Genomic DNA, 288,358 nt, shown 5'->3' on the forward strand with positions numbered 1-288,358 from the left:
TTCGAGGAAAAATAAGGTGTCTTGAATGCGCCCGTACTGCGCATATATCAGTTCCCGGGCATGCGTAGACGCTGTTTAACGCGATAAATCAACGATCAGGCAAAGAATAATTTTCTCCCAAAATGGAAAAAACACTAAGCCTATAGCCCATGAAAATATTATTTTTTCGAGGATAAATAAGGTGTCTTGAATGCGCCCGTACTGCGCATATATCAGTTCCCGGGCATGCTTAGACGCTGTTTAACGCGATAAATCAACGATCAGGCAAAGAATAATTTTCTCCCAAAATGGAAAAAAACACGAAGCCTATAGCCCATGAAAATATTATTTTTTCGAGGAAAAATAAGGTGTCTTGAATGCGCCCGTACTGCGCATATATCAGTTCCCGGGCATGCTTAGACGCTGTTTAACGCGATAAATCAACGATCAGGCAAAGAATAATTTTCTCCCAAAATGGAAAAAACACTAACACTATAGCCCATGAAAATATTATTTTTTCGAGGAAAAATAAGGTGTCTTGAATGCGCCCGTACTGCGCATATATCAGTTCCCGGGCATGCGTAGAGGCCGTTTAACGCGATAAATAAACGATCAGGCAAAGAATAATTTTCCCCCCAACATGGAAAAAACACTAAGCCTATAGCCCATGAAAATATTATTTTTTCGAGGAAAAATAAGGTGTCTTGAATGCGCCCGTACTGCGCATATATCAGTTCCCGGGCATGCGTAGACGCTGTTTAACACGATAAATAAACGATCAGGCAAAGAATAATTTTCCCCCCAACATGGAAAAAACACTAAGCCTATAGCCCATGAAAATATTATTTTTTCGAGGAAAAATAAGGTGTCTTGAATGCGCCCGTACTGCGCATATATCAGTTCCCGGGCATGCGTAGAGGCCGTTTAACGCGATAAATAAACGATCAGGCAAAGAATAATTTTCCCCCCAAAATGGAAAAAAGACTAAGCCCATGAAAATATTATTTTTTCGAGGAAAAATAAGGTGTCTTGAATGCGCCCGTACTGCGCATATATCAGTTCCCGGGCATGCTTAGACGCTGTTTAACGCGATAAATCAACGATCAGGCAAAGAATAATTTTCTCCCAAAATGGAAAAAACACTAAGCCTATAGCCCATGAAAATATTATTTTTTCGAGGAAAAATAAGGTGTCTTGAATGCGCCCGTTCTGCGCATATATCAGTTCCCGGGCATGCGTAGAGGCCGTTTAACGCGATAAATAAACGATCAGGCAAAGAATAATTTTCCCCCCAACATGGAAAAAACACTAAGCCTATAGCCCATGAAAATATTATTTTTTCGAGGAAAAATAAGGTGTCTTGAATGCGCCCGTACTGCGCATATATCAGTTCCCGGGCATGCTTAGACGCTGTTTAACGCGATAAATCAACGATCAGGCAAAGAATAATTTTCTCCCAAAATGGAAAAACACTAAGCCTATAGCCCATGAAAATATTATTTTTTCGAGGAAAAATAAGGTGTCTTGAATGCGCCCGTACTGCGCATATATCAGTTCCCGGGCATGCGTAGAGGCCGTTTAACGCGATAAATAAACGATCAGGCAAAGAATAATTTTCCCCCCAAAATGGAAAAAACACTAAGCCTATAGCCCATGAAAATATTATTTTTTCGAGGAAAAATAAGGTGTCTTGAATGCGCCCGTTCTGCGCATATATCAGTTCCCGGGCATGCGTAGAGGCCGTTTAACGCGATAAATAAACGATCAGGCAAAGAATAATTTTCCCCCCAACATGGAAAAAACACTAAGCCTATAGCCCATGAAAATATTATTTTTTCGAGGATAAATAAGGTGTCTTGAATGCGCCCGTACTGCGCATATATCAGTTCCCGGGCATGCGTAGACGCCGTTTAACGCGATAAATAAACGATCAGGCAAAGAATAATTTTCCCCCCAAAATGGAAAAAGGACTAACCCTATAGCCCATGAAAATATTATTTTTTCGAGGATAAATAAGGTGTCTTGAATGCGCCCGTACTGCGCATATATCAGTTCCCGGGCATGCGTAGACGCCGTTTAACGCGATAAATAAACGATCAGGCAAAGAATAATTTTCCCCCCAAAATGGAAAAAAGACTAAGCCTATAGCCCATGAAAATATTATTTTTTCGAGGAAAAATAAGGTGTCTTGAATGCGCCCGTACTGCGCATATATCAGTTCCCGGGCATGCGTAGGCGCTGTTTAACACGATAAATAAACGATCAGGCAAAGAATAATTTTCCCACAGAAATGAAAAAAAGAAACAGTAAGCTTGTACCCTATAGGCTATAAGTGCCTCGAAAGATTTTTTCTCGTAAAAAAGCGGTAAGCCTATATATAGCTCATGAAAATATTCGTTCCAGCCAGGTAAAACGAGTTCTGTCGAAGGAGCTGCTTCGACATATTTTTCGCTCCCTGCGCATGCGCTGACGTCGATTTGAGCAATAAGCGATTAACAAGAAAATTGTTTTTATAACAAAAGGAAAAATTGCAAGAATAGCTCATGAAGATATTCGTTTCCGACAGGTAAAATAAGTTCTCTCGAAAGTGCTGGTTCGTCTTTTATTTCACTCCTCAGGCATGTCCGGACGTCGGTTCACGCGAAAAACAGAGGATTAGCAACATAATTTTTTTTGAAAAAGAAAATGCCGGTAAACTTGTAGATTATGAAAACAAGTTGTCTTGAAAGGGCTGGTGTCGTGTAGAGCACTCCCCGTTCATGGATTGACATCAATTTGTGGGACAAATTGAAATTACGAGGTTTCATGTGCCAAACTACGATCTGATTATGAGGCATGCCAGGCTCTAGAAATTTGTACCACTAAAGGTTTTCACGTGCACTTAATGCAAGGACACAAATTGCGGCAGCCGTAGGTGGGATTCGATCCCGCTACCTTGTGCTTAGAAGCCCAACAGCATAGCCACTAAGCCACGGCGCCAGGTATTCGTGACAAATAAATAGGCATAGAATAACATTTTTCGAAAAAAAATGAAAAAAAATCAGGCAAGCGTTTAAAACCCATGACGATGTTCTTTTCAGCGAGGTAAAATAAGTTACCTCTAACGCGGCGGCTCGTCGTATATATGTCACTTCCCACGCATGCGTTTACGCCGGTTAACGCGGTAAATAAACGTAGAGGCCGAGATTATTTTCGTGAAAAGATACATGTCTGCCCTTCAGTGACATTTAGAGCCATGGTGCCAGCACTGCAGAATTTCCCTCAGTAATGCAGTCACCCTGATTCGAACCAGCGGCTTCAAAAAAAGTGTGGTGTTTCCGTGCCAAAACCACTTTCTGAGGCACGCCGTAGTGGAGGACTCCGGAAATTTCGGCCACCTGTGCTTCTTTAACGTGCACTTAAATCTAAATACACGGGTGGTTCCGCGCCCATCGAAATGCGGCCGCCGTGGCCGGGATTCGATCCCGCGACCTCTTGCTCAGCAGCCCGGCACCACAGCCACTGAGGTTGCGAGCTGAGCACCTTACCTACTCGGCTAACACAACTGGAGACGAGCCGGCTGGTAATCTTCGACCAGAAGCTTTGTCAGATAGACCATTATCACGCCCTAGATTCTCGAGGGTCAGTCTGATGACGAGGCATGCGTTGCCCCTTGTAGAATCGTAATTCGCGCTTGGGATTACGTGTAAGTGTGGACATCCATGAGACGGCTTGGTAGCGCTGTGGCGTGACGGTATTTGCGGTGATAGGACGACGCTGTTCAGCTGTTCAGCTAGTCTTGCAGCGAGGCCTGGGTCTGCTCGTAAAGAAAATGCCGTTAGTTGGCCTCGTCCGCTGTTTAGTTCGATTCTTTTGCTAACCGTTGCTCGCGGAATACTCACACGGCAATGGAATGCGAATGTGCTATTTTCTAGGTTAGTGAACGGATCCTTGGCATGTAATAATGACGCTAATTAAGAGGAAAATGAAGTGAGACTAGACACGCATGGCGTTAATTCAAGGCTGGTTTATTTCGAAGCTCGTGAATGATCTTATTTAAGGCAGTGCAGGTATCTGGTCATGTGAAAGAACACGCATGGAAATAAAAAAAAAAATATGGGGTTTCACGTGCGAAAACCACGTTCTGAGGCACGCTGTAGTGGAGGACATCGGAATGTTCGACCACCTGGGTTTCTTTAACGTGCATTTAAATCTAAGTGCACGGGTGTTTGCGCATTTCCCCCATTGAAATGCGGCCGCCATGGCCGGGATTCGATCCCGCGACCTCGTGCTCAGCAGCCCAACACCATAGCCACTGAGCAATCATGGCAGGTAAGCACGGAAATAAAAGAGATAGTTTTGTCGAAAGGCTATTTAATTCCTTGTCAGCATTTAAAGCGAAAGCTTTACTGGCCGCGAACTTGCGATTTCGCCTTGGCCGCACTCCGAGGGGGCACATGACGTCACGTCGCGTTCCTCGTCGTTGCGTTCGCCTCCGCTCGCTTCTCCAGCTGCGTCACATGCCTGATAACATGTCGGATGATTGAAAAGGAGAGCTCGCGTGCGCCGCAACCACAGTTATGATAAGCGGGAGGAGGCCTGGAATCGACATCGGAACGAGATGAAGAAGACACGAATCGCCCAGGAAACAGACGAACAGTGCGCCGAACGACTGGCTAAACGCTGCAACATAGCTCGACAACCAGACTAACCTGGACTTGCAATCAAGATTAACCAAAGCTAACCATGCTGTGCCTTAGCTTTCGCTACGTATATCCTGGCATAGGCGAGCTAAGTCACTGCCAATTTTTGTTTATGTTTACCTGCGCAATATCGCAATGACGACGGAAATAGAATGGGGAAGTAATTTTGCGTTATCAGGAAAAATCTCGTCCCATCGTTTATTGATAGAATAATAGCTGCCGGGCATCGGAAGTATGTCGCAAATGCGTGCGCGTAAAAAATAACACTGGCAGGGAAATGCACAGAAGTGACTGCTTTAGGACTTCTTACGGGTGAATCGTAACTTCTCACGGGTGGAGTCAAATGGCTGTACCTGCAGGAGAGAGAAGGAAATCTGAATTCTATAGATGCAGCATATTTGCAAGTCTTGAAGGAATCCCTAATGCGAAGCGCACAGCTGTTTGTTCTTAGAGAAAAAGAGGGTGGAGCTTGTAAATCGCAGCACCCGAGAAAACAGCACGAACGTGTATGCGATATATCGTGTACGAGTGGCTATTTATTTCCTATAAAGAGATTACTTAGCATAGGCAGAATGCCAACGGATGTCATATACTTTTCCGGCTACATAATCAATAGGCAGGCTTTTTCTTTTTGGCATGCATTGACATCCAACTGACCCGCCAGTTGAGAGGCGCATCAGACGTCATCCAGAGATAATTAGTGGACTCTACCTTTGGTATGTCTTCAAGATGCATGGTGAAAATTGCAGTAGACGTCACGTGACACTTTAGGCTTCGTTGTCTGTCGATGAGACCGCTGGTTGTTGAAGTTTTACAATACTTACTTTGCCGAGTTTGCTGTTCAAAGCATCCAACTAGACTGGAAAGAACAGTAGGACCATTTTTGCGCATTTAACCCTGTAATGCATCAAGCAATATTCTCACAACTTGTTCACGTTTATTTCTCGACATGGACGGTAAACTTGCACTAAAGCAATAAATTGTATGAGTAAAAATAATTAGCACTGTAAGTAATTTTATTCCTAAGCTATTCACAATTGACTCCTGGCTCGAGCGATGTAAATAAAGACGTTAAGCGTACTTCCCTCTCATGACAGGAAAGGAGCGGTGTTGACTAGAGAAAAAACGGGGATAGGCAATATTCTAGGTAACATTAAGAGAAAAGAAAATGGAGCTGTTGTGTACTGCGCGGGCAGTGACGCGCGCAGGCGCGCAGGGTGACGAGCAAGTAGACCAACGGGCTCCGGAATAGAGAGAACAGCCTTTATTCGGACCAGCGCGTGCTTCTTATACGCGCTGGCAGTTGCTTATCCGCTTCTGATAACAAACACTGGACGACGCCTGTCGGCGCTATCACATTCCTTCCCGCACAAGTTAAGTTCCTTTGCGAAAGTCCTCCGACTCGTAACGAACAGCTTGGTGCCGCTGTCGTGAACTTCTACGTGCTACGGCAGGGGGCTCGGGTGACGTGGGCTGGACGGGTGCCTGGCATAGGAGCCGTGCTGGTGTGGGGGTTGTGGGCTGAACGGTTGCCTCATCCTCGGGATGTATTTGAAGATGCTCTCCTTGATTCATTGGCTGACGGTCTCCCTTCATGGGCTGGTCCTACTCGGGCACAACCATCGTGCTCCCGGGCATACCCGCCGGGAGTGTCTGGGGGCCCGCGTACGGCAGGTGCTCTGGAATGGCTGGCTGGGATGACTGGCATGGGGTAGACGTATCTGCATGCTGGGAATAACTGTAATGTAATGTAACCATGTAATGCGTCGCGCAGATAACCGGTGGATGATTAAAGTTACAGAATGGTTGCCAAGGAAACGGGAAGCGCAGTCGAGGACGGTAGAAAACTTATTGGGGTAATGAAATTCGCAGGCGCAAGGCTAACGCCAGACAAGGGTTATTGGAGACCGCCGGAAGAGACCTTTGTCCTGCTGTGGACACAAAAAAAGTCGCCATTCCGCACGAGAGGCGAAGTATCAATTGCGATAGCAAATTAGCGGATAGCTACACGAATCAAGGATAGTAGTTTTAGCGGCCGTACAAACTTGTAAACATAGGCATACTAAATAAACCATTCTTTAGCAAACAGCGCGAATAACGGGACACAGAAAGAATGCTCAATGTTGCTAAATGTTTGCTAAAGAATGTGTTCGTACCAACAAGCCTGGCTAGCCACTATTCTAAATAAATTACCAACCATGTTGTAACGCGTGCACAAGCAAACGTGAACACGTATGACTCGATGACCGCGGAAACTCGCTGGCAAAACGCTGAGTGAGGAAGCGCGGCAGCAGCAGCGAGCGAATTGACCTTCGTGCTGTGGCTAGCATCAACGCGAACTAAACCGCGAAAACACGGAGCGCGCGGCTATGTCGCGTGAGGATACGTCACTGCTTGCTCCTTGAGGATCATGCGCAGCGCGGCCACGGCATCACAGGAGGGGAGCGTGAAGTTCTCGCCTTCAGTGAGATGTCAGCAGGACGAGCGAAGACCGCAGGCTGGAGGTAGGACAGAGGCCGGACCGTCGCTGAAGTCTTGAAGCTCTGACCCGCTGCCAGACAGCCTCGCTTTATCCGCCTGCTTGCTTCGTGTGCCCGCATTCTTACACATTTTTTTTAGAAATATCAAGGAATAAATGTGACGCAAGTAAGTAGAACAGATACCACAAAATTGATAGATAAGGATATAGAAAGGTACAGGAAAAAAATAAAGGAAGAAAAAGAATAAACGGTTGAGCTGGCAAAATGTTTTCGAGGCAGAGCACGAGACAAAGCTAAAGATTGCCTAGGTTATAACTTGCGGAAATATTTCGCAAAACGAGAAGAGTGTCGCGATCCGCCCGGGTTTGTGGACGAAGGGGGGGAGGGGTGTCTTCGAGGTGCCCTCCGTCAGGGAGACGCTCGGCAACGTGGTGGTGGTGAACGATGACTGACCGTGAGCAGCTGTGCTCGTCGGTGTTTATTTGGCGTGGTGATCAATGTTGCCCGCCAAGTCGGGCGGGCCACCGAGCCTGGCGGGCCGACGAAGATTATGGCCGAGGGGGGGTCGCATGCTCGTCACAAGAGAGAAAAAAAATAATGCTTGGCTCCGCTATCGCAAACACCAGACACCAGGGGAGCTGGGGAAGGCCAGTAAAGTAGTGCCAAACCGTACACTTAGTCTAACTTTGGTTGGGCTTCCCCTAGCTCCGCTAGTCTCTGGTGTTTGCGATAGCAGAGCCACGCATAATTGCTTTTCCACTGCGAGGAAGAGAACCGCGGAAGTGAGCGAGCGGTTTTTGTCGGAGAGAAATGATGTCACACGACATGTGTCCCTGCCTTGCCGCTCCTTCTGCCCGGCTACCCTCCACCCACCCTCGCCGCATCGCTATGCTGCGTGATGCTATCTTTATACTCTGCTTTCACTCTCTCCCAGCTATCTCTGCCCCTGCTTAGTAAAGCTGTGGACGTCAAGAAAAACCTCGCGAGGTTTTAACAGCTCCCCCGTAAAACTTTATTTGTCAAACTTCTAAGAAGTCAGGGGGCGCCCTCTAGTCCGGGGTTGCCGTTGACTTTCCCGACGCTCTGATGGCCCGGTGCGCTAGCCACTTCTGGCAGTCCGGATCAGGGTTGAGTAGGGTGGCCTGCCATTGAGCTATGTTTATGTTAGTGTCTGTAATTCTCTTTGTGAGGCATTATCCGTGCAGAACCAAACGGCGTGCAGTAGGTCGCCTTTGTGCTTACGATGTGGGTATCTAGAAATGGGATAGAGAGTGGGGTAGAATTTGCATAGGAGAGTTGGAAACATCAGCCGGTTTGTGGGCACTCTGTGTAGCATGACGCCCTGTAAGCGCGTGAGAGAGGGATGCCGGAGAGGCAGTATGCGGCGCTCAAGCCGAGCGTCCTGGAGAACGTCGTGGTATGTTGTTGGTGCGCGTTGTCTGGTAGTTGAGTCGCTGGCCTCCGTGCCTAAGGTGTGGGCAGCTGCGGGGGCACCCATTAAAGTGATTCGCGGGCCAGCGCATGTGCTGCGGCATTCCCCCCCCCCCCCTGACCAGTCCCTGACGGCCCCGGAACCAGCTGATCGACACCCTCCTGAGGGGTGGGACTTAGTCATGACATATGGAAAGCCTGTTTGCATATTCGGCCACGCTTACATTTCCGACAGGCCTTCTACGAGTCCATTAGGATGGGGGCTTGGCAGTTGGTGGAGGTGGCAAGCACGATGTCTACCTCTTCTGCCATGGTGACTTCTGCGATATTGAGGCTGTTACTATATCCTGGTGGTTAGGAGTGGAGACTGCAGCTGTGAAGACATCACGATGTGTTCCTGCTGCATCAACACAGATAGTATCTGGCTGGTGATCCCACGTTTTTGATAAGTACTCAGCTCGAAGAGCGCGTCGGTCTTAATCGTGAGTCAGGTGCATGCATCTTGGGAGAGGGTTGGCCACGATGTGGAAGCGTAGGTCATGTGGGATTTCATGGCGGTCTTACACTGTTATCGGAGGCGAAATATTGAGGCGGGTAAGGAAGACCGCGCGAGAATTCAACGTCCGCATATTGACTCTCTTTTGGCGTTTCGCGGGAAGAGATATCCTCACCCGCAAAATAAAAGAGTCAACATGCGGAGGTTGAAATCTCGCGCCGTCTGCCTTCTATGGCTGCTTCCATGGGCGCCATATGATGATGATGATGGTTATGATGTTAATTTATTGGCAACCCCATTAAAAATAGGCGGTGACAAATAGTAACCTAGCCTGCTTGATTTAATCAGGTATGCTATACATGTTTTTCATACTAGCATTTTTGCATACATTTTAATCTCTTTTTTTCCCTAAAAACTTCTCTAGCTACCTTGCACCGCTACGTATGCCCATACATCATCCAGTCGTATGAACCTTTTCCCTGCTTTTTTTCCGTGAATATTCTAAACGTCCCTTGTTTATTTCTACTGCTGAGTGGTTGATGCTTCCGTCTACTCTATATCCAAGCGCTCATGGAAGTTGTACGTTACGTACTGGTCTCGCTGGGTGAATCCCCTTCCATGCCATTTGGATGTGCTCAATGGCCTCCGGAGTTTTTCTACCGCATAAACATGCCTCATCTAATCGCAAATATTTGCTGCGGTATGTTTTTGTCCTTGTCGATACGTTTTTGTTAGCCGATGGACAGATGGATGGACGGATGGATGTTATGAGCGTCCCCTCTGGAACGGGGTGGTGGGTTGCGCCCCCAAGCTCTTGCTATTAGACTGCCTAATGTCCTACCTAAGTTAAAAAAAAAACCATGACGAATTCCCATAATCAAGTTTTCTGACCCCCTTTTGTGAACTTTGTTTTTGTACACCTCCGTTTATGTCTTTCCCTGCTTTTCTTCCACCAATATTCCAATCGCCTCTTACTAATCTCTATTGCGGACATGTTTATTTCCCTCTGGTCTCAGTGAAACCAAAAGCTTCAAAGGGGTCAGTGGTGCCTAAATCGACCGCTGGGCAGATATCTGCACATTCTAATGAAACATGTTCCAACGTTTCCCTATCTTTACTGCAGCAAGCACATGTTTCTTCTTCCTTCTTATATCTCGCTTTACATGTGCGTTTTCTAAGGCATCCCGATCTCGCTTCGAAAAAGTAGTGAGCTTCCCATTGAGTTATCATCAATTGTTTCTTTCTTGATTTCGGCTGCTAGCCAGAGCCCTCGGCTAGCAGTGTCCCCTTGGGGCCTCCAAGCAGGCACGCCGGATTGCACTTTTTTCACTGGGGAACGCGCCGAATGGGAGGGCCCGACTACAGCGTACTAGAAACCGTCTAGTACACTGTAGCCCGAGCAAAGCCTGCCAGCACGCTCGATCTCGGAGGCCACGGTAACTGAGGGCGCAATGATACATATGCCGAGGGGAGGCGCTGCCATCAACTATATTGAGTAGAAGTGAAGTGTTGAGTGGAAGGACTTTCTGGATTGCGAGGGATAATCAAATGCGAAATTTCGGGACGTTAAACCTTACAAAATAAATTCAATTAGGATGCTTGGATATATTAGGATATAGATTCTCTACCTTGGATTGATTGATCGTGCACGCTTGTTATTGAAAAAGGCAGCAGCTATATCAAGACGACGGCTGACGCAAAAACATGACTGTTGCTTCCATTCTTCAAGTAGTTGCTAAGCGCTTTCCTCGTGAGCGTCGCTTGGATGAGTGATCACCGCAAGCGTTCAGGTTCCACCCTGAGCGATCTTTGACTCATGCACTGTGGTTCTGTGAATTGATCTTTCTTAAGTTATGCATCAGGATAATGCTGCAGATAAACAAGCCCATAAAAAGGACAACGCCTCCATGGCAGCTGTTCTCCTGTGGTGTCCTCTTCTCGTGGTGTCGCACTACCCTTTACTGTTTTTTTATAATGCACTATTATTGACCTAAAAGAATGATCGTTTTGGAAGTGACTTGACTTGGCTAAATAGAGACCTGCATCTCAAGAAAAGAAGAAAGGCGTGAAGCGTTAAAGAGAATGCGTGGTTCATCGTCAGAAGTGTTTGTCAGCGGTTGAACGATCACTCTATTGCGTGCTTCAAAACGACGCGATTTGCATGATTTATATATACGTGGGCCACTTCTTTCTACTTACGAGCTCGCCTAAGGGAAACAAAGCAGATGTCATGCACGTGACAGCTGCGCCAACCAAGCTAGCCAAGTGTTCCCATTGGCCGGATGCATCGAGTCACGTGGTGGAGCAATTGATGGGTGAGCGTTGTCGAAGGCACGCTGACGCGAGCACGTATTCGTCGATACTGAGAGCGCAGCGTTCGACAGCCTCTACGGCACAAAAAGTATTTTCCGAATTGGCGATCATCGCAGCTAACTGGAGACATGGCCGTAGCTCCCAAAGGCAATAAGCGTGTCAACTGTGTGCCTGGCCTGATGGGGGCATTCTTCAAGTGTAAGTATGCGAATCAATTGTGTCAGCTGCCCTAGCAAACTCCCGTAATGTGCCGCAAAACGACTTGTCTCTCCTTCGAAGGCGAGATGTAAATCGTCGACACTAAAATTCAACGTAGAAGGTGTCGTCTAGAGTTACAAACCTGAAAAACATATCGAGGAGTTTGGATCCAAAAAAAAATTAAAAGTACCGCCGAGTAGGAGAAAACGGGGCTAGAGCATTAATTCTGAATTTAGGTCCAGAACAATTGACACACAATATTACATCACAAAGAACTGGCCTGGCATATTATTGTGGGGCTGGGGGAGGGGGGACCCGTTCTCGAGGCAAGGTAGTCTTCTAGCGCGCCGCCTCCTCTGCTCATCGCGAAATTCGCTTTATTGGGTATTGCGGAATTTCAATCTGATGACACTTTTAGATGTTTCCCTTTGGTGCTCCGGTAATGCCTCGCCGGCTTCTATGTGAGCGGTCAATTTCTGGATTTCTGAGGAGCTATGATCTATGTACATGGGAAAGAAGAAATCGTTTTTCTCAGTATTCACTGCATATATGATCTTGGATTGGAGCGCCAAGTGACACGGACCGAGACTAGAAGCAGACAGGATGAGTCTGCTTCTAGTCTCGGTCCGCGTTACTTGCGCTACAATCCAAGATCATGTTACTGTACCAATTTCACAACTTTCTATCCTTTTGCTTCACTGTATATATTTTGATGAGGTTTGTTGCATTTAAAAGAAAAAAAAATAGAATGTAGTTCATTCAGTAATTCTTTATTCAAGACGGTTCATACAAACTACCTTGCGATACATAGCGAAAGGGCCTGAAAGTGCGTGACTAGGCTGCGTCAACCAGACAACATTCGCAGCAGTACGATCATTTTCGCATTTTTGTACATCATACATTCGCAATGAGGTGCATACATAAACGCAAATACAACAATTATTCTTTTTTGCTCCTTAGAAACATATCAAGAAAGAAACAATGTGAAACACGCATCATATCCTTTATTGTAGGCATGCATATCATACACCAAGATAAAATATATATTACAGCACACAGTCTCCCTAGGAAGCACTTCCTTTATTTAGTGTTTTTCGAAGAAAAATATTAAACATTGCAGAACTAAATAAACGACAACCCTGAAGTATGACATTTAGGATTCCGTAAAAACGACAGCTCAATTTTCTAAATCGCACTTGATAATAAGTCCTAAGTGGAAAAAATTGTTGTTCACACCGTTCTGAAATATAGCACTAATTTATGAGTAGCACTTTCGAAAAAAACACTGGTAAGCATTGTAAAAGTGTCACGTAAGCCGGAAAATCATACGTCAAGTTTGTCCACTTCAGATGGTCTATCGGATGCAGCCTACAGAACTGCAATATCTGTTTTTGGTGCAGAGTTGCGGATTTCTGAACTTCCTGCTTCAATTTTTTACGCTTACCAAGTTTCACGAATTTTTGTAAAAATTAGCAAGCACTAGATCAATGTTTTGTTTCTAAAATCACAAGAATTTAACATTATCTCTCACCAACCTCACGTCATCTACGCAGTTACTTCATCAGTTGTCAACGAGATTGTGTTAGAGTGCTTTTTTTCATGACATTTATGCATATGTAATTCTTCAATCATGCTATTCATACTAAAACCTGTAATTTCTCTATGTTAACAATTTGTTGAAACTGCTGTACTTTTGTTTTATTCGTTTACTTTTTAAAGGAGGTCCCATTGCAGCCTTTGACTTCGGGACCTCCTTCTGAATATTAACAACTTGTAAACTTTCTAATGATCTCAATAAAAACCGATTCTGATTCTGAAGTGCAACAAATTTCATTCAAATCACTCTCATAAGAACATTGTGGCATTTTATATGTATCTAAATAGGGAAATCTTAGCTTGCGTCGAGTTAAGTTGCTTTTTAAGGGAACCCATCTTCGTGTTTATTTGTCAGCAGCTCATATTTTCCAACTGTTTAGCACACTCTACAGCTGATCAAGAAAACAATATTCTTCAGTGCAGTCATAGAGCAATACAGGGCATCAGACAAGAGGAGCTATTAGGAAGCTTTAGCTAGGGAGCTCCTATTTAAATTCATGGGAAAGGAGAAACCGTATTTCTCGCCAGCTGCTGCATCGAATTTGCTGAGATTCGTTACATAAAACATATATATATATATATATATATATATATATATATATATATATATATATATATATATATATATATATATATATATATATATATGTATCTATGGATTGTAGCAAGCGGATTTTTTTTATCTAGGCCATCATTTCTTGTAATATTAATGGTTGAAAAGCAAATGTTCTTAGAAAATTAACTTACCAAGTTTACAACTCCGTAACTCAGCAATTGCTTGCTTAGTAACTCAGGGGACCGATTGCAATGCATGCTCAATGACCTGGAGAGGCAAAGTAGAAGAGTGGGTCTAAAAATAATATGCAGAAAACTAAAGTAATGTTTAACAGTCTCGGAAGAGAACAGCAATTTACAATAGGTAGCGAGGCACTGGAAGTTGTAAGGGAATACATCTACTTAGGGCAGGTAGTGACGGCAGATTCGGATCATGAGAGGGAAATAATCAGAAAAATAAGAATGGGCTGGGGTGCGTTTGGCAGGCATTCTTAGAACATGAACAGCAGGTTGCTATTATCCCTCAAGAGAAAAGTGCATATTAGCTGTGTCTTACCAGTACTCACCTACGGGGCAGAAACCTGGAGGCTTACGGAAAGGGTTCTACTCAAATTGAGGACGACGCAACGAGCTATGGAAAGAAGAATGATGGGAGTAACGTTAAGGCGATAAGAAAAGAGCAGATTGGGTGAGGGAACAAACGCGAGTCAATGACATCTTAGTTGAAATCAAGAAAAAGAAATGGGCATGGGCAGGACATGTAATGAGGAGGGAAGATAACCGATGGTCATTAAGGGTTGTAGACTGGATTCCAAGGGAAGGGAAGCGCAGCAGGGGGCGGCAGAAAGTTAGGTGGGAGGATGAGATAAAGAAGTTTGCAGGGACGACATGGCCACAATTAGTACATGACCGGGGTTATTGGAGAAGTATAGGAGAGGCCTTTGCCCTGCAGTGGGCTTAACCAGGCTGATGATGATGATGAACTCAGCAATAAAATATTATATCGCGATCGTGTAAATTGCATTTAATAGTACGTCTAATAGGGACAAGATTGATGTATATTACTTGGCTCCCAAGTGCACCACTAAATTGTAAGACTTCTCAAACACTGTCGCTAACAACGCAAGAAGTTCACGTAAGATATAAATTAACAAATTCTATTTGTCCTCTTTTGGATGTTCCAAGGGATGCAGCTTACAGAACTACGATATTTCTTTTTGGTGCAGAATTAGGGATTTGTAAATTTCATTCTTCTATTTTTATCATATTTACGAATTGGCGCAATTTTTTGTTAAATATTTAGGCCCTATGTCGAGATTCCCCTTCAATTGTCACTAGAATTTAAGTTTCTCTCTCCAATGCAAGAAATCGCATTGAAATCATATAATATGGTTTTAATTAAATGCACAAAACTATTTCAGAACTTTACATGTATTTGATAGGCGGCATCGGAGTTGGGCTCCAGCTAAAGCTTACTCGTAAGTTTACGTGTTTATTCCCTCTTATCAATTACCGTGCTTCAAACGAGCAGCTGCAGGCATAGGCAAGGTGGTAAGTGAAGTCGGTGGAGGAAAAGCATGAAGTGAGCCCGCCCTAAGAGAGTTCAAGTTTGTCCCTTTGGATCTGCCTATTAGGCAAAACACTTTAGTGATTAGGAAATATGGATAACTTGGAAGGGTGGCATAATTTATTTCTTAAATGCCTTAGAGTATTCAAATCTAGCCCATTCATTTGCCTATATACGCTTAAACAACAACAACAACAACCACCACCACCACCACAACAACAATACTCTTCTAAAGGGCTTCTAAAGGGTGACTCTTCAGCTAGCCGCTATTGTGCGTAAGATAGCTACAGAGAAGGAGCACATGTTTGGCGTAGGGGCATGTCTGCCAGTAAGCCCTGCTTTTGCTATGACGCCTCGTGGAAGAGAACGGAGAACGGGTGAATGTATCGTGGGCATGTGATCTTTACTAATTCCGACACCGTGCAGTTGGGAAAGCTTGAGCCGTCATCGATGCTGTGTCACATACGTTTCTCCATATGGTACCCCAAAATTCCAGATTTCGACATTGGTGGTGCTAAGAACGGCACCGCTCCCTGCCAGCCTCCGCCAGCACTGAAGTTGCAGCCACACTGGAAGCACCTCCAGCGGACTGGTTGTTTCATGATCCGGGACTTCTCTCTGTTCCGCCTCCTCGGCCGGTTCTTCGGTTGCTTCCTGATCCAGAACCTCACTCCGGTGTCCTTACACAAGGCCAGGGTGACGATGAAGACGCCTTACACCCTGTACGCCATGGCTTGGGTCTCGGCGGTCGCGTTCCTCGAAGGCAGCGTCGTGGTCAAGAGGGTCGCGCGGTCAGTCCGCCTTGGCATGGACAAAAACTTTGGCGAGACCCTAGCCTCCGTCGTGCACCTCGTCATGATGGCCGAAGCGGCGGCGAACGTGTCCTGCGCGCTGCTCGGCTCCCGGCGGATGCTGGAGTTCTTCCGGAAGTGCGCCCTCCACGAGAAGTCCTCGGGGTTCCGCCCTCCGACGAGACGCGACGCGTTGGAGCGAGACCACTGGCTCCTGTACCTGTGCCTGAGACTGTGCGTGCTGGCGGGAGGACTCGGCACCTACGGCGTCGTGGCCAGCTTCCACGCCAGGCCACGCACCGACGGCACCGACGGGGACGCGGGCGTGGCCTACAGGCTGGCCGCTTCGGTCGCGGCGGCAGGCTTCATGTTCTACGACTGCGTCGCCTACCTGGTCCTCCGGTCTGCCTGCGGAGTCCTGGTCTGGTACCTGCGCGCCCAGAGGGACGCGTACGATGAATTCTGCAGAGTGGTCGCCGGCGGCATTCCGAAGGTAGTACCCCAAAAACGACGTCGCAATGTTCTTTCAACTGTGAAGCATTACTTGGTGCCACTTGGACAGTATTTGCCCACCTATCCCGCCGCCTAGGTCTTGGTGCTCTCATGGTCCTTTCGTTAACTCGATATGCACCAAAATTGGCATAGAATGACAGGAGTGTATGAGGAACATAAATGATAGGTCATGACACGAATGTCGCGATATGTGCGTCCCCTAGGTCGTGAAACAGCCGCCTACGTCTTGGTGCTCTCAGGGTCGTTTAGGTGACTTGGTATATACCACAATTGGCATAGTATGACGAAAGTGTATCATGAACACATAAGGTAGGTCATGACATGAACGTTATGACATGTGTGTCATGTAGGTCATGAAACAGCCGCCTACGTCTTGGTGCTCTCATGGTCGCTTCGTTAGCTTGGCAGGCTCCGCGCACACCGCTTCGCATGGCATCGATTCCCGCAGGGCGTGGGAATTGTCGGTATTTTTTTTTATTCACAGCTATACAAAATTTAGCCCTGCGAGGCGTACATTTGCACATCAAGGAAAATTAGAGCAACTTGTCAACCTTGACTTGTGGCCATGGAGATTATACACACGCACGAAAAAGCATCAAATGTTATACGAGGTACAACTTCATTAATATAGTAAATAATTAGTAATTCCTTTGACAGGCTATCAACGAGTGAAAGCTCTTCCTATCGAATCACAAACGCCTCTGCAAGGTATGCTTTAGGTTTTCCTGGCTGAAATAACGGTATTGAGCACATACGATACGTTGGCCATTACAGGTTAGCAGCTTAATTGCGGACATGCAACTGTTTTCACATATAGCTTGCAGTTCAGCCGTGAAAGTCGATCGCCTTAGCTGAGAAACAAAAGCGGCTGTAACGGAATGTCTTCATTTTGCTGCTTCGTTTTCATGCCCACGTGGCTGTTAGTGCTGCGATCAGGGCCAGCAGAATTCAAAGCGCGCGCAACGGAATATTTACAAAAAGAAAATGCTTTGCAATATTGAGCCTGCGGCGAAAATGATGCTTAGGCCAAAAATGTGAGGCAAAGACATAATTTTCCAGGTTCTCGCAAGAAGACAGAGGGAGTGTGACCACTGCTTGTCGGTTTGACGTACAGGGGCGCAACAATAAACGCACGAAAGAAACAGCGCCAAATAAAACCAGGACAAGAAAGTCTACACAGGACGAGCGCTTCCCTGACCTGGTTTTCCTTTGTTCTGGTTTTATTTCGCGCCGTATTTTAGCTATGAATCAGTATCACTACCAACATAGCTCGAATGGTATTAAATATGCACGTACCATTTCCTTCGGTCCGCTCGCCCGGAGATATTATGGAATGTTTTCCGTTAAATAGATCAAATAAAGCAAAAGAAAAAGACAGAATTATTTCGTATACCTCTCTTTGGCGATGCTGCCTGCCGCGATAGGTCTGAGGCTATGGCGTTGTACTGCTCTGGACGAGATCGCAGGTTCGATTTGCAGCTCCGGCGACAACGTTACGATAAACCTGGAATGCGAGAAGAGGCTCGTGTACAGCGCATGAGCATCAGGCGGTCAAAGTTAATCTGGTGGCCTCTCCATTACAGCGTCTCTCGAGAAATAAATAAAAAAATGCATTTCCTCCGCCTATAGCACAAAGCTACAAACTAAAGTTGTACTTCTGCGGACTTCCCGTGGGTTTTCTTTCAATGGGTTCCCATATACCCTTTGTTTTTTTTGTAGCTTCGCGCTAAAGTTGGAAGATTCACAATTTTTTTTTCCTTTCATGAAATTCTCTTTGCCTTCCGGGTTCACACAGAACTGAGTTTCCATATTCAGTTACCCCGTACCTTGAAGCTGTCGATTAATTCGGCTTGGTTCTTCTATCTGCTTGCGTCCTGGTTCGCTCAGATGGCAAATCGACAACTTCGGAAGGGCGTTGGCACCGGTATCTATCACCGGAACAGGATGAGTTTTTCTTAAAATGCGAAGGTAGCTTTCTGAGAAACCCGTGTGGATTTCCTTTGTAGTTTTGTGCTACAGTCGACAATTTTAGTTTTCATTAACCTTCATCCACCTTAATTGCGGGCTTCCGCACAACTGTATGGCCAAATACGGCATGCCTCATATCCTACGCGCTGGTTTTTGACGTTGGCCACCGTAAGTCCAACCAATCTGTCAGTCAATTTACCAACCAGCATATAAGTAACCTAGTAAATCAGTCACCAGTCTATCAACAGAGCCCCGAAAAAGTTAGATAAGGACCGCGTTAGCCACCATCATTCAGTCAATTGCTAAATTAGCCATTTAACCGGCCGTTAACCACCATCCATCAGTCAATATGTAAGTAAATTAATGAGTCTTACAATTACACTCAGTCAGTGTATTATTCCGTAAGCTAGCCTATTAGCCAGGCGTGGATCAATCAATCAATCAATCAATCAATCAATCAATCAATCAATCAATCAATCAATCAATCAATCAATCAATCAATCAATCAATCAATCAATCAATCAATCAATCAATCAATCAATCAACCTCGGAAGGGCGTTGGCACCGGGATCTATCACCGGAACAGGATGAGTTTTTCTTAAAATGCGAAGGTAGCTTTCTGAGAAACCCGGGTGGATTTCCTTTGTAGTTTTGTGCTACAGTCGACAATTTTAGTTTGCGTTAACCTTCCTCCCCTCAATAAATCAATCAATCTACCAGTCGCCATAGAAGTCGACCAGTCTGTAATAATAATAATTGTAGCGTTCCTACTTAAAGGACACAGTAAACGTAAAGCATTGCTGTGGAACTGGCGTCCATCTTGTCTACATTTTATTCTCACTTCCTTCTTCTCTTCTCCTGAACCCAGACTCCTGCGTTTCTTCATCTTCTATTCCAAGGCTCATACCGCTTCACCCTTCCAGGTTTCTTTTGCTAACCCCTCCTGGGGTAATACTTGAAAACGTTTCCAATCGAAGCACATTCAACTGAGCCACGTTCGCCAATGTACCACACAGTCTTCAATATTCCTTTCTGAGTGGCCGTCTTTGTCACAGAGTAAGGACCATAAAATTTGGCATTGGATTCTCTTACTCCTTTCCTAACTAGAATGAGGTCGGTGACTTGAATGTCTGGAATATCTGAGCAATGTCTCTTGTCAAAATTTTTTTTCATTCGTTTACGGTACCTCTCCTCCTGCGATTTCTGTTTCCTTTCCTCGACGATCTGGAGATTTTCTAACAGCCCAAGTTCACGGTCCGCCTGAAGAATAGGGGTTTCTCCTGAAGAAGCGAATTGCGGGCTGCATCCCAAGCCGCTGGTGTAGGAGCGATTGTGATGTCTTACAGCTGCTTCTAAAGAGCATTTCCAACCACCAGGGAAACTATCGTACATCCTGATGTATTGTTTAACATCTCGTATAGCACGCTCTGCAAGCCCATTCGCTGCGGGATGGTATGGCGCACAGAACTGGATTGATATATTATGGTCTCGAGCCCATCTTGCTAGCTTTTCGCTCTTGAACGCTGGACCGTTGTCACATACAATTGTCTTGGTTGTCCTAAACATATCCCGTTCGAGAAGGGCGATGACACTATTCGCATCTTCTTTTCCTGCCCGTGCCGCGACCATCCTGGTGCATTCATCTATGGCCAGAAGAAAAGCTTGCGTTTTTCGGACTCCTTCTCGTTTCTTATTTAGCTCGGCGAAATCCAGGTGTATAACTTCAAAAGGCACGTTTGAGTGGCAAGGTATTATCATGGCGTTCGTAGGCTGCTTATATTTCACTTTGTTGATTTGACAAATGTGGCATGAACGAACGTATCGATTGACGTCGTCTTTCATGTGAGGCCACGTAAATCTCTTGACTAGCTTGTTGTAGGTGCGCCAAAATCCGTCGTGTCCTCCAGATTCTGGGCTATCGTGGTACAAATAAAGCACCCTGGAAACCAGCGTTGGCGGGACTTGATAGCGACCTTCCCTAAAAATCAATTGTTCAGTTCCTTCCCACAATTTAATTTCATTGATTTCTGCCGATTGTTCGTTGTTGGCCTGTATCATCAGTCTAGACAATGCATCTGCATCAGTCAAAAGGGGTCCAGGTCTGTGGGAGATGGTGAAATCGAACTGCTGCAAATAGTTCACCCATCTGGCGATACGTCCCTTAGGTTGGGTCATATTCAAGAGATGAGTGAGGGCTTGGTGATCGGTGAACAAAGTAAACTTCGCACCTTCTAGGTACGTACGGAAGTACTGAATTGCTTTGAGGACTGCAAGAGCTTCCTTTTCAGTAGTGGTGTAGTTGACTTCAGGTGGCTTGAGGGTGTAGCTGTAGTAACCTACTACGTGTCGCTTTTCTCGGCCGGATGCTTCTGGACATTTCTGGTACAAGACTGCACCTGTCCCATAGTGTGAGGCGTCGGTATTCAGTTCAAAGGGTAAAGTGAAATCTGGTATGCGTAGAATAGGGTCAGCAGATATTCTGTGCACCAGATCACGGTAGACTCTCTCACATTCCTCATTCCACTCAAACGGAACTTCTTTCTGTGTTAGGCGCGTGAGGCATCTTGTTTTGATGGCAAAGTCTTTTATGAAGGGCCTGAAATGTCCTGCTAATCCCAAAAATACACGCAATGAGTGTACGTCATATGGTTTTACCAGTTGGGAAATCCTCTCGACGGACTCTTGTTTCGTGCTTTTGGTAGTCCCATCAAAGACTCTTCCAAGAAACACCACTTTTCTTTGAAAGAACGCACTTTTCTTAAAATTAACCTTGAGGTGTGCCAAGCTCAAGGCATTTAATACCTGGGACAGGTGTGCCTGATGCTCCGTCTCTGTTTTGGAGAAGACGATAATATCGTCTATGTACACGTTACAAAAGACACCTAGGAAAGGCTTCAGGACTTCGTTCATAATCTTCTGGAACCATGCTGGTGAGTTTTTCCAGCCGAAAGGAAGCCGGTTATACTCGTACAGGTCGAAGGGCGTGATAAAAGCAGTGTACATTTTTGTTTCTTCGGTTAGCGGGATCTGCCAGAAACCTTTGCACAAGTCAATACGTGAAAAACATCGGCAACCACCTGTCTCATCTATAATCGTGTCTATCTTCGGCATGGGAAATGGTATAAGTTCTGTCTGTCGGTTGAGAACCCTGTAATCTGTGCACAGTCTGAAAGTTCCATCTTCTTTCGGCGCAATAGTTAAGGGAGAGGCGAAGGGTGACACCGAAGGCCGGATTATATTGCCGTCTAGCATCTCCTGCAATTCCTTCTTCAACCATATCTTGCGCTCTCTTGACATGTTGTAAGGTGATTTTCGGATGACGGTCTTGTCGGTGAGTTCGAAAGGCACCTTGTGTGACGTCATCGCCGGTGGATAGCTTCCTATGCATACTAGTTCAGGATAGGTCGTTGCAATATCCTCCGCGCAATTGACAACTCGCAGGTTATCCTTTCTATCCGGCTGTGTCTCTTGCCTTGATAGTCCTTCCACTAAAACCGCATCGTCCCAGTATACGTTGATTTTTAGTTTCTTTATATCTGGTCTGGATAGCAGAAAGTCATACGTCACCCCCTCAATCACCAGTACTTCACTCGCTATTTCATGACCTTGGAACTCGATGTTTACTGAGGCCCACTGATTATGCATTGTCACTTTTCCATCGTAGCCTTGCACCCGTAGTACTCTTCCACTATGCAGGTGACTTGCATCTACCAGTTTGGCATTTATTATAGACACAGAAGCACCGCTGTCAACCAAAGCCATCATGTGTCTGTTTCCCACTTTCACAGGGATGTGAAGTAGGCTAGAGCAAGTTAAATAAACAGTCTCAGTTGTGGTCATCGGGTCGGACTGATCACCCTTGTTTATCAGTTTTTTGTCGTCGGAGCCTCTTCAGCGTCCGAAAGTAGGGGAACAAGGTCGCTGTCGATGTTATGCACCCGACCTCTGGGAGCGCGCCAACCCAAGCTCTCTGTGCCGCCTGCAAGGCGGCGCGGTTCTCGCTGATTACGGCTTGACCAATCCGTGCCGGACCGTGTGAAGTGACCGCTTGAGCTAGCGTTTATATTTTCTTCTGAAGTAAATGATATGTCGTGAAGGCACTCCAGGAGCCCGTCCATAGTTTTAGGTGACCGTAGTTGCACTTGCTTCAGGACTTGCGCGTGCAGTCCGTGCATTATTAGTGCTACTACGGCAGACGGAGGAAGCATAGGCTCGGCCAGCTTTAAAAGGCGGCATTTGTCAAAGAAATACTCTACGAGGGAGCCTTGCTTGAATTTGAAATTAAGCGCGGCGTCCCACCTTTGCACTGGGTTGCTTCGGAATGTCGTCAAGAATTTTTCTTTCCACTGATTCCAAGAGTTGCCAGCCTCTTCAATAATGTGCAAATCATACCACTTCCGTGCAACACCGCTTAATTAACTACGCATGTTAGTAATCTTGTCCTCATTAGAGTGCCAGTTGTTCTTTCCAGCGGCATATTCATAGAATTCAAGCCAACCTTCTGGACTTGATGACATGCCGTCGAATGCATCAGGTTCTACAAATTTAGTCACTGGCTTCTCAGCGTTTAAAGAGCTTATAAGCGATGTCACCAGCTGGTTTTGTTGCGAAATCTGTTCTTGTTGTAGCCGAAGTGCTTTCAAAACGAGGCTCACCTCTTCCGTCGACGACTGTGATCCAGAGTCCTTCCGACGCATCGGTTGAAGAACTAATTCGTCGAAGATCACCAGAGGCAAGTTCACGTTCACAGCACCCTTCCGACGTAGTTCATCAGGGTCCATGGAAGCCTTCTCTAAAACCAGGTTCATGAGTTCTGCCGAGTTGAGTTCGCGAGGTAGTTCCATCGCTGGTTCATCTTCAGCTTGGTATCTCGAAAAGATGATCTTGTCCGCGGAGGTCTCCTCAAGGAAAAATCTCACCCACATGTTGGAGTTCGCTGTCGGCTGCGCCAAAATAATGTAGCGTTCCTACTTAAAGGACACAGTAAACGTAAAGCATTGCTGTGGAACTGGCGTCCATCTTGTCTACATTTTATTCTCACTTCCTTCTTCTCTTCTCCTGAACCCAGACTCCTGCGCTTCTTCATCTTCTATTCCAAGGCTCATACCGCTTCAATAATATATGGCGTTTTACGTGCCAAAACCACTTTCTGATTATGAGGCACGCCGTAGTGGGGGACTCCGGAAATTTCGACCACCTGGGGTTCTTTAACGTGCACCTAAATCTAAGTACACGGGTGTTTTCGCATTTCGCCCCCATCGATATGCGGCCGCCGTGGCCGGGATTCGATCCCGCGACCTCGTGCTCAGCAGCCTAACACCATAGCCATCAGTCAGTCTATTATTCCGCAAGCTAGCCAATTAGCCAGGCGTGGATCAATCAATCAATCAATCAATCAATCAATCAATCAATCAATCAATCAATCAATCAATCAATCAATCAATCAATCAATCAATCAATCAATCTGCCAGTCGCCATAGAAGTCGACCAGTCTGTCAGTCGAAGTCAGTCAGTCATTCTTTGCGACGACGCAGGTGGCAAAGGCGACGTCGTCCCGCTCCTCTGGCTCAGTAGAGTGGGCGTGCCTGCGAGTGGAGTCTGTCCGGCTCCACGTGTCCGAGATCAAGGAGCTCAAGGGCGCCCTCAACGGCGTCTGGAGCGCCGCGCTCTTCGTGTCCGCACCCTGCCTGCTGTGGGTGAAGTGCAGCGCGGTTCATGCCATGCTCACCTCGAGCAACCACGTCATGCTTGCGGTGCTGGTCGTCTGCCACACCGTCCACAGCTCGGCCAAGTTCGTCGAACTGGCCTTCGTCAGCCAGTGCCTGCGAGACGAGGTATAACTGCCGCGGCTGACGGCTTGCACCTGCAGTGACTCGTGCATTTGCCCGACTCCAGAGCAGTGGCGTAGCAACAGGGGGGGGGGCCGGGGGGCCGTGGGCCCCGGGTGCAAGGAGCCAGTGGGGGGGGGGGGGGGGGGGAGGGGTGTCATATACTTCTGAAGACACCCGGAAATTGTCGATATACTCGCTTTCCTCCTACTATACCCGAGGGGGGGGGGGTTGACAGCAGACTTGTGGGCCCCGGGTGCCAGACGACCTATAGCTACGCCACTGTCCAGAGTACCGGGCCTTCCCAATTGCTCTCATTCTGAGGGGAGTGGGAGTGAGGTGTGTGGAGTCATTCAAACGCACCCTGTCGAAATGTCCAATCGCCCACCAAAAAAAAAAAAACCCGTATACCATGTACCAACACACTATGCACGATAGACCCATTAAGGACAAATGCTGATATGACTTGTAGGCGCTAACGTACTCGTCACAAAGTAAGACAGGAGTGCCGACTCCCTTGATGAGAGAAAGAGTGCGATCACGTGCTTACTGATAGCTGTAGACATATTCATGGCTGATATCTTAGCATGATACTTCAGGTGTTGGGTGAAATATGCGTATAACTTACACAGTGAAACACACAGACCGCACATCCACGCATAGGCACACACAGAGTCAAGCTGTTTGTTGCCTTACCAATGCCCCACTTCGTGGAGCAACAGATGAGTGGCGTTCAAAGCTATTACCGAGTACTAGCACTACAGTAACAGCAACGCTACGTGGCTCCCGTGTCCTTTAGGAACGCCTCCAGCACTACCAGCATCTGTGACCAGGCACGCTAGGCCCTATCGCACCTTCGTCTCTTTGTCCAGCTGAGTAAAGGGTTGCGAAGCGAGCTTTGGGTGCGCGTCGAACACCCGCAGGTGGTCGAAATTATTGCAGAGATTTGTCGTAGCCCCTATGTTGCTCTGAAGCATTAAAATAAATAAATAAATGAATAAATAAATAACTAAATAACTAAATAAATCTTACTGCCGAATACAGTTCTAACGAGCTCTTGCACCTATGCATACGCAGGCTCAGAAGTTGAGAGAATCCATCCGTGCCACGACCACGTGCCGCGCCACGGATTCGTACTTCAAGCAGGTGAGATCGGGATATGCCTTTCTGACTAGCGCCGTGTAGCACTAAGGCCTGAACCCGAGCTTAGTAAGGTAACAACCTTGAAGGTATCAGCGCAGAAGACGGGGTAAATGAACGGCAAACACACTGCTCTATGTCCGAGTGTTCGCCACTCGCTGTGTCCAGTGTTTCTTTCGCGCTGTTGTTCCTTAAGATGTTGCCGTGCAGTATTCACGAAGCACGAAAAGGGTTCTACTCAAATTGAGGGCGACGCAACGAGCTATGGAAAGAAGAATGATAGGTGTAACGTTGAGGGATAAGAAAAGAGCAGATTGGGTGAGGGAACAAACGCGAGTTAATGACACCTTAGTTGAAATCAAGAAAAAGAAATGGCCATGGGCAGGACATGTAATGAGGAGGGAAGATAACCGATGGTCATTAAGGGTTACGGACTGGATTCCAAGGGAAGGGAAGCGTAGCAGGGGGCGGCAGAAAGTTGGGTGGGCGGATGAGATTAAGAAGTTTGCAGGGACGGCATGGCCACAAATGGTACATGACCGGGGTTGTTGGAGAAATATGGGAGAGACCTTTGCCCTGCAGTGGGCGTAACCAGGCTGCTGCTGCTGATGATGATGATCCACGAAGCGCAAAAATGCTCACGGCCAGCACACGTTTTCAGGTGAAGTTTCTCCACGACTCGATTTCCCCCGCAGAGTGGTGCATGAGCGGCGGAGGCTTCTTTCGCCTGGACCGGCCACTCATCGTTTCGGTAAGCGTTCGATGTGCAATCAACATTTTCGGCGGCACGGAGCAGTATATGTGAAACGAGTTGCAAGATTTTTTTGTAATGTGTTGTCACATCCACAGCGTTTAGGGATACTCTGTCACTCTGCAGATGGTGCACTCCCCACAAGAGAGGGTCGGGGAACGGTGCAGGTGCAATACGTGTCTTCCCAATTTCAAATTGTGTTTGCCTCTTGCGAACACGGTTGTTACGGTTACTGCAACGTCGCGTTCTCGCGGACTTTCTTTCAGGCTTGGAAATTTATGTAGCACGTATCCAGCAACAGGAAGCTAGATTGTGAATTTTTCGGAAAGGTCTAACAATTTCCTCACTGACACTCTTACTATGAATGTAATAATAACTAAGTTCAGGCACAATTTGCTCACTGACACTCTTACTATGAATGTAATAATAACTTTATTAATTAGTAACAAGTAATTGTGCAATAAACCGAAATACAAAAGATGGGCTGACCTGCTCCATGCGAAAGTAAACGGTGCCCCGGTTCTGTTCAGCTACGTGGCACATGCATATATTAAAATTTTGGCACAAGTTGCGTAGGACTCATGATTTATAGAAGTAAGAAGTCTGTAGCTCTCACTTGTATATCTTCAGCCGAGGCACGGTAAGCACACGTAGATATAGCTCCATTAGGCTTCGCAGGTATATTTCGGCAGTGTAGCGACGAATAATTCACACTACCACGTGCAATAAAGAGCTTTGACTTATTGACCAATTATTATTCAGAAGCGATGCAATGAGATATAAAAAAAACAATTCGGAGTGGCACCTAAGTGTCTGTTTATAACGCCTCCCATCTATTTTTCAGATGATGTCCGCTCTGATTACGTACGCGGTCATCCTGGTGCAAACCCACCACGAACTCGCGCACCACGAGCCCGCCTTGAACGCTACGTCCTTAACATAACTGGATGGCTTGGTGGTCATCATCCGATTCTGCTGCAATGATGCGGATTATGTATCAGCTTCACGTCGTTTAGACGCCATCACCGAAAAATACATTGAATTAGGTGCGGGACCACTCGTGTAACCGTTTCGACGGGTATGTATGCATAAGGGAAACATTGCTGTTCTGCCTAAGAGCGACCTTACGTATAAAATAAAAAGGAAACAGTGCACACAAGGGAAAGCACACCAGTTGTAAAAAAAAAAAGAAGACCGTGGAGTGGTTGCCTACGCCATTGGCTCTAGAGTCTCTGTCACTCCTTGCTTTATTGTTTTCTCGCTTTCAAATGGATGTTTTCAAACCAAACAATAACGCTTACTATTTAGAACGATAGAGGATTACGATGTTTGCAACGACGGTGCTGACGTACGCTGACGCCGTTATCAAGCGCTCTTTTCTTTTTTTTTGCGACATGCATGTGATTATGTTCTTTGGAAACATGGTTGACTTATGTGCGGCAATGTAAATTTCAATAAAGTACAGTTTAAAGTCCAGCGTCCGTCCGTGTCTAACACCTTTTCCTTGTGTGCGCGTCCTTTGTGTTTCGCTGGTACCCCCCTTTTTCAAGTTCATCATGGTTGAGAGTGCTTCCATACAGGCGCTGAAGCGCGCAGCGGCGTCATTTTTATCATCTTACTCTGTGGGTTCTATTCAGAGTCCGGGAAAACAAAATACACGAAAGGTAACGTCGTCGAAACGAATTCACGGCTTGTTTCTGAGCCCACTCTACAACTCCTCAAGTAATAGCGCACGCTGACTTCTCCCGACGATTTACTACACTTCAAGGAAGCTTTCAAGACGCCGCGAATTTAAGAAAACATACGCACTCTTCGCATTGGGTGCAAGTACGTGGTTGGAACGGGTACAACGATCTGTAGTGAGCAGAAACGCACGCTACGTTACCGCACCGGAAATCCCCATCCGTTATCATACCTTCAGGCTCCCACCTGCACATACTCTTAGCTCCAAGATCACTTATCGATCGAGACACATGCGCCTTAAGTGTGTCTGCTTTCTTCTCCACACTCTTTCTCGGGTGGAGTAAGGCTATCTCCCGAAAATGCGGGGCAGGGTGGCCCTTACATGCAACTTCCGTTACATGCAGCCTGGGGTCCAAAACCTGATGACCAAGTGAACAGCCCAAAGCGTTCTGTTCCAGTTTATAGAACGCACGTTCAACCCCGCTTGTGGCTCAAGCGCAGAATCAACTGCTACTCGAGAAAGGATGTGCCATTGAGCTGCCAAGCTCCAAACCGAACAACAAAGTCGTTAGTTGCAGGCGTTGACTGAGGGACGACTACTGCAACTTCAGAAACTCAAGGACCGCTACTGCAATTTCTGCACGATGAGGGCTTCCACGGCGTCACCTAAGTAAACAACTATGCCTAGGGCAAGGTTCAAGAAAAAAAGTATAAATTTGTGCTTAATTCAACGCAGCTAATCACCCAACTAATTGCACTACAAAAACAGCCCTATTAACTCGACACGACTACGAATAATATGACGTTGTCCTGTTTGTCCAAGATGTACAACTGTATTTTTTAAATTTCCTATCAAGTTACGTGAAATTCTCACCGTGGTCGCTCCTCCTCAAAAGCGCTAAAAGTTTGTCGGGCGGATAGCTGAAAACGAAAAAGACGGAAAGAAGAGCCTCGTAAAAGGGACGTCTGTATATAATAAGTGTTTCTCTATTAACCTTATCATAAGTCCATTTCCATCATGTTAAGGCAATCAGCAATATTTCGGGGAGAAAATTCGAAACTTCTATGACGTTCCAAGTGGCGAGAGCGATCGCTTGCACGTTGTCTCACATACAGAAAGCCTTACCAATTTCTTGTGGTTAAGTAAGGCTCAGCAAGACGTAATGACGAGAAAGAAGCATACAGAGCAGGCTGCTGACTAACAAGTGATAATTTTACGTGCGCGCGCATTCCATCTAACCTAAGCATGTACAAGGAAACAGGACTGACAAGCGATTATCCCTGATACGGAAGATCTCGACATTCTTACGTGTCTCCCGATTTGTCTGGTCACGTGTGTTGGTCTATATTTCCTTTTTCAAGGGGTGATAGCGTAGCTGGAATATTTCTTGGGCTGAGTGTATGCATGGGTAGCTTGCAGCTTTCCATTTGCTTATTTCCTTTCTTGAAATTCATTGGCAGCGGTCTGCACTATCAGGAAGAAAATTGAACCCTTTGAAGCTTGTCTGCAGAAAATAATCACCGCGCGCATATTTCATTCTTAATACCTGTGCTACCTATATACCAGTACTATCAGCAGCGGCATGTGCGAATGACATTATAGGCAGGTGGCATGCGCAAAGTAACTATGTGGGCGAAGGATTGACGACGACATTGTTAAAGAACTCTACAAACCCTAAATAATGTAAGCATTTTTCAGTGTGCTCTGTGTGCTTCTGTCTCTCGTATGTAGGTATACCTGTACGACTTCAAACTAGATAAAAAAGATCGATCAGCTTTCCACATGGTTACGCAAGGTTAACGAATTGAGCAAGTGCGCAACACAACCGACATATATATACGTATAGGACACACTGAGCTCGCTCATGAATAGTTTACCGTCACGGAGTACCTTTCTCAATAGCGTTCTTTAGCTGTGCGTTGGGTAGCGTCGGCATAAATTCGCTGCCGACACGATCGAAGCGCTGGCACGGGAAGAGTATACGAATTTCCATCGGGGAGAACGGAGCGTGTTGGTTAACAATTGGTCACTTAACGTACACAGCAGATAAACACGCACGTATACACACACACATACACAGCAAAGATAAAATACAAAAAAAAGGCCTAAGACGACACACAAAGCGCACAAGCGTAAAATAATGCGTATTACAGGGCATGCAACGTGGGATCACAGTCCAGGCTTAAGTTCAGCGCGGAGACGAACGTCCAATAAATGCATTAATACGAACTCGCAGGAAGATTCTTCCGTGTACGTCATTTTCGTGGTAAAGAAAAGAAGAAAAGGAACACGAGTTCCAGAAAACACTAACTAGCCTTATCAGATTCTGTTTCCGAAGTGCAATGGGCTCTTGGAGTTGCCGCTCGCACTCGATTTGGTCTCAGTGCTTTACCGAAACACTCAGTGGTTTCACAACACTTTACGAGCAACCACAGGCGAACGTGGAACGACGCCGGTCGCCTCCCAAATTCTTGCCTTCAGGGATTAGTTAGCATAAATGACTCGCACCACGATATGCACAGAAAAGACGCAAAAGCAAGTTCACAAAACAGCGGTACCAAAATAGTTCTTTTGCAAGTTCCTCTTTCTACGTTAAGTTCACTCGCAGACGTGGTGCGTCGTCGAGTGGTTGTCCACCGCGTTCAAGCTTGTCGGTGATGGCGGGCCTACGCCGTCAACCGGTTCGGCCCGGGTGTCCACGGCCAGCATTGGGATCGCTTCCGGCACTGGGGAACCGTACGCGAGCGCTCCTCCGTGGGGATCGACAGCGGCGGGTCCCACGTATACGTGTCGCTGCACTTTCTTCTTTATCGCCGGCTTCGGGGCCACGGTGACCGTGGACAGCTTGCGCGGGCTGGGCCTGGTACCGTATGTCTTGCGCTTGGCCGCCTGCACGACAGCGACCGGCGAGGTCACCAGGTGGCGCGCGCGCATGTTGAACACATAGAAATGCCGCAAAAGAAACCATTTATGATAACTCAAAGGGAAGCTCATTACTTTTCGAAGCGAGATCGGGATGCCTTAGAACAGACACATATAAAGCGAGATATAAGAAGGAAGAAGCACGTGCTTGCTGCGGTAAAGCTAGGGAAACTTTGGAGCGTGTTTTATTAGAATGTGAAGACGTCTGCCCAGCGGTCGATTTAGGCACCACTGGCCTCCTTGAAGCCCTTGGGTTCAGCGAGAGCAGTGGGAAAGTAAACATGTCCGCAGTAGAGATTAGTAAAAGGCGATTGGAAGGTTGGTGGAAGTAGGGAAACGTAAAAAAAAACCGAGACGCACAAAAGCACAGTTCGCAATAGGGGATAAGAAAATTTGGTTGTGGGAGTTCATAGTGTTTTTTTTATTGTTTAACCTAGGTAGGACATTAGGAAGTACAATAGCAAGAGCTTGGTGGTGCAACCCACCGCCCCGTTCGTAAGGGGACGCTCATAACCCACCCACCCATCCGTCCGTCTGTCCGTCCGTCCGTCCGTCCGTCCGTCCGTCTGTCCATCCATCCATCCATCCGTCCGTCCGTCCGTCCGTCCGTCCGTCCGTCCGTCCGTCCGTCCGTCCGTCCGTCCATCCATCCATCCATCCATCCATCCATCCATCCATCCATCCATCCATCCATCCGTCCGTCCGTCCGTCCGTCCATCCATCCATCCATCCGTCCGTCCGTCCGTCCGTCCGTCCGTCCGTCCGTCCGTCCGTCCATCCATCCATCCATCCATCCATCCATCCGTCCACCCACCCACCCACACGTACAGTGTTCTTGTATGTGCTCTACACACACGGTGCGCTGACTCCCTCAGACCTCAGAGTAACGGAACCCAAAGGGACGCAGTGCAACACCTTCCACCCTTCGGCTCCAAGAAAACTCGCAATGATACACCCATTCAGATGCACAAATCCGAGTTGCAAAAAAAAAGACAACTATCAGGTATTATGCACAAAACACACGCCTCATTATGAGGAATGCAGTAGAGGGGGACTCCAAAAAATTATGGCCACCTGAAGTTCTTCAACGTGCACCTCAACCAAAGTGCACAAGCGTTTTTTTTTTTCATCTCGCCACCATCGATATGCGGTCGCCGTGCCCAGGATTCGATCCCTCGACATTGTTCTTAGCAGTGCCGCACCATAGCCGCTAAGCCACTAAGGTGATTGGAGTCACTTTTCCAATACCAAACGGTCTAGAGGCTGCCACAAGATGCGAGCCAGTTTGCTTTCAAAAAAAGAGAAATATGTACAGTGACAAGACGTGCGGATATAAGGAAATTATTTCGTACTAGGCTCTCGTTTCAAGCCCGGTATCATTGTACACGACAATAAAATAGCGAGCTCAAACGTAGGTGAGCTGGTGCACGTTGGCTTACATATGCAGGTAGACCCGCCATAGTGGCTCAACGGATATGACGTAATACTGTTGAGCCTGAGGTCACGAGTTCGACTTCCGGCCGGGGTGGCCGCATGCTGATGGGACGGGAATGCAAAAGACTCGTGTAGTTAGATTTAGGTGCACGTTAGGAACCCTATACTGTCAAAATTATCCCACAGCTTTTCAGATTGCGCCTTCTCTGAAAGCCACAGTGCTGTTTTAGGATGTTAAATTACTACAATCGCCGCGCGCCAGCGGCCATGTGACCTGTTTTTTCTTTCATATAGCACGGGCTTTTTATAGGAGAAAAAAAAACATTTACCAAGGAGTAAGGCGTTAGACGCTGTTGAATATGATGTTTGGAAAACTCTACGACATTGTAATTGGAAGTTCTGCTCTAAATTTAATAAGTCCGTTAGTTATTCGTGACTAATCTCCAATTAAGCAGAATAATATTTGGGAACTCGCTCTACACAATAGACAACAATGCGCAGTTGTGACACCCTGCATAAACACATCTCGCGGTAAGACAGTGAACGCAGACTCTGCACAAGTCTAGAACCTTCGTTGTGTGTTTGACATTGGCCAATGGCCTATTCTGATAATATAAAACATTTTGTAGCGCAAGAATGCGACGTTATAAAATCTCGTGGGTACTGTAGGTCGTTTGTTTTACCTAACGTGTTATAGCTAGGCAATGTCCAGAAAGCGTGGATAGAGCGAATGGTCGCATCTATGTATACCGCCAAGCTTCCAAAAACACGTTTTAGCATAGGTAAAACAGCGCTTGCACACGTACTAGTACTTAACCCTTTAACTGGCCAGATAAGAAAGAATTGGCTTAGAATATGTTCATTGCTTTATTTTTTCTTTATATAGCTCAAATACACACCCGTCGAGATATTAAAGAGTTTCTCTAAAAAAACTAAGCGAGATACAGCAGGTCAAAAATATTGTTGACCAGCTGGTTGGAGGCCAATGTATGGTCATAAACTGAATTTTGGTACTGACTATGGCAAGGACAATTCATGTTCTTGAGATGCACCTCTATGGGGATAAAAAATAAGAGCTTGTTCAAACAAAGGAAAAAGAATCGTATCAGCGAGAATATGACCACCATCTGCTGTGAAGGACGAAGTTTCAGTTTTGTCATCAAAACATCTGCTGCTGCTCACGATTGACATTTTTGTGAATGCCACTGTTGAGCAGATACATAAGCAGATGTAAATTGAGAGGCATGGACTAATCTTCAGATTTGTCTCGTTTTTGCAGATATTTTGGTTAGGTCAACAATATTGTTGAGCAGCCAGTTAAAGGGTTAACTGCACAAATACCAGGAAATATATATCACGGAAATATTTGCGTGGAATACAACACAATCACCAAAGCAACGATCGCTTGTCGAGATACGGTTTCCATGACGTCACATTTGCTTGAAAACTTACCGCATATTTTATCGGTCCAAAATCACGAAAGCATTTCATCATGGCTTGACCGAGAAACATAAGGAAGGACATCAGGGCTATAATGCAAGTCGCCACCGTCACATTGCTGTTTCCTGTAAAAAAATACAAAGAAAATAGATCCAAGTTGTTGACAGCTGAGGAACTACTATTCGCTTCCTGAATTGCTTGACGAATCTTTTGACATTCATTGTCATTGCTCTTCCTTTTTGCAATGTGTGCTGCTCTCAAATGATTTGAAAGAATCCCCCTCGACAAATAGCGTTGTTTCATCTGTTTGTCAATTCGCCGATGGTGTCTATCTCTGACACCATCGGTGAACGCTATGCTTTGGCACATCCAACTTCGTCTTTAAGAGATGGAAATGCAATGCTTAAAGGAAAAAAAGAAAATGCCGTGACTATGCTTGGCGTCCTCGTTTTTTTAAGCGTTACCTAATAGTCGCGTTCCGAAGCCTAGTGGTGATAAATATATTCGCGACATTTAAGGGGATTTTTTTTTCGAAGTAAACATGCAACTTTGCATGTTTACTTGTCATATTACTTTACTTCACATACATTGCATTATTTCACAATGCACATATATACTACGCATACCTAAAGAACTGTTAAATGGATACTACAGAACAATTAATTTTTTTTAAAGTGAGGATGATGAATGGGCCGTGGTGAGTACATGTTATACATAATAATTAACAGGACATACAGTTTTTTTTCGTGTTATTCGGATGCGCGTTGTAAATGGTACATTGCTGTGCTCCCCGAAATGCCTGTTGAATGCATGTTTGAACATGTTGTTCAAACATGTATTTACTTTTGATTAATCATCCGGCACATATCTACCACTTATTAGGGCACCGGCCCGATCAAGCCCTTTGAGGCCTTTTGTGTGCCCCATGAAGATTACTATCCTAAAAGAAAATTCGATTTGATCCCTGTACATATAGTGGAACAGTTCTGAAGTGAAATAAAATTCCATTGATTGATGCATATGTACATTGTCATATATACATCGTTGTAGAAATAGATGACCATATTTACTGCCGACGCCCTTGGATAGATCATTCCTAGATTCATGTATGTCCAAAGCAAACATATTGGCCAGACTTTGCTCCTTTCTTTGCGTTTTGCCCTTGTGTTCTCCTTGCGGGTTTCGGAACACAAGCACGTGTCACGAAGTAGATTTTAAACTACTGTCTGAACGTGGTAAACATCTCCGCGATTAAATGACGGATTACATAGCTTTCGCAATCTGTAGATATGGCAATCGCAATCGCAATCTGTATATATATATATATATATATATATATATATATATATATATATATATATATATATATATATATATATATATATATATATATATATATATATATATATATATATATATATAAAAGAAAACCAGCGAACCTCATGCTTGACCTGAGCGGTTTCAACACGATATCACAATGTGCTCATCCATGCCTTTGATCACAACCGCTACACGATGGACCCGTATTATTTTGCCATCAGCACTGACGACAAAGCCCGGATTCTCCATAATACCATTGTACTTACGAAAAAGAAAGCCTCTTGAACACCTCGGCAGATTATTGCTCACCTAAAGCAGCAGCTACACGTAAAACATTTTATTTATTGAGTACTTTTAAAGGTGCTGCCCCAAACATGACAGTGGTGGCGTTCTTCCAGCGCCTTCCGGACGCAATAGCATGGCCTTCGAGAATAATTTGTGTTATTCTACGACAGCTAGTGTAGCTGGCTTCACACGGCAGTTGATGCAGCGCTGTAAGGGCGCTCTTGCAGCGGCAACGCGCATGAAAGGGATGCGATGCATGACCTCCGTCATCATCGGCAAGCCCATCACCCAATCAGGGCGATCATGTACTATGTTTATTCGATTGCCAGAAAGAACAGCTTCAGGCCATGATCAAAGCGCGGTCATCGCACAGCTTAAAATGTGCATGGCTGCGCCGGAAGACGACATACCGGAAATACATTTAATGCAGTTTCCCTAACTATCCAATTGAGAATTTTACCCGCATCTCAAGAAGGAAAGAAAAAGAAAACAAGAACCCACCGGTCCTGAGGTAGAAGAATATGGCGAGCGTAAATTGGAGTAGAATCAGGGAGCCTATGACGAAATCGATGGCTGTGGCATGGATGTACTTGTTCGTCTTCGACGGTGTGTACACGAAATAGATGTTGTAGCGGTCCACGCTGTGCTTGAAGCAGAGGTAGACCAGGCCTGCACGAGCCAATAACATGGGGACAACGCAGTGCTTGACCCCTTAGTTACACAGTAACACTTCATTTGGGCCTAGTTGGTACATAATTCTGAACTAAACGTAACAGCGCAAACACCTAAGACGAGCCACAAAAAGAAAGACACGACACACACTGGCGCTGACACACGACACACAGCAGCGCCAGTGTGTGTCGTGTCTTTCTTTTTGTAGCTCGTCTTAGGTGTTTGCGCTGTTACGTTTACCTTAGTTACACATTCGTTAGCATTTCAGAGGATGTCTTACAAGAATCCATCGCACAACTATAAGAACCTCTCAAATTAGGAGGGGTTCCGCGGAAGACAGCGTACACAGTATAAGAACGCGACAACTGCAGAATACTTTAGCATGGTTTGAAATCACCAAACTTATTTTAAGCTTCAAAAAGGCCAAGTCTATATAGAATTTCCTTCCTACCGAAAAACTTTACTAAAGAGTGCAATTTGTACCTAGGAAAGTCAGAAATGCAACAAAGAAGCAGTAATAATTATGTAGGAGTAAGTCCTGCCTCGTCACTACGCTGGGCGCCACATATTGAAAGGTAACTAAAAATAGTTTTTCGTTGTTATACCTTATTAAAGGCGTGCAACCATTTCCACCCTTGAACATCACGTCTCATTCATTTCAGCATGCTTCAAGTGCACCTCGTACATTGACACTTTAATCAAAACTCAGAAACGTGCGTGAAAATAATTGCATCGACCGCTAAGGACGGGCCTTCTGCATTCCTGTTTTCACATTTAAATATAATGGCACTTATCTAAGCTCGGGAACAGCTATAACAACCCACAGAATATTAACAATGAACAAACCAGATCTCTCATCATTATTTCTCACGTCTACAAGGGATAGCAGGCAGGCAGCCCATAGCGAAATTCAAGTTGCCGAAAACCCATAATGTATGCGGCCAACTTCCCCTGTTATTTGTCGGTGCGAAAATAGGGAATGAAATACTCAGCTTCATTAGAAAGTTTCCTAATACTTTTCTATCACAAAAACATGCCTTTAAATGAGATTCCCTTTTTCTTGCTCTCTGCTTTGGAATGTAATTTATGCTGACTCTCATGGTGTGGACCCAAACTAGACATACGGCTTAAGGATTCAGGTTATACTGTCAACTATATTGTATTACACTACGTCGAAAAAAAAAGAAAGACACGATCGGTGCTGTAACTCTGTAATTTGTAATAACCTTTGTCCTGCACATTTGAGCTTTACTTTTACAGCGAAGCTGTATATGGCTGGACGATTCGTCCGTCCGTCCGTCCGTCCGTCCGTCTGTCGGTCGCCTGTACGCCGAAAACTACTGCGCAACCCCATGTGCGCGCGCTAAAGCACAAGGCCTATTTACTCCGATCCATGACGTCATGCTACCTGGCCGGAAATTTCCATTGACAAGGCTGGACTTCAAAGAAATCCCCTCACAATACTTTATTTAGTTCTATTATGGAATTACACTCTCTTGGACAGCACTTTGAAACTCTGTGTAAGCGAAATTTATGATACAGCACAGCTTATGATGGGCCATCTAGGTGCTCTACGCATGTTTGCCCCCTCCCCCCCCCCTCCCCCCTCCCTCCAAATGGAATGGAGTTTACTTTCCGTGCGCTTACCGAAAGGCACGATGAGTGGGCAGGAGAGGCTGTAGATCATGGTAATCGCGAATATTAGCAGGTACCAAGCGTAGTGGACGCCAAAGTGGAACTCGAACAGCGATGCCTGCGTGCAGAACGCGGACAGATTACATATACTATCTGCAAATGACCTGCTGAAATTTCATGGACTGAAATATCAGCTACCTGCGTTTACGCTTCGACCATAACGCCGTCTTCCTGTCTCCTACCGTCAAGCTTATCAATTTTTGTTTTATAGGCGGTTTCGCGGTCCTTGGCTGCTCAAACACATGTAAGCGACTCTCGTAACGAATTGCTGACGTGAAACAGTGGTGTGTACAGACCACGAAAAGGCCATTGACATTGTCTGGTCACCTTCTTCACTGGTGACGATTTTACCTGGCCCCTTGTTGTTCTGTCTAACCTTGAAATAAAGCTTACCTGAACGTTTTCAATCGCCGTCTTTTTAGCGTTGCCGATTTGTCTTTCGTAAGTATTAACAGCGTAGATTACGAAGAGCGTTTTTTGAATTGAATTTTCGATTTCTACGGTGAAAAGCACGATTTGATTTTAAGGCACGCTGTAGTGGGGGACTCCGAATTAATTTTGACAACCAGGGGATCTTTAACCTGCCCTCGATGCACGGGACACGGATGCTTTTGCATTTCGCCCCCATCGAAATGCGGCCGCCGCGGCAGGGATTTGATCGCGCGACCTCGTGCCTATAGCAGCGTAACACAATAGGCGCTAAGCCACCGCGGCGGGTTAGGAAGAGCAGTTGAAAAAATTACGATTTCCTCATGTTACATCTGAGCGATTCAAATTAAAGATTGATTACAGTACGACCTTCAAGACGCATTGAACACATACCGGTCACTGAGTGGTAACAGGAACCGTAACCACGCCGATAATATTACACTGCCTCCAAGATCGGGTTCATAGAAACGAAATATTCGAAGATGCAAATTGTAAATCGATATAAAATTAACTCCCCCCTCCCGCCACCCTTACGCTTTTCATTCACCTGCCTCAAGGGTTGGCCCACACTGCATTGCGTCGACCCCAACGATGATGGCCGGTCAGTGTCATGCTTAATGCTATCGCATTACCCCAACAATGATGGCCTGTCGGTGTCTTGCTTAATGCTATCGCATTACCCTAACAATGATGGCCGGTCAGCGTCCTGCTTAATGCTATCGCATTAAAGAGAGCGTGGCTCTCACCCGCTGCACGGCGAATGTTTCGGCCTTGGAGCGGGACATGAAGGTGTACAGAATAAAGAGGCACAGCTGGGGAAATCGGATGAGCTCCATGGTGGTGCCCACGAAGGACGACGTCACCACGTAGTTGATGAAGAAAGCGCCGCTGTCTGGTAGGTACAGGCACCTGTCGGGCGCATTAACAATGGACATTCAGCTTCATTAGAAAGTCGAGTCAAATGGGAATTAGACGAGGCATTTCCAATGCTTATAGAGAAAAAAAGAAACACCAAAGCGCAAATAATTAAATAAATATATTAACTAAAATGAAACTGCGAAGTTTCGCGTTCCGAGTCTGCACAGCGGGTTAAGAGAAACGCTGTGGAGGAGCTTCCGGGCTCTGCTTCGACCACTGGGGAGAAATCGTAATTATTGCACGAAGCGTTGCATTACAAAAGAGTCTTATAGCTGGATTGCGACTCCCTCTGCCAGAATTACCGAGAAAGTGTCTGTCTATGCATCTATGCCAACGGTTGTGTCACACGTGTCTTGACATGGTGTGCCCCGCATGCAACATGATGCGAGACATTGTCGGGTCCCCTGAGAATTCCCGGCTGTACAATGAGGAGCAGTAATGCCAGCCAAGGATTGGTGTCCTTTCTATCCTGTTGTCGTTCCTTCTTCAAAAATGTACATTCAACACTACAACCCCCCCCCCCCATGCGGTCGTCTAAAAATGTCAGAGCCCTTAGCTTCACTGTGCTTTCGTATAAGCCGTGCAGATGATGAACAGCTTTGGGATAGCTGCAATGGACTGATTAGAAGGTTGCCAGGATAGCGTAAAGTAGATGTATGCGAAGAGTTAGTGGCGTCTCCTTGAGACAGTGTTGGGGAAAAGGCGCGCAGTACTTTTCTTGCAACAACCGAATTTATTCAAATTATCTGGAGAGGTCAATTCTGTCGGCGGCGTAATAGCTATCACAACAGCCTTTTCAAATCTTTAAACTTTGAACGTAAGAGTTATGCAACCCAAATGTGCTTCCATGGGTGAAAAAATATAACAAACTGAGGGATATGTATAAATATCTCTAGAATATATGTGCGTTGCCTTCAGATAACTCTAACCTTCATCCAATGCAGAAAACATGTGTTTTACAGAACTACAATAGGAACTGCAAAAATGGGTCGACGCAGATTACTCTTAGTTCGTTACAATGACAGCGCGAAAGCTCTCCTGCCCAGTCCTAATTTACTTAAATTTTAGCTATTTATCACACAATAGACCTGTTGTAGCCATTCTTACAGGCCATACGCTCTACACTGTATGAAACCCATTTTCAGAATACAGTTCTTATGCTATAGAACCGTTGTTCGTAATGCAGATGCAAGTCAACCGTGATGTGTGACATTAAGCGGCGAGCTATTGGCCAATGGCCAAGAGAGAGCTTTCAGGAATAAGAAGTTTTGGGAATCGGGCCCTCGGGTTTTGCGGTGGTAGATGACAAGTGATGGATAACGCAGGCCACGGCAGATCTGTGTCTGCGGGAAAAAACCGCCACAGTCGTAGTATCAAATAGGCTGTGGTCCTAGCCGTCGTAATTAATGTGATGGCATACAGTTACAAGTGCGTTGCTTATTTGAATTAATACTTTATTACGAGTAGAATTCTCCACGTAGCCAGCAGTGTAATAGTGTAGTTAGCCTCGAAACTACTGCGTTAAGTATGAAAAGTAGCAGACGAAGGCCAGGAGCACAAGTGAGTGCTTCGCATGTAGCATCCCACTTAGCCTAAGTAATGAAGTACTGTACCAACTAACATTAGTCTTTTGTTTCTTTATTGCAAGGTTATGACAGCGCACTTACTTCCACAGGTGCGTTTCATTGGTCGGCTTCAGAACCCAGGAAACTAGTACTTCAGCACTGCGAAATGGAAAAGATTATATAAATATAGTAGCACACAACAACTATCGGCTTGCCCTCAGTTTCACAGTTCACCTGGGGAGGCCGAGAGAAGGCAGAATCAGCACCATAAACAAGAGGAATATGAAAATTTTCCTCATGACCCAGTGGTTCCTTGATGATCTGCGAAACAGAATGAGTATCATTGTTTGTAAGTCCCTCTGTACGAAAACAGTGTGCAAATACGTTCAAATGCACATGCTGACACACGCTTTGCGTTTTTAAGGACGCTCAAGCACACGCCCAAAGAGTTATCTGGTACTTGCCTGGTCCAGTGGGCAATGAAAACGTCAGACATTGTGACCATGGCTGGCATGGCTGCTGCAACGAGCCACAACATCATGGTCGGCAGGAACTTTGACAAGAAAGGGTTCTGAAAAAAAAATGAAGCCGTTTGGTACGTATTATTGTTCGGATTGCTTTCATGACACTTTGGATAGACAAATTTGGGAGAGGGCTCAAAAACTGGTGGATTCATAGGCGCGGGACAAACACAGAACGGGCACTGCTAGTGTGGAGAAAGGTCGCATGGTGCACATTTAGCGGAGATACCAGTAGTTATATAGCGGTTGTTGAATGACTATATTGGCACTTTTAGTAGTGCTAGTTACAGTACTAGTAGTAGCACTGGCACTAGTAGCAGTAGTAACAGTGGCATTCCCAAGATCCTCCGACCTGCCTGAAATTGCCCCATCTAAGCTTTACAACTTTGTAATCTCGGTGCTCCACTGCCTCCTTTGAAATTATCTTGCCTTACCTTGAAACTAACCCTGTTACTTCTGAAGGTAACTGGTTATCTGCTCAATCGTTATGTGACCTGTCCAGATCTAGTTCCCTAGTTATCAACACTAGAACACAATCTATGCGCGTCTGAAATAAAATTCATATTTGCATTTTTTGATATCCTAAATTCATGCCTATCTTTTTGCACCGCCATATGCCGTTGTCGCCTGTTTATTTTTTTTATATTTTAACCACCAAGTTTCTGCACACCCGTAAAAAAATCGCACACTACAATTGTTCGTAAAAACAAATCTAAGCCAATCCTCATGCTGCACATATTAGCGAAGACTCCGTGCCAGTGGCAGATATAACTTTTGTGAAGTTGGCTCTTGTTTAGTAGCCTTCCACAGTGTTGACAGGGACAGGGATATGCTCTGAGGGATGGAGGTATACATGCCAGATGTTCAGCCGAGGGAAATATGTGCTCCAGGTTGGACACAATGATGAACGGCGTCGTCAGGAAGAAGAGGATGAGGAACAGTACGAAGTTGATGAAGAAGGAGCGGATGTACCAGGCCCACTTGCCGATGGACAGGTTCTCCCTGAAAGTACCAGGCGCAGATACCGACATAAGAAGCGCGTTGATGCTTGGATGTGGAGCTCGAAACCTGCCTTGCCATGGCGTAAGGTAGCATCCGCTTAGGAATGCAGATAGTATGATACACCATACTGTTAAGATAGTAAAAAAAGTAGGTAGAAGATCATGTAGGATACCGACACAATCACTATAATAACTAGCACAAATAGATAAGATCGTCATGATAAGTTACTATACCGATAAAGAAAAAAAATGCGATAAGGATAAAGACAGCTGGTTGTGAGTCGCTTGCTGGACCAGTTAGTGCCAGTGTTGCCAACTTTAAGGACACGTCCCTAAGTCTAGGGGATTTGGGGTGTTAAAGCATCTACCGTTCTTTTTTGCTAGGTGTAGGAGCTTCTCAAACTGGTGGAGGCATCGGAACACATCGTGATTGACGTATTTCATTTAATGAATCGAAATGTTGGCGTTGAATTTGCAGGTGCTTTTTTGTGCTGCAGAGACTGCTCTAGTTACTGCTTCTGTAAAGTATCGTATACGGTGTCGTACGCATTACGCAAAAACATACATCGCTGAACCCTACAATGCGTCAAACGCGGCCAAAAAATATCAGTGTAAAAGCTCATCTTTCCAACATGTGCTTTCGTTGTTACGAAAACTATTTCGTAAATAAAGGCTTACAGGTGCGTTTCTTTTATTAAATATCGAATAAGACGAAAAAATGTTGACCCTGGTGCTAATGGCGTCGTGGCTTTCATGCAGCGTTTCCGACTTTCTCGACTAAGTATTGTCGTAATGACGGCTCACGCAGGAACACACCAGAACTTCTCGAGAGGCTCGAAAGAATATGCATGACAAATGGTTGTTAACATCTGATGGTGCATTGCATAACTGAGGTGGAGCCAAATAATGTGGTTGTGCGAAGAATAGAGCAGCTGCCTTTTCTGTAAGGTATCACTTCACCAACTTAGTTGTACCTCGTTCCACATCAGTTACGCTAGGTACTAACTAGTGTTTCCAACCTTATATTATGATGCACTGCATCACCCTTGACATCAACTAGGTCATTTTTTATGCGAAGCATATTACGAGAGCTCAACCCAGCTCCTCAGGCGCGGCGGTGTCGCCTTGAAACCACGTGACACCATGACGTCACGACAGAGGAGAAGTGGCTTTGGCTCAACTCTTGCAAGACGGGCTGGGTGGGAATCGAACCAGGGTCTCCGGAGTGTGGGACGGAGACGCTACCACTGAGCCACGAGTTTTTTTTTCTTTATTGCCGACTTCGACGTTCTAAATCATGGTTTACAAAGGATAAAACATGTGAGCCACACTTCGGTCAACACGGTACTAAAATCTTTTCAACATCGCTAATTCATCAAATACAGAGATCCATTGCGGTGGATCAGGCAGCGCTTTGAAACCGTCTCTCACACACACAACACTCTCAATGAAATTTTCCCGAGTCGGTCGAGCAATAATGTCTCCGTTTTGGAATTGCAGTCTAGTTTTCCACATTGCGTGGAGGCTCAGGACCATAATAAGGTCATACGGGACATCCTCGGTGTTATCAATCGGTAAGAAGCGTATTCCATATGGGTCTAAGGGTAAGTGTTTTTTCAATGTTCTCTGCAGAACATCCCAGTGAAAGATGGCGTCCCAGCAGTCTAGGAATGCATGTTCTATTGTTTCCGGTTTTTTGCATAATAAGCAGTCGGTGGTCCAGGGGATGAATATACCCTTTTCATGAAGCCAGGTCTTAACGGGAAGTGTGTTTGTGTGTAATTTGAAGAAGAAAGATTTAGCTGACGGCCGTATTGGCATTTTTTTCACTCTCTTTAAGACATCTTGTCCTGGGCCTCCACGGTGTGGAAGACGGTACAAAGGTGCAGGGAACATCGTGTCCACGAGATCTCTGTATAGTTTTTTCCTTGTAACGGTTGACAGGTATAGCTGTGAAAAACGTACATTCAACATCCTATATGACCATACCACTTCACGCAGGTAACCAGTCACAGCTCCTGGCATGTTGTGAACAGTCGAAACAATGAATCCTGGAATTTGTCTACACAGCCGTACCTGTATCACTGTTCGGAGAAACGGATCTTTTTGATCCCGTAAAAACACAAAACGTGACACGACTTGTCGCAGAAACAAATGAGCTAGACCAAGCCCACCTTTCTTGACAGGGAGGAACAAGTTCGTTCGACTCATCCTCTCCCAGGTAGACGCCCAAATAAATGTAGCGAAAACTCGGTGAATTTTTTGTACGCTTACCCTCGCAGCACACAAAACATTCATAACGTACCATATCTTAGATACTAAAAAGAGGTTGCAGACTGTGGCTCTAGAAAACATTGACAATTGCTTTCCTCTCCACCCGTCAGCTTTTTCCTTTGCTTTCGAAGCTTGATCGAGCCAGTACGATTCAGGTTCACGGTAACTTCCGAGAGGCACACCCAAGTACTGCGTTGGTAACGACGACCACTTCAATCGATAAAGGGCCTCCGGCGTGTCTTTCCAACTACCATGCCAGAAGCCGTAACTCTTATCCCAGTTTATCTGGGCTCCAGTTGAATCGCAGAACTTTTCAACCACAGTCGTGGCCTCCTTAATGCTGGCTGTGTTTGTGCAGAAAATCGCGATATCGTCGGCATATGCCAAGATTTTTACGTGTGCTGCCTGCAGCCGATAGCCTGCTATGCGCTCGTTATTTCTGATCGCCAAACAGAGTGGTTCGAGATAAGCAGCAAATAGAAGGGGCGACAGCGGGCATCCTTGCCGCACAGACGAACGCACGCGAAAGCTATCGGTGAGCTCCCCATTAACAATAATGCGCGTTGAGCATTCTCTGTACGCCATCGTGACGCCTTCCGTTATGACGTTGCCAACATTCGCATGTTCCAGTATGCAGAACAAAGCCTTGTGCGAGACGAGGTCGAATGCCTTTGCCAAATCGATCTGCATCATCGCGACGTGGTCGCCAATCGCATCGCAACACTCAAGCACACTTCGAGCCACGTGTACATTTGTTGTGATACTGCGGCCTTTAATGCCACAAGTCTGGTGCGGCCCTACCAATGTTTTAAATACACTTTGAAGTCGTTTGGCCAAGGCTTTCGCGAATATTTTATAGTCGACGTTGGCTAGAGTTATCGGGCGATATGACCCTGGCAACAAAAGTTTTTGCTCATCATCACTCTTCGGAATTAGCACGATATATGAGGTTGTGAAAGACAAGGGCAATCTTTTTCGCTCAAACGCTTCACTTATAACTTCGTGAAGAACGCGGGCCAATGCAGACTTGAAGGTTTTATAGAAAGTGGCTCCCAAGCCATCGGGCCCAGGTGCTTTACCGATGGGCAACTCATCTATTGCGCACTCTATCTCACTCAGGCTTATTGGTAGTTCCAGACGTGTCCTAACTTCTTCATCGAGCTTTGGTATCAATGAGAGAAATTCTTTTTCGTAGCTATCTTTAAGGTCCCGCGGGTGACCTAATATTGCTTTAAAGTGATCGGCGATCCCTTGTTTGATGTCATTTTTGTCGCGCGTAACGTGATTGCCTTTAGCTAGCTGGCGGATTTCTTTCCGACATGCGTACCTTTTCTCCTCTGATAAGGCTCGTTTCGTTGGACTTTCTCCCGCCCACAACTTCTCAGACCTTGATCTCACAAGCGCTGCTTTATATTTTTCTGTATCTATCCTTTCTAGTTCAGTTTTCACTTTCTTTAATTCGTCAACATACGCACCAGGCTCGAGACTTTCCATGCTGATAAAAAATTGCAGTTGCTGGCGAAGATTTGTTTCTGCTTGTTTCTGCTTGTGTCTAATGACACTGCTTCTTTGAATGGCCAACATTTTGACTCTCTGTTTCAATTCTTCCCATTGAATGGCAAAGCTTACTGGCTTGGCTGAAGTCAGGTTTTCTAGTTCCTTCACTACAGCATCGACAAAAACATCGTCATGTAACAACTGCGCATTCATTTTCCAAAGATCCCAATTAAAGGTGTGTTTGCTTTGTCTTTTCCCGAACGTGGCAGTTACCAAACAGTGATCGCTGTATGCTACAGCTTGCACATCATATTCACAACATAAGGGCACTAATTCGGCTGACACGTATAATCTATCTAATCGAGCGTGGCTATCACGCTGAAAGTGGGTAAATCGCGGGCGAGTACCGCTGGCAAAAACACTACCCACATCTTCCAGGTCATAATGATGCACCACTGCATTTAGAAATTCGGCACTCTTATCACGAACGCGTGAACATTTTGCTCGGTCTTCGGTATAGCAAACACAGTTAAAATCTCCCAGCAGTATTACGACCTTGGAACAGTTTACGTACGCTTCAAGACGCTCAAAGAAAGATCGACGATCCGTTTCAACCACTGAGCCACGAGTACGATGCTTCAAAGCGGTACAAAAGCGCCTCTAGTGAATGCGGTGTTGCCTTAGAAACGAGCTGTTTCTAAGGCGTGCGTCTCTTGCTCAGGCGCACATTTCGTTGCCGCGCCGAACGCTGCTTTGCTGGACGCTCACCGCGTCCAATGCGGGGCGCGTAGTCGCTGCCCTGTAGCCCATTGTCTTACACCCCTTGGCGGGTCGACGGGAACGCTGTCGCGTTCCACTCTCGAAGGCGAAGCAGTAATGCATGAGTTGTTTCTTCGTCTAGCCGAACCAAATATAGCCAAGCAACAGCAGTTCACCAGGCTAAACAGTGGTTCAACAACTAAAATAAAGGCTAGTATGCTTCGCATCCTGGGCTTAACCTTACCTAAGCCACAGCCATTTTTTAAAGTGAGAATATGAATGATGTTTAGAGTGTACATGCTCTAAAAACACGTTTAAATGGACTAACTAGTGTCCAAATGATGTACTTACAATTTCTACTATACCGAACCAACATGTACTTGTTAGAAAAGATACTAAAGTAAAATTAAAATAATTATGTGGTTTTACGTTTCAAAAGAACTATTTGATTCTGATATCACGAAAAGCGAACAAACAAAGGCACCAAGCACGACATAGGGGAAATTACTTGTACTAACTTATTGAATTAAAGAATTGATAAATTAAATGCCCTCTTCAACCCTCTTCAACAGCGAAATGTCCTATCTAGAATGGTTTGGCAGATGATGCATTATGGTCGTTGTACTCATGTCTGTGATTTTTCTTATATTTGCTGATTTATCAGTGAATAAATATAGATGAAGTTGGCGCTTGTCCTGTGTCGTTCTCAATCTCGTGATCGTCTTAGTTGGCGCTGTTCCTTCCTAATTCAAGGGAGGCGTGAAGGCAGAGTTTCGACAAGGACACTTGAATTCCCTACACGAAGACATTTTCTTTTCTAAACATTGGCTCCTGATCAAATCTTGTTGCTTCTGTGTCCATTACTGATCACTTCTTCCTTCATCTTCGGGTTACCCCTCTGTTTAGTTTGGAAGTACCCAGAAGGAACGCGGTTTCAAGAACTTCGAAATATAGCGCTATGTTCAGCATCGCGTCTTTGGAGTCTTCCTCGCCATGCATATTGAACAATTTTGCAACATTCCCTTTAGGTGCAGGTCCATCGTCACCAAATACGAGCCCTTACCAGAAGATGTCGCTGGGAGGCGGAGCAAAGACGACCTTCCAGGAGTTGGACTTCAGTTCTTTGCTCACGCTCGAGGAAGGCGTGGTGGCGTAGCACTGGCACTGTGACCGGTAGTCCTTGCAAACCCTGGGCGGTGTTATACGAACCACTGTAACTAGTCCCAAAACAATTTCCCATGAAGGAGAACCTCCTTCCCTAAACCGTTCCCGTGAAAGGACGTTGCGAGAACAGCACAGTTCAAATGAACCCATCACTCAAATAGCGAATAATTAGGTACAGTCCATCGAGCCATCTTTAATAATAAATATCTATATTGAAAGAATTAGGGTGCAGTTTGGCATGTACTGCTTAACTAGAAATTAGCCGTAACATGCCAAAACCCTCAGATGGTGTTAGCGTGGCAACGAGACAATATGGGAAGCCAAGCATCAAAGCAGTGGTTGACTAGAGGGAGTACACCTGCTTTTCACCTGCATTCGAACGGGGAACTGGGGGTTCTTGTCCCGAAGTGTAATGTACATTCTAATAAATTCCTTGCTAGTCCGAAGTTCAAAAGTCAGCCACTGTTGCTCAAGTCCTTGTGTTCCGTTGATCTTCGCCTGTTAGCCACGCGGTATTTACAACATGGATCCATATCAATTGCAATGGGGATAACTGTGCTTCGGAATGAAGATGAAGCCACAGCGCGGGAACTTCTGCTCATGTGTTGGTGCGCCAAGTAGCCCAGTGGAGTCTTATAGAGCCAACAGCGGTTTCTGTGTCGGTTTGTAAGGTTTACGCAGTCAAATGACCAGCCTAAATCGGGGCATCAGGGAAAAATATAGGAGGGAGAACGACACAAAGCAGCTACAGCTAGGCCTCGGCAAGGCAACGTCCCCTGACGTCACCCTTGCTTTTCTTCAGGGCCCATCTGTGTGTTGACTCTTGGAAAATAGGCCCTAAAATGTTGCGGAACCTTTCAAGGCACCCTTTGTTCCGCAAGGCGCCAGCGTCACTGTCGACCCAAGCGGTTGTGACGCATGCGCTTAGCCTTCCGAAGCTTTCCGAACGTTCATTCATAAGCAGCGTGCAAAGTTATGAAGACGGCTTGAAAAGAACGCAGGGTGGGTACCGTCTACCAACTGAAGGTTTGCTCAGAAAAATGTGATAAAATATGGCAGCCTGCATGAAAAAAACTTTTCTGAGAATTGCACGAACAACAAGGTCATTGTCGATAATCATGAGGCATCTCTATCGGCGCACGCATGAAATTGCTGAACCTTTTTACATTGTAAAAGGTCCGGGTGCGTTCATCAGCCAGCCTTGGGTGCTGATATAAGGACAATAAACAAAACAAATTTTTTTGATGGCTCATCATTACGTTGCTCATCATGTGACCAGGAAAACTTTTTGATTTGCATCCAGGCTGTCGTATTTGAGCCAGTTCTTCCGAATGACCTTTCAGCTGATGGACAGCGCCAGTCCTGTGTTCTCTGCGTAGCCGCCCACGACCGTTCGCCCAGCTGGTTACAATGATACTGAAGTACTAAAGCGCCAAACAGAAGACACAAGAAGAGACACGGGCGTCTTCTGTCGTCTGTTTGGGGCTTTAGTACTTCAGTAACATGCACCAACTAGCCCAACAAAAAGTTCTGCTGAGTTACAATGAGCCACTTCCGATTTGCCCGCTTCATCATCACATTTCCCTTCGCTGCCACAGAAAGTTTTTTCGCGCGCACAAGATCAGTGTACACACTAACATGTGCGGCTCGCGCGCGCATTACACGCGCTTACATCATCGCCATCTCCTCGGTCTCGAAGGTGACGAACACGAAACCGACGGGTCGCTCGAGCGCGTTGGCTCGCTCCTTCTCCACCTCGCGCAGGTATTCGCTCTCCTCGCGGGAGTAGTAGTCCAGGGCGTCCACCTGGCGGCGAGAGAGAGAGAGAGAACGGAGGAGGGGAATCACGAATGATCATTGCTATCACTGAAACCTTTAGCCCGCACACAATAATACCGTTAAATTTTGCACACATATACATATAATAGTTTACGGAATTGGAGTTCACGCTATTCCAGTTTACGGAATACCGGTACACAGTAGACGTGGACGCCCGCGCAGACGCTTTGGTAGCGACATCATGTGATGTTTTTTTTTCAACTACAACTGTCAAAAATACATTTGCGTTTCAGGCTGTTAGTGCCACCACCGTGCTCCTAGTTTCATCTCTACAGGTATGCACAAAGAGGTCTTTCTTAATCTACGCCCTAAACTATAGCGCACCAACAACGAACTCGAACGTTGAAACGCGAAACGCGCTTCTTCCCACCGCCTGTATATTCGCACTATAACGTGCCTAAACGTTCCCATCGTCCTGGAGCAGCAATATGTTATATATAGACATGTGCAGAATAAGCCCATGCCTGACACAGGCCGCAACTACAGAGCTATAGGCACTTTGTACGCGCCGTGGCGACGCTTCTATACGCTTGAGATAATCTCGTGAGCCCACCATCTTGCAACCGCACGCGTCTCCGAAGACCCAAAGCCGGCTGAACTGGTAGGGACGCATCTTGGGCCTCTTTCCGGTGGCGTTGATTTGGTTCTCGCACCACATGCGGGCTTGCGTCGACACTTCCCTGCGATAATTAAGCCAAGTCAAAGTCAAGTTCTTTGCTAATCACATGAAGATAAGTACATTGCGTATGGTATAATTAGGTGGGGCAAGCGGTGTGACCACGTACAGTAGTGGGTCACTCAGTCGAAATCAAGAAGGTTTATTATCGTCCACTAAAGTCGATAGTTGAGCAACTTGGTATGGCGTTCATATTGAATACTGATCGAGGAGCCGGCGGCGCACAGGAACCTAACACAAAAAAGTAGAAGGAGACGACAACGCTTCGTCGCACATCGTCAACAGAGCATTACGTACAAGCATGTAAATGGAGATACCCATAACACATTTAAGGGCTGTGATAGGGCATCTTATAGTAAATATTAGTAAAGTGTGTAATGAGCAGATTAACGGCAGCAAGAAGTTAGGAATATTCACTGGTAATTTGAACGAGCATAAGCATGACTTTCGAATAATCATGAACATGAAATGTGCATTGTTCATGATTGAAAAACAAATAAATAAACTGACAAGTTCTCGCAGAGCCATACATGCGCATCATCAGCGAGAGCCTCTCTTTTGGTACCACGAGTGAAGTACATACTATACGATTGAAATCGTTCTCACTAGGCCAAGATACACTGTTTCAACTGTTCCATGAATAATGGGATTAAGTGAGTTAGCTGGTGTATACTACTTCAAGAACGAACAACACTGCGAAGGGACACAGAACAAGAAGACACAAAGCACCGCACTTACTGTCCACTGAATATATTAATGGAACGACTAAAAAAGTAAGACGTCACAAACGCAAACTGTGAACAGAGGTGGAAAACTGTGAAACATACCTGTTGCTGTCCAGTACCACCAGTTCCCGGATGTCGTAGGCGAACTTTATGTCCTGGATGACGCACTCCGGGTAGGCCTCCCTGCTCGTCCATATGGAAAGTCGTTGTAAAAACAAAAGTGATTAAGTCACTAATGCCTGGGTCTTCGGCTTGTTACACGCGAGAGAAAGGCGTAAATGCGGACGTTTAACGTGTAACAGAATGCAAAACGATAATAGAGCCCCCGATTTTGCACGCTATTCTGCTACAGCGCAGAAAGTTAAGAGAAGACTTAAGATAGACAACTCAATGTGAACAGCATTTTATTTTTTCGCTTCCTTCTTATGCGTTCTGACGAATGCGTAACAGTCGCAAGTAGCAAGCTGCGCTGATTCGATATCTGCTCCGAGACACTGAAACAGCAAGCGCTCTCAGCTCTGTTGGACTACTTGCTCAGAAAAAAAACAACATATGCAGAAGATTTTATTTCATTGCTATAGAAACTTGCGCGTGAGTGTAACTGTTTGAGCATCGACATTCCGAAAGAAAGCTGCAGCTTCGCCTGAAAGGCGAAACGTCGATTGCTGTAGCAAATTAATAGACAGCTATGCAAATTAAGGATAGTATTTTTATCGGCCGTGTAAACTCTTAAACATTTACTCACTAATTAAATTAACAAGCGTGATGTCAAGCGCGCAGAAGAAAACAAAGACATCTCCCCCGACTACCGCGGATAGTCGCCGTCAAAAAGCTGGAGTGAAGAAGCACGGCAGCAGGAGCGAGCGAATCGACCTTCGTGCTGCCTCTCCCTTCAACGCAACTAAGCGGCGGAAACACAGGGCACACGGAGCTATCAGCACTCAGTGTACTCTGTCCCCACCGCAGATCACTTTCAAGATAGGGCCCACGCGGCCGCGCCATACGCACCCACCACCGGAGTAGATCCCCCTCTCGCCGCAGGGTGCTTTGCGCGCGACGGAATACGGCGGGCTTCCCTCCCACTTTGCTCCCACGCGCGCGCGAGATTGAGTCACCGTTGTCGGCTCACCCTCGCAATCTTTCACTCGCACACACGTCACACGGCGCGCGGTGACGTTGTTATCACCCTTGAACTTTATACTGAACATTACGGCAATGGTGACGACGACGGCAGAAGTGCGCCGGGAGTGTCCATATAATTACCATCACAATAAAACATAGGCGGAAAACACGGTGCGTGGCTATGAACACGTAGTAACATGCGCAGATCGGTTGACTCATGCGACAATATTATATACGTGGCGAGGGTACGACGCGGCACCTATTGGTTGGCGCGACTGATGGCGAGATCAGTCACGGAGCAGACGCCAAATCTTTGCTTACACCGAGTACCAGAGCGTGCGGGGGGATCACCACGAGTTTTGTTTTGTCTTCTGTTGACATGAGTGCTATGGTAATGTTACATTGTCTATCACTCATATTTCGCCGCCTTTCCCGTGTCCACCAGTGCTGCCAACTCTAAATAAAAAACCGCTAGTCGAGACCTCAAAAGCTCTAAAGTCTGCGATACGAGCACCCGAAATCCCCTAAGAACCCGCTAAATGCACACAATTAACAATCACAATAAAGCCCAAAATATGTTTAATTGCGTCTATTTAACACCAAGTTAAAAAAACTACACTGGACAGAAGTCCGTTTCTTTTCGTCCATAATGGCATAAAATATATGATATATCAATAAAACAAACATTTTTTTTGTGCAAATGGGAAGTGCGGGAACGTATCGCGAAACGAAACTAAATAAATTTGCCTACATTTACTGGCTGGGAAACAGGTTGAACTATCAGGTACTGATTAAGAAAAAAAAACAGAAAAATGTCTCCTATTTCATCTTGGTTCGTCATCTGTGTGCATTTGTTCGCTGGCGTGGCGGGGCCTAGAGTTGGTGCCATCGCTAAAGCCGTAGATTTCTAACGTGCCGATCTTGCGAACAACGCAGTCCGGCAACATGTTACTGAAGCGCAATTTATCATTGAGCATTCAGATAGCCCGAAGTCACAACTCCAGATTGGGCGCAGACGAACGCGGCGAGGCTTCCTTCAGCGGCGCGTCACATGTGAGACATCTTTTGTGGCAATTGCAGTGTTACCAGCCTACGGGAGAAAAACGCTGCACACAGCCGTTATATGTATCTCCGTGGCAGTAACAGTGATATCACGTACCACGCCAGAGTGATGGACTAACGGACGATGTGTGTGTGCTGTGTTACGTGCTATCTCTCTCTCTCTCCCTTCCCCATCTTTCATCCCCCCATCCCGCTCCCATGTGTAGGGTAGCAAACCGCGGTTGAGCTAAGCTGGTTAACCTCCCTCCCTTTCCTTCTCCACTTCTTCCTTCCTTCCTCCTTCCTTCGTGGCAGGGCGCACGACTCAATCGGCGTGCTTTGCCGAAAGTTCTGCTTTGCGACAGCGCCACATTACTCGTCTCGCGTCAGCTGGAATTTCCGTCAACGAGTATCTAAGCACTGACCGCTGTAACTATCTCTTTTCGAATACTTAGACTCATTTCACAAGCAGCCATTTCACGAGGCAAAATCAGCTGAACCAGCACCTGCGAAAATGGCGAAGGATGAAACCGCAAACAAGTGCCGAAATTGCTATAGAGCTATATTTCAGAGTAGGCATGGAGACAGAGGAGGTAATGTGAAGCACACCGTTTGAGAATGAAGATAATTCATTCTTACTTCCAAGGGGACATGGATAAGCTGATTGTTTACGACACGTTAAGTATACGAATGATTGCAGAAAAACTAAACGTTGGTACCGCCGAGACGCTGTCAAAATTACATAAAAGTAGCTATAGAAGCCACCCCCTGCAAGATAACAAATTTTCCCGCAAGATCCTAACAAACCGCTAAGTTGGCAACACTGGTGCACACACGCCGAGTTGCCTCCTAGTGCTGCTGAGAACGACGTCGCGGGATCGATACCCGGCAGCGAAGCGCACATTCCCACAGAGCAGGCATGCAAAAACGCTCGTCTATACATCGATTCAACTGTACATTATTGAACCCAAGAGGGTAGGAAATAATCCGGAGCCCTTCACTACGACGTGCCCCAAACTCACTGTGCCGTTTCGGAACTTTAAACGCTATGATTCTTTTTCCGTGCAAATGTTTGCTCCTTGTGAATAAACCATTCGTTGATAGTCAGCGCTTGTGTTTTCCGCTTTTTAGAGCCCAGCTCTTTGGCGTCCGTTCCTGGGTTTCGCGTCGTCGTCGGCGTTGTCGTCGGCCTCGTAACCAGCTCCGCCCCCCTTTCATCCCCCCCAGCGCTAGCAGCGACCGACTGATACCGCTGGATGCCGCTGACGCCGCTAGAGAGTCAAGATAACGTGACTGCATAGAACACCGTCGCCGCCATGCAGAAAGAGGAGGAAAGGGTCCTCCCCCCCTGTTCTTGTGTGGCGGATAGGGTGCTCTTCAGTTGCCGACGCGCCGGTTATTTCACGTAGGCCCCGGCACGTCGACGAATACGTGACCACCTTCCCACGGCTAGACCTGGTTCTTAGCGCTGCGGAAGCGAGGGTATCATATTGTTTGTGTCGGCATCGGCGGCGTTGTCCCTGAAACCAACTCCGCAGCTGGGGTTGACTCACTATCGGCGTCAGCGGCATCAGTCAGTCGCTGCTATCTCTTCCCTCCTCCCTTTATCGTGTTGTCCGCTTGCTGCGCGCGCTTCTGCCCCCATCGTTTGCCGCTGGGTGTACACGCCTCCCCCCTCCCCCCTCTTCCTGCGAGTCTCCGGTTGTCAAAGCGCCGGCTCGAACTTAATTCCTTTCTTCGCTCCTCCTCCAATGCAACCCCTGTGCGGTGGCAATCAGAGAGCCAGATCGGTGGCGGCGGATCTGTATATGTGCACCGCCCGAGCCGAAATTGCCGCTGCCCAGCCGAATTGCCCGCTGCCCAATCAAGCATTGGTGTACCAAGTCGAACATATATCAGTCTATTTCTCCGACCACAAAGCTTCCTTCATGACTGTCAAGAACTGTTAGTGGAGTCTTTGTTAAAGGAATACGTGTGAAAAAAAAATTACCGACGATTACGTTACTTCCTAATGCGAAATTTGAGCGCAGCAAATAAGCTGTTTCACCTTTTCGATAGATTGAGGCAAAGAAATCGAGCAACACATGTATGCGCTATCACAGAATATTTTTTTTTATTTTTCACACGTATTCCTTTAACAAAGACTCCACTAACAGTTCTTGACAGTCATGAAGGAATCTTTGTGGTCGGAGAAATAGACTGATATATGTTCGACTTGGTACACCAATGCTTGATTCTCAAAGACGAGATCTATACAAGTGCCTCGCGAGGTTTTCACAGCCGTGGGACGCGTTACGAGCTAGAGGAAGGGGATGTTCTCCCGCATAAGTGTTAGGAAATTGCTGTTTGTCTTTATGTCAACATTAAAGTCCCCCACTACTAACATCGGTGTGGATCGATGGATGGTTAATGCGAGTTGCAGGAAGTGCACGACGTCTTTCGTGAGTGCGGTAGCGGACTCACGAAAGCGGTATCAGTCGGTCGCTGCTAGCGCTGGGGGGATGAAAGGGGGGCGGAGCTGGTTACGAGGCCGACGACAACGCCGACGCGAAACCCAGGAACGGACGCCAAAGAGCCATTTGTGTAGCCAGCCCTCCTCCACAGTCTCTCCTCCTCCCTTCCATCATCCTCCCTCGCCCGGAGAGCCGACAGCGCGCATGCGCGGCGGCGGAGCAGATTCGTCGGCGAGCTGGTTACGAGGCCGACGACGACGCGAAACCCAGGAACGGACGCCAAAGAGCCATTTGTGTAGCCAGCCCTCCTCCACAGTCTCTCCTCCTCCCTTCCATCATCCTCCCTCGCCCGGAGAGCCGACAGCGCGCATGCGCGGCGGCGGCGGAGCAGATTCGTCGGCGAGCTGGTTACGAGGCCGACGACAACGACGACGCCGACGACGACGCGAAACCCAGGAACGGACGCCAAAGAGCTGCGCTCTAAAAAATTCTGTGATATCGCATACATGTGTCGCTCGATTTCTTTGCCTCAATCTATCGAAAAGGTGAAACAGCTTATTTGCTGCGCTCAAATTTCGCATTAGGAAGTAACGTAATCGTCGGTAATTTTTTTTTATGTGGTTCCGTTGCCAGCCCTGTTTTATTTTTCAGACTATACCTTAAAGCGAGCCCCGAACGTCTGCACGCAGATATGCCGTTTCGCGTTATCGCATAAGGTATCTGCGAAACAGTCGAGGCAACTGCTTACCTGAAATGCTGCCGAAAAACTTCGGCGTGGCAGCTCTTTCGCGGAACGCCGACGATCATGAGGGTCCGGCTGACCTGCATGCGCGGCAAAGGAACGAGCGTTCTCTGTGCGTTATGTCGGATTATCAGAAAACGACAAATGCGAGATTCTGCAGAAAATATCAAAGACGATGCTTAATGAAATGATGATGGAAGCCTACGCTGCTTAGTTCCAGAGAACGCTTGTCCCCGTGCCTTCATTTCTTGCCGATAGTTACAGCATTCTAGTAGAAAACACAAAATGCACGTAGAAAACACAAGATATACAAATCGAAATTAGTACATGCGTGAATATCTAGGTTAACGGAAATTTTCTATATTTTTTGCACGATGGAAGAAAGTGGCAGTTTCTCCCGAAAGGCGTACCATTGATTGTCACAGCAAATAATTGGACAGGTATAGGCAGTAAGCCTGGTAGTTTTATCAGCTGTGAAACTGCTTCAGACTTTCGCTTACGAAATAAATTAACAAGCACGATGTCTCGCGCGCAAAAGCAAACATGAATACATGTCACTCGATGACGGCGGTCATTCGCTGTCGGAAAGCTGGCGTGATGAAGAGTGGCAGCAGCGGCGAGCGACTTTCCCTTCGTGGTTCCCTCTCGCTTCAACGCGAACCAGGCGCGCGAGAACGCAGCACGCATGAAGCCGCTGGCTATCTGCGGTCGGCTAGCCTTTGAACCCATCGCAGATTACCTCAAAGAAAGGACGTGTGCCGCCGTGCTAAGCCACGTCCTGCGCAGCCGCGGTTGGAGTAAAAACGGAGTCGCACTCTATGCCCTCATGTCCTGCCCTCTCCTGGCTCACGCGCTAAAGTCTTCTTTAGGCTTGTAGCGCAGCTCAGGAAGGGCAAAAAGGAAGGAGGTAGGGGTAATGAAAGGGCACGGAAAAGAGAGTGAGCTCCCTCCTTCCTTTTTGCTCTTCCTGAACTGCGCTACAAGCCTAAAACAGTCATGACATACCAACTCGCCCAAACTTCCACGCTTTTGGCGCTAAAGTCACTTAAACTTCGTAAAGTAGCGCCACGCTTTGAAGAATGCCGCCTCTTCCTCGCGCGCTCTGGCCGAGGCCAACGCCGCGTCGCTATTGGCCTAATAGCATCACGTGGGCCCTGGCGCCGTGCTTCAGCGCCATTTTCGCTCGAGGAGCGTCTATGGAGTGGCGAGGAGCGCATGTTGGCGCCGTTGCTACGCTCGAGCAATGTAGGTGGCACCACGGTCGAGGAGGAAGCGTGAAAGAGGAGAAACGAGGTGGAGCGAAGGCGGAGAAGGAGAGTGTCACTACTTTACGAAGTTTAAGGGGTTTTATCGCGCGCATGTCCCTGCTTCCTGCCTTGCGCGCGCGAAAAGTCGTCGCGCGCCCTCCCTGTCTTCCTCCCTTGCGTGTGCGAGAAGACGACGCCGCCGCACCGAGCTGTCATTCTTCTCGGCTCACTCTCGCGTGTTTTTCCTCGCACCAACAGGATACGGTGCGCGGCTGCGACCTCATCGCGCTTGGACTTTACACGATACATCACGGCGACGCCAACGCCGACAATAGCGGAAATTCGCCTGGAGTGTCCATGTAACTGCTATCGTAACAAAAGAAGACTACTATAAAAGAATGCGCTGCACAAATGATTCGTGCATCTAAATGGCCTCGGCGAGTGAAAACGCACGCAGCGCTTACCCGGCTCTCTTCCGGCCGGATGTGCAACTTGGCCGAGAAGTGGCGCATGAAGAGCACGCCCAGCGGCAAGAACAGGAAGCTGAGGATCACGTGGACCCACAGGCTTGACGCGCTGTTGAGTGGCATAGCGACGAGACGTCAGCGTGCGGCACTCACTACAAGCGTGGCTTGGCTTATGGCACTTGGCGTACACTGCGCATTTTACGGGGTGTTTCGTACATCTCGTTCTAAATACTTTCCACGCAAGGAAGATTCGATAATTTAGTGAGTTCCTCGTAATGGCCTTCACTAGAAAGGCTTACCTATTAATACGAATCGAATAAGTAGACACGCGACTAATTATTAAAATTAGACTAAATGACTTTTTTAGACGAAAGAAGTCAGACGATTCATCTCAATGCAAGAGCTGAAGCTCGTCATCTGACGAGATAACGATCAGCGGCAGGCGTGGAACAAGCTGACGCTGGCTATTTCTTGAGCATAGCTATCGAACGCCAGCCACTTTCGCTTAAAACCTACACTGAAAACACTGAAATGCCAAAGAACGCAGCCGTCCCGGCCTTAGAAGACACCCGTGAGTCATGCGTCTGTCTGCGTTACCATCAGGCGAGCATGAAGCTAGCGGCCTTGTCAAGCTGTGATCCGTCTTACAAATCCCCTGCACCGCAGCGCAAGGTGGGGATCTTGTCAGCCAATCAGCAACGAAATCCGGTTACGTAATCTGTGAAGGAGTAGTGCTCGTGCATCGTGCGCTGCCACTCCGGCGGTGACGTTTCCATTCAGTTGGCGTTACGAGCAGGACAACCAAACGTGGCACAACAGGGCCCCCTTCTTGCGGATGTCTTTTCTGATTGGTTGAGACGACCTGCAGCTCTCGCTGCCATTTACGGAGTATAGGTGTGAGATAAGAGTTTCAGCGGCTGATGTCCTCAGGGAAAGGAAAAAGAAAGAACATGAGGTCGCGAGCCGCCAAGTGCCGAATTAAGTAACGCAACTTTAACAAGAAACTAGTGCTGCAATGCGGGCTTGTTGATGTGCATAGCATCTTGGAATACTCATGCGCTTGGATCATTTGTTGCCATATGAAATGCAGTCTTCTTTGACGCTATGCCTACTGTACATTTCGTTGTATTGGAACTTCCTCAAAAAATACAACTACACGTACATAAGCATTATTTGCCGAGTATTTTCCAAAGCATATTGAGCGGATTTTTGTTTTTGCGCTTGTCAAGGCCATTTCAATTTTTACGGAACGGTGGAAAACCGGGCGCTTTGTTCATTCATTCAAACATTCCGTGTTTGCGTTGTCTGAAAATTGTTTTATTCAAAAACATTTTCCCAAAATGTTTTTATATCTTTCAATCCTTAGTACCGAGGTAAATATGCACAAATTATAGCGTTTTCGAGAAATTTCCCACAAAGGAACGGTCACGGAAAGAAACATGGATTTAGTTTTGTATGAGTGCCCCTAACGCTTACTATATCGTAAAATTTTATTTTCGCCGAAATGTTGCACGCAGGTGTAAAACAAAAGCCTGACTTTGGCAAAAATTCTATTTTAGCCAATGTTTAGACGTTGGCAACACACTAACGTGGCCCATGGAAAAGTACGCGGAAAAGTGCATACAAGTGAGAAGAAAAACTTCTTTTGCCCCGGAAAGTTTAATCGAGGTAATTTGCATTAATTCTCACCGAAAAAAAAGTTTTTTTTATATTTGAGTCCCCCGATTGCATTATTTTGGTTCGCACTTCAACTTTTTACCTCATAGCACATTGGCGGGAAATACAAACCAGGGTGGTGCAGATGGGATTGTGTGCGGAGTGGAATAAAAGCCGCGATAACCAGAATTGTGTACGAATTTACATCCCGAAGGCATGCCTATACTTAAGGTAGACCGACATTGCACCCTTCCGTGCAGCTGGAAGTATACATTTGCGACCCCGCTCGTGACCACACTCATGACTTGGTGGAGCGGGCCACAAATCGGTTTCATGAGCTTGAACTGGGAGCACCACTTACCCTACAGACGTTCAGCAACCATGAGGCCAGCAAAAGAGGAGGAATAAATTCGGTGAATAAAGTTAATAGGCAGCTTTGTGAACATATTTCACAAGTTCTTGGATATGTTTACTATTATTCCCGCTAGTTGGAGCCAGGCAGACAGTAGTCGACAAAGTTCTTGTTGAGACACACAGCAGAGGGCCTTTGTGACGTCAAGACCGAAGAAACTAATAAGTACAGCTGTTTATTATTTTGGGCACTGTGGTGCTAAAGTCCATAGTATTCCTATATTATTGACTGTGTTTGTTATCGCGTTTATATATGTATAATATACAAAGAATATAGTACGAAAAAAAAAAGAACAAAACCATATGCTGCGGGTACCTCACCCATTTTTTTAAGCAGCAAATTCAGTTTGTGCGTTCCGTCAAAGTGCTACGAGGTGAAGTCGAAGCGCGAACTAAAGTGCAATGGTGGGACTCAAATTCAAAATTTTGTTTTTCTTGGTGAAGACGTAAAATTTATTCTATTAATACTTATGCGGGCAAAGTTTTTACGCTTCTCAATCATATCCCATTTGCTGCACATTTTGCCTTGGGTCACCTTTGTGTGATATCAAGCTCTAAATATAAGCTAAAATAGCATACCTGCCAAAGTCAGGTTTTATTTTAGAACCTGGGCGCAGCACATCGGCGAATATAAAATTTTAGAGGATAGTAGGCTTTAGGGACAGCTCTAAGAACATAATTTCACGTTTCCTTCTATGAATGTTCTTTTTGTATAAAAAAAATTGCCCAACACGCCAAATATTGCGCATATTTACCTCGACGCTGCGCACTGAAAACACACAAGAATTCTTTGAAACGGTTTTGTAATAAAAAACGGTGTTCAGACAACGCAAAAACACAAAGTTTGAGAGAATACGTGACACGGTCGATTTTTAGCTAATTTTCGTTTCGCAACTGGTTTTCCGCCGTTTCGTGAAACTCAAATGGCCCTGAAGGGCGCAAAAAATGTTTGCTCTCAAAATACTTTGGGAAAATACTGTTAAAGGAATGCTTATATACGTGCAATTTTATTTTGTAATTTTATGAGAGAAGCGGATATTGCCCTAGCGCCACGGGTTGGGCCAGTTGGCGTGGAAAGACCCAGTAAGCAGTTTCGAGCAAACCGCATGACGCGAAACATTCATTCGGTATCGCAAACAAGCAGTGTTGGGCGGTTCTAAGAAAATGCCGGCTGGTCGCCTTCCTATCTTTGCAGTGCTATAAGACCCTTGTATTTGCACGTCTATTACACAACAAAGACATTATGAGCGGTGAAAAATTGCAGGCTTACTTTGGATCCATGTTGTTGAGGGTTGTATGGACAAACTTCCTGGCGTCCCCTTCTACAAAGAAAACGAAAGCAACATGCTCAAGCCATGTTCGAAGCTAGTGGTTGGTAATGCGCATTCCAAAGCAGAAGCTTGTCTATCAGGCTGACTGCGTGCACTCCATATAGCGCGGTATACAGCTATAACGTGGTACAGCTGGTCGAGGGAAATGAAGCCACAGCGTGTATTGGTGGAGTTGAATCTTGCACATCTCTGCTCGCGAACGACTTTTGCTGGCTATGAAGGCGAGCGACTCCTCCACAGCGTGTTAGTGCTCTAAACAGACCGCCAAGTGGCGACAAACCAGTAATCTATAAAATATCACGAGAAGAGGCAGACACCATCTTACTTGGAAGCGTCCAAAATGCACGGGTTGATATTGCGTGCCAGGAACAAACAAACAAACAAACAAACAAACAAACAAACAAACAAACAAACAAACAAACAAACAAACAAACAAACAAACAAACTAACTAACTAACTAAATAACCAACTAACTAACTAACTAACTAAATAAATGAATTGATAAGAAACCAAAAACTGCAACCTAGATATTTTATAAAATATACACTGATTCACAGATACTGCATTTGTTTTCACAAACACGTCATGCGGTAAGTAAAACAATGCTTTGTTTCACCCGTTAGAAGAAATGCACGGGCCCCTCATGTTATCTAGCAGCGATGCAATGCGATAGCATTTGCGATTTTTATTATTCGATGATCCCCAGAAGACAACAGGATCACACCGAGTGAATGTCTTCGCACCGCTCCGTTCTCTCCCGTCGACGTTTTCTCGAGTCCCTGCCTTGGCATGACGAACGGCTTCTTCGCCTTCTAATGTCGTCTTTTCCAAACGACGTATCTTCGATGCCCGAGGGCCTTCCCCTAGCATGCTGAGCCATTTTCCTTTCCTTTCATCTGTGCGCATCTCCTCCTTATTCCCAGCTGTTTCTGACAAACCACAACGACAAGCTCCCTTGCATGATCCGCAAAATTCTATCGAATGAAACGTGTACTTAATGACGGCGCTATTTCAAGTAGCGTGTCTCGCACGTGCGGCATACGGTTACGTAGCCCTAAGCATCTGCGTAGCTGAAAGCTGCCTGCCACTTTTTTTCCCCATTTGCCTCATATTTTAACACAGATTCTTCGGAGAAATGACAAAAATTTCTAAGCATCAAAAGCTGATAGCGATGCGTACATGAATGTGACAGTATAGCGTGCGACATGCTTCGGTGCATTACGGTAATTACTACGCGACAGCGCTTACGGTGTGGCTCGTTAGCCTTTGTGCGATTCCAGCTGGAATCTTTTCCCCGCGATTTGTGCTCGGCCAGCGAGTGGAACGCGGCGGCCGCCGTCTCTACACCACAATGCGATGCGCCAGCGTTTGCATTCGCCGCGCGAGACGACTTAACCCTCCTCGAACATACCCTCTCCTGTCGCATCTGGCGCGACTCGCTTTTCTAGCGCGTTACCAACGTTCACGTGGATGCGACGCGCTAGAAATGCGATGCGACATGCACGTAAACGTCGCTATATACACTGTAAAATAATTTACTCGTTCAAAAGTTAATAAGGGTGTAAATATGTCTATTTCACACCCTTACATTCAAAAGGGTGTAAGTGTGGTAGTCATAAATATATTTACACCCTTTCTCAAATCCTTCTCTTTTTCGCACCCTTGCGTCCAAGAAGGGTGTAAGGGTTCGAGTAATAAGTAGATTTACGCCCTTATTCAATTTTAAATGTGTGAATTACATTATATTGCACCGCTCTCAAGCGGCCGGCCCCACGTTATGTTGCTCCAGCGTGCCTCACCTATGTCGCCAAACACGTGTATGGGCAGGATGAGGCCGACGCAGAAGAGGCACACGATGAGCACAAGGACAATGATGTGCCGCTGGAAGGTGAGGTACTGCACGGCGTCCGGTCCGTTCTTCTTCAGGATGTGCCGGTCCCTGCATGTACATCGCGAACGGGAATCCCCAAGCCTGTCTTTTTACGCATGTGCTTGGTCAAGGAAGCTCGGAGCACGCGACGTGACGGATGAGCGGTGCTCAGATATGCACATTTTGATACGCGATAATCTACAGTACGCCTGACAATTTTGCACTACTCTTTCTTTCGTGCTCACCAGCAGTGCGTTTTGAAAGTTCAGTTAATGCGTGTAAGCGATCTCGTTCTGGTATTATACAGGGTGTAGCACGCATTGAACGTGCTACATAAAAACGTGGAGCATAAAAAATTGTAGAGCAACATGAGGAATTCCAGACAGCTTTCTAGCTGTGTCGGCAGTTTCTGACGTTGCTCTACAATTTTCTCATTGACACTTTTCATCTAATAATAATAATTGAGAAGATTAATAACTAATTAGGACTATAATTATATAATTAGGCGGAATGCAACAAGTGAGTATCTCCAAGCGATGGCAAACAACATGACCTTGGTTCGGTCGAATTTGGACCACCTGGGTTCTTTAACGTGCGCCTAAATCTAAGTATGCGGATGTTTCCGTATTCCACCCCTACCGACATGCGGCCGCCGTGGAGTCTTGAGTATGTCCAAGCGACGGCAAGCAACATTATCTTGGTTCTGTCTAGCTACGTGACATTTGCATATCTTTGAAGTCTGGATAAAGTTACGTGGTTATTAAGTGCACATGCGACGCGACGGTGGGCTGAGGGATCGCCTGTCGTAAGACCACAGCGTCGTGCCTCGGCCTAAATGATAACAAAAGTTCATTTTACTGCTTGCAACATTGATTGGGAAGCGCTGTTATACTTGTTATCGAGCTTAATGCACCGCGAGTGCAGTTTGCCGTAACTACCGTAACTTGCCGTAAATAAGGTGGCAAGTCCGGCACGATAAACGCTACGAACGTGCAACACCCTAATAAAGACACGCCGCGAAGGGATGGCGCTCAATAGCGCTCGAGCGGCACTGCAACTGCACTCGGCAAGGTACCGACTGGCGTTGCACAGTTCCGGAGCGCTTTCTCTTGTTGCGTACACCGTCCCAAACGCCACATTACGCGTCTTAAGAATCTGACTAGTGTCGCAGAAGCAAATCGAAGGCCGCCAGGGAAGTGAGAATATCGGCAATATCTCACGAATGTGTAAACGACGGGTCCTACTTAGTGCACTTCCAGGAGACCAAAATGACAGCGGGGACACCAAAGCTGGGACTACGGTGGTCAGTGGGTAGGGTCCACGTTAGTTACAGCTTTGATCCTCCCGCAGCTCCTTGGGTGCCCTGGATATCCTGTGCTATCCGCTATAATGTCAGGTGTTCTATTGGGGCCTCCGTTGGCCCATATCATAGAGCCTGGAGGCTGGTAACACAGACTACTGCAACACCAGTCAGAACGTTTCTCTGCGCAATAAAGGGACGTGCATACGATCAGGCACCGACGGACTCACTTGATCAAGAAAATAGACCACACCCAGCTGAGCAAGCCCTGAAATGCAAAAATGTTATGTTTACAAAAGGGCTCACAATGTACAACAGGCAGAACAGAGAAGCACATTGCTAAAGGCAACTTTGCCTCAAAAATTCTTATGATATAATGTGGCAACTGAACAGCCTTTCTCGATACGCACTATACTGATATCGATGGGTCTTGCGCTATTCTGAAGAGTCAAATTATACCGCGTGTCGGCAGCAATCTTTTGGTTTCTGCTTTCAACGAAAACTGCCAGAAATAAAACAATTGTAGATAAGCGCGAAGTTCATCATTCTAACTCGAAACCACAATAAAATATCGCAGTACTGCGTACTGCATCAGCTAGCACGCCCAAAGCGCCCAAAGCTCACGAACAAAGCTTTCGGAGGAAATTCACGTGACCAGTGTAACAAATAGTAACGTACATGTAACAGCTTTCATTAGTCGAGACGAAGTTTATTGAATTAACTTACAGCGCATAATGAAAGTGCCCATATCACGCGGGTCTTTTTGCACGAAATGACGTTTGCGTTAAGCGCACGCGGCATTCCCCGTCATGACGAAACTGCCTAACGGTGACTAATTTCATCGTAGCGTGGCGGGCACTTACTGTTTCGTGTCGGATGACCGTCTCTAGGGACTCGAGGCTCTCATCGTCCTGCAGGTCGCTTCTGTTTCCGTATATGAGCTGAGACCACCTTGACCGGAAACGAAAAATCAGTACTTATCAGATAATAGATACTTATAAGCTTGTCACGCGCCGCGGTTGCTCAGTGGCTATGGTGTTAGGCTGCTGAGCACGAGGTCGCGGGATCGAATCCCGGCCACGGCGGCCGCATTTCGATGGGGGCGAAATGCGAAAACACCCGTGTACTTAGCTTTAGGTGCACGTTAAAGAACCCCAGGTGGTCGAAATTTCCGGAGTCCTCCACTACGGCGTGCCTCATAATCAGAAAGTGGTTTTGGCACGTAAAACCCCATAATTTAATTTTTATAAGCTTGTCCGTAACGTCGTACCGTTCATGGAATACCGGCTTACCAGAGCCATGGAGGCCATTAGTCAACGTTCGTGGCGACATCTTGCGACGCCTTGAACAACTATACAGCGCGCTTGAAATGTTGCCGCGTTCGTAATTGTTCTCTTCGAATGAAAATTACAAAAAGCACTGCATGTGAACGATTATGTCGCTACCTATGCCTTACACACCAGCAACTAAGTACAGCATGACAACTAATGGTATCATTTACTTTGTGTGCTCTCTGGCTAAAATCTTCGTCACGAGGTGCCCCTGTCAGCGTTGCGCGATATTTCGAAAATGATAATACGTTTATGAATGACCCAAATATCTCAAATGCTAGCCTGTCCGTAGGTTTATCACCGGTAACGGCACATCGGAACATCGTAGACATCGATAAAAAGCAGCAGCCGCTGGTAGCGCTATATTGTGACGGTTGATTCAACTACACTGTTTTAGAGACGTTTTCGTGCTGCGCAGTTGTTTTCGCAAAAATAAAAGAAAAATTCCACTGCACGCTAATGAGTGTTGCTGGCAACGTCTTTGTACCAGCGGATAAACAGAACGTGGTCACTGCACTTGTAGTTTTGTGTGCTCTTGCGTTGACAAGAGGCTGAGGAAGTTAGTAGGTAATAACGCTAAGAAGAGGACTGCGTCTAAAACAAAAACCGCCAACACATACACCGGAGTTTGCCCCCACCCTGTTCATTTTTACCTGCGTCTCTATTTTGTACGCTTGCTTTTTCTTGCCATGCGCGCTTCTGCGGACGTCGGCGTCACAAAACTGCCTCAACCAGCATTGCTGTGAACTATGTCTATAAGTTTGCAGAAACGGAAAATCTCTCGAATGCTTCCTTTCTCTTGTTAGGGTGGAGGTTGATCCGGTTTATTGTGTGGCGGGAGAATTTCTTATATATAGACGCAAGATTTTGTTTATTCACAAATAACTTGCAGGGCCGCTTTACGAGGTTCTGAGTATGGGGGACTTCAAGCAAGGGATATAAATGAAAATAAAATAAAAGGTTAACAAAAAAGCACACACATACAAGCGGAAATTGGACCGATGAAAACCCATTACAAGTAACAGCAGAAACGAAAAGGACATACGAAGGATCACGGGTGTGTGAACATTCTAAGCTCTTGTATAATGAATCGAACGGTGCCGCATATCGATTTGGCATTAAAATCGAATAGCCGATATTTTGGAATACATATATATTCCGCATATTTTTCGAATATTTAAAATCACCGGCTGCGCGCGATGAAGCATAATATTGTAGCAGATGTGCGAGCAATTTATTCTCGGCGGCCAAAAATGAGCATCTATTGGTATATGCATGAGAACGGTATGGCAGTTCTTACTTCTGGTCATCCTTGTGTAGTAAGGCCAGCCTGCTGTAGTTCTTCGCAGTTCGGTTCAGTACGCTGTACAGGGTGATCAGGCCCTGGAAAATGAAGTAAAAGCGCTTTGCGTATACGTGAGCATTGCCATTATTGGACAATTATCATGGATTGCGGTGCCCACTCTACAGAGAGCCCCCTAGAAAGCTGCATTAATGAAACAGAGTAAAATGGAGGGCGAGGGGAAATATCCAACTTTGTCCAATACGAACAGAATAGTATGCAATACCATATGGAACGCAATAGTACGAAATAGTAAGTATCGAATATCGAATCAACTATCGGATAGTAAAACCAAGAGGCATATATTCCCAGGAAGATTGTTTATTTTGGTTTAGTTAGGTGCCGCGCCTGTGCCGACAAGCGCAAAAAAAAAAAAAAAGACAGCTTACCGGCCATCAGGAACAAAGGATCAGATTTAAACACAAGTTCACTAATTGGCATTAAAAAACTGCATGGCTAGCCTCTCAACACCTTTAGAACCTAGTTGCAAACAAGCTTTCGAAGAGAAAATGGCTGTTGCATAACTAGCTTCCAAAAACGCTCAATAAATTATTGTCGCGAAAAGACCAGAAACTGTAGGGGAAAAAAGCTGCTGAAGGACTTGCGTGTCGTAGACACATGCAAAAGGATCCGTTGCGAAGAAAACAACACAGGACGTGGCGTAAAAGATAAAAAATGCTACATGACTGCAAAAAAAAAACACTAAGTGATACACTCTGGCAGTGTCGTCTGCCCGTGTCGTCTGGACAAACTCGCACGATGGGCCCTACGTCTACAGGAACACAACATCCGGGTTGTCTGCCACTCCGGTCGCAAAAATTCTGACGCCAACGATTTATCACGTTCGCCGATGCCACCCGACGTCGACAGCGTTTCACCCCTGACGTTCGCTCTGTTACCTTTGCCCATCGCCGACTTGGCTTCAGAGCAGTAGAAGGACCCACGGATAGCCACTTTTCTGAACCTTCTGAAGAATCCTGTAGCACCACCGGTTTCTCGTGCGCTCCGCCGTCAAGCACCACATTTCGCAATTCGAGGTGGACTTCTCTACCGCCGAAATATTACCACTGCGACGGACGCCAGTGGCGGCTCCTAGTGGTCGCCGCGCGAACTTCGTATAGCGATATGTGGCGCTTCATTTCACGTTGACCCACACCGTACAACGCGGCAGCAATTAGACGCTTCGTCATGACTTGTAGTACATCTGCGTCTTGATAGCACAAGTTAGTCGACGGCCACACAAAGTGATAAGCAAGAGCTCGTTGAACAACACCGTCTGAAAAAAAAAAAAGACCTGAACTTGTTATCGCTCGGTTTCTTTGATTTGCAATGTTACGTGAAGAGCCCTTAGTTTTTTTCTCCGAGACAGATTGGGGGGTGGGGGGGGGGGTGACACCAATCATTGTAAGTTTTGCAGGATCAATGCATAGGCGACAGCGAAGCCAGGGGTCGTCGACGATGTGCATCAGGATGTCAGGCGATGCCCTTACGCCTAACCCGTTATAACAAATATTACTGCGATCAGTTTACGTGTAACTGCGATACCAGGCGTCATGTTACAAATGGCGTGGTACAACATGGCGGCTTGCGTCCTGTTTGTAATTGTCCTTTAAATTATATAATCATGATCAACGTTATTTTGACAGCTGTCGACAAAAATTGAAGCAAGGTAACCAGCCCAGCTATGATCGATACTAGTGCTTAAAAGCTGAACGATTTGATTCAACGCCGGGGCGGCTTCATTCAAATGGGGGCGGAATGTATTAAATATATGTTGGTGGTCCAAGCTTACACATAATTGAGCGGTAAATATTTCCCGCTGACGAAATTGGAGCGAAGTTTACTATTACTAGTTTATTATAACGGTCATTATTATATTGCGCGTAGTGTTACACTGACGAACGTAAAGGACAGGACGCGGACGTACGTAGCGCAAACTACTAACTGTTTAATACTGTTAAAGAACGCGCTTATATACAAGGAGATATGGCGCGGGGGTGGGGGGGGGGAGGAGGGTAGATATAAAAAGATAGGACAAGGAGACGACATGTGATCATACTTTGGGCCAGAGATACTTCGTTTACTTGCACCCTTTCGCCCTGGCAAACTCGACCTCAGCTTCGATAAGCGCGATGGACGGAGTGCTTACGCACATTTCAACGGAACAAGAACTATGGCAGGCACTTGCGATAGCTAAAGAAAAAGAGATGTGCGTAAGCACTCCGTCCATAGCGCTTATCGAAGCTGAGGTCGAGTTTGCCAGGGCTAACGAGTGCCAATGAACGATGTATGGCTGGGCCAAAGTATGATCACATGTCGTCCCTTTGTCATATCTTTCTATATCTCCCCACCCCCTCCCCGCGCCATATCTCCTTGTATATAAGAGCGTTCTTTAACAGTATTAAACAGTTGGTAGTTTGGGCTACGTACGTCCGCTTCCTGTCCTTTCCGTTCGTCAGTGTAACACTAAGCGCAATATAATCATGAACGTCCATCAACTAGCCTCGTTCATTGCTTTAATAAATTAGTATACCGAATTTAGCAATATTTGTGGTTCAATATATCAGGGTTTCTTTGCATGGGAATCACGCGATTCTATCGTCACCAGTGGGGTTATTGTAACGAGGAGGTTACTACATCCGGGAATGTCACAACAAGGTTACTGCATCCGAGTCTTTCACAACTAGGTCCCGAGTACTCTACTTCAAGATTAAATAAAAAGGCTACCGAATTGGCCAAGTTGGTATGTCATGTTTACAGCCGAGAATGATAGCGCCAAGCAAAGAAACACCGGGTGACGGGACAAGAACAGCCGCTTGAAAATCAGTATTTTTTTTCGGGCTGGGCAGGACGAGTGCTCCCGAGGAAGAACGCTTCACTCACCACCCACATGACGAGGTTGATGACGAGGTTCTCGGGAATGCCCTGGTAGCCGGGAGCAAGCGTGACGGTGAAGTTGCCCTTCTTGAAGAACTTGCACTTGATCGCCTGCCTCTCCTCGAAGAGGACGAACTCGTCGCTTTGCCAAGGCTTGTGAGTCATCTTCGAGTCGCGAAAAATGCTTAGTCGATGGCTGTGAAAGAAAAAGAAAGGCTGATCAAACTCAAACAATCGCAAGCTGTTAGGCATGCTCGTCTCAATGTGCTGCTATGAAATCTCTCTACAAGCGTGCCTCACAATGACGGCTGCGCTGTTCAGTCTCTAAGAAGTACAGTATAGTCGAGTGAGCTTGTCTATAGCCTTGGAAAGTGGGCTAAGTAAGCGATACCATCAAAATAATAGGAAGTCTATAGTGTTTTGGAGGTTCCGGGGACTGCCAAGCGACAACAGATAAGCAGTCACTGCAAATAAAATAGAAACAGCGCCCTTTTAATGTCAAAATAATTAGGCAGAAGACCTCGAGGAATGAAAGGGCATTATGCTTTAAGCTAACAATTCACGGGTCGACCAGGACAACATACAGAGAGAAACACGGTACGTGGCTGCGCTGACGCACTGCCTTACGTATGTCGTCTTGTTTCTGAGATCGCCGATGTGTAGCATTAAGCTGCGCCCCGGCTAGTTCACGCAAAAAAAAATATTTGACAGCATAGGGTGCTAGAATGTAGCAGCTCTCTAGTGCTGCACGACATCATCCCGACTTCAGAATACATGTACTCGAACCCTGCGCTAACGGACAGGGTCAAAAGCTTCTCGATTGCTAAACAATTTATGAATGTGTTACACATCCTGAAAAGCAAGTCACATAAATCAGTTCACGCCAGCTTGTCGACCTGGCCACTTAGCCACCCGCCGTGGTTGCTTAGTGGTGTTGTGCTGTTAAGCGCGAGGTCGCGGGATCGAATCCTGGCCACGGTGGCCGCATTTCGATGGGGGCGAAATGCGAAAACACATTAATTTAGGTGCACGTTAAACAACCCCAGGTGGTCCAAATTTCCGAAGTCCCACATTACGGCGTGCCTCATAATCAAAAAGTGGTTTAGGCACGTGAAACCCAATAATTTAATTTAATTTTGGTCACTTAGCCGACACTGACAAACCCTCGCAGGGATGTTCGCCCAAAGTACAAGGTACCTGCTCGACTCAACCCGATATGAAATTTCCATGAAACCAACCGGCGAGCACGCTGATGCTTTAAGCCTACTCTAGCCTTTTGCTGTCGGGACAGTGCAAACACCGCTAAACTTCATTCACCCCGAAATGACGCATGCATTAACCACAAAAGCAGCAGTTCAGGACCATCAAGCCTACTTCACCTGTCCTGCGCTCCTAAACGTAGCTAAACTTGACCCAACCTGATAATGAGCTTGCGGAAACCAGACAGGCAAGCATGACGGACTATCAGATCTGTTTTTTTTTCTATCTGTTCTGTGCAAATGATGTTAAACTCGATCCAACCCGCATGAACTTTTCACGTCCAAGAACATATTCGACCTTTTACTCTCAGGCCTGTACAAAGGCTGTTCCGCTAAACCGATGTGACATCTACACGAACACGACTTGGCATGGCGTTTTCCTTTCTTGTCCCATAGCGAGCGATGTTTTCGCTCTTAACGCCATGACGTCCTGCTCGACCTCCCACTGTCAGGCATGCGAAAATGCCGTTAAACTCGACACATCATGACATGGCACTCACATGAAGCCTACAGGCAAAAATATCGGTCAACGAAGCCTGCTCGACCGTCTGCTGTCGGACTTGTACAAACGCCGCTAAGCAAGATTACCAAGAGGAGAGAGTCTCAGAAATGATGTCCGCTCACCTGAAGACTAATTGCTGGCTCGAAAGCAGGAGGAGCTCGGGGCAGGTGCCTACCTTGGCGGGCGGAATTCCTTCTTCTTTCTCATTAGAACGTGGCGCGTGCTTGAGCTGACGATTGACGATAGCACTGACCGATAATTTCTGATAAAGGAAGAAAGCACACTGCAGGCATGATTTTGCAAACAATTGACAATCTTTTGACCGAATTGTCGGGGCTATTTTTTTTCTGAGGAGGAGGGCTTTGGAAATCCATTGCACCAGTTCGGCCTGTCCTTGAACGTTGTTGAAGAATTCGGAAGATCCACACGTGGGTGCACGCACGGGAAGGTATGTAGTGCCGCTGAAAGCAAGCTGAATAAAAGGTTAAAGTTATTTGCGCTTTATTAAAGCGTATAACTTTGGCTTTACCACCCGTTTTCGTTGTCAGCGGCCGGACTTTCTAGGCCGATGCAATGGTAAGCACACAATGTCGCAAACGAGTTGCGGGACCTGTTCATTGCAGAATGTCAACTTGCTCTTTGATGATGATAGTGATGTGTAGGAAGAAAATTACGCTTATTCTACAACCCTTGAGGAAGCACGCCGAAGCGTCGTCACAGGAGAGGGAAGTGAAAGAGAGAGGATGACGGGTAGTAGACTCCACCATGTGCAGAAGCGGACACATGGTGGTGCTCATCAAAGGGGATCTCTTTGAGACGCGCATGCTATCACAGCGGAGGAGCTTTGTGGAACCTGAAGCTGTGTATGGCTGGTGGTGGCGTCGCGTTGTGTTTCTCTGTAAGACACCTTCATAGTGCAGGCTCTCGACTATCAAGTCGCTCTATTACTGCGATAACAATTATATGGACACAACACGCAAATTTGCGCCGTCGGCGTCGCCATGAGTCTCTGCATATATATATATATATATATATATATATATATATATCTATATATATATATATATATGCATGCTTTATGATTATCCATGCAGTCTGTCCTGGTTATATTGCTACACTATTCAACCCCTAGAGTTGCTTATAACAGATGTTATGTTATTGACTATATTATTCCAAAGAACTTGTCGCGTGAAGCACAAGTCGTAGGCGAGAGTAGATGTCGCCATTCACAGACAGGGATGCGCAAAGATAACTTGAGATGATATTATTATACACAAACACAATACTCATATGATAAGTATGCGGGATACAGATACAAGGTGTCATCATGTCATGTGTACGCGATACGATACTCGCCACCTGTGTCTTAAGACGCTTAGACAGCGTTCACGCATTTGTCATATCTCCACTGCAGGTACCGTTACAAGTAAACAGTAAAAGCGGCTGTTAAATTTTATAACTCCTGCCCGAGGATGTCGCTACTTTCATATTTACTCTTTTAAGCCATACAAAATTTTCGGGACTGAAATATACAGCATACTAAATAGCCATTACGCGACACTCCACGGGAAAGGCAGTCACGCATGAAGATGTTCTTCCAAATAAACAACTTTTACTTCCCACCCTTGTGACCAGTACAAAGAACTGCTTTTCGGACTAATATTAAAGAGAATCAACGACGTATATTTCTACATGTTTGTATATGCAGTTCCTTATAGGAAGGCATGCTCGCCTACTACGGAAACCCTTATTCATCGATTAAGGCTAGGCACTGCCTACACAAAGCATTTCTTACACAGAATTGGCCGTGCGAAAACCCCTGAATGTGATTGTGGATTTGTAGACGAAGATATGTATCACGTCCTTCTAGATTGCCCACATCACGACACACCAAGAAGCCGACTTAAATCAGCGCTAATTAAATTAGACCGCAGACCTTTCAGTTTAAGGAAACGTTTGGGCCCTTGGCCAACAACGGCCTTGCAGAAGAGTGCTTTAAAAACACTAAAGACTTTTCTTGAAGACAGCGGCATTGCTGGACGTTATTAGCGCTTTCATTGTTCCCTTCATTTCATTGCCACTGTATATATCCATCTGTTTGTGAATTATGTTATGTTGACTGTTCTGTTGTGACTGTATGTGATAATGTATTTACACGATGTATGTACCACCCGCTGACTAGACAATGTGTTATTTGGCGACAATATCTTTTGTACTTTTGAGACTTTCATCTACATAAGTGTGGAGACATTTACATTGTATATTGTATGTACCATGTATTCCTTACGTCATAGTCTTCCTGTGGAAACGTTGCGTGATAAGTCCTGATGGTTGCGTGAAAAGACTATTTGATATGTAACCTAGAACCCTGTACGATGTATGACGGAACCACTCAAGAGATGAGGTACTTCATTAAAACTTCTTTCTGGGCGAGTTGGTGCATACTTGACATAAAAACGTTTACAGCGCAAACACATGCAACCACAAAGTAAGGGACAGACACAAGCGCTTGTGTCCTGTCCCTTACTTTGTGGTTGCATGTGTTTGCGCTGTAAACGTTTTTACGTCAAGAGATGAGGAGTAGCCGGCGCCTTAAACTGTGCGCCAACATCTCCTTCTATCATATCAATAAAAAAAAGACATAAAACAGCGCGCATAAGACAGGACACAGATGTAATGACACCCACGAGTAGTGCTGAAACCAAAAGTTAAAGCTTGTATTGACTCATTGACGTATATAAAAAAAGCACGAATATGCGCATGGCTTGAGTTACCGAAGCCTTCTGACTCAATTAACGTTAAAGAAAAGATTGTCCAAAAAAAAACAGCATTACTGTTTCATGCAAACCAATTGAAGTTCGGCTAAAGTCGTTTTGCTTTTCTTCGATCGTTTCTCACGAAACAGCTGCCACAAAACGCAACGTTGCCACCATCCTTAGGCATCCTTTATTCCACCTCGTTTCATCAAATGAAGCCTCCATATTCCTGTCAAGTTCTGCGTGGTTTCAATTCGAGAAGTGATAGGGGTCAAATATGATATGAAAATGACACGATCAACGGTGTACAGCAGCGACAAATAACTGGCATCTTGGTGATACAAACAGCCGGAAAGATATGGATACGGGAACACCACTGTCATAGGTAACATTAAAGGATAAGTTCGAGATAGTTAGAATGCTAGATAGTTATATATATAGCAAAATGTATCTAGGTTATGTATGCTTGGGAATTTAAAAGGACCCTGATCTAAAGGGAGTGCAATTATAAATTATCGATCGTCATCATCATTAAGTCCAGGTGGAATGTCAATGTATTAGAGGGTTCTAGAATACAGAAATGACTGCTAAATTACTCTCAGTTTTTTTTTCAGTTTAAATTAGTAAGCTTTGAAAGTACATTACAATTATGCATTTTGCCTACGACACGTGCTTCTTGACCAGTATTCATTGTGATAGGCACGGGTGCCGCTCTTTCGACGATGCTGCAGCTGCTCTCTTTCGAACACACTCAAGGTCATTCACTCGGCAGTGATTATAGAAAGCTAGCAACGCAAGATATTTTGCGTTGGGCGTTTTGTTCAGCCGACATGCTCCAGCTCCGATTCCCAAATGGCAAAATCTGGCAATAGAGATATTGCCGATGCAAGCAACGACCTTAAGCTGGGCGTTCTGCCGATGGCCAAGGCCACTTGACAATTTCTTAAAACGTGCAGCAGTCTCGTCTTCAGAAGTGCCAAAGATCGACGGACTCTGAGGCGGAGAACACGATGTATTTCTCTGGCGTGTTCCTTCTTTGCATCTTCTCCGCGAACGGTAAGACGACATCAGTAGTGACATAGTGCTCTATTTTCGCGATTGCGCTATCTTTTAATTTGCACAACACAATGCCACGTGATTTTTCAATTCTATCATGTTAGTGATTTTACTTTGAGAAGAACATTGTGCCTGTAATAAGGTTATTCCTTTAAGCACGTGAGTGCGTCATTGATTCAGGAGATGTGTTTTGAGTGACTCACCGAATTTCCTTGTGGACTGCAACGAAATTATTTAAATTTATTGGTTGGCGAATTCTTGTGTTTGCTCTTGCAGCTACTTGAAAAATTAGTCATTCAGATACGTGCGAGCGCGTGTTTTTATTGCGATGAGTCTGTGCCCTTCCATTGCTTGATGCGGGTACGCATGGTACGCCTTTATTATTAGGTTTCTTAACATCTATTGATTTTGTTCAAAAAGTATGCTTACGGTGCTTCTGTCTTGTGTCTTTTTCTTCGAATAGCTCGCTCTAAGGGAGCCTACATCCCCATTTGTGTACATTCGATGTACAACAGTATATACTTGAATAGCTGCGCCGCAATTTTGTATATTGATGCCGTTCGATCTATTCTGTGCCACTCACCTTTCACCGATCACCCACCGTTCAAGGCTGGCCGATCTCATTCATAGCTCGGCCGGCGCGTCGCCTTGATAAGGTAGAAGCTTGGCCGAGTTGGTTATTCAATAACGACATGTTTGCGCAGCGCAAAAGGCGAGGACTGATTGAAGAACACAACACAGGCGCTGACTTTAACTGTTCTTTATTTGCGAAATCACCAGAACTATATACAGGAGCAAACGTAACAAAAAACAACTTTTGCATTATGCCACACATGAAACCCTGGTGCATCACAGTCAGGTACTTGATTTCGTTTTTGGTGAGGGCAATAGACAGCATGCTGATTCAAACGTCACTCAGCCGCTGTATCTTGTCAGCCTCTATGATTTCACCTACATGATTCAAACATGATTTCAAGTGTAAGCTTTTCTCGGTGTTTGGAGATCACGACACACTTTTAAAATTCAGGGTCACAATGGCAGTCTGTGCAGTGAATGCCGATATGACCTTGCACGGCGGCGTAAAAAACTGTAAACATGCTCTTTCACTCGCTCATTTAAACATCTGCCTGGTTGGCCAACGTATTTCTTTCCGCAAGTCAGGGGAATCATGTAAACCATGTTCTTATGTCCTTCCTTCGGCCCTCGTCTTTTGCGCTTTGCACAAATGCGTCGCTTTGATCACCGACGAAGCACGAAAATAGATCGAAAAGTAATGGTATCGCCAGCGGCATCGCTACAAAAACGTGGTGCTGTTAGTCCTCTCCCTGTCACATTATTTCGGTGGTGCAAATATTTTTTTTAGCTAAGACAAACTTTAAACATTGCGAATGGGGCGCCGTGATTTCTCGGCGCGTACCATGTTCTGTTGCTACGCACGAGCTAGGTGCCGAGTTTCATTCACGACTTTATCTTATTGGACGCACCACTCTCGTTCATGGAGAGAGAGAGAAAACAAGGGTAGGAAAGGCAGGGAGGTCAACCAGAACAGCATCCGGTTTGCTACCCTACACTGGGGGTGGGAGAAAGGGGAATAGAAAGGGGAAGAAAGGGAGAGAGTAAGCACTGAGTACGTGTGGGAGGGACACCATACATAAGGACACTCTAAGCGGTCTGTTAAGCCCGTGCACTTCAAGTACCGCACTAGCGCACGAATCGCTGTTCGAGCCAGTGACGGGTGTGGCCACGGTCCGAGTATCTTTGACTCGGTGAACGGTCTCGAGTCCAGTCTGCGTAAAGTTGCCCGCAGAGAGAGGTGATGGAAATTAACACTCAGCCATTCACCCGGCGTTCTTTATACACGCCAGAACTTGGGTTGGGACATTTATTTATTTATTTATTTATTTATTTATTTATTTATTTATTTGTGCTGCCAATCTGGATGCCTGAGTTAAGGCATGAACTAGGGTGGTTGCTTGGGCTAGTTGGTAATTCATGATCAAAAATAACGTACAGCGCGAAGGACAAGGAGTGCGAGAGACGACATACACAGCGCTGACTTCCAACATTATTTTATTTCGTTGCCACATCGTGTGTGTATATATATATATATATATATATATATATATATATATATATATATATATATATATATATATATGTACAAGAGGGGGCAACGAAATAAAATAATGTTGGAAGTCAGCGCTGTGTATGTCGTCTCTCGCACTCCTTGTCCTTCGCGCTGTACGTTATTTTTGATCATGAATTACCAACTAGCCCAAGCAACCACCCTAGTTCATGCCTTAACTCAGGCATCCAGATTGGAATCCCGGCAATGGATGCCCAAGTGGCCTTGTACAGTGCTGTGGACGTTCTTACAGTGCTCCCTTAGACGATCTTTTAAGCACCTGCCTGTCTGTCCAACATATTTACTGCCGCAAGACAGGGGAACATGGTGGACTACATTCGTTGTGCACGTCACAAAACTTTTTCTGTGCCCGACAAAGGGACAACTACGATCTGATGTAGGCGCGTTTACACGCTTACAGAGCCTTGCCAACTTTTCCGGGGCTGAGAAAACGACTGTGATTCCTGCACACTGCCAAATTTTCTTTAGCCTATAGGAGACATCATGCACATACAGTAGCACTGCAAACCTGCGTCTTTCAGCCAGCTGGTTCCTTGACTAAGCGGGCTCATCACATTTTGTGCGCCTCAGAAGCTGTTCCGCTGAAGTTTTAGCGAGACACAGCTTACAGCTCACCCGGGAAATTGTGGAAGCTGATTTCATCAGAAAACTTGGTAGTTTGTGCATTAGGGCCCCCTCTATCACGCTGACCCCTAGTGAAGTCACGTATCTAAACAGATAGAAATCGTAATGTTAGTTTTTTTTTTCAAGAGACAATGCTCTTAATACAGTGACTTGCTGTTAGAACACCCCTTGAGACTGCCTTTCATTTTCTGAGCATGCCCTCTCTTGTATATATTATTACGATATGATTGAGCGATGCTCAAGAGACGAGCCACCGCGAGAACGATGAAGAAGTTGGTCGGTTTCCTTGGCACGAGCGAGTGTCAGCCTGGCTGCCTGGGTCCAGTGGAAATAGCGTGTAAATAGCAACTCTCGTCTGTGTCTTTCCACACGTAACATTTCTGGTGGAGGTCAGCGATCCCCGTCCTCACCACGGAACTCCGAAGTGATCGGCACACCGAGCTTGTCACCATGCCTCCCGGTGATGAGCCCGCCTCCGCAACGGCTTCGGCTTGTCCGACTGCTCCACTCGTCACGGTTGCCCCACATCGTGACCCAGGTGTGTTCTCTGGCCTGGAGGGACAGGATGTCGACGACTGGATCAAGCTCTATGAACATGCCAGCGCTAATAACAGGTGAGACCCAACGATTATGCTCGCCAATGCCATCTTTTATCTCGGTGGCACCCCACGCGTGCGGCACCAAACACACGATGACGAAATAACCAGTTGGGACAGTTTCAAAGAAGAACTACGGGAACTGTTCGGCGACCCCATTGGGCGCAAGGCTACCGCGAGAAAGGCTCTTGCGTCTCGTGTTCAGTCACCTACAGAGCCATACGTTTCCTACATCCTCGATGTCCTGGCTCTATGCCGTAAAGCTGACGATCATTTGTCCGAAGCAGATAAAGTCGCACATGTGCTAAAAGACATCGCCAACGACGCTTTCAATTTGCTTGTTTTCGGCAACGTGTCGACTATCGACGCCATTATAAAAGAATGCCGTTGACTTGAACAGGCTAAGAGCCGTCGTATCTCACACCACATTGCGCGCCTACCCAACACTGCTGCTACGTCGACATGTGAGGGTCGACGACGTCAGACCACCACCTTTGACGACGTCACCCGTATTGTTCGCCGCGAACTCGAGGCCGCCTGTTTGCCAGCCTCTTCTCCACGCCGCCTCCCGATCCGCCAGCAACCACCATTGCGACGATTCAGGCTGTCGTCAGACAAGAATGTGAAAACATGGGTCTGAACACCATGTGTTCCACATCTCGACCCAGGGTTCCCCATTTATCTAGCGGCCCTCCTCGTCCCCGGCAGTCCTTTTCTGCCACATCTCGCCGCAGCCCGTCCGAATGGCGTACACCTGATGACAGGCCGATCTGCTTCCACTGCTGTCGCATCGGCCACGTCGCCCGTCACTGCCGCAACCGATGGCCACCACCTCCTCGGACTTACGCCCCCACTTATTTCCGCACCTTTGGACCTTCTGTACCCTATGCCACCCGCCGTGAACCTACTACCACTGATGTCCCTGCTCCGAACCTTCGCTACAGCCACTCGCCCTCACCTCGGCGCCACCAGTCTCGTTCGCCCCAACCCCGCCGCTTTTCTTCGCCGCCTATCGCCTCCCGCACGCAGCCGGAAAACTAGGCACTGTAGCTTCTGAGGGTGAAGCTGCGTTGTCGACCCTGCCCTCAAATCCTCTGCTCACGTTACCTACTAACCGAAACCTTCTTGACGTTGACGTTGACGGCTATCCTGTCACGGCACTCATCGATACAGGAGCACATCTTTCTATTATGAGTGCTGCCTTCTGACGACGACTGAACAAGCTCCACACCCCAGCGTCGGCACGCGTCGTCCGCGTTGCGGATGGTGGTACTGTGCCTGTCATCGGCATGTGTACGGCACGTGTCAGCATCGCCGGCCGCCACACTCCTGTCCTCTTCCCCGTCATTGCTCATTGCCCCCACGACCTTATTCTCGGCCTAGATTTTCTCTCCGCCCATTCTGCCCTTATTGACTGCTTTTCCAGTACCCTTCGCCTCGAGTTGCCGATGCTCGCAGAACCTTCTGACGCACCCCACTGCCGATTACGCTCCACCGGCTTTCTTCGCCTGGCGCCAAAGTCCATAGCCTACATTGAACTGTTGTCTTTCCAACCAGTTCCTGATGGCGAGTACCTCGTCACTCCTCTGCCCGACATCCCAATACAGTATGACGTCACCGTGCCTCACAGTATAGTTACTATTACTGCGAACCACACTCGCATGCCTGTCAGTAACTTTGGATTGGCAAAGCAAATTCTACCGCAAGGTATTTGCCTTGCCACCATTGATTGTCTCGGCGACCAATACGTGGCAGCGTTACCGACCGGTGGTTCTCGCGACCTTAGCATGCCCATCGCGCCAGCCTCGGGCGTCGATCCCAACATAAAGAAAATGGTTGCGACGGACCTGTCCTCTACGCAGGCTAAAGACCTTTGCGAAGTATTATCGTCCTACCGCGATATTTTCGACTTCGACGATCGCCCTTTAGGCCAGACGCTCGCGGTCAAGCATTGCATTCTTGCTGGCGATGCTGTGCCTATTCACCGACGACCGTACCGAGTTTCTGTGTCGGAACGCCGAGTAATTCAAGATGAAGTGAACAAAATGCTTGATAAAAACATCATTGAGCCTTCATCGAGTCCCTGGGCGTCACCTGTGGTGTTGGTTAAGAAGTAGGACGGCACGTGGCGTTTCTGTGTAGACTACCGTCACCTGAACAGCATTACAAAAAAGGACGTCTACCCGCTCCCACGTATAGACGACGCCCTTGACTGCCTGCACGGTTCCAGATATTTCTCGTCTATTGATCTTCGTTCGGAATATTGGCAGATGGCTGTTGACGATATGGACAAAGAAAAAACCGCGTTCATCACACCTGATGGCCTATACCAATTTAATGTAATGCCGTTTGGATTATGCAACGCCCCTGCCACCTATGAGCGTATGATGGACTCCTTGCTCCAAGGTTTCAAATGGTCCACATGCCTCTGCTACCTCGACGACGTCATCGTCTTCTCGCCAACGTTCGACATTCACCTTGAGCGTCTCACAACTATATTTGATGTATTTCGCCAGGCGAAGCTGCAACTTAACTCATCCAAATGTCGTTTTGGCCACCGACAAATTACTTTTCTGGGCCATCTAGTTGACGCTTCCGGAGTACAGCCTGATCCCGACAAAACTCGCGATGTCCGAGAGTTTCCGGTTCCGAAGACAGCCGCAGACGTTCGACGTTTTGTAGGGCTGTGCTCGTACTTTCATCGTTTTGTTCCAGATTTTGCGACAATTGCAAGGCCCCTAACTAATCTTTTGAAGAAAGGCGTACAATTCTCGTGGGGTACTGCAGAAGCCGCCGCCTTCTCTCGTCTTGTCACTCTTCTAACCTCACCACCCATTCTCGCCCACTTCGACCCTGATGCCCCTACAGAATTACGTACAGATGCCAGCGGTCATGGCGTAGGTGCCGTCTTAGCCCAGCGTCAGCGTGGCAAGGATCGTGTTATTGCTTATGCGAGCCGCCTCCTAGCACCATCGGAGCGCAACTGTTCCATTACGGAACGCGAATGCCTTGCTGTTGTCTGGGCGGTTGCAAAGTTCCGTCCTTACCTTTACGGTCACCCTTTTTCCGTAGTCACTGACCATCATGCTCTTTGCTGGCTCTCATCGCTAAAAGATCCTACAGGCCGGCTTGGTCGATGGGCTTTGAGGCTACAGGAATTTTCATATTCCATGGTGTACAAGTCTGGCCGCCTGCACCAAGACGCTGACAGTTTGTCGCGTTGCCCTGTTGACGACTCTGACTCCTCCAATATTGCCAGTGCTTCTTGCGTATTATCTGTATCCCAGCTGCTTCATTTCGCTGACGAGCAACGCCATGACGCCTACATCAGAGCACTCATCAAGCGTTTTGAACACTCTCCGGCCGATGCTACTCTACGCTTCTTCGTCCTCCGCGACGGTACTCTGTACCGTCGTAACCTTCATCCAGACGGCTCTGAGTTTCTGCTTGTAGTACCTAAACGCCTCCGCTCCACCGTTATAGAAGAGCTTCACGACGCACCAACGGCAGGACACCTCGGCGTATCTCGAACCTATGACCGTGTACGTCGCCGTTTTTTCTGGCCGGGCCTTGCCCGTTCCGTACGACGTTACGTCGCCGCTTGCGAACTTTGCCAATGACGCAAGAAGCCTTCCCAGCTCCCCGCAGGTTACCTGCAGCCGCTCGACATCCCTGCCGAGCCCTTCCATCGTGTCGGCTTGGACCTTCTAGGCCCATTTCCGGAATCTACATCAGGAAACAAGTGGGTTGCAGTCGCGGTGGACTACGCGACCCGCTACGCCGTAACCCATGCTCTTCCGACCAGTTGTGCAACTGATGTTGCGGACTTCCTGCTACATGATATCATATTGATGCATGGTGCTCCGCGTAAATTGCTTACAGACAGCGGCCGCACCTTTTTGGCGAAAGTCATTGCCGACATCATGCGTGTCTGCTCAATACAGCATAAATTTACCACCTCCTACCACCCCCAAACGAACGGCCTCACTGAGCGTTTGAACCGGACCCTTACAGACATGCTATCCAAATACGTTTCAGACGACCACCGTGACTGGGACCTGGCTCTACCTTACATTACCTTTGCATATAACTCTTCCCGTCTCGAAACTGCTGGCTTTTCCCCGTTTTACCTCTTGTATGGCCGCGAACCGACGCTACCACTGGACACTGTGCTTCCGTCCGCCACAGCTTCAACTAGCGATTATGCCCGTGATGCAATCGCCCATGCTGACCATGCTCGCCAACTTGCGCGCGCTCGTCTACAAGTGACTCAAGACAAGCAGAAACAACGCTACGACCTCCGTCACCGTGACGCCCATTTTATGCCCGGCGCCCTCGTGTTGCTTTGGTCACCATCGCGTAAAGTCGGCCTTTGTGAAAAACTGCTTTCCTGTTACACGGGCCCATATCGCGTGGTACGCAAAGTGACCGATGTCACCTATGAAATCGTTCTAGACACGCCCACGACGTCCTCCGCTGTGACAACCAGTGACATTGTCCACGTTGCCCGACTCAAGCCCTACAACTCTCCATGCACCTTGGATATTTACCAGCACCGTGACAGTGCTTTTGCCGCCGGGGGGGGGGGGGGTAATATTACGATATGATTGAGTGATGCTCAAGAGACGAGCCGCCGCGAGAACGACGAAGAAGTTGGTTGGTGCCCTTGGCACGAGCGAGTGTCAGCCTGGCTGCCTGGCTCCAGTGTAAATAGCGTGTAAACAGCATCTCTCGTCTGTGTCTTTCCACACGTAACATTTCATACACACGATGTGGCAACGCAATAAAATATTTTTGGAAGGCAGCGCTGTGTACGTCGTCTCTCGCAGTCCTTGTCCTTCGTGCTGCACGTTATTTTTGATCATAAAGGCACGAGTGAGTGATACCTTAAAAGAGACATAGTGCACAAGATTAAAGTCACCTAAAGAATATACACAGTGTAGAACTAAAAGTAGCAAAATAATTGACAGCAGAATGGTTCCGTATGAAACTACGAGGTGTCCAGAAGAAAACGACTAAACGAATACTACATCAGAGAGGGTGTCGCTTATATAGTATAGTGAGTGGTGAAGAAACAGATACAAGTACTGCATAGAAACATAATGTCGAATACGAGATATAAGAAGTGCATAAGGTTACTCCCAAGTGCAAAAGCGCCGACGTATGCCACCGAGAATGATACCAATGTCAAAAACAATCTAGTACAAGTACACAAGGTCATGCTCATATAATATGGTGATGGCAGATCACAGTCGCACCTAAAATGTCGTCCTTCAGTGCAGGATCAAAACAAAGCATACTGCAATAGAAAATAAATCGGAACACTACCCTAAGATTGTGCAAGCAACGCCCCGAGCGAATGAATTAACATCTGCACTCTCTATATCTACGGGCGGCAGATTGTTCCAGTTGTTACCTGACCGAAGGAAGAAAGAATATCTGTTTACTTTAGTATAGAATATGTGTTCGGTGACTTGTGTAGGGTGCGACGATCCCGTTTAGAGGTGGTTGATAGGGTTATTACGCTTACTTTCGTGTATAGCCATTTTATTATGATATATCAGACAGCAAAGTATTAGACAACTACACGAACCAACGTTCTCAGTTTTATCGGCCGTATATACTGCAGTGAGCATTCGCAGACTAATTAAATTAACAAGCACGGTGTCACGTTCGCGCAACTATGAATAGGTATTCACTCGTCGACCACGAGCTCTCGCTGTCACAACGCTGGCTTGACGAAGATAGGCAGTAGCAACAGAGCAATTTCCCCGTCGAGTTGCCTCTCGTTTCAACGTGAACTAAGCGCTCGAGAACACAGTGCACGCGAAGCCATCAGCCATCTAGCGTCGCCTTATCTTTGCACCCGCCAGGTGTTACCTCCAAGACAGAGCAAGTCATGCGCAGCCACGACCGGCGTGAACAGGAGACGTGCGCTAACCCCCCCCCCCTCCCCTGCTCCTCTCCTTGAGCTCGCTCATCTCCCCCGCTCCTCTCCCTCCCCTTCCCCCTGCATTCCGCGCGCGAGGAGATGGCGCGCTTCAAGTCACCATCCTTCTCAGTTCGCCCTTGCGCGTTTTTCCTCCCACCTACGGCATTGTGGGACGGTCGCGGTCTTATCCACTTTATACGGTAGCTCAAGGCGAGTTTGACATTGACCCCAACTACGACGGCAGATATTCGCTTGGAGCATCTATACGAGGTTATTATTTTTAAGTTTTCCCAATTTTTTTTTAAGTCGCCCGTGGCAGATAACATAGTCCTAGTCTTTGAGCCGGATTATTCAGAGGCGGACATTACTTGCACGGGAAATCGAAACACATATTCAACTGGGTAACAAAAAATACCTAATTAACTTGTGAATTAATTATTTGCGGCGCACAGGACAAATTACGAATTGTAGTCAGTGAGGTTGCAAGGCGCATACACTCGGAATAAATTTCCGGAATGACACCAGTTTGGAGGTATGCGTGATCAAATTCGCCATAAAAATCCACCTTTCTTCCACTTTCTTAACAAAACGCTCTTTTATGCATTGAAGCACAAAAGTAAATGGAACGCCCGTGCCCTTTATCCCACATTTTGGGAAATAATATTATAGAAACTAGTGTCATTCTGGAAGTTCCCTTGAAGTGGATACGTCTTCCACGCTCACCGGCTACCATTTGTAAATTGCAATATGTGCGTAAACAATTAAGAAGTTAATTAGTGCATTTTCGTTATTTAGTCGAATACGTGTTTCGATTTCTAGCGATAGTAATGTGCGCTTCTTAGACTATTCCAGCTCAACGACAAGAATTATGCTGCCTGCCACAGGTGATCGTTGCGTACAATTGCAATCGCTGCAAGGAACACACAGTAAGACCGTGGCATTCACAACTGAATTTTATATATTCGGAATAAGGGCAATAAAGTATATTTCAGGCAGTCGCAAACCAGATACCTAAGACTTCAGAAGGCTGTAAGAACCCTCTCAACATATTCGCTTTGTGGCGCACGAGTTGCCTGGATTTGCGCATATCTGCGATGGCCTTCCCGTTAAGGCGAGTGATGATGGTATACCGTTGCACGTGCCATTCTGTTTCCATACCTGAAAGGTTTCATTAATTTCACAGGCCTTTCGCCTCTTCCATCTGCTTCTGAGCAATCTCTGTCCGGACGCTGCCATTTCGCCGATATTAGTTTAAAGACTTCATTATATTTTTTTCATTGGGGGGGGGGAGGAGAACGGACAGCAGTGGGCCGTGCGACGGCCGTACACAGAAACCTGAGGCGTAAGCGAGACATATGTGCTCGCCACGACGAACGGCGACGTTATTTGTGAGCTCGGACACACTGGCATTCGACACGATACGTCTCCACGAGAAGTACTAGCCGCCATCTTACGACATTAAAACAAAGTCCAGCAGTTGTTGTCAAGAGGCCATGTGCTTCGACCTAACGGCCTAACTATAGAGGAAGAATGGCAATCGCAAAGACGGCGTCATGTTGGTACGACTCATTTTTGAAAAACGCCAAAAATATATTCAAAATGTTATGCAAAGACAAGCATTCACGCATAGAACGTACGTGTGGACGACGTGTAAGGTCCATTCCATATATCTTTTAAAAAGGTAAGGTCGGCATTTGGAACATTTGGATGTAAAATTTTCGGTGTGCTAAAAGGCGTGCCGCCACTACACTGAGGAAGGCTCGGGATCACGTTGATTGTGCATTCTCGTCTGGAGGATCACATCTCGTCGTCTGCGTCTGCACACCTGTACAGAGTAGAAACATGGCGGCGCCCTTGTGGCTACCGATTTCATCTCCTCTAGCCTCCTGAGACCCGGGATGCATTTGGGTGCACAGATTTTTTCCGAACTTTCAGAATAAGTCAGTAGGTGCATGAAGATGAAAAGTGTTAAATATTTTTTTAACAGCCCTGATAGTTTCAGCTCAGCGCGATGTCCAATATATTGGACACTGGGATGCTACCCGGTCTTTTTCACCCAGCGCGCACGTAATGTCATACCGCAGATATTTCGCTCAAACTCGTGTGCAAAAATATTTTAATAACTCGAAAGGCAAAGTAGTGAATAAAGTACAAAAAAGAGCATTCCTCTGCTCAACAAAAATTTTGCTCTTGTGTTCACTTCCTGTGGGCAATTTCAAAACACTTTTTTTTCCTGGGTGATGCCGAAGAAGAGCCAACATTTGGTGAAAAAGATTTGTTTCCATGTCGCAGCCATGTAGTCTGCAACGGGCAGCGTTTGCAGTGTCAGCCAGCATTGAGCAGTGGGTAGTGCTCTTTTTTGGGGGTTCTCGAGGAGACAGTCGAGCCTGCCTTGATGGCGGATGCCACTCGGCTTTGTTCTCACTCTTCGTTTCATCCTGCTTCTTCCCTTGAGCCACGAGAGTCTCAGCAACAGATTGGCGGAACTGCATAAATTTTAGTATTTCTTTCTGCTGTTTCTTTAGGGAGCGTATGTCCCGCGTGTACTGCACCCAGAAGTTGCTGAGGGCAATGTAGAAGAGGTGAAAGATGGCCCTGACTGTCCACTTGTTGACGCGTGCTTTTATCCTGTAGTAACTTATCATTTGGTCTGCCTTGTCAACACCCCCCATGTTGACGTTGTACATGCGCACAATATCTGGTCGAGAAACATCGATATGTTCTGTTCCTTACGAGACCACCTGCGACAGGTGTCTTGCGGGTCCTAGCCATGGATTGAAAAAAAGAAAAGTTATCCGCTTAATTCATCAGACACGCGAGGCCGGTCCCCTAAAGAAAAAAAAGAGACGAGATTTCGTCCACAAGCCGCTAAATGCCAACAGTATTCGCCTGCTGTTCATAACAAGGCCATCTCAAAAGCGCGGTCTAAATAACCGGGTTGAGTCCTAGCGTCCAACATAATGGACACGCGAAATCAAAGGAAGCGTGAAAAAAAGTAAGCGCGCCAAAAATTTAAATTTCGTATTCTGCGGTTATGCTGTTGTATTAACTTTATTATAAAATCAAAGATATGCCCTGAAAGCAGGTAGAAATACGAGAAACAGTGCTTACTTCTCCGGCAGCTGCCGTAAAACGCCGCGCCGCTGAATGCCGCCATTGTGAAGCTTTTTCGGCAGGAATTTCAACGATGTATTTTCATCAATGCTGCATAGATGGCGCAAGCAGGTGTCCAATAGGTTGGACAGTGCGGTTTCATGAGCATGAAAGCCTTGTGACAGAAGTGCTGTCTTATTTCTTAATGTCCATTATATTGGACAAATCCCCATAGCGGGGACTCAGGAGGCTAGAGTTGCTTATATTGTCGCGCCCCTACCTTCATCGAACCACGATGGTGACGACAAAGATGATCTGCATGAGAGTGCGCGCAGGCTCAGTAGATGAATACTGCGTTCCCTACTCTCGAGTGTGCCGACAGAATGCGACAGGATGACTTCCTTGCGCTACAACCACTCAGGAGAACAACAATGACAACGACTTCACGCAATAAAGCTCCCGTTCTCAGTGATCAGCGATAGTATTAACAGTATGACAATGTGCTTGCGTGAAGCCCAAAGCCTGATGGAGAGTTCATGGTAAAGTTGAGGATGGATGGATGAACAGAGCTTATGTGCACGCCCGTTCAAACGGACGTTATGGCCGGTGCCAACCAGTTCGTCATCTTTACCTTTCTTCTGTGTCTAATAGGTGATGTCCAAGACATGGCGCGTATGACGTGATTCATGCTCCGCAGTCACTTTCGGAGCATGCACTCTGCAAAAAACCATAACCTTCGGGATGTGCTTCGGCTACTCAAAGTGGCCACCGTCACTGGGGCGCCGATTTAGACAGCTCCTATTGATGCGTGAGCAAACAACAAGATGGATGAATGAACGGCGTGTACCAGCATCCTTTTTAAAATTGGCTGGTCGCTGGTTCACCAAAGCCAGTGATTTATTTAATTTCTGTTGTGTTATGCGAAACATCCACACTTACAGTACTTATAGCGCTAAAAAGATAATTTTTCTTTGGTTCTGTATTCCTTCAAAATTTCTGCCATCAATTTACCAAAATCCGCTTTTTACTATTCTTGACCACAGATTAATTCCCATTTCCACTGCTATCTTTAAAAGCAAAGGCTTTGGGAAAGACAACTACGTTCTCTTTTATTTGTGGATGGATGCTGCGACATGCTAGCAATCGTGCTCAGTTTAAAAGAGACAGCAACCACCAGGGGGCATCATAGCACGCATGGACTGCCCTGTAGCGTGCTCTTTTCATGCCACTCTTGAGGCCATCCGTCAAGATACGCCTGTTTTGAACCTACTCTACAGTTTTATTCTCTACTCTACAGCCTACTTTGCAGCAATCTACAGTTTTCTTCTATACTCTACAGCCTAATTTGCCGCCTGCTTTACAGCAGTCTAGCTCTACAGTTTTCTTCTCTACTCTAGGGCATACTTTACAGCAGTCTACACTTTGCTTCTCTACTCTACAGCCTATTCTACAGCCTGCTTTACAGCAGACTACTCTGCAGTTTTCTCCTGTATCCTACAGCATACTTTACAGCAGTCTACAGTTTCCTTCTCTACTTTACAGCCTATTCTGCAGCCTGCTTTACAGCTGTCTGCTCTACAGCATACTTTTAGAGCAGTCTACAGTTTTTCTTCTCTACTCTACAGCCTGTTTTACAGCAGACTGCCTCTACAGTTTTTCTTCTCTACTCTATAGCCCGCTTTACAGCAGTCTACTCTAAAGTTTTCTTCTATACTCTACAGCATACTTTATAGCAGTATGCAGTTTTCTTATCTACTCTACAGCCTCTTCTACAGCCTTCTTTACAGCAGTCTACTCTACAGTTTTCTTCAACCTTTGCCCCACCAGGGCGCGACCGCTGATAGGCAGTGGAGTTGCCCGATCCACCTTTTTATGCAGGTTTGGAGGAACCAAGGCTCGTCTACCCTCGGCTCCTCGAGGAACGGTCTTCAGACGGAGCGATGGTCATGCGGGTGCACGACCAACTGACGCTGAGCCTTCGGAAAGCATCGGTCGCGGCGCCCGAATTGCGAGTCCTCACGGAAAAAGATGGAAAGACCGTCACGCACGTTGTACGTACACGCACACAAGAAATCTCCCAGATTCCCGGATGTAGTAGCGGTCCAAGATACGTATGTAGCTGGCCCGGAAGCCACCGGCAGCGTCAAGAGAGAGTTTACTAAAACATCAGAAACACTAAGAAGGCACCCAAAGGGACAGAAAAGAGGAACACTACATTCATCTTGGAAAGTATGGCACAATAGAAGACGACCCATAACATAAGACAATGGGTCGTTTTCGATTCTGTCATTTCTTTCCAAAATAAACCCGTGCCAACAAGGTCAACAAGAAGTCCTATCTCAAGTACTGAGTAAGTTTAGAATAGTATAATATCCCTTCAAGATTCTATTTTCGGCAATGCGGGCGGCAAGAAAAGCTAATGAAGAAAATGAAGGGGAATGTTCTCCATCCTAGTTTTCGTGCCTGAACTTAAGTGCCGGAACGTATTATCTGACGCCAGAACTTACAATCTACTTTCCGTGGTTGGGTCATTATATCGCAGAAAAATCACTCAATGCACGGCGCACGGGCGCTTTTTTTTTCATTTGGTCTCCACTTGAAATGCGACCGCGTACCTAGCAGCGCAACACAATAGGCGCTACACCACCACGGTGGCCGGTCATAGAGCGAATGAAGTGTCGCTATTCCTACAATGTTGATAGTATTGCTGGAACTATTACACGAGGCGCCGTTCGCACCTTCTTTCTTCTGACTTAAAATAATTGTGCGATCAAGGTAAGGACAGTACGATCTGTGCGAAGCGATACATCATCGAGTTGCCTACATGCTACAGGACCATTTAGCGACGAGTATAGGAATTCAAATAGAACGATAACCACTGTATGCAAGACAAGTACGGTGCAACTGTAAATACATGTAAATCCCTGACATATTCTAATGCCGCACCTGCAAAAAAAAAAATATGCTGTAGCTTCAGCCGAAAGGTGAAGCATCGATTGGCAAAGCAAATTATTAGACAGCTATACGAAGTAAGAATATCGGCCGTATAAGCTCATCAACTCATTAACACAGTTGGGTTAAGTAACTATATAGGTTTAGTGGGCTCATTAACTAAATTAACAAGCATGGTGTCACGCGCGCACAGGCAAACATCTCAAAAGATGTGCGGTGCTGACCGTGGACACTCGCTGACAAAATGCTGGCGTTAGGAAGAGTGGCAGCTGCACCGAGAGAACTGACCTTCTTGCTGCCTCTCGCTTCAACGCAAACTATGCGGCGAGAGCACGGCTCAAACAAAGCGATCAGCTCTCGGTGCGCCTAGACTCTGTCCCCATAGCAGAACGCTTTGAAGATAGGACCCGGGTGGCTGCGCTCAGCCGCGCCCTACGCAGTCGCCGCTGGAGTATAACACCCCATCGGGCTCATTCAAGCAAACATTTTCGCCTTTGTCTTTTCTACAACTTTTCTCTCTTCCTCTTTTGGCCCTTCATTCCCTTCCCCAATGCTCAGCAGCTGGACACAACTTCGACTGAGGCGGAACTCTCATATATTCAATCACAACAGATTCCTCTCTCTGTGCACACGCTAGGAAAAAAATTCAATTCATTAATTTCAGCTAAACTAACACCAATGGTCGTGCGTTCGACCATCAATGGTGCCAACATCAATTTTAGTGCCATCGAATTTTGGTCCCACCAAAGTCCAGGGTTCGACTGCCACCAATGGTCGTCGGTGGCAACATCGATCTTGATGCCATTGAATTTTGGTGCCACAACGCCAGATGGTCTATTTTTTTTCGATAATGTCGGACAACACCTTTTTCGACCCCAGGAGGAAGTCTTTCGCCCTACTAAAGTGCGCCACAATATTGCGGGAAAGACGACCATCAGGGACCGCGAGATTCACTCAGCCATAGTTAATTCGCACGAGATTATCTCACGAGTGCCCGTGGTGCACAGACACACCCACACTAAAACACATCACATGGGAGTGTCCCAGGAGGCCTCCGCACATAGACAGTCCCATATTACACGAACATCCACTAGTGAGGAATAGGCAGTGGGAGGCATGGCTTGCGGACGAGGGTCGGGAGAGCCAGTTGGCTCTTCTGGACCAAGCCCAGCGAGCCGCTCGTGCCAGTGGGGCCCTGGAATACGGGCTCCAATCATCGTGCCTTGTTTTATTTACATTAATAAAGTTTTACTCTCTCTCTCTCTCTCTGACTCTGGATATACCGTGCAGTACAACGGCGAAGACATCGAAAAGGACCTGTTCGAAGACGAAGACAACATTGCCACAGTGGCTGTGACCAGAGATGAGTACGGCGTCCATATGGTGCGTACAACATTGACAATTTCTATGCGCCATTGTTGGGCTTTCGTTCTTGCTTTAGCTATTGCACACGTGCCGATACTTTTTACGTGCGTGTTTTAATGTCTTGGCATTACGAGAGTGAAAATGGAAACGGGTATTATGTTTGTGAAGTGTGGGAAGCCGGTCAGGTCGTAAAAGTGAAGCTAGAATACGATCGCGTATGTATAAATAAATAAATAAATAAATAAATAAATATATATATATATATATATATATATATATATATATATTCAGCTGGTGAACACCTTGAAATGTGGGGAATGCGGGTCAAATAATGGATCCGAGAGAGGTTCGACGTACTGCTAACGCATTTCTCTTGCATTTACTGCTAATTCACTACTCTTCTTGTTTTCGGTACTAGGCATCTTTAAATCTCGTTTGCACTTGATAGAAATTCAATATTATGTAATTGTTGGAATGCGTGTTTAAAAACATCTACACACGCTACTGCGGATGCCGACCTCCCGCATACTGTCATGGCTTGTCTTTCCCGATTTATCTTCCTCAAGCGATGCTCTTGCTTTGCGTACGAAATCAGGCTTAAATAAATTGGTGTCTCATCAGCGACACATACTAGTCAGGCACAACACGAACAAATGGCTTATAAACGTGCGTGCTAAGCAAAAAAGCTTAAGATTTCTCCTCCAGGTGTTGTATTACATTCCTATTTGCAGGGCTACTACAAACACTTAATGATCTTTACCCTTGACTGTAGTAAGATTAGAGTGTGGTGTCTTGACATTTGTTTTGATGTTACAGTTTCTGTGCATTTCGTTACAAATTCTTCCCAGCCTTGATTCATGACATTTAGAAGTGCTGAAGTGATTTTGTAGCATTTGAGCAATTTACCAGCCACATGAGAACAGCAATGCAGAAGTATACACCTGTTTTGCTGGTCTTACGTCTCTCGTAGAATGTGTTCTTCTGATTCCTGCCGTTTCAGGTTGATCATCCTCGTTCATGTATTTCCTGAAACCACATAGTTTGCATCATAATGCTGCTGTGAACACGTACGTTAGCTCCGAGGCAAATATCATTTACAAAATGCACGTTAAGTGGCATATTAGAAGAAGACATCAGTGAGTTCCTTATACTTAGAAATTGTAAGGAACTGAGCGGTTGCCAGAAGTGTCTTAGCGCAGCACAGCCACGTCAATGCCCCTGCGGCACAGCTACTTTGTTTGAAGTAAGAATAAAATATCTCTAAGCAATCTACCAGGATCTGTGCTTGCATTAGTGTAAACAGTTTTGTAACTGCGCAAACGAACGACCACAGGGAGACAGAAAGAGAGAGACAGCACCCAAGGACAGGCGCAAATCTCTACGATGCCATTAGGTTCTCTAATAGCATCGCAGAGGCCCCACTACGATATACCCGTTTAAGAGCAGCGCCAGGACAATTACGTCACTTTCACATTGTGAAACTACTAATAATGTTCTGCACTTCTTAACAACTTGGGAAAACTTAATATAAAAGGCGTGTGCGCTGTGAATGAAACGTTTCAATACTTTTTGCTTGCACGCTGGACTATCAAAGAAGTTGAGGAATATTCACTCACAATTATGAGATCTGATTTGAGCAAATTTGACGATTGATGGCATGCGATCTATTTGTATAAACATAAATAAAATAATGCCGATACATATACATGGAAATATCGGCGACGCCGATGCCCATATTCCGCCTACAGCGTCCATAAGAAGCATTTCACTAACTCAAGTGGAACAATATTAAGAGTGCAATCGTGACTCCTCGCACATTTTTTTTCCGCCCTCCAGAACGGACTGGTGGGTCCGAAGCACAGGATCGAGCCAATGCCGCTCGCAGGAAGATCGGTGGACGGCTTGGTTCCTCACAAGATCTACGAAATCGAGCAGCATGAAATGCTGGACAGAACTCTACGGCACACAGAGAAAGGTGGACGAACTGTTCGGAAAGTTGGTGAATAAAGAGAAGATGCAAGCAGCTAGGTTAAGCAGAACTAAAACTGAGCTGTAAAGAGAAATCGAAGAGAACAAACAAATCTTGTAAATATGCAGTGAGTCGTATTACGTACAGCGGCAATGTAGAAAGGATTACCACACGCTACCGGCAATGGGAGCGGCGAAAACGCGATACGGGGTACTGCAGCTGACAACAAACTTACATGGCAAGAAAACCGTCTCGTTCACATGCACGCCTCCCACGCGAGCTTATTTAGAAAGACAGTTGTGGTTTAACATGCATTACTTTATTGCGATCGAAAATACAACCGCACTCCAGCTGTACTCATGGGCAGATGCCCATGTATGCTGTCCCGGCCACCTGCAACCCGGTTCGGGTGTCACATACCCAAGCTGGCGCCAAAGAGATTCATTGAAGAGCGGCCCACATAACCAGTGACACATAGCCGTGCAAATGGTTCACATTTTTAGATTGCATGCAGTGTCTTCGGGATCGTACTACATGTTTTGAGTTGGACAGAGAGATAGCTAGATAGCCGGAAAGAAAACTATTCTGAAAATGACAAGAATGCTATTCGCCTTACCAAATGAATATGTACCGACTCGCCCAACTTCCGATTCTACTGCTGTACTTACCGTCAAGTAACATCGGGTAAAAAAATGTAGTTTAACGAATGACATTGATGCGTACATGTTCCGGTTTGTGATATGCGGTGAATTCCAAGTTCTGAACGGGATGGCACGTGCAAAGAAGGGCTGAAGTGGTGATCCATGTGATTAGCTGTGACTAAAATATGTGTCTAGCTCGTCGGCTGCGATTGATAATCTTGACCACTCCCAACGTGAAGAGTGTTCTGTTTATTCTTTTAAATAAGTTGAGTGCCTTCTTTTCTTTTACTACGGTGAAATCACGAAAGGCGAAAAAAGGTAAGGCGAGACAGACGGGGACAAGAGCTACTGACGACTGGGAACGTTTATTGGAAAAGTTTTGCTGCAACAGGAGAACGCGTGCGTGCGTCGAAAACATCCCGAAATGAACACGAAGAGCAGCTGCAAAAAAAAAGGACATACGGCAAAAATTGCAAACAATTAGTGCACGATTTCTTCATGAAACGTTACAATGGGGAAGCATGTGTACACTGTAAACTGCGCACTACTCGCACATGACCGGTTTGGACTTAAAGAGTTTGAGATGAGAAGGGTGAAACCTTGCTATACACTTCAAAAAGCTGCGGTTGATATCTGCGGTTGAAGAATGCGGAAGGCGCAGGCCGTGGAAGAAACGAAATTAGAACGTGAGCTTTTGGAAGCGATGTTAACAGTAATTTCTGAATCTGATATGTGCGTTAGCGTGGCTTCGGTGTCACGTTTAAACAAAGAAGCGCGAGTCATGGGTAGCTACACCTAAGCTGGTTCATTCACTTCTGTTTTGTTTTTTATTCCACCTGTGACAGTTCTGCGCAGTTGATATCGTACCGATGCTTCCCAGTTAACCCGTTTCACGAAGAGATTGTGCAGGCATTGTATGCCAATTTTTGCCGTATCACATTGCTTTATTTTTCGGGGGCCTGCTCTTCTTCTTGCTCGTTTCGGGGTGTTTTGGGCGCATTGTCCTGCTGCAGCGAAGCTTTTCCCGATAAACGTTCACAGTTTTCAGTAGCGCTTGTCCTGACTGTCTCGCCTCACTCTATACCGTCTTTCGAAGCTCTCTGTACTCAAATATGCATCACCAACTGGCCCAAAAATTCTACGCTCCTGAAATTGAATGGCCCCGAAGGTTTTCGCGCTTACTGTCTGCTTCACGTTGATTCCTACTAAAGAAATAATCTGATGCACCACGTAGTTTCAGAAGCACTGTGTTCGATCGCGCACTTCGCTGACCGGCTGATGATGCAAGCGTGTGACGTCACGACACGATGCAAAGCTTCTTCGTTTCTTTCGAGAATTACGTTATCGCCGAACTCTTGAGCACTAACATAACAACTTCCGTCGTCGAATATGCGCACGCTTCGTATTGCAGAAGAAAAGCCTGTTATCAGCGAGCGGTGGTATCAGCAACCGACGAAAGTGCCGGACACAGTTCAGATCGAATTATTCTTCGTTGCGGACGGACCACATCACAGACACTTCTCTTCAAACCAGGCAATGTTGCTGTACCTGTGCGTCATGACTAACTCTGTGAGTACCTCGTCGCGTGTACGAAACTTCCAGTGTACCAGCTCTTTATAGCTGTATCATATATATATATATATATATATATATATATATATATATATATATATATATATATATATAGACAGACAGACAGAGAGACAGACAGACAAAGAGACAGACAGATGAAATGGGCTATCCAAAAATGTAAGAAAAGCTTGTCACTAGGACACCCATTTGCTTTAGTCAGAAATTTAAGGTGTTTTACAGGATTTCATCAATTCATGCGCACTTGCCATGCTTCAGCAAACTACATTCGAGTCAGCCGTTCACCTGATGTATTTGCTAGTCTTCGCTTTCTGCACCTGCTGCTGTAGTGCGAATAGAATGACAGGAAATCGCAAACGGTAAGAAAGAGGTCAACTTTTGTTATACGAACAGCTCTTTGTACGCTACCACCTCTGCTCAGCCCACATTGGGTGTCCATTTTGTGCCCTCACAAGGGGAAGAGGTGTGGGAGGGGCGTTTCATCAAGGTATGCTTTTGAAACCCGAAATGACTATCCTTCGTGGCTCAATAAGGCAGGCGATATAAATGCAGCAGAATGCGGTGAAAAGGCGAAAGCACCGACTCGTGGTGAAGCAAGGTGTTATATGTATATACATAAACCCAGTAAGAGTGTGACAGTACGTACGTACGTTCTTAAGCATTTAAGCCGGAACTAATAGGTTTCCGCGTACGACTCGGGGCAGCTGGCGCCAAGCGAACGAAGAACACCACAATATACTTATTTCTTGGGTTTGCGACAGAAAAAGCAACACACATCGTAGCTGCGGATTAATTCCGACCATCATGGTATTCTGTAACGCGTACCTAAGATCTGCGTAAACGAGTGCCCTTGAATTTTAAGGCCATTGAGTTGCAGCCACAAGGGGCAGGGACTCGCACCCCCGACCTCATGCTCGGCAGCAGAAAGAACAACGAGAGCAAAATGAAGACCACGCAATGTGCATTTCTAAGTAAATGTCTCTACCGGAAGGAAACTGTACAGTGAAGACTAACAGAAAAAAAGGTGTTTCAAAGATTTAACACCTCCAAGTTAATCCCGAATGAACGAATATGCAAGCCCGCATTTGCGCATGTAAAGATTTAGGCTTGGTATGACATAGTGTATAAGTGTCAAAGACGTAGCATCGCAACAAACATTCCAGGGCAACGCTAAATGCTTGCAACTTATCGCATCGAGCACAGGTTTCAAAATCTTTTTGCTGGCAACCTGTGGAGGCCGACAGAATTGGGCCGCAGCAAGAAGAATGAGTTTAGGAGCGATTAAAGGGCCACGAATCTGCTAAGAGCCGATCTCTCTTTCTTTCTTTTTTTTGCAAGATAGACGGCGGATTTGCAAAGCAAATTTACAGCGCTCGAGAACCCACACGAAGGTCATTTTCATAGTGAAACTTTTTTTGCTCACCTTCTGGGTATGACGTGGTCACTGCTGATGACTACTGCTGGGCAGGTTGGTGTTTCGGTGGATATATTTGCGTGTATAGGTATACAAAGCTTATTAGCCAACGGGCCTTCATAACTCCTGTATTCTGACCGAAAAAGGTAGGTCATTAAGCACACCTCTGTTTAGCCTCTTAAAAAAACATAAGTTCTTCCCTAGGACCAGAACATGTGTTTTTGGCCCACGGGTATCTCTGAAACACGCCGCCCTCAATGTAATATATCACTGTATTCGACGCTTTCTTTGGTTTACTTGACTTTCTTTTTATTTAGTTATTCGGTAAGTACCGCAAGGATACAAGAGGTGCGCAATCCTTAAGCGTAGCTAGGTATGCGTCGTACCCATCATTCTGTCTCCGACGAGCGCCTCACTTCACGTTCGTCCTTATACCATCTCTGCGTAGATTTCTGAAATTGTGGGTCCACCCTACTTGGAGTTCGCATTGCGTCACTGCTTGTGACCGGTGTAGTACATAAAATAAGAAAAAAAAATGCATTAGGTTAATAAGGTCCCAACCTTTAGTGGCAGATAAACGTAAACGTTGCATGAAATCCCTCGTGTCATAATATGAAAGCAAACAACTGTCAGCAACACCATTAATGTGTACGGCATTTATTTAACGGCTTCGCTAACCATTTGCATCACGTGGATTACCACACGTGCGTTGGATCATTATACTTTTGTTATTATCGTAACGAAAGGGGGAATAAACAAAGCGAAGCGACAAACTTAGAATTAATTTCTTTCAGATGACAGGTTGGCTACGCGGTACTCTATCAAGCGCAGACATCGCGGTGCGCATGTGCGACTATACGTGACGGGATGTTTTAACGTGGCGTACGGACAAGCTATATATAACCGCCAGAAATTCGGCCGCGAAGGCAGGCGTTAGATCTTCTTCCTTCTACGACCGGTGGCATTTTCGCGCTTCTCGGTTCTACAACCCGTCCGCCCTTGCGTCTTGTCTTCTTGAATTCCAGCCATATGTTTGTTCCGCCCTGAACGCGCATTGCTTACGCTTTTCAATATTCGCGACTCCGCTGATTGGTGCGCGCATATCGCTGTGCATCACTGGTCGAACGCGTACCTTCCAACTCTCGGCATTGCTTCTCAACAGGTGGGCCTCAGGTTCCGGGCGGCCAAGGATCCTCGCATATCAGTGATAGTCACCGGCGTCGAGATGTCCGTGGTAAGGGGATCACACTCTGAATCAGAAAAAGAAAGAACGCGGTAATCTAGCATTCGAGGTCGACAGCGAACGCTCACAAAGGTCCCGCACTGCGATTAGGCAAAGAAACACGAACCACAAAGGGGGCACCCGTTTCTTACCCGCAACGGTGGTTTATTGTTGTGACGTTTGCGTCACTATAACCATGCTGCTATGCACGAGGTGGCGGATTGGGAACCCAGCCGCGGCGACCGCATTTCGATAGGGTTGAAATGCAAAAAAATAAAGAAAAATGCTCGTGCATATACGTAGATGTAGGTGAACGTTAAACAATCTCAAATGATCAAAATTAATTTGGTTTTTCCCACTACACAGCACACCTCATATTTATATCGTAGTTTCTGGCCCCTAAGACCCCCCGCAATTAAAGATTCTAGATAATTTTGTTGTTTCTTTGTCTCTGCCCTTTTTTTGGTAGCGTGCTTTTACAAGTTTACGACGAGTTACCAACTCGTCCCAAATCACATCCCAGGATATGCTAGATTGATTCAACGTTAGCCCTGTAAATGTGCCTTGCGAATGAAGTTCGTTCGTACATTCATCTTTTTTTATCTCATTTTTTTCAGACCGAACCATACGCCGATCTGTACCCTCAAAATACGAATTATATATACGATCACGGAACTCTGAACAAATTTAGGCAATACGCTTATAACAACACGCAGAAATACGATTATCCGGATGTCGTGTACCTTATCTCCGGGTATTCACACTTTCTGTATAAATGCACTTTTTTTTTAGACTTTTACGTAGACGTTCTTGGCTTAAGCTCCTCAATATGTCATTTTTTTTTCTGGGCTACAACGAAGGCGTGACGTGTACGCAATCCTCAATGGCCAAGCTACCGTAAACGGCTTGGGTGAGTAGTCTGTTCAAGACAATTAAATCTATCTATCTATCTATCTATCTATCTATCTATCTATCTATCTATCTATCTATCTATCTATCTATCTATCTATCTATCTATCTATCTATCTATCTATCTATCTATCTATCTATCTATCTATCTATCTATCTATCTATCTATCTATCTATCTATCTATCTATCTATCTATCTATCTATCTATCTATCTATCTATCTATCTATCTATCTATCTATCTATCTATCTATCTATCTATCTATCTATCTATCTATCTATCTATCTATCTATCTATCTATCTATCTATCTATTTATCTATCTATCTATCTATCTATCTATCTATCTATCTATCTATCTATCTATCTATCTATCTATCTATCGTTTAAATTCCTCGCTAGGCTACGTCCTCATGTCGACAGCTAGGCCATGCACTTAGTCATGGTACAAATGACTACGCACTTCTTGCCATAGCTTCAATAGGTGGTGTTCAAATTTTGTTCAGTTTCAAGATTCAAATTCAAGTCTCGCGATGACTCTCTCTCTCTAGGTAATAAAAGCCGATCTCGAATACTATGCTTTTGCTGACTGCAACCGCAGGGACGAATTCAGGAGCGGGAAACGCGTCATACTCGCAATCTTTTAGAAATCGCCTATTCAGCCCGCTAAAGAATTACTGCCATACCAACCGGCATGCTTTGTGGTAGCGGCGGTGGGGCGAAACCCGTCGTGAAATCGGTCTGTGTGACAGCGCGGCATATGTTTATGCAATTTCTATATCGCGGATTGTGTGCCTCGCTGAACCACCCGTCATATGTATTCCAGGGATCGGGTTCGTGTCCAGCGTCTGCACCAGCTCCTTTGTGGCACTCGGTGAAGACAAGCCGGGACTGTACACGGGCATGCACACCCTTACTCACGAACTCGCTCACGTGTAAGAAATTCCTCCAAGCTTTGATGTGTCGCTTGTGGCTGGGAGTGGCGTTCACGAACGCATACTCCTACCGTATGGGAATGGCCGAGAGCCCGATATGCGACTCCTGCGGGTGCGAGGAGACCATCGAGCACCTATCGTGTACCTGCCCTCGCTACGATGTCCAACGCCTCTCTCTGCGGGCAACTTTACGCCGACTGGACTCGAGACCGTTCACCGAGTCGAAGATACTCGTACCGTGGCCACACCCGTCACTGGCTCGAAAAGCGATTCGTGCACTAGTGCAGTACTTGAAGTGCACGGGCTTAAGAGACCGTTTATAGTGTCCTTGTGTATGGTGTCTCTCCCACACGTACTGAGTGCTTACTCTCTCCCTTTCTTCCTCTTTCTATTCCCCTTTCCCCACCCCCAGTGTAGGGTAGCAAACCGGATGCTGTTCTGGTTTACCTCCCTGCCTTTCCTATCCTTGTTTTCTCTCTCTCTCTCTTGAAAGCTCTAACGCATCGTGTGCGCAAGTGACGTGCACTTCTTTGATCCCTCACAATCTAACCTATGGAATGTAGCATGTCGATACTGTCGCTAGCCTAACCTCCCTGCGGATATCATTAAACTCTCTCTTTCTCGCCAGGGTCAGTGCGCCTGCGCTTACCTAATTTGTCGGCGCCATAATATCGGTAGTGTTCGCCTGTACTGATGTTGTACTAAGTCTGATCACAAACTTACGACGAAGCCAACCGCGTTGTCTATACTGACAGCGATATTTTTAGTACAGAGAGAGAAGAAGAAGGAAAGACAGGGGGAGGTAACCAAGGTCTCGCCCGGTTGGCTAGCCTAACGTGGGGAACGAGGAAAGGGAAAAAAGAAAGGCAGGAAGACAAAACGATTTAGAAATTTCAGTGGGTAGAGAGGATAGTATTCCGCGTATCTTGTCCCCTCAATCCTTAGTTTAACTTAGACATTATTCTAATTTCTTTATCATCACCTACCAGCCCCTACAACTCAGGGACTAGGCCGATTTGTCACGGCAAAGGGATGTCAAAAATGAACAAAACAGTGTGCGTGAAACCGCAGTCACCACGCGGACCGCTAACAACTGCAACTGCCGGCATAGTTCGTGCCAGAGCCTGCGTAGCGAGTGTTGGCGCAAGAAAGCGCACGTACGGCATCTTTCGTGGGTATAGCCACCGATCAGGGGGAGCTAGCTAAGCGAGTCGCGTAACCACCGCTTATGATATTCGAATGCAATTTCTTTTGTATTTAATTAGAATATTTGCATTTTTCCCCGCCGGACAATAATGGAATGTCACGTTGCGCAAATGTTACGGTTAAAGTTAATAATTGAACGCACAGTGGACCGCGGGTGTGACCCACGAGTACGCACTTGAGCATGCTCGCACAAGAGTTACTAGCGCTTCCTAGTTTGACCATAGGTACAGTTTACTGCCGAGGGAAGTGCTATTTGTTTCATTTATTGGAGCATAAGGTTGTTACGACCAGATGTTGTCCTAATATGTGACATTACGGAGACTTAGTTCGCAAACATCATGGTGGTGACACCATTACGTCTTTCACTATTACATGTTCTGCCATCGCATCAAGATTCTGTCCCCTCTGACTTTTAAAAATTTTTATTACTAGAGAAGGGCAATCCACCAATGCATACTATAAAAAATTTTTCTTCAATGTTGCTTCCAATTCGAAGATTTATGCGCATATGAGACTCGATATAGCCTTCAACGCATGACCACACATAAGGCATTAATTGGCGATCGCCAGTTAAACACCTCCAGCAAGTCGAGAAAGGGCGCTTTGGAATTTTTTTTTCACAGCTTTAACAGTCACAATCAAGAAATGAAGGTCCAGGACCTTCATTAAAAAAATGATCAGTCGAAAATATTATATAGGTACGCCTTTAAACAAAACATCTGACATTCGTATAACATACAACTACCTAATAAGAACCGACTTAAAGTATTTTGGTCCTTGAGTTGTCTTCGGGTCTAGGGCGGATACAATATTCATATATTTACGCAAACTAACAGAATGTAATTGAACATAGCAAACGCTGATAAGAGGGTACGCTTAAGAGAAGAATAAGAGAGCTTCAGTCCTGAGGCCTTTTTCTGTGCGTTAATTCCATGAAAAGCCTGGGTTCAGAGCACGACGGTGAAGCGCCAAAGAGTGTCGGACATCCGGGTGCCCTGGGCTGCCCGTGGGACAATGGGAACATCATGAGCTACATCGACAAAGGTCCCAGCCACCACCAGTTCTCGGTGTGCAGTTTGCTGCAGATGCAGTACGTCCTCAGGTGAGTGTACACTAAATACTTTAACACCTTTATGGGTGTATAAAATGTGCTCGGTTTTCACAGGGCTAACACCCTCACGTTAATGTGCAAGATTTAATCATTCACTTTTTGAGAAAGCTTGCACCATTTGTGGTGTATCTTGTCCCACAATAGTCGTCATCTGTCCTGCCCGCATTTCCTTTCTTCAACTCTGCGAGCTCGGTACTTTCAAGTCAGGAACGGCATCTGCGTTATCAGCGGGTGATACCATTTTCGACAGGAAAGTAGCGACCGCAATGTTTTCAAGAAAGGAAGCGCAAGCAGTGCAGATGACGATTGTTTCTGCAGGACAAATATACACCTGAAAGGGTGCAACTGTTTTAAGAGTGTTGTTGGGGACAAAGAAAGTTTGTTTGATTGCTGACTTTGTGTCAAGTGAAAATGATAATAGCTACGGCAAACGACACGAAACGTGCCTGAAACATTTTTTTTCATAACAATTGCTGCCAAATTCTTTCGTCAGATATTTCTATGCGATCCATGTGGTCAAAATTCATATAGAGTTTTCAACTAAGCCTGTTCTCATCGCACATGCCGTTGTAACTTACTGTCGTGCGCGATTTATTTTTTTCATAGCCGCAAAGGTGGGACAAACCAACACCCTTAATGGTGTAAAATATATTTAGGGTGTATATACATGGGCCTGGCAGATGATCCGAACCTACAACGAAGATACATTGCCTTGCACACGTGGTTTGCACGCGGAAAACGCGAACACGAGCAAACCCAGCCGAATGGGCTTGTCACTCGCGATCAAGACTGCACGTCCTGAAGATGGCAAGAAACAGGCTGATGCGATGAAAGAAAAGCCGTCCTATTGGCGGCCTGTGGCCACAGTTTGAAGTACGCTTAATGAAATTAGCACCACTAACAGTAACTTATAGTTGGCAATTTCACCGGTGAACTCGATGTTTACTTCATGTCGCCTCCTTCGTCTTGTCGGGCTTCAATACATCAAGAAACGGTGCCCACGCACTGAACCATACTGGTCGCACTTGAGTTTCTTGGTGGGCGAGTTGATGCATGCTGCGACTGTCGCGGAAGCAGCGCAAAGACGCAACAAAAGAAGACCTAAACACCCCCATCTCTTTCAATCGATCAATCAGTTCATCAAACAATTTAAGCAATCTTTATTGTTCCTTGCAGGCGTATAACGTCTTATTTCTATACAGGCACGACCCTAGAACCAGCTCCAGGGTTGTAGTAGGGGTCCATTTGTTAACACATGGCACTATCAAGAAAGTGCAAAAATAATAATGGTAATAAATATAGATATTTAACAATAGTTTTTCTTGGGCACGGATTAGATTACCAGATACGTGCAAACGTTTCCTTTGTTTTTTTTTGGCCTCGCTGTCTTTGCTCTCTCAGTCCCTGTCGATGTGTTGTGCCCCATGATCAAATAGGTTTTGAATACGACTGAGCTCGGCCGCCGCCTTTGATAGCGCAGAGCAGAGCGCTGTGGGTGCTTAAAGTGCATCACTTCCTTTCCTTCTGCCTTTCATTTTCCTTTACTGCTCGCTTATCCTTCCTCCAGTGTAGAGTGCAGGTGCAGCATGGTTAACCGGTTACCTCCCCGGCGTTTCCTTTTCTTTCTTTTTATTTCTTTCATAGAAAAAAAATGTTATAAGCATAGAAGCCCAGAAAACAGAATTTTCTTTCTTTGTTGTTTCCAAGCTTGAGCGCGTCTTATGAATAAAGGGCATAAGAAGTGCACATAAATTAGTGTTCACGGAGAATCAATTAAGTGCCGTAGAGCTCAGAGAGCTATTCCCTGTTTCTTGAATATGTCCAGGTGTACAAACTCTTTTTTTTTTCACAAAGAAGGTAGGCGCATACAAAGCGTTCAGACGACTGTGAAAAATCTTTCGTTGCTGCTCATGTTGTGGGCACTCAGGGAGCCGGGGAAAGTGCGTACCATTGCGTCGGCGTCTTTGATTGACCAGTGTCCGTTTCATTTCAGGAGAGCGGGACCGTATTGCTGGGCCGTCAGAAGCACGGGATACGTGGTGCAGGGTACATACCCCGGCATGGTAGTCTCTCAGTTGGCATACTGCAGAGAGGTGGTACGGGACGCCACCGCTACCATCGAATCGTACAGTGTAAGACAAATATTTCGTTGTCGCCGCCTCCGCTGCATCGCTTTCATATCCGCCGCGAGTCCAAACCCAACGTGTACGGCGAACTGCACGTAGCGTATGAGCGACAGTTAACAACAACTAGTTACGATCGTCGTCATTCATTCTTCGTCATTGCCTCATCGTCATAATGACGTAATCATGCCGTCACGGTCGTTCAATTGTCCTCACTTTGTCGTAGTCAGTCTTCACGCCATCGTCGTCACTTAGTTGTCATTACGCCGTTGTTGTCGTTCCATATTCATCATTCTAGCCATCGTCACGCGTGGAATCCGCATGTACGAGCTCCGCAGCTTTGATCTATAGGCGTTTGCCACTTAAAATGTGCTCTATACTTACATATAGTCGCTAAACATGAGAAAAAACTGCGTTCTCCGCAAGCACAAATGAAAGCTCCGCCTAAACCAATTTCAGCAGTGCGTCTGATCTACATTTTTTTATGTGACTAATTAACGCCTTGTGGTCAAGTACCAACCGGCACGTGTTTGACGTGGAGTCATACCAAACCTAACCTTTGTCTGCCTCACCCAACCACCACCGTTCCCCTGCCTTTTGTTTTTAAGGTCATCGAAACAACTTGCAAAGTTCGCTGCGTGTTCTACAAGCTTGAAAGTGTGTTGCGGAACAACTACCACATCAACCAAAAGCGACGTTTCTATACGGATGCCAACGCTTTGGACTACACGATCTGTGGCAGCAATAAGGTAACTAAAAACATTGTTCATGTTTCATCTACCTGTCGCCTCTGTGTGCGTGCTTTGTCTTCGCTACTTGGAATTTGCAGCGCTCTTCACTGCTGCTTACAGCAAGCCGGCTATCGTTTTAGCTTAGTGCCTGCTGGCAGTTGCGATGAAGAGAAACTTATTCTAAATAAGCACAAAATATAGGGCTCAGAAAGTCTCTGGGAATTAACCTTGGCATTTCTATTAATGCAGGGAAGTACACCCATCAGCAAAAGTATACGGACAAGCAAATGCGCAGCAAGGCCGATTTTTTCCTCAGGTTGTGAATGCAACTTCAAATTGAGGACTGCAGTCCAAACTTGGGATTGTGAACTTTCCAGTCTACTCGCCAATTCCAATCTATGCATGCGTTCGCACCGGCTCAAAAATATTCTTCTTCTCCTCCTCCTTCTTCTTCTTCTTCTTATTATTATTATTGTTATTATTTTTTTTTCGTTGTTTATTGGCATCCCTCTGAGACGGGGTGGGGTCAAACAGTCACCTAGTCTGCTTGCTTTAATTAGGTTTTACGACATCTATCGCTTTCTAGCCATTTGACTATCTGATTTCGACTTTTCTCATTTAAAACCTATGTCACTATATCATACCCTTACCATGGTTCCGGTTCTATCAATCTCTTCCTTGTTTTCTTTTTTTCCCACCAATACTCTAGCCATCTCACTTATCTCGATTGACGACCAATTAATCTATCTTCTATCCTAACGCTTCTGGAAGGTGGGCACTTCCTACAGGTCTCGCTGGGAGAATATCTTGGAATTCCATTACGATGTGCCGAGTCGATTCCGTGTTTATTTTTTTATTATTTTTTTGTGCTGCACTGACATGCCTCATCCTGTGTGGTATATTTGCTCCTTTATGTTTTTTTTTCTCACGCAGTCAGCGTGGGCCTCAAGAAAGCAATACACTCGACCTTAGTGTTACCATAGAGACTTTTCCCCCGAATTTTTCTTTCCTTTCCATTTTCATGGCAAAACGGCAAAGTAGCGTCATCTCGCGGGAATGCCCGGAAATGATGAAACATGATGAAGATTGCGTGACGTACGGACGAGGAACACATTTCTGGGAGAGTCCGGCATAAAACATATTCGTGTAAAAAAAAAACAATTTAGAAAGAGAGAACCTGGGGTTCAAGATAGACAACATATGCTCACAGAGTGTTATTAGAGGTGAACTGGAACAAAATTTCGGGCCACATGAAAAGCCTAGTTTTCAGATATTGTAGATATAGCGCAGGCTCAGTGCAAATTTCGTATTGTAATACAGGTGGACACCACAGAAAAGGCTTACAACAGTAGACGTTCTCGATACCGAAATCGAAATAAGAAAAAAAAAACGCCCCCCTTACCATTCATCGAGTGTGACGCCTGACTCGAACTCCACGATGTGACCTACCGGGAATCGGCGCTAGAGTGAGAAACTTCCCACTGTTGTGCGGTGTTTTATGCGTTTGCGCTCATGATCTGGCACGCTCGAGGGACCAGCTCTGTCTCGTCAGGGGAGTGCACCGGGTGGCCTCGGCTCACGGTGTCCTGAACTGAGTACTGCCCCCAACGTCCGGGTACCGTCGAAGGACCCTGTGGTTTTTCTCTAATTCAATAATGTTTTTCTCTCTATCTTGGCATGACCTGCGCGGTTAGTCACCGCCAGTGGCCCGCCGAAAAATCTCGGGGGCTACGGCTGTGACTTACGTCAAGTCCGTACACCACCGGATGCACGTGCCGTTTACTTGGCTGCTATTAAAGTCTGCTAATAAGAGACTGGCAGTTGCCAGACCTGCAGCTTTGCCAAGATTTCTTCAGTATGATGTACTATACAGCCAATTCATTACCAGTTTACCCAAAGTGAAATTTGGTTGCCGTTAGAATTTTAATATAGAGGTAAGAAGGTGGGGCACGTACCGCACAGGAGTTGTGCGAACCCACAACTCACCCCTCCCCAGTAGAACCGTACTACAGTGTACACGTGTTCTCCTGTGTCACTCCAAGACAGTCCGCGCTTAACGACAATACATGCAGGCCTAGCTGTGTACGCTTTGTGCTGGGAAGTTGCGGACAAATTAAATAGCATTATATGCCTCACGTCTTAGCGCTGAAAACCGTTCGTGGAGTGCCTGTAATTGAAACTGAAGGCCTTAAGTGATTCACGTATTTCCTACACGAATGAAGGCCTACTATCATTTCCAGTGTGTGCGGTGAGTAAAACATTTAGATGACTAAAGACAAATGTGCAACAAAATTGCAGTGACTGCTTTAAAAGTACTTTTGTAAGTATTCCTTATAAGACATCAGATTTTTTTTTTTTTACATAACGGCTTCATCCGAGAAGCGCGTTCCTGCTTTACTCTTGGTTATTCACTTATAACGTAAACTTACAACGCACTTGGTAGCGCAGAAAGAAAAAGTGAAGAGCTTAGCTTGAAGAACAGTAGGGTCTACCGCTAAAGGCACCGAAAAATTATTACTTCAGGAGCGATTACTGCTCGGTTTCGACCCGAAGTCGCTGGTGATGATTTCTTCTCAATATACGTCTACCTAAAGTGCGACATCAAGTTTTTCTTTCTTGTTATGTTGGGATGCAAAGTAATTAGGTGCCCCCTTTAATTGTGGACCATTCTGTATGTCTCGCTTTCGAACCTACTTAGCTACAAGAAGAGTAAAACTATTGAAAGCCTGACGGCGATGACGTGAGCAGGACACGATCGTGAATACACTTGGCGGATTACATCCGTCCCGAATGTCCCGGCCCTGTAATCTGGCGTTTCTGAGAGTGAAATGAAAGTTTGCCGAACGACTGCGTCAATGATGTCTCTCTTCACTCCTCTCTATATTTCTTTTTTTATCAGGTTTGCATACAAGGCAGGTGCGTAGCGAAGCCGAACGAGCCAGCGGTACCACCGACTAAGAAGTACCAGCCCACCACGGTCAACTCTTCGACCGAAGCCCGAACTAAAGCCCCAGTTACGACCACTCCCCAATGTCCCTGCGACTGCAGCATCGCAGCAGCACCCAGGAAGACGGTGCCCTCTCCAAGAAGCAGGAACCCATGAAAAGGGACTTGGATGCAGAAGAGCGGATCACGACCGCGGAGCTGAGCAGAAAAGGGCAACTCCCACAACACGCTGATTAATAAAGACGGTAACTGAGAACAATAGATGGCCAGTAATAAGAAGAATTCTGATTTGTAGGAATAGCCATGGCCTTTGACGAGTACAGAGCGAGTGCCTTACTAACAAAAAAGACGCCGTGTTATTCTAACACTGCGTCCCGAAGCAACTTCCCGGAATATGAGACCTGTCACATGCAATGTAAAAGGCCGTGGAAACATCTTGAAGGTGTTCACAATGCACCCGTACTGAGGAAAAGGGACAGGCAGAGTGAAAGAAATCTAAGAGTGAAAATGTCCCTGTTCTTAGGTATACGTGCGCTCTGAAAACCTTCAAGTTGCATCGTCACCAAATCTGCCAAAGCTTCAACCATCGCACGTAATGAAAACAGCTGGTGACTGGTAATTGAGGATATTTCGTGCTCGAGAAAGCTGGGCGGCTTACCCCGTTCTTTGGAACAAACAAAGCGCTCCAACACGCTTCCTAGCACGTTACGTAGTGTTCTCATGTCCTCTTATTGTAGTTTCTTTTACAAATAACGAGAGCAAGGATAGCTCCATAAGCGACGACCGCGGCTCCACGGCGAGCTCCACGACGACCGCGGCGGTCCACCGCGAGACACGCGAGGGTAAGTGAAAGACAGGGAGGGGATATTGCGTAAGTGCGTGTCGCAGCAAGTGCTCAACGGCACGTGGAAAAAAATCACCGAGTGGCCCGCCACCCGTAATGGTCTCCACCCACCGCAACCCTTCCAGTTCGCCGTGGCCCCAAACGATGACGCGGACGGCCGCTCGTCGCTCGTACGCATCGTTCCGTCCTAGCAGCCACAGCAACGCTGGACCCCTCGGAGTACGAGCTCGCTGCAGGGTTCCGCTACCGGCGGCGGCGGCGGCGCCATGACCGCTCGCGGTCCGGCGGGATACCCCGCGGCCCGGGCCAGGCACGGGTTCACCCAGGACGGTTTCGACACAGAGTTCGCCCAGCAGAGGCCCACCGCGAAGGGTCGGATTGTGCCGCGACTTCGATCCGCGTTGGGACGCAAGTGGAAGCGGCGTGGCTTCAAATCGAGGCTGCTGGGATGCTTCCCCATCGCGACCTGGTTGCGCCACTACGACCTGAGGCACGACCTGCTTCCGGACCTGCTCACGGGCGTCACACTGGCTGTGTTCCACGTGCCTCAGAGTGGGTCTTCATTTTTGTCAATATCGACGCTTCGTCTCACCAACTCTTGAGCACATGCATGCAAAGTTATGGGCTTCCTCAACCAACGAGAAATGAGGACCTACGGACGTATTCTGTAAGACTCCACGTAGTGGACATGTCCATTTCATCTGCTGCTAAAGTTCTGATTGGATGGGCTGGGCTGCGCGTCCACAGCAGCCAGGTGCAACAGCCAATCAGAACTTCAACACCAGACGAAATAGACATGTCCACTAAGTGGACTCTTACAGAATACCTCAGTAGAAGTTTGTTTGGGATCGCCATGGGGGCAACGACGCTTACTAAATGGACAAGCTTCATGGAAGGAAGTTAGCAGCCAACGCTGGGCAAGCCCTCTTCCCTTCCGTGGAACACGTAGTTTGCTCTCGTTGCTGACTGGCGCGAATCCTAGCCGGCAGTGCACTGCATTGAGTTGGTAAGGTGGAGTACGTATTTTGGGGCCTGCACGCACGCGCGTGGTGAGCTTGCCGAAAGGTTTGCGGGCGCTGGTTTCCAGAGAGGCATGTGGTCATATTTTAGCACGCGTTGACGTGTGTAACCTGAAACTGTGTGTAAGGCACGGCCCGAATGGTGCTGGCTGAAGATAAGGCGGAAAGGCCTGAGTAATCAGTGGCTCTGGGCTAGTTGCCACACCGCCACGTGACGTGACGTACTCCAAGAGGACCTCAAGCCCCACTTCCTCCTCCGCGGATGTCTATCTGTTCGTGCGTTGTTCCAAAAGTTCCAAAGCGAGCTGTGGCCCGCCTGCACTCCCGGCGCCATAAGTTTCTGAACTAGGTGCACCAGTCCATTGGTACACTCACAACGTGATATTGTAGTCCAGAACGCGACCAGCATCTAGTATCTAAATTCTGCAGTCCTACGTCTGTCAGGGAGTGTTATAAAGTTAAGTAAATGACGAATACTTACATGCCAACTAGCCCAAACGGCTGCCATTTTAACCGACGTCTGTGTTCCATACTTGCCTGAGAGTCTGCGACAGCGGTATACGTGGCATAGACTTCTGTAAGACCGGTGATTTTATGAGCTCTCATGTTGATGTATCGACTCGTGAACGCCGTGCACGATACATGTTTCACCAGGGGAAGCTGAGGTCAAACTTGACTGCATCGGGAAGTGCGGTCTTCAGCCTTAGCTACCTCACGGCGCCTGTTTACGTGCCTCCAGAGGTCAGTTTACTTCGCTTTGTTACTCTAAGGGTAATTAAAGCGTTACTGAGAGGAGTGGGATAACATCTAAACTAAAAAGTTTGTTTACATAAGCAAAAGTTGCCTTAGACTGATCAATTACAGCTGGCTTGAAGGGTCAAGTAGTCGTCGAGATTATTTCCCCGTTGCTTCTCTCGTTAGCAAATGTTGCTCGGCCACTCTTGTCAATTAAGTGCAGAGCTTGTACACAGAATTATAACGAATAGTGAAATCAGCGTTACAATATGGTCGTTTGAACACGTGTGACAACAGTTGCGGGCGTCTCACAACCCTTCGGAAATGCCAGCGCGGTTGCCCTTATTCATGTGTCTTGACGACCTGCTTCGCTATCACCCCGACTACAACGTGCAAAAATATTATCGACAGTTCAGACGAGAGGTCGCTTCATCAGTGCGCGGGAAACCTCATCACCACAGGTCATACCAGTGGCAAGTCACAAAATCTATATCTTATGGCACATAGCGGTCGCCACATAGTTAGCAGAAGTGGTGCTGCTCGCTACGAATCGTTACCAACTGGCTCTATTCGTCATCCTATTAACGCCGAGTCTGTGTTTGTGAGCGCTGTCTGAATATGTTTAAAACAAAAGCAGGCTTGAGCGATTCCTTCGGTTATCAACTCTTTCAGTTCTGCAGCAGCAGACTCGCACAGCGGCCACCGCAATCGCAAGAAAAAAACTTGTTCATTTCATTTCATTTCATTTCATTTCATTACCTTAAAGGCTCCAATAAATGGAGCGTTACATAAGGGGTGGCAAGAATAAAAATACATAGTCACAATAACAGGAAGTTTTTTACATTTTCGGTGAACTTGGATGGGCACATAATGACAGCAACGTCGTTAGGAAGGCCGTTCCAGTCTGCAGCTGTGCGAAGAAAAAAAGAATTTGAAAACGTGACAGTGCGTGCGCGTGGACGGGCAACCTGTAGCTGATGGCTGGTGCGGTGAGATATGCGTGTAGGAGGAAGGATATAAGGTGGGATGCGCATATGGCTATGAAAGAATTTGTGAAATAAAGCTAGGCTGGCAATGCGACGTGTAAATACGCGCCACGATACGCGCCACGTCGTTATCGCCCGTTGCGCTACGCTGTCTGTTGTATGTCCTCCGAAACGCCCACAGACACCGCCACTGTCGAAGTCCATGCAGTGTGCCAAATCATGCATAAATTAATGAGATCAAACGCTGCGCAACGGCGTAGTTGTTAGCGCGGCCCGCTCCCAAGACAAGGGTGCGGGACGAGGGTGAGGTGGTATACGTGGCCAGTGCAGGAATGAGATAAGAACTTAGGTGGCAGCTTCGTAACGCGGTAAAATTGACGCCAGAGAGAATCGGTCCAACAAATGACCACGTGACAGTATATTTTAGTGTCTTCCAGCGCCGCAGTGCTCGCTACACTCCTCGATAAAGACAACAGTTGCCGCAACAACACGTGGCTGCCGCACTCGGATACTTCGACGAAGAAATGCGTGCGTCGCAATAAACGACCGAAGTTTCTCGAACATAACGAGAGATAACGCGCACGGAACGGTTGGCAAGGCACCCGAACAAGTGCGCCTCGATTAAAACCTACCGGAAGACAAGCACACTTGGCCTAGTCCGTCGAGCAGGGTAACGTGTTGGGCCAACGTTTCGAGAGAGAAAGGGCCAAGGGGACGGCTTCGCGGAGAGTTCGCTTGCCAATGCTGGCTGTGTGATGCAACGCTAGCTCGTAGTCTGTTTCCTAAATTATGGGGTTTTACGTGCCAAAACCACTTTCTGATTATGAGGCACGCCGTAGTGGAGGACTCCGGAAATTTCGACCACCTGGGGTTCTTTAACGTGCACCTAAATCTAAGTACACGGGTGTTTTCGTATTTCGCCCCCATCCAAATGCGGCCGCCGTGGCCGGGATTCAATCCCGCGACCTCGTGCTCAGCAGCCTAACACCATAGCCACTGAGCAACCGCGGCGGGTGTAGTATGTTTCCTGCCTCCGTGATTATGACCATGAATTTAAGTGTGCATACATACATATATGACCACGTCCCTACCCTAATGAAAGTACAGAAGACGGACGTAGGAAACGCAGCGTCGAGCTTCTACCTGCCGTCGCAGTGAAAGTTTCCATGTGGCTCTACATGATATAATTGTGCGAGAACCTGCTCGAATGCATTCACTTTATTTTTTAAAATCAAATTCTGAGGTTTTACACGCCCAAACCACGATCTGAGTTATTTGGCACGCCATAGTGAGACACTCTGGATTGATTTTGATCATCATGGGGTTCCTTATCGTGCACCCAATGCATGGTACTGGGGCGTTTTTATTTATTTATTTATTTATTTATTTATTTATTTATTTATTTATTTATTTATTTATTTATTTATTTATTTATTTATTTATTTATTCATTCAGTACCCACAGGCGCCAAAAGGCATTACAGTGGGGGGAAGGTTTTACAAAACATTTAGAAACGTTCACAAAAGATTTTCTTTTTACCCGACGTGAGAAAGAACAACAACAAAAGAACAGAAGTAACAGAATTTTCAAAACACGGTAAGTTATACATGGGCAATTCAGTCTAAAGGTAAAAGAAACGGGCTAGTTGAGTCACTTCAACAGGGCAAAAAATACATCATTTGACACGACGTTGACGACACTGGCAGGTAACCCATTTCATTCTTGTAGTTTTTGGAAAATATGCATTCTTATACAGTTGTGTCTTGCATGGATCTTCGCGTACCTTTAGCGCATGCTCCACGCATTGTGATCGGTAATGAGGCGGCATTATATATTTGTCCCTTTCTATACCAGTTGTACCGTGGAATATGGAATGGAAAAGCTTCAGTCCCAACCTTCTGCGTCGTGCCTCCAAGGTATCCCATTTAAACTCTTCCTTAGCACTCGTAACGCTGAAATTAACTTTGTATCGACCTGACACGTACAGCACACCTAGATTCTGTACCCTCTCAAGTTTATCAATGTCACGTGCCCTCGGAGGGTCCCCACTACGCAGGCGTACTCAAGGACGGACCTTACGTACGTTTTGTATAGCAGCTCTCGTGTAGACGTGCTGAATGCTCTGGAGTTCCTACGAAGAAAACCTAACATTTTCCCTGCCTTAGCGGTTACATAGTTAACCTGTTTCTGCGATGATAATTCTGGGGTGTACCAAACACCCAGGTATCTAAACTGTGTTACTTTAGCCATTAAATTCAAGGTGTAAGAGAAATTTACAGAGTTATTTCGAGTGAATGTCATGTTGACTGTTTTGGTTAGGTGAACTTCGCCTCCATCGAAATGCTTCCGCCGCACACTTTATTTTTCAAAATCGCCTTGTCACTGCAGGTTGTAGCCGTTTTAGTCCATCCACGAATGCGACAATTCGCGACTGCGTTGCAGCGCTTCGTGCACGAAGCCAGCAGCTTCCCGCCCGCGTGCCCAAGTCTCCGCCGCGCTCATCTCTGTCGGCCAGCATTTGCGGCGCTGTGGTCGGCCTTGAACGTTCGAACTGCCCAATACCGACCGATTCGACTGACTGCCTCTCTCCGATAACCTCCCACTACTCGTGCCGCACGGACGACTGTTTACGTTGCGTCAGACCACGCTCGACTGACGTCGAATAGGGGGGGGGGGGATGTGGTGGCGTGTCTACCTTTGCAGACTAGAAAATCTGCAGAGCGCAGTACACAAATGCGAGCGCGTACGCTTGATGGCGATTGGTGTTTTAATGGGTGACAATAGGGCCAGTTAGTTACACCAAAGGATTTCGTGGGAACAAGGCTGTCGAAAGTTCCAGTGTCATCCGGAAAGAGAGCAAAGGCGTTTAATGAAACGCAGAGCTTTCTGGCGGCTTGCGCGTAGTCACCTGTATGCCATTCCACGTGGGGAGTGTGACCCTAGGAGAGAAAGGGCGAAAGAGAGACAGACGAAAACACACACACACACACACACACACACACACACACACACACACACACACACACGCACGCGAATGCGCACACACACACACACGCACACACGCACATGCACGCACGCATGCACGCACGCGCACGCGCGCACACACACACACATATTTTTTTACACGTGAAACGAAATTAGATGCATTACGTACAAAATGAAGTCGACGTAACAATGAAGCTCAACCATTCTAACGTGCACAAGGCATTTCGCACAGCTTGTCTTCCACACAAGTGGAAGGCAGACCTATGATTTACGCATTGTTTAGCCGTGAGTACAGTTCTATCTCAGCAACAATTTTCTTTCTTAAGCAGATCACTCCGAATTTTCAAGCCCTTGTTAGAAGCGAAAAGCGCAAACAACATGTGGCTAGTTTTCGCCATGGGCTCGGCTCGGCGCCTGCCAACAAGGCTCCTCGGGATTTGTAGAGCAACCAAAAGTGCACGGTTCGCAGCCAGGCACTCGTGGCGCGTTTTTCGCACACGAATAGGAGTTAATCAGAGGCAGGATTTGCTATTAAATATTAGTAGAGGGAACTCTGCGAGTATGCCAGCTTGAATTACACCCTTCTGGCTTCAGAAACAGCTTCCTGACTTCGCGAAATAGTTTATCTTGAACAAACTACTACGCGATAAATGGAAAAATTCGCCATGATTATATGCCTGTGAGCAGAAAGTTATTGCTTTCATATGTTTAGAATGATATGATTGCTTGGAAATTTAGAGAGATAAAGCATAAGAAATAACGCCTCTTCAACGCTTGAAGACACAAGCACGAGAATAAGACAAATCCGTAAACCACCCATACTTCGCATGAAAGCTGAGCGACCACAGCTCCGGAAGTTGTTTTTTTTTTTCTTTTTACAGAAAACTCAATGGTCGGAACGTGGCCTCCGTGGTTACACCGTCACATCAAGGAGGTTACGGTCAGAGAAAGCTTTTGGTTGACGCGAGCTCTCTTCAGCGAGTTCTCGAGAGATGCCGCGCGAGTTAACGTCGTGCGAGGTGTACCGTGACATCTGCGCGCCACGCGGCATTTAAGTCGAGAACAAAACCGCAGTGCATGACGGACGAACGCTGCCGTCTGTTGCCGGCGGTTAAGCCTGTTCGACCAATGCGCATATCAGGAATACTGAGAGTATTTCCTTTCGTTATTATCTAATCAATCATTATTGTGTTTGTATTTCGCGGTGAGAACGAAGGGGAGGGGGACACGTGGATGCTTTTTCGCCAGGAATAGCATCCCACCAGAAGGTCGTTTAAGCAATTAAGCGTTTCGCAGGCACTTATTAGCGTCTCCTGACAATCGCCCAAGCGTCTATCGAACTTCTAACTCGTTTAGCTAGGCCAAAGTGGGAGACATTGCCGGCCATGGACCACTTGCCAACTAGCGCTCAGTCATGCCTGCCGACATCGAATTGAACAGTTGCCCTTGCAATGGAGCGAGTGCAGGATAAATGTTTGCTCATGCCGAACATGGCTTCTGCAAGGAGACGAACCGAGCAGCGTGGTACAGGGGGAGCGTGCTGTACTGTCGAGTCGAAGACGAATGTTCTGCGCTCCAGTAACTGTATGGTGCAGAGAGTGCAGTCAAGTTGAAGGTACCTGCTAATCAAGCTGTATCGTTACTTTTGAACGCCGTCGAATTCTCCTTCTTTTGGTCCTTTGGGTCAGTGTGAGAAAACGTTGTCCCCGCCGCACTGAAAGAAATGAAACCAATAAGAAGGAAATGACTGCGCATTCAGATTTCAGGGATCAACTGGCAACGCTAATGGGATCAGCTATCGATCTTATTATGCGTGTGTAATTGGTGATGATATGTTTTGTGTGTTATGATGATTTTTAGGAAGAGCGGCACATACCCAGTGCTAGCAAGCGAGTGAGCGAGTGCGTGAGTGAAAAACTTTATTGAGCTCTAGATTCGCTGGTCTTCTGCGTTCATCAGATGGCTTCGTCCATCTTCTTGCACGGCGGTCGGTTGCCGTTAGTCCAAGGCTCCGCTGGATGCTGCTGCCAGTTGTGCTCGCCGAATCAGACCTTCTTGGTAGACCCGGCGTTCGCTGGAGAGCACTCCCTCCCATTGCTCCGCAATCGGGTTTGGTACAACGAGTAGCACGTCTATCTTCTGGCATGCCTACGTTATGTGATACAGCGTGGGTTTTTCGTGGCACCAGGGGTATTTGTCGTTGTATTGTGTGGGATACATTTTGCTGAGTACGTTTAGGTTCGGGTACGAGCCCGTTTGTCGCTGCCTCCACGCGACAGAGTCCTCTTTGCTAAGGGAGTTGTGCGGTGGTGGATACCGCTTTCTGCAAGCGAACTCTTTACGGACAATGGGAACGCGCACACCCCCCCGTTGGCGTCAAAGAGGGTCACTGAAGAGCGGCACATACGAGTGACGCATGTACAGTGGCGCATACCCATTGACACATGTTACCGTGTGAAAAAGAAGAGCGAGATTCGGAGACAGATACATACTTATAATTGTGTTAGATCTTAAGATCGCATTAAAAAGTACAACTCTCACGCGATACGCGAAGAATTTACAACGAACACAAACTATAAAGAGTGCCACACGATACATTACAGGAAGCTCGTAAATTTGCAAGCCGTTTAAATTGCGGTAAACATTTCCCTTGCCGACAACTAAACAAATGTGGTGTCAAAGCGCCCAAAGACATACACTAACAGAGGTCACTCGGTGACTGTGAGCTACTGGTCACCGGTGACTGCGGTGACCGGTAGCGTGAAGCGCGCGCTATGCGTAAAGTGAGCGTTCCGAGGTGCCGCTCCGTATGACCATTTCAACTGTGCCGCGCCTCCAAAACTCAGCAGATGGCGTGACCTCAAACAGTAGGCGCGAGAGAATGCGGTGCTCCTGAAGCCACCAGCCCTCTCACTCGCCCTCGAATGCGCCTCCCCCCCCTGACACCCGAAGTGAACCTCCTGACCTCCAACCAGGAGCTCGCGGGCAGCGCATGCGCAGTAGAGCATGGGGCAGCATGACGGCGCGCTGAAGATGTGAACGCGGCTCGCCTGTCCCTGTTATTGTTATCGCAGTGAGAGTCGTCTGGTCGAACTCTGGCCATGTGTATCGTCGCTAATCATGGATTAGTTTATCCAGGCTTGGATAAACGTAGGTTGCTTAAACGCACGTAGCTTGGGCCGAGTTGTGGGTCTTACTGAAAGTCGGCCCATCATCAGGGTGTCCACCTTGTGCCAACTACTGCTACCGACTAACTTGACCAACGTTAAGACCCAATACAAATGTTATGTGACCCGATACAAATTCTTGGATGGCTCGAATCTGCTCGATATGTTCGTCTTGATCACCGGGTTATGAGTGACACCGTAGGAGGGCCAAGGGATGATTTTGACCACATAGGGTTCTCTAACGTTCGCGTAAATGTTGACGTTCACGTAAAACCAAGTATACGAGTATTTTTGCATACGACGCCTTCAAAATGCGGCCGTATGCTAACGGAATCAAACCAGCAACCTCATGCACACAGCAGCAGAACGCCATCGACGATGAAGATTGTCCGAAATCAGAAAGCTTTTGCGTATAGAAAAACATTTCGCTTTGTTGGCACTTGGTTCTTGCACTTGCATATAAAAGGGCAAGCACACTAAGCATGCTCCCATGCACATTATTTTTCTTTTTCGCCTGATACATGTATAGAGGATAACGTTTGTCGCAGCATTCATCATTAACAATTATCATTCGTCATGGAATCTTAAGTGGACTTCCCGCTCTGTGAACTGCGTGCTCTGCAAAAGCGGCTATACATGTTGACTGACTGATCGATGAATCGTTCAGGGAAGCTTAATAGACCGTTTACAGAATGCACGAAGATGAGTAAGGCAAGGAACTGTAGCATTAGTTCACTGATAGATTTCAATGACGCCTATGCGATTATCATGAGGGTAGCAAGGTATTTTTATAGGCCTACTTTTGGGGCTTAAGGCATTACAGTAAACTGATGCCAGCAACATAAATACTTCTGTGCACCAAAGGAAAAAAAAAGGGATTAGGATGCAGATAAAGTGGGGGAAAAATTTCGTGGTTGAAACATTAAGAGTACATGCCATGAACCCTTTATGTGGTGATGATGAGGGATAGATAATTTCCTTTTATGATGCCGCCGCTTTTAAACGTGGTGCTCGCTCCGCTGGGAACAGCCCGCAGAAAACGAATGGGCTTATTAGAAAGTAACCTATGCTACCACTACTCATGTGCTGGCTAATGACTCTGTTGTCGGCGCAATTGCGCAATGAAACAACGAGCTCTACCTAAATATCCTCCCTTAACAAATATGCGTCGTTAAACGCATCATTCCTTTAATTAGGCGAATAGCATCCTGGAAGCTTTCGGCTATTTGCTCCATTGGTCGATGTATAATGCGCAATTTTTTTACATCCTTTCATTTCTCTGTCACTATGACTAATACATGCTATATGAACAGAAGCGGACGCAGCACAGATTCACGCGGAACGCCTCAAGACACTCAAACAGGGGTTGGATATACGCCTTAACGAATGCATCAAACTGCTTGTGAATACAGAAAGATGCGAATGGTTCAAAGGCGTTTATCACTTCCTTTATTTCTTTCACCGCCTCCGTTTTTTTATCATTAGGGGGGAAGAATAAAAGTTTTATGCATCGATTTCGCACAGTTACGCAAGAAACCGTGTACGCCTTGGCTGCATGGCTGTCAGCGCACGATCATTATTTAAACATTTCAGAAAACACAGTTCTCCTCTTCAGCAACAAAAATTTCTACTTATTATTGTTTACTGCGGTGACTGCAATACATTGGCCGCATAGTGCCACACGGCTACGGTAACCCGCCATTATTTCAACTTCTCATTGCAGCCAGCCTGTTAAGCCCGTAGAAAGAACAAAAGAAAGGAGGAGGAGGAAAAACCTTTATTGAGCTCTAGAAAGTTTTATGAATTTTCCGGAGTCAGATGGTGTCTTCCATCTTCTTGGCAATGGCCGTCTGACCCTGGTCCAGGGCTCCGCTGGATGCCGCTGCCAGCTGGGCCCGTCGGATCAGCCCTAGTTGGACGTCCTGACGGTCGCTGGAGAGCATTCCTTGCCATTGCTCCGCACTCGGGTTTGGTATTATTGGCGCCGCATTTGTTTTCTGGCAGGCCCACGTTATATGGTAGAGCGTGGGTGTTTCCTGGCACCATGGGCATTTGTCAGTGTATGGCTCGGTTTCCTCGAGAATTACATCAAAAGGTAAAGTTCTGCATGAACCAACGACGATTATTGTCACTGCAAGCGGATAGCCCCAACGAACGGACGAATGAACGAGGGACCGACAGCGCTGAGTCACGTGTGAATCACATGAACGAGCGCCACGGAAGAAACGGAAGGACGCACAGCCGCAGAGTCACGTGTTGCGCGGGCGGCGATGCGTGGAATAGGCGCGCCGTTTTGCCACGACCATTCGAATTCGCGAGCGCGACGTCACGTGAGAGAGTCACGTGAGAATATTGATGCCCCTTCATAAAAAAATATATAAAGAGCTAGGGGAAATTACGGGGAAAAAACGTGATGACAATGAGGTCGTTTTCAGTCGCCCCTATAGCGGCTGCGTTGGGTTTCGTCGTCTGTTTGTGCGCAGTAATTCGCCGCTGGATGGATAGATGGATGGATGGATGGGATGAATGACGCTCAACCCTTTGAATCGGGCGGCGGCGGTGCGCGCCACCTAGCCTTGAATGGCGCTATATGCATGCATACCTATGTATTTACTCCTTTACTTTTGCGTTGATATTAGCGATCAATCAGATAGTCTCTGTTTAGTTATTCCTACCCGTTCAAAGGCTATCTTACTTTCACTGTCTTTAAAACCCAAAGCTTTGAATAGTTCCCCGTTACATTCAACTGCAGGGTGAAGTTGTTTACAACCAAGTATCAGGTGTTCAGCCGTTTCCTCCTCCTCTCCACACGCCCCGCACAACAAGTCTATCTCCTGGTATCTGGTTCGGTACGTTTTAGTTCGCAGTACAGCTGTCCTGGCCTCAAACAACAATGAACTTCCCTTAGTGTTATCGTAAATATTTTCTTTGGCTATTTCTTGCTTAAACGTCCTGTATGCCTCTGCACTCTAAGAACAGTTTACACCCTTTGGCTTGCCCCTTCTGCCACACAAAAATAATCGTCATCTGCCTTGATGCGTTTCCTTTCTTTATCGCTGCAAGCCCGGAACTTTCCAGTGACGAACGGCACGCGCGTTATCAGAAGAGGCACTCCAAAGGGTGTAAACTGTTCTATGCTGATAACGCGCGTGCCGTTCGTTACTGGAAAGTTCCGGGCTCGCAGCGATAAAGAAAGGAAACGCATCAAGGCAGATGACGATTATTTTTGTGTGGCAGAAGGGGCAAGCCAAAGGGTGTAAACTGTTTTTAGAGTGTGTATGTCTATAGGACGTTGCGACGCGCCACTGATTGTGCGGACGCTCCGGAGCTAGCACTGCCGTGGCAACGACAACCATGTTTCCGGGTGTCGAGGTCAGCGACGGAATGCATCAGTTGCGTCAAGCAGGGCCGGTACAACGTAAACGATTGTATTCCAATGTCATTCATTTCCGCGCTTCGTCAGCGGTTTGAACACTGCTTTGCCCATGTAGTCACCAGGACTAGCCGACCGCGAACGGTGGATGATAATGAAGGAATGTAATTGTGTAAAGGGTATGGTTACGTAACGCCTGTCTAGAAAGCGAGCGTCATGGGCACGAGAGAGCGGCGGCAACGTACGAAAGAAAAGGCTCGTTTTGTATACATACAAAACCTTTAAGGACGGTTCCCCCCCCCCCCAAAAAAAAAATGCCGCGCACCACAGACGAAATGTTGTGCAATACACAGGTCTCACTGCCGTTGCTACGTAGGCAACGACACGCGACTGTTTTGATTTGCAACAAGGCGTGTTGACCAATGCCAAAAAAACTTTTCCCAGAACCACAAGTTCGTTGTTCAAACAGCAAATCACACGCGCGGGTACATGCAACAAGGGAGAGTGCATGGCCCTTGGCAGCCGTCCAAAAGGTTCACGTAGCGCGTGAACATACGATGCAAGCGGGCCTCGTATGTTACTTGAATATATTAGCAACCGGGCACTATATACACGACATGAGTTCACATAAGTGCTGGAGTTGAGGCGCTCTTTACTATACATCATTACCTAAACCAAAGGCAACATAACCGCAGTTACATGCAAACAAATTCTAACGTAAGGATGTGTGATGCTGAAAGTATGTAAATGTATCAAAGTCATGTACAATTGACGATGTACGAGCGCAATTCACATAACAATGCAGTGATGTCGTGAGATGCTTTATGTAATCATGTGCATTACATAACGTTGACACACACAAGATACGAGCGCATGCTTACTAGACTGTGTACACACCTTAAGTAAATTATTTTTTGGTAGCCAAGCCATACAACAAATTTTTCTGTTCGAGTGTTCGGTCTCGTTAACGGCTATGCTAAATGTCGATAAGCAATGTGACCATTTCTAGCCTGCTAACCTACTCAAGGTAAGTTTTAAAAAAAAACAGAAAAACAATAAGCAAATAGACTAAGTGTTTTACATGCGTTAGTGGTGTGCACAGGTATTCATCACACTCGTCTTTCTTTTTTTCAATTGCTGTTTTTGGTGAGAATCTGCATATAGAAATACAATATAAATTCATTTTGTTTCCATTGCATCGGGCGTCCAGGGACAAAATGGAAGGAGGTCGGTAAAAGTGCGCTGTCGTTTACGAACGAAGGAAATTTCAGCACAAGCCACTAGAAGGTGACTATCAAACTGAAGAGATAGCTTCCGTGCATGCCTGCTGATTTGTGCGGACACTTATTGGGTAGCTTTATCGTTCAATGCCATGAGGCGTGTGAGTGCCGCGACGTACGAACACGTTGGAGTGAGCTCGACAGGCATCTTCAGCCCTACCATGCGAAGAGAAGGGGAGCCGAGGGGCCCAACTGGAAAGTGAATAGCTATCCTTGCCTCTTTCGTCCGTTTCCCTGCTTGACGGCGGTCGGTGATTGATGGTCAATGGTCGGACTATGAATACAAAGGCGCCGAGGGAAAGGGTAAGTGATCTCGCTCGACCGAGTTGTGGGGAGGGGAAGAGGAGAGGCAGGACTGTCGTACGGGAGCTTTGTGGAGTGCTTGACAAGGAAACCGTTCGTTCCTTCTTTCTTTCGTTTGTGCGTTTGGTCTATTCGCCTACATTGATAACTTTCACCGATGATTTCTGCATATTCATCGTTGGTCACAACAATACGAAGCTAACGAATAATAAAGCCAGGAAAGCATAGGGGGAATTATTTGTTGTTTTCATTGAAATGTAGAAATTATCAGATAAAGGGAAATGAGTGTACGAAAAAAAAGAAAAGAACAATTACTTGCACCGGTGGGAGCTACCTCCGCACCCTCCTCATTACGCATGCGATGCCCTCACTAATTGAGCTACGGCGACGGCTCTTCCCGCATCCACGTTTACGAGGTTTTTTACGTATGAGCACACGACTTGACCCTGGGAGTGCTATATATGCCAGCCCCACACGGGACCATGGTGCGGATGTGGAACATTCTTTTGACCCATTGCGTCCCGTAGGAGGTCAACTTTGGGAACAAGCAACAGGGCAATGAACCCTCGTATGCTACCTGAAAATTGGTAGATACTACGAGAGCAGACTGGGCATGTTGGCGCATTACGAAAGAGTAATAGGGCAAACCAAGACAAAGACATAGAAGGGCGACATTTGCGAGCCTTTTGTGTCTCGCTTCCTTTATCCTTGACTTGGTTTGCGCTGGCATTATTTCGTTAAGCAGTTGTGGCTGTCCTTAAATACTGTGGAGAGCCTAATTTCTTGGCTGGAAAGATGCGAGTGAGAATCTGACTGCAAACGCGATACCTAGGACAGAGCAAACGAATGCATTGACATGTCTGTACAGAATATATGACAGCCGCAACGCGTAATCAAGGTTGCTTTGTTTTGCTTTTTTATCTTGCCTGTGCTTCTGTAATGAACACGGCTTCTGTTCTCCACTGTCAGTGGCCTGCGCCACACTCTTTCCACATAGGTTGCACTAAGTAAGTGAAGCATCCTAATCTCGTTACACATAGGCTCCACCGACTAAGAGTAATATATTTGCAATAATGTTCCATTTCCTAACAAGGAACCCATGCGGGTCAAATGTTCTTCAGCGCCGGCTCTTCCTCCGGTCGAGGTTCTTGTCGCTGTTATACTGTATACCACTCTTACAGTCGTTCTACATAAGTTTTACTGAGTAAGTGGAACATATTAGTCTCGTTCTGCGAAGCCTTTGCCAACTAAGGGGAACATATTTGCAAAAAAAATGTTCCATTTAGTGGAACACTTTGGAAACGAGATTAAGAGTCTACATTTCCAACGCGTTCACTTCTTCCCAGGTTTCGGCTACTCCCTGCTGGCCGGGGTGTCACCGATCTACGGCCTGTACACGTCACTCTTTCCCATGCTCATGTACGCAGTTTTCGGCACCTCCAGGCACGCCTCTATAGGTGAGTGGCACACTTCTCCAGGTAAGATCAGGATTAAGGCTTGCCTAAGGAACACGCATCTTAATACATGACAAAGGGTAAATCATTTTTCTAGGCAACCGCTGCAGAGGTTTTCATGACGTTTGTTGCATTCAAACGAAAAAAAAAAGCGAATATATTGACTGTCGAAGTCCTTTTTATTATTCAGGCCCTTAGTCGTTTCTTTATCTTTTTACGAAATTTCACGAAAATTGTAAAATTAAGAAGTATGGAAGTTGAAGAATCAAGGTTGGAACTCTGATTTAGCAATAAAATAAAGTGATATCACAATTCTGTGACCTGCACCTTTTGAGACATCAAAAGCATACAAAATTGATGCGCCGTATACCGCTGTATAAAATAGCACCGATTTGTAAGTACGACCTTTCCAAAATGGTTGCGAGCATTGTAACAAAAAATTCTACAAATTCTATTTCAAATGGGTCCAGCGGTTGTCTATGAGGGTATTTCTGCATTCTACATGTACATGAATCAGGGCTATCGGAGCTGGCCTCAAAGTGTAACTTCCTCTTAAAGTTAGGAAAGTGTTGCCGCGAATACAGCTATCCGTACACAAACGCGCAAGCCAGCTGACAAGAGAGTTAGCTGAGACATAGCAATAGTTCCCTCGTTATCCCTATCTAGAGATAGCTACCTTACGAGACGAATTACAGATTTATGAGGGCTTACATAGAAAAATTAGTCACCGACGTAAGTATGTCAATCGTCAGCGATTCTTCACGTGGAAGAATTCCATTAGTTGTACAAATCACGATTGCCTTCTTTTTTATTTTCGATACATAATTAATATTAATACATTCGATACCTGTGCACGTCCAGTGCTGCTTTCTCTGTGTGGCCTTCAATTCTTCCTTTGTACGCATGTTTGTTTCTGGGTAAATTCGGTTGAGAGTCAGCGCGTTCAACAGATTTTTTTTTCTGTCTATCGTCGTTTGAGTTGTTTCCCTGCCCCGCCAAGATATCAATACATCATTTTTTGTTCAGCTCTTGTTCCTTGATTTTGGGAAGTTAGCGCAAGAAAACACGGGTCTTGAAGAAAGGGACAACGAAGTGGTTGCTGTCCCCTTCTTCAAGACCCGTGTTTTCTTGCGGTTAGCTCCCAGAATCATCAATAACCAACTGGCCTACGCCCACACTCTGCCATCTTGTTCCTTGTTTCTCACTTCCAGGTGCCTTTGCTGTGGTCTCAATCATGACTGGCAACCTCGTCGAAGAAAACAAGAACGAGTACACCGCCGCTGAAGTTGCCACGTCATTGTCTTTTCTCGTGGGCCTTTATCAGGTACAGCCGGGTCACGAGTGCACTTGACAGTTTTGGTCATGTCGTTCTCAGTGCACAACACAGTTAGCACCACTGCAAGATTGCGTGCTAGGATCAGACGGCTCCTCTGCCGCGTATTACTCTTCTTAGCAGACGTTACTATCAGCACAAAACATCTTCGGCCAGGGTCGCCAAAGTAACTCCGTGAAGAAAGCTATACCTGCGCTGCTACAGTTCTCAAAGTCTATGGGCCGACAAGTTAGACTTAAAGATTGTCCTCTGCTGCCGTTTGGTCTATGTGCACGCGCTGTACCTGTGTTTTGCTCCTGCCTTACTGTGTCCTCTTACGCTCTATCACTCTAAATATTTGCATCTGTTCCCCCAGTGCAAGGTAACCAACCGTAACTACCTCTGTTTAACCTATTTGACTTTCCTTTGTATTTTCTTCTGAGCAGGCAAGAGCCAATTTCTCGCCCTCTGTGTCTTCTGTGCTTCGACGGGTGGACGAGATCACAACCAGAAAAAAAAAAAAGATTTCATCTGTTCTTTAGGCTCTGAACCAATTTATAGCGGTAGCAGCAGGATCCTAACTGCGAACACGACAATCTTTCCTGATGTGGCCTCCGTGCGGCATTTGCGCGGGATCTTATGGTTGCTTCCAGCGGAACAAGCAAATTTGTGCGGGATTCTGTGCGGAGGCATAATCATCATCGTCATCAGGCGTATGAGGATGATGATGATGATGCCTCCGCAAAGAATCCCGCACAATGTTGCTTGTTCTGTAAGAAGCGGCCAGCCAGGTAAAAATGTGCAGGGAGTCCTAAATGCGAATGCTATTCTTTTTTGACGAAATGAAATGCCTTGCGTCACTCTATTGCGGAGTACAGCACTAAGAACTCTTGCTTCCAGAGATATTACCGTGCTTGACGTAAACACCAACGTAGTGCTCCATTTCAGTGCTGATAATTAGTGTTCATTGTTGTATTATAAGACCATTAAATCATTACTAATTTCAAATCTATTCGTAACTAATATTTCAGTTCCTTTCATAAAAAAATCGCATTGTCTATGACAGAAATATCTAGGAGGAAGTGCAATTTGCAATCATGACGGGCGGCCAGATGTGGCTGAAAATTTCATGCTAAAGGTATTTTTTTCTGTTACGTCTCACTCATGTTTCGGGAAAACTATATGTATAAGGAAATTAAACGAGGGTTATTCATAATTCATAAATGAACTCGGCCTGCGTGTAGGTAGCCATCTACAGGTTACTCTTCAGAGAAAAAGTGATCAGGGACATGAAGACCATCTGGCAAGGAGGACAGGAGAATGGGAAAAGTGGCAATAAAATGTATCATCATGCAATGTACAAGTGATGCAAAGGTGATAGTTCGGATGTAATGATGCTAGAGCTTGCCAATTAGGTCACTTTCTTAAACGAATAAGAAAGATTTAAAGCTTGAAGCATGTTCTGAAGGAAAAGGCATAGAACACACTAAGTTTGCTAGATCTGGTGGATCTTAGGACTCGGAACTCATTATCGGAGACCTTTCGCCTCTGCAGGGTGAACATTCTGACGAAATGTAATACTCTTTCTAATGCACCAGGTTTCTCTGGATAAGTATTGACGGCTATTTCGAATACGGCTATTTTATGTGGCTTCTGCCTGTGCTTTTGATTACGCAGTTGCTGTTCGGCATGCTTCGGCTGGGCAGCCTGAGCGTCTTCCTCTCCGAGCAGCTTGTTAGTGGTTTCACAGCCGGTGTCTCGGTGCACATCGGCTCCAGCCAGCTGCCAGGACTGTTCGGCATCAACGTCACCGTCTACTCTGGCCCCTTCCATCTCATCAAGGTGTGACATGAAAAATAAAACATTTCGGCAGAAACATCTCAGTACAACTGTCGACGTTGTTGCGATTAGAATTTAAGCGAGGTAGCGACACAGCGTATTGCGTTAACGCCGAAACAGGTCATGTATGACGCGTGTATAGAAGCGGGGCTCCTCTCTCGCGCTTCTCTTTGAACATGCTGCGCCATCTGGCGACGCCGCTGCGAAGTTCGCGCATAGCGCGTGTTTGAATACAGATGGCACCGGTTGCATTCCGCCCAGCAGTGGATAAAATTTAAAGTAGTCTTTTTTTCGCCATTGAAGAGCGGCGCATAACCAGTGTCCCTTACCCACTGAGCCAACTTCGCGTTGAAAGCGATTCAATGACGAGTGGCACTCACCCAGTGTCACATACCCAGTGATCCGAGTTGACGCGAAAGAGGTTCATTGAACAGTGGCACAGACAGACAGACAGACAGACAGACAGACAGACAGACAGACAGACAGACAGACAGACAGACAGACAGACAGACAGACAGACAGACAGACAGACAGACAGACAGACAGACAGACAGACAGACAGACAGACAGACAGACAGACAGACAGACAAGACAGACAAGACAGACAGACAGACAGACAGACAGACAGACAGACAGACAGACAGACAGACAGACAGACAGACAGACAGACAGACAGACAGACAGACAGACAGACAGACAGACAGACAGACAGACAGACAGACAGACAGACAGACAGACAGACCGCAAACTGGATGAATTTCTCGAACACTGCTAATCGCATTAAAAAAGTACGGCAGACCCAGTCCAACTGTAAAACAGGCTTGCAAGCTCGCACACAAGGAGGAACGAGAACAGCACAGACACCGACTACCAACTCAAACGTCGTGCAGTGGCATAAACAGAACAAAGACGCGAAAGAGGCAAAAAAAAAACATAGCCAAAATGTCGTGTGCCATATATATTTCTCGTTAACTTTAAAGACGTCTGTTTAATTTGATTTCACCACTCCTCCGTGTAGTTGCCTTCTGGTCTTGAGCATACTCGAAATAAATAGGCATGTAGAATATTGTAAAGCATACTCGTCACACATTTTAGTGTAAATACATGCTGAACTGCTTTAACATGTTGGTACGCGACATCCACTATAGAAAGAAGGTTTCTTGCAATTTGTTTTTCAGCTGATGAATTTTTACAGGCTTTTACTGCTCGCTTTCTAGGGCTACATCGACTTCTTTCATCGCATAGCAGAGACTCATCTACCCACACTCGCGCTGTCCGCAACTAGCTTCGTCATCATGCTTCTCATCAAGATACTGGTGGATCCACATCTGCTCAAGAAGATCGGTATACCCTTCCCCATCGAAATGGCTGTTGTGAGTTTTCTCTCTTAACAACATCTAGCCCGGCAGCTTCGATTTTGTGGTATAGTATACCATTCCAAAGCTCCTAACTAGGGTCCGCAGCTTGACTTCAAAAATCGTCAAATTATGCCATGTCAGGCAATGTCATATAACGCCATGTTGCCGAATTCCGCCACGTCGGCGTAATTTGAGCCAGTCGGAGAGGGCGTGACTGTCCCGTGAATCAACCACAACAGAAAATACAGCAAATTTGACAAGGCGGTGATATATGATGTCCAGACCCACGCTCTAGCGACGGTTGCCTCTGATTAGAAAACAAAACAGATCTTTAAGGCTATGCATTTGTAAGCTGCATCCGCCGGAAGTGATTGCGGGGCCGGAAACACGCCATGGAGTGATGCGACTGGTTTGCAAAAACAAATTCGGCGCTTGCAATATTTAATTTTTAGGTATTACACGGTTTTATACTTCATGTAACGGGAAAATGGCATGTTTGACATGGATAGTTTTCGATTGTGCTTAAAAGTATTACTGTTTGCGGAACCCCGTGCTACCCGAGAGGTTTACCGCAACACCAACGCTAGAAGCAACATCTCGCGACGCAGATTTAACCACAGGTCGTGCAAAACTAATGCTGCATTGACTTATCATATTCTACTTCACTGCTGGTGTAAAGCGCTCACAGCAACATGATTGTTAACTCGCAGTCTTTTAATGACTTTCGTTCTACGGCAACATTCACCCAACACAAGAATAATTAAAATCTGTTGTAGTTGCACAAAGCGTCATATGATGTCGATACCTGTTTTGCTACTGTACGCTACTTAAGAGTAACTCTATGTCACTGTATGCAACTGCCATCGAGGGTTCGGGTAATCCGTAAGTCGTAATATGTTTAGGACAAGCTAAAAACTTTCTAATGTAATGTATGTACTCTTTTAATGGATATAAAGCTGTAAACATATATAATTTGGAGTCTTGGCAGCAGCATAAGTGTACCGTGAACTGCCGCTTTCGAAACGAAGCGCTGTCCTTTTTATTATCAGTGCATACATACGCTGATGGCATAATATACATGCGCCTTCCAATTTGTAAAGACGATTTCAGATCACGTAACGCTCCATAAACACGGTAACATTTATAGAAACACATAATTTTCCTTTTCAGGTCATTCTCGGCACACTGTTGTCACATCATCTAAACCTCGAAGGTTACAACATGAGCGTCATTGATCACATCGCGCACGAGTAAGTACCTCCATGAGTCAATAACGGAGCGGGTCGCCGTTGTGTCGTCCCTTTCCCTATTCATTTTGTTCCGCCAGAAAACATAATGCGAGAAAACTATGAGCGTGCACCAACAGCCTCCTTTCTTTCTTTACTGAGGCAATACATTTGGCGGAAATTCGCTGTCGGCATCGGCAGACACTCTACATCAAGGTTTTTTTTTTCTATTATAGGGTGCGCCTTGTATGTTGTAATGTAAAACAATGCCACTTGAATCGGTTGCCTGTTTATTTTCTGCTCATTTGTTTGCTTGCGGTGAGCTCAACGGAATAACCCTTTTGCAGCTTGTCCGTAAATGCGCAGTGTAAATGCGTAAATGTATGCGCAGTTCGTCACATGCTTACACGCAAGCACACTCCTTGACACCACACCACATGTGCTCGGAAACGATATTTAATAGGACGTGTGAGGTGGTGCAGAATGCGGCGTCTCCTCATTCCACGTTCTTCGGAAGGCTGCATCGTCGGCAGGAGGAACAGTGTGGCCGCAAGTCAAAAGCACAGTCCCGCGTGAAAACCACTTCCTAGACGCATGTGCGTTCTGAGCCATGGCGTCATGCAAGAGAATCGAAATTCCATTATTTTGACAGAGAACGCCGGCGAAGCCTTACGCGTTCCTTCTTTTACCACAGCATGGTTCTTAATGGATCTTTTTCCTAATTTGAATGTGCGATTCTCTGCTTTTGCTTTTCAAAACTGCGCAACTAAATGCGGCGCCAATGAAGGTTCGAATGAAGGCGAAGTGGTAGCTGCACACATACTGAGCTTTGTCTCTTGCGCATGATTTCATCAAGAGAGCAACATCTACGTTTCTCATGTCATAAGTGCAGTGTGCTCGCACACGCCGATTGCGAACTTACAGCGCCATCGTTAGCCTGGCAAACTGCCTCGCGAGAAAGCTAGCTTAACATCTCTTTTATTTATCAATACTGTTGGCCATCGGCCAGGAGTACTGATACATTAAAAAAATCAAAAAGGTCCTTTGGATTGCATTCGGCTTCTGTTGGCTAACGTCCGTGTGCCCGCGTAACGCATCGGCCATCGAGATTCCAGAACTTGTTCTGAACTCGCGCTTTCCCTGTGTGCAAGCTGCATCCACGTTCCTACACACATTAGAGAGGTTAAGGTTAGGGGACGCAAGCGGCTTGCGTACGCACGAAATAGGGGCCACGGTACTGCGCATGCGCAGATTCCTACGTCCGGGTGTGAGCATGCGCAGTACCGTCGCCCCTAGTTCTTGCGCACGCAAGCCACTTGAGTCCCCTAACCTAGAACTATTTACTCTAGCACGATTACGCTATGCGAAAAAGACGTGATATACAGGCCCTTGTGAACGTCTTTAACTGGAACGCCTTTCATGTGTGTGTGTCTCCGTGTGTGCGTGTTTTTTTTAACGCTTTCCCTCTCTGTCCTCTTTCTAATCCCTATCTCCCATCCCCAGTGTAGGGTAACAAACCGGAGACTGATATCTGGTTAACCTCCCTGCCTTTCCTCTCTCTCTCTTCGATGAGTGGACGAAGTCGAGGAGTACTATAACCTCCCTGCCTTTCCTCTCTCTCTCTCTTCGATGAGTGGACGAAGTCGAGGAGTACTATAACCTCCCTGCCTTTCCTCTCTCTCTCTTCGATGAGTGGACGAAGTCGAGGAGTACTATAACCTCCCTGCCTTTCCTCTCTCTCTCTTCGATGAGTGGACGAAGTCGAGGAGTACTATAACCTCCCTGCCTTTCCTCTCTCTCTCTTCGATGAGTGGACGAAGTCGAGGAGTACTATAACCTCCCTGCCTTTCCTCTCTCTCTCTTCGATGAGTGGACGAAGTCGAGGAGTACTATAACCTCCCTGCCTTTCCTCTCTCTCTCTTCGATGAGTGGACGAAGTCGAGGAGTACTATAACCTCCCTGCCTTTCCTCTCTCTCTCTTCGATGAGTGGACGAAGTCGAGGAGTACTATAACCTCCCTGCCTTTCCTCTCTCTCTCTCTCTTCGATGAGTGGACGAAGTCGAGGAGTACTATAACCTCCCTGCCTTTCCTCTCTCTCTCTTCGATGAGTGGACGAAGTCGAGGAGTACTATAACCTCCCTGCCTTTCCTCTCTCACTCTCTCTCCGATGAGTGGACGAAGTCAAGGAGTACGCTCTGTAAGCTCGGCCACGCGTTTCTCCCTCGCAGAATGCCCAGGCCACACTTGCCGGTGTTCTCAATGCAACTGCTGTCGCGCGTGGCGGCACCGGCCCTCGCCGTGTCGGTGGTCAGCTACGCCATCACCGTCTCGCTGGGCCGCATATTCTCCAGGAAGCACAACTACGCCATAGACCCGAACCAGGTGCGTGAACGCCGAGCGATCGCGGTGCGCCCACTCGATCGTACGTCAGCGGCTGCCAATGGCAGCCAGCGTGCGTCCTTCGGATTGCACGAATATTCTCCGGGATGTGAGTTAAGTCCCTCGCGAGATCACATTTTCCGCGTCCTGCTGACACCCCTTGCATGCGATTGAGGGACGAGACATGCTGTATGCATTGCACGGACTTTCCCATCAATCTGACTCACTCTTGCCCTCCCCCCTCCCCCCCCCCCCCACCGCCTTAGTATGGAATGATAAACAGGATGGTTCTCTTCCGGTCAACCTCCCAGCCTTTCGCATCTCATTTATCTGCAATAAAACAGAAGCCTGGGCTGGTTGGGACACCGTAGTCAAGATTTTGTAGATCCATCACTCAGACAAAGCACACGTGAAAAGAGACACAATACGTGTACGTCTCTTTCCTTGTGTTTCGATCAAGCGTTGGCCCTACAAAACATAAATAATTTCTCTCTCTCTCTCTATCTCTCTCTCTGCGCAAACTTGCCGAGGCTTTCTTACATAGTGCTTGGTAGTACGGCAGCAATGAACGGCAGCACTGCTTGAACAGTGCCGTTGGTAATGATCGTGGCGATGAAGATGGTTGGTATTGTCTATTCCTTTCACTCTTCCCAGGAGTTCCTGGCCTTGGGCGCGTGCAATCTGTTCGGCGCATTCTTCGCTTGTTTCCCGGTAGGGGCGTCGGTACCGCGGAGTTCCATACAAGAGGGCGCTGGCGGCAAGACGCAAGTGGGTGTGACCTTCGTTTATTAGTTTCAGTTACCCTGCAGCATTCTATGGAAGCACTTAAGAAGGACAGAATGTAGCGAATGAAGAGACAAACAACGATTTTAAGTGTCACGATTCAACGCGTAAGAATGTGCCGGAATTGTTACGCTCGAATGCGTCGTGCATTGTGAATGTATGAATAACAACTCATAAAGGGCAATGATGCATACGATAATAATAATAATATTTGGGGTTTTACGTGCCAAAACCACTTTCTGATTATGAGGCACGCCGTAGTGGAGGACTCCGGGAATTTTGACCACCTGGGGTTCTTTAACGTGCACCTAAATCTAAGCACACGGGTGTTTTCGCATTTCGCCCCCGATGCATACGATGTGTGACTGCTGGACATCATTGTGGGTTTGCCTCACGCGAAATTACAATATGGTAAAGCTACCTGATACCATATAAATAACGCAAAAATGACCAAAACTGCAGGCTCTTCCGCATGAAGGGACAAAAAATCACGAACTTTGAACACCACGGCTATCACTACTACTACTACTACTACTACTACTACTACTACTACTACTACTACTACTACTACTACTACTACTACTACTACTACTACTACTGCTCCTACTACTACTACTACTACTACTACTACTACTACTACTACTACTACTACTACTACTACTACTACTACTGCTACTACTACTACTACTACTACTACTACTACATATATATTTAGTATCTGTCCTCCCTACCAGGTCGTCAGCTTCGTCAACTCTGTCATCATTTTCATCGTGATCACCTGCCTCAGCTCCTACTTCGAGAAACTCCCCGTGGTAAGATGGCTCCCGCTTTCTGCAGACTTTTTACACATCTTCAATTGTGCCTGAATTACACATCCTTATCTCATCATTGAGAAGTATGCTCACAGATGTGATTCAAATTCAATTAAACTAGCTGAGTGACACTGCACATAGAGGGGTGCTCATAAAATAACAGAAAGACAATGTTTATCTTGATGAATGACTATGTATTCTTAAATACAAATCAGGTCACTCAGATTTATTCATATTTGTACCGCCTGCAACGCTATTGCAAAAGCTCGCGTTAGCTGGCACAGCTTATGCAATTTGGTTTACTTAAGTTATGCTGCCTGTTCAGCATAAACTAATTTGCAAGCTAATTCTAATTGATTAGCGTTATCTCTTTCTAGATATCTGGCATAATTATGTTGTACCGAGTTAATACATATTGACCTCAGTGCTAGGGAGGGTGCTGGAATAATTCAACATTAAGATTTCGTAGTGCAACAATACACTCTCACAAAGAGGTGCGCAGAGAATAACAAACAGACAACGTTTCTCTTTATGTCTAACTAGTGACATTAATAACAAATCACGTCCCAAGGTTAAAATTATTCATATTAGAAACATAGTTAAAATGGCTTTACATGATAAATACGGCAGAGAAAACGGCGCTTCAACCTCGTCGTACGTCTTGCCTAAGAATCTCACTTTGCTACCTCTCTCTCTTCCAGGCCATTCTCTGCACGATCATTTTCGTTTCACTCAAGAAAGTGTTCCTTCAAGTCAAAGACTTCCAGCGCTTCTGGAGGATATCGAAGATCGATGGCGTAGGTGAACTATCACATTCATTTTCTAGAACTATTGCTGCATAACAATACACGCTGTGACACACTCACGAACACGGAGTAATCTGCCGTGGTTGATTAAATGATTCAGCATTGCGCTGATAAGCATGAGGTCGCGAGATCAAATCCCTGGTGTGGCGGCTGTAATAATTTCGTTAGGAACAAAATGCAAAATTGCTCTTGTGCCGTGCATTAGGTGTGCGTCAAATAGCCCCAAGTGTTCTAATTTAATCCGGAGTCACCCACTAAGGCGTGCCTCATAATGAGATTGTGGTTTTGACACGCAGAACCGGAGAATTTATTTTTGTTTTAAGACTGACGGCGCACCGGCTGCGGGGGCCGCCGGGGACCTTCTCCATTGGCGTCGTTGCCGCTGGGCGGCGGCTCTCAAAAGTTCAGAGTTGGCAGACCAGCGCTGGGCCGTCCGGCAAGCCAAAGTTGCCGCCCGAGTCCAAGGACTTCGAGCCGCCACCTGAGGCCACCACAACGAAACTGCCGGACCATTCATTAATAAAGTTTCTTCTCTCTCTCTCTTAACACTGTGTACGATGAGGAGGAAAAGGAAGTAAGGAAAGGTAGAGAGGTCAACCAGACGCACGTCCAGTTTGCAACCCTACACAGGGAAAGGGATTTAAGGGAAGAAAACAAAGGAGAGGGAGGGAATAAGGTACTATCGGTGTGAATACGTGCGGATGTCCATAACTCCACGCTTATAATCGGTCACTGATGCCAGTCACTCATGAAACGTAGCAGTGCCCGCGTCGCTTTGTAAACCTAATACCGGAGTGTCTTATAAGGTGCTCAATCCGCTAAACCCACGCCGGTTTGATGGTGCGATTTGTTTCTCTCGGTTCGATGCCACTCTTGCCGTCTCCTGTTCACGGCCCGCTGATACCGTTGATAACGCGGGTGCTTTATCAGCGGGACCAGCGGTATATGAACAGGAGCCACTCCTGTCACCACTACGAGCACATCACGCCTTTCTTTCTTTTTTTTTCAGAACATTTGGATGGTCTCATTTCTGGCCACTGTGGTGGTGGATGTGCAGTTTGGCCTCGTCATCGGAATCATCTTCTCACTACTCACTCTAGTCTATCAGATCAAAAGGTGAGTCCCTACTTATTTGGATGAAACTGGCTTTAAAGTTTTTTTGTCATAACAGTAGCTGCAGTATACAGCATAGCACTGCATCACTGACATGCACTTTTAAATCGATTTCGTGACACCACCTCGGCTAGTACCTCTGGATTTTTTTTTCCATTTGGGAAGCGGCGAAATAAAAAAAAAGAAGACAATGCCGCTTTTTGTATCATGCGACAGCATTTCTTTTCGACAGTATATCACCCCACCTATTCTCTTCAATCTAGCTAGCTACTAGGGGTGCCTCGAAGCTGTACTAATGTTTGCTTCCTAAGCTTTGAGTTCACTGTTGCTTCGACGGTTTTATTGCATTGCGCTCAACGCATATGTCGGCCAGTCGAAAGCACTTGGTTAAATTTAATATTCCGTAAAACCGGGTTTTGTTAAATCGAGGTATGCGTTTACGCATTTTCTGGAATGCTTAGAGACGACTACATCACAGGCATCGTTGTCTTTCCAGGCCAAAGGCTTGCCTACTGGGCAGCATCCCGAACACAGACTTCTATGTTCCGGTGAAGGACTACGGCGTTGTGAGTTCCCAAATTGCTCTCACATTTTCGGTTGGCATTTACATCCCTTCAATATCGACGTTCCCAATAGCGATACCGAAATTCTCCAGGAGTAAAGCCTTCCACGCACAAAGTATGAACTCACTCAGCTCGTTTTCAGGTTAGGCACACTCAAAGCTCATAAAAATGTAATAGCATGCGTTATCTTACAAGCATTTTCGCAACCCTGTGCGGCGTTCTGCAAATAGAAATAATGTATTTGCAATCTGTGAAGCCTTGAGGTAAACTTGGTGTAATGGCAAGAAGTGTGGACGAAGTAATTTGAGAGTATCCTACTAGCTTCACGTATAAATTTCGACGTGCATTTCTTTGACTAAATATTGATAAATAATCTTCAGAAGATTCTTTTTTTTAACCAGGCTGCGTTCTCTCTGTAGGGTCATTCACTCTTAGAGCGAACACATGATTACCAACCGATTCTATACAATTTCCACTTGACTTGCCGAAACCGATGCAATGCCCGAAGCGTATATTATAATGATACTAATTCGGACGGCCCTCCTTTCAAACTAAAACGGCTGCTGTGAGCACTCCAGCGCTTCTGAGACGTTTGCCCTGAGTGCAGTTCGCCCTGTACAAAACTGCCAAGAAGCACGTTTTGCATGTGCTTCTTTTTTTTGCACGTGCTTCTTTCTTGCACGTAGTTTGTCAAATGTATGTGATGTTTGCTCTTCTTCTCGGCAGGCAGCTGAAATACCCGGAGTGAAAGTGTTCCACTTCGGCGGACCCATTCACTTCGCAAACTCTGACTACTTCCGTTCCGAAGTGTCCAAGAAGCTCAGGATTGACGTCAAGTAAGCACAAAATAAAACAAAAACAAATGGTGGTCTTAAAGAGGAAGCTTTAGCTTTTGGCCAAACTCAAGTCTCCCAGTTGAAATACACGTGAAGCGCAGAAATACTTCCACAAGACATACGCTCTACCAACCTGAATAAAATGTGTTGCATTTGATAGAGAAATATACATTCTAGCGAAATCTGCAGAAAGCGGAATATTGATTTAGGGCTAGTGAGGTTTTACAGAGGACGGTGAAAATTGGACAGGTAAAAAAATAAATGGAAGGGTGAAGTTTGCCGACCCTTACCTCCGCACCAAAAACAAAAGTCACATTTCTGTAAACTGCGTCCGGTTAGAGCATCTCAAGCGAACCGATGTTATGTATAAATTTACAGCTTAAGATAATTTGTTGCAACATTTACAAAGGTTCTATAAAACTCCTATTCAAAATCTAGTGGTGCATTTCACAGGGGTGTATACTACATCAAGTTTACCCGCTTTAGATGTGTTATTAGGTGCAGTTTACATATTTGTGGCAACATTTTTTTATTGCAGAGTTTCAGGGTTGTACACTGGGCACTTGAGTTTCTTCTTCGTAATTTCAAGTAATTTTTCTAAAAAGTAACGGCCTAAATTAAATATCTTTTAAACTTTTTTCTTTTGTTAAATATTTGTTACACTTTTTCAAATAAATGCAACAATCTTCATCAAAGGCGGTGCTGTGGTTGCCGGGAAACACGATTTCTCAGTCACCATGAATTCAGATAGGAGCTCCCGAGCGAAAGCTTCCTCATGGCTACGCGATTTCTGCGCGATTCTGCACCGCATGCAACAAGTGTCGACGGCGGCTAAACTAGTGACCGAAGACGCGACGCAAGCAAAGAGGTCTAAAAAAATTATTTTGAATCCCCTTCGGCGTAACCGCGCGGGTTACTACGAGATGCCTTCTATGCCCTATAACGATGCTCGAGTAGGTGGAGCCAGTTGTAACGCGATCTGGAGGGCAGCCTCTTCGCAAGTTATAGGCCCACATATAAAAAAAAAGAATGTCGCAATGAGGAAGGCAAAAAGCACTATAAGTCCCACTTGGAAGAAGATACGCATTGTAAGCGCATCAGTACTTTGTTTCTCATGAGCAGTCGATGAATATTTCAAAGAAAACTTCATTATGACCCGGATCAATCGTAACGGCTCTTCAAGATGTAGCAAAAAAAATCACATCAGCTGGCGGCTCCTCGAACACCCTGTGATGGAGTCCAATAAATGATAAGTGATGTGTATCATCAGGGAGTAATGTATTCCACTGAAATGTTAAATTTATGGACGGTACTTAATTAATTAGACACATATCTACAGTATATATTTTCTAACCTGTTCTTAAGCACATGACGTGTAGTGGAATACCGGTAAGCAATAGACATACATGTGCATCTGCGCTGGTGCCTCCATCCACTGACGCTGTCGCTAACTAGATCACGCAGAAATTAAGTTACCCCTATGTCAGACCACGGGCCATCTCTTCTAATAAACGTTTCAATCAATCAATCAATCAATCAATCAATCAATCAATCAATCAATCAATCAATCAATCAATCAATCAATCAACCAATCAATCAAGTTGAAATGACCATGTTGTACCTATCTCAGGATGTAAAGGACTGACGCAACGCAGAAACGTTCCCAATTAGTCATGGTTCAGCGAACCGTCGCAAGATGGCGCTACCAGCGCAGCTACCACTGGGAATGTTCGCGGTATTCTTTATGTTGTAGTTACTTTTACTAACAGTCTAGAAATGGTCATTAACAACTGCAATAGTGAATAGATTAAGAGAGAGCGAGAGAGAGGGGAAGAAGGAAAAGCAGGGAGGTTAACCAGACTGAGTCCAGTTTGCTACCCTACACGTGGGGAGGGGAACGGAGAGTGATAGAGAGAGAGCGAAAACATGAGTCTATACCGCACTTTCACACGCACTAGGTTAGGTGTAGGATGTCTATAGTTGGGCACTCAAGACTGTTGCCTACAGGTAGCGAAGAAGAGCTCGAACTGCTTTCTGGGCTTATGAACTGTGAGGCCAGGCTCCCAAGATCTTTGCTTCTGTAAATCGCCTGTCATCCAGTCTATTCAAGGCACACTGGAGAGTCTGACGTTGGTTGTCAAAGCGAGAACAGTGGCACAGAAGATGACTGCTGGTCTCTTCACACTTGCACTTAGCGCACATATGTGAGTCCGCTGGCCATTACAATACGATAGCTTAAAAATGCTGCTGCTCAGCAAAGCTGGTTATCAACTGTTAAACAGCATGGAATATGTGCTGCTCTTATGCAAAAAAAAAGCGAACAGAATTGGCTGGCACCGAACCAAAGTGATAACCTCACTTGTCTATATAGGGTATCGGCCCTGCACACGTTTCTGTTCTATTGTGCACCGCCTGAAGCAATATGTTCAAAGTTTCTTTGCTGGTCCTACGTCAATGCAATTCTCAATACATGCAAATGAACACCATTCTCTCGCATCAACATACGGCGTAAAATAATATATGAATTACTTTTTCGGTGTATCATGCAGCATCCCGGAAAAGACCACGTGGAAGAACCCTAGGAAAGCTACCATTCCCAGCAGCGCAAAGGTAAAGTGTCCCGGCTTTCAGTGGTACAGCAATATGTAGTAAGTAAATTGCGAGAACTGGAGAAAGCAAAGCGATGACAGGTAAGTTCAGTCGATGGCACTCTCCGGTTTACCACCCCGCTCAGGAAAGCGGGAGGAGCAAAAAAAGCCATATGGCGAAAAGTGCACCACCACTAGGTAAATCTCAGCACACACGTGAAATCAAGAAAGACGCTGCCAAGGTGTTGCAGACGTTCTAACATGGCAACTTCCCGAAGTTCGCGATCCATCATCTCTGCGACGATCGGTGAGACCAGAATTGTGATCCTGATACTACCTCCTCGGTTTTCCAGAAACTACGGGTGCTTGTGAGTCTTTCCTTTACTAGAAGGTTGCCGGTATTTCACTCAGTGTATTGTAATTTTACTCCAGTCACCAACAGTTCTAAAAGAACAAACAAAAGTAGCTACATAAGAGTTGTTTAGCATAACTAACGACACTACTAAAAGAGAATGTCGCATTTGGTTTCTTCTTCGTATAACAAAGCTTTAGCCTATTCGTAAACTTATTACAGCTTACGAACAGGCTGCAGGCTGTTGAAAAGGAAAAAAAAAAGGATTCCTCCTCACGTAAATGATTGTTGCTGCCAACACCTACGCACCAGTGTGCATGCAGGGTGTTAGCCATAGTTTAAAAATATGCGAATGCCACGCAGCTGGACAGAAGCACGGTAATGTTGTTTGCCGTCGATTATAGATACTCAAATTATTTTTTTTTCATTCCGTCTAATTAGACAATAAGTCTTAATCAATTAATCAACCTCTCAAATATTGTACTTATATGAAAAGCGTCAACGAGAAAATTGTAGAGCAACATGAAACACTCACGATACAGCTTTCTGTTGCTCACTACGTGCTACATAAAGTGTTTTTTTTTTACCGTGAAAGAAGCCCGCGAAAACACGCAAAGTGCCACGAGCGACCAGTCGCACGGCAATTTTCCGCGTTTTTCCGGGCTTCTTTCACGCTCGGAAAAACACCATTATGTAGCACGGATCGAGCAACAGAAAGCTGTATTGGGAGTTTTTCGTTTCACTCTGCAATTTTATTATTGACGCATTGAATCTAATTATAATGTTCGAGAAGTTCATTAACAAATCAAGACTAATCATTTAATTAAGCGCAATAAGAAAAATAGAGTATCTCCAAGTGAAGGCTAACAACATTGCCTTGTTTCTGTCCAGCTACGTGGCATTCATATATATTTAAACTCTGGCTAAAGTTAGCTAAGACACCCTGTATACTGGTGCGTAGGTGTTGGCAGCAACAAACATTTACGTGTGGACGATTTCGTTTTCTTCCCTTTCCTGCAAGAACAATGAAACAACGCAAGAAAGCTTCTACGGCGCCGCGGATAAAAAAAGAAAGAACCGCTGCAAGATGACGATATACCAGCGTTGCTGGTAAAGCGCCACCTTGGACTGTCGTCTTGAAACATGGATGAAAATAAATGGGCAGCTAAAGTGCACTTCGAAATCCACGGGGAAATGCAGCCCACGTATGGGGAAAGGCGTCTCGCTTTGAGAAGTGTGAGGTGATGGTGTTGTGAGTTTGCAAAAGGGCGTCAAGACTTCCATGACAATGAGCGTTCGGGGAGGCCGTGTACGTCACTGACGGACGACATTTAGTGCTGCGATGGGACAAATGGTCTGAACCGGTGTGGGGACTATGTGAAAAAATAGCGTAAGGTACGTAGAATAGTACGCATATTTGTAATTACTTGCATGTACCTTATTTCGGCTAATAAAAGGTGCGGGCAAAGACTTTATGATTGGCCCTCGTACATACTGGGTCATTCCGGGGACAGTCTACTAGCGTGTCACAAAGCACGTAGGTACCTACGACATTTCATTATTTTTCGGGTAGAAAAACATTCTGGCTTCAGAATATTGAGACCAAGATATTGAGAACTGGCCTCAGCCTTAAGTTAGGATCCTTGGAACACGTGATATACTACTCCAAGTGTTCGCCACTGTTAGTTCCTGCTTCCTTCCCTCTCTCTCTTTTTCTTTTCGTCCCAGAAAATGTTTCAATTAGTCTAGGGTAGCGAACTGGATGCGCGTCTGGTTGATCTCACTATTCATCATTTCATCATTTATTTACCCTTAAAGGCCCTTGGCTTAGGGCATTACATAAGGGGGGGGGGGAGCAGTCGTTACATATACAATGGTCGGTAACAACAAAAAGCAACACAAAATGCAGGGTTCATGTTCAACATTAACATCATCAGAAGCATCAACACTAAGATAGACACAGCGGCTCAAGGACAACTTGGAAACAAAACAAAAGACGCATACACATTCAAAAACACGGCAAAATAACTCAGCTCTTGAAATGTGCTGTTAGTAAGTGCCTGAATTTATTCGGTTCTATTTCAATAACTAGTAACCAGTAGCTATTCCTTCCCTCTCCCTCCTGCTCCTTCTCAAAAGGCCAGGAACGTCATCAGGACTCGTGAACCGTCCTGCAGCTTCTCATCCAACATTCCGGGCATCCCGCCGTACGAACCGAAAGCGTCCGTGCCGGTGTACATGACTACGGAGCCCACCGCAGGGGTCGGCGGCCGCCCCTCGTACATCATTTTCGACTTCTCTCGGGTCAGCTTCGTGGATGGAACCAGCATAAACACCATGATGGAGGTGAGCCCACGTGACCTGCTAGTCATCGGCATTGCGGTTCGGACGCGAAATTCAAACCGGAAAACCTGTAGCCCTTCGTTCACTCCACTAATAGCCAAGGTTTAATTTTTTTCCCGTCAGATTGTTTTATATGAAGTACGGAAAAATAATTTTCACTAAGAGTGTTGCTTCCTATGGTCCGTTACAACCTAAATGTGCAATGACAAATGTACCGCTGTTCAACTCAGACAATATTTATATGCGCGCCAGAGGAAATCAGCGTTCGCTGATTTCCATGACGTCATGAGGAATGTGAACTTTCAATATGGTGGCCATTGGAAACAGCTTTCTTTTTTTTTAACGCGCAGGCACAGCGGGAGATGCAGTGCGGTTTTGTGGGCTGAGACTGTAACGAATTGTTAGTGTGGCACCGAGTATAGTATATCTAAAAGTTCTCTTTAACGTTATGACTCATGACTGTGTGAATTCACGCACAGTCATGAAAATGATCGTGACACTTATGAAAATGATCATGACCTTTATGATTCCTTCCTTTGCCCCGTGTGACCTTTCTATGTTTCCTTTTCGTTTATGTGATCTTCGGAAAACATAATTTGAGTGTACCGCCTCTTTACTCAGCCTTTCGCACGATTCGAGGAAACAACCGTAATCTTTCCTGTAGGATGTGTCCTTCGTGGTTACGGCAGGATGTTACGGATCAACTTAGAGGGCACACAGTGATTATCTGTTAACACATGCTACAAATAGATCATCTACCTGTGAGATGCATTCATCTATACCCGTGTCCTACGTTTTTTTTTTTTTTTTTTTTTCATGCGAAGGTCTTCAAGGAGTACAGGACGATGGGCATTTCCATCTACATGGCAGCATGTTCAGGTAAGCATATGACATGCGTCTATAAATTTTAATTATTCCCGAACTCGCTTAACTCAGTTTGGTTTATTTCTTTAATAAGGAGGAGACATACATGTTTACATAAGTATACAGAAGGAGGTCCCAGGGCACGCGGCTGAAAGGGGACCCCCTTCCTCCTTTTTGAAAGGGGACTGCAGGCCTATTTCTGAACCGTTCACCAAAAAAGGTGGAGTAAGTATGTCACGCGCCTACGGCTGGTTACATTCGACAATGACACATGCTCAACTTTTCGGCAGCTCAGTACTTAACTTTTTTTCTTAAAGAAATAGCGCTTCTGAGCTTGGGGTTGTGGGTTCGGACCCGGTCTCGGCGGCAACATCCCGAAGGGTGTGGAATGCAAAAATGCTCGTGTACCGGGCATGGGGCGGGCGTTAAAGATCCCCAGGTGGTCAAAATTAGTTCAGAGCCACTGCAGCGTACCCCATAACCTGATCGTAGGTTTTGGCACATGAAACACTAGAATTTAAGTTTGAGATTTTTAAAGAAAAGGCAACCAGAATTTGCTCGTGAGAGCGAACGAGGTCTATTAAGCATTATTAGCGATAGCTGAACGTCACCCACATTTCCTCCAGCAAATGTGTTTACACAGGCACTTCTCAACAAGTGCACGACAGAATGTGTGGGCACATATATTGCGCAGATACTTAACTGCCATTTACGGGCATTTCCTTTGACGTGTGATTCATGTTAATTATATTTCATCACACTTAGAATCTGGCTGCACATAGAGAAATCTCCCCTTTCAACGTCGCACACAGCGTCCCAGTGCTTGAAAAAATCAGACCGTAGTTTCCCGTGAAGCATGCGCAGCGGTGAATGTCCTTACCACACGTGTAAGTTGACCTGCATAACGTACCACTGCTAGAGTCGCACCCTGTTACAACTAACAGGCTCAGATGCTAAAAACAGCTGGACTTATCCGGTGAATCGCTGTACCCGAATTTGCCTATAGCGTACTTGAACAAACTTCTGTGAAGCGTTCATTATAATATGGTTTGGTTATCTGCATTGGAGAAAAAAGAATGTCCGATAGGCTGCATCGGGGACAGAGCCTCAGTGGGGTATACGTGAAACGTCTCGTGCACGCTGCTGAGGGTGTATGGCAAGTAGGGTACAGAAATAACATAATCAAAAACACAAGTGACAGTTATTCACGCATTATTACATACGTACAACTAGTGGAGGTCTATACCATCTAGTCTTGCAATTGTGCTCGCTCCTTAAACGCAGTCAGCAGTGGTGAGCGTGGATTGGCATCTCTCTGTTTTGCCGCCTTAGTCTCTTCACGCCATTTCTGGAACTTGCATACTCGATTGGCGTACTCGAAGCGCTACACTATTTAGACTTGTTCCAGTACACCACCTTCAATGTCGGAACAGTACACCTGCGCCCCGCATCATTATATCCAGCTTTTCTGGACATCACGGTTTAGTTCGCGGTAGTGCCACCACGTGGCGCACCAAACCTAAACTTTTCAAACTTCCCGCGGTGACGTAGTGATGACGTCAGCGAAACAAAAAAGTATGAAGGCTAACCCTTCGCATTGAACTTGACCGCAAAGCTTCTCCCGCCGGCGTTATCAGTGTTGTTGATAAAGAGTGGCCGCTCGTCGGCTGGAAATTACTTAAGAACGTGTAGTCGCGACGAGGCAAACTCAGCGGCCATTGGTTCAGAGATTTTCAAAGGCTTCCCGAAAGGCAGGCATGGTTCCTGTTTTCTTTTTTTCTTTTTAATTTAATACTACGCATTCAACGCACTACGGTAATCGTCGGAAGCACTTCGCGGCAGCTTTAGCTTGCATCTAACTCTGATGCCACCTATTCAAATACGTGTCAAACACAGAAACGCTTTTCTGACGTAACCACTGGGCCGATTTTAATGTGGGTGGTAAATGTAGTGGTGAATGGTGGAAGCGGAATTTCGAATTAGTTCTGGATGTCTTAAAAGGAAGTTCCATAAATTGCTAAGCTTGAGAAAAATAGAAGCACGGAGCTTACAAATTCGCAGCTCTGCACCTAGAATATATATGGCAGATCTGTAAACTGCATCCTCAATCGCCCTTGGCGACATTAGAGAGATTTAGTTTAGGGGACACAAGCGGCTTGCGTATGCAAGAACTAAGGGCCAGTGTACTGCGCGTGCACTGACCTCTACGTCTGGATCTGCGTATTCTCACTACTGTCGCCCCTACTTCTTGCCTATGAAAGCCAGGTTAGGCTGGCATAGGTTAGGTTAGGGCTTGGGTGCCCTAACCTAGACCTCTCCATTACCTGAAGTCGTGGGAGAAACTAGGAGCGCCCGCAGGTGTTCTCGCTAGTGTAAGCAAACTTGTTGCTGTGGGACGCGACGCACACCCGAATAGCATCAAAGCGCTACCTGCCACGTGGGCAGGAGTCCGGTAAGGTTGACAAACTGCTCACTCGTTCCGTGCCTGCGTGTGTGGCCATGATGCGCATAATGTGTCTCCTCTCTCGCAGTGACTGTGTTCCGCATGCTCAAAAAGGGCGGCGTCCTCGACGTCCTGCCGTCGGCCAAGTTCTTCCCCAGCGTGCACGACGCCGTCCTGCACACGCGGAACGATAAAAAGGTTTCGAGCTTTACCTATGTCCATCACAAGACAAACGGCAAGTCTGCGGCAATGCACTACAGATGACTCCCGCGTCACCTATTTTCCCATCGCAGCCGCGGTGCCTTCTATCTATCTATCTATCTATCTATCTATCTATCTATCTATCTATCTATCTATCTATCTATCTATCTATCTATCTATCTATCTATCTATCTATCTATCTATCTATCTATCTATCTATCTATCTATCTATCTATCTATCTATCTATCTATCTATCTATCTATCTATCTATCTATCTATCTATCTATCTGTCTATCTATCTATCTGTCTATCTATCTATCTATCTGTCTATCTGTCTATCTATCTATCTATCTATCTATCTATCTATCTATCTATCTATCTATCTACTCTACTCTACTCTACTCTACTCTACTGAAGACCATCGGTAATACGGAGGGGAGTGGGTGAAAAGAGAAAAATGCGTGTGTAAAAAAGCAGCAATAACAAGAAAGAATATATATATATAAACACTGTAGTAACTGGGTTTTTCAATGCGCCAAGCGTATTTAGAAAAACCACAACTTCTCGGTTATCTTTGGTTTATTTACCCAACAGTTTCGGTCGGCGGACCGAGCTTTTCCAAGGGATACCGCATATTTTAGCAACAGTCTCTGTATTTAGGTAGAGAAAGAAAAACATGTGAAACGAACGAAAACACAGAATAAAAGGGTGAGAGACAGAGGGAAAAAAACGAGGAACCTCGTTACCAATGAGTAAGCTTTTTGGCCCTCGGCTCTAGCTTCCTCATGCCTCTTACTTTCCGTTTTTTTCCTCTTTTCTTAACTTCTTTTTGGCATTTCGTTTTTCTTTTTCTCCTTATATATATATATATATATATATATATATATATATATATATATATATATATATATATATATATATATATATATATATATATATATATATATATATATATATATATATATATATATATATATATATATATCCCTTTTCTTTTGGCCACCCTCCGAATTCGTGCTAATTTTCTTAAAACTCCAATAACACATTAAATTAATTCTCGCCCCCTCCTCCCAACAGCTATAATTTGGTGTCATTTCCTTTGTTCCTTCAAGCCTTTGAAAATATTGTTTAATAGACACCTCTTCCAGACTGTGTATAATGGAAAAAATGTAGGAAGAGCCGTTTTATTGCTATTATTTTGTGATGCACGCTACATTACAGAACCTCCTTGTGAGTTCGGGCCGTATCTTTGCCCTTTGTTCATCTGCCCCTGTGAAACCTGTGACCGCTCCGTGTATTTACATATAGCACGAGCCAAAACTATGCGTAACCCCGCTTTTATTTATGTGATTCAGGCTGTATTTGCATTTCGTACAAACGAAAATTCGTAATAGCGCACTCCCGTTGCCACGCTACTTCGGCACGGCGCCACTACTGTTTACAAATGCACATTACGAGCAGAATGGTGCAAAGATGATCCCCAGATAACAACTGCTCTCGTATAGTAAAATTTGCCAACCTTGTCACAGTGCACAGAGACGGTCACTGGCGACTGCGCTAGTTCACCTCGATGACCGCAGCCACTCCTCCTCAGCAGTCATCGCAGCACCACATTCGCTCACGAGGGGTCGCGCTCCGGCCGCTTTCGCAGACCATGCCACGTGAACTCATCGGAAGGGTTAGTTGCACGAATATCCTACAGTAGAATTTCGTTAAACGGAACCTCACGGAACCGGAGAAAATAGAGACGTTTAGCTTGTACGCTAATCCGGTAAACGGGAGCGGTTTGGGCGGGTTACCGGATGGTCGGGGCGTAAACGTGAGCGGTGAAGCCGCCTGGTGTTGTAGAGCTCAACCAGACAAACGCATAGCTAAAACTGCAGTAACTCACCATATCCTGCTTCGCCACTCGTGCAAATTTTTGTTCAGCGGCGTAATTGTGAATACGATTACGCCACTGTCTAATATTTACCCCAGCAGCTAAGCAGAATACAGTAATTAGCTCTGTGGTTGTGTGGTTGAGCTTTGCGCCACCAGCTGGCGCCACCGATCGGGCCGCTCACCTTTACGCCCCCGCTAAACCGGAAAACCGCCCGCGCTTTCCCGGATACCGGACGCGCTAAAAGTCCCTAATATGTTCCGGTTAACAGAAGTTCCGTTTACTGAGAAAGATGTGCAGATACGCCATCGTAACACGGTTAGATGCGTTAAGCACAAAAAAAAGCGAATGTAGCAGTTACTTTCGTCCCATTTGGGAGCGGTTGAAGGCAACAGGATTGATTAGGCTTCACTATAGTTTCAGTTTCGAAGAGGCTCCGGAGGCGTATCAATACAAAAACATGGCTCAGTCGATTGCCGAGTAACACACGTCGTGCAGGCAGAGTTCTAGTTATCGAACAGCTTGTTGTAAGCTTGGTGTCTTAAATTTCGGTTGTCCTTACTCTGGTCATTTATTTTAATCTATATTTTGGGGGGGATGCCACAAAGTTGTTCATGTCCATACCTGCTATGCAATAAACATCTATCAAATTTTGCCTGCTTGAGTCTGCCACCGCTCTTTAAAAATGGCTTTCCTGGATAAAACACAGCTAGATGCCTCAAGAAACTATATTTCAGATCCGGTCTCTTTCTAAAAAAATTATTTTGTGCTTGCTAGCTTCTGTGGTTCCGTTTACGCAGAGTTGAAAAATGTTGGTTGTGATTAAAAGAAACGTTTCCTTATTGCGATAGCGAATATATGGAAACCCCAAGCACATTTATGCTGTCGCCGTTGTCGTCGCCGTGATGTTCCATATAAAGTTCAAACAGGATAAGATCGTCGCCGCGCGCCGTACGCTGTATGTGCGAGTGAAAGCTTGAGAGGGTCAGGCGACGATCGTGGCTCAAACTGGCGCGCACAGGAAACCAGTGCGGAAACGCGCCGTCTTCTTTTTGCGCGAGAGGCACGGGAAGCACTAGAGGGGAGGGGGGGGGGGGTGTCCTACTCCGGCGGCTGCTGCCTACACTCTAAGAACAGTTTACACCCTATGGCTTGCCCCTTCTGCCACACAAAAATAATCGTCATCTGCCTTGATGCGTTTCCTTTCTTTATCGCTGCGAGCCCGGAACTTTCCAGTAACGAACGGCACGCGCGTTATCAGCATAGAACAGTTTACACCCTTTGGAGTGCCTCTTCAGATAACGCGCATGCCGTTCGTCACTGGAAAGTTCCGGGCTTGCAGCGATAAAGAAAGGAAACGCATCAAGGCAGATGACGATTATTTTTGTGTGGCAGAAGGGGCAAGCCAAAGGGTGTAAACTGTTCTTAGAGTGTACGCCGCGTCCGCGCGTCCGCCATATCTTGAAAGCGATCTGCGCTGTGGGCGAAGTGCATGCGCCGAGTGCCGGTAGCTTCGTATGCGCTGCGATTTCGACGTTTAGTTCTCGTTGAAGCTAGAGGCAACGCGAACGTCAATTCACTCGCTGCTGCTGCCGCCCTTCCTCACTCCAGCGTTTTGACAGCGAGTTTCCACGGTCATCGAGCGCGATGTGTTCATGTTCAGCTGTGCGCGCGTGACACCGTGCTTGTTAATTTATTCAGTAAGCGAATGTTTACAACTTCATAAGGCCGACGACACTACTATTCTTACTTATCTTTACTTCGCACAGCTGTCTACTAATTTACTATCGCAATCGATGCTTCGCCTTTCGGGAGAAACTGCGAGTTTTTTGGGGTTTTTTTTTTGCGCTACCAGAATACGTATTTAGACCAACCAATCTAGATGCAGTTCCATTTAGGCGACAAATCCGTCAAGCAATTTCCGTGTACTTAAAGATTCTGCTGTATACATATGTTGCGCTCACGAAGCTCAGATACATGCGGCGACTGTCAGGTTAGGCCAACATTAGGCAAAGGCAGTAAAGACCGTAAATGGGAATGGCCATCAAATAGCGGTGGCACTGTGCCACGCCATGTATTCGGTCACGCGCGCTGGTCGTTTTCCGCCATTCCGAGCGCGGACGCCGCTTTTCTCTCTGTTCGTTCTCCTGAAGTCATGCGTGCGCCTCGTGGAATTGTGCTTCGCGCAACCATCCTATGCATAAAAATAAAAAGAAACAATTCTGCGCACACTTATTACCATGTGTACAGTGCTCTGCGATTGAAACACGACACTCGGAGCGCATGGCTGCCCTCATTTTTCGCGTCACCAGTGGGCGCTGCGGGGACACCAAACTTAAAACCAAACCGACGCATTTGGATATCAAATGAAAGCGAGAGCCCTTTTTGTGATGCATTGCGACTACATTAGTGCCCCTCGACGATCGCCCAGCGCTCAGCGGCTGCTCGAAGAGAAACGGGCCGCCATTCTATTTTTTTTCCTTCTTTATTGCCGACTTCGACGTTCGATATCAAGGCTTACAAAGTGTTAACCATGCCAGCCACACTTTGACCATCACGGTAGTACAATATTTTCAGCGACACCCATTCATCGAGTGCAGACATCCATCGTGGTGGAACAGGCAGCTTTATACGCAGAGGTGCTTTATACGCATGCCTCTCACGCGTGCACAAGACTCTCACTGAAGTTCTCACCGGCAGCCATGCGATCAGAGTATCGCGTAATCGCCGAGCACTGAACATTCGTGTGTTGGTGGAGTACGCTCCACCGTAAGTGTAAAGCTCCACAAGGGGTGCAGCTTGACGAAATCAAATTGTAATCAAATCTTTTTTTTCCTAATCAACACTTAGACGAGAAAATTGATTTTTTTTTTCGAGGCCCACTCAGCAGAGCCGCTTGACGTGGGCCGTTGCTCTGTGGCCACTGCAAACGTCGCACCCGCCAACTATGCCATCGTCACTGCAAACATCGTCACACCCGCGACGATGTTCACGTCATCATTATCATATCTGATGATGATGATGATGATGATGATGATGATGATGATGTGAACACCACCCTTGGAAACGGAGGCGGTGGCACACGCTACAAAGCTATCATTTGAGGCGCTCCTCAAGCGGCCGTAAGGGGAACAAAAAGAACACAAATCTGGGCAAGTTGTATACATTCGTCAGTTCGAACAAAGCGCCAGATGACTTAAAACACGTAGCTCCGCCTTTCTACGTTCCTTGTCTGTTGGCACCTAACTAGGTCGGCTTTGCCGTGAAAACGAGCCCATTGTTGTAACCGGCAGTCTCTCGCTACGTCATCGCGCTCGATTTTCCTGTATAGCGTGTGTTAAAAGCGGATAATAAAACGAAAACAAAGCCTATTACACACCTTCGTAGTAGTTCCCGCTGCAAGTATACGTGGTGTTTCAGAATGTTGGCTTCCACGATTAGCTGTCCGGATTTCCGTCACACACTGCAGCTAGCTGCGCTCTTCTTCAATGTGTTCCTGGTACTTTTCCATGGCAAAACGGCACAAGCACACGACATTTTCACTCCAATGACTTTTTAGGCTACCCAAAGCGTAGGAGTTGTTCGGCACAACCCATCGCTTGTCCTTATGTAATGGCGGTCCTGTTTCAGCGCAGCGAAGAACGAGAGTATAGGCACGTGCGTAGCACGTCATTTGAAACACGCCAATTCGGGTTCAATTCCGCTGCGAACGTATCTTTTTTTTTCCTCGCTGGTACGGTTCACGCAGCATAATGGTGCGCCCGTGAGAGTTAAGCAGATTACACTGTGGCTTCCTTTAAGCTTCGGAAATGTATGTTTTCTTTTTGTAGCGTTGTTATTGCGATAGCAATTATATGGTTTTTGTGGGCCGACTTGCTTGAAAGCGTCAACACGCCACGTATGAACAGGTGGAGCTATATGGACGGCAACGCCAGAGCTTTGCCGAATCGTCCTTATCCATTGCATCCGCAACGAACGCTTTTACAAAACGTAACGACCTGCATAACTAAGGACTAATTCTGTCCCGGTTCTACTGTGACCCGCGCGATAAGCGACCTCTACAACGTAGTGACCTGTATGATTAATTTCGGAGGTTCCAGACACTTCATTATAACGCGTCTGACTTACTACGCGAGCATTTAACACATGATAATTGTACAGGTGCGGACAAAAGTAATTGGATCACGGTGGGTGTGGCCTAACTCTAGCAGCCTCGAGGGGAATCACAGCAAAAAAAAAAGAATGAAATCACGCATGCATGCGCGTAAGTCGGTGCTGATAGCCAGTACACCTCTCGATGTGTTCTTTCTCTACCTATTTTTTTTTTTGTACCTGCGGATCGCAACGTCGTTCGCAATTTCTCAGGACCGCGGTAGCTGCATTTCGATAGGCGCCAAAAACAAAAAACGCTTGTGTACAGCTTGCTTTCGGTGCATGTTAAATGTTAAACATTAATCCGGAGTACCTCACTACGGCATGCCTTATAATCTGATGGCGGTTATCGCACATAAAACACCAGAACTTAAGTTTCTGTGGCTGAAAACTCGTCATTGAGATAGCACTGACACCAGAGCTGTTTCTGTTTCTATACTCCAACTGCGGCGGCTCAGCGCGTCCGCGCGCGTCCTATGTTCGAGGAAATCTGCGCTGGGTTCGAAGGCTAGCCGACGGGATGCAGCTGATGGCTTCGAGTGTGCTCTGTTCTCGCGTGGCCCGTTCGCACTGAAGTGAGAGGCTGCACTAAGAGGAATTCGCTCGCCTCTGCTGCCGCTTTTCCTCATGCCAGTGTTCCGACAGCGAGTGTCCGCGGTCATCGAGTGAAATGTGTTCGCGATCGTGTGTTCGCCTTTGCGCACGGGGCAAGGTACTGGTTGATTTAGTTCGCAAGCGAAAGTTTGCGAACCTTATTTCCTATTGCTATCTAATAATTTGCAATCTAAACTAATGCTTCGCCTTCCGCGTAAGACTGACCTTTTTGGACTTCCTTCTTTCATACAGGATGCCTACAAGACGATACTGCCAGGCGTGGCTACGTGAGAAACAGCACCGGCGACCACAGCGGCCACGCTATTCTGACGTACGGACTAGACGGCGTCGGCTCTGGTCATCCAAGCAGCAACAACGCCCTGTGCTGTTCCATCACAGAAACTCGTGGATCCTGACATCTCGCCAAGCACGAGCTCTGATGCCAGTGGGCCGAGTGACTGCCGCTTGTCGGTCGGGACTCAGTACATGCTTTCTTTTTCGAGTCAAAGCAAGCGCCGCGGACAAGTTATTAGCTGACATGCCAGCAGTGCCGCTGCAGCACGTGATCACCTTGGGAGTCGTTGAAAATTGACGGCGTTGACTTTGGAATGACACGGCAAGGACGTACTGATCTCTATCGAACCAATGACTGCGCACCTGCTTCTGACGTCACCGGCATAAAAAGAAACTGAACTCTTACCGTGCCGCTGTGATGGTTCCGTTTTCAGAGTGATGTGATGACAGAGTGTGTAGTGACAGTATTGTGACAAGAAGAAGCGTTGCGTGAAGATTCCCGGCACAGACTGCATCGTTCGTTTTCATTATTTTGATTTCTTGAGTTCTTCATAAAAAGTTCAAACAGAAAAAGAGAGAAGTTGCTTTTACGTACATTACACGTGCATGTTCGATGTTAATTTTTTTGAAATGGTGATGCCGTACTGGACGTTATTATTATTTTATATGAAAACACGCATGCAATGTAAAGAGAGGGTAATAGGGAAGGAACAGGCTGGCAACTAGCTGCCACCTAGAGGGTCGCAAAGCCTGCCTACTCTTTAGGAAGGAGGGAGTAGAAAAGGAAGTTGATAAAGAAGGGGAGTTATCCAGAGAATCCGCCAAGAGCGATGTCCATTCGTCGGCCCTTGCAAACGGGCTACGCGTTGTCTTCTGGCAAGCTTAAGGGGCCCTGAACCAGCCCTCGGGCTTGATGAAATAACATAGTCCGCGGATGGCATACGCTGCTGTGAACATCTCAGCCAAACTATGCTGTCGTACGCGGTACGCGAAGCTAGCTAGCGGATCGCGAAGTCACCTTTCTCTCACACGCTCTCCTTTCAACAGAAGGCCCTGTCCTCACTCTCTTCTAGACGCACTATTTCGTCATTCCATTAGACGGCTGCTGTTGGCCGATAGCACTGACATCAAGCTGCGGTCGGCTACATGGCGTAGATACCGCGGCCACCGCGGGGTGCCGCCACGAGTCCACTGGCTAAGCGCACTGCGGCTCGCTTAGGACAACCGCGTTGGGCTTATGCTGTACGCGTCGTAGGCATCAAAACTGCGGCGTAGCCTTCTCAGTGCAAGGCAATGAAGAAGCAGCGGTAGCACAGCGGAGGCCGTGTTTGATTGCCAATAGAGAGCTTTAGATTAGGTGAGGCAAGCGGCTTGCGTACAAAACAAGGGGCGGCGGTACTGCGCATGCGCAGTACCGTGGCCCTTAGTTCTTGCGTGTGCAAGGCGCTTGCATCCCTAATCTAAAGCTCGCTTCTGCTGAACGCATTGGAGTACTTTTTGCGGCAAAGTATTTCTGAAATAGCCTACTTTCACTTCAAATACCAGTTCTCCACTTCGATAAAAAGTGGTTCAGTGCTCCTTTAAAAGCAAATCCGTCGGTCTGAGGGTGAAATGTGGACATCAGCTATAGCAGGAGCGCCTCTATTACGAATAGTATATACATTTGTAATATATTTTGTGATGTTGCGCAGCAAAGGCCACCGAATCTGTCGGCTTGTTGTGTTTCCGAGAAAGCTTTACCGCAGGAGTTGTCTGAACATATGGAAACAGAAATTGTTTATGTCAGCTTTCACTGCACAATATTTTATAAGGATTGTTACCGTTAAAAAAAAAAGACTACAAACTGCAGGCAGCAGATTGTAGTCTTGTAGCCTCCCAGCATGAATTTTACAACTGGCTAACTCAGCGATAAAAAAAATCGTATTGTGGTTCTGTATGCTGCCCATACTGAGACATCTAAAGCGCACGCAACTAATGCACTAAACACTGCTCTGAAATATGCCAGTGTTTAGTGACCACGTACTTTGCAGCCAAATTAACCCTACATTACTTTAAGGTCACATTCAATGACAGCTATGAATCGCTTCATCCAAGGTTTTCCTCTTGCAGTGAGAAAGGCAGAATGTCATATGAGCAATGATAGCTTACACAAAATTTCAAATGCGACCTCCAAGTGGAGAAAGGTGCGCAGGAAAAAAAAAAGATTCCTATGCTCGGAACAAAGCCCACTATACATTGACTTCACACTACTCCGTTACAACACGGCAAGCGGCACAGCTGTCTTGACAGTCGCAAGGGTTAATGCAACACCGAAACCATTCAGTAAAAATAGAATGAAGGCCAACTAATTGTTAACGTATCTTATTTAAACAATTGTTTTACATAATTTTTATGCATTAAACCAACACAATACATATATATACGCAAACAAAAGTAATGTAAAGTTCGCCATGGTTCGCGGATGTGTTTTTTACATTTCACACAGGAACATTTAAATTGCAGGTTCTATTTACCTAATGTGCAAAGGTGATAACTTCTCTACACACAATGTAGCATTCAGTGCCCGTGAGATTTCTGAACCACTTTGAAAGTTCAATTTTCATGAAATGTTGCATATGAATGCTCATGAGATGCTGATGATTTTGTTTTACTCCCTGGTATGACTCCTCTTCAAACAGCACATGAACTTTTGCTCGTTACTGTCATAATTGTAAAAAAGTGGTCTCAGCAGCAGGCTACCGCTACCTTCGGCGACCGCACTTGTTTGTTGCCTGCCGTTGGTGCAATCTACATTGCCGTACTAGGCTACCTGAATGGTCTCCCCCCTCATCGCAGCACCGTGGAGGGTGGGGACATTCTTTGAAGCCTCGAACGGTTTTAACGCGACAGCGTTAAGGAGCTCATGTCGCAGAAAAGTCGGCGTCGTCGGTGTCGGCGGCGTTGGCCGTGAGCGATAAATCCCAGCAGGCACTTCATGAATAAAAAACAACTTGCAAGATGGGCTGGGTGGGAATCGAACCAGGGTCTCCGGAGTGTGAGACGGAAACGCTACCACTGAGCAACGAGTTTTTTTTTCTTTATTTCACTGAGCCACGAGTTCGATGCTTCAAGGCGGTACAAAAGCGCCTCTAGTGAATGCGGTGTTGCCTTAGAAACGAGCTGTTTCTAAGGCTCAGGCGTGCGTCGCTTGCTCAGGCGCACATTTTTTAACGACGGCTGCCGCCATTGCGGATCTCACTTCGCCAGGCGACAGTTGCGAGGAAGGAGCTGCGGCCGCTCCACTTTTCAGCGAAATCACTGGCTGCTGTGTGCCCACGTGCCCGAAAAATTCCAGAAATGGCTGGAAACGTTACCGTTTTCCAACACAGCCCAAGAGAAAGCTGCAGTGAATCGTGAAGATTAGGCGGGTCCTCGCCGACATGCTGCCGAAAGGTAAATAAGAGCGCGGAGTAGGGGAGGCCCATGTCATCAATGACCCGGACATTTTATTCGTCGAAGAACTTGAAACAAATGAATGCAATATCATATTCTGCATGGGCGGCTTTCCTTTAAAAGGGATGCTGCCAGCTGATTAAGGATATGATTTTTGCAAGGAGGATATTATCAGACAAAATGATGATTGTCGGAGCGATACAAGACACAGCGTCAATGAAGTTCAATACGCGTCAGCGATGCTTCACTGCTGATTCGATAGGGCACTTTCATATGTAAAGGAAGTTCAAGAATGGAGGAGGTCTGTGACAGTAGCAACATGGTTATTGATCTATTTCCTTTTCTTCCCTCCTAGAGACCTGTAAGAAGTTCTTCCTCTCGATTGTCGCCCCCCCCCCCCCCAAAAAAAAGTAATTCGCAGTTCCACCCGAATCGAGAAGCACCGATTGCGATAGCAAATTAGTAAATAGTTGTACGAAGTAAGGATAGTAGTTTTATCGGCTGCATAAACATGTAAACATTTGCTTACTAACTAAATTAAGAATTACGGAATATCTAAACGGGGCTCAACGAGGACGTAGAAACAGACACATGGAGACAGCACTGCCTCTGTGTCTGCTTCTTTCTACGTCCTTGTTCAGTCGCGCTTACACAGTCTATCATGGATTCAAACCAACTAGCCCGTCAACGTGTATTAACTAAATTGACCAGCACGGTCTCATGCGCACACAGGTAAACATGAACACACATCACTCGATGATAGCAGAAACTGTCTGTGAAAACGCTGGAGTTAGGAATCGCGGCAGCAGCCACGAGCCAATTGACCTCCGTGCATCTGTCGCTTCAACGCGTATATGAAACATCCAAAGCACAGCGCATACGAAGCTACCGGCACTACGCGCACTCTGCAAAAATATCAGATCGCTTTGAATATTGAGCCCGCACGGGGACGCACTTTAACCACTTCGGAGACCGCTTTCAAGACACGAACGCCGGCAACGCGTCCCTGTGGCGACCGCCGAAGGCGTCTACTACGACCAGCGCGACTCGCGCGGCCAACGCCGCAGTAGACGCAGCGGTTGTCTCGACCACGACCTACTGGAACTCCAGACCTGCACAGATATCCGGCTTCTATGGGAGCAGCTTGCGCCCACTTTCGTTCAACCGACTGCCGTAGGTGGCGCTTTTATAACCTGTTCGTCTGCTACGCGGTGGGCGGTTGTGCGGCGTTGTAAGTAGTGCGGCAGCTGTTGTGTTGCGACGAACTGCTTCTCTAGTTGATGATTTTTGCTAACACAGTGTCAGAGATGTCACAAGGCTTTGATCGGTCACTTGGCTCCAAAAGTTGACTCCCCGAACCTAAAAAATGTCGGAGCGTGTAGTCCGCTGCTCTCTAAAATAGCGTTAAATAGCCGCTCCCACTGCCTTTTTCAAGGAGATTATTATAAATCGCATTGTGTATAGAGTTCGCAACGTACCCAACAGTTTCATTGTACACGTTGTAAAATTCGCGTCTGCGCTCTTTAGAAACTTGAAGCCACCGTAATGTTCGACGACAGAACGATTACTACTCATTTTAACTCTTAAAAGTTGTCCGTGAATGCGTCACGAGTTCAAAAAGTGAATTACGCACACAGCTTCACTGCGTACGTATCTTCAGCACCACCGTTATGCTGCCGCCGTACTACGCGGAAAAGCTAGCTTTACAGTTTGAAAAGAGTTCCGTGACACGATTTTTAAGGCCTGCACTGCAGCACGTTTTAAAGCACTGGGATCGCTTAGTTTTTTGCAAGCTTTCTACTGAGCTAGACATCCAACGATATTAAAAACAAGATATGCTCACCTTCCCTTGAAACAGAATCGATCAGACTATTGCACATATCGGATGGAGGACTTACTAGTGAATACTTTTACTATATTTTTACCAGATCGTCTTCCTTTCACTACGGCACACAGCAGTAAATCCTAGTGTCATCTACGACATTAGGCTGTCTGTGATCAACTAAAGAAAGCTAGATTATCCTATGAATCTTTTTAAACAATTTTTCCAGTCTCTTAAGGAGGCTAGGAAAGTGAAATTTATGCCGTTGATCTAGCATTGCAGCGGCCACTTATGCTCGTTGTTTACATTTCTTGCACCGCTCATCCTCTTCTAGTTTCACTATTCAAACGCAAAGCATTCGCAAATATGTCTTCTTTTGTATATTTGTGAATTTATTCATTTACCGCCAAAACAAGCGCTTTGTGCCTGCCGAAATGGCAAGACAAGCGCTGAACAGATCGCAGTAGCAGACGACAGCGAACAGGTTATGACTAGCGCCACTCTGCTCGTACGTTCTTTCCCTAGCGGCGAAAGGGGCGAACTAGACTAGGCGTGCTGGAGGAGGGAGATCTGTGCAGGTCTGTAGTTCAGTAGGTCGTGGTCTCGACTCTGTACAGATCGGCGGGTAAGGAGAAGACGAGGCAGCCGCCGGAGAAGAACTCCCCGCCTCCCTCGCCTCACCGCCCTGCCTCGCGCGCCACAGGAGAGGGCACGCATCTAGGCCGCGTTTTATGCGAAGCATATTACTAGAGCTCAACCCTGCTCCTCAGGCGCGGCGGTGTCGCCTTCAATACCACGTGACACCGTGACGTCACGACAGAGGAGAAACGGGGCTCCAACTCGCGCCGTCACTCGCGGCGTCGCGGCGGTATATAAGCAGCTGCGCTTGCCTCTGCTAGACACTCGCGAGGTGAGATGCCTCCTGGAGACAGAGCTGCTCGTAGGAATGAGAAGCGAAGGTTGCGGCGTGCTACAGAGACTGTTTCTAGGTGGCTTTGCTACGGCGCAGCGGCTACGCGCCCCGCATCGGACGCGGTGAGCGTCGAGCAACGCAGCGTTCGGCGCGACTACGAAATGTGCGCCTGAGCCGACGCCGACGACACCGGCTTTTCTGCGACACGAGCTCCTTAACGCTGTCGCGTTAAAATAAAGGCTAGTATGCTTCGCATCCTGGGCTTAATCTTAGCTAAGCCACAGCCATTTTTTTTCGCTCGTGCACGCGAGATTGAACCGTGTTCGCAGGCTCCCCCTCGCACACGCTTTCGCGCCTATGGAACCTCACGGCGACGGCGACGGCAGAATGCGCCTGGAGTGTCCATATCGCAAAAAAGAAGGCAAAATTCATTTATGTGGACGCAGTTTCGCACTCTCCGTCAGCTTAAACAGAAAAAATTGGCAGGGGCTTAGCTCGGCTATGCCAGGATATACGTAGCGAACGCTAAGGCATAGCATGGTTGGCCTTGGTTAATCTTGATTGCAAGTCCAGGTTAGTCTGGTTGTCTAGCTATGTTGCGGCGCTTAGCCAGTCGTTCGGCGCGCTGTTCGTCTGTTTCCCGGGCGATTCGTTTCCTCTTCATCTCCTTCCGATGTCGATTCCAGGCATCCTCCTGCTTATCAGAATTGTCGCCGTCCATACTGCCGCCTCAACTGTGCTTGCGGCGCACGCGAGCTCTCCTTTTCAATCCTGCGACATGTTATCAGGCATGCGACGCAGCTGGCGAAGCGAGCGGAGGCGAGCGCAACGACGAGGAACGCGCTGGGACGTCATACCAAACGACGGGCGCGGAAAGGCGCGGCGCTGCGCAGCGGCGGGACACCTGTGGCTCGGTGCTACTAGTGGCGCATGCGCAGTAGTGACTAGGGAGCGAGCGAGAGAGAGAAATATCCGCGGTGAGGCGCGCGTTGTGACATCATGTGCCTCCTCGGAGCAAGTTCGTAGCCAGTAAAGCTTTAAAAAGAGCGATCTGCTACACCTTGACGCTCCCTCCGTCAAGATTTGTCAGAGCTACGAGTGTACGCACCATAGGTGGTGAAAGAAACGAGGCTTAAACCGTGTGAGATGGGTCCCAAGCGCACGATGAGGAAAGTTATACCGAGCGGCTGAGAGGCCGCACGGCCACCGAGGAGTACCCTGAGGAGATGGTTCGAGGACAGCGTGCAACAGCTAAATTAACGTAGTTTGAGCCTGCAAACAGTCTATGAGCACAAACATGATTATTCTGACCGGCCTCTTTTGCGCTAAATGCCTTTGATTGCAAAAAAAACTCATGATTTTCGCACGCTCCGGCAGTGCGCTCCGCAGGGTGTGAGATACGTAATGACGGACGTAGTAGCCGATGAGGCAGTCGTCCCCACCCCAGGGTGTACTTTAATACTTTTGTCTAGTGCAATCACGAATATTCTACCCAACCCTGTACTGAGCGGCGGCGAGGGAGAGACCATTCAGGTACCCTAAGAGGTTATGCTAAGAAGCACTAAAATCCCTTAAACTTCGTAAAGTAGCGACACTCTTCTCCTCCGCCTTCACTACTCCCCATTTCTCCTCTCCTTCACGCTCCCTCCTCGACCGTGGCGCCGCCTACACTGTTCGAGCGTAGCAACCATAGAGTTAGTATACAAACTGTAGCAACGGCGCCAACATGCGCTTCTCGAGCAAAAATGGCGCTGATGAACAGCTCGAGGGCCCACGTATTAGGGCAATTGACCTCGAGCTCCACCACTGGAAAAGCTGGCGCCACCGTCGGCGTCACGTGCTATGAGGGATCACGTGGACATAGCGGCCGCGTCGGCTGCTTCGGGAGCGCCGAAGCGAGCTGAGAACGAGAGTTGAAATTCCCTCGTACGCTGCGGTCCTCATTTAGTGGCGAGATTTTCGCGCTTCGAGTGTCTTCTTTGCAACGCTTGAAAGCACTACAATAGATAGTGGCTGCCTTTGAAGGCGCGCCACATGGTAGACTACTGCTTGGTGCCACAGTGCCGGACGTACGCAACGTCGGAGCCCGGTGTCAGCCTTATTCACACATAGCCGCAGGACAAGAAGCTACGTGAAGCTTAGCTTGCGAAACATAAAACCGGCAAGCAGTCATCGGCTACAACTCGGGTATGCAGCCAGCACAGACGCGAGGAAGATTTCTGCTACGTCGCCGGGTCTGCGATGTTCGGAAAACGCGCACCGAGACGCTTGCCAGAGTCCGCTGCCCGGCTATGACGGTTTGGTCTATGAACTTGTCGATGCTATAGATACTGGCAAGTTCACTGGAGTGGAAAGGGAGCGGTAAGAAGCACATAAAAAAACATGGCATATGGTCATGTGTGTGTTATGAATTAATGCACTGGATTACAAAAAAGAAGCAGCGGGAAATCGCATGATGAGAACACCGATAAACATACAGTGCGCAACTCGAGAAGTAATATTGAAACGACTAAGAATTTAGAAGAAAAAAAAAGGTTGAATCGTAGCGACGGCACATCACCGTCCCCTTAGGCGTCGAAGTATCTGCAATGAAATTATTTTTGAACAGTTCTGATAGCGCCCACGCAACAATGGTTGCTTGTATACTGTCAAATGCTCATATTTTGCGTCCTAAAGCTCATGGCACGGAGCAAAAACGCGCACGCGGTGAAAGCGAAACAGTGCGCGGACAAGCATGCAGACGCGCAGTCGGTCACGGCGAATCTGTGCGATCGCTGCATTGAGGCTTCATTCTATTATGCTCCATTTAGTTATACAGACACTATAAGAACATATTTCACATGGTTTGCTCTCAACGTTTACCTACCTTTCACGCAAGAAGCCGTTTCGGGAGACTCCATCGCGGCGACCACGCGCAGTGGCGTTCACTGTACGTATTCGGTAAAGAGATAGCGTCTGTAAACGATTCTGTGCTTTCAGTTTGCCCAAGATTATTATTTAGACAGTAAAAAACTTCTCTCGTTTCGAAAGTACTTAAAGAAATGTCCGGGAGAGCTCCCGCGTGGAGTTTTCAGTGAGCGCTGACAGCAAAACCTATGAGGAGAGCGCCGCGTGATCCCCCATACTACGCCAGCGAAACGCTTCCGATAGATGGCGACTCCGTAACTCCACGCGGCGTCGGCCAGAGCGCGCGAGGAGGAGACGGCATTCTTCAAAGCGCGGCACTACTTTACGAAGTTTAAGGGGTTTTAAGAGCCACTTGCATGCGGCGCTACCTGCGCTGTGCTTGAATAAAGCTGTCTAATCTTTTCTGATGCATACATATCTTCACTTTAAAACAACTTTAATGCACAGCAGTTTTTTTTAACCATACATTTTTTCTCACTTGCTTTTTATGTAGATGGTAAATTGAGCGCCTCCTTCTGCAGGTTGCAGGTCGCAGCATGCCATCATACGGTGCCAGATTTGAACTGACGAACGTGCGTAGAAAATCTTCGAAGAATCGGTTTCCGCGTGCTCCACTCGTGGTGCTGATTATGCTACAAGGGGTTTCATAGGCCCTATCAACGCAACTATCCCCTCACCTTTTCCGTAGCATGCCGGCAACTTCCACGCTTACAAAATTGACCGTTTTGCAACCTTCCCCTCCGTTCACTCTATGTATTGTGGAGCCACCCACCACCCTCCTCCAATTTGTTGAGGCTGCTCTGGATCCTTCTTGACAATGTCTTTGAAATTTTGACACTCTTCTTAATTGTCTTCACAATGGCTAGAAGTCTATGCCGTGGAGACATCGTGTGCTAGCCATGGTGTTCAAATTTTTTAACTAAATGTCTTTGCTATTGCTAGAGCGTATAGCGTTAGAGGCATCAAATGCTCGCCATCTTGAAGATGTCGAAACTGTAGCTTGCCACAGCTCTAGCTGCTTCTAGCCTGCTCAAACTGTATCAAGCTAGCGAGCAACCAACTTGTGCTTCCTGGATCGCCAGCTGTGTATATTCATTGAGCAGTGAAATCAGGAGACGGACACCAGTTTGGTCCCTTCCGTATTTCAAAATTTATTTCTTCGACACTTCATTTTGCAAAAAGAAATCACAGAACACAACAGGGAGCAACAGAACAGCAAAGCTGTGAAGAGGAAATTCAACAACTGAGACATCAGAACTCGACAAAAAAAAAAAAATGCACACGAACGATGGCACCGTTGCCTAGTGCGAAGTGGTGACATTAGGGGCTGCTTATTATATGAAACAATAATTCAATCGTGGTCATGCAGTGAAAAACTATTGAAAATAACAGCACGAACGAAAGCAACACTGACATGTGTGGTGTTGCTCTACTAAATGTGGTTAAACTCCAAATGAACGCTTGCCCACAGCACGTGTTCACCGCAAGACTTGCTAGGTATAATAACGTGCCACCGTCGGTTCCATCGAGCTTAAACTCGGCAACAGGCGCGAAGGACTGAAGTAACGCAATACTGCCCATTCAATTATCGTTCCACTGAGTGATTTACGCACACCATTTAACAATTTCTAATGACCGTTACAATCTTTATGTGCATTTCCTGCCAACAACTGCGCTCATGGGCTTGCTTCTTGCCACTAATACATGAAGACTGAAGTCATGAAAGTAATGACTCCGCTTCAGTGAACGGAATGGATACACCAGTCACGGTGTGGCGCCAACTTCATTTCTTGTGACACTGCAGGATAATGTAGGCAGTAAAGGATAAAACTAATAGATCCATATCTTTTACACGTATTCGCAAAAAAAAGACCTATGTGACGAGAATTTAACAGCCTAAAATCACCACCTTTGAATCGCCGGCCCCTCATTTGCATAAAGTAAATGAATTACTTGCACAGAAGGTTGTGATAGAGAGCAGGCAGAGTGATTGTGATCACTTGTGCGCTTGTTGCACAAGCGGTGGCCTTGCATTGAATGATATTAAGAAACAAATAACCGGCTAAAATAAGTAGCAGATTTGAGAGTCTTATACGAGCATGAATGAATTCAGCAGCGGCAAGGATGACCCATTCGGCACAGGTAATTGTAACCTGCCAAAATAAACGAGTAAGATATTCAAGAGTACAACAAATAGAAATTCACCGAATGAAGCCTTAGTCTTAGCCGATAGGCCAAATCATACTGTTGACTGCGCCACCTTTGCGTCTGAATGCGACAAGCGAAAACTGGGAATGAATTTTAGCTTGCAATTTTGACTCCACATGTAGATTTATTTCGACTTAGGTTAGGAGGCACTAGAAGCTTAAAAATAAATACCGCAATTTCTTACTGCTGAGTTATGGGGCGTAGCGGTTTGGCGCGCAGCTGAGCCTAATAATAAAAAACGAAGATGAAGTGTTCCAGTTTCAAGCAAAAAAAAAAGTGATTGCCTCAAGTCCTTCGCGTGTTGCCAGTGGAATAAATATGCGAAAAGACCTTGGAAGCCGAAATGTGGTCGCCATTTCTGCAAGTTCAGCGCTGAACTAGACACACTGCGGGGGGACAGGCGCTATAGCAACCAACCAATAGCACCGCGGGGAGCGTCAGCAGCGTTCCATCATCCACAGGAAGGAAACGGTTGGTGTGCACGGTACACGGAGCAGTATAGAACGGACAACTATAGAGATGCGCGCGGGTTCCACTTTCCCGCGCACGAGATGACGACTTCGGTCAGCTACTGTAAGCCATTGAGAAACGCCAGTTTGTTGTGTTCTTTTTTTTTATTTCTCTCTCTGTCTTTCTTTGTCACCGTTGCATACATCTTCGCAACGTCAGCGCACTCGCCGGTTTAGTGGCAAACTTTCAGCGCAGGGTAAGGAAAAATAGATCTCATGGGCAGTTTTCGAGAGGTTTCTTACTTTTTTTTTCTTTTTTCATTCGAACGAAGGTGAACACGCGGTCCTGCATTTACAAGTGGTGAAGAACGCGTGCACGCGCACACACGTACAAGCACTTCTCTCGCTCTAAGACAGCAACGACTGCTTGTCTAGCTGCAGAGACTGCGTTCACTGCGCGGGAATAACAACAACAGTTCGGGACAAGGTCATTGCCACCGGGCCTATAGAAGGAATGACGGCAGTCATGTGGCAACCGCGGTACAGTGCACGCTGTCGAAGACGCGGGTCACAGCCCGGCGTCGCCTGTTGCAAGCTCGTGGTTTGTGGCGCCAGAACAAATCTGCACGGGGTGAAGAACCGCTGTGCTGAACACTGCACATAAATTGGAGGGAACATATCGCCTTTTTCTACAGCGTCACCTGGGTGTGCTGCTATCTACTCTTCGGTTGAAACTATATATGACAGTACCTCTCCACCCCACCCCCTCTCCCCACCGCAAAAAGAGAAAAGGCAGACACGCTAAAGGCTGCGAACGTTGGTGCAGAGGTTAAACGCTGCATTTGAGGGCTCCCTACTCGGCATATTCAGCACAGCTTCATTCAAGTAAGTGCATCACGCGTGGAAACATGACATCTGACTTCCACTCAGCGGGAAACATCTTCAAGCTTGCTTATATAAACAACTTGAAAATAGAAACCAATCTTAGTGTCCGTACACGTTTGAGGTTTGCAGAATACTGGACATGAGGGAAGGTAGCAGCACAGCTGGTAGCATTACTTTGTGGTGGTTTGCTTCATTACAACGCGACAGCACAATTTCTTATTTGGTGTTATATAGCAACTTCATACACAATCATTCTGTTGCCAATGCCTTTTAATTGATTGGTTCAGTAGCCCATAGCCCGTCAGAGCAATAGTAATTTGCACACACCAGTGCAAAACGAGCAAGGTGGCTGCTCACATTTGCACCTCTGACATCTCGTAAATGCCAGTATGTCTATGGTTATTATGAGCTTTGCTTCTTGCCTGTTGACTTGCTGCTCAAAATGCTCCTCCACAGAGAGCCAACACCGCAAACATGCTTGCTGGCACAAAACAGCAAAGGCAAGTGGGTACTGTCAGCTAACATTTTAGGGCATTAGTGGGCTTATCAAAACTCTTTTGCAGTGCAACCAAGCATTTTTTACCACAGGCGACGCCGGACACCGAGGAAACGTGCCGAAACTTTGACATGTGACGCACAGGATGTGACGTTTGGCCAGTGAGCCAGAAACAAAATGCGCAGTCAGGGCTGTGCGAGTACAAAAACGTTTAGACGTGACGTTGGGCGCGGTGCATACACGGGAGCTGCGGGGCAATACACGTAATTTATTATTCCTTTTTACATCAGCACCCTAGTGAAAAAAGACACTGCAAGCGCAGCGCACAGTGCACTTTCAGTTCTTGAGAGACAACTTGATAACTAAGACAAAACTAACCTAACAACTCAAGAGAGGAGGGGGCACGAAGGCGTGTCAAAAATTAAGAGAATCAACAGCCTTGCTTTATTTGAACCAGCGAAGAACCACTCAAAAGTTCTGGCCAGTGTTTCTCTTTCTTCCTTTAATAAAAGTTGATAGCTGCCAAACATTGCACCTAACAGACTTAACAGACACGGTTGGTATAAAACTTGGTAGTGAACCTTCATTCTAGCCGATGGCTAACTACACCACACAAGTATGCAATTGCCGTGTCCTTTTGCGGAGGAGCCGTTAAAATTATCGCTCCATGTTATCACGGAAATTCGTAATGTCATCAACATGTGGAAAATTCTTGCACCTGACCTTTCACAAATTCCAAGGTTTGCGCAGCAACCAACATGTGCAGTCCCAGAATAGTTCTCAACATCAGCAATGAGCCTGAACATGCCGGAGGACACGTACTAAAGCTTTCTGCACCAGCTGACGTTGGTGAAGCCAGCCTGTGTAGCCTTCGAGATGCCTACACATTTAATGCTATTGTAGAAACAATGCCTTGAAATGAATGTTTTTTGTGCCACGTAATAAAGGCAGTAAGCATTTGGGTGAGGCTGTCGATAGCATGACATAGATGCAAAGCGTATTCATCAATCTATCCATTTTGAAATGGGTGGCACGAGCAAAACGCAGAAGGAACTAACGTGAAGGAACAACTTTTTTCTTTTTCGCACGAGCATCAGCACAAGGACACAAAGACAAAACTCTTGGATCCGTTCACCGCCGCCTCAAACAATATACGGGGCGTCGCATATAACAAGACGGGAATCCGTGCCCCTGCTTTCAAAAAACACCGGCTAAGCCTACAATCCTGTGGTCTTCGAAGAACAAGATATATGAGAGCAAACAGGCGGAATAACAGGCGTATTGTAATATACACCCTCGGCCCTAGGGGCTCGACTACGGTCGAACAAGTGGTCCAGTGGCATGTTTTTATACACTTTGGTTCAAGTAGGCCTCCTAGGTGTGTGGGTTACTTATATGCTACATCAGTCAAGCTATACGCATATGTATAATATTTATATGTATTTATAGTGCCGCCACAAAACTACATCTTAAGTGGACATGTTGGCCGGCCTACCAGAAGTTTGTGTGCTTGCAGGACAAATAATTTGATCTGCAATGGGAAAAGGTAAAACAGGGATAAGGTGAGGTGCTCCCGAAAGGTAATGCTCCAAAATGTTCTCTACGTGTGTCGTCCCCCATCCGAGCAAGCTCTAAGACTCCTCAGTGTTGTGTCCCTACACCTGCCACATGTTCTTCAAAAGCTCGCACGAAGCAACAAGGATTACGGTGGAGATTATTGCAGTTGCATTTCTCTCACTTCAACAATCGTGGTTCCCAAAGCTCCCTTCACTAAAACGGCTGCAGGAGGATTCATCCCAAAGAACTACGCCGCATCAGCGCAAACGTTGATATGACAGCCCTCCAAACATTGAAGGTCTTTTTTTTTTTCTGTTCCTTTGGCAAAATGCACTTTGACTAGAGGGCTCTAGACATCACACTGCAAGGTGTTTAACCTTGTGAAGACAGGCAAACACTAGTAACACACATAGCACCTTCATCAGCAAAGGCTGACTTCACTGAAGGTGACCACAAAGCATCATGCTGCATTGGCTCGTGACTCTGGCTAGAATACAGACGACTCCATCGCCAGACAAGTTGAGACAACAACGTCAAAGGATCCTTCCTTTTACACCAGCTCAAGTTTCATGGGAATACTAGCTGGAGAATTGACTTGTCTTTACTTGCTTCTCCTATCACGGAATTATGAAGAACTATGAATTATGAAGAAAAGGCATGAAGATGACAGTGGTGTAGCGCTCTGCAAGGTGACAAACATGATTAGTGGGGACAGCAGTCACCGTTATCGATGCACCATATCATTCACATAACCCTGAACAGATCATGCAAGTATGCTCTTGCGTCTTCTAAACCTACTTGACGTTGCTGTCACACTTTGTCGGCAGCTTGATGCCCCCTGCGGAGCTACACGGTGCTGTCATTGTCTTTGTGCTCAAGTACTCTGTAACAATACGGAGGCTTGAAAAGCTACGAGTAGTTGTGGCGGCCAACTTGGCTGCACACTGCTGGCACAACAATGCTAAAATTTTGCGGCCTGCATCTTTCTTTGTCTCAACACAGTTTAAGTGTTTTTAATGTTTAGATCACACTTTTTTTTCCCATGAAAACTTGAGTGGGTCCTATTCGAAAACACACCGAGTAAAGTGAAGCTCTGTTGGGATATCTCTCACAAACAACCCAATAAAAAAATGCACACACATAGTTTTCATTTCAAGTGCACATGACTGGAATGCCAGACGCACACTGCTTGTCACACACCCCCACACAGTAAACATCACTGCCACCGCTTCTGCCACCTTCATCCGAGACGTTGAAGATGCATACAGGTGCGTGCAATGTTTGCTAGCGCCCTGTTTGGCCTGACAAGCGAAGTTAAACTCTAGACACAAATGCAACGCCCTTTCTGTAACGTGCAACTGCCGGGCTCGATTCCACAGATGGCGCTTCCCTCAATCACTGTCAACGAGTCAACACACAAACACCCATTCTATGCCAGGGGCTTGAACATGGCACCAGAACCAAACACCTTTGGTCCCATAAAAAACATCTTTCCGATCGTACCCCACATGGTTCACTTCAAACAGTGCAGTTTAGACAGCATGACAACAAAGCTAGTAAACTGAAACAGTTAGCCTGCCCTTTACAAACATTGGCCTCTGTGTACGTCCTCATTGTTAGCGACACACAATAATGTCAAGACGAGCTATGCCTGCTGCAGACAAGGTTAGGCCAAAATGCAAGATATGTCAACTGAGGGCCTTTTTGTGCCAGCTACCGAAAGCCACCATTGTCACAGGAACTGCTTACAGGCACAAACTACCAGTCAGGCCTACAGCCCGATTTAAGCTCAAAATATTTTAGTCTACACAAAAGTTAAAGCACTTAAAGGGTTGAAAATCCTAAAGCACCCAAAACTAAACTTTGTTTGTGAAAAGGCGAGGCCCAAAAGTAAGTGTTCGGGGGTAAAAAAAAGTAAGACCAAGAATGGGTATCAGCACACGCCAAGAATGTGGCCATTTTTTAAGAAATCACAGTTTAACTAAAAGAGCACCTAACCACATGCACAGAAAAAGCAGCAGAACTGAATTCCACCCCCAAGCATTAATTGATCCAAAAACTCATCTGTGTCAGTAGATGTCACCTGCGGCAACGGCAGACAATACACGTACAATTTTGCAGCAATTGAACAGTGGCACCCTGTGACACACACAGTGAGACATGGCACATAATGCCGTTTTCTTAGTACAGTCAAGAGACCATCTGCACATTGCTGCAAATTCTACATATTATCCAGTACTGTCACAGACGAAATACACTCATTTATTTGTGTGCAAATTAGCACATGCAAGTAATACGCCCAAACATGGCATTAAGTTGCATACACTGCGAGATGCTTCCTATGCATGAAATACGAGTGTGAATTAGCCACCAATTCAGCTGGAAAAGCAATGTATACACAGTGCTCCTAAACATGCAATATTAGGTTAGAGGCTTAAAAACTGCCACACAGTATAGGCTGTCTAGACAATAGAAAAGATAGCCATGAATAACAGTAGCAATGCTGATGGCGACATCTTGTGACGCTTTGTCCAACCACAATGCTTTGGAAATCTTTTTGTCATACGTGTTATTGTCAAAGGAAACAAAAAGAAAAAGAACTGCATACTAACAACTATGTCTACTGAAAACTTCTTTTACACACCAGCAGATAAGCAGAACATGATTTGTCACTGCAATATTAGCTCTCTGTCTTTTGTGGTTAACCTCTGCACCACAAGATGGTGCCACCAATGTGGCTACTCGCAAAAACATCTCCTGTAACCCAGTATTCTGTAAATGGCCAATACATTTATGGACAATCTAAATTCTCCTCATGAATTATTTCAAATACCCTAGCCTTAATTCCTTAATCGCAAAGTAAGAATTAGTGCACAAAAACTATTTTCATAGGGCTTCTTTTGCCTCTTTATTCATCTCAAATGAACATAAAGTAGCTTTGCAACATAAAAGCAAAATGAACAAAACAAGAAAGGTGCACACCATAAATCTGCCATTTTAGGGAGTTGGAAAGCCTGTGTTTTCAAAGTCAATGGACTTTGTAAGGATAGAGATATAGTATTTCACTGGGAAATGAACGAATAGCCATGAAGCAAGAAAATATCCCCAAGCTCTTTGTACAAAATATTTTTTCTTAGAAGTTACAAATGTCAAAGGAAAATATGGCAGCCATTTGTTAGCACACTACTGCCGCCATTCCACGCACTCTGTAATAAGTTCCAAACGAATTCACGTAAACCGAATTTTTACGAAAAACCAAAGGCTGAAGCACAGCTCCTAATGTTTAGGAATTCGTGTTGCATGGACATTATTGTGGTGCCTACGATATTGCCAAGTGTCTTTTAGAGGGTTAAGCTGTGAGCTACGATTCAAAAATGCTGCAATGTAAAAGTGCAGTCATTTCATTTAACGTATACGCATATCAGACGGGTTTAAGTCTTCTTTCTATGGGCTGTTGCAAATTGACGCAATCAAATTTATGGACTGCTTTTGTTAATGCTTGGATGATCACACCATGGGCCAGAGGCGATTCAATATCTCTTGCCGAAACAAAGTGGTTAAACAACACAGCAAACAAACAATTGTATTAGAAACACATTGCATATAATTGTATGTGCGCAAGCTAATGAGACCATTGTACAAACATGATGGAGGAAGCACTAAGCAATTTCTACATATACTCAGTATCACTTGTGGAAACTTAACTTCACAAAGCTTTGATATCTCAATGAGAAAATAACAGGAACATTACCTGAACGTTAGGCTCAAATGTAAACGCAGTCCATAGTAACCGGCTATAGTGACCAAGGGCCGAATTCACAAAAGTATTATTTCATACGCCCTGCCTGCAATTGTTCAGCCTTATTGCTAAAGTTGAATCTCATTACAATGAATCACTGGATATAACGAAATAAATAAAAAAAATCTTTTAGCCAAAACTGTGTAACAAACAGACTTGTAACAAATATTGGATATAACAAAGGTATCGATGTTATTTCGTTACAACAATGTTTGTCTGTACGAATAGTGTGCATAATGAATACTGGATATCACAAAAGAATTTACATGTAGAGTAATTTGATCATAACAAGGTATGACTAGTCAAACCTTGTTATAGCTAAGCCACGTCCAACACAAAAATGCCTTCGTTATATTCATTATGAGCATCTTCATTACCTGCTCATATCGATGAGAAGTCTCAGGTTTATTTCATTATATCTGATAATTTGTTATATAGAGGTTCAACTCAGTCAGTGACAACCTACGAATTCAGCAGCAAGCACGTCCAACTCAAACAAAACTTGCACAGATGCAGCAGCCAATTATACATGCTGATTTCCATAACGTCCTGGCTGGGGCGAATTCTTTACAATGTTTGCATCTCTCAGGAACTATGAGGCACAGAGGGCAGGTTGTTACCAAGTATTATATCCCCTTCAGGCACCAATCAACTCTACTCGTTGAAAATTTGGTATCACCACATATTTTTTCTTTAGTAACATGCCACATATTGAAAGCTTACAGAAAGTGGACTACCTGTGAAAATTCTCTGCAGAGATGTCAGTTATGATAACATCAACTGTTTTTTGTCTAGCTCATTTGGAAAGTGGCCCATCCGGCCTCTCGAAATATACGCCTGATGTAAAACATTGCAAAAAACAAGAAATGATGTGAAACCACTACACAATGACAGACTGAAACAGAGTAAGCACCAAAACGTCTACCTTCCAATTTGTTTTACAAAAACACCTTACACATATTATTCAAACTTCAAGCAGAGGTGTGTGTTCTGCGAGGGTGTCAAGATGTTTGCAACAAATTTTCAATTGTGGTACCTTTCTCAGTGGTTTGGGTTTTAGCGTACTATATTTTGGTGAGCGCAATTATGCACATGGCACCTGGAGGGGATATGGTGACTATCACAAACGGCTGGTACCACTTTTTTTTAAAAGTCGCCGTGTGGTATAGAAACTGCTTGGCGAACATGCACCCAGATTTTCAAGTTCTACAAATATTGATACGAATGTGCTGCACTGCACAATAATAAATACATTCACTGGTGTGTCACGTCTTTGCGGAATGACAGTAATTCACTGCAGCATAATGAGCAGCTTGTATTAGAAAAGAAATGAAAGCAACTGGTAAGAGCCTGGTAGGAACTTAAGGCAGTCTTAACAGCCATTTGTGTACAGTTGAAGATCAACTGAGCTGTGAATAAAGGAACAAGGCGAGTCCATATTATTGAACGTGTTGTGTCCAAAGCTGGCTAAGAGTTTCTTGAGTGCAAACGAAGTCGACTCACAATAATGCCCAAGTCAGACAATTAAGCAATTCTAGTCAATTCAAACCAGTTTCAAAAGTATATTTTCTTTGTTAAATTTACAATGATCCTCACTTCAAGCAAGGCCTTCGGTTGATTAAAGTCATAGCCTTCCCGCAGAGCAGCCATGCACACAAAAATGACAAAAGAAGACAACATTGCTATGCTGTGACAAGAAAATGTGCTGATAAAGAGACCAACTCAATATTGCTACTTTCTTTAGAGATTTTTCAGAACTCAATATGTCTAAAACATGTCATAGGCTTCCATAAGATGCCTCGAGATTGACCTTGGATGTCAACGCATATGAACTAAAGAAAACATGTGGAATATAACAACATTCGTTTGCACTAGTACCCATTTCGGCTTATCATGAGAAGCCCACAAATTTCCTCCTGGAGTAGCCAAATGCATAGAAGTAATGTTTCATTTTCTGAACTGCACATGTGAGTACCTTAAAGTGCAATTCAAGTGGTTCTTTTTTTTTTTCAGGCAATAAAATTTAGGCAATTCAAGAGTACTATGTCAGAAACCTGCACACATAATGCCAGCACAGATACCTTGAAGCCATCAAGACGGGTGAATTAAAAAAAAAATTGACACACAAAAGAGTGCAACAGAAATCATCAAAAGCAAAAACTTCAGTACATGCAAGTCACTTTGGTGAGGAAGGAAGAAATGATTGATATACACAGGTAAAAATAAAGTAAGCAACAATAACAACAACGAAAAATAGCAGTCTGCAAAGGCATATAAAGCATGCTGCCGTTGAAGAGCTGCAATTGGTGGGTCAAACTTGGCGTCCACACGAAAATCCCTCGTCCTTCGACTTGCGACAAGCGAGTGTGCATTCACATTCTACTGGCAACAAGGAGCTCGTGGACAAGAGCTTTCAACTGGGCCAAAAGGAAAAGCCTACAGAGGACACACTACTACACAGGGGCAAGGCTAAGGCCTGCCAGCCTCTGAAAAATGCCTTGGTCATCCTCCAGCCATTGCTGCGGGGACTAAAAAATAAAATAAACAATAAGGTGCACCGCTTGAAAGTCAAACACGTATTCTTTTGGAGTTAAAAATGCGTGTTTCTTTTTCTCCTCCTCCAAGGGGGGCAGTCGAAACAACTAGCTCTACTACAATTGCGCTGCTATTGTACAAGGGCTAAATTACAAAATTGTACAACGTAATGCGAGAGCGTTATATAGCGTAGCACGTTTCAATGAAACTACTGCACCCCTCCTTCTTGATGAAGGGAAAGGGGCTGTTCCGCATAGGGACCACTCGAGGTTTCGTCTAGTATCGCCCAAAGGAGGCGCTAGCGTCATTCTGTCGGCATTACCTTCCACGCCACCACATGGAAGGAGCCGCTGGTGACGTTAAGGCCAAAGTTGTTGAGGAGGATGGTGCAGGAACGTTGAGAAGGCTTTGCATGTTTGCCTGCCTCTGCTGTCGCCACATCCACGTGTGACAGAGGAACGCATTCTACGAGTCTAAAGTGAACAGAGGAGACTCCCTTTTGACCACGACAAACTGCACATCGTCACTGACAAGGTGTGCACATGTTCAATGTAAGGTTAGCCAGGTGAAAGACTTCAGGACCGCCGTGGTGTAGATGGAAAGGTTGTGAAAAACTTTAAACACAGTGCAAGAGTTTCAAAACGCCACGGCAAACTTGTTTTGCTGAGAATCGCATAATGAGGCAAAGGGCGTGCAACCATAAAAGAAGTGTGCAAATTATCCAAGATATATGCGTTAGGATGTGTACAATGAGAACTTTTAGCCTGTTCATTACGAGACAAAAAGCAGTCAAGAAAGCAGAGCCGCACAGAAACCAGTACCACGCTGCCATGATCGCCGAACTCTAATAAGCGTTTTCACACGCGACATGACAAAAGTGGCAAGGCAAATCGCTAGATCTATGAGCCTGCGGTTAAATCGGGATACAACATACCTCAGTAAATGAGTGAACATAGCTTGTAAGCATCTTGTGCTCGAAGGAGCACAGCATTGGAAAGCACCAAATATCTAAGCTCTTGGGCAGCTGCCAAAAAGGTGTGCCATCAGATCACTTAGCTGCCAACTGATGAACAATTCAAAGAAGCGGTAAACCGAAACTTCCGCTCCCTGCAGCAGATACAGAGTCAATGGTGTCACAAGAACGGGAGTGCGAGAAATTGTCAAGGCTTATTTATGCATGTCAAGTAAGCTCACTGAGAACCCATGCGAATGTCGTCCGCAAAGGATCTGCAAGCATGTTCCAAATATATTTTCCAACGAGGGCTAGAAAGAATATCTGAAAATTCACGAAGCAAGGAAAACTAGTGTGCAAACATATTTCAAGATAAAACCGTTAAAAGTACCTTTTCATAACGCCCCATGAATGGCTAGTACACTGCCAGGCCAGAATGGAACATAAAAGCACAAGCTGACTTAAGATGACTTAAGATCATAACTGACTTCCAAGATGCAATGCTGAAACACAAACCAGTTTGTGAATGTGCTTGCACGTAACAAGTCGCCACGCTAAAGCACCAATTGCACAAGCTGCATCAGTGAAAGTTCTTCACGTGAAGAAGCATGCATACTGGGTCTGCATAAACTGTTTATGCTCCGTTCTGGCCTCACATTACAAACTGCCACATAACCCTGCCTTCTCTTCTCCTCGGGCCTGTACCACCCTTCTTTCGCCTCCTTCCATTGTCGGACGAGAACAGAACAGTCTCGCGACTCGGCTCCTCCTCCTAACATGTGCTGCGATTTTGACTAAGTGGAGCTCGTGCGGCCCGCAACCTGTCTCTCTCTCCCATAAGCTGCATCTCACGTAAGAGCTCTGGCTGCCACTTAGGCTGAAGCCTTGGCCTGGCTTGCTCAACGCAGTCTTGCAGCTGTGGCTTTGGTGTCGGCTTCGTGGTTCCACAGGAACGACCGAGGAAGGGGAAAGCTGAGGCCCTTGTCATTGCGGGGCAGGGCGCCAGCGTTCAGCTGTCGTCAGACGGCTGTCTCCCGATCCTGCACGAGCCTTTCGAAGTGCTCCTGGCCTGGGCACAAAATTAAACAGACAAGAAATGCAATGACGCAGTTGTAATTTGCTGCGGAAATCATTGCTAGGCTATTTGACATCCAGTGTGGGATCCCATCCATCCCAAATCATACTCTTGCCATTCATAAGATTACTTCGTCCATTGCGTACAAAATTCACAATTGCACCACCTAATCTGCAATCCTTGACTGCCTTTTCTTCCCTTCGCACTTATTATGTTACTCTAATAAACCACCTGCTACCTGCTCTATGCATTAAATTACTTGCCCAACTCGCATCTTTCAAAACCTAATCTCAACTGAAGTATCAGCTACACCTGTTTGCTCTGTGATCCATACCACTGTCTTTCCATTCCTTAACATTATGCGTACAATTTTTCATTCCATTATACATTGTACTGTCCTTAGCTTCTTAAGATTCTTAGTTAGCCTCAAAGTTTCATTTGTACAGCTTAGTATCGGCAGAACGAAAATGATTGTACGTTGGTAGGATACAGCAATTGCGACACCGCAGAAATCACAAGATACGTAACAGCTATGCAGATACGGGTTCATCATTCTTACGTATGGCAAGGACTGTGCTGTCACCGAGAGGGCCCTTGCCAGGTCACAGATTGCGCCAAAAGAATTCACTGACGAGCTATTTGTTACAATCTTCTTGGAAGTCAGTGACTGTGCACATCATTTGTGTTCCTATATGTCCTGTCTATTCACAGTGCACAAACGTCATTTTCAAAAGACGATGTGCACTTTTGACGGCTCAATTCAACACAATGTTGACAAAGGTGATGGAAACAAATTGATGGTATTGCAACGTGTGCCAAGAGCGGCAGAGGGAAACGGTTCGGTTAAGCCTCAGCTGTCTAAAAGTTTCAACCTCGCTTAATCGTGGAATTTACAGTCCCAACACAATACATGGGCTATTAGCCGCGAGAACTTGGAGTGGCGCCCTGTCGCGAGTGACGCCACGGCCAGGATGCCGCTCGCTCCGGCTCACTCCAGGTCGCTCGACTGCCACGCATGCGCGTTCCCTTCCTGTGTGCTTGGGGTATCGGTAGCTTGAACCGTACTTATTGAAGGGTGTGTCGGCTTCTTTCTGCTGTGATTCCTGAACCACAGTTCCTTCTTCAAAAGCGCTTGCGTCGAGAAAATTTGCAGCCTGAATATCGCGAGCTATGTAGTGTTGAAGGGATCTACTGGTTTTGCAATTAATATATGCACTGTGTCTGTCCATAAATTTTGCGTAAAAAGAATGTCTGCAAATCACATGTAAAGTAGTGTATGATGCTTCGCCAAACATTTAACATTCCCTTAGTACTTAGCTGTGAGAGACATTGCGTTTTACATGGAAGAAAAATCTTGGTATTTGGTGTCAACATGTTATCCGTGTTAGAAAGACACTGCCCAGCGAAGCTGTCATCATGATTCTTATCGCTCTGGTGAGTTGTTCTATTCAAACATGACAACTTTATTAATGCGTAAAAGAAAGAGTTTGGCGCGCATTTCGTATGAAAAGTTTGCTGCTACTTTCACCGCTCTCTGAAACAGGCCCCCATAGAAAGAACTGCTCATGGCTGCTAACACGACGGCGCGTCATGTAGAGTATTTACATAGTTAATTCACAAATACCATGGTAGCAATCACCTGAAAGAAAAGTTTCGTGGTTAAGATTGAGGGCCAATCAATTCCAAGTGATGAAATGTTTCATGGTGGCCCTCAGTAGCCTTTATCGAGAATATGGCACACCCCTCACGTATGATAGCAATCAATTGTCGTTATGGCGAGACACGCATTGTTCCGAAACCCACCAGTTCACTAAAACTTCCAACTGAAACCATGAAGCAGATTTTTACAGCACCAATTGCCATGCCTAAAGTATACTCGAGGTACTGCAGCACAGCTTAGGGTGCCTAGAAAAGGAAAATTCAAGCACATTCTGTCTCACCATGTCTTGATCCAGTGTAGTTTAATATTACAAACAGAGAACTATTCGCTTCGTCAGTACATAAAAGAGAACCTCACAAACCTTCATAAGGAAGACACCACACGCCTGACACATTGAACTTGAGTTTTGACCCTCCACCAGGGAATTATATCTTCAATATCTCCCATATTACTAATGAATGACTCTTCTACCTCTTTCTGGCTGCAGCCATATAGTACAAAAGGCATATTTCACTAAAACATTTGGGCCAAGCAGCCTGTGTCAGGTCGACAAACAGATTCGTCATGCCTATTCTTCAAGCAGCAAACACCAGTAAATTGCTCAAGTGAGTTGAACGTGTAGCAATGAGAAGGGAATATATATTGGTACATTCTTTTTCGTATTCTGCAAACAGCTGTAAGCCTCAATTAGCTTTACTTCAAATTACTGCTACTTAAAAACAACATGTGAAGAACCACCTAATTTTGAGAGGCAATCAAAGAAGCAAGTGGTGCTGGTAGAATCTAAACTGCAGTGTTAATTAAGTCCTCATGTTACTGTCGAGCGTTTCTGTGAAGAAATGCAAACATCCGATATTATACCATTCACTACTCGTCGTGAGAAAACTTCTTTTAGCGGATCAAAATCAAGGTAACTGTTGTAGAAGTGATATACAGCCAGCGTTTGTGTCATACTTGTTGCGCCGTGGCAGGTATGGTGCCATAACTGGATTCTTATATGCCATCTTATTGCAGTTGTCGATCCGTGCATGAAAATCTGCAATAGGCTGGTCTGCACTCTTTCGGCTGGCATTGTAGTGCTGCCTTTGCGAATTGTATTGTCATCTAAAAAATAAGCTCTTTGAATAAATTTTTTCAAATGATGATGTCGCAAAATATATTTGAGACGAGATGACTGCCATAAGTATACAAGCAGAGGGTGCGAGACTGAACAAACCAAAACACTGCAGAAGGTGCCTGGACACCACCCAAACTGCAGCAGATGACAGGTGCGAGTCTGTGCACTGATGTCATGAGAGCAGCCCTGTAGTTTGTTCTCTGGACTAATAGGAAACACCATAGTGCTTTGGATTGATTCTGACTGCTTCACCTTCTTTAAAGCCCACCTGTAAACTGTACAAGTGCTACTGTCTCTAGACCTCTTCGAAATGAGGCCACTGTGGCTGGGAATTGAACCCTTGAACTCTTGCTCAGCAAGAGCCAAACACTACAGCTCTTGTGACCCTTCAGCGGAAGTCTAAATGTTCAAGACAGCCCCAAATTACTTTCATGAAAGCAAATATATATGTTTAAAACAGACAGACTATCATAACCACTTACTTTCCAGGTATGCTGCCAAGTCCTCATCGCCGGCTCTGGCAGCCAGCTGCTTCGCTGTCTGTCCCTAAACACAGAAGTGAGAAGATGACGAATAATTCTTCATGATTTCAGCTACTACATAGCAGTCAATGAACCACAGTTATAAACATCGGGGATAGCAACATGTCGTGGAAAATTATTGAAAAGGCACCTTTAAATGTCACGCACAACATTACTTACTGTCCCACGAGCTAATATATGCCACAGTGCTACAATGAAAATGACCACAAAGAAAAAAAAGTTGCTAAAATATTAAAAACAGCAATAGGTAATGCTTAGAACGTGATGGCCAAAAGTTGTCTCCAGAGCCTTTGGTACTTAAGCAAAAGCATGGCCTCTGAGTTTGGCTTCTGCTACTGGAGCCATCGCTGTTCAATGAGCGCATTAGACATGACTAAGCAAAATAATTATTACCATGAGAAGTAAACAAACGCTTATAATTAAGACATATTAAAGTTAACTAATTGAGCAGGTGAAAGACACACACTGATTCATGATACAACGTGCAGCGCTACCAGACGAGAACAAAGAACAAAAACGTAGAAGCTACCCAATCAGTACGGCAACCAGTGAATGTCAGGCTATCCAGCCTGTCAGGCTATTCAGACCAGCCTGTCATGCTATTTAGACCAGCCTGTCAGGCTGAACACCCCAAAGCAATCCATAGATTATGAATGATGCAACAGCAGGAGTGCTCTGGATTAATTTGGAGCATTATTTGGAGATATTTAATACCCACCAAAATCTCGGTACACAAGCATTTTTGCATTCCATCTTCACTGAAACGTCACTGCTGCAGCTGGCAATTGAACCTGTGACCTTGTGCACAGCAGGAGAATACCACAGGTATGGGCATTATGGCAACTATTTCATTTGTTCTAATGAATTCATAAAACATTTAACATACATGATACCTAAATGAAACATACTAAAACACACAAAAAACATTAACAATTATATAAAAAAATAATGCACTAGGCAGCTGCTTGAAAATAAGTTGCTATGTCTTTTGAACAAACTTATATGATTAATTTATGAATGAAATTCCTGCTCATAGGAGAGTCAACATTTTCTTTCAAAAGATATCTATTATTGTTCAGCCAAATGTACGGTCAAATCTTGATTTAACAAACATGGATATGATTGGTGTAAAATGCTTGTTGTGAATATCAGCACGTAATGAACGCATGCCAGCAACAAATATCAGATACAGCAGACATCCAGTAATTTAACTCCGGTTGATTCAATCTTTCAGTTAATTCGATGCCAACAAAGGTCGCCCACTGGTGCCCATGCATTTCTATGGGCCCAAACTTTCGTTATTTAGATCCTAAAATTGGCTTTTGCCATATAATTCAACCTTGACCAGTCAGCACAGACACACCTGAGTGCTATGGTGACCACGACAGCGAGCCCTTTAGTGGTAGCACGTCTTGGCAGAGCATAGGGAACATTGAACACGTACAGTATTTACCAGATTCTAACATGCACCTTCTTTTTTTTCAAGAAAATTGGGCCGAGAATTGCTGGTGTGGTGCAATTGAATATGAAACAAACAAATACAATTGAATACAACCTTCTCGGTACTTTTCCTATGCCCCCAACAATCTCAGCTGCTGCGCATGTGCATGATGCCTATGGAGGACTGCGCAAAGCTACGATGACATCACGTACCGATAAGTGGATCGCCTCGCCATTGGGTTTAGAAGGGCTATCAGCGCCTGCTTTGTTCAGTGAACATGGCAACCCTGTCCTGACGATGACACCTAATGTGCCGCCTTTCGTGCAGGTTGATGGTTGAAAAACATGCTTTGCCGACGACTGCATCATTTATAACAAAATTCCATCGAGACAAGACCGAGAAGAACTTAACTCAAATCTACAAAAAATTAAAACATGGTGCGACGATTGGCAAATAGCCATAAACCCGCAAAAATCAGTCTCTATGTCTATTTCATGCAAAAAGCATACCCTTAGTTACGCATACTACATTGATGACAACAAACTCGAGAACGATGAAAAACACAAATACTTGGGTTTAACTTTTACATCAGATTTATGCTGGAATACACACACAAAAAATGTGTGCATGAAATCACTTAAAGCCCTGTGGTCTTTGAGGTGGAACCTCAATCGGGCAACCCCTGAAATTAAATGTCTTGCTTACAAAACTCTAGTTAGACCAATTATTGAATATGCTAAAATTGTTTGGGACCCAAACACCATAACTAACTTTTCTAAACTTGACCGAATACAGAGGCTAGCTGCCAGGTTTATATTTAATAAATATTGTCGCATCCGTTCTCCAACAGTTATGTCAATTAGCTGATCTAGCACCATGTGAGCTCAGAACTAAATATGACAGATTAAAATTCCTCTTTGAAGTTATTCACAATCAAGTAGGTAATAAATCTGATTATTATTTTGAGCTTCCTATGAATGCATCAACGAGGCATCGTCATAGTATGTACCTTCCTCCTCCACTCACCCGCAATGATTGCTTCAAGTTCAGTTTCTTTCCTAGAGCGATAAGAGAATGGAATTTGTTACCCGACTCTCTTGTAACCTTGATGTCCTTAACTGCCTTTTCGGAAAGTCTTAAAAGCACTATTTTTTGTAATAACACGTAGTGAATTGCCCAATATGTATGCATTTATTTTACATGTGAATCTTATTGGGTCTATGACGATGCAGAGCCAAATTGCGAATGGTTCCTTTATTACTTTCCCTTGTATGTTGTATTTCATACGTCTTTTCCATTCTAAGACAAGCCTTGTGAGTCAAAGCTTGTAACTCGGTCGCATTCTATGTTTCTTTTTTTCGTTTTTATTCTCCACTCCTGTAATAGCCCTAAGAGGGCTGTCAGTATAAATAAATGAAATGAAACCAAGACCGCCTTCACGGCATTTGTATTCTTTACCACTAAACCCGGATGCATTGCGACGAAGCCGATCTCAAAAACATACGGCTAAGCTTACTTTACAAAACAGGCTGCCCATTGTGCAACACATATTAGACCTCTGCCCATTTTCCTTACTAAAAAATTGGGTGCAGACATAATTTCTACTTTGTTTAGGAGCTTTAATGTCATGTTTAGATTATTCTTTTACTTTGGACACGTAAAAAATGGGTGTACGTTTCATTCGAGGGTGTGCTAGAATCAGGCAAATACTGTCAAATGAATCAGCGGTGTGCTTTGGCATTCTTTCTGCATCTCATTTAATTTGACCCACTGGACAACAAAAGTCAATTTCGTCACTCATGTAAGGGTCGAATGAACAGAAGCTGACTGTATAACAAAGGCATTTTCGTGTCGCATGCAACTTCTTTACGACAAGGTTCGACTGCATAGCCAATCAACCACTGCCCAAATTATAAAAACCAAGACACGAACGTACATTTTTGTATTGTATTGTGTTGTTTTTGTGATATATGAATTTACCTTGAGTATTTTTTGTCTACAAAATTTTTCAAAGAGTGACTTCAGCAGACATCTGAATAGTGTCCTTCGTCTTGAGTGATGACTGCACTTCTCCCAATGTTGAACATTATGTGGTTAAAGTTGTCAAACTCTATGGAAAGTCTGTTGAATGCTTATATTTTGCCTGATCCATCTGGCTGAAATGGTGCCAAAGCATTTTAATTTTTTATGTGTCCACAAGTCAACTAACGAGAGATGACATTTACCATAGGCTCCTCAGCTATTGTGCAAATACATAACGGTGAAATACCTGAATAAAATGAAACTACTAACACAGGAAATGTAATAACTTACCTGGCAGTCTGCCTTGGACAGCGATGCTCCTGCTGCTACGAGCATGCAACAGATAGTTCTTCGCTTGTACGCCGCCGCCTTGTGAAGAGCCGTCTGTCCTCTGTTGTTTTTTTTTGTATCAAAATTGAAACACAGTTATGAACCGCTATTCATGACCATGTTTAAAGTACTATGGCAGCAAAAGGTGCACTAATTACAAAAGGTGAGACAACTGAATAGTGTATTTATTTTATTATAACGAGAGGGTGCAGTTGGAGGATTCCAGAAAGACAGTTTAAGTATCTGCACTAATACAGGGCGATATGAGTAGTCAATGAGTTATTCAGACTCAGCGGGGATTATCCTAAACACCTAATTATCAGAAGCCTGCTGAATAATCGGTGTGTTATATATGAATCTCGCCTTAAAGTGTGACTTCACGGCAGCGCGAATTTTGCCTTACAGTGTAGCTTCAAGGCAGCCCGGTACGCTTTGCAGTGAAGCTACACTGTAAGGGGAAATTTGCATATAATTCACACCCAGCCTTTACTGTCCACTTTTTCAACGCAGTGCGAGTTACACGTGCGAAAATACGGTACTGCCTACCCTGATAAGGTTTACTAGTTGCTACAATTTGTGCTGCCGCATAAAATTTGTATAGTCAGAAATGTGCAGCTGGTGCCACCATATTGAAACACTAATTGAATCTATTATCCTCGCATATAAGGTGAGGAGTGATTTCGAAGCTAAGGATCTGCAAAAAACACCTTGCCTTATATTGTATACCTACGATAAGACCACTGTGTGTAAGAAAACAGGAAACAGCCAGTCTGCCAACTTACCTGTCTTTGTCCACAATGTCCAAGATCACTGGCGGCGCTGCAACAAAAGTGTGCATGTGTTAGGCACCAGTCAACAGTAGCTTGCATAAATGATTCAACATTGATTGACTCAAGTCTAATCTGCAGATTAGCAGGCGACATAGGCATTTATTTCAACCTAGAAAATGGAAAACAAAAAAAATGAGATCAGCAGCTAGGGATGAAATGAAAGAGCAGAAACATTCCTTTCCTCTTGGTCTGGCACACACCTTAGGGCGTGGCAATTCATGCAGGGTTTCACATACTTCACTCACTGCAGGAGTGGAGACATCTGTGCGAAAAATTTCAGGGGCCATAGCAGGCACTGCTGTAGCGAATCTGGACTATGGCGCGATTTCGGGTGCGATCGGTTGTACGACCATTCGCATTGGCAGCCGCACTCGACGGGTTCTCAACCAAATCCGCCGCATGAATCACACGCCGCGCATGCGACCGACTAACTTGCTGAATATTGTCGTGTGACAGCTGCATCGGTCGGACGACCGCAGCCAATGACAGCGCCGGTAGCGTGAACGTCATGGCCACGTGGTAGACCCGGTGGGGCGGGGCCGGCGAGCGGGTGCCTCGCCGCTATGATCATGTCTGTATTATTTTTTCTCCCTGGTCGAAATGCGGGCGTCTTTCGCCGCTGATGGCGGCACATAATTCGGCTACAATTTGTTTCTGACACAAAATAACTTATAGAATAAAGTGAACTCGAACGAGTGCGTGTTATAAAACGTGCGAAATAGTAAATCGTTGGCGTGATTTCTACTAGAACACGATCAGTGCAGACGCGCTAGCAGTCGTCAATAGGAAGCGGCTCACCTGTCTAGTGGGCTTACTCATCGCTACTACCGGTAAAATTAACCACATTTTCACTTAATAGAAACATAGATGTTCAGCCATTGATTGTGCTGACGAATTTAGGCGCTTTATTATGAGCTGCGGACGCATCGCAAGGGCCCTCGGCCCCAGAAAGACAGGCGGCAAGCTAAGCCTACGGCGTCTCCCAGCGATCGCAAGCTCGCCTGGCATGCTCGTTCGCTTCTGTCGGCGCCAATGAAATCAAATGGGCTGCAGTTTAAGCAGGACATAAATATGTGCGCACTGTGCCGACTAACATAGGCACTTCGTTATACGAGCTGCAAGCGATCGTGCCACTAGCGCCACCGGTGTCGGATTCGAAGGCCGAGTGAGCTAGGTATGCCTGCCGGTTCCTAGACATCGGCGGCTGTCAACGGAGCGAATACTGCTAACGCGGCCTTGCGGAAACGCGTCTACAGGGCTCACATAGACGTGTTTATATTGTCATCGTTTGTTTCAAACAAGAGAGCTGTGCAAATACGTTTGCTCTCACTTTCTGTTCAAAGTTACGCAGCATTCCAAACTTCCACGCAGGGCCGCCGGTTCTGGGCGGAGCTACCCGCCACTCGCTCATTGGTACATGTCCTGAATCGCCGCATGCGGCAAGTCGCACACGACGCGCCGTACGACAGACCGCATAAAAAGTCGCACCATGTGTCTCACGCTGAAGATGTCCTTGCGGTGACAGCAATGTCCACCATGAGAGCCTGTCGCAGTTAACGAGCTTAAAGAGCCAAAAGAGCTGTTGAATTCTACCGATTTTTATTACTGTGCCCTAGCAGACATTTATTCGTTTAGACACGCACCCACGTTTATCACAGTTCCACATAAAACGCACTCACCGCTGGCGACAATATACCGAACAACATCCTTGTGTCCGTAGCGAGCGGCATGGTGCAGTGCCGTCATCCCACTGTCGTCCGTCGACAGCAGGCTGTGACCACTGTCACAAAGCTGCTTTAGCTGTGCAGTCATGACAAGGTGAAAGAAAAGAATAAAGAAATGTGAGTAGCAAGTACTTCAGAAGGATGGCTTGCTGCATGAGTTGCTATTACACTGTCGAGGCAAGAAATGTGAAAAATACAAGAGTTGATGCAAAGGTGAGGAAGACGGGCACCAGTGTTTTCTGATACCATTTGTGCTGGCTAGGTACAAAGAAAATGCACGATGTGAGATTGAAGAAGCATTTTTAAATGCGAATTATTTCTTGCCGAACATTTGCCACTTTGACAGTACCTATCTATCTAGCCACCTACAACTTGGTGCTCTCATTGTCGTTCTGGTATGTGCCACAATTGGCACAGTATGACAAGAGTGTATAAATGATAAGTCATGACATGAATATTATGACATGTATCATGTAGATCATGAAACAGTCACCTAGGTCTTGGTGCTCTCATGGTCGTTTAGTTAACTTGGTATGTACCAAAATAGGCAGAGTATGACAAGAGTGTATGACAGACATAAATGATAGGTCATGACATGAATGTCATGACACGAGTGTCATGTAGGTCATGAAACAGCTGCCTACGTCTTGGTGCTCTCATGGCTGTTTCGTTAACTTGGTATGTACCAAAAATGGCATAGTTTGACAAGAGTGTATGGCGAACGTAATACATAGGTCATGACAAGCGTGTCATGTAGCGTATGAAACAGCCGCCTACATCTTGGTATGTACCACAATTGACATAGTATGACAAGAGTGTATGACAAACATAAATGATAGGTCATGACATGAATGTCATGACACAAGTGTCATGTAGGTCATGAAACAGCTGCCTACGTCTTGGTGCTCTCATGGCTGTTTCGTTAACTTGGTATGTACCAAAAATGGCATAGTTTGACAAGAGTGTATGGCGAACATAATAGATAGGTCATGACAAGCGTGTCATGTAGCTTATGAAACAGCCGCCTACGTCTTGGTATGTACCAAAATTGACATAGTATGACAAGAGTGTATGACAAACATAAATGATAGGTCATGACATGAATGTCATGACACAATGTCATGTAGGTCATGAAACAGCCGCCTATGTCTTGGTGCTTTCATGGTTGTTTCGTTAACTTGGTAGGCATCCTGCATACTGCTTCGCATAACATCGATTCCGACAGGGTGCGGGATGTGCCGGGTTTTTTTGATTAACAAGTCAGCTAAAATGGGTGTCACCAAACTATCTGTCATGTTGCATACCTCAGAAATGGAATATCTGGATATGCATCATTGAGCAGTCCGTGTTTTGTTGCCTCTTACTTTTGCCTCCAATTTAAAAAAAAACTTTCTGCCACGTTTGTCCAGAGTATATATATATTTATGTGATTTTAATAAAACTCGGTTGTTAGCACTGTGTTCATCTTCCTTACATTCGTATGAAGTTTTATTTTTTCCCGCTGCTTGCACCAAGAACAACAACTTGTGGATGATCACCAACAGCATCATTCAAGAGATGCCATACAACCTTTCACACCTATTTCCCCTTCCAAGAAAATGCTTGTAAAATGTCAAATGTATAACCACGAAGAACAACTACCCTATTTACTTGTGGAAGACCCACGCTTTTTTGTTTTTACATCTTTGCAGGGAGTAGGAATTGGGCATACGAGTTACTGCCAAAGCTGTGGACGTCACAAATAATGTACAAAATATAATACAAACACTTGCTACACTCTGTGCACACATTTATTCATGATTAGCACCAGCTATCAACTTCCATTTCATTAGTCATTGTTCCACCACTCAATTTTGCTTGCATCATTCACAGAAATTTACTGTATAAGATGATGGTCCTCGGTGCTGTCTGTGCTGTTTGACATTCCACCCACTTAAAAACTCTTAGCAACAGTACTAAAAGATTTTGAATGTCATGTGTTCAAAATGCAATGTTCGGCAAAATTTTTTTTCAATATTTTCACCCGAAAAGTGCAAGGTGTGGGTCTTACATGAGGGCTAGTCTTACGCAAGTAAATATGGCATACGAAGCAGACAAAAATGAAGCCAAGGAAAGCATAGCAGAAATCGTTTACAGGCCTTTTAAAGAGACTTTCGAATTATTTGTGAATGAGGGGTTATAATGTTCATATTCCTAATAAAGCAAAAGGGAAATGAAAATGAGAGAAAAGACAACTCGTCGCTGGTGGGAGCCGTACCCACAACATCAGCATGATGCGTGTGGTGCTTTGCTAGTTCAGCTACGGCGGTGCCTGTGCCTCCATCCACTTTTTTGTGTATTTACACAGACCTATTTATAACATAGCCCAGGAAGTGCTAGCCATATCCACTGCTGATGATCGTGATGGATCAACAACCATAAAGTCACAGGTGTCACATAGTGCATGGAAGCTTCTGGCCAATAAAACCCTAATATGCTATTTCAAGACACCAAAGAGCCAAGAAAGAAGGTGCCATGCAATGAGTGATAATAAACAAGAATTTCCCTCTTGTTTTTGGCTGCTATATCACGTTTGCCAAGATTACAACCCTCAACTCTAATAAATTATACAGCTATATATAGTGTCACATGGTAGTGACGTGTAAAGAACACAGTAGCAATACTGTGGAAGACGAAACTAAATTTTATTGGGCGAACCTGTGCCCATGAAAACAGGCTACACCGAAAGAACAGCGACAGCGGCGAACACAGTCGGCGATCCTCAAAATCTGATCAGCGGGTCAAGCGCGTCGGCTTTTATACATCAGTCGTCAAATGTTCCAACGTAATCGCTGAGACCTGTGTGTCTTCCACAAAGTTCTACACCATTCACATCGCGCATACATGCAATCAGATTACGCAAGGTTCAGTGACAGACAGCGGATAGAATCATCGATAACATTCCAGACACTTCCTATACATGCAGGCATGTCCTGGACTGTGCGTTAACATTTGTTAGGTGGTGCCCGATGTAGATAAACAAGTACATGTGTCAATATATTTTATATATATATATATATATATATATATATATATATATATATATATATATATATATATATATATATATAAAGCTGGTCTACGGATTTTCTCATTGGCTTCATTGTCGCTGGCTTTGCATTGTTGCAACTAAATACCAAGTCCTTTAACCAGCGAACAGAGACCTGACAGGCAAAGCCGGCTCACTACTACAAAACTTATGGTGAAAAATAACTCAGTGTCTTAGCTAAACCAGATTTCAAAAATGCAGTAGTTGTCTTTGACGCAACTTGACAAAGTTGCAAATGAAAAACTGAAGCTGATTGAGTTATTCAGGTTAATATTACAGGCATCATTTCTTGACCAGTTTACACAATCTTCCAAGGATTGTGAAAAAAAAATGTGACGTAGTTTAAACACAATGCAACAAAACCCAACAAAAAACAAAATATGGCTTGAAAGGGCACTGAAGCGCTTTTCGAACATGGTAAGGAAAGATTTGCAATCTGCACACAATGCTGCCACGAATGTAGAAGAGAAATATTTTGCTGCGAGTAGCGAGGAATCCACAACCTCGCATAATAGAACGTTTGCCAGCTCAGCATAAAGCTTTGGCACAAGCCTTCGTCCAGCAGTGCATTTAAGCCAGTCGCAGTAGCTTTACGCATCAGCAACGCAGCTCACATCAAGCGTGACGAAATTCCAGATGGAAAAAACAAAACAAAAAGCAAAGCCTGAGTGTAAGGGCAGGGCTACCAGTTTCATTTTTTTTTTTCATACAAGGCACTGAGTGAACGTACCCTTAAGAGATCCCCCAGTTTGGCAGCCATGATTACTTCTGCAAGCAGACACAGGGTTAATATGTTATTCAGATGCAACTGGGAGTGATTAGCACAGCAAACAGATGCACAGATGACACAGCAAAAAGCATGAAGCAAGCCAAGCATACAAGGAGCAACAAACAGTGATAGAACAACAAATGTCACTGGAGCCAATGTTTCAACAAGGGGAACTTGTTCTATGACTGTTTACCACTTTAAGAAGAAGCTTTAGCTCGGGCCCAACTTCAACGCGGCCTATTCGAATACATGTAAAACGCAAAAACGCTTTCCTGAAAAAACCCCTGAAGCGATTTTAATGAAATTTGTTGCATTTGAGAGAGAAAGTTAAATTCTAGTGACTGCTGGAAGCGGAATTTCGATTTAGAGCCTGAATTTTGTTTCAAGAATTTTCAAAAATTTGGAAGTTTGAAATAAATAGAAGCACGACGTTTAAAAATTCATAGCTCTGCATCAACAACAGATATTGTGGTTCTGTGAATGGCATCCTTTAGATCATTGAAAGCGGACAAAGTTAATGTCATCTTATATCTTACCTGAATTTTTTACTTTGTTTACAAGGGTTCTGCAAAAGCTGTATTTCCATGTTATTAAATTTTTTGAGATTCATGTGTAACATATCAATTTTGTCCACTTTGTATGTACAATTACATGCATTTCACAGAATTGTATTATCATTTCTCGTTGATGAGTTACAGATATGTAAACTTGATAGTTTCGTCTTATGAAAATTTTTGATTTTTGCCAATTTTTAATAAAAAATTGACAACCTAAATCAAAAATTCGAAACCAACAGTCACTAGATTTTAAGTTTTTGTTTTAAATGTGACAAACCTTGTCAAATTTGGTGCAGTGGTTGCAGAGAAAATCTAATTCTCCTTTAAATGTATTTAGATAGCAGCACCCGAGCTAAAGCTTCCTCTGAAGCCTCCATGTTCTTGTGAACTTCTGCCTTGTTTGAAGCATACGAGGAGGCTTTCTCGTCAGTGTTAGGCGCAGCACAGTTAGCTTTAGATTTTTGTGCGACAGTTTGCAGCCCTCCATCATAAGACAAGGCATTAACCAAACTTCAAGACTCTGAACGTCTTCTACAATGAAGAATGAAGATAAATATGTAGATTTCATCTCGCTATCTTTTACTTTCTTTCTATTCTTTTTACGAAGACCTGAACTGGAGTGCAGCAATGCTACCTAGACATCAAGCATTTATTATGGCAGCCCCCCCCCCCACACACACACACACAAACACACACACACACACACACACACACAAACACACACACCATTAAGCACAAGTTAATGAGCACACCAAAAATAGACCAAGATTAGAAGGTGAGTACTAATGTGATTACATATGCATGATAAAACTGTGCTTGAAAAATTCTTCACATTTCATTGGCAATACCTGGGTAAGCCTGTTAGTTAGCACAACTCGCTCAGTACTCAATGAAAGAAGGGAAGAAGAAAGATTATGAGAATGCAAAGCGAACACTTTCTTTAGAAAGTGTTCAGATATGATAGCAGATGAAATTCAGATATGATTAAATTCAGATATGAGAGCAGACAAAACATACCGTGCGACGAAGTTGGCTGCAGCTGCTCTCCAGCTTCAACTCTGAAAACAAAGCACCACTGATGTCACCGCTGCCAGAGCGATAAGCAAAACAATGGACTCGCGTGTTCACTGTGAATGCAATGCTGACATACATGCACACACCCAGATTCACAGCGACAGACAATTGAAACACAAAACGGAAAGTAGAAGGTCAGACACGACTTAGCTATGATTAGGCTCAACTTTATGTACATGAGTGTGTGCCAGATGAACTCAAGTGAGTGTTACATGATATGAGAGGGCATAAATAGTATGATTTTCATATTCAGGGGGTGAAAAACGGTAACTCACAGACAGCTCGCATTTAAAAAAATCTTGTGCGGCTGTTCTTGAAGCATTTGACGCGTAAGAGTAAAATTCAGCGTAACATTCCAAACTGCTAATGAAGCTGAACACACGACGTGTGTACCTCCTAATCCACACAGCCTTTGGGTAGAGAAACAGGTTTATTCTACAAATGCGGCAATGCCATGAAATTTCAATACAAGAGATCTCGTCATCTTCTCTGCTCAATTTGACTCGTCTTTAGGAAGTGTTCACAAATAACTTGTGGGGCTTAATTTCCCGAAACTGCATAGCGGGATATGAAGGATGCTGTAGGGTTATGAAGGATGCTAAGGGCTTTCAATTTGTTTTGACCAATGTCCACTTAAATTCAAGTGCACAAATTTTCTTGCATTTCAAAAGTGGGAGCTTAATAAGGCAGCGCAATGAATTTAAAACAATGTCAATAGTACTTCATAAGCTGAAGTGGTTACTAAAACCGGTGTCAGGCAACTATAATCGTGGTCATGTTATCGACAAACGCAGGTGCTCAACAACAAGAATGTTCTTGTGAAAAAACAGAAAACATGAAAAGAAACAAGCTGAATGTGGCCCTTGATCGATCCTTCAGTTTTATTCATTATTAACATTAGGTAAAAAAAAGCTACAGTAAAACCTCGTTAAACCGTACCCGCTTAAACAGTAGTTTCGGTTTAAAAGTAGTAGAGTCAATTCCCCGACTCAGCGGCCATTGAACATAATGTATATTGTATCCGCATAAACCGTACCAGCTTATTGCGTACGCATCGGTTAAAACGTAGCGTTTCCACTTTTCGTCGCGCAAGCACGGCGGTGCGTCGTCTCCATCGCGCGGCCCGGCAGATCAACAAGCCTCAGAGATCGGTACAACGGCCTCCAAGCGCCTGTGCGTTTGCACGTGGAGCCGCATCAACATCAACATCATTTCGACGCCGCATGGACGCCGTGCCAGAGAGCGTTGTGGCGTCGTGCAAGCGAGGACTCGCGTCATGCCGAAGCTAGGATAAGAAAGACGCCGGGTGCTCAGCATAGAAGAAAAATTAGACATCGTCCGTGCTGTCGAACGTGACACAAAGAAGTCAGCGCTGGCCCGCGACATGGATCTGCTGTTGACTACAGTGTGTGGCATTTGGAATGCGAAGTTGCTCGGCAGCGCTGCTGCGACCGCGAAGAGATATGTCGGCTACGAGGTTCGACTTTTCACCATCGTTGCCGCTGTTGTTGCCGAAGTGTCAACTAGCGACAGTGATGAGGACGACACGGAAAGCGACAGCAGGGGCTATTCAGGCCCGACAGTGGCAGAAGCTGCGCGTTACGTCAGCCTCATGAATGCGATTGTCGCAAGGAGAACAGGGGCGCGATAACGTAACTATTCCAAACGAAAAGTTTTCCGAACTCCGGCACCCGGCAATGAAAAAGGTGCCCCGGGACTTATGCAGCACTACTGCGCGCGTGCACGGAGAATACGTAACGCCAACGAGGAACCTGCCGTGCGAGTGTTTGCCGAGAGGAGGGGGCTGGCTGAGAAGCTCGCACGCAGCTTCAGTAAGTTTGAGGGCGCTGTCGTCGTGCTAGGCCGCCGCGACATCAAACGAAACTAACACTTACGTCCCGTGAAGTGAATAAATACTGCATGTTTTTTCCCCTTTCATCGCACTCTCTCTTGAGTTCCGTTTTCGACAGGTAAGTGGGCGATCTCAAGCAATTTCGCTTAAACAGTACTACCGTTTAGTACGTACTTTTTCCGAGCTCCGGCCGACTACGGTTTAACGAGGTTTCACTGTAATACAATTTTTAAACAGCACTCACTTCTGTTCCTTACAGTCTTGCGTGTGAGTAGGGGGGCTAAAATGAGAAAAAAAAATCTAGTCAGGCAAGCTGTGTATATCATGTTTTCATGTATCAGCCTACAGGCCAAAGCAGGCATTGGTCAACCTAGAACACGAACTCAATATGACAGTGGCTAACCATGTACAGTCGCCGACCGATTTTCCGGACTCCACAAATTCGGACATGCCCGATTATTCGGTCAGCTTTGCGGCACCGCCATTCTCCCCATAGACCATAATGTATAACAACTGCCGAAAGTTCGGACACCTTGCAACCTCTCGTCTGATTTTTCGGACACTCCTTAGCCAACTCGGTCGAGAGCACCAAGCACCGACTCTGACCGGTGCATGGTTCGACTTGCTGAACGCCATTTTTGTTGTGAACAGAGCTTCCTTGCTGCCCCACGAAGTGGCGCTACTGGAAATCCCCGCTCATCATCATCGTTTCTGCCTAGTTCGATAGAGTGGCTCTGCAGCAGTTCCGGTTTCAGCTTAGTAAGCCATGTCAAGACAATCCAGCAGCTGATTTGTTTCTTTGCACACGACGCTGCGAGCAGGCCGCGGTTTTTCGTTTGTGTGACTGGTGTAGGCACGGCGGTGGTTGCTTTGTGTGCTGTGTCGAGGTTTTGGTGATCCAACGCAGCATACGGAAACATCGCGTCAAATCTCTAATGGCGCCGACAGTGCCCGCATAGACTGCGCTGCGGAATGCCGGCAAGCGGGTGCCGGGAGGCCTAAGATTTGTCGCCTTCCGATGTGCTCCCTACCGACGCAGAAAATGTTCTGCCGAGACTTGCGCAGTGGTTGCATTGCGATTCTGGACACCGTCTCATTTGACAGCTTCACAAGTGCTGACATTGCTGTACTGACATGCGCAGAACTCGACGACGGCGAGATCATTCGTCAGGTTTCTGCTGCACCGCCGGACGATGACTCTCGAGTCGGAAGATGACGCACCATGTACTACGCTGCCGTCGCATGCGGAGCGTGTACAAGCAGTGACTGTGCTTTCAGCCGCCTATAGTGACCGTACGACCCTCCCTGAGATTCAGGTTTATCTGATTGCGCGTAAACGGAACAGCGTGCAATGGCGCATTCACGATTTCTTCAAGCCTACTGCCGAGCCCGAATAAGTGCGTGGAAATAAAGGATTTTTTTTTTCTTAATCTGCTTTTTCGGACACCTGTTTATTCGGACATTTCCGCAGTCCCCGTGAGGTCTGAATAAAGGGTCGGCGACTGTAGATTAATACATAACCTCCGGCACAATTTCACAGTACAGTTCAATAAATTTTCATTGACAGCATTTAAGACAATTATCACTTCCAATGATAGGCATTGCCTAGTAATAGTACATTGTATATCTATGGCATGTAAAATCAGTCCAGATTAAATACTATAAGATTGTAATGATTGGATCTTTTCAGCATTTACTTCATTGTACATGCACTGCACTGGTTATGCTTATTTCTACTGCGATGAGTCAAATTGCAAATCATTGCAAAAGCAGATGAACCAACAGCTACCAACATTAACAGTGGCCTCAAGGCTTTGTTTCTGTTGTCGTTAGTAAATTCCTTCTCTTGTTTCCTTTCCCATCGGACAGCTCACCTCCACGTTGGAGCTGGCTCCTTCGTTTCAGCTTCTGCTACAGCTTCGGCTGCAGCTGCGGCTGCGGCTGCTGCTACAGCTGCTAGGCCTTCCGCACTGTCCTTCAAGATGGACGAACTGTCCAGGACACTAATCTCCTCTGTTGTGGGTGACGTCAGTGGCGGTGGTGGTGGCTCCGGAGCGATCGGCGATTGCTCAGGGTCGAGGATGTACACACCGTCCTGACCGATGTCGACGACGTAGTGTAGCTGCTCCTGAGCTCGGTCGATGCGAAAGAACCTCTCCGCTGTGCACGCTAAGAGGCGAGAGAAAGAACAAAAACAGACGTGCATGTATGATGATGTCGTTTACATCTCCACGTATCTTTTAGATGCTTCTCTACAAGTCGTATAAAACAATCTGCAGATAACCTTGGCCAAAGCCAAAGCAAAAGAAAACACTGGACAGCCTCTGGGCATTCATCTGGGAAGCGAAGCTGTAAAATTTTGTTTCGCTATGACAAAAACCAGTCTCTAGCAGTTCTCTGGTACAACAAATTCATTTTCAATCTATAAATCAATGAATCAAGGGTACTCTGAGGCAGAATTCATTCACTCTGTTGTTAATACCTTTTTTTTTTGTTCAAGCAAGAAATAAAGTCGTTCATTAATTCCAAATGTCACGAGGAGAGACAGATGCGGTTCAGCATAAAGAGTGGGGGTACACACGTTAAAGTAGCCTTTTAATGACTAAAGTGGGTTTGTTTTCTAGCAGCTCAAGTGCATCCCAAAATGCACTTGAGCTGCTAGTGTTCTGATATGTAGAGCAATCCACGGGGCTTGCTCTACATATCAGACCTTCATGCACCTTGCACTAAGATTCTTGCAGGAGCTCTCTACACTCATCAGAAGGACTTCTGCTTACTAGCCATACAAAGTAAAAGAAACCTGTTGTCGACTGCATTAGAGTTTAAAATTGAACCATACTCTGTTTTATACGTAGATGGCATTGTCACAAAGGCTAGAGAGACTTCTGTTAAAGCTCGCATTCTTGAGTAAAAAGTGGTGTGTCACATATGAATGACACAGGCATGCTTCATGTAACTCGAAGTGACATTAAGTCTCATATTTTGATGTTGCGAATAATGGGGCATACTTATTAAGTGAAAGGCACCACATATTTGATCCTATTTAACGCAAGACAAATAGGGTGGCATGTTTCTGCGACCAGCGGTTGCGGCGCACTACTTGTGCTTGCTGCCGAAACGAAGTAGTACTAGTATGTCGCACACTAGAAGCACAAGGGTGTACAAACATTACACAGTTTGGCATTAGCTAAGATCCCCAAGTTGTAGTGCCAATATGTGAAGTAGATGTTCCATAGAAAGTGTTGCAGATCAAAACCAACTTCCTGCAAAACATGCGGAGTGAGACATCTGCGACCTCACGGTTTGCGTAGCTGCAGCACCGTTGGCTGCTAAGAATGGAACAGAGTGTCGTTTTCGTTCAAGATGGCGAACCGAGCAGATGAGAGGACAATAGATATATGAACAGGACAGCGAATTTTTCTTATTTGTATCTCTAACGTCCTGTCATCTGCGCTATTCGCATTGTTCAGTTCAGTATGTATTTCTTCTTGGCATACGCGTGCTAAATTAGACGCCCTCTCGAGGCTGTCCAGCAATGACCCGAGAACCAAACATGGCCCTTCCCCAATGCAAACAATCACGAAACCAGAGTTACTCACAATCCAGAAAGCACCAGTCGGGTGAGAACCTCTTGGACGGTGACAGATTCTGTGCGTCTGGACCTTCCAGCTGGAAACAGACGTGTAATACACCAAGGAGCACAACATTAGTGGCACAAGGAGCACCGCAAGAACTGGGTCAAAGGAATTCCTATCTCATTAATACCGTGCAGTGCTGCGTAAGCTATGAGTCATGTGAGCCAATTCACCGTTATCTAATTCACTATAATTTACCATAAATCATCTTTGCAACTGCTTTTTTGCCGCCGCTGGCACGACTGTTACTATGGAAAGGAACTCTAATACTAGAGAACGTTAACAGGCTTGCCTCCACAGTTACACATTTGAATGCATTCGAGTAAGCTTTTTATGCTTATATATGGCCGCTCATGCACAATGTTGCCAACAGGTAACTGGTCCATTCCAATAGCACAATTTGTGTTTTTTTTTGTAAAGCTAACACTATATATTAAAAAAATAGTTTTGTTGCTTTCTTTGGCTCATGTACAGCGTCTAGCGATTCAAGCATGATGCTTGGACTGCGCAGTGGCCGGAGCTTGTCGTCTAATTGGTGAGCGCTGGGTGATCACTAGGGGGCCAAAGGCAGTCCCAATCCATCACAAACACTCTCTTTCATCGCACACCATAATATACTAGCTTGGTGTTGCCTGAAATAGCCTGAAACAACGAATAACTAGGGAGCCTTTGGAATAGTCGAAATAATCAGTGCAGGCTAGATGCGAATTTCCCCTTGAGCTTCGAATTCATGGCAGTGCGAATTTCACCTTACGAAGTGGCTTTATGGCAGCGCACACAGCATTACCGTGAAGCCACACAATAAGGCAATGTTTGCTTTGCTGTGAAGTCACACATAAAGGCAAAATTCGCATATAACCCACACCCCACCTTTATTGTTGAAATTTTTAGAATTCTCGGTGCAGGTATTTGCGCAAAAATACAGTACTGCTTCATCTGCCACGGCTTATTAGCCGCTACCATTTGCACTGCCACCCAAAATTTGGATATGCTGGAAGCTTTGTCGCCATATTGAAATAATAACTGAATCTGATGCCTCGCATATAACACCGGAGGTGACTTCGAGGTTAAATAAAAACCTCGTCTCATATTCGAATAAATACTGCGAGTCTTATACACTTAGTTCAATATTCGACGAATATTTGTCAGGTGGGCATAGTACATGCTCAAAATAAAACAAGCACTCGCCTAAGACCGAAAGAAAACAAATATGTTTGCTTTCTTTTTAACCTTAGGAGAGTGTCCATTTCATTTTGACCAGTCTTGTACACTGTAACACTGAAATGCAATCACCGCACTCTGTCCATTGTAAACGCGTGCTTTCCTGATGAAAAATGCCATTCCATTCTCATGGCAACAGACACCTGCAATAACTTCAACATGGTTTCCAATCTTCTGATTTCTTCATCGCACTGCATACATGCAGTGCGACATTGCTGCAGAAATTGCAGTGATGTTGGTGAGACCAATTACATTGTTAAGTACAGTTGAACCTAGATAGAACAAATTATTGGTTATATCAAAGGAAATATAAAATCTCATTGGTAATGTTCCATTTGAACGTGGTATTCTCCTGCTATAATGGTATCAACTATAGAGAAGTAGATTTTTGTTTGCGCACACCTGAACATAGATATACACACACGCACAGAAAACAAGACGCAACAACTGAAGACATGCAAGACATGAAAAAAAAAAAAAACACTCACAGAACACAACTGGTTGATCATCAGCCTGACATTCTCCAGATCAGTGTCGGGGTTCACAGTCAATGTTCCAATCGGTATGGCTGTTGTGAAGGAGGAAAAGGAAGTTAAAATGTGCAAAAACATGGCAGACACAGCAAGAAGCACGGCTGCTTGCCCACAATAATGTGGCCGCACTCAGAAAAGAATGCTTCATATTATTACCATTTCATTGTTTTTCATACAAATGTATGAAACTCTCTATGGCCAGAAATAAAGACAATCAAGTCGCTCTAATTTTCCTTGATGTGAAACTGTGTTTTGGCATTACAGGGTTAGTTACACTGATTAACCTTGTTTCCAAAAGACTACTAACTTCTCATCACGATAAAATAAAAACAAGCACTAGAAATCAGAAGTTCTAAGTGCAGTTTGTTATATCTGGAACAGCAACTGGTGATAAAACTCACATAGGCTTCGTAGCCTCTCCTTGTCGTAGTGATAATTCTCGTAATCAGCCATGTTCAGCTTTCGGATGGCAATGGTCAGCTTTTCCAGTGGTAACCTGGCAAAAACATGGCAAACAGTCATGACGCACGATTGATTGATTTGTGAAGGGGTGACTACAGAGAAAGAATGATTCAAGCAGTGTTAGTAAATTACACTTGCATAATGCCAAAAAGTCACTCTTACTGCAAAAACATGCTTGGCAAGCCAGAGAAGACGCAATAATGAAATATGGGTGGTGACGCCACCTTGAAATTTTCGCACCAGTTCACAGTGATGTCACAGATTGTGACCTCATTTGCTCGGGGCTTGTTAAATGCCTACGAGTAAAAATGAGCTACGTTGTTGTAAAAGAAAGCCAAAGAGTGAAGTTAGAAAGTTTAAAGAGCATTTACTTAACCACAATGGCCAACGTGTGAAAACATGCTTGGTAATCTGTGACGTCACATTGACATACTGTACTTGTGGTTCCAGCGCAAAATTCGAAAAATGGAATTTTCACCTTCATTTCTTACTTCAATAATCAACCTGTTACTACGAAACCAACGAAAATTAATGCAAATACTCAAATATTAAATTTTGAATTGAATAGCAAATGTTCAATTAATTTCATTTGTGAATAGAATATATAATGCTCAATTTCTCAAATATTCGATTTTTAGAATATCAGTACATTTGGTGAATGACCAAGCTGTGGGTCAATGCCTTGATGCACACAGCGTTCCCACGGCACACAATCTCTATTGGTACGAGATTCGTTAAGGTCGACGATACCGATCGAAATGGTCAACGTGACATAGACAGAGGAAACTACAACAACAGCGCATATGGGTAGCACGAGAGCGTGTGCCTGGTTAGCCATGGTTAGCCATGGGAAGGCATGCTGATCGCATCTTATATGCGAGTTCAGTATTCACGCACGCAGATTCGAACAGCTGGGAGCCCTCTACCCTAATGCAAGCACACAGACATAGGCTTGGCATGCATGCTCGCGGTAGCTGCCAGCTGGTCGACCGTGGACCCAAACAACACTTCAACGGCTGTAGATCTAACACGTACACGTGATTTCACAACCGATCACTGATGAGCCACCCGTAGGAATATATCAGTGTCAAGCTATGTCAAAAAAAGCACTTAATTCTATTTGAAAGATATTCCATTGATAAAAAAATATTTCCCAGACCTTCGTGTACAAACTGAGTCATCATGAGCGCAGGCATACTAATTTGGTGCTACCTCTAACAAGAGGAAAGCATACTATGCATCTCGATTCCTGGGTACCTAAGTTACTGGTAGCTAGCAAGATTCCTGTTAAGTAATGTGATTAGCTTTTTTAGCATGAGCAGCTCTTGTGTTTTTTGCACAAAATTTGGAAGCATAAATATTTGTGTTAAATTTTCTGATATCTGATATTTGGTTCGATATTCAGCTTTGTTCTTTCTTTATTTCTTTGATATTCGATTTGAAATCTACTATTCAGTAATCGCACACCCATAAGGAAACTAGAATCCTTAGGAATTCATCAATTTAAACTAATTTAGTGTTTCGCTTAAGTGGTCCTTGTAATGTTCAAAAGCAACATGGTGGCTATAAGAGACGTGGAGAAATATGAGGTGACATAGCCTTGTCGCCAGGGTAACCACTGGCCCCAAGCGAGACCAATTGCAGCGGGATACCTTTGGGATAAGCAATGTGAAGACAAATCCACTGTTAAGCTGAATGATTTGTTGGTCATTTGTTTGTTTTTCATATATTTAGTGCACTTCTATTAAGCTGAACTTATGGCCAGACACCAATATTTCAAGATTCCTTCATGTTCATCATAAAAAGGAGGCTACTATTCTCCAAACTTGAGGAAGTTTAACTAATTTAATCAAGAAATAGAAAAGGCTCGAAGGCAAAGAACCTCACAAAGAGCTCCCAGTGATTGTGAAGAGGGCTGCACCTAATCCAGATTTATTTTTTTGAAGTTTAGGGTGGGGCGAGAGGGGGATTTCTTTTTTAGTATTCTTGATGTCGCATGATGTGCCTTCCTTTTGTTGCCATACTCACAAGCCTGGGTAGGCAGGAAATTTAATTAAATGATTGACCAGTTTATTATATAAAGTAAAGTATTATTATTATTACATGCAACAGAGCATCACAAAGAAAAGCTGACGACTTACTGGCTTGGCACTTGGTTGTGAATCTGCAATGTGACAGAAAAAAAATAATAATCAAGGACCCGGAAGACATTCATTGCAGAGCCAACACAATAAGTCATTGTTCAGAAAAGGACCACTGATCCAATAGCTAACACATCTGTCGCAATGGTGTGGGAAGTAAGGTCACTGCTTGAACAATAAACAGCACGTTTTCCCGTCAGCTTTGAGATGCTACCTCCACCAACCCTCTATCTTAGGAAGCGTGTAAAACCTCCATGCTATATGGAAATACCTTTAATAGTGGTATCGGAGTACAGACGACGCCTTATCGTAAATCATAATCAGTGCCCCTTCACTTTCAAACGACTTCCTGCGGCAATGAAACGAAAGCTATGAGGGCGGAGATTCAGCACACATGTTATACTGTGTCAAGTAGTCTGGCACAGCTTCATAATGCTCTTGGTTTCCTGGAATTAATACTGAGTCAGCACAGCTTCCGTGTGTGACGGTTTCGCATTTGCCATAACGCAGAAAAGAAAAAAAAAGCACACGCAGGTCAAATTTAACACTCAGTGGTGTATATTGTCCTATTTTCCTGCTGTAAATAATATGCTTCCGTTTTCTTATATTTATATAATGAGGTAGAACACGTATTTGTTCTGGCAATAGCATTGATCATTTAACAAAAAGAAAGAAAGGAAGAAACGGAAATAGTCTTTATGCACAAAAAATTGCATCTTGCTAATGTCTAGTTTTATAATTTACTGCATTCTTTTCTTATGTTACTTATGGACCATTTCTACTTGACGCTTTAACCCCCAAGTTGTTTCATAGAAACGGTTTTTTTGTTTCAACATATTGTTGCATATAATATGCCCGGATTAAAAAATATATTTGTGTTTTACCTTATATTCATCCAAAACGTTAATGAAAGACGTCTACCCCGAAATAGAGACTTTCCTTCAGCACATGTGTAATGTTCGGGCGTGATTAGCTGAACATATAAGAGGGATTGAAAGCATCGAAGAGTACGTTCAAGTGCCAAAACTCAAATTTAGCCTTTTATCTCACCCCCAGCACTTGTATCTCATCACACTGGCTACGAAGTGTCATGCCCGTGTGCTCATACTGTTGCATTCTCCTTTCTGTTTTTTTTTCCACACAGCAGCACAACAAAACAGCCTTTCTACCAAAAATCACTTCAGTCACCTTTCCATCAAGTTTTCTGAAGAATGTAATTGATAACCTTTCTGGGTGATTGACATCCTGAGGAAATTTTATAACGCTCCTTAATGCAATACCCCATAGAGAGGTTTTTCAAGAAATAAAGTAATGTGAAGTGGTGATGTGGTTTGACACGTGAACCGAGTTGACAAGCGCAGCTTGTCTTCGACAAGCAAAGTAGCAGGTGCTGTGGACCGGACGAGTATAGCTCCTCTTTGGAGGTAACAGAGTAAACAGCCAGGACAAGTACAGCATGGGCTTGTCAGTTAAAGGACTGAAAGCACAGCTCGTATTGCTCAAAGAAGTGTTACACTCTTCAATGAGTAAGATGAAGAAATTGTGGGGTTTTACCTGCCAAAACCACTTTCTGATTATGAGGCACGCCGTAGTGGAGGACTCTGGAAATTTAGACCACCTGGGGTTCTTTAATGTGCACCTAAATCTAATTACACGGGTGTTTTCGCGTTTCGCCCCCATTGAAATGTGGCCGCCAATGCCGGGATTCGATCCCGCGACCTTGTGCTCAGCAGCCCAACACCATAGCCACTGAGCAACCATGGTGGGTGAATGAGTAAGCCAAAGGCAGTGTCAATGTCAAAGCCAAAACCGTTGCCCACCTTGGCCTTGGCCACTATGCAGGCCTTGTTGCGCATATGCAGCTCGATGAGCGACGGCAGTAGGCGGCAGGGCTCCCCATCCACTTGCACCGGGATGGTTTTGCTCGTCACGACGCGGGCGCTTCGGCACTGGCATAGGCATGTGCCATGGCCACCCGCCTGGAGGAAAGGCTGCAGAGAAAAATAATAATAACAAAAAATCAGTTAACTTGGGCAACACGTGCAGCTCTGAGCTCAGAGATTCTTATCTTCTCCAGAACAACTTCTCGTTTACGATGCGCACAATGCCGTGTTCGTCTGCTACAGTATCGCCAGCTGTGACCTCCGAAACAACACATGCGCAGATGGCCCCACTCTGAAGGGTCCGTGCGATGCACAGAACCCTGCACAAATTGCTTGGTGCCTCAAAGCTGCCTAACCCTACTCTCCTCAAGTCCAGGGCTCCATTCTCCAACAAGACCCTCATGTTCCTTACACCCTCTAGTTATGCATGTATACATTGAGCTTCTACCCTTCCACCTTCATGTCTGCCTCCTTCCTGGCAATCTTTCTTGGGTGGAGGAAGTTTATTGTTGAAGGCTCTCAGGCTGGCCAGGATGGACGCTTTGGTTTGTTGGTTCAACGTAATCAATGGTACTGCAATGCAACCTTCTAGTGGAACTTTCTAGCACAGTGTTCGTGTCGTCATGGTGTAGTGACGGTAAAGAACCAGGATAGTACCAGAAAAAAAAATTAACAAAGAATTCAACCTTTTATAGCCCTAGCTCATGCCCAGAAAACAAGCAAAGACAGTGATGAGCACAGTCAGCGAATGTCGAATCAGGATTGAAGCAGCGCTTAACGATCTATCGTTTATACATTAGTATGCAGAAACTGCTTGATAACACTGGTCAAAGCATGGCGAAGGAGCTGGAAGTTTTGTGTTGAAGATAGTCAGATGTGGAGATAACAGCGCAAGTTTGACAGCAGTTTTATAAGCATTGATAGTGTGCAGGCAACATGACAACCCACAGCTCTTTGAAATATAATATGATAGGGCCACACATTTAGCAATGATAAAAAGGATAAGGAAGTAAAACTGCCTGTCAACCACGATATGGTAAGACGGCATCAGTGGCAAAAAGAAACTTCATATAATAAAGTAAAGCAAGCCCATCATGTGTCAATATCGCCATCACCAATGCTGTCATGGCATAAGGACTTTGTAATGCATGACATCGCAGTGACTAAGCAAGGAATGCCACTGAAAACACTTACCATTTGGTAGATGGTGAGGCCAATCACTTCAATGAGGCCATCATCGGTCTGTGGCATTTCAAATGCTGTCCCAGGATTTCCCCAGGGTCTCGTGCCACCACCATAACTGCAGTGAACATGCAAAGGAATGATCTGAGGGGTCACCATGATGATGTAGCGTGGAAGTTGTATTTCTTAGAGTATAACCTCTCTCCGTGCGTAAGCTGCACCTTCAATTGTGACGCTTTGGAAAGAAAAAGAAAATTTGTATGTGCAACCCAACGTAAGACTGCATACAAAGACACTCAACGCTTTGTAGAAACAGTCTCTATTTCGGGATGCACAGCTCATCGACATCATAGCTTTGGCCAGAAGCTCTGTTCCCCAATTTTTTATCGGCATTGATAATCTTCAGCTTCTGTTGACCTGTAGATGAGTGCCATCAAGTACAGCTCATTATGATCAGAGTCCCTGTTCACCAATGCTGCATGCATTATTTGCTAACCACAGCCACAAGGCAAAATGGCAATCCGAAAAGGAAGAGGATGGGCCAACCCTGGAAGAGGACAGAAGAGATTACACCAGGGTAGGGAGTAGGTGGGGGGTTCCCCAGGAGATAACAAAACTTCAAGTGGCAAAGAACTTTGGCTTGACGAGTGGCTTCATAGCGCCATGAAGCCACACCTCGAGGCTAAATTTGCATGCAGTTGCCGACTGATATTCCGGACTTCCCGGGCACTGAAATATAGTCTGAAAAATCGAACTATCCAAAAAATCATTCATCCAGAAAAATAAAATTTATTAGGCTTAGAGTGATGAAAAATATGTCTGAGGATTATGATACTCTCTCATGTGAAATATGAGCGCTGCTCGATACGTGTTTTCATTTCATGATATATTAAGGCAAAGGATTTAAGACTGAAATCACCACTCAAACTGACAGTGGGCCAGTGCCGTCAGCCCCTTTGCAGAGAGAGGGGCAGTATGGGAATGTCGGCATGATCTGGCGGCATCAGAGCCAGCTGTGGAAGAAAGTGACAATGAATTCACGAGCAGTGGTATAAGCGCATTTGAGTTGCTACGCTGAGGGACGCTGACGAGCTAGCTGTGGCAGAAGACGACGACGAACATGTAAGCAATGGCATGAGCGTGTTCCCGTGGTTACGCCAGTGTTCAACCCAGGAACGGGCCCCTAAGAGCCGAGCTCTAAAAATCTCTAATAATGCCCTGCTTTATACTACGCTTGGAGGCGATCACATTTGCTTGGATTTGTGCAACAGTGATGCCATCTTCGTATACAGTTGACAAGAGTGTCTTCGCATTGGCGATCTTCATTAGCGGAGATCGCCGTGGAGATCGAAAAAATGTCCCATGTTTCTTCGCACCACTTGGCTCACATGAAGGCACAGGAAGTGGCACCGATCCTACAAATGCGAAGCTGTACAAACACACACACAAAGATGCGACGTCTCTATGATACACCTGCTCCCTACTCTGCGGACACACTATGTGCAAAATAGCAACCAAAATCTTATAGGGACACTAAAACTAAACAATAAATCAGTTTAGACTAATGAAGCATTGTTTGAGAACCCTGCAGGCAGTCGTTTCAAATGAATAGCTTGATTATTAGATGAGAATATGAAGATCCAAATATCAGTATTTGAATTTCGCGCCAAAACCCCAGCGCCTGTACGTCAGCGTGACGTCAGGGATTCCAAAGTATGTTTTTGCATTTGGGCCGCTTTGGCTGAATAAGTGTTCCTGAAACTTGCCATGTTCAACATTTGGTTCCTTTAGAACAGAATGTAGTCAATCTGTACTGCTACATATAATTAGTAGGCCCTAGAAGATGCCATCGAAATCTAAGACGTCACAGCCCCCAGGTGCGGGAACTTAAGTAGGCGTCACCACCCTAATTCATTCTTACGCTTTTTCTGGCTTACCAAACGTCTTATCGTTGTAAGAGTGGTGTTTTTGGTGTTGTAGAACGGTAATTTACTGATGCAGAAGAAATCATTTTTCCCTTTAGTGTCCCTTTAAAGAAGAGGGAAAAAAGAAAACCAGATTTCACATTAAGTGATGACGACGATAGTGCTGACTGAAAAAAGAAAGAAAAAAGAAAAAGTGCCGTGCTCAGCCAAGGAAGAGTGGACAAAACCTAAAATACTAGAGGATGGTGGGTGCTCTTTATCTGTAGTGTGCACCTCCCAATCTTGGAGGCTATAGAGCGGGCGACTGAAAGCCAAGCTAAACCTGGTCAAGCCAGCGGAACATCCAACAGGGCGGCCTCTAAGATTGAGCAAGGCAGCTCGGAACAAGTCATTTAGTCTTGAAAATCAGCTGCAAAATTGCATTAGCACTATGGGAACCCTGATGGTGCATTTATGAAGTCTGGAATATCCATCAAGTCTGCATTTTAGGATTCCGAAAAAACTGTCGGCTGCAGCATAGTGTGCACCCTGGCATTACGGCTAATTAAAAAAAAATTCTGCTATGGGTTATGCATGCAAAAACACGATACCCATCTGAGCACACATACAGTTTGTTATCAAACACGCTGCCATCCACTAGTGACGACCCCACGTCACAATACTGCTTTGCGTGCCTCTGCCGTGAGGATGCTGTACCCAAGCGTTGTGTGGTGCAAGGTCATAATTCTCACCAATATCATAATCCTCCCCGAAAGCCTGGTGTAGCATGCCACCAGCCAGGCATAAATCACCAGTTTCTCACTAAAGTCAGCACTACTTTTTCTGCACATGAAGTACTAATTAGACTGTCTACTATCCCATCAGCTACAAGTAGAAACATTCTTATGGATATCATAGTAGCTACATGCGTGAACAAACAGAAACTCAGTTCAAATGACCACCTGCTATTTTTTATAGCCTAGTACACTGAGGGTGTGCTATTATCACTCTGAATATAACAGTTTGCAATTGCGACAATGAAATTTTCGTACTTTTTTTATGTTGCTGTTTAAATGGTGATTATGGCCATTATGAACCATGAGCCCTTAAGGCAAGCCTGTAAGAGAATGTGGACTTCTAGTTCTCCCAGTTTGCATCAAAAAGTAGTTGTAAGACTATGAACAGGGATAATTGGTAACACTTTCATGAGGAAACCACACTGCTTTCAACACAAAGGAACGCAAACACATGTAGCCTTTAGGTGTAGAAGACATAGAGCACAGATGACGCTTTGTTACATCTGCGCTGTCTTTTTCATCTGGCATGCATGCATTTTTTCATCCCTTGGTGTTACAAGCAGCGTGCTTTTAAAAAAAATCAAATTCTGGAGTTTTACGTGCAAAAACTACAATACAATTATGAGGACCTGTCTTTTTCAAGGCTACCCCGGTGGGTATGACATGCTTTGCAATGAACGGAAATAGTTTGGACTTCTCACCTGGGAATGTTCAAGAAGAGAATGGAGTGTACTTTGTGCTCTCGTAACTTCCCCGTGTAATCTTGGCCATCGCACTGTTTAGGGAAAGAGAAGAGCATCCAAGATTACGCGCCACTGCTAAGGCCCCTAACAAGTTGAACAAATCTGGGGCACAGATTTCAATGCATCACTTTTGTCTTTTCTTTTTCCACCTTCTCCCGTATGACACAGAAAAGGATTCAGACAATGTGACACAAACACGTGCAAACACAATGTATGCACAACTTGTTATCGCGAGTAAAATTCGATGTGACCACGCATCTCGGAGGCACATTTGGCACACCGGAGGCTACAGACACAAGGCTTCATGAACTATTGTACACACCAAATATAGCTTGATACGTCAAGGAAAGTTCTGCATGATTACACATCTCAGGGGCACATTTGATGTGCAAGGCTTCAGTCAAGAGACTTTGTGAACCAACGCCGACACCAACACGAGAAAAATTTTACCTTACTACGCATCTTCCAGGCCCACACGACCCATAATAGCCTCAGACAAGAGGCCTCACAAACCAGAGTAAACAGTAAGAATTTTCGCTATGGAAAGTAAAATGGAAGATTGCCAAGGCCCTTCTGACCTCCAATGTGACGTAGTTGCAGAGGTCCTTCCACTTTCGCTGAAGGAGATCCTTGCCTCCTGCCTGGCCGTAAAACATTTTGTTCTTTAGCCTGCTGTTGAACCGCTCAGGGTGAGCTTCTGCAAGGGGGCATACAAGGACGGGGAGGCACCCAGAAAAACAAACTAAAGTGAGAACAGATACTGATATACAACTTCATCACAAAAAGGCTTCATTGTACAGTCCGCTCTGCTGTTAAAAGGGACCACTCTAATGTGCAGCTCCCACTTTGCAGGCAATTTAGCTGGCAAACGTTTGCATGCATTGTTGCATGCAAACGAATGCAGAAAGGTGTCAGCGCTACCGACCACAACATGTCTGCTGCAAGGCCTGGCACTTTCACAGTTGCTAGAGTGAGAAGTCCGAATGTGCTCTATGTTCAAATGTTCCCTTTAACAGTGGACTGCACTGTACACGTTGTCACAAGACCAGTGCATATTCAAAAGGGACAAAAACAAATATAAAGTGCTCTATTTTGAGTGTCTCATCCCCATTGTCTGTCATTGCCATTTTTAACGTGGGAAGGTCGGCTGAAAGCACTATGTGTTATTATCTGATCAACGACATTCCACAACTCACATTAAAGTTAGTTAGTACACTGCCCAGTGATTCAAATGTGACACTCGGATCACGTGGCAGCTGGCACTTGTTGCACCACCATGCATCACAAATGCTCTTGGCTTCGTCACTGAGCTCATGACGCATGAGCTCAGTTTTCCCGGTGCCCACTCATGGCACAACAAGTGCCAGCAGCCATGTGCTCCAAGTATCACTGAGCCACTGAGCTCTATGCATATCAAAATGTTGAGATAAGGACAGCTGTACTTTGGAACGTCTATCTTAATCTTTCCTTATTTTCATGCTTCACCATAGGCTAGAATGATGCAATGCTCCTGTTACAATGGGACCAGCCACTTGGCTTGATAAATAACAAGAATTAAAAAAAATGGTGTGAATCTTTGCAAATAAAGCACCTGCCATCACTTTATAGAAGGTCCATATGCAGAACATGTCATGAAGTATGCTGGCATTGCACCTAGTTTTGACCCGCGCTAAGTAGAAAAGGTTTTCGGGTAAAGCACGGTGCAGAAATAGAAAAAAAAAAAACGACTGTTTCCAAAGCTCAAGAATCCAAGCTCACCGCGTGCTTCGTGAAACTCCAAGGCAATGTGGGCGTCCACACCGATAGAGAAATAATTATTCACAACATTTAAAGGCACAGTCTCTTTGCCTTCTTCGCACTGAGAGATGTCCACCTCCGTGTTTCTATTTACAATTAGGTCCCACCTGCAGAGATGAAAGAGCAGCACGTTAACAAATTAAATGAAATGAAATCAAATTATGGGGCTTAATGTCACAAAGTAACTCACCGGCTATGAGGCATACTGTAGTGGAAGGTTCTAGATTAATGTTAACCACCTGGGGCTTTTAAACATGCACCTAAATTTAAGTACACAATTCGTTTTGCATTTTACCCCCACTGAACAGCAACCACCACAGCTAGAAAAAATTGTATTCTGGGGTTTTATGTGCCAAAACTTCAGTGTGATTAAGAGCCAAGTCATAGCATGGCACTACAGATTAATTTTGAACACCTGGAGTTTTTTTAATATGCATCTAATCAAAGTGCACAAGCGTTGTTGCATTTCACCCCCATCAAAGTGCGGCCGCCATGGCCAGGACCGAACTCGTGACATTGGTTTCGGCAGCGCAAACAGCTGGAAATTTCTAAAGGACTTCTTTCTTCTTGGGCAAGTTGGTGCTTAGATTTCCTAGGTATACTTTGTGGCGCAAAATACATTTCTTGAAAAGGGACAGAAGAAAAGGAGACAGTGAAGCGCCAACTTTGGTGCTTCACTGTCTCTCTTTCTTCTGTCCCTTTTCAAGAAATGTATTTTGCGCCACAAAGTATACCTAGGAAAGCTGGAAATTCATCCCTCAGCAGCAGAACGCCATAGCAATAAAAGCATACGCAAGGTGTCAGATGATTGTGCGAAGCATTTGAACTGCGATTAGCTTTCAAATTTTGTGTTAACAGAGCTTGATACCAATAACGCTGACACAACATTGTGTTGACATAGATTCAGCACTGGCCTTCTATTAACATGTGTTTTATTTGAACGTTAAAAGAATATTTTGAAATCACTTATGGCAGCAGAATTCTAATACAGTCAATGTCAGGTTTTTTGGAGTCCCTAAAGACTGTGAAAACATCCGAAAAATCGGGCAGTCTTAAATATTGAATGCAGGCTGTTTACTGCCCCCAAGGACTAATCACCACAGCCACATCAGAAATAGCTCTGAAGGCTTGCCAGTACACTTATTAGTTGTGCCAGTGCTTGTACTGTGACAAAAGACTACGGGTGCAAGCGTGTATATTTAAGGAATGTATACCATGTGCCATGACATTGCCCATTTCCATCTTCATATGCTTCAGTGCAATACACAGCATGTGCTTATCCAAGTAACACTGTTGTATTGTGGTGAAGCTGACGTTAGAAAACTGGCATTATGCAATGCTTGACCCTTGCTGCGCGGAAAGCGCAGCAAAGGTGTAGGTGAAGTCGGCGCCATTTTTGACAGCAGTAAATTCTTTCAATAAAGAACCCGCCACCAAACAGCACAAAGCTTGGCAGTGAATGTCAAAGCAGCTAGGATGCCAGCAGATTGGTGTGCGAGAGCGCCGGTTTGAGGGTGCGACATAATAAATATGGCGGATGTGGTCGCTTTGATTAATGCCCCTTCAGACCTGCGGTCACGCGAGAAAGTCAGAAAAATCGGATGGAAATGGCTTTCAGCATCCAAAATTTCAGACGTTCTTATACATTGGCTCTGCAAGGTACATGGCGGTCCTGCAAGGGCATTCGAATTATTGGGTGTTACGTCCATGAAATTTTTCTTTGACTGTACATGAGATAGAGTATTTGAAGAGGCAGGCATTACTTGCATGAGATATTGAAATGCACAACGAATAATCAATCATAATAATGCGACAGCATTGCAGACTGACTTCAACTACTTAGGCATTATCACTTTCTTCTGATGAAAAATGTAGGCCGACCCTGAAAGTGGGTGCAATTTAGCATGGCATCTCAAAGCACTAGCTGTCCCGAGAGAAGAGCACAGCAAACTCGCATGTGACACACGTGTCAGATGTTTCAAGGAGCGACTTTGGCATGAGAGAAGCATGCATGCAATCGTGGCCTGGTGGTTGGAGCAATGGACAACTGCGCTAAAGGCGGAAGTTTGATCGATCCCACCATCGGGCATGAACTTCTCTATAGCACTACAGGCAGACTTCCCCCCCCACCTTGGACGTGTCTGGCAGAGAAGTGCAGGTACATTGAGCGTAAGCGAGCATGTTGCGGTGTTCACAAAATCACAGGTTAGCAAGTCATACGAGGTATAGGTACATCACTTAGATAAATTAAGAGTTTGCAAGGTTGCCCGTGATGCACCTATGCCCAACTGTCAAGACCCAACTGTCAAGACGCAATATTATGACAATCAAAGTATGCTGTCACACACTCGACAAGCTTGTGGTGATGAATTCTATCCTAGTTTTTTTTTTCTACTAATCAACATTCTTAACAGCACTGCAAGTTTGCTAATAAGTGTTAACGAAGAGCATCAAAGAATTTCACCACAGATTGTGAGGACGTATTTTTTGAAACTGCTGCTGGTCACAGGATTTCCACTACATGAATAATTATGAAGTCACGTTACCACTCAGCTTCAATTCAGCAATTTGGACAAGTGCTCTAAAGTGATATAATGTGACTAATTACAAATGCGTTTAATTTTGTTAATCAGCTAACATTTCTCAGTAATCTTTCTTGCAATCAAGTAATCCAGTACTCAGTAAACGTCTTAATTAAGTCTGTTTCCATTAAAATAATCCACTACATTTCTAGTATTGAAGAAACCCGCTCGCAGGATCTAAGTGCACGAAGAAGAAAAATTTGGGGTTACTATAAACATAAACATGACGTTGCTTTTCAGACTGGAGTGCAGTGCCCATTAAAATAGCTAGCAAGATGGCACTACACTGCAGCTGACCAGAGAAAACCCTCTTTTCTTCTGTGCCTACAGACAGGTTTCAGAAGCTGTGACTTACCTGTCCAGCTGAACGATGTCCCCATTCTGAACATCTTGGAGTATCTTTGATACAGGCTCATCCGTGTAACCCTACAAGCAGTAAAAAAACAGCAATGACACTGATCACCTTCATAATCAACATATTTTTCACCATGATTTCCCCTTTTCATGAAGCATGTTTTCAAGAAAGCAAGGTAGCCATACATATAATAAATTAGAGTTACTTTAAATGACTCAGAACTTTGAAACTGCTTACACTTGTTTCAAGTTTTGCAAAAAAACATGGTGCTGGTTGTTCGCCATAACTCAATGCTGACATAAGGAGCAGCATATGTCACATGACATAAGCTGAGTATCTATTCGCGTGAAGAGTGAAATTTAATCGTCAAATACTTCAGTTGTCAGTTGATAACGTGCCTTCGTCCAGTGTCTAGATTTGGAAATCTTTCATACACTTGTCCTTCCCCAACTCCTATTCCTTGATGCTTCAGGTCACACTGATAAACTTTGTGTGGCATATCTGCTTCATTACAATCATCATCATCATCATCATCATCATCATCCTACTTTATGCCCACTGCAGGACGAAGGCCTCTCCCTGCCATATCCAATTACGCCTATCCTGCGCCAACCGATCCCAAATGGCCCCTGCGAATTTCTTGATTTCATCACTCCACCTAGTCTTCCGCCGTCCTCGACAGTATTTCCCTTCTCTTGGCAACCATTCTGTAACCCTAATGGTCCACAGGTTATCCATTCTACGCATGACCTCACCTGCCCAGCTACATTTCTTTCTCTTCATGTCAATTAGAATATCTGCTATCCCTGTTTGCTCTTCGATCCACACCGTTCTCTTCTTTTATTTGTGTTATGTTTACATTATTACTATCTACATTACTGTTATGTTATTTCTTTGTATTGTTATTGTGTTCATGTAATATATATTGTTTGGATCACACTGTGTGGCTGACGTGCCCGCCCCCTCTGTAATGCCGAAAGGCCCTGAGGGTAAAAATAAACTAAATAAATTTTTAAAAAGTTAGATCACCAGGCTTCACGGTGATCACGGCCATCACCATTGCCCTGCTTGTCACTGTCGCATGCAAGATCACTTGCATGGAATTTATACTTAACCCACCTTGCCACCTCGCCCCTTCGTACTCAAATTTCTAGACTTTTCAATAAGGTTTAATGTGCAGCCAATGCAAGGTTCACCAAGCAGGCTATAAAACCTATGCGCTTTCAGAGCACTTGCATGTTAGTAGCTGCTACATCTGAAATTCAGGGTTTGTTATGGCATCTTCTATTGGTCCCTTCAGTGTGCTCTGAGAGCACTCTGAAATGCAGGGTAACACAGCATTCCAAAAGCTTCTTCAAAAATATTATAAAAATATATACATAAATAAATAAACTGGTTTCCACATGCACACAACTTGCTGTGATAACAAAATGACAACTAGTGGCACTTCTGTGGTCAAATAGAGCAGCATATTAGACTAAATTTACTTTTTGTTTTGGTTTATTGCAGCACACCCTGAATCAGCCTGTGACAGTTTTGCATTTGCTAAAATGAAGAAGAGCAAAGTGAGAAATATCTTAAAAGGTGGCAGCGCAAAAAGACATGGACAGAGACGGGACGACAAGGATGAAATTAGGGCAAAAGGCTGCAGAGCGTCGGATATCCTCAGCACCTCCTCATTTCAGTTGCAGAGGGCCTTCCGAGAAGAGCCGCTGACGGGTGAAACCCGTGCCCAGCAGAGGGTAGAAATTCTGGGGTTTTATGTTTTAAGACCATTACCTGATTATGAGGCTTACTGTAGTGGGGGGGACTCCGGAGTAATTTTCACCACCTGGGGTTCTTTAATATGCCCCAATGCACGAGACCCACAGGTGCTATTGCATTTCGCCCCTATCTAAATGTGGCCGCCGCGGCTGGGATTTGATCCTGCGACCTCGCGCTTAGCAGCGCAACACCATAGCCGCTTAAAGCCACCACGATAGGTTAGGCAGGGGGTAGTTTGATACCTAACGTTTACATATTATCACTCAATCTGAAAAAGGTGGCCCAACATTACGACGTGAAAATCATGTTCTCTGCCCCCCACAAGCTGTCAAAGCTTTGCAGAATGACCAACCCAGAGGCAACCCTGCAATGTGACTGCAGCATAAAGCACAGGCGGCCTTTTGTTGAATGCACAGGTGTAGTTTATCAAATTACTTTAAGATGCTGAAAAACACACGTTGAACAAACTGGGAGATGTGTTAACGATAGGTTAAGGGAGCATGCAAACAATGTTAAAAATGGGTGTGAAGCAAAAGATTTCGTATGTTTTCTGGCAAGTCATTGTCTGACTTGCAAGGACTGTTTGCCCGACCATGTAAACACTTCCGTTATTAAGAAGAGTAAAACGCATGTGACACAGGAAATCAGAGAATCTGAATGGATTTCTAGACTCGGGGAGGAATGTGTCAGCATGGCCTCCATCACGCTCTAAGACAAAGAGCTGGCATATTTACACATGCGCAGATCATAACCCATGGCTTGGAGCGTGTATATATTTGTGAATCATTGAGAATTAAAGTTGGTGAAAATTTGGTGCTCATACTTGTCACCTCATCTCCATGCATGTTTCTTTTTTTACTGCCGCCCTTTCAAATAGTGTATTTTGCCTAGTTAAGTGGTGTAATAAAAGAGATGTTTATGTTTTTTGTTCCCCAGCTTAAACAGACGTGAGTGAGACTTCAGGACTACTTTCAGAAGAGCCCTCACACTTGTGTGCTTTGCATCAGCAGCATTTCATTTATTGCCACAGAAGGCTGACTGTTGCCATAGTAGAGAAGCTCTGGCTTTGCTGTCACAGTTGAAACATAATAATTCTTGAAATATAGAGTGGTTGCTCCGTTGCATGACTTTTACAGCTTTGCTAGAGCGTTTGGAAGCAACCTTCCGGAGATGTCCACAGCGTAAGCGATTGGCCTTACCCCTCCCCAGCCAAGTGCACGAGCCAGATCGTTGCCGGTACCCAGGGGTAGCACAGCGACGGGTGGTGGGGGCATGATGCCGATCTCATCGATCACGGACAAGATCCAGCCCGCCGTTCCATCGCCCCCACATGCCAGTATTCGTAGGTTGTTCACCTTGCGGTAGAGCTCAAGCCTGCGCACACAAAACGACGATGCAATCATTGCTATAGTCTCAGCTGCGAGCCGAACTCTCCCATTAAAAAAGAAAGCATGTCCTAACGGTACAACAGAGTGAAACAAAGGACGACAGCTGTAGTGTTCTAAACTTCAAATTTTCTTGGACACTCTAAGATTCTAGCTCATCAGCAATCATTGACAGGTCACCCGCTCCCCTTTCTAGCAATAGATAAGGTTTAAAAACACTGACAGAGCATTAACCTCACCAATAGCCCTGCACGTCACCCCTATAATTGGCTTAATCGTTGAAAGGCCTTAAAACCAAAATCACTTTCTAGGCTTTTCATAAAGCTTCCTTGTCGAGCATATCTTGAACTGCTATACATAGAAGATTTTTACAGTATTTACGATTTGGTGCAACAAACGGCATAACGGCTCAACCTAGGGAGCGTCCACAAAGGAAGCTTTGAGAGCCATTCATAGCTCAGCCTCAAAGCCCGATAACCCAAGGAACCATTTCAGCATAACTTTTGGTCAGAAGTCTTTGCCATAAAGGAGTTAAATAAGTCTTGTTGCTTCAGCATAACAAACCCAATCAGCTGCTACACGATCCTATTCGGTGAATTCCAGAAAAATGGCAACAAGCATATGGCAAAAAAAGAAAAAAGATGGAAGATGAGAAAGAGACAAAAGTGAGTTATGGCACGGAACACTGACCCCTGTCTGGGACCTCCTTCCGAGAGATCGAAGACCTGGCGTGGGTTAAGAAGCCACTGGAACTTCTGCATCATCTTGGACCCCTGGTTGCCCCCACTTCGTGGATTGATGAACACCAACAGGGGTTTGCTTGACGCACACGGGATTGGCTTGATGGCAAACGCACGCTGCATGTCCTTGTCTCCACATCCCTGGAAATATTCATGCAGAAAATACGGACCATGGTCGGCAAAGCTAGGCAGCATAAACATTTTTTCCAGCCAACCAATTCAATGCGCCTGTGAAATGTTTTTATCGCTGCTATGGTAACAAACGGGATATATATTTTGTTAATGGAAGCAAGTTTACTAAATATTTTCGGTGATAGTGCAAATCTGTCTCATCAGTTTGACTGCTTGAAAAGGTGCCCATTAGTTGCATGACAAATCGTGGTGTAATGTTAAGTAATTAATCAAGTTTCATTAATTAACTTACTAAATATTCAAATAGGGCAATGTCCCAATTGCAGAACTGAAGTCAATCAGCAATGAGCTCACAGCCATTTGGCAATAATCTTGTGCTTAACACCGGTTTCAAGAAATAAGTCCCTAAATTCTGTGGTGAAATGCATTGACATTCAAGTGCACACGCAACTGCACTCAACTTTCACCCTGAGTTTTAATAAGTTTTAATTCAGAGATGTATAGATTTTGCCACAGAATTTTACAATGCTAATGGCTTGCTTATTACGTAATTGCATGTGGGTGTGCGTGCTTTACACTTGCTGGCTTTCGAGAACAAAATTCCATTGAAAGTCGACACCTGCCACTAGTCACCTTTCTTGTCCTTGTCTGGTTTCCATGCTGTGGAGTTAGGAACATCGATTGCACTATCAGAGAGGCTTTGGTAAGCTTATCAGCAGTCACGCTGTGAGCTACAGGCATAGCCTTGAATTAATGTCTTTTCTGGAATGAGGCAGCAGTGGATGTTCACCTCTTTACGGGACTTCTTTTTCGTAGAAGCCCGCTTCTTTGGTGACCTCCTGATAGATGACTTGAAGGAACCCTTCCTGGGCAGCTTGACGATCCACGAGGGCGGCACTATGATGTCCATGTGTGTACCCAGGTTGCACTGCTCCCCAATCCTTTGCATACTGAAACAAGACTCCTTGTTGTGGTAGGCTGTCTTGCACCACGTGCAACTGATGGCCACTATCTCCTGCGCATAATTGCAGAGGTATGTGCAGAGGTTAGTGAACTGACGGAGAAAGACGTGAAGACAAGCCATCCCAGAAACTGAAACACAGAGACAATGAAGCACACTGATAATAAAGTAAGCAGTAACACAAAATTACCCTGAGACAAGTCTTGTTGCAAAGATAAATGACAATAAGTAGCCCTATCGTAAGGCAGGCACTGAATTAAATGCAGACGCTAGCATGTAAACAGAGGCAACTGTGAAGATAAGCAATCCCAGACATTGAGGCATAGAGACAATTGATGAAAATTATGATAAACACAGCAAGCACTGGCATCATACTAGCTATTTTACTGACATCACAGAGGCAACCACAATGATAAGCCCAATTACAAATATTAAATATAGAACATTAAATGCAAGCAATTACAGAGATAATTATCAATGTAAGCACTGATAGCAGATAGGTGACAAATTAGCCTAGTTACAGATAAATAAAAGGAACAAACAGGCAAGAGACGGATAACTGACATCTGACAATAAGTATAAGTTCTCTGATCTTACAAGTGTCATTCATTCGCTATTTTTTATATAAATTCTAGTAATACAATATTGTTATATTGTTATACTAACTACATTGTTATATTGTTATGGCCATATTGTTATACCAACCAAAAGTATTGTACTAATGGTGATTTCTGCAGTAGTTAAGGAAGTGTCTTTCCTTTTTTTTTTTCTTTTATGTACCATGTAACATGACCTGTTTGTTTCTTTCTGTAAAATTGTGCCCACCTGCTTTGGTCTCAACTGAGACTGGCAGTATTACAAATAAATAAATAAGCAGTGCCAGATAACAGGCATACATGACGATAAGCAATGTCATACGCGGGCATAAACGCCTGCACTTAAAAACATTGTCATGAAAGTAAATAGTGACGGAGATAAGTACAAACATAAGCATGAAAAAGGGCATTGAGTCCGACAGTCGCAAAATTAAGGAACCCTGAAGATGTGGTTGACTATTGTCGATCATGGAGATAACCGTGAGAGCAAAAGTAAACAGGGACAGAAATAGGTGTCGAAAAAAAAAACATTTTTGCTAACTACTCTTGGACATAACCACAGAGATGGGGCAAACTCAAGATTGGACTGCTTCAATTAATTGGTAACCTTTTCCTCCCAGCCTTCGGATGAAACAACTTCAGAATAAGAAGACTAGAACAAACTGAAGCAAGGTTTTAGTATGGGCTAGCGCATACATAGACAGAGGACAAAAAAGGACGACGACGACAATGTCTTGGTGTTTAGGGTATATACGTTTGTTTCTGAAAATAAAAATCAGTTGGAAGTCAGTGCTTGTCTATGTCGTCCTTTTTTGTCCTCCGTCTATGTATGCGCTGTAAGTGACGATTGAGACTAGGACAAAGCTGCATTTGATCAACTTGCATTGCTCACTTTCAAAAATATGATCAGCTGGGAAAGTTGTTATGACTGCATTCTTGTTAGCTGCACACAGTTAAACTCGCTTACAAGAATACCGTTTTTACCAATATATCTGATATGACAATGAGCAGCTGATGCACTTCGAACCTTTGTATGTGTTCTATGGTAAAATAAACCACTTGCTACAATGCTCCCATTCCAAGTTATTAGTAATAACAATTAAATCTGGCTACTACTATTACTAAAGAAACAGCATTTGTGCTTACCTTGCTACCAAATGAGAGTTTTGACTGAAAGGACTGAAAGGCAAAAGAGAGGCTCAGGTGAGACAAGGTTACAAACTCTTGCAGAGCAAACACATAGTGTGCTGAGGAATTTCAAGCTCACCTTGCTACACTGTTGGCACTTGCCTTTCTCATAGCGCCTATGTACCCAGTGGTGCTGAATCACAGTTTGCTGCAACCAAAATTTCAAAGTAAAGCTACTCAAAAAAAAAAAGAAATCGAGCTACTACTCAAACAGTTTAACAGCCTTTGAGAACACGGGGCAACAACCATAAGGATGCATGCATTCAGCATTTCTGCAATTCGAGTTGGTCCATTAATTTGGCTTTGCACAGGCATGGGCTAGCTTCCTGGTTAGCTCAAATGACAAAGCGATTGCCTTAGAAAGGATTTCAGTCCTAGGTTCGATGTTAGACTTGGACAAATTTTTCTTCAACTGCAAAGCTTTCTTTACGAGAAATTCCACGCGGGTTTCCCCTGTAGCATTGTGCAACAGTCGGGTGGAGGAAAAAATTTGCCTTTTCCTGAAATTTCCTATAACTTGCAGGTTTCCGAATATCTGATTTGCTATATGCAATGTTATAACTGCCCCATTACCTCATAGGTTCGGACTAATCATAAAATTCCATTACATAGACCTCCTCACAAACATTTACTTAGCTGAACAGGCTGCCTTGCTGAGGTACGACTAGATACATATATGTTCATGAAACTCAGCAATGCTTACCTCTCGGTATTGTCTGATGCCGACATCTCTGAATGTTGGCTTACATTGAAACTTCATCTGAAAAAAAGAAAAAGTGCATCAATGCCAGTGTTAGCATCATGTGTTCTTGTTTGATGCACACACACACACAATTCTGGTTGGCAGTTATGAAAACAGCTGTGATGCTGGTAAAGCATCATATAACAATTCACTAATACTAAATGACACTATATTGCCTGTTATAAAAATTAAAGACCTCCAAGCAAGACAATAAGCTGTTTTTGATAGTAAGCACAGAGTGATTACAATCTGCTAGTACCAAGCTTCCAAGTTCATCATCATCATCATCAGCCTGGTTACGCCCACTGCAGGGCAAAGGCCTCTCCCATATTTCTCCAACAACCCCGGTCTTCCAAGTTACAATACAGCAAATCAATCCCCCCAACAATAGCATTCACCATACATCAAAAGCACCATTTTGCCATTAATTTTCAGCAATATAATCAAAAGTAAACTACAATGCCTTTATTGCACATTATATTATTTTATTTATGGTAATTTCTCAAGAAACCTTAGCATTATGACTTGCTGAAACTTCTTTTACTTTTTAAAACACTGCAGATAAATACATAACATTACACATACTTTTGTATAATTAATATTAGAGGTTGTCTTCAAAACTCTGTTCAGCTGTATTTAACTATAAGACTTTAGAATTATTCTCTGATCTTCTATATATGCAACACACTTCTGTTATGATGAAATTCTGATAAGACAAACAGATTTCTAAGGTGTCTTGATGTTTGGCTGTAAGAAGAGCCTACACAAAAGAAAACTGAAGGACTGTTTCAACTTACTTTATCACTTAAAATGCTAATGCATCCGGCGTGAACAGTTATTTTACAAGCTGGGCATTTCATCCGGGGTCCATGTTTCTAAATAGAGAGAAAGAAAAAAAAGAAAGATAGAAAGGTCACAATCTTTATTAACATCACATAAGAGACACTGTTGAAAGCTGCAGTAAATGTGGAATGCAGGCAACACTCGCTGCACCAAACCCGACCCAAGCAAAATAATGCATAGCTATTGCTTAATCAAACTGATGGTTTGACGACATCGTGTATGGTCACACGGAAGCAAGTTGAGCAAAAGAAATAGTGAGAACACTGATCAAAAAGAATAGGTTAAAACCTTTAGGGCATTTTGGTTTCCGCACAGAAGCCTTGTTCACTATACGGAAGCCGAAACTTCTGTATGGTGAACAAGGCTTCCTTTAACCTGTAAAACACACCCTGGCATGTATGTTTTACAGTTTATCTTACAGTGATGATCTTACCTTTCTCTAGCTAGTGTTTCAGCACCTGACTTAACAACAAAACTGGGAGATTCAACAGGCACAGTAATTAGCCAAAGTCTCTAAAGCAGCATTTCAGCCAAGGAACACAATTGGCATGACTCTGTTCAGAAGATCGAACACCTTCCCTAAAGTGGCTGCAGTCAGTGGCAGATCCATTGTTCTCGAACTCCCATGCAATGCAACTGGTTAGATTAGGTTAGGTTGGGTGGCAAAATCTTCTAACGATTGTGAACCCGTTGAGCACCTTGTTGTCACTTTATATGCTTGAACCGTTCTGCGCCGAATCGGAAACCTCTAGCATTTGTTTTTTTTTCCAGTTCAGGAACATTCAAAGAACACCGCTTCGGGTTCATCTCTGGCCAAAATTCCAGTACGGGTGCGGTATTCATTTCAGATTTGGGTTTGGTTTGATACCCTGTTTTGCACAAAGTTGACCTTCAACAATAACTGAGAATTCGAGCCCACACCTCAATACAATCAAACCACATGTCATGTAAACAAAGTGGGCCTCCTTGCAACTTAGGTGTGCAGTGTGGAAGGTGAATTCATAGCGTACTCTTGGAAGCACAACTACAACAAACATCTTGGATCTACAGAAACTTGACACGTCCACAGGCCCTCCTTTATGTTATATTCATCCCAGGTGTCTATAAGTTCAATCCAACTATAAGTTCATGAGTTCAACAACCTCTCATTGACACCTGCCTAGTATTGCCATATAATGCCGGCCCAAAGATAAGCATGAATAATAGTACTGAAGTGATATGACAAGTTTTCTTTCATGTTGATCTGCCTTGTAAATGGTCATATCTTTCGTATTTATTTCATCTTATACAGCTGGCCGCCATGGTTGGTTTTGAGAACTAATGCACTAAGCTTTGATGTTCAAGTAATTAGAGTTCCTAAACTCTACCCAAATCAATGGTACCAAATTAAAACAGAAAAATGCCGAATTTCAAAATGGCACTCACACAACCTCATATCTAAGGTATGCACATGGGTTCAGAAGTACAAGACTGCAAGAACAAAAGTTTACTTACTAGGCATGAAAGTACAACATACAGGTTGATAACCCAGAGTTCTGCAGTAGTCATACATTGCGTTGAAAATGCAGCACAGAATCGGACTGCCTACAGTAAAGACACTGCTTAGAAAACCATGTGCATATCAAATCAGCGAGGGTAGCAAACAGTTCAAGGAGACCGTACTTACTGAGCATTCACTCTCTCCCACGTAACAGAGATCCCCAGAGGCACTAGTGGCTGTCCATAAGTGGTCCCCATTGATAGCACTTTCCTGTGTGGGGGAACAGAAAGAACAAGCGGTCACAGAACACCCATTTCCAAAAGCATGAAGCAGTGGCAGCGACAGCTAGGCAAAGTAACAGCGGAGAGGGGACAACAGCACAAAGATGCAGGAAACGGCGTTGTCTTTGCACTGGTGCTTCTTTGCTACGACAAGTCACCAACTATAGCTCACGTGTTCACTTTAAGGCTGCTTTCTTTGTGTCTGCTGCTTCCCGAACTGTGCACCCATAGACTCTTTTCTATGCACTGTGGCAGAAGTGTGTTGGCGACCTCAGGAAACTTATGGACGCATACATTTGCCACCCAAGATAGCTACGAAAAGAAACTGTATTGTGTCCTCTAGTCGGCTATGGGTGCGCATTCTTGATAGGTTCATACACAAAAAAAAAAAAACTTCACGATCATGCAGTCAGAAACCTGCAACACATTCTGCAAGACTGCAGTACTGGTACTTTTCTCACTGCATAACGTGCTATGTTACCTGTCCCTGTAGTGATGGACGTTCACTGACATTACAGTGTTGTCACTGCCGATCCTGTCAATGCAAGAACAATGCAATGTGGAAAATAATTAAATAAGTAATAATAAGGAGCAGCTCACAACAAATGCACTTGCCCACAAGCTTTCTTCGCTGACGTTTAAAGTGAACAACATAGCAATCAAACTTAAATCTCTGGTCTATACAGAAACTGTACTTCCTGTTGCTTTTATACATGCAGTAGGGATTTGTTGATGCATTCTCTTTTGTTACTTCTCAGTTCTCAAAACACCACTTCCATTTAGCTCCCATAGGGATGTATGTATAAGCTTCCTGTCTGTTACTGTTAGAGGCCATTGTTATCAAACATTCGACCCAACACCAGATGGAAATCACAAGCCACACTTGGTGTTGTGATTTAGAGCGACAACCACTTTCCCCAGCTCTATCAAAAAAGAAACAAATAGAAAGAAAAGAAAAAAGAAAGAGAGAAAAGCTGTTATAGCTCAATATTACCACCAGGCATAAACAGCAAGCTTTATCAATGTACTAGGTCTTCATAAGTTTATTGGTTCTCTATTCAATTTAACACAAAGTTTTATGTGAGAGTAATTTCTTGCCTTATTTGCAGTGCAGTCACATGAAATACCAAATATTAAGTTTTCCCAGACCATGCATTCTTTCCCAATGATCCCCTAAAAAATCTATCAACAAGGTTCTACTGAGCAGCTTCAATTAGCATCCAGTGGCGAATTAGCATCCAAAGTGGACGAAGCAAAAAAAAAAAGAAAACTGCAGTAAATGCAGCTAAAGAATATTCCAGCTCAGAAGCACTGCCAAATACAGCAATGTACACCTTGCAAAAAAAAAAAAAAAGAAAACTACAGCAAGGTATGCAACCGGGCTAGTTTGTGATTCATGATCCAATTTCACAGAGCATAAACTAGACAAGGATAGACAAGGTTTAGACGAAAGTAGAATATGTTGCTGGGTGAGTTGGTTCAAGTCCAAGGGGTACATATTAGCATGATGTGGAAACAAAGTTGTAAATGGGAGTAAGAACAGAGTGAATGCTAATTGCTCGTAAATACTAGCGCTCACTCTGTTCTTTCATAGCCCCTCCTAATAAATTGGTTTTTCACGTCACACAAATATGTTCCCCCCTTGACTTAGAGAACATGTTTCCATTTTTTTCTTGTTTAGCTTTCTCACTGCAAATCTACATTCTGCAAAAGAAACAAAAAAGGAGAAGTAACAATAAACAATAACTACTGCCATGATATGAAAGCATATCAGTGAAAAAAAAAAACAAGTGAAAATGTTCATGCAGCTCTTTGCCCTTCCGTGGGCCATGTGCCATTTATGCATGCTTGAATGTGCATTTTGATTGTATCCTGTGTTTGTATTGACACCTGTTTTTTCGAGGCTGCATATTGTGCTGTTTTTCTTTTGCCAGTAGACTTTTACTTCTTATGCATGGTGTAATACTTTATCTACAATTCAACTGTCTGCAAATGTACTTTTTGCTTTCGCCATCTGTGTATAACCCCTTTGCGCCCACTAATGATGCCCTAAAGCAGTGCGGGGACAAAAACAAAAAAAGCATCAACAGCGACCTAGCAGGACAATGACATGAAACATGTTCACTGAGTAAACAGCACATTCATTACGTCATCAAACAACTGGCACCCAATTTATTTTTTGGAACAAATGAATACAGTAGTAGGTTTTAATAAAGAAATTCCTTGACCAAACCGAATATTCATGAAAAACTAGCTTTGAATATCAAATATGCTCGCATCTATAAAAAAGAAATTTAAAGTTGAAATCCATTTGGTAAAAAGCAGGAGGCTTATTAACATTATTTTATATACATGCATGTAATGCCACTCGCAATTAGACATGTGGTCAGTTAAGAAGGTTGCAAACAAGAAACAGCCTTTTTCAATTTTATGATGCACCATGACGACAGTAATTGAATTGAACTCTGGGGTTTTACGTGCTAAAACCACAATTTGATTAGGAGGCATGCCATAGCAAGGGACTCCAGATCAATTTTGTCCACCAAGGGATCTTTAACGTACCTCCTATGCATGGGGCACAGGCATTTTTGTATTTCGCTTCCATCGAAAGGCGGCCATCGCGGCCGGCATTTCATCTCGTGACCTCGTGCTTAGCAGCGCAACACTATAGCCGCTAAGCCGCCGTGGTGGGTGATGTTTAAAACAAGGGAATAGCATGTCACTAGACGGATTCAGAGTGTTGTACATTCGTGAAAAAAAAAAAGTGACACTACAGCACCGCCCATTATTTTAGAGGGATGCAAACATCATGAGACTGGAAGAATACAAATTGGTTTAGCGTAAATCGAGACAAGTTTGCATATAGGTTGCCTAAAAGTGAGTCATTCAGGTTACATGGCTGGAATTTAATGAATAGGTACTATCTGCCCCAGGTGTTCGCTCAGGAACCAGAATTCATTCACAACGACTGTGACTCTCTTGCAATAAAACCATTCGGAATAGTCCTCCCTTGCATCCGTATTTCTCCTTCGAGACTCCAATGAGCGCAACTATCCCTTATATTCGAACAGAAACTAATATTCAGCAATTTCAAATAGTGAATTCCCAAATCAAATATGAATCAAGTTGCAAAGCTTATTCAGTTCGTATTTGACCTTCTGAATATTTGCGTGCTCCTAATCAACTATCATTAAAACTCCACATGACGGCACTAAAAACAAGCAAAGGGCACTCGAGGTACTGCTCACACCACAGAATGAAAGAAAAGCACAAACCATACAGAACTGTCTTTTTTTTAACCCCGGAACATAAAGTTCAGACTCATTCTGAAATGGTAGTGTGCCATGTTTGTTGATACAGATCTACAGTACTTGGATTGATGGACTACAATAGCTCTTCATGAGGGGGAGAACAATACAAATCCTTTATATCACACGAGCAGACCCATTGTTTATTTTTAGCACTTGGGTCTGCGTGTTTTTCACAATCGGTTCTTTGTGTTGGCCAAGAACAAAGCATACCCTTTACCTGCATTGGCCTGCAGGGAAGCGGTTACTCTTCAAAATTTCTTATTAGAAACGAATTTGAGGGGCCCTAAAACCTTCTTCTAACTAATCAAAGAATGACATCACTAATAAATTATGTACCATCACGAATCTCCTACCCCAAAGATTTTTTTAATCCTTGAAGCTATAGTGAAGTTAGACAGTTACCAGACTGATCAGCAGCTCTCTCTCTCCTTTCATTTCCAATAGCATGGAGATTGCAAGGAAGTGCAAGGGAGCAATGCCCTGCTGGCCCTGCCCAAAGGTTGAATGTGAGATGACTCGTGGCGCCATCTCGTGGCGCCATCCCGTGGCAGCCACGGTGTCTACATTATGGTTTTCATCTCGGAGGACACGCACAGCAGGCACAGCCATGTGCAACTATCCCGTTTACACCAGCAGTGCAAAGATGAAATGGTTTTCCTGTATTTCTGAGATTGCAGAGATATATATGTTTTTCATTTACTTAACTCAACTGAGCAATAATTGCATTGCTGAGAATGTTTTGACGATCATGAAATCTGCCACTTGTTGTAGGTCCAGCTGCTTATGATGATGCTGCATGACGACATTAGGGAAGCAAAAGCAAGTCATGTTTTACTGCTTTTGACAGAAGAATGCAAATTCCCTGCTGCATGGAGTGCAATAACGTTTGTCTCACATGTTTGCAGGAGCCTCGTTAACAGATCAGCAATGTTTGCTTACTATGTCTTAACAGTGTTTTGGGGCCCCTTTAACTATCACCAGGTGTGTTAAACTTCTGGAGTCCCCACTATGGCCTGCCTCATTATCATACCCTGGTTTTGGCACATAAAACCACTGAATTTTAAACTGTAATACCCTTAACCCACATTAAAAATACAGGGCTATACATTCCTCTGCTAATACCACTGCCTGCTAGTGAAAACTCAATCATGTGTTTCTAGCAGGAAGATTTACATCTGCAAGAATCATCTTGGTCATCATCATCATCATGAACCTAATTTTTGTCCCCTGCAGGATGAGGGTTTCTCTCAGTGATCTCCAATTACCACAGTGTTGCATCAACTGATCCTATTGCATGCCTGCAGTTTCCCTAATTTTTTCAAACCACCTAGTTCTTGGCCGTCTTCGACTGGCCGCTTCCGTTCCCTTGGCACCCCTTCTGTAACTCTAATAGCCACCCTACGCCTTCTGCCCTATGCATTATGCACATGACCTGCTCTTTTATCTCTGCTAGAAAACTACCTGCCCCTGTTTGCTTTTTAATCCACACTACCAATTTACTAACTCAAAACAGACAACAAAAAATAGAAATTAAACAGTTCGAGAAGTATATATGGTGCCAAGATGCACTTTTTTTACAGAAATGCACAGATAAACATGGTAGTACTGTTGTTTAATAACTTATAATCTCATGCACAAAGTAGCGAAAATAGGGGGAAGGTGGGAGATGGAAATTCAAAATGATGAGCAAAACGAGAATCTATTTGCTATGCTAAATTTCAAGCTATAGGCAACAACACTTAGTTTGGTTGCTTAGTGTTTTTTTTTCCCCTTTCTTTCCGTCACTCTAACGCTGCGAGCCCAGTACTGCTGCCACGTCATGAATGGCTTGTGCGTTATCAGCATGACACAGCATTCTTGACAGGAAAGCAGCGAGCGACGAGTTTTCATGAAAGGAAACGCAAGCAAGGCAGATGACGACTATTGTTGTGGGACAAGATAAACCCCAAAGGGTGTAAGTTTCTCTAAGAGCGTATTTGTCATAGCTGTCATAGAAAAATTTAGTGAACGTCCCTTCAAAATTCATTAATTTATTGACGGATGCAAAATCATAGCAGGTGGACACATAAAGGAGCTTTGAAAGAAAACTCAAAAATAAAACAGGCACAAATTTCACATCAGTACAAAGTGATACCAAGTGTGGTGGCTCTTTAACAATTAGCATGTACCCTGTGCCACAGCATGGCATCATCAGATTATTCCAATAAATTATTGTACAAAAAAAAAAAATTAGTTCTCAAAACACTTCATTCGGCACATTAAATGTGTCATTTCCGGGTGGCACAGCCCTACGAGCACAGCACCCTGCACACTCTTCATCCATCTTTCATCATTAAGATAATCACCATAAAGTCAGGGCATTCTGCTGTAACACTGTCATGCACTCACCATCACTTCTACCCAAATCTTCTACTAAACCGAATAACCTTCTTGTATCATTAGCAAGTACTCCCGATTTGGTTCTCTTTAAAAGCGCTTTGGTTAACTTGAACTAGTGTTGTTACTTTGCTTTATTGTAACTGTACAAGTACTGCCTAACACATTCACTCATTTTGCAGATCGCTCTTGTCTTTAGCAAACTTATATTTGAAAACTTAAGGCTGCTTGTCTCATCATAGCCTTTCAACTTTGTACTCCTGTGTTCTTTTATGTTGTATTCTGTCAATATTACTTAGCCCCTACCCTCTATAATGTAGAGCTTGCAAGGGTATCATAAATAAATCTGCAAGGATGTCCGAGGCTTCACTGAAGCGATTAGCGGAAAAAAAAAATAAAGAAAACCCTCTAGGCGACAAACAGCGTTTGTTCCCACAAGAAGATGCAGGCCACTCCCATGTCGTCAACTTGTGTGAGCTTTGATACTCAAAGGGTCACTCACCCCCCAGTCAGGCGTGGCCCGGTACTGCCTCGTATCTCCATTCTCGGCGGGGAGCTTAACTTCTCCCTGGATCGCTTTTCTGTAATGAGAAAAAAACAGCCAAGTGATGCCCGGTTGCATTGCAAGCTGCCACGCTACACTGTCATAAATCGTCCTCCATGCAGATGGTTGCGCTCTCTTTCCGATTGCGGCAACTCCCCTCGAGAGCCGAACACATCGGAAGAAAACGATTGCTTCGTGTTGCCCAGGACATCTCGAGAGATAGCAAAGGGGGGGGCTTCCTCGGATAAGATTATCAATGTTTGTTACAACGAAATGTTGGCACAGACTGTTGTTGCACAAAGAAGCAGACACTATCAGGAAGACCGGCATTCATCCCTACTGAGATCAGAGTGATCACTTCCACTCAATAAATGGATATGAGGTTATTTCCATCAATTTATTGGTGAAGCACCTCAGTTGCTCATTGAAGTTAGAGGTGGCAGTGACATTTATGTTTTGTTGTCACAAATTGAAAAAAAAAAGCAATTTCACATAAACCACTGCATTTGAGTGCATTTGCAAATTTTCCCCACATGGTCAAATTTCCAGGTAGCCAGAGCTGGGGCACTCAATTAGATGTACAACATGTTGGAAGCAAGTTAAAATTAAAAGCTATCAGCATTATTGCCTAGCACAAGTTCTGTTGTAACCAATGATGATGAGGAGTTCCTGGCACCTTTGCTCCTCAGTCTTTGGGAAAATTTCAGTTCCCAAGATCCAAGTTTAAACAATGCACAGACTGTTCAGGTAAGATTTGGGGCTCATTTCAGGCTCATTTTATGCAAGATGTGCCACTGAAATAGACCTGTTCACCCAGATATATCTGAGCACTTTTGCCAACAGTCTTAAGTAAATGCCAAGAAAAGTGGAGGAAATCTTTTTTTTCTTGACAATTACGCATACGAGAGTTGCACAGGGGGCAGCCTGCCAGGGAGGTGCGACCATTAGGGAGTCTTAATTAAGTGTTTGGAGTCTGCTCCACTCAGACTGGTGAATCCTATATATTCGCACACAACTGCTCAGCAAGAATGCTGGTGCAGATGTTCGCTACACTCACAACGACAGCAGAAGGCAAAATGATGCACTCACTCCCCTGCAGAGCTGATTGAGCAACAGGTGGCAATGCACGCAATTTGTGTCTGTGTTGCTTTGCAGTGAAGCCAAATGCATGCCACTTGTATCTCGTATGCCACTCGTATCACACTCGTATCTCGTATACCACTCGTATGTCACTCGTATCGTGCACCCCAACAGAAATGCCCCATGTGGAGGGCCCCAGCTCATGAAATGTGGGCCGAGCGGACCATAAGAAGCTCCTGCTGACTAAATCTGTTTATTGTTCTGTGGCTGTGAGGTTACCGTAAGCCTCCGTAGCAGTGCATACAGATGAGCCAATCTAAGACCAACATTGGACCACACAGGTCCGATAACAGTGGTGCCACATCGGGCCTTCATTGGCACTGTTTTTCGTGTTACTCGGGCTGTTGCGCTGTGCTGCACATAATCTGCCAAGCAGCATTGCAGCAATTTGCAATGCAGAGTTTGCATGTAACAAACATACCGAGGCAAAAATGCTGCCAAAGTCGGCTATTTGTTGACTTCAAAGGCTGTTACAAACTAAAAGAACGGAAGACGTGTACCACAACAGAATGTTCTGCCACGCGCCACAAAAGTCGCAGAGTGTGTGAGATAATCCACGGTGTCTACACTTGGTGACCACCCCAAGTTGCACACAGCGTAGAGATCAATGTAATCATAGGGGTTCGATGCCTCTGCATAGCCAAGCCTTTACAACGTACCAGTGCTTTTCTGAGCTGTGCATGCTTGGTGAATAAGCACTGAGCGGCATTTTCAAGGGGCAGATAGCTGAAAAATTGCTACATTAAAGCACTTTGGTTGTGTTCACTAGCCCTTACTCCCATTGTCATGTTGTGCACGTTGAGAATACCAGAACCTGGGACATCAAACAATGTGGCAGTTTTGCAAATGCCCATCGTGAATTGCGTAGCAAGCACCCATCAGATAGCAAGTATGCCTTTTTGATGAGGCCCATAAACTTATTACTGTTTACCGAACTGGAAGCAAAGCTGGTAGTGACATATTGTGACACTTTGTCAAGCTGCAATGCCTTGAAAAAATTTTTGCGTTGTACGAGTGTTCTCTGTGAAGGAAAACCATAAAAGGACTGTGCATCACAATTACTCAACTACCAGTGCTTCATATAAGTAGTTAGGTCGAATATGGCAAGTCATTGCAGTATTAGCTTTGTATGCAGTATTAGCTTTGTGGTAAAGGTCTGTGCCACAGGACATCGCATTGCTGGTTGTTACAAACTTTGGTAACCTGTTATTCTGTAAATGCTAATTTGTTCACGGACAAGTTGAAGCACTCTAATGCGCTGCACGTCTTGTACTATGACAATACGCCTAAATATAGAAAATCATAATGATGCACGTTTCTCGTAACCTCATGTGACAAAATGATGCCAAGCAAACAAAAGTTGTGATAATGCATGGACATTTCAGATTGCATTCACTAGGGGCTGAATTCACAAAGCTTTTCGTTCGTAAGTTCTGTTTTTCATTGGCTGATTGCCTTCACTAACAATATGTGCTACATCCATATTGGCTGGCACAAACACTTTTAGCATAAGAAAATGTTGTGAATACGGGCCTACGTTATTAGCACCAAGCTCTCTCAACACTATCAGGCATTTAAAATCTCAGCAGCCCATTAGTAAATTCTATAATGTTGCTTACAATCTGCGACTTGGTGTGGAGTGAATATTACCAGCACTGTGTCAACTTCGCCTTGTGAAAAGAATCGCCACAACATCAAAACACGCTGCAACGTGGGCAGTTACGAGCACCCATATTTTTTTTATTATTATTGAGACGAGATAGGAATACGCAGATAAATCCGTACTACGCTCTAAACAATTTGGAAATGAAATCGAAGGGGTAAGTCTTACTCTTTTCCCTTTCTCAAAAGGCACTTGCTCTTCAGTGCAGCGACTGGCGCAGCGGAGGCTACTCCCAAACGATGAACTTGCCCCCACATTTGACCGAAACGCTGGCATATCACACACGGGCGGCACGGAGCAAACGAAAAAAAAAAAACACACACACACACAGAGACGCTTTGCACTTCAGAAAGCGGCGACAGCGAAATCGGCGCTATAATAGCCTCAAATTGCTGGCGTCTGCAGTCTTCGTACACAAGGCGCCCCAAAGCGCGTCATCGCTATCATTACGAAAGGCTATATCCGTTTGCTGATCCATTCCGGACTGTCAACCCCAGACGTGCACACAAAAGAACGCGTCGAACGACCACTTTACACAGGATGCGAGCACCGGCGTACTCCGACGAGCGCTGTAGGGACGAGTGTGCCGCGTATGCGTGTTACGTACTACGTACGGCCCGCGGCCTCTCTCAGAGCACAACACGTTTGCGATTGCACAACGACCCCAACACGCGCTAATTGCACGCGCCCAGCTTTCTGTCATCGGCGGCGAAGGACGCTTCATTCAGGCACACTTTCGTAAGCGAAGCTATTAAAGACGACGAAGAGGGCGCCTTGGCAACGGATTCCCGCTTGAAGGTCAAACATCGAGAAAGAACCGGCACGCAAGTTCCGAGACATTTGGACAACGCGCAGCGCTTGGAATATGGCGATGCTCGAAACGCGAATGCCACCTGTGCCCGCTTTCACGGACGACACACAGACACACACACTCACACGGTGTCGATGGCGTGCGACGATCGGTTTAAACGTGGTTTTCCGCACGGCTGGTCATTCATCACAGTTTCTGTGACGAGGCAGCGCGATCGCCAACGTCGAAAGGCACGCAGCGCAGCGGCCGCTTCGCCGGTCGTTATTGGCGGCGGACTTCGGTTTACTCGGCAGGAGCACCTTCGGTCAATCTTCGCCTGACAGTTCATGGCATGACAACGTCACCCGGCAACGTGAACCGAAGCGTCTGATATGTCTAGGTGACGCCGACGCGCACCATGCTTGCAAGCGGGGAAGCCCATGTTTACGGTACGCGGTCTTGTTTTTGTTGTCGTTAGCTCTAAACTTGCTTGCGGATCGTTTCTTGCGCGGCGCTTCCATTGTTGCTTAGGCTGCTACTCGCTTTTCGCTAAGCTTAGCGCGCGCTCTTGACAAATGCAGTCTGTAAAAGCATAGCCTTCGAGAGCCGTCGTTGTGACGTGAATTTTATTTTGACAACATCTGAAGTTTGGGATCTATTACTAGTTTTTGGCTCTTACAATTTCTTTCCATGTTGGTAGTACAGAAAAATATCTAAAAATATGACTTATCTCACAAATGGCCATTTGTGAGATAAGTCATCTTGCAAATGATGTGTTTCGAGCTCCTGCAATGACTTCCGCCGCATGCCGCCAGTAATAACATGGCCTTCAAGATTTGTATGTCTAAAAGTGGCATTGCTGAGGTGTGGATTTGGACTGCACCTATCTGTTTTCGGTTAAAAATTTTCATCTGTTACATAGAGATAGTGAAAGTGTAGCCTTCGAAATTAGGTTTTGTTACCCAGAGAGAACCGTCATTTCCCGTTGATTTGGACACCACTTATAACAAAAACCCATATCAAAGGTCATACTTTTGTGTACTGCTATAACTTCTAGCCACTTCAGTACACAAAAGCGTAGCCTTGAATATCCACTTCCACTAATCCAAGGGAGCTTTTGTAGGATCAGCTTCTCCATGTTCCTCATAATAATAAAAAAATGAATATTTAAAATTCTTCTTGTGCACATTCTGCAATCACCAGAAGCGATTAAAGATGCCAAGAATAAGTCATGGCTGCTTTGTTTTAAGCACAACCTATCGCACCCTAAAACTGAATAATTTTTATTGTACAGTGAAAATGATTAAATCTAGAAATCTATATTTTAAGTCCAAATCCACACCAAAACAAGGATTCCTTCCGAGTACCACCATCTAGTCTCGAAGGCTGTGGCTATGCTGGCCGCAAGCGCCAATATCAATGGGTGGTGTGAAATCACATTTATAACGTGTTTGTCTCCCAAAATCACTTCCGCCGCCGTGAATGAGCAAGAGCATAGGCTTTAAGATCCGCACTTTAAATCCAGGAGATGCCACCATATGGACCATATGGAGACCACCTATCGCCGGAGTCGGAAACAGGTTATGGCCGCTTTGTTTAGCAGATTACCATTTGTTTCCTTTCCCCTTTCTCGTGAAATGTGTATCAGTAATGCTCTTTATGTTCACTTAGATTTATGTAAATGTAAGAAACCACGTTATACATTCACTGCGTGCCTGTGTAGGCGTGAAATATCAGTTTGTACAAACATTCTAACAATTACGCTGAGAAGTGCGAAGCGAATCAAGCAGGAGCATCCTGTAGTGTTGGTAAAAGCAACATATCCACCTTCTCGATCTGCGAGCCACCAAACAGGTTCGATGGTCGAGGTAAACCAGAAACCGCCACGACTGGTCAGCAACATGTCACGTGACGGATACCGGGTAGCAGGATGAGGTATCCGCGATGAAAGATCGCGGGAAACAAAAACGAAGCACTAGTGCTGCTATTTGCAGGAAAGATATGTGACTGTGCCGCCCGGCTACTGCGACAGTCAAGGGCTCTGTGAACGCCTCGGCCTTCCCTGTCTTCTTCCTTTTGTATATCTCACCTCCCCTTCCCCGATCGAAGGTTGTGGATCGTTCCCCACTAGCGGCAAGTTCTTTTTTCATCCACTTTCATTTCCATTAATTTATCGTTTAATTTCATGTATTAAGCACAAGTAATTTCCCCTATGTTGTCCTTGGTGTCAGTGTTTGTTCGCCTCTTATAATATAACTAATAAAAGTAGGGCCCCTCCGTTAACCCCCCTTCTTCTAATTTACTCCCCTTCCCCAAGGCACTCAGTCGTGCTCCCTAAGAAAATAGCGTTTCTTGCTCTTCACAATCTCACTCTCTCTATCAGTTCGCAATTTATGAAGAGCGTATACATTTCTTCGGATGCTGTACAATTTCTGTACCGGTTTCCAAGTTGCCGCGAAAAAAAAATGTTAACATTGCCCCTTTTTTTGTTGATTTTCCGCGTTAAATGGATATCCGACACCTTGAAACCTCAGAAAAGGCAGTGGTGAGCATCAGAGCACCGTAAATAATTTGCTATTTTCTACGAATAAGTTTCGGTTTCATTTCCTGGGACTACGTATCATACGACGCAGCGGGTGGTCATGTGAGAACAGAACATTGCGACGTTTTAGCACTTGATCTAACTCACTCGGTCGTCTGAAATGCTTTTATTACTCGTTGCGTGGTCTGACGTAGCAGCATCGGAGACAAAACGGCATTCAAAACGACACAATGTTCTGCTCCAACGTGAACATCATCTGCGTTATGACGCCATGACACACAGACTTCATGAGAAACGAAACCGAAACTGGTTCGTAAGAAATAGAGTATGGCAAATTATTTAGGGCACTCTAAGACTCATGGGTATTCTTCTAGGGTTTATGTCGAAGACGTTCATTGAACGCAAAATAATAGTAATAAAAATAATTTAGAGGACACTTCGCTTCGCCTTTAAAAGTTAAGGGGTGCCTTAGTGCCTTAAAATCACGATGATGATGATCTCTGCTTAAGCGATCGTTGTCTAGTTTTTTAAATGTTGCACGCAAGCGAATTCAGTAGTGCGGAAGGCTAAATGCACTGAAAGAGCTTGTTCGACGCTGAACTTATGCTCGCTGATCCGATTTCTAACGGCCTTTTCGTTCCTCGTACGCTTTTTTTTTACAAGTAGCACGGAGTATACTGCATTTTCACAGCAGCTGAGAAACATACGACCACGTTGGTCAGCGCAGCCTCGCCTATGCATACTAGGTACTATAGCTCCATTGTTAACCTGCCGCCAGACTATTAATCGCTTCCTTCTTTAGGTGGTCTACATAAAATGCCGCTCTATATAATTCCAGTGGATTTCAAAAGAACGGTGTGTTTAACAACCGTTACTGATGGTTCCCACCGGAATTTTTCTTCAGTCAGTGAGTAAACTACTGAGGCGTGCTGGCTTCCGTCAGTTCTTATATGTGCCGTCCTGCTGCGTACATTATTTATCATTACTTTGTTTCTTTTTTTTTGCCTGCCATGTCTTCAACTCAACAAAGATATTCGGCTGCGCTATCTCCCAAGCCTTGCAACCGAGTCGCGGCTTATTTCAGCGCAAAGATGGGAATAGCTAAGTTGTGTGCGCCCGGATTTGCATGCGAAGAGACTCTGATGAAGTATTCAAGGCGCGCTCCTCTACATACCGTTGATCATTCGGCACGCTAATGAATTCACGAGAAGCCGACGATTTTTCGCTTCTTCCGAAGCATCCCACATACTACGTCACCGAACACTGCGCCCCCGTAAGGCACAGTGCAGTGGGCATGAAAAAAAAAAGGAAGAAGTTGTAGGCCGACTACCGATTTTTTTTTTTCATCGTAAAGTCTGCATCGCATCGAGCACCGACTCCGGGAGAGCGGCGTTTGCTAATTACAACGAATCGCATATGCACGCGGGCGGCTCGCACCAGCAGAGAGAGCACCGAATTAGCGTCGTCGACTGCGCAAAGCTGAATTCTGCACAACCGCCCGCTAGCAGAACCTGCCCGTCTGGCTCGACAAAAAGGACGCAGTCGTAGGCCCAACTCGCCGGCGAAAGTGAATTCGTGAAGCGCTTGCCGCTTCGACGAATGCTTGTAACTAATACGATAGGTCACGTATTGAGCTGGGGCGCGTGGGCGCGACGCATGTATCACTACGGGGATGGCGGCGTTGGCTAACGTCACATAAATTAGCCATTCAACGCCCGCTATCGCCCCTGCGCTTAGACTTACGAGCAATGAAAAAAATCAAGCGACACGGCTTTACGCAGCCTGCGCCCTTAATTTACGCCGTCTGCTGATTCAGCTTAGCGCGGTGCATGCCAGACTCCACAATTAGGTAAACGAAGCTTTAAAACTGCCTGAAGGCTCTTTACATAAAACGGCGACCCCAGAGGGCTTGCGACGAGAAGTTCAGAACACCTCTCTGGGGTATGCTTCCCTGGTGACGTACTTCCTGTGTCCAATGTATACAGGCTACTCACTACAAGTTTTACGGTCTCGCGTAACTGGCCAGCTCGTGAAATCGGCGGTGTTTGTCTGAAGCGGCGAAGCAAGCGAACGAGTAACGCGCCTGGGCTCGCTCCGGTATGAGTATGCAAATTTCGTCTGCGCATTAAATTAGCACTACGGGCAACGACAACGCAGAAACTTGAGGATAAAAATCGTTTGGCGTCCTCCATACTCTTTAAACTAGCACTCCGAACACACAGTCTGACGCGCATATGCATGAAATTGCGCCGCTGAAATGTTTGCTATTAATGAATGACGAAAAAAAAATTATGAAGAACCAACCTCGATTACTATTCAAGAATACGTTGAGCATGCGTTGGGACGTGGTTATTTGCGGCACTACAAAGCACTCTCCTTTGGGAGTGCTCCCCCTTACCATCGTACCTTACCCGTACGCGGAAGCCAACCGGTACATTGAGTGCCATTTCCTCAAGCAAGGCGTTCGGAACCCCATGCAGCGCCTGTCGTCGCCTATATATGATCGCAGACGCTGCGACCAGACGCGCAGCGACAGCCTCTCAAAGCCCTAGCTGTCACGAGGGAAGAATGCTAGGACACTCCTCTACAGTTTCGGCATATGCTCCCATAGAGTTTCTCACTATAACACCCAGAGGGAAATCTGGCGCCACCGTCTATAGGAGTTTCTTAAGGGGCACCGGGCCGTCATGGGAACGATGGCATATGTACAGTAAAGTATTCTAGTACACTGTAGCATATGTGTCTGCGAGGCTCGTGTTGGCTGGCGTTGTAAGAGGCTTCGTTTTAGAACGTAGATGTCGCTACGCAAATAGCGCGTTCTTAAAGTATAAAATTTCATAAAATGTTTCATTTCACGCATATTACATCTTTACTCACCTACAATCTATGAACAAGCGAAGAAAAGCAAGAACAGACGACAAACTGTTTCAAAGCGAGCGCGAATCATGTCTGTTCTCCAACTTTAGCGGCCCGCTGATGCTTTTTACGTTTCATATAATTGTACATGCAATAACAAGTTTTCATAGTTAAACGAAACATCTTTTTGTGTAATAATAAAGCTAAAACTGCTTTTTACGTGCTGTTTTAGTAGAAAATTATTCATTGTGTTAGACGGAACGGTGCTTGCCAGGCGCGTCTTCAAGGTGTCCTGGCTGTCCGAGAACGATGCCAATCCGAAGTCACAATATACCGGCGTTCCCATGCATACATAATCTGGCGCAGCGCAGATTTCCCTCTAGGTAATATAGTGAGAAACTCTACGTATGCTCCCTACTAACATATATAGTTACTGTATAATATAGGGGAGCATAGACAGTAACCCTACGCTGCCCCTTACCACCGTGCCATGTGGTACTGAGCGGTACTACGTACCTGCCAGAGGTATCACGACACTGCCCCACGGTGCCAATGCGCGCGATCGCACGGGCTTCCTCTTGAAAGCGATCTGCTTTGGGGGCATAGTCTGGGTGGACCAATGGCTCGTATCTTTGCGTGCGCTGTGTTCTCACCGCGCAGTTTGCGTTGAAGCGATAGAAAGCACGAAGGTCGATTCGCTCGCTGCTGCTGCCGCAATTCCTCACGCCAGCGTTTTGACGAGTGTCCGCGGTCATGGAGTGTGAAGTGTTCATGTCTGCCTGTGCGCGCTGACACAATGCTAGGTAATTTAGATAGTAAGCAAATGTTTACAACGGGGCCTTCTACTCCGGCGGCTGGTGCGTGTGGCGCGGCCGTGCGAGCACTGTTTTGAATACGATTTGCGATGCGGACAGTGTTAGGCGTCTAGGCGCACCAAGGGCCGATATAGCGTCGTGTGCGCTATTGCACCCATACGCTTGTGCATCACCCGTGAAACGTCACTGTTACTTTTTTAATGCGTGAACATTCTTTGGCAAGCTCTCAAGCTCTGTCATGCGAAAAGTGTAATTCCTCGTTTATGCACAAAAATGCGCACTTTGCAAAGTTAAGACATTTAATCGTTCTGATAGTGTAAATGTAGATGATTCGTAGCTGTTCAAGTGACGAGGAACAAGTTAAAGTCAAAAATAAAAATAAAAAGAGAATACCCACACAAATACATAGGGCTCCTTAGAAAATGCACGGGGAAGCTTACACAGTAGCGTTGGGCCAACTGGAATTTGGAGGTGGGCCAACTTGAAATTTATGGGTGGGCCAACCTAAATTTATGGGTGGGCTAACTTGAAATGTGGGGGTGGGCCAAATTAAAATTTGTGGGTGGGCCAACTTGAAGTTTCGACATCGCCTAAAATAATTTTGGGGGTTGGCCAACCAGATACTTGAACATCTTGAAGGGGCAGCACAATATGACGAAGACAGAATGCAGGAACACACAGGACAGCGCTGTCTTGAAATTTGGGTGTGGGCCAGCTTAAGATTTAGGGCTGGCCCAATGTCCAATGGAACGCTGCTCGACATGGAGGCGACCTTACAAGCAGGGGCCGATGTGGTGGTGGAGCGGTCTATGGCAATAGGTCTCGCGTGCTCCCCCACCAAGTTGGAACTTCTCGTTCTTCACCCCCCGAAGAGTCGCACAGACCCAACTCCAAACCCTAGCATCCGTATCTACATGAAGACGTATTCCATTCCAGAGGTCACACAGCTACGAGTGCTTGGCATGGTCATGCAGAACAACGGCAGACATACAGCGACCTTGAACAAACTCACCACCACAGTACACCACACTATGCGCCTGATTAAGCGGATAGCCAATAGACACAATGGGATGAGAGAGCATGACTTGAGAAAGTTAGTGCAGGCTTTTGTCATAAGCAGAGTACTATACTCGTTCCCATACCTACATCTCAACCGGACGGAAACGGACAAAGTGGATGCCCTTATACGTCAAGCGTATAAGCCTGCACTTAACCTCCCCAGGCACACGCCAAACGAGCGCCTCCTTCGCATGGGGGTACATAACACATTTGCTGAGCTCACGGAAGCCCATCGCACAGCCCAAATTGAGAGGCTGTCCTCTACCACCACAGGTCGGCACATCCTGGACAAACTAGGACTAATACCGACTTCCCAGGCCCATCAGACATGTCCTCTACCATCGGACATACAAAACTGCATCACTATTCTCCCCCTGCCTAAAAACATGCACCCCGTGCATCACGAGGCACGCAGGCAGACCAGGGCAAAAGCCCTCTACAAACAACACCAACACGACCACCTCACTGTGTGTGTCGACGCCGCTAGTTACCCACAGAAACCAGCCTATGCCGTAAGTGCAGTGTCCCATCAACTTGGTTACATCACAGCTGCCACAATACACGCGCGCACGTCCATAGAGGCGGAGGAGGCTGCCATAGCGCTGGCCATCTCAACCACCACTGCCGAGGTTATATTTAGTGATTCCAAAACTGCAATCCGCAACTACTCGAAAGGCCGAGTTCATGAACCGGCACTGAAAATTCTCAATCATCAGACCCCCCTCAGACCAATTAAGCTCATCTGGGTGCCTGCGCACGCAGGCCATCTAGGCAATGAGATGGCCCATTCTATCGCTCGAGTAGCCGTCAACCGAGCCACGCCGTCCGATGACCTGGAATAACGCCAGAGACCGATTGGTCGAATATCACGAGATCACCCTCCACTACCGCGAAATGCGGTTGACATACTCTCCCCCAGATAAATCCTTAACAAAATTCCAACAAAGTACCTGGCGCCAGCTTCAGGCACAAACTTTTCTTTCTCCAGCTTTTCTCGCCCTGGTTCATCCAGGCCTATATCAACAGGAATGTACGCTCTGCGGCGCACCTAGAGCTAACTTCCATCACATTATGTTCTTATGCCCTGAGCTGCAGCCACCCTCTGAGTGGCAACTCACCGACGTCGAAGGATGGGAGACCGCGGTGTCTAGCTCCAACCCAGCCGACCAAATACGGCTGGTGGACTGGGCTCTGAGGGTCGCCGAGGGCCACAAACTCCCGGACACCCTACGCGCTCCTGAGCCCCCTCACAAGTAATGCTGTAAAAAGGCTCAAGCAATAAATGTTTACCACCACCACCTGACGCGTTTTCATTGGGCCTTACCTAGGGAACACACATGCCAGCACCTTTTCAGGGCTTGCGTGCAGGTTCCCCAGCCTTACCGAAGTGCAGTCAGAACGCAGGCGAGAGCTTTCGCGGTCAAGGAACGTGCATGCGCGTTCGTGAACGTGAACGCGCATGCGCGTGCAGCGCGCCGATGCTTGTAGGTCACGTGATCTGCTTCAAGTGCGACGGCGAGCCCAGAAGGTCGGAGCTTACGCCTGTTTAGCTAGTCAGGCGAATGTTTGCTGAATTTCTTGCTGCCCATAAAACCAAGAACCTCATATCGCGTAATGTGCCGAGCCTGATATATTGCTAACACCTTAGATGCTATATAGCTTCTCCGTTCGGGCGAACCTGCGACCTCTCTCTCTCTCTCTGTATATTTTACATGTATTTAACGGTTGTTTATATTGGATAATAAATGTTGATTTATGCATAGTATAAGAAAGTGCGACGCTAAGCCGATTAGGGCGAGGGTCGACCACATAGTGCGTAAATGATATTGATTACTTACGTCTAGCCGCGCAAAATGAATATGATAATTTTTGATTCCGTGTTCGCACCGCATCTGATCGTGTCAGAAATGTTCAAGAGCAGAGAAGCCCACACCTATACGTAGGATTCAACTCTATTTTTTTTCTTCATTTCTTTTCTTCCAAATCGATTGCCCTTTCAGGTATGAGCCTCGCGGGGGCACGAAAAATATACATCGAAAAAAGTCACTCTTCCGCCGTACGCTCTCGTGACGTCATTACGTGGGTTGAGGCGAAACGTGAATTCGCTGCGTTTGTAGATGGCCTGACTGGATGGTACATGGCCGAGGCGCGCTATATAAGTCGATGCGCTAACTTCAAAGAGCCTCCAATTAGCTTAGCGCGCGCGGCTGGCGCTATTGTGCGGGAAACGCGCTCGCGCAAGATTGTGCGCATGCGTGAACGGTGAAATGTTCGTGCGCTTGCGATCGCACGCGTGTTGACCCGCGGGCGGATGCGTTTGAAAAGCCAAGCGATACCACGCAGGGATGAAGAGCTCGAAGCCAGATTTTCCAGCTACTTAACCTTTTTCTTTTTTTTTTCGCATCGTTATTTCGCTCGAAATCAAGCTGTCCCTTTTGTTTGCCTTTTGCCGATCGAGTGCCTGAAAACTGTCGGTGTGCAAAGCATGACGTGCATTCGTAGGGGCTGCTTAATTGGGACGAAAGAGCAAGCTTATTTTCCATGGGCAGCTCGCGACGCATATGCTTGCAGCTCGTGAGGGAACAAAGTTTCGTTCTGTATAGGTAATCTCTGCCTTTTCCTTTCGCGTTCGCTATAGCTAGAAAGTGTTTAACGAACATGAAGAGGAGTTTTTTTTCCCGCTTCGTTCTTTTTTTTACGCGAAAAGAACAGGCTTATCCCCCCAAAGCTGACAAAGAATTGTTCAACTTTGCTCCGTTCGTCCGTCTGTCTGTATATGTCCGTCCGTCCGTCTGTATATGCCCGTCTGTTTGTGGCCGTCTGTTTGTGCCCGTCTGTTTGTGCCCGTCTGTATGTGCCCGTCTGTATGTGCCCGTCCGTCCGTCCGTCCGTCCGTCCGTCCGTCCGTCCGTCCGTCCGTCCGTCCGTCCGTCCGTCCGTCCATCCATATGTCCGTCTGTCTGATCTCTCCGTCCCTGAGCACGATATCGGAACATTTGTACAGATGGTTTCAAAAGCCGTCTGCGTAAATTACGGTTAACGACTATTATGACCAACATGCCAGAACAAATGCATTCGCAGGTTGGAAACCACATCCTAAAGTGGGCGAGGCGATGCTACGTTAGGCGATCTTGCCATCTTCAGAACCAACGCGAGACACAGTACAGCCACGTCAGCGACCAGCTTCGGAGAGTGACATCCCGACGATGGGGTGACGCCGTCTTTAGTTTCTGTGCAGGCTAAACAGATGGCTGACCTCAAGGAGGGCCGGGCTTGTCTGACATCGTCTTGCATGCATAATCATGGCCATTTGCGACAGGCCAAACTGACACGAGTTTCGCAGAACGCCAAAATTCGTGCGTCTTAATTGTCTTCATACTCTGGGACCAGTCTTCAAAGTTGTTCAACAAAGATTATATTTTTTTACGACCAAGGACAGACAAAACGAAGCAGAAAGAGATAGGGACAGGGGGAGAGTGAAACGTTATAATGGTGTACGAAATCGCACCGGAACGGCAGTTCTCTGCCATAAGTCGTAGCTGCCGGGCGAGCTCTCTTGACCAGATCGAGCTGGCCCTGGGAGTCGAGGCCCTGGACAGCAAAGCTTTACACTATTGTGCGTTCAGGTGTTAGTTGCGTGGTATATTGCTTGCTGGCGTGTCGATGTGGCTTGGTAAAGCGTGACCGATGCGTTGCAGTCGGGAGAAGCTAGCGTACGGATATCATGTGCGACACATCGGATGATGCAGCGCGCGATAAAGAAATCGAGAGTGTCTTACCTGTCTGCTTCTCAAGAAACCCAAGTGCATTTGTGCGCAAGAGATCTCAGCTTTCTCGGTTAAAAAAAAAGAAAGGAATAACCCAGCTTGAAGTTATAGCTCAACCAGAATGCAGGAGACGTGCACAACATCGGTATAGCTGGTAGCGACATCTCGCGGCCGTTTGTTCAACCAAAAGGCGTCAGGGACGTATTTTTGTTAGATGCTATCCTCGTGGAAGGAATATAACAAGAAAGCCACCATACATACATAATTATGCTGTTGCCGTTGCCTTTGCGAAAGAACTTGAACAGCCCATTGCCAGCCATTGTAATAACAGCATTACACGCTCCGGTTGAACTCGCCGTCACACGATGATGCGATGTGCGCGGCTGCTCACGTCTACGTCTCCAGCAATCTGATATTCCGTGAATGGTAGTACCTTTACGGACATTCTAAAATTCTCTTAAATGCCACATTGCTATATTGGAATCTTACTCCGCACGCTTTCTGTCTCGCCGCAGCAAGACTTCGCCCAGGCCACGCCCACGATCAAGGTACATGCATGGGAATGGGATTCAGGAGAATCCATCACGCCACCGAACGTGACTAAGGCCAAGAAAGAAGAAGGAGGTTCCTGCCTACGAACATGACTGCAGATGAACATGACTGATCATCTGCCCAGTGTAGTCAGCGCCAAGTTCGGTAACAAACAAATTGTGTAAAAGTAAGCGATCAAGAATAAACGAAAGAAAGGACGAAGAAACGACGGCGCTCAGAGTTAAGCAAACGGAAAAGCTATCCACACGAGCCTGTTATAACCGTTTCGTTGCCATGCGCAGGAGTGTCTGAAATCTTCCACCACCATTTTTACGTCAGGTTTTCGAGTAAAGCCCGTATGTATACGTGCTCACGCCTGTTCTGCGATTCCTCCGGCGTATTTCGAAACGCTGCCTAACACTGTATACGCAGTCACAACAGCAGCAAAAAATAGAAAGGAGGCACAGGTAACGTCTCCCAGGTAACCAAGGGACCAGAATATATACATATATATACATATTCGCTCCCCAAAAAAAAACAGCAGACACACTTACCATATCGCTGCAACGAAAAGTCCCCAGCGTGTTTCCGAAGGCTCCCCGCATTCACTTGCAAAGCCTCGAGCGAAAATTGATTCCCCCCCCCCCCCCATTCGTCTAGGTCACATCTCCTTGAAAAATATAGCAGCGCTAAGGTCTATCCCTTTCAAAAGCTACATAGCGCCGGGAGTCCAGAACGTTCGCTCACAGATACGCGACCGAGTGTCCCGGTGTTCCTTTCCTTTTTTTCCCCCTCTGTTCGCTTTCGCGGGTTCGAGAGATTGCAGCGTGGGTCCGCGAAATCCAGCCCGGGGATTCAATTTTCTTTCCCCCGTTGGCAGTTTGATCTCTCGCTGTAGCCGCGAGAACCACGGACAGCAATCACTGCGCTAACACCGCGTCATCTTCTGCACGAGCCTCCGTAAGTCACCGCACGTCGGCGCTACCATCGCTCGTGTGTTTGAATGCAGAGCCTTTCCTACAAACATCACAGAGGGAACTCTGGAACCAGTGACTACGGCGGGTGTGATCTTACAACGGTTTGGAAAGCGAACCGTTCGCTTGGCCTCGTGTGATTCGTCAGGATGGCGTCTTTGCTAACGAAAACGCCATTAGCACCAATCACGCGAGGTCAAGCGAACGGTTCGCTTTCCGAACCGTTATAAGATCGATGCTAACGAGGGTACAAAACATACATTTGTCTAAACGTCGTTCTTCTGGCTTCAAATGGCTTTGTGACATTGCAAACTGCAAACTTTTAAACAAGATGTTGCACGAGAAATGCAACGATTCAGAATTTGCACGCGCACGGATGCTTATTGCCTTTCAGTGCTTAGAAAAATGATTGCTTAATGATTCTGAAAAGCCAAGCGCAATTAATAACGTCACAAACAGTCTGTGGCCAGAAGCACCAAAGATGAGGCAAAAACAATATATAATAACTATAATTTTATGGTAACCAAACCGATCGCGGAGTCAGAGTTCCCTCTAGTTAACTTTAGTGCGGAACTGTATGTCCCCGTCGCTTTCTGCTTGAGCGGCCGTGTGTCACCGCATGTCGTCACCGCCATCGCTCGTAGGTAGGAAAAAGGGAGAAGTGCGCTGGACCGCCGTGTTAGTCAGTTCCGACCTCCTGGGGTTCTTCGACGTGCAGCCAAATCTAAGGAGGCCTACACAAAAGCTCTTGCAGTCCACACCAATCGGAGTGCGGCAGCCGACACCGGGATCAATCAATCAATCAATCAATCAATCAATCAATCAATCAATCAATCAATCAATCAATCAATCAATCAATCAATCAATCAATCAATCAATCAATCAATCAATCAATCAATCAATCAATCAATCAATCAATCTGTAACGACGAAGACAGCACAAGCGTCGCTGTAGCTGCATGGCTCGTGAAGTGAGGAAGACAAAGACCAAAGGGTCGATGTCGTTGCTTTGCTCGCGCTGACGCTTGGCTGGAACTGCTCGGCTGCTCCGTGCGCTGGACTCGACGTGACTGGGATCCCCGCTAACCGTCAATAAACCCCGAAACATTTGGTGGAGATGCTGGGTATCCCAGGGGGAATCCTTGTCATGTCGGGCCCTTTGGTCTTTGTCTTCCTCAATTCAGAACCAATGCGGATACAGCGACGCTTGTGCTATCTTCGCCATTACAAATCAATCAATCAATCAATCAATCAATCAATCAATCAATCAATCAATCAATCAATCAATCAATCAATCAATCAATCAATCAATCAATCAATCAATCAACGAACAAGCCGCTCAGTCAAGTAATAAATTATTTCAGTATATATCTGTTTCTTCATATGCCGTTCGATCGGCCGATCGATCATATTTACTATATCAATAAATTCAATCAATATTTTTGGTACACGTACCGCTAAATCAGGAGATCAGTCAGTCAAGCAACCGATGAATCAATTTACTTCGTCCACGCGCTGCTTCTAAAAGGGGGTCACTAGTTCCATCGTGCAAGACTCTCTGCGATGATAAATTTTTGCGAAAGCCACTCAGTGAACTTGTGGGCTAAGACAGCAGAGAGGAAAGCCGGTTGCCGAAAAAAATAATAAAACGGGGAACGGCGTTCGCCGATCCTGTTTCAAGTTCCGGCTTTCTCGGCCCGAGTAGTTGATAAATCGCTTTATCGTCGCGAGCTCGGTTCTTCGGAGCTTTAGTGAACCTGAAAGCGTCGTCCTTAATACATGAGACGAGCTTGCGAGAAGAAAACGGCGTGCACCTTAGGCTGAGGTAAGATAACTTATTTTTATAATGCTTTATTTTATTATATTACTTGCACTTATATTCGGTTGGTCGAGGTAGGGTTAAATGGAGCGTAAGAGATCTTGGAAGCACTGCACCACCGGCTATTTAATTTCTCTGACAGAAAAATAATTGCTGTGGAATGCTAAAAGAAAAAGCAATAAACGAACTCTAACAGACGCAAGAGCGAGAGAGAGAGAGAGAGAGAGAGAGAGAGAGAGAGAGAGAGAGAGAGAGAGAGAGAGAGATAAAAAATAGACATAACCTCAAGAACAAATGCGAACCCCTCCACGAAACTGTCCCTATATAGTTGAGCACATATAGATTTGAAATGTAAATAATAGGCTTCAGGCTGCGATTATATAATTCCTGAAAATTTTGTTTCCCTTGTTGCTATATTTCTGTCGGAAAATCGCTGGCGAAAAAAAAAAAAACTGACGCGACACCTAAGTTCTCCAGAAGCTCAAGTGGTATGAAACGTTGTCAAAAAAAAAATAATAATAGTAGTAATAAATTGCAGAAACAATCAATGTCTCCCTGGCACTCGCTTCGAAATGTTTGACGAAGACTGCAACACGGCAGCGCAAACGTATTCTGCCTCCATTGACGCCAGAAGAAAACGTGGGAGATGCTTAAGCTTCGTCTTTAAGACAACAACGCGACAGCATTCAAAGGTCATTGACTGCTCCTCAGGCTTCCCTGCAACTGCAGCTTATGTAACCGTGATGTATACCGGGTAACGCTGGCAGGGAACACTATGCGCGAAGGGGGGGGGGGGTGCGTTGTAGTTCTTTTTTCTTTCTTTGCCCCCGCACAGCCAGCACCGCCACTGCCGCGGATGGATAGATGGATGGATGTTACGAGAGCCCCCTTTGAAACGGGGTGGCGGGTTGCGCCACCAAGCTCTTGCTAGTATACTGCTAATGCCCTACCTTAGTTAAAGGGAAGCTGAAAGCTTTTCCAGAAAAAAATGAGTGAAGAGCAGTACGTCGTGGTTTTCAACTCCCTGAATTCGAATATCGCATCGAAATTGAGCGAAAGAAAGCGCAAACACACTTTATTTCGACGAAAAGTGCAGCAGCAGACACGCCCAGCCCAGCCCAGAGAAAAAGAAAAGCAATAAAAACCCACGATGTGTTCCCATAACCAAAGTTTCTGTACTCGTATTGTGAACTTTGTTATTGCACGCCTTCGTTGTTTGTCGTTTCCCCCCCTTTCTTCCAACAATCTTCCAATGGCCGCTTACTAATCTCTGTTGCGTACATGTTTAACTTTCCCCCTGCTCTCGCTGAACCCCAGGGCTTGAAGGAGGCCAGTCGGGCCTAAATCGATCGCTGGGCAGATATCTCGCCAGTGGAAGGAACTTGCCAGCTTAACAGCAGAGTGTGGAAATGGAGCAGAAAACATTGAGCATGTTCTGCTGGAATGCCGGAGTATCTATCCAGCGATTAATGTGGTATGGCCGGCAGTTTGACATGGGCGTTAGGCTTTGAAGACACTAGGGAAACAAATGAAACGACCGTGAATGCCACTGAAAGACGGATGGAAGAGTGATGACTCAGAGGTAGAGATAACGCAAGAAGGTGAACTTTCTGCTATGAATCATGCGGCTTAAGGTATAGATATATTAAACAAATTATATTGCAGCGTAGATTTTTAAAGGGCGAGCGAGGTGGTATGTACCACGGCACCGTTTCACAGGGGATGCTCATATCGTAATCACTGACCTAAAACGCACGCCCATGCCTACACACATACGCACCCTCACCAACAAAGAGTGCGTGAGAGAGAGAGAGAGAGAGAGAGAGACGTTCGACATTCCCGTCAGTTTTTATGGCTGAACGAATGTGCAAGAACGGCGTAAAGATAACGCACCAGGCGTCGACCGGCACATTAAAACGTGACACCCGCACCGATGGCCGGTATTCGGGGCAGCCGTGCCAGAGCAACGATTTCCCAACAGGACATTGAAGAGCTCAATTGCGTCAGACATATTGTAGTAAGCCGATCCAGTCGAACTCGCGTTAATGACAAAGAAATTAAAAAAAATGAAAACCATAGACACATGCCTACAACGTACAATTGCTTGCCTCACAAAACCTAGCGACGGTTCACTAAAACTACACGTCAATGCGATAGTGAAGAATAGCCATCCGTATTTCTCCGTGCCCGCCGCACATCGACGCGTTCGCTTATAGGCACGCAGTGGTCGGCGCAATACACAACGGGTATAATCCTAGACAGCTCGCACACCGCTTTGCATGCGTATATTACGAACCGTCGCGGTACTTCGGCTCGCTAATTCTATGCAGCGGAGTGAGCACTGAGCATGAGTGGACTCATGCCAGACGCTAAGTAAAGGGAGCCGGCGGCGCGTTCCAGAGCAAAAGAGGAGCCGCTCGCCCATTGCACGCTATTAATCCTTCGGCGGTGATGAAAAACTTTATTTATCCCTCTTTAAAGGGAAGGGCGCAGCGGAATAGAGGGTTGGGGAGGAACTACTTGAAGTAGGCTTCCGCTATCCTCTCAGCCCACTCCAGGATAACCTCCTGAAGGTCGGGCCTCGAGCTGCGCAAGGCAGCCTCCCACTGCTCCTCACTAGATATTAATTGCTTGAGGAGAGGGGCTGCTTGGGGCACCCCCACATGATGTGCTTTAAGACTGCTTTGGGAGAGACGCAGAATTTACAAGAGGGAGAAAGGTAAATGGAGGGATGAATGCGGTGGAGGTGGTAAGGGGAAGGAAAGGTGCGAGTCTGCAGCTGTCGCCGCAGAACTTCACACCTGCGCGGGCGAAGCCTTCCAGTCAGTCGGCATTGGGTGGAGGGCGAGCTGTGGTGTACGAGGGGGTAGCCGTTCTCCTGGCTCACTTTTAAGGTTTAGCTGACGTGACTCACAGCTTCTAAATCACGTTGGCGGGCGAGTTGGTTAGAATCCATGACAGAATGTGTACGCGCGACTGAACCAAGACGTAGAAGCGAACGAGGAACGTAAGCGACGTAGAGGACGTAGACTCTGTGCGTCTGTTTCTTTGCACACGTAAACGCGACTGAACGAGGACGTAGAAGAGAACGACCAACGTAGACGACGTAGACTCTGTGTGTCTGTTTGTACGCTTAAACGCGACTGAACGAGGACGTAGAAGCGAACGACGAACGTAGACGACGTAGAGGACGTAGACCCTGTGTGTTTGTTTCTTCGTACGTGCAAGTGCGACTGAACGAGGACGTGTAAGCGAACTAGGAACGTAGACCCTGCGTCAGTTTCTTTGTACGTTCTCGTTTAGTCGCGCTTGCACATTCTACCATAGCTTCTGCTGCATTGCACGGAGTTAGTGTGTCTGTACGTGTGTAGGCGGTACCGGCTAGGCCGCGGGGTTCCTTCGCTCATGCCTCCGGGGCACGCATAATCTCTCCGGGTTCATGCAGAGAGCAGTGGTTACGGAACGTCACGCTCGACAAAATCCCGGTGGACGTCGCTCAGCTGTGGCGAAAGATAAGGCAAACGCGCCATTTCCCAGCTCGCGTCGAAACACAGAACCGGGACGCATTTACCCCGAGCAGCTGGCAGCATGCACGATCGCTGCAAGCAGTGCCTATGCAGCGAAGCGAACGCGAATTTCGATGCTTGGCCCGCCGGCTTCGCGCAGCTATGGCGGCTGACGAGCCGCAAATAAGCTGGGAAGACACGTGCCGATAACAGAAATCCTCTCGTTGTGCGTATGCTATCTGACTCGATGGCTGCTCTCTTTAGAATGGTTGCGCTGACCTGTGCGTGCTCCCTGAACCTTGACGGTACTTACTGGGGATCAAAACCATTGAGGGATACGTTGGTGGTAGCCGTACAAATACGCCTCGCTAAGAACGATTATTTTGCGAGAACGACAAGACCAACAGAAGCAAAGGAAAGAAATAGATAAAGAAGGAAGGAAAAAGTGGAGTAGGAAAGGCAGGGAGGTTAACCAGTTTAGCTTAACTGGTTCGCTAAAGAAAGGATGCAAGCAAGCAAGCAAGCAAGCTAGCCATAGCTTCCGTTCGAGAGCTTCCCAGAAACCCGGTGTTGCAAGGGTCGGATGTAACGCGGTGAAGCCTTTATGCGATTTAACAGAGAGTAAGTCGCGATTGCTTTTAGAGCCATATGCGGGCTTTTGAAGCAGAGAAACCACGTCATGTGTCGGTCTTCGAAATGGAATCACAATAATGTTTTTACGTATGCACACATTTGGGTACAGTATTGCCAGGATGTCACAGTGACAGTGGTGCCCTGCCGCACGAGGTCTTGGGTCCAGTTCCCGACCGGCTGTCGCATTCTTGAGCGCACGCTGAACTGGCTCGAAGTCGAATCGAAACGCGTTGTGCATGTAGGTGAAGCGTGCTGCACTGTCAAGTGGAGGGGGGTGATAGTGCTGCACTACCCAAACTATACCGCAGTAACTGCAGCCGAATCGAAGATGCTGGTATACCACCTTCAATTAAACGAGTACGGATAAGACATTTTCGACTTGTCGCTTTCTTTTCTTCTTTCAGTACACTTCTTTATTTACGAGCAACGTTATCATACCGAGCCCTTTTGCCACATGACGTAAGCAGATATTGCCCCCATGGCGTCGCGATAATGTCGGTGACTCCAAGTTCGAAATTTCGAGACTAACTTCAGTATCAAAGGAGAATATCTTATCAATGTATTCGAAGCTTTCTTTATTGAAAGAAAAAAAACAGAGAGACATGTAGTCAGCCTATATTGGTGACGGATATATATATATATATATATATATATATATATATATATATATATATATATATATATATATATGTGTGTGTGTGTGTGTGTGTGTTAAAGATCCAGCATTTTGATATCTACAGTACACATTCCTACACACACGAGACCGCGATGCAGTCTGCGATGAGCAGGTAAACACACAAACAGATCTCAATGATACAAACTCATGAAACAACGCACGCACAGAGATACGACAGTCAAAAGTGTGCTTCAGCACAGAATACAAGAGAGCATAACACATAATATACAAACGTGCGCAAACAAAAATACGATGCTTCAAACATGCTAAAAGTACTCTTTCTTTCACGCGCGATAAGCGCACGGCAGACTTTTCTGCAGCTTCGAAGCTGTGTGTCAGTGCTCCTTTAACAGTGCAACGACCTCGCGTCGACTGCCTTCCCCAGTGAAAGGGGAAAAGGGGGAGCCCCTTCTCCGCCACCCCTCCTTTCCCTCGGCTTCTTTCCGTTCCGCGTGCTTTTACTTTTCGTCTTCATCCCACTCCCCCTTTAACCCCCCCAACTCCCATATTTTCCCCTTGTGCATGCTATGCTAGATCAGCGGCGAGACACATATTCTCGCTTCCTCCGTCCCCATTTCCCCCCCCCGCGTGTTATATAGGGAGCGTCTTCCCGAAACTTCAGAATTTGCGCGGAACGAGAGAGACCGAGTGCGGTTGTGCCTCAAAAAACCCCGCGGGACAGTTTTCCGCGCGCGCCCAGCATGTTCGTTCGCTTCATATCGATTTGGGTGAAATCGAGCACGCAACGCACGCGAAGAATAAAAATCAAACACGAAAGGAAAAAGGAACCGAACGAAATGAAATTGAGCATGGCAGTGCGGCTCCAAGCTGTCTAAATTTTGCTCGAGAAAGAAAGAGGAAATAAAGAAAACTTGGGAGAACATGTTTTGCTTTGCGCTTACCAGGAAGACGCTGCTCCGTTCGCAATCTTCACTTTTTCTTTCTTTGATTCATTCAACGTTTCTTTCTTTCATTTTTCTTTCTTTTTCTCACTCGTTCTTTCTTGAAGTCTCCCTAATAACCGCAAATTTTTGAGCCAGAACGGCCCTTCGGCAGTTCTCAGTTCGTGTGATTTTTTTTTTTCACAAGTCGTCGCGGTTCTTTATGTACGACTGCCACCCCTACCCACATTCGCCCGTATATTTCGCTAGGCTATTGCTTTATTTTTTCGGCACTGCTTTTATATCCTACGAAACGCGCATCCCTGGTGTACTGAACAAAAATTTGAGGTGGTGCTCGTGTTCCCCAATCCTCTTTCCTTTTTCCCCCACTTGAAGAGACCTGTAGGGAAACTCGAGAACACGCGCGTTGAATGGATGGCCGCGCTTCAAGCGTGTGGTTCCCAACGTGTCTTTCCCCCCTCCTGCCCCCTTCCTTCTCTCAACCCATTTTGTTTTTCGCCTTGTTTTACGGCACGGCAGACAGGGCACCAACACGAGCTCGCGGGTGTACGTGATTTACGAGCACGAATTCACGCCTGAATTCGTACCGTCCAACGTCGACAAATTTTAAGGGTCCATTTCCGAAAAGGAATTAAAACGAAAGAAAATAGGACACGGCCTGTACCTCGTTGGAAATGACGAGCCGTTTGTAAAATAATAAATGCACGCCTGCATGCACGCACCCCCCCCCACACACGCACGCACGCACGCACGCGCACGCACACGCACACACACACACACACACACACACACACACACACACACACACACACACACACATACATACATACATACATACATACATACATACATACATACATACATACATACATACATACATACATACATACAAAAGGACATTTTGCATGAAAGATAAGAAAAGTGCAAAGGAAAATCATGCCACTCATGAACTGTACTTTGTTGTGCAAAGGGATAGACGTGCGACGGTAACATAGGTGGCCGAATCTTCATCCATACCGTAGGCATCAACTAGTTCCCTGGCTATATGGCCCTTATATCTAAACGGAACCTTGGTTTCCCTGCGCTGATCGTTTCCCGAACACTCGACAACACCGTGCAATGTTATTTTAGGGGAACAATAACACAGCGCACCGACGTTGTTGCCTACAAGCTCCACAATGTCTGCCTGCCCACTCGCTCAACTTGCCGTTTTTGAGCGTCATCATCGTCGTCACAAGCATCACCATCATCATAATCACCATCATCATCATCCCACCCCAACTACCACCACCAGCTTGATCATTATCATCACCATCAGCAACAGAAGGACGTCCCATTTAAGTCCAAATTAGCCCTGCCTTGCACAACCCGCCATAGTGGCTCACTGGCTATGGCTTTGTGCTGTTGAGTGCAATGTTGTGGGTTCGATATACGGTTACACCCACCGCATCTTGAAGAGGTCAAAATGCAAAAAAAAGACGCTCTCGAAACCCGAGTGCTGCTTTGGGATTTCAAGCCACACGAATCAATCAATCAACCTGCCTTACACCGACCATGCCAACTCCATTCCGGAAACTTTCCCAATCTCGTCACACCAGCTAGTCATCTACTCGCTTTAAGTGTCACTCTTCTTGTAGGTGTTGACAGCATTCTGCTACTCTAGCAGATCACCTGCTGCCTGCTCTAGCCCCCTTGAATGAAATAGTATTTGCTAATCAAATACTATGATGGGTATAGGCAACCTATGAACTTTGTAGAAAGACGTGTGTATACATATAGCCCCCTGCTAGAAATAATTTGTAGAAGTGCATCCGCAGACATCTAGGCTCTCAAAATGAAAGACTACTTGGGGATGAAATACTATTTCAAATAAAATACTGTTATCCCTACCTACAACTCATGAACCTCCTTGAACGACTTCTGCACACATAAAGGACCTCCAAATGAAACACTATTCCGGAATGAAATACTACCCAAAATTAATGAAATACTATTGCAAACGAGACCATTCTCTGACTATAGACAACTGATGAACTTCGTACAAAGACATCTGCAGACGTTCAGACTATCCGAATGAACTAGTACTCGTTAAAGTAACGCTGAATGTCTTGTCAACTCCCGGAAAGGACCGAAAGCTGAGGGTTCGTCTCCTCTTCGCTTCCCACAGCGTAGATGTTTGCGAAGCCCGGTACTGTGACCTGGGCAGTTCTTTTTAGGCAACGTTATATCGAACCGTAAGCATTACCGGAAGGACAAAGACAACAAAAGGAAAAAAAAAGGAAAGGGTGCTCGTCTCTCTGCATGTCATGGATACGGATATGGGTCACGCATCTTCCCCACATATAGCACCGCCCTTTTCTTTAACGTCAGCAGCTTTCGCTGAGCCCCGAGCGATCGCTGACAAGGAGGTCGTGGCGACTGCGGAAAACTCTGTGACCCTGTTTTCGCGGCGAAGCACATATAGCAGCGTCGGGCGCCGCGAAGAAACCGCACGTGATAAGAAGAAAGGAAAGCCCTGCGGTTGGCAGTGACTTGAATGTCCTCTTCGCCCGTCCGGACGGAGAGACCGCGATTAAACTGCCCCGAGTCTCTCGGTCGCGATAAGCTAAAGTAAAACCCATACCAGCGTAACCGGAGCGAAAGCACCCGAGGGAAGACAACCGAGCTCGGAGTTCTGACCGGCATGCGAGCGACTACAGAGACGCGCTATAGAAACCCTTTCGCGCGGCTTCACCACTACACTTCGCGTCGATCACCGATATCCGTGCAGTGAAGCCAGAGCTATGGGGTCGCTTCAACGAACGCTTTTAACGGATGAGTTACGTACTTCTGCTGCAGTTACGTACTGAGCCATAGAGTGTTTGTTACGTTACCTTTGACCGCCGTTCGCAAAGCTCGTGCGTGCGAACCGCGTTTATACTAACGACTAAGAAGAAAAAAAAAAAAACTAAAGTGGCTGCACAGGTATCTACGGTGGCCGTACAATTCAGTGGCCTCCGAGATCTGTGCGTCTGTGCGTTCTCGGAGGCTACGACTAATTCTGTACAGTTTCATACAAAAACTGCTAGAGGAAATTTAGAGGCATTAGGTAGTGTCTGCTGGAGCTGCAGGTATGGTGATTCTCACTAGCGCGAGAATGATGCCAAGTACATCAATTTGCCTCAGTTTCGTTCTAGGGACTTCGAATGGGCTCTGCGACTTTGCAAATTGATCACATTGCGTCATCACGAACGAAAAGTGCGGCACCGGGGCGACGATTCCCAGTGACTATGCAAATGCTCATAAACTTATCCCCTTCATGCGCTTAGAGAAAAAAAAAAGTGGTTTGCCGGAAACTTCGAAAGATAAGGCTTAAATGATAATGCCACAAGACACACTTGAAGCCACGAACACTAGCTTAGAAAATTTCGTGCGCTAACCATCATTCCCCTGGTGGCAGAATGATAGCAGCGCCAGATTTTCCCTAAAGTAACATTTGTAGGAAGGTCTACAGCGTCAGCCAGCCAGAAAGCAGAACCACAAGAAAATTGCGCAGAAACCATCGACGATGATTGCCAATGTAAGCGATCAGCCTGAACAAATGAACGCACAAATGAATGAACGAAAGAGAGAAAAAGCGAACGAATAAGCGAACGATGGAGCGAGTGAACAAACGAAAGAGAGAACACGCGAACGAATGAGCGAACAAGCGAACAAATGAGCGAACGAAAGAGCAAGAGAGAGTCACACACACACACACAGAGAGAGAGAGAGAGAGAGAGAGAGAGAGAGGGCGTGAGAGTGCCAGCTAGAGAGAGAATGGGAGACTGAACTAGAGACCCAACTAACGTTTTTCTTTCCGATTGCGACCACCGACGTACGTATGTACCACCGACTCACCACGAAAATGGCATAGAGTGCCAACGAAAGCTGTCGGTTTTAAACCTGCATTACCCGCCCATTATCGCCCTCCACGCGACGTAGGCTGAAGAGAAGCGCCACGGAAATATTACTAGCGCACAATGGGCGAGCGTGACTCACTTCTTTGGGAGCAGCATTGCGTTCCGTCTTGAACTCATTGAACCTCGAAAACATCTTTTGTTTCGCATTTACCATAGACGGTGAATTCGACGCGTTTAACAAGTTGTTCCTTCGTAATGTCATAGAAGCCTGGAATAGTCTAGTAGAACCGATTGCCATTGGGCATGATCTTATTTCATTTGCGGAAATGCAAAAAAAGAAAAAATAGAATTCGGGAAATGTGAACTACATATTTCTGTTACGACGTGTACCTATTTTCAGTGTAAGAATTATTTTAGGTACTTCCTTTATTATTCTCTCTCGTACTTAAAATGACTGTAAGAGCACGTTATTTTTTGGTGTTCGCTTGTTTACTACTCGAGATGTCTTGCAGTACCTACTTTTATTGAAAAAAATGAGTGTTTTTGTTGTTTTCTCTTGCTGCCCTTGCTTTATGCAACACCCAAGCTGGGGCTCTCAGTGGTCAGGCAGATGATGATTACGATGATAACGATGATGATCATCACGACGAACACGCAACCGGGTATTGATACTGATTGATTGACACAAGCCTTAGCTTTCGCCACACTGCATGGAATCGGTTAGACAGAGTGTAGCAGTATAACAACAACAGCAGCAGCAACGGGAACAACAACAACGGCAGCAGCGTCAACAAAAAGAAGAGCGCCTTCAAGACTGGGTAAACCTAGTCCCGCCCAAGAGCCTCGCAGGGAAGCCGCGCTGCGGGAACGTGGTTTGCTTGACCCAGGCCATCGATGGCGCCTCTTTTCGGCAGCCAAGAAGACTCGACCCCAAGGCTAGCATCCCGACAAAAGTGGACACACTTCGTCGCAAAGGGGTCGTGGAGGAAGCTTTTAAAAGAGTACGCGAAGCCCAGAAAGGCGATGCTTTTGCATTTTTGTTTTTCGTTTCTCGCGCGGCCGTTCTCTTACTACGCGTTACTCAACCCCTTCGTCCCTCCGATTGTGCGGGTCACAATGGATCCCTTTCTGTGCTATATCGTATCTCTACTGCAGGGCGTCATTGTCTGCCGGCGGGCACTTCGGTGAGATTGTACAGTACTATAGAGTGCAATGTCGTTCTCCGTCACAGTGCTTTGGAGACGAATAGGCAGTTTGCGGATACAATCGCCGGGTCCAGACCCCCGGCTATTTGACCCCTTGGAGATGAGCCGTCCGTCCATATTTATCGTGGAATTATGGTGAGCTCTGGTAGGATTATTGTGCGGAGTGCGCGCAGTCGTCTGCTCTTAGGGAAATCCCTTCATTAGTATTCAAGAGTTTACGGCTGCCTAGGCTTGGCGCGAAAGTCCTCAAAGTTGCGCTAAGTTAATTCTAGACACCGCGCGGCTCCAGCGACAACTGTCGCTGAATATTATTGTCAAAGGAATTTTAGATAAAACGATGGTGTATTGGCTTACCAAACCTGGAAGCAGTGGCGGTCATCATAACTTGAGCGATAATTGTAAATGCATTTTTTTTGAACGAAATTAGTGATCATGGTGGATACGTTGTATAATTTGAATTGTAATGAGCCACTACTCTAAGGCATAACTTCTCGCTAGAAGCTTGGTGTATAGCACAAGTTTTGAAAAATATTGACTGATAATGGCTTGTGAAATGTGTTGCTGTTGCAATTAATTTTTTTTCTTAGTGAATTATTCCACAATGCCGAAACATGTTTACTGGAACATCAATTAATTTTTCCGCTGATAATTATTAATTAAACATCCCCTTTGGAACGGGGTGATGGCATAGACTACCAAGGTGGTTCCTTGTAGCTTTCTGGAGTGCCTTACTGTTAAAATTAACCCTTTCACATAGCTACGCTATTCAAGATAGAGAGATCACTTCCTTCCTCGTTTTCTCTTTCTTTGCGCCACATATTTACCAGTCGTAGTTTTTTTTCGTACTCTGCCCAAAGCCCAGACTTTCGAAGAACCGTTCACGTCCACGTTTATCGCTGTACGTACGCTGTGACATCCCAACATAACAGGTTAAACGCTTTCCCTTTCCGCAGTGCCTCAGTTCTACACGACGCGCCTGATTGAATTTCGTTTCCAATTGTTTTCGTATTGAAACTGCGCGTCACAATCCCGATGCATACTTTAAAATTTTGGCATTTAAAGTCGCGAAACTGCACAGTTTTGTTTTGAGGGATGCCGTAGTCTAGAGGAGTGCGGAAGAATTGCGACCAGCCGTGTGTCGAACCCACGAGTTCGCGCTCAGCATAAGAGCGCTATCGCCACCAGGACCACCGCGACGTGTAAAGGGGATGCGTGCCGCCGCTTCCGCTTGCGACACCATCGTAGTGAACTGCACGCAACTTACCTGCCTCGCTTTCCCCACTTGCGCGAATGCTTAGCAGCAAAGAAGGCATAAAGAAAGAGGCGGCACAAAGGAAGTTGCTCGCAGTGTTTTACTATAGTCTCTCTTTTTTTTTCTGTTCCTTTGACGAATAGGACGTTCGTTGCTTTCGGGGCGCTGGGCGCGTACGAAACGCACGCGCTCACGGAGTCTTTTGTTGGCCGACTCGCTTCTCCGCCAGACGCGTTCGGAGGGAAAGCCAGCCTGCGCATGATCGGAAGCGAGTCTCGCGGAGTGGCAAGCAAGCTACAAAGCGTTTTCTCCCCGGAATCTCGACCACGGTCGCAGCCCTCTTATTCCCACGACCATTGTGTCCCGATAAAGTGGGAAGCGAATCGCCTCGCTCACGGAATCGCGAGGAAACACGAATAAGAACGACTGCACTCCTACCCCCAGCAGTATGTTGTGCAGTGCAGCAAAATGCTGCGCGTCGCGTGAACCAAAGAGTTCCCTACAAAAATTACTTTCCAAAGCTCTGACCATACATTTTGAACGAACTTACAATTTTAAGAATGCATAAGAGTGTAAATCGGTCTCTAACTCACACCCTTACACCCTTGCGCGTTGCTCCCTTACTCCACTCATCGTTGTAAGTACACCCTTATGCACCTATGAAGATGTAAATAAGTTTACAGTTGAAGGTCTACCGGAGATTTTTTGACTCAGCCACAAGTTTAAAGCTGAACGAGAGGAAGCATGCTATAAAAGCGTCCTCTGCAGTTTCGCGCACTTAAGAAATTCGGGCAAGTGTCAGTGAAACCGAAGTAGGCCTTCATCATCGAGCACTACCATGACAAAATGAGGTAGTGGACTTTCAACACAAGATGGCGCATGTTAAATCATTCGGACCAAGTAACCAGCCATTTGTGGGCCAGCTTACATGAATTATTCTGCTCCCTTGGAGCTAAAAAGCTTATATCCAACTTGCGTTGTCGGTGAAATAAGCCGACATCAACGACAAATTGAGCTCTCCTGGTACTAGCGCTGTACGTGGCTTCTTGATTAGTAAAGAGGGAGACTGACGAATCCACGCGAGCCATTGAACCACGCTTAAAACTTCAGGCGAACCGCTATTGTCCAGCTCGGTCCGGCTTAGCGTACGATGCAACGAACCGAGAAAGTTGGTAGGCCCGGAAACACACGCTCTCTCTGTTTTCTCGTCCAGTTCTCGCAGTTTCGAGAATTGGCGTTAGTGTGTGAGAGAGAGAGGACAGGCGAGGTTGCAGAGAAAAACAGGTTCCGAAAATAACTCGTCCCTGTGAGCGAAAAACGCTGTTTGTTTTAGACCCGAAACATGCCGAGTATACACCATGCAAACATGGTCCGGAAGGAAACCGGTAAAGAAAACAGCGATAGAATAAGGAAGCAAGTGACGCACAGCGAGCAACAAAAAGAAAGGAAGAAAAAAAGAAAAGGTTACATCGCGAAACAACAAACAAACGAAAACGCGAGCAGTACGAAAGTACGACGCGGGGAGCAGACGATTTCTTGGCCGTCTGGAAGCATTTTCTTTTTCTTCTGTTTCGCGAGTGCCGAACAAACGAATATGCCGACGTCAACGGACTTCGTCGCGCCAAGGAGCCGGAGGATAGGGTTGGGGGGGGGGGGCAATCGTCTTTGTGGAAGCGCGGCCTAGCGACGACTTCCGGTCGTGGTCAACTTCCGGTCCGGTGTGTCGAAGCGACGATAGATTGCCGCGAGGCCCTCCGAGGCGAGGCACTGCGGCGGCACTGGCTCGTGCTGCCCCCTGGCGGTGATCGATTGCGGCTCGCATTTCACCTCTGCGAGGTTGGTTCATCTCGGCGCGGGAAAAAGAACCCCCTGAGGTATCTCGGCAAAAAATGGGACTCGGGTGTCATGTCCGACCGAGAATCCGGGCTCCTATAAAGGCACGAAGAGCTGCGGTGTCTTGTAGGATCGCCAACAGCAATCCAGCCTCCACTTGCTCGAAGCATTTCAACCTCAGTTAAGTTAACCGACTAGCAGAAGGCTTGGAGCAAGCGACAGGGAAGTGTACCTCAAAGCTAACGCCGATTCCTTTATTGAAATACAAGTAAAACGCAGAAATATACAACTACCGAACCGATTTGAATGACGTTTGTTGCATTTGAGAGATAAAAGCGAATTCTACCGACTTTGGAAGCAGAGTTGGGATTTAGTTGGAAAATTGCCGAAAGTCGGTAACTGAAAAACAGCAAACAAAAAACAAAACTGAACCACAAAGATTACAAATCTATAGCTCTGCACTAAAACAGGTATGGCAGTTGGGTGTGCTTTTCATGGAACATCTTAAGCGTACGAGTATGATTTGTTAGTCTGCATCTTAGGTGACATTGTTACAATGTTTACGTGGGTTCTGCAAAAGCCCTTCTCCAAACTGAGCTGTATATTTTGGAATGGTTTACAGTGAATCGATTCTGTCCGCTTGGATTTCTCGGTACTCGAGAAATCGAGAAATTTTTGTTGCTCAGTTACAGCGTTGTAAACTTCATTTTTCAGTATTTTGTTTCTTTGCGATACTCAAGAATTTTCGGTAAAAAATTTACGGTCTTAATGAAAATCTGCTCGCTACAATTGACAAGGCCTTAAAACTTACCTTTATTGACAACATACTTTATGAATATCTGTACTGTGCTTGCCAATAAAAGCGATGTCTGCATTCTCAGATATTTAGATATGATCTTCTGAGGTAAAGTTGCCTCTTGGGTCTTGGGAGGGATAAGGGCGGGCAAACGACCTCACAAAGCTAGTTATCTCAACCCAATCCTATGAGCGTCATCCTCAGCCTCATCCTATCAGGTTGAGGTGGCTTTCTACGAGAGCTCACCTCAGCTTTTAGTGGCCTCCGACCACCTCACCTCGTCTGAATCTCGTATTTCGAAGTTGAGGTAGGATTTCCAAGCTCAACTTCCTCTTGTAAGGTCCAGGCTATGTAGCCGACGTAAAATGCATCTACTCTTTAGTGTTTCCTACGCATATAGCTAAGCAAGGATTTTCTGCTGCCTCATCAAAGGCAGCAGGACCGTTTCTTTTTTTGTTTTACGAAGGTCAGCTTTGCGATTTCAGCACTGGCTCTGCCAGGTAGCGCCAGCTGCTCCGCCAGAGGCGAGCTGACAAAAATGTGCTTTATCTTTTCGGTGCAGCCTTCGTACGCCATTTCTTTAAATCAAGAAAACTTACGCAGGCAAAAGCTACATCTTTTCTCTTGTTGTCGTTCTTGAATAAACATTGCTTTATTCGCGTGAGTGCTTTATTGTTTTCGATATAACGAAGTTCTCAATTCAACGAAGTTGTCAATTTAACGAGGGTTGCAATGTGGGCTTGTTGGTAATGCATCTTCAAGGGGAGTATGGTAGCGCGATTCAAAGACAGGACAAGAGAAGACACAAAGGGACACACACAGCGCTCACAACGAAATAATTCTATGCCCTATCGACTTTGGTAAATCGAGGTTTACCTATGACAGGCCATTTACGGAAGCGAAGATCCTGGGAGCCTGGCCTCACAGTTCATCAGCCCAGAAAGCATTTCGAGCGTTTTTTCACTGCCTGAAGGCAACAGACTTGAGTGCCCGACTATAGACATCCTACACCTAAGTTTTTTTCTCTCTCTCTCTCTCCCTTTCACTCCCCATTCCGCTCCCCACGTGTAGGGTAGCAAACTGGACTCAGTCTGGTTAACCTCCCTGCCTTTCCTTCTTCCCTTCTCTCTCTCTCTCTCCTTCTCTCGAGGTTTACCTGTGCCTACTAGTATACGTGCGTGGCGCCTTCAACGCCCAATTTAGCCATAGCCTCACTGCTACAAAAAGTGTGCGGAGTCTGACCGCGACCCTAAAGAGAAAGCAAATGACATTAAACTTAGAGGGTGAAATTAGCTTTCAGTAGAGACCACCTGGCGTCTGCACGACATCGATGGCGACGCTAACGACTTTTAAGACGCAGCAACTCTTTCTTTCTATGTTAGGCCGCTTCAAGTACGCGTTGTTATTTAGCCCGGTAAGCACATCGTGAACTTTATTTTGTTTCTACCAGTTTGAGCAAACAACTTTGCGAACGCGAATCTGAAATAAAGGTAAGAAGAGCAATAAGGTGACATTTTTTTTTCGCCTGTCAGATGATATATAAGCAACGTAAGGTAGCTGACATTTACGCAGCAAGCAAGCTAATTAGTTGCGCTAGAAACGCGGCGCAGAGTGCAGCACACGTGGTGGGCTTCGCTGAACTTATTTTGCATGACATTAAGAGCTTGCTTGCAGTTTTTCCAGAATCTCGACGTTGTGCGCTGTAATCAAGTTGCACCGTTGTGGGACATCGGCTCTGTCCGGAGTTCGACGAAGAAAAAAAAAGAAAATAAAAATAAAAAATACAAAAGCAACACTTTAATGCCGAACTCGACTCGGTGACGGCGATCGATGAGAGCGGCAGACATTCAAGGAACTCCGCTTAGCTAAATCCCTGTTAAGAGAATGGGAAAGCTGCCGTCGCAGGCACTGGTTGTACAAAGCGATGCTCTGCCGAGTGAGGATTGGGCGCACGAGAGGGAGACGCAAGTTTTCTTTTTTTTAAAACAAATTGCAGCCCACAATGCCCTGACTCAAGAACCATTAACAGCTCTGCACACTGTGATCACCTGCCCAGAATTGAAATCGTTTTTTTTTGGGCAGATTTCACGAATATCGAATAACCCTTAATCTAGCACATTCACTCTCAAACGAGCCCGTTATTCCGCATAAGAAAACACACGCTGCAGTATTTAGATGCAACAGATGTCTTATAGAAACTGCATCATAGTCTTGTAACTTATATCCCTAAAAACCTCTTTTGTAATTCGATCACTAAAGATACTTTTGTTGGCGCATCATATAGTCGTCCCGGCTGCTGCGTCAAGAAATAACAGACTTAATTTGATGACATCGATTGACTAATCGATTTATTAATTGGCTGTCTTATTGTTCAATTGTGCTTTATAGCTGTGCCACCCAGAAGAAGTTAATATGATTAAGTACCTGCGACAATAAGCTTCGTAATACAGTTTGGTATCTCAAGTTGCTCCTGAATGCGCATCTTGAATGACGATAAACGTCGAGACGATGATAGCTGCAGCTGAGTGAATGCAGTTAGTTTGCCAAACGCGATATATGTAAAAAAAAATGTCATTTGGCGGACAAACGCTCAAGAAATGCGACTAAGATTTAAATACGCTAAAGAGGATGACGACGAAAGTCTATGCACTCGTAAAAGATTCATTAAATTATTTAACATTCTCATTCGAATGCACTGTTACTTCCTTTTGTTTTCTCCCACCACAAAGTCATGCGTTGGAGTGCGTTAATTATGAGAGAGAGAGAGAGAAAATAATGTAGAGAAAGGCAGGGAGGTGAACCAGAGGTAGTTCCGGTTGGCTACCCTGCGCAGGGGGAAGGGTCAAGAGGGATAAAAAGAGAAACAGAGTAGAAGGGGGAGATAGCAAAAAAGGGAGACAAGCACGAACAAAGCGCGTACACTACAGAGCGGTAGGGGGCGGCATTCTTAGAGTCTGTCGTGAAGCCCCGGGGACCGCAAGAACCTTACTAGCGCGAGTAAGGCCTTCAACGCGGATGTTCTTTCGGAGCATTGGCCTAAAGCTTTTAGTTCTGAAAGTGGACGATTGTCCAACTGGTCCAGCACTCTGCACATCACTTGTCTCTCAGCACTGTATCGCGGGCAGACACAGATAATGTGTGCGAGCGTCTCGTCGATGTTACATGTGTCGCACATGGGGCTGTTGGCCATTCCTATGAGGAAAGCATAGGCGTTTGTAAAGGCAACGCCGAGCCACAGACGGTAGAGCATAGTCTGTTCACGTCGGGGTAATCCAGGCGGGAGGCGCATCCGTATGTCCGGAGACAACGAACGCAACCGACACATTGTGAAAACATTCGAGTCCCGCAGGGGCAAAGTACACTCACGGGACATCAATCGCAGCTGAGCCGCAGCGTCTGTTCGCGAAAGCGGAATGAAGACTCGTTGACCACTTTCATGTGCAGAACGGGCGGCTTCGTCGGCGTGGTCATTCCCGCTGATGTTACAATGTCCTGGAAGCCACTGAAAGATTATGTTGTGTCCCTTGTCATAGCTTTGGTGATATATGTGCCGAATTTCTGAGGCCAGTTGTTCATTGGGTCCGTGGCGCATTGGGCTTCGTATGCGCTGAAGGGCTGCCTTGGAGTCACTAAAGACTGTCCATTGTTGCGGTGGCTTCTGCTTAATGAAATCAAGTGCAGCACGGAGCGCCGCGAGTTCTGCACCCGTCGATGTGGTCCCACATGAAGTTCTTAATTTGATTTCCTCAGATTGTGCCGGGAATATGACTGCAGCAGCAGAGCTGTTGAGTTTTACTGAGCCGTCTGTGTATACATGTTGGCGGAATCTGTGCACGTTGTGAATGTGCTCCAAAGTTGCTTGTTTCAAAGCTTGCAATGGCGCTCCAGCTTTCTTTCTGATTCCTGGAATGGTCAGTTCAACTTGCGGCTGGTGCAGACACCACAATGGATCTGACAATCGTGTAGCGGGCGTAAATCCTGACGGCAAGTACGATTGATGTCTTGCAATAGTTTTAGCAAAGGTTGAAAGTGGCCTCTTTGCTGGCAAGCAAGCAAGATGGTGTGAGGGAATCCGAGTCAGGTGTCGGATGTGCGCTCTCAGGACATCTGTATCAATGTATACTGTCAAAGGAGCGTCTCTGGCTATGGCCACTGTGGCAATCGATGACGTAGTTTTGGGAAGACCGAGACAAGTCCTGAGTGCTTGGGCTTGCACGCTCTGTAGTTTGCGAATATTCGTGGTGCAAGTATTTCCTATTACAGGTAAGCTGTACCGCAGGAAGCCGTTAATTATGTTTTGCCGTAACACCAAAGGTCACGGGCCCGACTTCCAGCAATGGTCGTGAATTCGACCATCAATGGTGACACCGTCAATTTTGGTGTCATCGAACTTTTCTTCACACCAAAGGTCGAGGGTTCAACTTCCACCAAAGGACGTGGATTCGGCTCCCACCAAAAGTTGTGGATTTGACTCCCATCAATTTTGTTGCCATTGAGTTTTGGTGCCCTAACGCCAGACGGTCAATTCTTTGATAACGCCGGACACCGAAATTTTTGGATCCACGAGACACTTAAGGCTTTCGCCCTAGTAATGACAATATATGACGTAGAAATATTTCAGTTTACATAAAGAATGCCTTATTCATGTGCAGCATTACCTCATTATACAGGGTGTCCTAAGTAATTTTAGCCAGAGTTAAAAAAATATCCATATGCCACGTAGCAGGACAGAACGAAGGTAATGCTGTTTGCCATCTCTTGGAGATACCCAACTATTTATTTCCTTCCACTTAAATAAATAATCAGTCTTCATTAATTAACGAACTTCTCAAATATTATAATTAGATGTAAACTGGCAATGAGAACATTCTAGAGTGGCATTAAAAACTTCCGATACAGCTTTCTGTTGCTCAATACGTGCTACATGAAAGTGTTTTTCCGAGCATGAAAGAAGCCCGCGAATACACGCAAAGTGCCTCGAGCGGCCTGTCATGCGGCAATTTAGCCTGCGTTTGCGGCCTTCTTTCACGATCGGAAAAACAACTTTATTTTTATATAGCGCGTATTGAGCAACAGAAAGCTGTATCGGGGTTTTTCATGCCACTCCAGAATTTTCTAATTTGCACATTTAATCTAATTATAATATTCGAGAAGTTGATTAAGTAAATAGGACTCAATATCTAATTAGGCGAAATGAGAAACATAGTTCGAGTATCTCCAAGCGACGGCAAACAACAATACAATTGTTCTGTTCAGCTGCGTGGCATTTGCATATCTTTAAACTCGGGCTAAAGTTAGCTGGGACATACTGTATATAGTTGGAGCCAGAATACTATTCGACGGCTGAATGAGTCGTGAAAATGCATTAGGCTACGAATGGCGTTAGGGTTAATGCCATTAAGCGTGCTCGTGCGACACCGCGCAAATTATATTACACCTTAAGGCATTTAGGAGTTAATGTCATTTATTGTGCCCGCGTGAAACGGGTTAATGGGGGAAGGTAACTCAAAGGGGCTCTGAGACTAGCATTCCCTCCGCGATCAGACCAGTGGAAGTTCTAAGTCGACGTCACCAACAAAAGCCGGTTACTGTCCTGTTAAACGTAATCGAATTGATGCTCTAGGCAGAAGGGAAGGGGGGTGCGAACGAAGTTGTGGGAACGTGTGTTTAAACATACGCGCTCACGAACAAAACTTGGTCTTCTCCTCACAATGCCTCTTACAGTGGAGAAGCCGGATTGAAGGTATCTGTGGCATTACACAGCCACGCATCGAATGCAGTGACGTTAGGAAACGGATAGGTGCAACTAATTGTGACTTTTCAGCGCTGGTTTGTATGATGTTATGATTATCATTTGATTTGAAAACGTTGACAGGAACCCTTGAGAGGAAAGGGATAGGAAAGGAAAGGAAAGGAAAGGACAGCGAGGATAGGATAGCGATAGCGCCTGCCTAGTCTTCAGAAAGGAGAGGACAAAAACACAAAAATGGAAGATAGGAAGGAGGGGAGGAAAGAGCAGAGAAAGAGCAAGATGACAAATCTCAAACACGCAGAGTATAGGTCACATAGTGTTGTGCTGGTCACTACAGGGCACGCTACTAAAGAGCGTTAAAGTAGAAGAAATAGTGTCTACAGTCTTGTCATTTGGAAAACAGAGCGACGCTACAAACGTGAACTTAGGTTAGTTACTTCTAGAAAAGCAAGGAGAACGCGATAAACACGTGGAGACGCACTACCACTAGAGTAGAAACATTCCTCGAGCGTCGTACACTGCGGGCCAAGAAGTTTATAGCCTCTCACTAGCGGCGTGCGCTGTGTAATGAAAGTTGTCTGTGACTGCACACGACACAGACACTGCGTGTAACGATGCGGTGCTTTGACAGACCGTGTAACAGTGCCCATCTCGCTTTGGTCAATCGTACCACATCGTATTTCGTGCCCCTTTTTCTATTTGCCAGCACAGGATAGCCGATCGAAGATGCTTTCTGGTTAACCTCATTGCCTTTATTTTTCTTATATATATATATATATATATATATATATATATATATATATATATATATATATATATATATATATAACTTTCTTTTGTCTGCATTGTCAAGCTATTCTTTGCAATATCTATCCTTCCGAGAGGAAGAAAAAAAACAAATACAAAGTATGTGTAAATAAAACACAAAACAACCTGAACTATCTCCGAATACAACTTCGCGACGGTAAACGCTGCAGCAAATACAAACAACCAATCCCGATGGAAGCCTAACCCGGAAGTTCTGTTACTGTCGCCAGGTAACTTTGATTTCTCGTGTGGATAACTAAACGTACGCACTTATCGAAGTGATTCCACAAGAAACACTTTATTGGAACAGTGTCCCATGACGCACTCTTACAAGCCGCTGAACAGCTCCGTATTTGGCATCTGGGGATCGTGACTTGCAAATTCGCCCTTTTCCTCTCCTTGACGAGGCAAAATTAAAGAAGAAAAAAGGGGGAAAAGAAAGGATACAATCTCGCCGTGCGATTCCTGCTGTGTTTACACGCTCATTCTTTACAGTCTCCTCCCTCGTGACCCTACGCACTTCCGTGTCCTTCCTTCATTAAGCCTGAGTCGAAATGTTCTGTTTGCAGCTCCTCTCTTCCTTAATTTAAGAGAAGGCTTCATTTGGCATTACTGCTACGAGACCTTCAAGTCCCCGCGGCCTGCTTCATTTCCCGACAACCTGCACTTCTTGTTTCTCCTGCAGCTCAAGACAAAACTAAACAGGCTGTTTTGCTTCTAGCTACGAATACATCCATCCCAGCAATCTACACTAAGCGCGCATCACCAAAAGGGGACCGCATTGAGTTCGCAAACACACACACGAACAAACGAGCGTCTCGTCGATCCTCATTTGCATAGGTCCGTCGGGGCGCTTGTTATACCTTCTTGCGGGGTCTTTCGCCCGTCGGAGCAGCCACACCGGGCCCAAAGAACACAACGTGAGTTCGGGCTTACTCACCTTTCCCACTTTCCCCTGCCGCCATATCCCCGAGGGGGTAAGGGTGGCACTCAAGGAGATTCGTTTCTCCTCAAAGGAAAGCATAATGTAGCAAGATCAAAACAAAGTTAGCTGGAACGTTTTTCTTGTCTTATTCTAAACCGTGCATGTGCCTTCTTAGAATTACAAATATGCACGCTCTCTCTTTTACACGCACTCTCCCCTACTATACCCGTGGCATGTGCCCCTGTAATCTTTGTTAATGTTTCTACATTGCCACGGGTGTGCTACTTATTTACGATGTACTTTTCTCGCGTCTACGTGCATGTCTACTTGGTCGACTGTTGTTTCGTTTTGCGAGCGTTAGATGACTTCGGCACGGGTCTTTTGTATGTTGGAGGTGATGGATTGCCGCCGACGTCGAACTTTTCCCACTGCGCATTGTTCGCTCACTTTGTTGTGGCAGCTCGTGCTGGTTAGAATGCGTCTTTCAACAAAGAGGGCCTTCCTTTGTTTCGTTACCTTTTAATCTTTTTCGTGTGCTATCGGCGAAAGCTTGCGCGTGTCTATGTTCTCGGTGTTCTTTCTTTACTGAGGCGAGATGTAAGCAAAACGTGGCCCGTGGAAACGTGAAAGTTAGTGGGCGATGGGGAGGGGACGAGTGAGACCGGCACGTGACTCGACTGTCGACGCCGTCACGTTCGAACGACTCAGGCTGGAGGACTAACTTGCGTGATCGGACTGGCGGATTTTCACAAGGAGTCTAGGCTCGTTAGCTCGACGTCCAGGCGGAGATCTGTTTAGTCAGCAAAGCAATGAAGTGGTGCACTAATTGAGCTGACGAAGTAAGCCAGGCTATACGCCTACTAGTTTGCATGACAGAAGAAGACAGGTTGGCTCTGTATCTACGGCCCTTAGAATTCACTTCTGAAGGTAATAAATGTTTTTCTATGACCGGATAAATATCGATCGTTGCTCATGCAGCTTTTATGTATTACTTTGCAAGATACGTTTCATTTACTTTTAATACGATTAGCATTCTTTGCATACTACAGGAATTTTGGATCCGTCCCTCCGTCCGTCCGTCCGTCCGTCCGTCCATCCATCCATCCATCCATCCATCCATCCGTCCGTCCGTCCGTCCGTCCGTCCGTCCGTCCGTCCGTCCGTCCGTCCGTCCGTCCGTCCGTCCGTCCGTCCATCCGTCCATCCGTCCATCCGTCCATCCGTCCATCCATCCATCCATCCATCCATCCATCCATCCATCCATCCATCCATCCATCCATCCATCCATCCATCTTCTTACGCCAACCCAGTCGTCCAAATTTCCCTTTCGCCCACGGCTATGGACACCCTTTCGGAAGGATGTTTATTCAAGGGCATTGAATATAAGTAACCACTGCAAGGCTACAAATGCTGCTGACCACAACACAACGGTGCATTACTGCTGACCCTACTAATTCTACAGATAAGCACATATGGTTAAGGCCACGTACAGCTGAGCGCAGCACATCCGAACCATACAATCATCCCGGGCGTTTGCGTTCGTCCTACGGACAGCCGGTCAGTTAACCACTGTGCCGTGCTCTCTTGCCAGTGGGATGATGTTAGTAGCCCGAGGAAGAAAGTAGTCTGCTGCCATGACTGCTGCGCGATCGAAGCATGCTCCCAGTCATATCGCAACACGTCACAAGCGTGTAGGCTTATAACCAAAGGGCAGCATTAAACCAGTGAGCATGACTGAAAGACAGACGGAGCTTTCATATCGCCAGCAGAAGCAGTCTCTGAGCCCATATTGGTCTATTCCGATCGAATGGAGGCAAGCTGACGGTCGTATACGAAGACACACAAGCGAGAAGCATAGAAGCATCTGCTATGACAAGCGCGGCAAGCTCCTCGCAGAAAGGAGGGCCAATTGCACAATACCGGGCTTACATATATACTCGCTCTGACCAACTTCCATGCAGTGCAGCTAAGGCTGGACCCCATGTGAGCTAATCAGAAACGAGAAGCGGTTGCGCGTTCTGAGAAGGGAGGAAAACTCGGCCGTCCGATGTACGCAACTAATTCTACCGTGAAGTTTCCGCTCAGGCAGCGTCGCGCAGAGGGCGATCAAGGACAGACAGTGGAGGAGCCTTCATTCTGGTTCCATGCGTTCAAAGCTTGAGAATTATATGTATGTAGTTGGAGAAGTATGGGAGAGGCCGTTGCCCTGAAGTGGGCGTAGGTAGTCTGCTGCTGCTGATGATGATATATATGTATATATATATTATATATAGCTGACGTGACCCGTAGATCAGGTAGACCAAGACGGCGACGGAACGGAAGTACACAACACGAGTACTAGTGCTGCTTCATCCTTCTTCTTGCACGCCTTTTCAGGCGTCCCCTATCGAACCGTTACAGCGACCCACAGTTTTCACCGCACTGCAGCAAGTTGGTGAGGTGCAGTATAGCCGCAGGGGCCAAGTGTTGTGCGTGGGACGGGTGCACGAACGTTGTAACGTGCGGGGCAAAAAAGTAAGCGAAAAAGAAGAAGAGAGAAAAACAAACAAACAAAACAGAAAGAACACGAAGCGCCCTTCGGGAAGAGGTGGGCCGAGAATGTGCCCGAAGAAGCATCCACGCGCACTACACAGGAACGCACAAAGAAGCTCGCCCGCGGGGTCAGTCGCGACGGGGAAGGTCGATGCGAGACCGCCCGGGTTTCCTAGACCGATCCGTGACAGCGCATAGAAGAGATAATACACGTACTGAAGGTAACATCCTGCGAGCTTGAGAGACAGCGCGGAGCGTACGCGATCTTGGACACAGACGCGCGTCTGCGATGGATCCCTCGATCGGTGCTTCACCTATGCACACGGCCCGCATAATATCCTCCCGTGTACGAACACGACGCACGCACGCGGCTGCCTCTCGCTGGCTTCGAGCACAGCTGCAAACGAGAAGCGCCGCAACAAATAACGCGAACGTAGGCGGGTTAGAGGAAGGGAGCACGACTAGGGGGAACCTGCAGCAGTGAAAGGCGGCACGCGAGTGCCCGGTACTAACGTAGTTGGGCTTCCCGCAGAACTCCACGCCCGTGTTTGCTTATCTGGCTGCGAATCCGGCACTGTCGTTAGTTACGCGACGGAGCCTGCGAACACGCTTGATCCGCTGGCATTCCTTTCGGCTATAATGGCAATGTCTGTCTCTGCTGACGCAATGTTGGATGACCCTTCCCGCCCACAGAGCAGTTGAGTAGATTGTCATTTGTCTTAATCCCCTCACGCACGCGCGAACAATCAATCAATCAATCAATCAATCAATCAATCAATCAATCAATCAATCAATCAATCAATCAATCAATCAATCAATCAATCAATCAATCAATCAATCAATCAATCAATCAATCAATCAATCAATCAATCAATCAATCAATCAGCTGAAATCGTTCAGCCTTTTACACGTCTGCTCAAGCGGGAAAAAAAAGATCACTCAGGAACGCTACCTCCATTCCAGCTACGTACTTCTCAAAGTTTGTGCTCGCGACCCTGCTGTTACGCAGTCAAACACCTTTGCAATATGCACTTACGTGCAGCAAATACAGACAGCGCAGTTCAAGCGAGCGACAGAATGCTGACTCGCATAACGATTTCATACTGGCCCATTAGGAATGCCCGCGTCCCACCCAAGCGAACACTCCGGTTTCTTCACGCGGGCGTTTGGCATATCGTGCGACGCCCCAAAGCGAGGGCCTGAATATTTCAGCCCGAGTCAACCATGATGCTATTTACGGCCGAAACTTGAAAGGACGGGAATCAAAGGACGACGGGCTCCAACAAACCGAAATGCCTCGCCTTTTCTTTAAGGTGCGCGCTCGGCAAACGCGGCGAAAGGCACAAGAAAGGCAAAAAACAAAAAAAGAAAAGCCACGGCGCAAAAGAACGAATCGCATCTCCACGGAAAGAATAATGTTGCGGAGAATCAGCTCAAGTATTGACACTTCTGGTACATATTTCTGCAGGCGCACTTGAACGGGAAACGGGTATGCCTGAGGAAAGAAGAATGAGTTTACAATGACCGAAATCGAATCCCAGCAGGAGAGTACGAAGGTTGGATAGTTGGTGCACAGCGGCCAATGTATTCTGCGGGAAACACAATAAGAAAGAAGAGCGAATTGACGGAAAGAAAGCCAAGGAAACTCAAAGTGTAACGCCGAGCAACCGAGCCGACGAAGCCCAAATGGAAAGGAACTGCAAATTTCATAACTTTTGCTCCTCTATCAGCCCAACGTTTTCCGCCTACTCCAGTATGAATAAACTATAGCGCGTAACAGATCCAGCTTTGAACTCCGGACCGGTACTCTCTGAAAAACCGAGCGAGAGCTTGAGCTGGAGTGTTTTCTCAGGACCTGACCCGGCTCGCCTAAGTCAGCCAAAGCCTTTCGGGACTCCTCTTTTGTATTCCTGGCTGACAGCCAGACCAGTACAGTAGTGCTACGGTGGCAGGAATACTTGCACTTTAATGTGTTGCTCCCGTACAGAACGTTATAAACAAATGATGAGATATACAGGGCAACGCAGTAGATTAAGATCATATAGCTCAGCATGGATACTGCATTATCGTTGGTTAGCAAGGCTTACGTAGAATTTATCGCAGGGTTTCTCTAAGAACCAGAAGAGAGGGACGTATCGGACATTGTGTGTATAGGATGAGACCTAATCCACTGAAGAAGTGCGCATAATATATGCCCCCTCCCCCCCCACCCCCCAAAAAGAAATATATATATATATATATATATATATATATATATATATATATATATATATATATATATATATATATATATATATATATATATATATATATAGGGGGCACAGCTTGACGCTTGACAAGCAGATCACATGGCAAATGCCAATGTAAGGAACACCAAGCCACGGTAGATACCTTAGATGCTTATAACGTGAAAGGTTTAAGCGCAGGAAACGCGGACACAAAAGGAATGTAAGAAGGAACGCAAACTCCGAACGTTCGTGTTGTCTTCTCTCGTTCCTCTTGTGTCGCAGTTTCCTGTGCATAAACTTTCAAACTCCAGCTAATTATAACTAACTTTCTAACCTTTGTGTCGTTTACTGTAAGTGGGGAGCATTGCTTTGGCTTTCGAAAAGGAACAAAAAGATACCTGTTGCCGGAAGTTAAAAAGGCTTATTTTCTTCCTCGCTAAAATAGTCACCTCAGGTATTTTCTTCTTCCTGCATCCAACTTCGGCTAAAAACGCTAATACTTGTCTATCTCTTCATTTCTTAACAAGGAATGCATCCCTGGCATTTTGCGCTAATTAATTTACACGCACGAACACTGTCTCTAAATCCTTGGAAAGCGCTTATCAGCAGTTTTTCTCGTCGTTTAATAGTTTAAGAAGTAAGCCACAGCTTTAAAAAGACACGGGAAAGACTACGAACTGTAGGTTACAATCGCGACCCGCTGCGAAGAACATTGACACCAAGGACACATAGGTGAAATTACTTGTGTGTAATAAATGAAGTAAAGAAACGATCAATTAATGGAAATGAAAGTGGATGAAAAAACAACTTGCCGCAGGTGGGGAACGATCCCATAACCTTGTGGGAGGTTGTGGGATCGTTCCCCAGCTGCGGCGTGTATCACTACGTGTATCAGTATGTAACGTTTCAGTGTGTATTAGTTTGAAAGTGCCATGATTTATCGGCGGAAAAAAAATCCACCATGTTGTGGAACCTCATCGGGCGTATTCGTTCTTGAGCCAAGAGCATCGTTATGTAGCACGAATGAACGAAGGAACAAAAGAATGCCGTTACGGCCACAACCATTGTCATTCACTGCTTTGCTAAGAACTCGGGCCAGTTAAGCACTCCAAGTTGACCAAGAGCAGCAAACGCAAGAGGGAATCCGCTTCAGCGAGAAATGTCTGTCGCAAGAAAACCTTTACGCGGCGATAAATTTACGCGCCCTGTTATTCGGAGCTTCCTCACGCTCCACGTGTTCTGTTCTTCCAGTCCGGGGCGACTTGCAAAAAGGAATTTAAAAAAAAACCGATTCAGATGAGATGAATGAAGAAAGCCCGACATCGTTGAACGTGGAGCGCGCCCCCCAGGGCATTATCTTCCGTTCTCGTCGCCATGACAACGGAAGCGTTGTGAGCGCCCTCGCTCGGTGGCAGGCACGAGCACTATCGTTAACACGATGACTCTCGTTTCGAGCCGGAAGTGCGGACAAAGGAAGGCCTGTTCCCCTTTAACACTGGACCACGGAGGAGTACATGCGTGGCGCCGTTCCATTGTGTTTCGTTCCCCGCAGGAAGACACGACAAAGGAGCAAGTCTTCGCATAGGAGAAATTGAGAAAAGAAAGCGTATCGCCTTCGTATTCCTTTATGATGCACACGAACGGGCTTGTTCAGCAGCAGGATGAACGACCAATAATAAAGGTCAGGTCAAGTGGGCATAGTACTTGACTACCGAAGCCGCGAATATCACCGCAATGAGGCGCGGAGCGGCGTCTACGTAAGGCGCGTTCAAGTTTGGTTAAACTCGGCCCGCCTGGACCCTTGCTTGCTGGTCCACACGCTCACGCTCTCAATCATGAGGTCCATTGTTCACTCACTCGGTCGCTCGCTCGCTCACTTACTGTATTAATTAATCATCATTAATCGAGAACTGTCTCGAGCCGTCGCACTCGCTTAGATGAAGCGGCGTTCTCCTGCGTGAAGCATTGCCACGTCGTCTGTTAGCGTTACGCCGATCATTTCCTGTTGCACCGGTAGCTGCGCGGTCATTGACGTTTAGTCAAGTATCTTCGTTACGTATACAAGTTCAGGCCCAATCTGTCAATACTTAAAGCATGGAGTCGATGAACGGATTGCACTGATAAGGTTATACGTAGGAAGTCTGAGATTGTGTGGCCTCTTAAGCGCTGTGACTTTACGGTAAGGTCGCACTAGAGAACTGCCTCTTTCCTTTCACTGCTGTGTGGTATATGAGCATCGTATCTGAGCTGCACAGGTATAGAAAGATTTTATCCAGCGGTTATAGCATTCCAAATCAACGCAGAAAATATCAGTGGAAGGCTGGGGATTAATTTGGAAGTGCGGTTCACAAGCGCAGGCCCAAAGCATGGTGCGTGAGCGTTATTGCATTTAGCCCCTGCAGGAATGCGGAGGTGGGCGGGATTCGAACATCCGACCTCATTCACAGAGAGAGTACAGCATAACCGCTTTAAGCGATCGTTCAATCAATCAATCAATCAATCAATCAATCAATCAATCAATCAATCAATCAATCAATCAATCAATCAATCAATCAATCAATCAATCAATCAATCAATCAATCAATCAATTAATCAATCAATCAATCGGCTGCTTAGATTCTGCTAACTTTGACCTTCGATTGTTAGTGAACAGTCCCCTACAAGTGTGTTCACACTGGCTGCCTCCTTTTCTTTAAATACATATTTCCGTCTGTCCACTGCCCCGAGTGTACAGTAAGCAACCGGGTATGGACTACGTTGAGTTACACTGCTTTTCTTTTATCGTCTTTCTCCCTACATTTCTGTCCACGTGGTTAAGCCCTGCTCATCAAAAGCCTTGCGTTAGTGCATCATGAAGCAGTGGTGTAACCAAGACTTCTCTGAAGAAAAGACAAAGAAAACACAGCGCAAGACACAAACGTGCCAGATCTACCTAACCATGAGGATTACTTCGTCTTTCTTTTCTGCATTGCACAGGATAACCGGACGAGCTCTAGTACGCTTCCGAGCCTTTAGAATGACACCGTCCCGTTTTAAGCAGAACAGAGCACCAAAGTCGCCCTTCTACATGCACTCCCGAGCGTTCCGCGAATACGAGAGCGCGCGTTTGTATCAATATTTCAGTGCCCGCTTGAAAGAAGAGAAACGCAAGCAGCGCCAGACCGCCTGAATAAAGAACGGATCACCTACGTGAATACCTTGAAGCGTGCACGTCCACCATAAAGCCCAGCAGAACGTCCCGCTTTCCTTTATAAATACGTATAACATATACTTCACTGTAAATAAATAATCATCCGCATCGGCTCTCCGCTAAGCCGCCTCTACCCGGTGGTGATCCTCGCTCCTTCATCGGATGACAGTGGTGTATAAACTTCGTCTCGCAGACATCAGTAAAGTGCAGTGAAAACTACGGGTCACGTCACAGCCAACTGCAAATAATAATAAAAAATAACACGAGGAGGGCTTCCCTGCACTGCTTAGCTCTGATGAACACCCTCCTAGAGGCGCCAGCCGAACTCAAGGCTTCACGGACAGATTAGCCACATACAATGGGCGAGTCCCTCCTTTCCCCCCTCTTACGTTGTCAGGTGGCGCCACCGGCTGCCGTTGCTGATTGGCTCACGCGAGCCACGTGGCCTCGGCCGCGCTGCACGGGATTCGTGGGACGAAGTGTAGCCGTGCCGGTTGCGCGGCAGCGTTTCAACGTCCTTATACGGCGCGAGGCGGTTGTAGCTGGCGATCAGCAAAAATATGCGCCGGGAAAAGTGAGCGAGCTGTACGACACGAAAAAGGATAGCCCCCTCCGCAAGTCGGGCAGCTTACGAGGGGACGGAAGAACGCGATGTATATAGTCCAGATATTTTATTCATAAACAGTCTTTTCGGTTCTTTAGCAGAAGCCAGAGATATGCGCATGTATTTACCCCATGTAGTGTGTGTGTGTGTAGATATATATATGCTTGGGTACACAGCTTGACACCGTTAGCATTTTCAGCTAGATGCACTATTGGGCTAGTGGGATGGTGCTGAGGAGTGGTGGGGCCGAAGCGTCCGTCTTGCATCATTAATGGAGGCCTACATGGGCGGGACGAACTGAAGCTGAGAGATGCGTGTCGCGGGACCAGCAGCTTGTTTGTAAAAAAAAAATGAAAGAAGGCAGACTGCGGTAAAGTGTGCGAGAGAAGGAAAAAAAAGTTGGTGGATCGCATTAGTACGCCCATTTTGCCACGATGCAAGACAGTCGGGAATCGCTGAGCAGCCTTCAACAGTCGCGCACTAGGCAGCTTAACAGCTGAAATATGCTGATAAGTATCCAGTTTTAATCATTCACCTGTTTTTTCCGATCTATAGCCGCGCCTGCTGTCTTGCAAAAGGGAACAGTTGATATAAGTAATTGCGTGATCGAACGAAGAAAACAAATAAACAATAAATAGTTAACCAACCAACACGTGCAGGTATTTGATGAGCAATTGTGAAAAGTTATATGTGACATGATGATCTGTTTTGATACCGTTAAGTTGTGCTTTGCGCACAAGTATACCTGCACCAACATGTGCTATAAATTGCGCTGCTTCATACGTGCAATCAATCAACCAATCAATCAATCGATCAATCAATCCTATCAGGTAAGGCGGAGAATTTCAAAAGTAAAAATTTCCAAATTCCATAAACTTGTGTATGACAGTCTTCACCAATCAGTAGTTTACTTCTGAACTTGAGGTACAAAACTGAACAATGTGAATGAGGGTGTAAATCTGTCCAAAGCTCACACCTCTACAAACAAGGAGGGTGCCCAGAAGTGTGAGTTACATATACATTTAAGCCCTTATTCACTTTTCTGGGTGTAAGTTATATTACATTGCACACAGAAGCTTCTATTCCAGAAACAACGGCTCCTTGCCTGACACTGAGTGTGGTCAGTATACCTAGTACGCGTTGACTTTGTTACAGTTTTTTCGGGTGTGATGATGGTTGACTGACTGTTGACGTGCTTAGAACCAGTGCTCTGTACAGAGTTTTACGCACCACAGCTGCTTCAGATGCTATTGTCTGCGCGTGTGACTACACATACAATAATTGCTCCATAAAGCTTTCTGTTCACAAGAAGCAAGTAACAGGAATCGTAATAGCGTGCCAAAATCTCGCTCACAATCTGCTCAACTTGCAATGTATGCAAGTTGAGCAGATTGCAACTTGCTCACATTGCAACTTGCATTGCAATGTAAAATACATATCGCCGTGTGCAGCAAATGCCACTGTCACCCCGAACTGGCAGGTAACCCAGTTACCTAGCTCTTTAAGAATGTGCGCAATATTTTATTCTTTATGTTCCGAGTAGCAATTTTACTCTGCCTGATTTTTTGCCACCTTGATAGTTGTACAGTGGCTTTCTGTTCTTCATTTCTCTCTGCCGCCCCCCACCCCTTCTTTTTTTGCCCGCAAAGTTCACAGTAACCGGCTGGGGTGGTTACGTCAGAACTCGCTGAGATGGAATGCGAAAGGCGCTTTCGCAACTTGCTAACAATTTACAGGGGCGAGTCTGGCGCAACGTCCCAGGTATAAACAAAGTGACAAAGTGTGGAGGGCTACAGGCTTTTTACAGCTGTAATGCAATACGCGGGGATGCAATCATCTATTCTCCGCAAGTTCTAACCAAAGCTGTACGGACACGTTGAGTTCATGTGGTGGAAACAGAGCCGAGCCCTTTGTGTTCTCTCTACTTGCGGCCTTAGGATATATATATATATATATATATATATATATATATATATATATATATATATATATATATATATATATATATATATATTAGCTATCGCTGAGGAAGTGGAAAGGGGAGATAGAAAGGTGAGAGAGATAGGAAGGCATTCAATTCATTTGCAAGGCGAGCAAAGCAAATAATAAGGCGCCACGATGACTATAACTAAAAGAAAAAAAGGATCCTCAAAAGAAACATAGGAGTCCGTTGAAGTAGACACGGGGCGTTATTAAGGCGGCCAATATCGAGATTGAAGTTGAAACACTCTCCAGTCGGGCCTCTTCGGCGCCCGTGCAAAGTTTCACAACACAGTGTCCAGTGCCTGGAACCTAGGGAAGCCATAACAATATATTTTTTGCCGTCTCTCGTAGCACCGCTTTTATATCGCTTCGCGTAATAAATTATCCAGGGATTACAGGCCTGCGAAACCTCGCGCCTCTAGGAGGCTCCGTTTCTCGACCTTATCGCGACGTCCATAACGGTGACCTTGGGAGACCGCTGTTCGCTTTTTTTTCCCCCTTCTCGAGTGGGGCTCCTCGAATAGCAAGGCCAGGCGTGGCCTCACGATTTCAACCGGTTCGACCCTCCTGTCACGTGACCGGCGTGTCATGCGCGTGTGATACAACTGGAAGTTTCCAGAAAGAGTGCTTTGTGATTTCTTGCCAGGAGGCTGCCGTTGTTGCGGCTCTGAATCAAGGATGGCTGCTCACTCACTGGTTTCGGCGCTATCGGTCGCTCGGTCTTAATTAATTGCGCAATCGCTCTGACTCACTAGTTGATTCACTCCTGGATACATTCACTCTTTTTTTTTTCGCCAGCTCATTCAACCAAGTCTTCATTGAAGAATTCAATAGCCGTTCTGCCACGCAGGGGACGCTGGGTTCTATCGGGTCGCTCGTGCTGACTAACTTGCCAACCCATTCGTTATTTAACTCACTAACTGCCTCGCTCACTGGCACAGGCACTATTTGTGTCACCAGCTCAGGCGGCCATTTATTGGCTAATTAATTCGATAGCTGTATTGTCACGCAGGGACTTACCGCAATGGCCCATCGCTGGGGCCCCCAACCAAGGCACAAACACACATGCACACACACGCAAAGAAAAGAGAAAAAAAAATATATACCTTGAGACTCCATCGCTCTCACTTGGTCGTTCACGTGCTCATTTGACTCACTGATTGATTCATTCGTTGATTCATTCAGTCTTTCTTTCACCGGCCCAGTCAGTAAAACATAAACGAAATCATTTGGTAGAACCTAATAAAAATATGCATGTTCCATGACCTACATATTCAATAAAATCGTATTATTTATGACAACTATACTCAGTAAAATATGAACAAAAAGATATTAACTACATATGTGGCAGATCCCACAAATAAAAAAGAAATGAAGGAAGCCATACGGGTCCTCATATAGGACACATAATACGTCCATATGGAATTATTGGGAAGGTGTAGTCACGGGTAATACTGTGTTTTTTTTTCTTCTCTATATATAACCAGGCAGTTCTGCCATGCAGTCGTGTGTGTTGCTTCCTAATCACGCGCCGTATCCCATTATGCAGAGCGAGGCTCAATTCATTCGTCGCGATGTTATTCGAAATATCGGCAACAAGCATTTCGCCCATCTCCCGCCAACAATAAGCTGCTGGATTAACAAAACGAAGACCCGCAATGAGTTCTTGTAGGAACGAAGCAGCAAACGGTTCACCAGGTCCGTGTAGTGCATTCATTATGCACAGAAATAAGAGCCACAAGCGCGGGAGTACTTACGCCTCGGAAGCCTATATCATACCAGTTGTTGAGGACCTCCCAAACTTGCGCCATCCTTGCATTCATGGTTATATTGCGCTCAGTTTTACACAGACGATGTTAAGGAAGGACAGGACGTGGACGGACGTAGCGCTACGTCGCGCTACGTCCGTCCACGTCCGCTACGTCGTCCACGTTGCGCTACGTCCGTCCACGTCCTGTCCTTCCTTAACATCGTCTGTGTAAAACTGAGCGCAATATAGCCATGAACGTTCACCAACTAGCCCCCTTCATCGCTTTACTAAATGCCATCCTTGCATATTAGTCGGACAAAACATAAACGCCTGCACCGCGTCGCAACCTTGGCATTCGTTTCAAGGGTCGCGCTTTGTCTGCACCGCAGAGATCGAGCTGCACAATTTCTGAACGTCTCGCGAACCGCCGCGAACTGGTTCCTAATTACGCAGGAGAATCGAACGGACCTCATAACTGCACCGAATGTGGCGACGCGTATAGGAGCGCTAAGTACAAATGACTTTTCGGATCGAACGGGCCGCTCGTTTGCATTCAAATTTCGCAGAGAGGTTGGTGTACTACGCGGCGAATTCGGTTTAATACAACGTGTACGCGCATTAGTGGCATATTTCATCGAGAATAACTGAGAAGTGCACATCGCCTACGGCGGTGCTGGACGAAAAAAACAAAAGTTGAATTTCCAGGAAGTAGGGCTTGAGCAACGGAACGCTAGCGCCGTCTCTCTGTGAGGGCGAAACAAAGGGGTGCGCGCTGTTTTTCGTGTAAAGGCAGAATACCTCGTTATATTGGGACGACCAGGCTCGGGTATGAATGGAAGACGATACGTTTAAGAGCGGGGAACAGTGGCTTCACCTAAGAAGCTATAGTTTTTAGCCCGCGGCCATCGCCCGACCTTCGGCGGTACCTTATCTTCGCAGTTGATGCGCACAACAAACACAGTGTGTTTCTGAATTTGACGAGTTATACCCTCTTGGTAGCCTATACTTGAACTTAATACTGACAGGCGGCGCAACCGTTTTGTTTCCCCTACTGAGTTGTGCCCTAGACATGGCGGCCATGACGTAATTACGGCTCCTCCACCTTCTCTCCCCCTTGTCCTGTATTCACTGCTGCCGCCTCCCTGCTGGGGGTGCGATATAGACAACACCAATGCGAGAGGTTTTCTTCTGGCACCACAGAAAGCGACGCATTCTTCTCGTAGGACCATCTCGACGACTGAATCCGATGATCCTACATGCTTCGAAGCCCCGGAATAAGATACTTTCCCAGCCTCGGAGCACCCTAAATAGCTTTCCTAGGCCCAGTTTAGGTTTCGACTTCCGGCAGGTGACACTGAATCGTGACGTCAAGACGCAGGAGGTGGTCACGTGGCAGCAGGACGTCGCTATGTTGTGACACTCGCTCCGGCTCTCTTGGTAACCTTCTCATCTGTCTTTTTTTGTTCTTGTTTTTCATACCTTGTTCTGAAAAAAAAAAACATATCTCTCCGTTTCTCTATTTGTTGACTCCATTCGTCCCAATTCTCTGGTGTTACAGACACGGGCCCGTCTCACCGTGGCAATGCAGTGGAATATGTAATCCAATCAAAAAGCCCGTGAAACGCAATGCACTGTCCGGAAACCGTGCGATGCATGATCCCCGAAAGAACGCTGTGCAGATCACAACGCAGGTAAAAAAAAAACAACGGGCAGCAGGTCTCATCGGAACATTTCGTAACACGGAATCCAATTTGTTACAGGGCAAAAACACGCCTCTACTCAGCGTTCGCAGCCCTTAGAGTGCGAATGCAGCCGAAATCCTAATCGAATTGGGAATAGCCATCACAGCCCCCACCATATATGCGAGCTGCGTACGGCAATGCGGACGAAATGCAGCAGATGTTCGAGAACCGCCAAAGCGAGTGTTTTTTTTCTTTTCTTTTCTGCGTGTGGGCGAGCCGAAAAAGATTCCGACCGGGCGCTTCTCCCTTACATTACTTTGACCGGAAACAAAAAAGTCCGCCTGGGCTCTCAGGTCACGAAACCCACGCCGATCCAATTAAAGACGCCCACTGCATCGTTTGTGAAATTTATGGTGGCGCGCGCTTACAAAACGTGGCGCACGGCGCATTGGATTCGATAGCGAAAGACATAAATTTCTTTTTTTTTTGCAAGTTGCGAAATCTCAAAGCGTGTGGAGGGGTTCTTATAAAACGGAAATTTCTAAATGACTTCGGTTTTGCGGGCGAACCTGGAATGCTGTGTGCGCGTCATGGAGCGACGGTGTGACGTCATTTCGAGCACATCTTTGAGAATAACAATGAGCAAGCAAGAGAGAACGAAATCGCCTAATCAATCACTTGATCCATTAATCAGTCATTCCATTCACCAATCAATGAATCAATAAATGATTAAATCACCTAACCAACCAATCCATCAATTAGTCAATCAACGAGAGGTTGAACGAGTCAACCAATCCATACACCAATCAATTAACTAATCATTCAGTTTGCCAGACAATTGCTAATAAATGAGTAAATCAGCCGGAGTATCCATCTATCAAATAATCTTTTACAGAATTTTTCATCAATAAGACAATCGATCAGTCAGTGAATTCACCAATAAATAATCAAATTCTTAATTGGAACTGCAGTTATTTCCTTTATATACCACAAGCTAATTTCATTTTCTTTTACGATGGCCATCTGATGGCTCAGATCAAAGATAACTACAAGAAATTGTTAAAGCTGGCAACCCGTTCAAAGGCAAACACTCTCATGATAAGCATACTCAAAGCTAGACACTTTCAAACGATAGGCACCAGCTTAGGAGACAAAAAAGTATAACAGTTCCCATGCATTCCATGCTCAATGCATCGGAAATGCGTTACGAAGTGCACTGAAAATAATATTTCTGCGTCCTAAGTCCTCATTACTCGCGAGAAACGGTGTTCCGCTTTTAGAAACCCATGCTTGTGAGAAAGCTTGGCACTCCCCACTGAACAAACAAGCACAGGCCACAAATTTCAGGTAATACCATGCAGTAGGGCGAAGGCTATTGAGGGAGTGCCACCTGGCCGGGTCAACCAGCACGTGAATTCGGTCTATTAATGTTTGCTCGCGTGCTGGGCTGCCGATAAAAAAAAAATATCGCAGTTTCGTTGCTTCGCCCGAAAGGCGAAGCAACGATTGTGATAGCAAATTAGGAGACAGCTATACGAAGATAGTAGCAGTTTTAGTGGCCGTATAAACTTGGAAGCATTCGCTTACTAACTAAATTAGCAAGCGTGGCGCCAGCGCGCACAGGCAACCATGAACACATCAAACTCTGGTGTGACAAAATGCTAGCGTGAGGAAGCGCGGCAGCAGCAGCGAGCGAAATTACCTTCGTGCTGTCTATCGCTTCAACGCAAACTGAGCGGAGAGTACACAGCGCGCACAAATGTATAAGCCGTCTGCAGATCGCTTTCAAGATAGAGCGCGCGCGATCGTACACAGTTGCTGCCGGAGTATAATGCGATCCTACACCTCCCTTCCGCGCCACCTCCCCGCTTTCCGCCCTGGCGCACGCGAGATAGAGCCGCGATCGTCGGTTTCCATTGCGCGCAGTCGCGAAATACGCAGTTGCTGCCGGTGAACAACGTACAACCCCCCACGGCCTTTCGCGCGACGGAAGACGGCGCGTTTCCGCTCAGCGTTCCTCCCTTGCGCGCGCAAGATTGCAGCCGCGATCGTCGGTTCCCATTGCGCGTAGTCGCGAAATACACAGTTGCCGCCGGCAAGCAACGCCGTACATCCCCCCCACGGCATTTCGCGCGACAGAAGACGGCGCGTTTCCTCTCAGCCTTCCTCCCTTGCACGCGCAAGATTGCAGCCGCGATCGTCGGTTCCCATTGCGCGTAGTCGCGAAATACACAGTTGCCGCCGGCAAGCAACGCCGTACATCCCCCCACGGCCTTTCGCGCGACAGAAGACGGCGCGTTTCCTCTCAGCCTTCCTCCCTTGCACGCGCAAGATTGCAGCCGCGACCGTCGGTGCCCATTGCGCGGAGTCGCGAAATACGCAGTTGCTGCCGGTGAACAACGCCGTACAACCCCCCCACGGCCTTTCGCGCGACGGAAGACGGCGCGCTTCCTCCCAGCTTTCCTCCGTTGCGCGCTCGAGATTGCAGCCGCGATCGTCGGATTATCTCGCACGCTTTCACTCGCACATACAGCATACGGTACGCGGCGACGGTGTTATCGCCCTTGGTGTTCATACAGGACATCACGCCGACAGCAAAAATGCACCTGGAGTGTCCATATAATTGCTATAGAAATAGCAGGCCTTATAGCTCAGGCCGACCTTTCTGCCTTCCTGTAAATAAATTTCTCTCACTCTAATATGGGACCACGATCCACGATCATTTCAGAGATAAAATTTAGCGGGAAAGTAGCGCTGGTCCACATTTGCAGTTTTTGTTCTCGTGTTCGCGGCATTTTATTTATTTCATGAGCCTTTTTTGGAAGGCTGTGGAAAAAAGAAGAATTAATTATTACAGCGTGTCGCCTCTTGCTCGGATAAACGAGTCGGATCACGTGAGATAAGCGGAATTCTGAAAGTGCGCTCCCGGCACATGTTGTATGACCCATGGCGGATTTGGCCCTTAATGTAGTGGCATTTGGATAGCGAATTTTAAAATTTGAATCGAGTATGAATGTTCTAGAGAAATGACCTTCCAGTATAGCATCGAAAATTGAATGTTCCGAATTTTATTGAAAAAAAAATAAAATGGACATCTTCCTGTGCGGCAAAAAAAATGTTGCTTACGTTATTTTATGCACGTAATGTAGTTAACAACAGGCCATTAGATCAACTGATGAGCTTGTTACTGAGAACCAAATGAAAGCACAATCATATCTGGTGTACCACGAGAATGACAATTCTGAAAAGAAAGAAGATCTGTGGTCTGCGATGCATGTAGTAGAAAGAGGAGACCGCTGAAGGAGCTGTTTAATATGGTTTTATCCTTTTCTTAAACGTACTAAGCCACGTCTGCGATGTATGTAGTAGAGTGAAGACCGTTGAAGCAGCTGTTTAAGATAGTTTTATCTTTTTCTTAAGCGTACTAAAGTTTGAAAAGTAAACATTGGACAGATGTCTAGCTGGTTGGGGACAACTGAATTAAAGAACAAACTCCAACCAAAATTTCTTTTACTTTTAAAACCCGTTTTCTTGGAGAGAAAATATAACCGACTGCGGCGGTGTCTCCTTTTGGGATCCCGGCATATCCACTGACGTCACGTAAAGTCAATCGTTCGTTACGAACACTTCCCGCTATTTACTCTCAAGGACTGCGAAAGGTATCTGTGCGCCAGTCAAAGCATAAATAAAAAAAAGAAACACACATGAGCACTGCTAAGCCTCACGCCATCTCGCTGATGAAGGAGCCGGTCGGGCTGTGAAACACCGTGTTATAAAATTAAGATAAATATTGGCTGGAGTTTTCTTCGCTCTTTAATTCAATAGTAAAATTTGCGTAATACCGAAAACGCCGGTGACACAGGCGGGTGGAGCAGCGCCAGTGGCGCCGTCTTGCGACGGTGACATCAGCCAGAGCACACAAAACTATAATTGGTGTGCCTGTCTGCTGGCGCAGAGGCATTGGCAGCAGCATTCGTTAGGATATAGAGAGTGTCACTTTCTTCTTTTTTTTTCCCATTCTTCGAGAGCAGTGAAACAACACAAAAATGTTTCTAACTTGTAGTTGAAGAAAGCGTCACAATGGCGCTGCCATCACTGTGGCGCCATCAAGATAAGCAAGAGACGCTTAGCGTATTGGTGAAAAAAGAAAGCAGGGAAGAGATTGATACGACCGTATCCCTTACAGGCATAGGTAGCGGCACAAGGTAGATACAGAAGCGTTGGAGAAGAGAAGATTAGAGATGTATACAGGAATGCTACAATGAAGAGCGTATGTAGCATACCTCAGTACCTCAAGGAGGCTAGATGACTATCCGTCACCGTCCCGTTTTGGCGGTAATGGTGGTGGCAATGCCACCACCACCACCACCACCACCGCCACCACCACCACCAC

General features: G+C 45.7%; 5 protein-coding genes across 22 annotated transcripts in view; 3 read left to right on the plus strand and 2 right to left on the minus strand.

Moving 5' to 3' along the window:
• Positions 1 to 5,945: 5,945 nt before the first annotated feature.
• On the minus strand, positions 5,946 to 154,319 carry LOC139050283 (calcium permeable stress-gated cation channel 1-like). Of its 7 annotated transcripts, none has more exons than XM_070526499.1 (25): positions 152,599 to 152,937; positions 147,170 to 147,312; positions 99,326 to 99,443; positions 70,305 to 70,494; positions 67,380 to 67,462; positions 65,612 to 65,699; positions 64,979 to 65,016; positions 63,378 to 63,517; positions 61,518 to 61,569; positions 58,178 to 58,289; positions 56,473 to 56,546; positions 51,211 to 51,291; positions 50,261 to 50,387; positions 49,541 to 49,674; positions 47,768 to 47,893; positions 42,031 to 42,175; positions 41,117 to 41,223; positions 40,887 to 40,973; positions 40,755 to 40,811; positions 38,916 to 39,078; positions 37,693 to 37,798; positions 35,875 to 36,042; positions 33,781 to 33,893; positions 17,995 to 18,105; positions 5,946 to 6,389 (listed from the first exon to the last, which is right to left on the minus strand). In XM_070526499.1, the coding sequence occupies exons 3-24, from the start codon at positions 99,340 to 99,342 to the stop codon at positions 18,034 to 18,036; spliced, it is 2,280 nt and encodes a 759-aa protein (XP_070382600.1). In that variant the 5' UTR covers positions 99,343 to 99,443; positions 147,170 to 147,312; positions 152,599 to 152,937; the 3' UTR covers positions 5,946 to 6,389; positions 17,995 to 18,033. The 7 variants fall into 7 exon arrangements, with proteins under 7 accessions (XP_070382600.1, XP_070382599.1, XP_070382601.1 ...); XM_070526498.1 differs by having other exon boundaries at positions 5,946 to 6,399; XM_070526500.1 differs by lacking the exon at positions 5,946 to 6,389 and adding an exon at positions 16,437 to 16,518.
• On the plus strand, positions 11,422 to 27,263 carry LOC139050286 (uncharacterized). 2 transcript variants are annotated; one of them, XM_070526505.1, is made up of 6 exons: positions 11,422 to 11,579; positions 15,794 to 16,581; positions 24,104 to 24,403; positions 25,475 to 25,543; positions 26,199 to 26,288; positions 27,133 to 27,263. In XM_070526505.1, exons 1-6 carry the CDS (start codon positions 11,510 to 11,512, stop codon positions 27,229 to 27,231), a joined length of 1,416 nt encoding a protein of 471 aa, XP_070382606.1. In that variant the 5' UTR covers positions 11,422 to 11,509; the 3' UTR covers positions 27,232 to 27,263. The 2 variants fall into 2 exon arrangements, with proteins under 2 accessions (XP_070382606.1, XP_070382605.1); XM_070526504.1 differs by lacking the exon at positions 11,422 to 11,579 and having other exon boundaries at positions 15,619 to 16,581.
• On the plus strand, positions 75,623 to 109,571 carry LOC139050285 (venom metalloproteinase antarease-like TtrivMP_A). 2 transcript variants are annotated; one of them, XM_070526503.1, is made up of 13 exons: positions 75,623 to 75,871; positions 90,141 to 90,313; positions 92,505 to 92,597; positions 94,416 to 94,554; positions 96,601 to 96,758; positions 99,356 to 99,427; positions 100,033 to 100,169; positions 100,276 to 100,325; positions 101,149 to 101,257; positions 103,404 to 103,565; positions 105,568 to 105,706; positions 106,306 to 106,446; positions 109,328 to 109,571. In XM_070526503.1, exons 1-13 carry the CDS (start codon positions 75,826 to 75,828, stop codon positions 109,529 to 109,531), a joined length of 1,623 nt encoding a protein of 540 aa, XP_070382604.1. In that variant the 5' UTR covers positions 75,623 to 75,825; the 3' UTR covers positions 109,532 to 109,571. The 2 variants fall into 2 exon arrangements, with proteins under 2 accessions (XP_070382604.1, XP_070382603.1); XM_070526502.1 differs by lacking the exon at positions 75,623 to 75,871 and adding an exon at positions 78,944 to 79,255.
• LOC139050835 (prestin-like) lies at positions 125,303 to 147,402 on the plus strand. The gene is made up of 16 exons (XM_070527623.1): positions 125,303 to 125,523; positions 126,732 to 126,844; positions 128,510 to 128,674; positions 129,889 to 130,044; positions 131,200 to 131,279; positions 133,485 to 133,638; positions 134,290 to 134,403; positions 135,153 to 135,230; positions 135,932 to 136,027; positions 137,046 to 137,152; positions 137,646 to 137,715; positions 138,439 to 138,548; positions 141,098 to 141,158; positions 143,628 to 143,834; positions 144,656 to 144,710; positions 147,227 to 147,402. Exons 1-16 carry the CDS (start codon positions 125,340 to 125,342, stop codon positions 147,400 to 147,402), a joined length of 1,926 nt encoding a protein of 641 aa, XP_070383724.1. The 5' UTR covers positions 125,303 to 125,339.
• A 17,498-nt stretch (positions 154,320 to 171,817) lies between the features above and the next one.
• Positions 171,818 to 288,358, minus strand: part of LOC135911500 (eye-specific diacylglycerol kinase-like) — a 481,563-nt gene continuing 365,022 nt past the window's right edge. For 5 of the 10 annotated variants that reach the window (XM_070526840.1, XM_070526838.1, XM_070526836.1 and 2 more), the window contains exons 2-29: positions 229,832 to 229,910; positions 223,548 to 223,631; positions 221,836 to 221,913; positions 221,000 to 221,056; positions 220,376 to 220,444; positions 220,255 to 220,287; positions 218,342 to 218,566; positions 217,370 to 217,560; positions 216,494 to 216,668; positions 213,531 to 213,601; positions 210,555 to 210,700; positions 209,375 to 209,493; positions 208,755 to 208,828; positions 205,365 to 205,470; positions 204,108 to 204,278; positions 202,288 to 202,310; positions 200,086 to 200,180; positions 199,640 to 199,719; positions 197,895 to 197,964; positions 196,170 to 196,464; positions 194,540 to 194,575; positions 192,387 to 192,427; positions 190,774 to 190,811; positions 186,911 to 187,031; positions 185,184 to 185,220; positions 184,363 to 184,462; positions 180,549 to 180,612; positions 171,818 to 177,283 (exon numbers count right to left, since the gene is read on the minus strand). In XM_070526840.1, coding sequence (XP_070382941.1) covers positions 177,234 to 177,283; positions 180,549 to 180,612; positions 184,363 to 184,462; positions 185,184 to 185,220; positions 186,911 to 187,031; positions 190,774 to 190,811; positions 192,387 to 192,427; positions 194,540 to 194,575; positions 196,170 to 196,464; positions 197,895 to 197,964; positions 199,640 to 199,719; positions 200,086 to 200,180; positions 202,288 to 202,310; positions 204,108 to 204,278; positions 205,365 to 205,470; positions 208,755 to 208,828; positions 209,375 to 209,493; positions 210,555 to 210,700; positions 213,531 to 213,601; positions 216,494 to 216,668; positions 217,370 to 217,560; positions 218,342 to 218,566; positions 220,255 to 220,287; positions 220,376 to 220,444; positions 221,000 to 221,056; positions 221,836 to 221,913; positions 223,548 to 223,631; positions 229,832 to 229,910 — 2,728 coding nt within the window. In that variant the 3' untranslated portion in view covers positions 171,818 to 177,233. Of the gene's footprint in view, positions 177,284 to 180,548; positions 180,613 to 184,362; positions 184,463 to 185,183; positions 185,221 to 186,910; positions 187,032 to 190,773; positions 190,812 to 192,386; positions 192,428 to 194,539; positions 194,576 to 196,169; positions 196,465 to 197,894; positions 197,965 to 199,639; positions 199,720 to 200,085; positions 200,181 to 202,287; positions 202,311 to 204,107; positions 204,279 to 205,364; positions 205,471 to 208,754; positions 208,829 to 209,374; positions 209,494 to 210,554; positions 210,701 to 213,530; positions 213,602 to 216,493; positions 216,669 to 217,369; positions 217,561 to 218,341; positions 218,567 to 220,254; positions 220,288 to 220,375; positions 220,445 to 220,999; positions 221,057 to 221,835; positions 221,914 to 223,547; positions 223,632 to 229,831; positions 229,911 to 232,844; positions 233,955 to 288,358 lie in introns of those variants that run through there. The other 5 variants (XM_070526835.1, XM_070526837.1, XM_070526834.1 and 2 more) reach the window with 5 other exon arrangements.

Source organism: Dermacentor albipictus, chromosome 10, assembly GCF_038994185.2.
Source record: "Dermacentor albipictus isolate Rhodes 1998 colony chromosome 10, USDA_Dalb.pri_finalv2, whole genome shotgun sequence".
Taxonomy (NCBI): Eukaryota; Metazoa; Arthropoda; class Arachnida; order Ixodida; family Ixodidae; genus Dermacentor; species Dermacentor albipictus.

What these genes read in the sequence shown, in the direction of transcription:
- LOC139050835 (XM_070527623.1), top strand. Translation starts at nt 125,340, where the DNA reads ATGTTCCATTTAGTGGAACACTTTGGAAACGAGATTAAGAGTCTACAT. An exon ending in CGGTGAAGGACTACGGCGTT is followed by an intron (nt 137,716 to 138,438) that starts GTGAGTTCCCAA and finishes TCTTCTCGGCAG; the next exon opens with GCAGCTGAAATACCCGGAGT. An exon ending in AAGCTCAGGATTGACGTCAA is followed by an intron (nt 138,549 to 141,097) that starts GTAAGCACAAAA and finishes TGTATCATGCAG; the next exon opens with CATCCCGGAAAAGACCACGT.
- LOC139050283 (XM_070526495.1), bottom strand. An exon ending in CTACACAAGGATGACCAGAA is followed by an intron (nt 65,700 to 67,379) that starts GTAAGAACTGCC and finishes TTTCCGGTCAAG; the next exon opens with GTGGTCTCAGCTCATATACG. An exon ending in TTCATTGCCCACTGGACCAG is followed by an intron (nt 40,974 to 41,116) that starts GCAAGTACCAGA and finishes TCTGTTTCGCAG; the next exon opens with ATCATCAAGGAACCACTGGG.
- LOC139050286 (XM_070526504.1), top strand. Translation starts at nt 15,679, where the DNA reads ATGTATCGTGGGCATGTGATCTTTACTAATTCCGACACCGTGCAGTTG. An exon ending in GCCAGTGCCTGCGAGACGAG is followed by an intron (nt 24,404 to 25,474) that starts GTATAACTGCCG and finishes ATGCATACGCAG; the next exon opens with GCTCAGAAGTTGAGAGAATC. An exon ending in CGGATTCGTACTTCAAGCAG is followed by an intron (nt 25,544 to 26,198) that starts GTGAGATCGGGA and finishes ACACGTTTTCAG; the next exon opens with GTGAAGTTTCTCCACGACTC.
- LOC139050285 (XM_070526502.1), top strand. Translation starts at nt 79,105, where the DNA reads ATGAGCCCGCCTCCGCAACGGCTTCGGCTTGTCCGACTGCTCCACTCG. An exon ending in CATGCCAGCGCTAATAACAG is followed by an intron (nt 79,256 to 90,140) that starts GTGAGACCCAAC and finishes CTTTTTATGCAG; the next exon opens with GTTTGGAGGAACCAAGGCTC. An exon ending in GAAAGACCGTCACGCACGTT is followed by an intron (nt 90,314 to 92,504) that starts GTACGTACACGC and finishes TATACCGTGCAG; the next exon opens with TACAACGGCGAAGACATCGA.